This window comes from Choloepus didactylus, chromosome 4 (assembly GCF_015220235.1).
Source record: "Choloepus didactylus isolate mChoDid1 chromosome 4, mChoDid1.pri, whole genome shotgun sequence".
Lineage (NCBI taxonomy): Eukaryota > Metazoa > Chordata > Mammalia > Pilosa > Megalonychidae > Choloepus > Choloepus didactylus.
This window is the reverse complement of record NC_051310.1, coordinates 121,558,982-121,847,339: the sequence shown is the minus strand read 5'-3', so window position 1 is coordinate 121,847,339 and position 288,358 is coordinate 121,558,982. Positions and strand designations below refer to the sequence as shown.

Here is a 288,358-nt window from a genome sequence, read left to right as displayed (position 1 = left end):
AATTAGCCCCCTTTCCAAGTATCAAACCTGTAGAAATTATCAACTATCAAAGTATCATGAAAATGTGTTATAGCACTTGTTTCATTAGGGAGAAGATAGAGATACAGATAAATTTATCAAATCAATAAGGGAAAATAAAAATTAGTATGGCTCTTAAGGAAAATCATTTTAAAATTTTGAATGTATATCTTTTTAACCAGCTAAAGAAAACTTTATTATAACAACAGAAATCAGGAAAGGCTATGAAAGACATTTTTAAAAGACCAGTAAATGTGACATATGAAAAAGGACATCAGAATTAAGTCTTAATACATCAGTAATTATAATAACTATAAGTGGATTAAATTCACCAATTAAAAGGCAGACTCAGATTGAATTCAAAAATCAAGTTTTTACCATAGGCTAATCACGGGATATACAGTTAAAACAAAAAGAAACAGAAAAGTTGAAAATAAAAAGAATTAAAAGGATATACTAGGCTAATATGAATCAAAACAAAAAAAAATTGGGGGTATCCAAACTTAACTCCTGATAGAAGCAACATAATATTGCTGGAAACAAGCAAAAAAAATGTTAAATACTCATGAAAGGAAAAACAGAACAGAAAAAAAAGAGATAAATCCATTGTAACCTCATATGTACTTAAAGGACAGTTTCAAAGTTTATTGAGCAACAATATGACAAAACTGCATAAATCAAGTTATATTTGAAAATTGTACCAAGGTTTCCTCAGAAACTGAGAGATTAAGCAAATGGTAAAAAAAAAATAGCAGATATACTAAAGATATAAGCACTATAATTAATACACTTGAGCTATTTGCTAAGCAGTATATAGAGCTCCACACCTAACAGAGAATATGCTCTTTTAGAGCCTACATGGAACATTCACAAAAATAGATCATGTATTGAGTCACCAATTAAGCCTTAATGAATTCCAAAGGACAATATCATGCAGACTATATTCTCCATTAGAAATGGAATAAAATTTGTAACAAGTAACAAAAGATAGCTAAAAATTCTCATATTTTGGTAATTAGCGTATCATTAAATAATCTTTGAGTTTAAAAGGAAATTTGGAAATTAAGACATATTTAAAACCAAATGAAAATGTAAATATTATATGTCAAAATGTATAAGATTCAGCCAAAGCCATATTTAAAGCAAATCCTATGGCCTTAAATAGATTTACCAAGAAACAAGGAAGTTTAAAACATAAATGAGCTTTCATTCAACTCAAGGAACAAAAGAGTAAATCATAGTAACAACAAAAACAATGGAAAAGATTAATGAGACTAATATTGCTTCTTTAAAAAGTTAAATTACACCTTTATCAACACTGACCAAGGAGAGAGAAACAACACAAATAAATAAAACAAGGAATTTGTGTTTGCAAAAACTAGACATGAAAGTTTTGTGAAAAATTATTTTATTAATATTATGAATAGCTATGTGCTCCTATATTTAGAAACTTAATAAAAGAAAAAATATTCAAGAAAATGTAAAATTTCAGAATCCACACAAAAGAAAAATAGAGAACTTGAATGGACTGTTAAATATTAAAGAGACTAAAATAGGAGTTTAAGATCCCTCTTCTTCCCAAAATTCCAGGTGCAGGGGTTTTATAGGTAAGTTCTGCCAAATTTCCAAGAAACAATAAATTCCAATCTTAAATAAATTACACCAGAAAACAAAAACAAAGAAAAATATGCCCTGCTCATTTTATGAAATTAGTGTCATATTGATTATAAAATCAGATAAGAACAAAACAAGAGAAGGAAATTATAAGCCCATATCATTTATCAACATAGATGTAATATTCCAAACTAAATTTTAGCTTACCAGATCAGAGACCGACTTTTTAAAAATGCGTCTCAATTAAGTAATTTATCCCAAAACTGTCATGATGGTTTAACAGCAGAAATTCAATTGCTATAATTTGCCTCATTGATAGACTAAGAGAAAACACATGATAATCTCAAGCTACTAGAAAAAGTATTTATATATATGTATGATTTTTTTTTAAAAAAACTTTTAAATACTACAGAAGGAGAATTTCCTTAATTTAACTGAAGTTATATAGAAAACCCTGTAGCAAGTATTATCCTTAATGGAGGAACTTTAGATTCATTTCCTAGTGATGGGGAGAGGGGATTTCTCTGAAGTACCCACAAAATTGTCCCATGAGAACTGCTAAGGTTACAACCGTGTCAGTCAAGTAAGAATTTTCACACGACTTTTCCCCACTCACTCCCCATACTCTGATCCTAGAGAGGTCAGAAACCATGATTAACAAGGCTAGCAAGGTGAGGCAAGAGTTCAAGAACTCAAATGGACCACATTGCCCCCTGCAGAAGCCAACCTGCTCCTGGCCCAAGCTGTGAACAAACGTGCAGAAGCCGAACCTGTGGATGAAGTGTGAAGTTTAATATTCTCACTAGACTGAAAATATGAATTACTGAACTGTCTAAATATGTGTGTGTGTGTATTTAACCTGAAAAGTACCACAAGACACATGAGCTTTGTTCTAAATTTGATTCAGGAGCGGAAAAGAATTAGCCCCACAGAATAAATTTAAAGGTATAGCAGAGGCCAAAAATAAAGATGCTTTATGATTACAACCCCACATACAGCAATTGCTGGAGGTAATTGTTGCATTATTATTTGTCACCATAATCCTGGTAGGTAGGTATTGTGAGAATAATATTAATTTCACAGAGGAGGAAACCGTTGCTCACAGAAGTTAAGGGATTTGTGCAAATTCACAGAGCAGACAAGTGGCAGAGCCAGGGATTAAAGGTTGATTTTCTGACTCTCCAGCCTTACTTGTTTTATGAGATTTAAAATTTCAGACTTGAATTAACATCAGATCTCTCCACCTCAAGTTAGGTTCCACTCCACAAAGACCTCTCTGTGCAAAGGACCCCTCTGCTTCCAAGTGATCCACTTGGGCAGAATCCCTTTAAAAATGATCCCAAGCAAAACATCGCCATCTGGGCTTCCACTTCTGCTCCTTTCTGTGCTTTAGACCTGCCATCAGAAGGGAGGGAAGCTTCCTCCCCAAACAGCCTTTTGCAGCCTCAGATACTTTACCTTGGGATCCGTCATACCTGTGCAGACATAATCTAAAAGTGCCCCAAACTCCAAAGGGTACAAAATAAGCTTGCCCAGGACTGCATGGAAGCCCTCTCTCTTTGTGGGATGCAAAGGTGGTAGCACCCTCCCTCCTCTCCTATTCCCATCTCTCTCATTGCCAAGACCTCTCCAAAGAAATCTTCCATATGAATACACGCCCCATCTCTACTCTTCCAACTTGTCTGCATTCTCCTTGTTTTGATCTTGGGTCTGGCAAACTTGCTGAACTTTCTTATTAATGCTAATAGTTTTATTTTCCTATTGCGTATATTGGCGTTTCCAGGTATTTCATAATATCTGCAAATAATGGCAATGTTTTCTTTTACTTCAGTCCTTTTACTTTTTGTTCTTTTCCAATACATAGACCATATCCTCCATTACTATCTGCAGTGATAATGGTTATTCTTGACTTTTTCCCAATCTGAAAGGAACATCCACATAGTACAACCCCAGGGCCAGCTTCCTGCTATGTGACCTGTGTGGTCACACAGGGCCTCACACTTAAAAGGGCCCCACTCTTGGTTTAATGCTCTGCTGTCTCTGTTATGAAATTCTCCATAAATTTTAACAAGGGGCCCGCATTTTCATTTTGCATTGGGCATTGCAAATTATGTAGCCAGACCTGTCTACACTGCAGACATGATGGTTAAGTAACAAAATCTACAAGAGCCAAGAATGAGCAAAGTGGAGTGTAATGGGTGGAATCATGCCCCCGACAAAACATATTCAAGTTCTAACCCCTGGTCCTGTGGATGTGAACCCATTTGTAAATAGGATCTTCGAAGATGTTATTGACGCCAAGCTGAATCCAGGTGCACCTTAATCCAATATGACTGGTCTTATAAGCAGAGGAAATTTAGACAGAGGAGGAGAAGACAGATGGGAGAGAGAGCTGCTGTGTGATCGAGGTGGACGCTGGGTCATGGAGTGCCGGCAAGCCACCACCAGAGCACTACAGCCTTACGAGAAAGCAGGGTTCTGCTGGTACTTTGAGTTTGGACTTTCAGCCATCAGAACTGTGAGGGAATAAATTCTTGTTGTTCAAGCCAATCAGTCTGTGGTATTTGTTATAGCAGGCCTGACAAACTGGGATATGGAGTTTCTACTCAAAAGCCATTCTTCTCTGGCCAGGAGAGTGTCCTTTTATTGGCATACCAGACCTGTGTCTTCATTCTTCTTGCTAGGTGGATCTGCATAAGTAGGTTGTTTTATTTTTTAAAAGAGGGTTTTTTTTTTTTTCCCTAGCATAAACATGCTTTAATTGACTTTGTGGCTGAACTTAAAACAGAGTTAGCCTTGAGAAATAATTTTTTATTACTTCAGAAACAAAGTCATTCCAATTTGGATTATCGGAAGATGACAGCCAAGATGGTAAGCATGGAAGCCATCAGGAGAACACTGTCAGGTTCCCTCTGCAAGCTGAAGACCTTGCTGACACTCACCAAGAAATTAGTTTACCCTTTTTCTGGGAAGCGAATGGGCTTAACCAAATGCGGCTGCTCTCTTAGTCCTCAGGCAGTCCCACTAAGCTCTGTGTGCCCTTTTCCATGCTACGTGCATAATGTTCCTGTGAAGTCACTCCTGATCCAGGAATTATCCTTGCTTGATTCTGTGAGACAGGAGGGCACCGGCCCCTCCATCACCTTCAGTGAGATTAGATGCCACCTGCTACAGGAAGCCCTAAAGGGATCGGGACTCCTGCCCCATTGAATCCGTGTCCAGGGCCTGCCTTGGAGTGTGACTGGGGGTTGTGGGCCCTGTGGGTCCCCAACTTTGTTCAGAGGAGCTGAGACAGCTCAGAGGACCACAACTCCGTAGATGGCCAAAGCCTTCCCACCTTTGCAGAGGACTAGAAGCAGGAGCCCTGTCGCAGAAAAGAAATGAAGGAAAATAAAACCAAAAAAACTCTGACCAGCTGACAAGAATCAATTTTAGGACTCTCCCAGATAGGGGAGTCTTCTCTAAGTCTGGTGGTTACAAAACATTTTTTTCCCATCAAGGGAGATTGAGGATGGGAATACGCTCAACCCAGAAGCAAATACTGAGGGGGGCATGAAGGGACTGTAGAGAGGAGGAGACTATTTGTGTCTGACCTGAAGACGGCAGAGCCAGGGCAAGAGGTCACAATTGCAGGAAGTCAGCTTCAACTTAATACAGGGAGCAATGTGTTAGTCTGGAGCCCGCCTTAACCCAAGCTATTCACATGGTGCAACTGCAGGGGGTTTAGGAAGCCATAAATGTTTTTTATTGAAATAAATGCATAAGTAACAGCTCTTTGGAATTTTGCAAACTCAACATACTTATATAACCGGCATCAAGGTCATTACGGTGCCCAGAAAGCCCCTCCTACTCCCTTCCAGCCAATACTCCATCCCAAGGGTAACCATTATTCCAGCTTCTGACAGCATCCATTAGGTTCACCTGTTTTGCACTTTCATACGTGTATACTTTTTGGTGTGTGGCTTCTTTGGTTCAATGTTGTATTTGTGATTCATCCATGTGGTTGCTGGTGGTTGTAGACAATTCATTCTCATTGTGTGAATACAACATAATTTATTTATCCATTCTACTATGTTTGGGCATTTGGACAGTTTCTGATTTGGGGCTATCACAAGGAACACTGCACAGAATATTTTAGTACATGTCTTTTGGTGAGCATATGCATACTTCTTTCTCTTTGGTATATACCAGGGTGTAGGATTGCTGGGTAATAACATATGTGAATATTCATCTTTAGTAGATATTGCCCATAGTTTTCCAAAGTATTTGTACCAATTCACACTCCCACCAGAAGTACGGAAGTGTTTTGAGGCCTCTGTGTTCCCTGAAATGCCTTCCCCTTTTGCCCCATTAGAAGGAGCTGAAATGTCACCATTAGAGCATAAGTGGGTGCCTCTTTTTGTTAGTCATTGACACCTGAACAGGAGAGAGTCCCTGGGAATTTTTTCCTGAAAGATTCAGACAAGAGTCAAGATCCGAGCAGGAGGACACTGTACCCTAATGGGAGGAAAGAGGACTTGGGGGAGGCAGAAAGGCCAATGGGTCTGCTTCTGCTGCTGCACTTCTGCTGCAGCTGGAGGCTACGCCCCTCTGGCCATCAGGTCTGCACCTGGCTATGGCCTCCGACCTGTGGGAGCCACGGGTTGGCACGTTGTCCCCCACCAAGCAGGGTCCCAGTACCCCACTTTCCCTGGGGAGGAAGAGAGGATAATACTGGTATCTCCATGCCCCCGGGGGAGGAGGGCAGCCCCCCAGTCATGCAGCCTCTGGGGGTTCCCTCTGCTTCACCACCCTGGTCCACAGCCCCATCTCCTGGCCCCCTGGCCTCCTTCTCAGGAATCATTTTGCACATTTTCTTTCCAAGTCTAAAAATAGGAAAGAGAAGGGAACAACTAATCTGGTCCAGCTGCTGGTTTTGCTACTTAACAAAGATGTTTTTTACAATAATTCTCTGGTTTTCCCTCACATCTGCACACCCTCTCCTCAGTAACCCTTCCCCCCGCCTTTGCAAAACCACCCTCTCCAGAATCCAGAGAATTTTTCTTCCTCAGCTGCCCGTAACTGGTATCCACCCAAAAGAAAGGAATACGGCTCAGAAATGCCAATCCTCCATGTTGGGATTTTCACTACTCGCTTTGTACGCATTGCAGTGGAATTAACGGCTGCTTTCTGTGAGTTCCTGCCCATCTCACCCCAGATGATGTCCTGGCCTGCTGGCCTCACTGTCTCACTTTTTGAGAAGTTTGGAGGGTGGCAACAAGGGCCCCCAATATGCAGCTTCAGTGAGCAGGCAAGCTATGAAGTAAATTGCATTGCTTTGTGAATTACCATATTCTAAACTAAACTTGACCCAACCTGCAGCTCACTGTGCTGCTAACCTGTGGCAGGCTTGTTGCTAGGTTCTGGGGAAGATGCAGATATGTACATGCCACATTGCATGCACTGAAGAAGTTCATGCTGGAGGCTGGTAAAAAGAGCACTTTAGGACTTATTGCAAATTCTTACTTGTGGTCAGGTAATAAACTGCCCCAAATTTGGACTCTGCTGACAATGAAAAGTGTCTGTTACATGATTATGCTGGGATGGCAGGCATGGACTGGGACTATCCTGGGAAAATCAGGATAAATTAGTACCCTATGTATGTACAGGCATTTTGCCTATAGCTTGGGGCACTGGCTTTGACAAAAGTAGTTTTGAGCTGAGTTGCAGTGGGAATGGAGGTGCTAACTCCTCCCCAGGATTCCCAGGGTCCCTTTCTCCAGTGAAGTTCCCTACTGGAAGCCAAATTCATAAACAGGAAGGAGTGGATTTCTGGTCCTGACAGGGCCCCTCCCCAACTTCAGCAGACAGCTCAGCCTCAACTCTGCCCCCCTTCTCATGCACCCCTCTCCTCGTGCCACACCCTCCATTGCAGATTGGTAGAAGATGGGGCCATCCTCAGTTTATCGTGTTTTGTGGCATCTTAAGTCAAATATAGAAATTTGGAGAGGGACTTAGATGGAATCCTTGTGTCCCAAATCCTGCATGTGTACAATTTAAAATGTCATATTTTGTATAAGAATCTGGGCTCTTTTTTTAGTGCTCTTTCTGGCATTTCTTATATAGGAGGCAGTTGACTAAGTTGACTCTTAGTCAAGCTTGGCCAAGCAGTCTTGAGAAGGAATCATCATATCCAGATCCAGGTTCATTTCCCTGGAAAGCTTATGGAGAGGGATTTTCTTTGAGAACATAAAGGTGGATTTTTTTTGGCTGAAGAGAATCTAGTGCCAGGATTTTTTACATTCTCAACATAGAGACTCCCTGTGATGCCCTACTGTTTCCCTGGGCTTCTGCTCCAGGCCTGGGAGGAGAAAGGAACTCAGAAAGAAAAGGAATTACATGTGTGGGGAATTACTAAGGCAGCAAGTTCTGGAAGAGGGCAGTATGCCTTATCTGCCTGGATATTTCCAACTATTGCATCAGCATCACTGGCATTCAATAAATGTTTTTGAAATGAATACATGACCAAATAAGTGAATGAATGAATGAAAAGAAATTAGATTATTGTGCTTGGAAATGGAGAAACAAGAAGAAGAGCAAATCCCTAAAAAGGGCCATTTTGGGTAAATGGGGACAGAGTGGGTGCCATGATTCCCTGGGAAGGTCCTTGACCTGGTTGCCTCAATGTGTGTCTACAAACTGGTGAGGCTGAGGACAAGGGTGGACATATGACAGTGCTGAACGTGTGGGTTCTTTGTAGCATCCACAGCTGTTGATTCTGAGAAACTCTTGTAAAGGACAGCTATTATCTTTGACTACTCAGCATTCATTTTTCCTCCTATCACTGAATTCTTTGGCAGATCCACTTCTCATCCACTCTTAGTCCTTGTGGTTCAGTTGGGACTTCCTGCACTCCCCATATCCAGTGACAGCCATGTGACATAGATACGTCCAATTGAAGTCACAATGATAGATTTAGAGTTGAGGCATGACTCATTCTGACTCAGTTAGGGTCAGTACCAGTACTTTGCTGGAACTATTAGGAAAGGGACATGGCTGTCATACTGCTGTGGTTAATAATGTGGTAGAATGTTAGCCAGTCATAACCATCACCAAGTGGGAAGAGCCTGACATAAACCAGTAAGTTCTCTTTCTGATTAAAGTAAGACTAGATTCATTTTCTGTTTCTTGCAGTGGGAAGAGCCATGATTAGGGCATGCTCTCTGTTCTCTAAAGCCCTGAAACTACCCATGGGGTTCTCTGGTCTTGGCCAGGCATTTTGTCAACTTCCTGTTGTCCACGCTGGGTGATGAAATAGGAGGCACTGAGTTGGGGCCATATGGTTTTCATCAAAGCTGTTCCCATGGGTTTGGGCTTCCTGAAAGGTCCTGGCTGATCTTTTCTTGGTGCCCAGCACGCTGTCCTTGTGGACAGTGCATCAGAATTCTGATATGTAGCACACATTTTCTGGTGAGGGCCAAGATTCTAGGTTTGCCTAGCAGCTCCAGGAGTCAGTGGCTGCACTGCATCGTGGGGACCTTGAGGAGGAGCCCTCATGCATGGGCAGCTGACTTAGACAAGTGCTGTTCAACGTGCCCACACACAAATTATTTGTTACTGGTCTGTGACAAGATAAGGAACTTGATATCCAAAACAAATATCATTGTACTATTTACTTCATAAGGAAAGTATTGCTGCAAAAAAAAAAAAAGTCTTGATGACATAATTGATTCACATGATGGTGTAAGCTACTTGAAAGAGTTCACAGACCGCGGTGATGGTCTTCAGATCACACTTTAAGTAACGCTGGCCTGGACCTTCTCCATCTCTCACAGTCATGCAGGGGAGTTAGTCTCAACTGCAGTCAAATTCCTAGGTGTGCGTCGCTTGTGGAGGGGCAGCCTCACCATCTTGTAAGAACGATGGGGCTGTTACAGTGGTTCTCAACCTTCGCTTCACATTGGAATTACCTGAAGCTTTAAAAAAATGGATTCCATCCCACCCTCCCACCCCCTAACATTTTGATTTGGTTGATCTGGGGAATGGCCTGGGCACTGGGAGCTTTAGAAGCTCATCAGGTGACTCTAATGTGATGCTAAGGTTGAGAACCACTTCTCAAGCTCTAGATTAGTGGTTGTTGAATTTTAATGTGTATCAGATACATTTAGGGAGCTTATTTGGAATATATTTCTAAGACCCACCCTGAGAGGCTGATTCAGTGAATTTCTGGTATTTGCATTTTTAAACAATTAACCCAGGGGATTCTAATGTAGGTGATTTAGTAACCACATTATTTTAAAGAACAATGCTTTAGATGGTTGTCTGGGCAGGTTAGAAAAAGTTAGGCCCAAAAAAACAAAGATTTAAAGAGTGTTTTCAGTGCTTGAAATGTTGAAGCTTCAGAAAGATTCCTCTGAATGTGGATTCCTTTCCCTTCTTTTTCTTCCCTTCCCCTTCCCCTTCCCTTCCCTTAGGATATCAGCTATGTTGGTCTGCCATAGTAAGAAATGAGCTGTTAATAGTATGCAGTAAAATCCAGGAATCATTGGGCAGCCTTAAATTTTTGAAGGTTTCCCAATCCAATATCATTAATACTCTGTCCTACTTCACATTGACAGCTTTGTCTCTGAACTCTTAAACCACCTTTCTCTGCATTTACCTGAAAGGAGAGACTATACCAATAGGTCCAAAGCAGCCTAGTCCAGGTTTAGGAGTGGCCAGGTCCAAAGAGTCAATCATAATGACGTTATGTTAAAGTAGGCTTTCCCACAGCAGCCTTTGGACACAGTAACCTTTGAAATTTCCTAGTTGAAGGGCATTGTGAAGACAAGAGGGGGATGCCATCTTTGATCAGGAGGGGTTTGTATAAACCTCCAAAGGCTCACAACATGGTCCAGGTTTTACTAAGTTGGTCCAGAAAAGCACTTCCCTCTTATTGATGAAGGGCACCTATACCCTAGAAGACAATGAGGTCCTGGAAAGCCATTATCCTCAGATTACTATCTATGCTATGGCTGGCTCTGAATTCAGACCCAAAATGAGGATATTATTCTTGTTTGGAGGGACTTGGAGCTGGGGACCAATTCTATGAAGCAGTCCCACCACTGAACTGTGGACTAGTTTGCATATTTGTTCAAGATTCTTGGAGCAGGGAAGAATGATGGATATTAACAAAAGTTCTTTTCAGTGATTTCTGAAATGAATTTTTAATGACCTTGAGGTTCTAACTCAAGTATACATTAGTTTAGTAAAATTACATTCAATATACACTTTCTCTCTATGAAAGCAATTTCAATTCTTTCCTAGAGGAGGCCCTTCCTCCTCCTGAAAGATGGCAAGGTATGATTTGGAAGTTCAAAGTATTCTAATTTCCCATGGATATGTTCTGGTTTTTAAACCCATTTTACATCTCCTGTATAATTATTGAGTGTCCCCTTTCACAAGATTATAAAGTGTCCCCATTTGGATGATAAAGTGTATGGTTATCCCATTCATAGAGTTTTTTTATTAGTAAATCAATGAGAGTAACTTTTATCTTTTGAAAAATAGTTCGTCTTTAATGAAATGAGGAAAACAGGTTAGCAAATAGAAGAAGAGATGTTTGTTTAAAAGTATTGCAACATTCACAAAATTTCTAAGATGAATTCAATTGTTATCCAACAATAATTTTTAAAAACCTCTCAGGCAGTTTTTAGGACTTTTTGATGGAAACAGTGGACTCTTCTCTGCTTCAATGCCCTTTCACTTGAGGAATCCACGCTTGCTAAAGGCCATCAGATAAAATTGTAGCTGGATCTTTTAAGTCAGAATTGTTTTTAAATCTTGCAAGGAGCATTTAATATGCCAGCTAAGACCAAAAAAATGAGAGAATCAAATCCCTTATTCCAGGGAGGATCCTCAGGAAATGAGTTGATATAAACAAAATGTTCTACCACAAAATTATTGTCCCCTAAGCAGCACCTGATCAAAAAAAAAAAAAAAAATGTGTATGTCTCTCACAATCGAGGACCTATGGAGTTGCCAGTCCCTGCTACCCAGCCTCATGTCTCTTTCTGGGTCATCACTTCTGGGCCAAACACTTCCAATGTGGGGAATGGAATGATCAGTGCCTTAGAAGCTTACATGTCAGTTTGATGCCTTCTGTCCTTCTGTGCTCCACTGCTCCTGAGAAGTGTGGAAATGTGGCTGGGTCCATCACATCACCACCATCTTCATCATCAACATAGCTAGTGTATGAATGATCAGCATGTATCACGCATTGTCTCAAAGACTCTCTATGAAGCAATCATTCACTTGTCACAACCTTGTGAGGAGGTACTATTGTTATTCCTATGTTGCAGATGAAGAAACGGAGGTATGGATAGGGTAAATGACTTGTCTGTGATCACACAAATAGCAAGCTGTGGAACCAGGATTCAGAATGAGGCAATCTGACTCCCAGAGCCTAAGTTCTTAACTACATTCTCTTCAGCCACTCTGGGATGAATGACAACCTGAATGGCAAACAGGTATTTTCCTGACATTATTTCCCTCTCCAGCTACCATCCCGTATCTTTCCTTTCCTTTACAGAAAGAGTCTTCAAACAACATGACTATACTTGTTATCTCCAATTTCCCTCCTTCTGTTCTCTTTTGAATCCCTCTCAATCAGGCATTCATCCCAACACACCACTAAAATTGTTCCATCAAAGTAATCAATGGCCTTCATGTTGATAAATCCAGTGAGGAATTTTCAGTTCTTGTCTTCCTTGTTGAGTCAACAACTAACACCTCCCAACTCCTTAAAAATCTCTTCACTGGCTGCCAGGCACCACATTCACTCACTCACCGGCAATTCCTCCTCAGTCTCTAATGGTAGTGCTTCTTGATGTCCCTCAAATCCCGATCTGGGTGTGTCCCTGGGCTGAGTCTTTGGAACTGTTCTTTTCAATATCTACACTTTCTTTTGGGGATTTCATTCTATCTCATAGCTTTCAATATCATTTATATTATGGCAGTTATAACTCCAACCTATATTTCTCCTCTAAACTCCAGATTTTAATATTAACTGGCACCAAACTTCTCCTATTTGAAGCTCAACAAAACCCCAACAAAACTTAATTTTCCTGTAGTCTTCCCCATCCCACTGCTCACCATATCCACTGCTACTCTTTCATCCAAGCCCTCATCCACTCTTGCCTGGGTTATTGTAATAGCCTCCTAAATGGTCTCAATGCTTCTACCCTTGTCCCCTTTTCGTAAATTTTTGACACAGCAGCTGGAATTATCCTATTTAAATGTAAGTCAAATCATATTACTACTCTGCTTCAAACAGTACAATGGTTTCCCATTGCATAGTGTGTGGCAGATTGCGTTTTCCAAAGATAGCTGTGATAGTATGCCCTATTCCACATGCCCTTCTTATAATGTGACATTTGAGGGATGGGGGTCTGTATTCTGTCCTCTTGTGAGAGGCTGCTGACTATGGCAAATGTGATATAAGTAACTTTCTTGATTATAAAAGGCAATCTAGCTTCCACCTGGTTCTCTTGAGACACTTGCCTTTGATGCCCTCAGCCTCTATTCAAGAAAACCAAATACCCTGAGGTTTTCCATGCTGTGAGGAAGCTCAGTCCATGTTCAGAGGCCATGTACACATGCTCTAGCTGAGAGCCACAACTGAGGTCCCAGGCAATAGCGAGAGTCAACTGCATACTTTTGAATGCAGATGGCTCCAAACAATTTCAGTCCCCAGTCATCAGCCTTCAGCCTTCAAGTCTTCCCAGTCGTGGTCCCAAACATTATGGGAACATTGTGGAGCACAGGCAAGCCAACTCCGCTATGTCCCATCTGAATTCCAGACCCACAAAATCCATGAGCATAGTAAAATGATTGTTTTATGACACCAAGTTTTGAGCTTCCTTGTTACACATCAAAGATAACTGGAACACAGGGTAAAAACCAAAGCCCTTACAATAGCTACAAGGTCCTTCATGATCTGGTTCTTACTTACAGCTCTGCCCTCATCTCCTACCATTCTCCCACTTCCACTCCAGGAATCCTGGTCTGCTTACTATTCCTTAAATACACCACACAGGCTATTCTCACTGCTTGGAGATTTCTTCCTCCAGTTATCTTCAAACCCAATCCCTCATCTAGTTTAGGTTTCCCTTTTCAGTCTTCTCTGGTATGGTAGCTGGTCTCCAAGATGGCTCCAATGATTGTTGCCTCCTGGCATTCATGCTATGGCACAGTCCCCTCCCACATAGACTAGCTGGCTTGAGTAATCAATAGGATATGGCAGAAATGACATAATGTGACTTCCAAGATTAGGTCATAAATTCATTGTGGCTTCCTTTCTTGGTCTGCTGGATTACTCACCCTGGGAGAAGTCAGCTGCCATGTTGTGAGGACACTCAAGCAGCTCTGTGGAGATGCCCATTTGGTGAGGAACTGAAGTCTCCTACAACCATCCATGAGAATGAGATATGCTAGAAGTGGATTCTCTAGCCCTAGTCAAGCTGTTTTGGTTTGCTAATGCTGCCTTTTTGCAAAACACCAGAAATGGATAGCTTTTATAAAGGGGTTTTATTTGGTTACAAAGTTACAGTCTTAAGGCCATAAAGTGTCCAAGATAAGACATCAACAATCTGGTACCTTCACTGGAGAGAGGCTATTGGCATCCGGAAAACCTCTGTTGGCTCAGAAGGCATGTTGCTGGCATCTGCTACCTCCCAGGTTGCCTTTAAAAATGGCGTTCTCCAAAATGTCAGTGTCACCTTCCAATGGCCGTCTTCAAAATGTGTCTGTCTCAGCTGCAACTCCTCTTCAAAATTTGACTCTCAGTTGCTTTGAGTTCCCTCTGTTTGCCAGCTTTTTATATGGCTCCAGTGATTTAATTCAGACCACCCTGAAAGGGTGGGGTAACACCTCCATGGAAATTATCCAATCAGAGATCTTTCTCACAGTTGATTGAGTTGCATCTCAATCAAAGAATTACAATCTAATCAACATTAATAAATCTGCCCCCACAAGATTATGTCAAAAAACATGGCATTTTGGGGGACATAATACATCCAAAATGGCACACAAGACTTCAGATAATTGCAGTCTTGGCCAACATCTTGACTGCAAACTCTTGAAAAACTCCAAGTCAGAACAAGCCAGCTAAGGTGCTCCTGAATTCCTGACCTGCAGAAATTGTGAGATAATAAATATTTGTTATTTTAAGCCATTAAGTTCTGGGGTGATTTATAACTCAGCAGTAGATAACTAATACATCTGGGGGAAATATTAAAAGGGCAACCTGTTTCTTCCCAATAATCTAAATCCCCATTTCCTGAGATATTTTCTCCATTGCACTTATCACCATTTAATATATTATATATTTTACTACTTTATCTTGAATATTGACTACTTCACACACACACACACACACACACACACACACACACACACCCATACATGCTGTCATGTAAGCACCATGAGGAGAGAAATTTTGCCTGTCTTGTTCACTGCAAATCCCCAGTACCAGGAATATAGCCAGGACTCAATAAATGTGTGTTAAATGAATAAATCTCACATGCTATTCTGTGATTGATTGGTAATCAGCTATTAATGGCTACCCAAAACACTATGCTAATAACAGGGATTGCTTGGGTTTAGCAGGAAAAGAGGGCTGCATTCTATTAGTGATATGTGTTATGGGTATGGAAGTAGGAGTAGCATCATGCTTGCTACATATTTCTCATCCTGCTCTATCCTTGTACCCTTGCTTCCAGCAGAATTCATACCTAGTGTGCTGGTTTGAATCTATTATGTCCCCCACAAAAGCCATGTTTTAATGCAATCTTGTGGGGGTAGACTGATTAGTGTGTTGATTAGAGTGATACCTTTTTGAATAGGGTGTTTCCATGGAGATGTGTCCCATCCAACTGTAGGTGAGACCTTTTGATTAGATCATTTCCATGGAGGTGTGAGCCTACCCATCCAGTGATTAGTTCACTGGAGTGCTTTAAGAGAGCTCATGGAGAGGAGAAGCCCAGAGAAGCTGAGAGTCACAGTTTGAAGAGAATCTAAGAGCTGACATAGACCCAGATGCTTGGAGATACTGGGAGATGCAGACAGAAGGATGTTTGGAGCTGCTAAGCTAAGACACAAAGCCCAGAATTTGCCCCGGAGAAACTAAGAAAGGACCCCCAGATGTTTAGAAATGCCCCAGGAGAACCAAGCAGAGTTGAGAGAAGTTAAGAGAGATGAAAGTGCAGGGATATTTGGAGAAAGCCATTTTGAAATGCAACCCAAGGGCAAAGGACCAGCAGATGCCAGCCACATGCCTTTCCAGCTGACATAGGTGTTCCAGATGCCATTGGCCTCTCTCCAGTGAAGGCATCCTCTTGTTGATGCCTTAGTTTGGACACTTTTATGGCCTTAGAACTATAAATTTGTAACCTAATAAACCTCCTTTATAAAAGCCAATCCATTTCTGGTATTTTGCATAACAACAGCATTAGCAAACCAGAAACATCTAGTTATGTTTACCAAAGATGACAGAGCCTATCCTTTGTAAAGGGTTCCAAATAAGGCAACTCATTCTACAAATTAACATTCATAAATTAGGAAAACATTTCTCTCTTAACTCTCAAAACAAGTAAAATCTGACAAGATTCAGTTTGTCTGTTGGCTCTTGAGCAACTTCTGAGGAGACAAAAAATAATGTTACCATTTTCCTTGAAATAGTTCTACCTAAAACACAGAAAAATGGCTTTAAGAGATAAAACCCATAAAGTTTATAGTGGTGGAATTTTGATCTTGAAAACCATCCAACAATAGAATTTAGTTTCGTAGGAGTTTGAAAGTAATTTGCAAAGTGGACAAAATATTTATGCAGCTATATTGAGAATATTGCCAGTCCTGCTATGCATCTGCACAGGATGGAATGCAACATTCATGAAAATCAAATCTGCAATGTTGCTCATGAACCTAGTGATCTTCTTTGGAAACATTGCCCTCATTTATTCATTCAGACACTATTTTCTAACCGCCTGCTATGTTTCTGGCATTACTTTAGGTATGAGGAATTCATAGGGGAAGTAAACAGACAGAATCCCTGCTACAAACACCTTACATTCTCTTCCTCAAACAGCATGATTTCTCAGCTGACTCTGCTCATGCCAGTTAGTCAGAATTCAACCGTCTAAGATACTTCTATGTTTAGCATCAATCTTTGTCCTTCATCACATGCTATGCAAGATATTAGAGGAGGAAAACCTGTACAGTTACACTCAACCTGCCAGTTCTTATTTGTTTCTCCTCAAACCAAGAATTTTTTAAAGAAAAGGTTTATTGAGACATAGTTTCACACACCATCAATTCACCCATTTAAAGTGTACAAGCCAATTGTTTTCAGCATATTCACAGATACATGCAACTATCACCACAGTCTATTTTAAAACATTTCCATCACCACAAAGAGAAAACCTGTACCCTTTAGCTGTCACCTCCCATCTCCCCCAGTGCCAAGCAACCACTATAATCTACTTTCTGTCTATTTTGATTTTCATATGGACGTTTCACATAAATGGAATCATACGATATGTGGTCTTTTGTGACTGGTTTCTTTCATTTTGCATAATGTTTTTAAGGTTCAACCATATTGTAGCATGTAACAGTACTTCATTCTTCTTTTTTATAATCAACTTTTTTCTTTTTTTTTTTTTTTAGAGAAGCTGTATGTTTACATGAAAATCCTGAATAAAATACAGAGTTCCCATATACCATCTGTTCCAGTTTGCTAATGCTGCCAGAATGCAAAACACCAGAAATGGACTGGCTTTTATAAAAGGGGGTTTATTTGGTTACAAAGTTACAGTCCTAAGGCCATAAAGTGCCCGTCAATAAAGGGTACCTTCACTGGAGGATGGGAAAATCTCTGTTAGCTGGGAAGGCACATGCTCCAAAGTTCTGGTTTCAAAATGGCTTTCTCCCAGGACATTCCTCTCTAGGCTGCAGTTCCTCAAAAATGTTGCTCTCAGTTGCTCTTGGGATATTTGTCCTCTCTTAGCTTCTCTGGTGCAAGAGTCTGCTTTCAACACCGTCTTCAAAATGTCTCTCATCTGCAGCTCCTCTCTCAGCTTCTGTGCGTTCTTCAAAGTGTCCCTCTTGGCTGTAGCAAGCTTGCTCCTTCTGTCTGAGCTTATATAGTGCTCCAGTGAACTAATCAAGGCCCATGCTGAATGGGCGGGGCCACACATCCGTGAAACTATCCAATCAGAGTCATCACCCACAGTGGGGTGGGGCGCATTTCCATGGAAACAACCTAATCCAAATGTTCTGACTTAATCCCCACTAATATGTCTGCGCCCACAAGATTGCATAAAAGAACATGGCTCATTCTGGGGGACATAATATATACAAACCGGTATACCATCCCATTATTAACACCCTGCATTAGTGTGGTACATTTGCTATAATTCATGAAAGAACACTTTTATAAATGCTATTAACTATAGTCCATCAAACACTGTGTTGTACAGTCCTATTAAAAAAATTTATTCCAGATACATATGTACTACCTAAAATTTCCTCCTTTAAAACACATTCAAATATATAATTAAGAGCTATAAATTGCATTCATAATGTTGTACTACCATCACCAACGTCATTAGCAAAGCTTTTCCATCAACCCATATAGAAACTTGGTGCAATTTAAGCATTATCTCTCCATTCCCCACCCCCACCCCAGCTCCTGGTGACTTATACTCTAATTTCTGATTCTATGAATTTGCTTATTCTAATTATTTCATATCAGTGATATACAATATTTGTTCTTTTGTGTCTGGTATGTTTCACTCCCAAAATGATGTCTTCAAGGTTCATCCATCTTATTCCTTTTCATGGCCAAATAACATAGTCCATTGCATGGTGTGCTGGTTTGAATGTATTATGGCCCCCAAAATGCTGTTATCTTTGATGCAATCTTGTGGAGGCTGACATATTTAGTGTTGATTAGATTGGAATCCTTTGAGTGTTTCCATGGAGATGTGACTCAATCAACTGTGAGTGAAACGCTTGATTGGATAATTCCCATGGAGGTGTAACCCTGCCCAATGAGGGCAGGAGCCATATAAACAAGCTGACAAACAGAAGGAGCTTGGAGAAGCTGTGAGTGACATTTGGGAGAGCAGCTAAGAGTGACAGTTTGAAGAGGAGCTACAGCTAACAGAGGACAAAATGCCCCAAGAGCAACATTTTGGAGAATGCCATTTTGAAATGCAACCTGGGAACAAGCAGATGCCAACCATGTGCCTTCTGAGCTAACAGAGGTTTTCCGTATGCCAATGGCCATCCTTCAGTGAAGGTACTCTATTGATGCATTACCTTGGACATTTTATGGCCTTCAGACTGTAACTGTGTAACCAGATAAACCCCCTTTATAAGTGCCAATCCATTTCCGGTATTTTTCTTAACAGCAGCATTAGCAAACCAGAACAAATGGTTATAATACATTTTGTTTATCCATTCATCTGTTGATGGACATTTGGATTGTTTCCACCTTTTACCTATTGTGGAAAATGCTGCTATGAGCATTTGTGTGCATGTTTTTGTTTGAATACCTGTTTACAATTGAGTATATAACTAGGCTTCCAATTTCTGGGTCTTATGATAATTCCATGTTTAACTTATTGAGAAACTGTCAAACTTTTCCATGGATGCTGTACTACTTTACGTTCCTACCAGCAACATATGAGGTTTCTGATTTGTTAACATCCTTGCCAACACTTGTTATTTTCTTCTTCTTCTTCTTCTTCTTATTGTAGCCATCCTGTAGGATGTGAAGTGGTATCTCATGGTTTTGATTTGCATTTCCCTAATGACTAATGATGTTGAGCATTTTTTTCATGTACTGTTGGTCATTTGGATATCTTCTTTGGAAAAATGTCTATTCAAGTTCCTTGCTCATTTTTTTAAAAAATTAGATTGCTTCTCTTTTTGCTGTGTTTTTAGTATATTCTAGATATTAGACTTTTATTAGATATATGGTCTGCAAATATATTCTCCCATCCTTTTGTCTTTTCACTTTCCTGATTGTGTCCTTTGATGCACAGATGATTTAAATTTTGAAGAAGTTTAGAAGTGTTCTATAGATGTCTGTGGGATCTAATTGGTCTATGGTATTATTTAAGTACTCTCTTTCCTTGTTTATATTCTGTATTGTTGTTCTATCCATTATTGAAAGTGGAATGTTGAAGTCTCAACTATTATTGTTGAATTACCTATTTCTCTCTTCATTCCCATCAGTTTTTTCTTCCTGTCTTTTAGTGGTCTGTTTTTAAGAGCATATATATTTATAATTGTTATATATACTCCAGATGAATTGACTCTTATCATTTAAAAATATCCTTCTTTGTTCTAGTAACATTTTCTTTGGATTTAAAATCTATTTCATCTGATATTAGTGTAGCCACTCCAGGTTCTCTGTGGGTGCTGTTTGCCTGAAAATCTTTTTCCATCCTTTTTAAAAAAATCTATTGGTTCTTTTGAACATCCAGAACTTTTTTCTTTCATGAGACAAGAGGCAGAATTTTACTTTCATCTTTTAATTCCATGTATTGCTTTCATAGGATTCTGGATATTTCTAAGATAATGGTTGTCCAGGTTCCTCCTGTGGAGCTGGAAAAGTATGGTGGGAAGGTCACCCCAAATCACAGGAGGCACCAGGTCTATTCAAGACTCATTGCTCAAACTGAACCCTGGGTGCCTCACAGGGATGAGAGGCAGAATCACAGACAAGGGCACTTATGGGACTAGAAAGTGACACAGAAGCCTTAGGGGGGCTGAGAAATGTGGTTGGTACTCTGGAGATATACAAACAGTGGGTTCCCAAACTTGGTTCAACCGCAGAATCTCCAGGAAGCTTGAAAAAATACATAGTCTTGGACTCTCTCTCCTCCCAAAGACTCTGATCCAACAGCTATAAGGTGGAAATTGTAACAAACAAACAAACAAAAAAACCCTTTATGAGACACAGTGGTGGTTTTAATAACATGACTTAAAATTGTTGATACTCTTTCCATCAAGAATTGGGAGTCTAATTCCTCTCCCCTTGAATATAGGTAGACTTAATTCACTACTAATGAATAGAATGTGGCAGAAATGATGCTGCACGACTTCTGAGGCTAGGATAGAAAAGGCCATGCAACTTCTGCTAGGTCTGCTTGGGACACTCATCTTTAGAAACCTGAGCTACCATCTGAAGAATCTGAGGCTACCACGCTGTGAAGAAGTCCAAGCTAGACCACATGAGAAACTCTGAGACTACATGAAGAAAGAGAGATACCCAGACAGCCCATTCCCTGCTGCTCTAGCTCCACCCTCCACCATCTGATTGTAATAGTGTGAGTCTCGGAGTCCAAGCCAGACAGCTTAACCATTCCTGAATTCTTGATCCACAGAAACTATCAGAGATAACAAATATTTATTGTTGTTTTGAGCCTCTAAGCTTTGGGTTCATTTGTTATGCAGCACTAGATAATTTTGATGATCAGCTACTCCCTTATAAGATAAAGTAAGTTGGGTCAGGTCATATTAGGCCCAGGCCCAGGCCTCGGGGGAGGAGATCTATCAGTCAGGATATGCTACAACATTGCGGGGTGGCTAGGGCTCAATTCTACATCTCCCCACACTGACCCAGAGCATCCACTACTTTGAACATGTGGCAGAGGAAAAGAAAGCTCTGGAGAGTCTCATGCCAACAGTGAAATGATAGCCCCAAAATGAAACAGGACCCTTCTCAAAAATCATTGGCCAGAACTAGTAACATCATAGCCCCACCTGTCTACAAGGGGTCCAGAAAGTGTATACCTAACTGTGCTCGGAAAGCATGGAGGTGGAAACACGTGGAGAGAGGCACTAATGGCCACCACAGGGCCTGTATGGGGAAGGTTCCTGAAGATGAATGGAGGCTATCACTGGGTATTCAAAGAAAAAAAGAGTTGCATTGAGGACATGAGACCACAGCAAAACAAGGCAGGAATTAGGGTGTGCCTACTAGGGATTCCTTACAAGAATTTCTTTATTTTGTTTTCTTTTTTTTCTTTGGATTATGGAAGCAATCATAAGAAATAGCTTAAAAATTTCCCCCACTTATATTGTAATTCCCTTTTTATTACCCCTTAATCCTTTACTAAAGTCTGATGCACCTGTACAGCTTTGTGTGGTGGTGGAATAGAAAACTGAGGAACAGTATAGAAAAGGGAAGTCTCTCCTGTCCCACATTCACTGCTCCACTGATGCCCCTGAAGAGAGACGCGCATCTTGGGAAGGATGGGTCCAGGAGTTCAGAGGATGACTGGCTACTTCTCTGGTGGGAGCAACAGAGAAAAGCAAACAGCTCAGGGAGCAGTGGCTGGGTGGTTGGCTCAGGATGGGTGTGAGGGGATAGGAAAGGGGAAGGGCAGATGCTGAGTCTGGGACCACACTAGCTGAATTATAATGTGATGATACCATTTAGGTAAAAAGAACAGAATAGTATAAGAAACAGAGGAAGAAGGGAATCTGAAAAGACTTGGAGGTGACCTATGAGATCCATGTGTAAGATTTTGGTGTCAGTACATGGATGGATAGAAGAGCACAGAGACCCAACAAGGAAAGCTGCTTACTCGGTAAATATCCAGAGATGATCAAGTGCTGACCTAGGGCTATACAGGACTGGAGAGGTGGGGATGCTTGTGAGAGGTATTTTAGAGAGTAAAGGCAACAGGATTTAGGTTAAGACACCCAGAGAAAAGGAGGAGTCAAAGATTTTCCTGAGTTTTCAAGATTAGGGCACTTGGTGGGTGGTGGTGCCAGAAACCAGAATTGACAACTCAAATAAAGGTTTGGGTGGGCTTGTGGGGTGATGCAATGAGCTCAACTTTCAGATTATTGATCTAAAGATGACTTTGAAAAATCCAAAAATACAGGCCCACTAGACAATGGGAAATAGCCAGTCTATCGGTCATTCAGCTGCCAGTAAATACGTATTGAGTTTATTAGGACAGCTGATGTCTTGCAACTATAGAGCAAGAAACAGAGGGCTGAGGATGGAGTTCTGGGGGCACAACATTTCACATGCATTATCTCATTTCATTCTCATCATAACCTTGGAGGATGACAGAATGGAGATTATTTTTATCTCACTGTATAGACAAAAGATGAGAAGCTCTGAGCGTTTGGGGTTTGCTCAAGGTCTCATAGAGCAAAGTCAAGTATAGGCCACATAGGGTCCCCTTCTGCATTAACATTAGCTTGTGGTATGGTCTTAAGAGAAAAGGTTGCAACACTTGTCTCTCCTTTCTATGCTGCAGATGGAAGGCAGCATAGTTGTCCAGGTAGGTACCTTAGACAACTCCCACGCCAGACTGCAGTTGACTGCCCTCTGCCTCAAACAAATGTTTCTTTTCCTCCACTAAAATCAGCGGAAGAAATGTAGCTGAAACTCTGATAATTTTTGTGTTTTTGTAACACAGTGGTACAGACAAAGCAAAACCAATTCAAGCAATTTTCTTTTACTAAAACAAACTAAAAGTAATTTCTTCTTTGCAAATGCCAAGCTTTACCTTTGTGTGCCTTGATATTCCTTGGCAATGCACTTAATTTGGGAGAATCTGGGTTTATTAGATTAATGCTGGATGGAATTGGACTACTTGTGCTTCCAGCTCAGTGTCTGCATTTTTTTTGCATGAGGTGTAATAACTGTGAAACACTGTGATGGTTTGATTCCCTTTCTTGTCTACCTGAAGTGAGGAGCAGGGGGTTGGCTTGGCTCTGCTTTAGACCAATAACCAGTCCAGGGTCAAGTAGATCCTAAATCACAGTGTTTGTTTAAGAAGAAAAGTATGAGCTTATCCCATCCTTCCTACATCTGTTAACAAAACTCCAAGAACTTCAGTGGAACAAGGTTGGCCTACAACCCTCCTTGGAATGTCCACTTGGGGCTTATTTTTCTTGGCTGGGCGTTAACCAAGGGATTGTGGCCTACAAAGAAGTGTAACTCATGAACAGAGTAAGAAGAAATAATCCCTACCATTTTATTAAATAATTTATCTTGTCACAGTGCTAGGCATGTTATGCACATTATCTCGTTTAATATTTGCAAGCATTCCAACAACAGGTCTCATCTTCTCCATTTTACAAATGAGAAAATGGAAACCGAGAGATATCACATAACTTACTGTGGATCACAAAAGAAGTGTAGCCGTGACTGTCCGACTCAAAGGTCTGAGGTGTTCTTCTCACTGTACGACACATGCTTTCCTAGGTGGGGATTCTGTCACCAGACCTGGAGACTTCCTGAGCTACCCTGGAGGGAGTTCATTTCAAACAAAGCTGGCTGCTCTCTGGGCCGCCCTCCTCTCTGGGAAGGGCTCATGCAACCCCTGATCATGTAGTACGGTGGGGTTGGAGGGCTAACAGATGATGGGAGTAGGGTTGTCAAATTCAGCAAATACAAAACACAGGAGGCCCAATGCAATATTTGGATGCACTTATACTAATAAGTTATGCCTTGTTCACTTGAAATTCAAATTTAACTGGGTGTTCTGTATTTAATCTGGCAATCCTAGATTGAGCTGTGATCTTCTGTAGGGGACCTCCATTCCAGCTCCTGCCAGCCCTGGGCAGGGGCTCTGCTCTCCATCCCAATTGGGCTCTTCAGGCAGCCCTTCTCTTTCCCAAATTTCCAAATCTAGAGACTTGGCCTGCTTTGCTCTCCTTTTGCTGATGCCACTTCCCAAGGCTTCTCTTGGTGAGACTCACCCCCCAAGCCCCATGGAAACATTACCCAGAGTCCCCGTAGCTTCCAGCTTCCTTTTACCTGCCCTCAAAGCAAACATACATGCTTGTTTCATTTTATGGGCTTTGATCTAACCATTACAAGAACATGAATAAGGTGGTAACAGGAGTAATAAGCATGGAGAAATCACAAAGCTTCCAAAAAAATTACAAAGTTCTCTTGGTATTTATTTCCTTCTTTCTCTGTATCCCCTCACCCCACCCCATCTCTTTTTAGCTGTTTCTAGATGTCTCCCCAGGGTGGTGCCAGAAGTCCCTCGGCTCTACAGCCTTCAGGCTATGTCCTTTCACTCCAAGGTGGAGCATTTTCATCAGTCATGTCTGTCCTCCTTCCCTTTCATGGAGAAACAGCCAAATTCTGCCTTTGCCCCATCCCACTGCACTGAATAAAACTATACGGGAGAAGAGGTGCCTCCTTCTGCACTTACCACCTTCAAACCGGAGTACCAGCACACTCAGAAAACAGCGAACTCCCTTCTTTCACCACTGTTTTGAGTCCTCTTTAAATCACAGATCTGGGGCCACTCTAGTACGCTCCTGCCTTGAACCCCGTCGGTGCTCTACCCACCATCACAGGCACACGGCCCGTCACCGTTACTCTGTTCCTGCTGATTTCTACTGGGCTGGCCCCTCAAGTTGCTGGGGACTTGTGATGAGCAGGCATTTCCTGGCAGCCCACTGGGCTGATTCTGGACCACAGATTTTTGGGGGGTGGGTGGAGAGGAATGGGGGGGAGGTGGGTGGGGTGAGATGGGGGGTGGAAAGTGGGTGGGGTGGGATGGGGGTAGGTTGGGATGGGGGATATTGTACTTTGTGTTTTAAAAATTAGCTGACATTAAAATTTTTCCGTGTAATCCATGCTTCTCTTTCAAAATCAGAAGACCTGGCGCCACCAGGCCCACATTCCTGCACGGCAGAGGCTGCCCCTGTGAGATGTGCCTCAGGCCCTGTTCTCCCCCACTTCCCGCCTCCCTTCACCTCCGTAGCCCTTACTTGGAGAATTGCCTGCCCATCTAACACATGCGTGGCAGACTATTAATGAACTTCCAATAAACTTATTATATGCTGGCTGAGAATGGGGCAAAATTATAGTATTTTTTTAAAATGGTTGTTTAAACAGTTCTACAGGAAAACCTTTATTTTCACTTTTGATGAAAAATATTAATTTGAGGATTAACATGCATATGGTTATTTTGATTGCTCTTTATAGATTTAGAATCAGTTTGTTTTAGCAGCATAAAACATATATTCTTATTATAAAATTACATTTCATTACATTTAAAGAAAAAGTTTATTGTAAATAATTGTAAATTTTGTCATTGAGTTTACCCTAAAATATTTTAAATGTTACTAATGAAGCTACAATCTGCTGAACTGTATGGAATCTAGTGTCTCTTCATTTTGCCAATATATGAGTAATGGGCAAAAACATGAGCAAAAGGACAGAATTTGAAAGTTGACTCTCCCTCTGCTAAGACTCAGAAGAAAGGAACATGTTCACTAGCATCTAGATTAAAAGCCAACAGGCAAAGGTGATATTGAATCTCTCAGTGCTCACAGATACAGCAAAACATCTTGTGCTGCCATTAAGAACAGTACTGCTTGTCAGGAGCTATTATCACCAGCTATTGACTGGCTTACCTAAAAAATATCACACTATTGAATAAATTAAGAAACATATTTTCTTTCAAACATTTGACAAACACTTTAGGAAGTAGTGTTTCCCCAGTACATTATACTTACCACATAAATACATGCCAAATATTAACATGTTCATCATGTAATTATTATATTCCTCATTATAAAGTATATCAATACAAAAATTTTTCTTTCTTCTCATTTTTGTCCGAAATATCGGATAATTTCCCCAATTTATCCAAATTTGCCCGTATTATTAGAAGGAATTCACAGACATAGGGAATCACAGATTTTAAAACTTCAAGGTGACTTTGAAATCATTCTGTCCAAATTAGTTGATTTGCAGATGAAGAAGCTGAGTCCAAAGAAGGGAAACAGTCAAGTCAATGCCATCTCATGGGTGGTTGGTAGAAGAATGGACACGAATCCTGGGCCAACATCTCTTTGTTATACTATCCATTCCAGCACATCGCATTGCCTCCTTAGAAGATGTGAAATGACATTGTGAAATCATATAGAAAAGAAATAAGGGGGGCATAAAATATATTTTAGAAGTGATGAAAATGCACAATATCTTTACTTAAAAAAAGAAAAGGAAAGTATTTGTCCATATATATGACTAGAATTAATGGCAGTCAATGCCGACACTAGAATATAAGCTCCACGAGGGCAGGGAATTTTTACTTTTTCGCTCACTGCTGTCTCCCTGGCCCCAACAACAATCTGTGGCTGTAGTAGGCATTAAAAAAAAAAATAGGGTGGCCATAACAGGCCAGTTTGCCTGGTGTGGCTCCACCTGGTGCCTGCGATCCTGGGTCCCCCTCCCTTAGCACCACCTTTCACTCACAAATGTGTCAGTCTCCCTATTATTAAACATTTTTGAAAGAGTAATTTTTGGAGGAAGTAATTTATGGATATGTTTTTGTTTTCTTATTCTGATTTGTTTGCAATTTATGAGTTTTGTACAATAAATGTGTAATTTGGGTAAATTTTTTTTATTTTCAAGATTTTGACACTTGACCAAAGCAGCTTCAATTATTCAGAATATTCAGTTATATGAAATATTTCATTTCCTGATAATGATCTAAACATTGCAATAAACCTCTGAAACACAGAAAAAAAGACCCCATACAGTTTACACATACAATTTTAAAGCACTCTTAAAAACACTAGAGCAAAAATGAAAATTAAAATTTTATAACTTGGGTCACATTTCCAACAGGGGATGGTTATCAAATCATGCCACCATTTTAAACTATTTGTCAATTGGGCCTCTGTGATAGATAAGAGACTCTTCAAATGTGTTATAATTTTTTCAGTTTTAAAAAATTATTTATTTTCTGATCATTCCTCTCTGGAATTTCTTTTCTTTTTTCACGTTAAAAATGCCAACTAGTCTTCATTACCACCAAAGGCAGGTGCTCATACAATTTCAGCAAAGATCTGCCTGTCCATAATCCACGTTAAAATCCGGCCTTTTCTTTTTCTATTCAGCTGAGGAAACAAAGGTATTTTTTAAAACAGTGGGCTTGATATTGCAAAACTAAACTTAACAATGTGTGTGGGGTGGAAGGAGAGAGAATGACTATGACTGCTGAGGAAAATAAAAAAGGAAAAGGGAATGCCTGCCCCCCGCCCCCGCACTTTCCAACCAAGAAACTGAATATTTTGGGAGAGTAATTGCTGCAGAACTTGAGGTAGCAAGAAAGACACCTTGGAGCACAGTTGCCCAGAACACCCCTCCCCTTCCTGACACTCAGCCTCCTGGCTCCCCCTCTATTCTTTCACTGCCCAAATCTTCAGACTTGGTTTCTGTTCCTTCTGCCATCACCGGTGGTGGCTCCGTCCTTAGCATTCTGCAGTCTTTCCCCTCAAAGACTCCTCCTCCGTGAGGTGTCAGCCTCCTGCTGGCGGCTCAGTCTTTGTCAATAAATTTTCATCTCAACTCAGCATTAGCCTGAGAGCACCACATGTTCAGCTGCCTTCAGATGGCTTTCCTTGAGTGCCCTGCCATCGGTGGAGAATAAATGAGTGACTGTGTATTGAGCACCTACTATGTGCAAGTCGCTGCAGGGGATGCATTTTTAATGTTTTTACATCATCTGAGTTAATTGGAGGAAATGCAGAACAATATGGGCTCACAGAGAGGGAGCTGGAAGTGGACCCCACCTGGGCAGAGCACATGTGCCTGGGACCCATTTAGTGCTTTCATCACTTGCCTTCGTGGGACGGAGAAACATCTGGATCCCATTACAATTATGAAAGGTGCAGGCTTCGCGTTTGCTCCAAACCCCAGCTCTGATTTCACAACCAGCCTGGAGAAGCAGGAGGCAAGTATTTCCTGTCCCATTTGTAATCAACTTGCACTTGACATCAATAAACTGAGATAATTGCATTATCATTATCATTACCATTATGATTGTGGGACACAATCGAGGAGACATTAATACAGGTTTCTGCAGAATACTCTTGGGACAGATGGGACTAAAAATAGGGTAGAGGGTAGGAGAGAGGATATCTATTGTCTCTTTCTTTAGCCAAGGAGATGAGAGGACTTTTTAATATGGATCTGGATACGCAACCAATAGAATGGCAATTGATTGCTTCCATTGTTTCTTCCACCCAAAAATGACAAGACCCCGAGGCCTTAAAATTTTTCTGGACCCCTGGAATGATAGAGGGGGTGGGGGCCTCAGAGATGGTCAAGTCCAAGTTTTCGAAGACGCAAGCTATTTCCTCTGCTGATTTGGTGGAAGTTAAGCAGGCTACCTTTACCCTTAAAGGGCAGTTTCCTAAACAGGAATTATACTTTATAATAGTTCAAGGCTCTTCATTTTGGTCCTTAGATCTTCTATATTCCATTATCTATATACATGGAAAACAGCCCCTCATCCTCTCTCTTAAACGCAGAGTTGGGACGAGTGAATTTTATCGGCTGAAGAGTCCTGCTGAAATTTCTCTGGGTAGTGTGGGTTATTGGACACTGGCAAGGACTATAGAGAGATTTTTCCTTTCTGAAACATCCATATGTTGACTCTATAGTCTGTTCTTTTTTGGATGGTTTCCTTTATCAATGAAGCCCAGAGGAATGAAGTGAGGGAGGGTGGAGATTACTTTGTGTTCTCCATAATTTTGCATACTATTACACCCGTGGTCCTGCTATGGTTTTAGACTTGTTGGTTTGAGCAGTGGATAAGTCATTTACTCAATGGCACTTCCTAGTACCCATACTCACAAACGTGTGCACACACACACACCACTCTTCCTTCATCTTCATTACTTTTCACTCACTCGTCAAAAATTTGCAAAGAAACAACACCCAGGATTTTTACACTCATAGCAATCCCTGATGCTTAGAAGCACAGTTGGGAACCAGTGGATGGGATTGTCTCTGAATGTCTCCCAATCCTTTGAGTCTTTGATCAATAATCAAATACTGTTGATTTTTAAATTATTTTAATTGTGATTAGAAAAACAAATATGTTTTATAAATACTTACCCAGAGAAACCTCCTGAGTCACTTCTTTGGTAAGTCTTTAAAAAAAATAATGGGAATTATCTCTTAGCCTCACTGATCACTGCCATGTCAAAGTGACCCATTCCAAAGGCAGCTTTCCTGTCCAGGAAATGGGACAAAAGAGCCAGTCCAGGGTGAATACTCCAAATAGCTGGCTGAGTAAAAGGAGACAGGCTTCCACCTCCAAATTTGGGACTTGGGCTCGTTTCACTCAATTTGCTCAACTTCTTGTATGAACTGACCTTCTGATTTTCCTCACCATCTTGATGATTGATTTAAGGATATTGTAAATAAGGGTTATTTATAAGAAATCCTTCTGCAGGAATAAGCAGGATTATGTAATGGCTTCTCAAGAGGTCAGCTTAGCCTTATAACTCCCCTTCCTCCAATTCAGAGCAGAAACAAGCAAATAAAACCTCATTTCACTGTTTATTCAACCCAAATAAACTTGGCTCCAGGGTCTGCCAAGATTTTACAGTGCCAGAAGCAATGGGGTGAGCAACCAGAAAGGGAAAGGAGGAAAGAGATTTGTAAAATGTGGGCGAGGGGGGGAAGAGAACAGCTCACACCACGGAGCTTCCTGCCTCCTCAGAGCCTGTTTGTGAAATTTGAGCTCCCGCGCCCCCAGCACATGGAGCCAAGATACAAAACGGATGGAAAATAAGAAAACTTCCAGCTATTTCCTGACTTCTAGAATGTGTTCTCACCTTTTACCAGTCTAGATCCCAAACTAGACAGGTGCAAACAACATTTCCTTCACACTGTGCCCCGTTCCCCATTTCTTGTTCCTTGATGTTCTGCCTGCTGGAGGAGACCCCAAAAGATCATCCAGTTGACCCCTCTGCCTTTAGGCAGCACAGTGCCTAGCCATTATAGACCGCATACTTTGTTTTGCAATATTCACAAATCTTACACAACCCCTGTTGGTTACTTGTTTCAAGGTTGAACCATTCCACTTCTAAAATGTTTTCTGCTTAGGAGCAAGAGAGAATGGAGAGCTTTGTAAAAACCAAACAAACCAAAACAACCCTTGGTTCTATTTCTTCTCCATGTTTTCCTCTTTGTTCTCTCATGGATTTTCTCCCAGCTCCATGTAACAGGGCAAGCACCTGAGCTCTATTACACTTAGTTGGGAGATAAAATGTTTGGCCTAAATAATTGAGCCCCGTTGCTTAGATCCTCACAGCCTGTTGATAACTTAGCCCAGGTCCTCATTGTTTTGTTCCATCGACCGACCTCTGGCCAATTCTTAGGAGTGAAGGTGAACCCCAGCTTAGCTGAGAAGAGAGAAGAGCTAAGAAAGAACAGAGCTTCAAGAACAAAACTGCCTTCCCAGGAGCTTCATTCCTGGAGCCATGCACCTCAGGAAAAGAGCAGGAAAATCCATCAGGGAACATTAACGCCAGCTGAAGTGTTGGCTCTGTGAGGCTAAATCTGGAATTGTGGAAAGCGGGGAAAGAGGTGTTTGACAGGTGTGCAGGGAAACATTTCGTAACCAGAGGACTTGCTCCCAGAGTTCAGAGGTCTTGTCTTTGAGTCACTGTTCCAATTTCTAGTTTGTTAAAGCTAAAAAGAACTTCAGTGAGTCAGTCAAAGACAGAGGTTGAGTAGCCATACTGAATCTGTGCTGTGTGGATTTGAAATATGTTTCCTTACTTACTAGCTATTTGGCCTTTGGCATGTCGTTCAACCTCTCTATTCCTTAAAGAAAAATGAGAATACTAATAGGGCCTTCCACATAGGTTTGTTGGGTGAATTAAATTAATATGTGTGAAGCCAGTAGAACAAGGCCTAGTACAAAGTGAACACTATTTCATGGATGATGAAGATGAAGAGCAGGTCTTTTGACCCCTACTATCTTTCTATCTCATCACAGTACTGAAAAGTGAATGCATGGTTAAAATGAAGAAACAGTGAGTAAAGGGAACGAGTTTCAAAATAGTAGCTGTGAAGAGAAATTAATTCCCACAGCAGTTTAAAAGTGTCTGAGGACTATGAGAGACAACTTATTTGGTTAATTTTAAGATGGCAGATACTCAAATTTTTTTATGGATTAAAAGGGTGGAGACAGTGACAAGGGTAAGGTTGAATAAATGGGGAAAAAAGAAAGAAGAAAGAATAATTAATGAAGCAAGATCCTGGAGGAGATCATAACTCAGAACTCTAGTGGAGGAATTAGTGGTGGACATCAGAAGACATTGCCTCCTCTGAGATGGATAGGAAGGAGACGAAGATGGCAGTGGATGCAGAGCAACTTCTAAGTGGAAACTGAAGGAGCCTACCTGATAGCAGGGGTCAAGGTCATCTGCTAAGTGAGAGGGACTGGGGTGGGTAGGGTCTTGAGGAGAACAGTGAGGATTTTTAGTGGCCACTGTGGGAGCTGAAGAGGGTGTTATCTAGGGGATGAAGAGGATGTTTGCTGAGAAGACACTTCCATGCAATGCAGAGGAAGTAAATGAATAGTGGCTTCCAGTCAAGGTAGGAGAATTTTCTCCAGCATCATGCATCAGCTTGGGTTAAAGAATGGGAATCCAGGCCGGTTGGGATAGCACAAAGTTCAGAGTTGACAGGAAGGTGGACAGAAGGAGGACGTACAGAAATTGAAGCTGCTGGCAAGAGAGATCAAGACTGGGTAGAGGGAGAAGTAAAGCCAGGAGGAAGCTGGGAGATGGGGAGAAACAGAAGAATCAAGAAGCAGGGTGTCATGAAAGAAGGCAAAGAATTGGAGGTCTAGAAGCAAGGTTGGACACGGAGACACTGGGGCTTGAGATCCTAGAGGTGGAGAAGCTCTGGAAGATGGCAAGGTCTTGAGTGTGGCCTTGAAAGTTGGTGGTGACTAAAGAAGAGCATAATATGCAACCAAAAAATCCATCCACAGCCTGTTCTTTGGGTAGGACAACTGGGGCCTGTGCCCCAGACTCTACTTGGTGGGTGTGCTATAGAGATCCGACTGCCTACTCTTCTTTTTGACCATAATTCCAATTCCAATTCAAAATTTCTATCATTAATGTTTTACAGAGGGGATTATGAAAGACAGCCAGGGCACCTTCTGCAAATAAGACTTTCTAGAATCAGCCCTGCCCTGTTTGGGTTGACTTAGGTCCTATCCATTCCCTTCTAGAATTGGCCCTGCCATCCAGCCCAGATTTCCATTTCTGACAGCGCCACTGAAGGGTTGTGCAGAATCTTTTTTTTTTTTCACTTTTTTTTTTTTAAATTTTATTTTGAAAGAAATTCAAACTTACAGAAACAGTTGCAAAAACAATATAGACCCCATACATAGAACTCCAGCATACCCCAACTCCCCTCCCCCACTACCCTGATCCACCAACTTTAACATCCTGTCACACCACCATTTCTTTCTTTCCCTCCCTATCTATCATCCATCGTCTATTGCTCTGTCCTCTGAACATATGAGAGCAAGCTGTGCAGAATCTTCTTGATTCCAATCTTCAAAGCTTAGGGGAGTGTATAAAAAAATATAGCATCTTCTAACAATTCCTTAATTATTACCTAAAAATTATTCTACAAATTTTTGAACCTATTTGTGTTTTCAGCATATACCACATCCTGGGGTAACGTGTTACATGCATTTATCATACACTGTATAAAGTAATCATTTCTTTTACTTGCCCTAAATTTGTCTCTTTCAAGCTTCAGAGGATACTCCCCAATTTTAGAATGTTGAATTCACACACTTTATGATTTTAGAGGCTAGTTTCCCCAGACTTCACCTTTGGAAAGTTGAGCTTCAATCTTTTTTGTCTGTCTACACCCAGCCCTGCTCCCTTCTTCATGTGTCCTTCTCCGAGAGGGTTGTTAGTCAGGATGGTGATAACAATAATCACTACTTGATTAGTTGTACAGCTTTCAAGTTTCTTTCTCATAACCACCTCATTCAATCCTTAGAATTAGGAAGAGCATCATTCCTACTGTACAGATCAGAAAGAGGTTAGATGATTTGCCCAAGGACATACTTGACTTACGGCCCCAATTTCTGAGCTTTCCCCCCACTCCCACCCAAGTACTATGTAGCTCTACAGTTAGGAGAACAGCCTTCTAGGTTCTAGGTTCATGTCTCCATCCTGCTACTCTCTATGAATTTGGACAAATTATTTAAAACTTGTCCTCATTAATATTAATAAACTCAGAATAGAAGAACTTATGAAATACTGTTGTGTGGATAAAATGAGATAATATCTATGAGTGCTCAGTGTAACATAGCTATAATTATTCCAAATCCTTTACGTGTTCTTAAGAACAAACTTCCTGGCTCTTTTCCTCAATTATGATAGAGACCTTGGCATTCATCATGTATAAACACAGTTTGGAAAATTTTTCCATTAGTGCGTTATTTAATACTATGCCCAACTTAAGCTCATTTGTACCTTTTTCTGTCTTCTCACATATCATTAAATAGCCCTATGGCTTATTTTCAAGAGCTCCTAGAGTGTGGTTTCTCCTGCTACACTAGAGTTTCTTCCTCTTCTGATCATTCAAAAACTTCTAAGAATGACTGTTTCTAGGAAGAGGGGCTGGGGCAGAACAAATTTTATACTTCCCCATCTAGAAATATGTACCCTTTCTCCTTCTCTTTGCTTTCTATAAACAAACTAGGTTTTTTCCCCCATCCAATTCAAAACTTTCCACAAAGTCCAAGATGTCTCAATTTGTAACAGCATTTGCTGGATGACTATGTCAAGGAATTTTGAAAAGCCTTACAAAAAGTTACATCTGCATGCTTATTTGCTCATTCAGAGAATGAATAGACTGTTTCCTGGGACAGTGGTCACTTGCATTAGCAGGTAAACACTTTGATCCAATTCCACAACATCAACCTTGAATTTCTTCAAAACTGTGGCTTCTTTTTTCTATGACAGGTAGCAGCCTAGACCTCACCCACCTAAACTACCAAATTTATCTGCTCTCTAGTTACCCCAGCTCCTAGCACTCAAGCAGCAAGGTGCAACACTTGGTATAACACTCAACCAACTGTGATAGGGAAGTTGGTAGCTCAGGCAACTCCCTGGAGACATGTATGTCCATGCTTTGTTTTTGGTGCCCTCTACAGCTCTGTGCTTGCAGACAGTATGTTTTCCACAGTTAGTTGATGAATTGGCTTGAATCAATGTCATCATTTGCACTGGCAAAATGAGGCACCAAGCTGACCACAACCAATCAAGCCAGGTAGAGATCCTCTGGTAAGTGGCACAGATGAGCAGGGACAGGGTGAGCTGGAGGGAGACACCAGCTTGCGTGACCAGGACTAAGGAGGTAGTGGTAATAGTAGTAGGTTATCTGATATTATTTTTCCTTATCAACCCCAAGGCATACCATATTAGTATGAGTAACTGAAAGTTGATTATTTTCCTTTTTTAGCAGAAGGTTCTTTCACAAAATATTGTTGGATAAGAAGTAGCACTATCAGTCTGCCTGAATAATTCTGACATCCATTTGGCAATATAGTGAAGAGGGAGAACTGGGCTATGGTTATACATCGCTAATCAGCTGCAAGACCTTGGCAACATAAGTTTACCTCTCTTGGTCTCAGTTGGAGATAATACTACCAACCAATCCCTAAAATATTGTTACAAAAAATTCAGTGAGATAGTATGTAAGAAAAAAAGTCATGTTAAAGAAAAAAAATATTACTCATCTTCAAACTTTTATTAGAAGCAATATAGCCATCATTATACTTACTAATATTAGTATCAGAATGCCAGAATAAGGGTAAGTTCTGGAGAACTAAGACTTCATAGGAACACAGTTGTACTCATGCATGAAATTTTACCCACGGACTTAAAATGAAGAGATTTGGAAATCTTTTCAGTAAGTAGGAGTTCAATTTTGGTGGGTTTCTTTCACCTAGAAATGTCATGACATGGTGAGAAGAATCTCCTTGCCAGCATTGTCACCAGCACACACCTATGTATTGGGCTCCATGGCTTGCCAGATCTTATTGGAGGGGCTGAGATACAAAGATGTGTTGGGACTGGGCCTGTGGCTTCTGAATCAAAAATTGAATTCAGGATCTGATAAGGGATTTAAAAAAAAAAAACTGTTTGAATGTTTATCTACAAGTCCGACTCACATGCATGAAAAGGATTGAACAATATCTGACAGAAATGCCAGGCAGCCAGCAGATCATTCAGAAAATAGGTACTTGAGGAGTTCAGAAGAGAGAATCATTGTTGAGGTAAATATATGAACATGTATGTAATGTCTTAATATTATATGTACCAGGATGAGAAGGAATGGAAGGAAACAGGAATAGGGCATTTCAGGCAGAGGGAACAGGGTGAACAAAGGTGTAAAGAAAGGAAAGCAAATAGACCATCTTTCCCAGGGGGTGTGGTCCCTGCAATAAGTAATAAGAGCACAGGTTGAAGAGAGAGTTTAGGCTTGGATAATGGAGAGCCTGAAAATTGAGCTATGGAGTTTGAACTCTTTCCTATGAGCATTGGGTAAACAGGGCAGGCTGATTGTGGGACGGAATGTGCTCAGCTCAGGAAAGCCTGTATGTATCTTCTCAATGAATGATGAAGGGTGATCTTCTGGGAAAGGGAGGAGCTAGGAGGATGAGGTCGGGGCTTACAGAGCAGAGAATGTTGATCATGGCTGTGGAGGAAAGGGCACTCACTAGGTAGTGCTCAAATTTAATGTGCATATAAATCATCTGGGGCCATTGTTAAAATGCATATTCCAAATCAGAAGGTTTAAGGAAGGAGCTGAGATTCAGCTCCCAGGTGATACTGATGATGCTGGCCCAGGGACCACAATTTGAGTAGCTTTACTGTAAAAGAATCAAGAGATGCATTACTGCAACCCTGACCAGCAGTGTGGGACTCGTGCAATTGTATAGTACAACCATCATTGGCCTGGTAAACTTGATTTTATCACTGTCTGTATCCAAAATATAAACTAAAAACAAAAAGGAGGTATAAAAGCATGTAGGGGTGGTACATAGTAGAATCTCAATAAATGTACATTTTCTTTCTTCCAAGTGGGGGAACAGGCATAAACAAAGGAGAAGATGTCAGCAAGTCCCCAGCTAACTATGTACCAGACAACATAATAAGCTCTTCATAAGTGTTATGCCATCTAATAATTGAATCAAGCTTTTAAAATAGATTCTACTTAGTCATTTGATACCTGTTGAGCACTTAACATGTGCTAGAAACTGTGCTGGGCACAAAGAATACAGCAGTGAATGAAACAGGCATAAATTAAGAAAACAAATGCCAGCAAGATTCAGGCTTTTCTGCTTCTGGTCATGATGGAGAAACAGAAGATGGATTTACTTTCCTGCCTTAAACAACAACAACAAAAAAACCAGACAAAATATACCAAACAACACTTTTTAGACATTGGACAAAAGGCAGCTCAAGCTAGTGGAGCCTGAGAAAAGGAAAACAAGCAGGTAAGCCCTGCAAATGACAGTTTCTTGCCTAGAGAGTTCCCAGGCCACACTGAGGGAGGTAGAACCTAAAGAGAACCAAGTGGTTTCCCTGAGTGAAGTCAGGGTTGAGAATTCAGGAAGGTCAAGACAGTTAGAATTTTCAGGATAAAGTACCTGAGGAGAGCGCACTATATGGAGAGGAGAGAGCTGAACACAAGAAAGTTCTATATCTTCAGCTGAGCACATAGCAAGGCAAACATATGAGGAAAATACCTGAGATTGGGGAATGAACCATAAAAGAACATAAGAAAAATCCTCAGAGTTCAGACAGTGCTGAAATAGTTCATATTCCTAACAGCCTGGGTAGAAATCCCTCATAAAAGGTACAGTACTCAGAAGGGCAGTGCCTCAGTAGTGGGGTAAAATTACCCCTAAAGTTCCACTTAACAATGCTTAAAAGCAAGCCTTGAAAGGATCAGACAACTTCCAAGTAATGTAATTGCATCCCAGAACAAACCTCAAGAATAGTTGAAAAAATATCCGTCATTCAACAATGCAAAATTCATAATATATGGCATCCAATCAAGAATTTACTAGACAAGCAAAGGTGCAAAAAATTACAACCTGTAATAATTAGAAAAATGAATTTATGGAGGAGGAATTGTGGGAAGATGGTGGAGTAGGAAGCTGCAGGAATCAGTCCCTCCACCAGAACAACTATTATATAGGCAGGCACTGTCTGAATCAGCTATTTCTAAACTCCGGAGTCCAGTAGAACACTGTGCAGCACCCAGGGTAGAGCAGGAAAAAGAGACTGGTAAATTATGGCACATACCAGTAAACTGCTCTGTCTGAATGGCAGTTACTGTCACCCATGCCCCATGCTTTCTGATATGAGGGAAGGACATAAAAATTCATTTCTCCAAGGTTTCAGTGGGGGTGGGGGTGGCAAAGTCCAATCGCTGATTACAGCTTCTGATTAGCTTCTTTGGATCGCTGGGGGCTGGCTATGAGGGCAGCCATTGTTCCAACCTGCCCCATTCTGCCTTAAGGCAGAATGCTTCCTCAGAGCTGCAGAGGACAGTCAAAGAGCTGCATTTGCTGGGCAGGTGCTGAGTCAAGAAAGTGCAGCTTTGGGAAGCCCTGGAAGAGGCCCCTGGTGCCCTTCCTGGCCCTGCCCCCATCCCCTCCTCCAGGCAGAATGGAGCCAGCCAGCACTCCCTTTATGGGTCCCTGGCCTTGTTCTGGCTGGGAAATACAGACTTGGGAACTCCTCTCTGGGCACCCCCTCTTGGCAAAAACAGTTTAAGAGAAGGAAAGCAGTGTAAGAAACAATCGAGATGGATGGCCTGGGGCAAAGGCTTGTGTGCATTAAGTCCTATAGTGAAGCACCCAGAAGAGGGAGAAGGTCTGTTACCTGGGAAGGAGAGGGGACATACAAACACCTGTAAACAGGGGAGCTCCTAAGGCCACTCACAAGCACAAGCCCAGGACAAGACACAGGCCCAGAAAAGACAGGGAGGACCCTGCATCCTGCATTTGCCTTGGCCTGACAGTCTTGATAGCAGGGCTGAACTATGATGGAGAGCTCCAGCCAAGGCAAAGCCAATTTGTTAGCTCCTGATGCTCAAGGAAATCTCTGCCATACCACCAGCTGGTTGCAAAATAAGAAACGGATATCTCAGGGAATAAATATATCATAGAGTTAACATCTGAAATATTAAAATGTACAGTGTGCAACAAAAGATTACAAGACAAAGAAATAGTAAATGATGGCCCAATCAAAAGCAGAGGACAAGAATCCAGAAAACATCAACAACAAAGACCAGACTGCGGACATACCAGATGAAGATTTAAAAAAAAATAATGTTCAGTGTGCTCAAGGAGATGAAGGAAAACACATAGAAAGAATTAAAGGGTATCAGGAAAACAATGAATAAATGATATGAAGAGATAGAAATTTTAAAAAGGAACCAACAGAACTGCTAGTGTTGAAGTTCACAATAACTGGAATGAAAAATTCCCAGGAGGGTTTTAACAGCAGGTTGAAGCTGTCAGAAGAAAGAATCACTGAAATCAAAGACAACTCAATTGAAATGAATGCAGCTGAGGAGTAGGAAGAAAAAAGAATTATAAAAGGTGAAAATACACTTGTGAGAAACCATCAAGTATATCAATATGCACCTTATGGGAGTCCCAGAAGTAGAAGAATGAGAGAAAGAGGAAGAAGAACTATTCAAGGAAATAATGACAAAAAACTTCCCAAACTTAGCTAAAGAGATGAATATGCACATCCAAGAAGCCCAGAGAACAATAAACTTGAAGAAAAATATGCTTCATCACATACTAATCAAGCTGTTGAATGCAAAGGACAAGGAGAGAGTTCTGAAAGCTGCAAAGAAAAGCAACGTGTTATATACAAGGAAATTCTAATTAGATCAAGTTCCAATTTCTCATGAGAAATCATGGAGGCAAGAAGGCAGTGGGTTGAATGAAAAAAGTTGTCAACCAAGATGTTTATATCCAGTGGGACTTTCTTTCAAAAATGAGGGAGAGATTAAGGCATTCCTAGATTTAAAACAAAACAAAACAAAAAACTGAGGGAGTTATCACCTCCAGACTTGTCCTATAAGAAATGCTAAAGGGAGCTCTTCAGACTAGAAGGAAAAGGCACTGAACAGGAGTACAAAATAGCATAAAGAAATAAAGAATTTTGGTAAAGATAACCATTTGGGAAACTACAAATGCCAGTAATATTGGATGGTACTTTTTGGTATGTAACTCCAATCTTGACTCCTTACAGCTGCTAAAATGCAAATGCATAAAAGGTAACGATGGATCTATGGTTTTGAGCATACAATGTACAAAGATATAATTGGTAATGAGTAGTACAAAAAAAAACAGGTGCAGAGAGGAAGAGGTATAGGAACACTGTATATGTTTTCTATTGAAGATAAGTTGGTGTGGTGGTCTGAAGCTGTATGTACCCAGAAAAACATATTCTTAAATCTAATCCATTCCTGTGAGTGTAAATAATTGTAAGTAGGATCTTTCGATGAGGCTACTTCAGTTAAGATGTGACCCACTCATTCAAAATGGGACTTAATTCTATTACTGCAGTCCTTTATAAATGGAATGAATATGGAAAGAGTGAGAGAAAGTCAAAGAAGCAGGAAGCTGAAATCAGCAAAACCCAGAAGAGAAGGGAGAGACCAGCAGATGCCGCCTTGTGACTTGCCATGTGGCAGAGGAGCTGAGGATCACTAGCAACTGGTCTCCAGGAAGAAAGCATTACTTTGATAATACCTGAATTTGGATATTTTCATGGCCTCAAAGTGTAAGCAAATAAATTCCCATTGTTTAAGCCAACCCATTTCATGGTGTCTGCTTTAAAACAGTTGGTATCAAATTAAATATGATAGTTATATATTTAGGATGTTAAATTTTAACCCCCTGGTAACCACAAGGGAAATTAGGAAATATCTTGAGGTAAGTGAAAATGAAAATAAAACATACAAAAACTTATGGGATGCAGGAAAGGCAGGGCTGAGAGGGAAATTTATAGCACTAATGCTTTTGTTAAAAAAGAAGTAAGATTTCAAATCAGAAATCTAATCTCAAAACTGGTAGAACTAGAAAAAGAAGAGCAAACTAAAACTGAAGTGAGCAGAAGGAGGGAAATAACAAAGATTGGAACAGATATAAATGAAATAGAGAATAAAAAAAAACAATAGAGGGAATCAGCAAAGTCAAAAGTTGGTTCTTTGATAGAGGATAAAAACTGGGACTGTATAACTTAGCAAAACCTACAGTGGACAATGATGATGACTAATTGTACAAATATAAGAAAGTTTTCACATGAATGAGAACAAACATATGTCACTATTACAAGGTGTTAAAAATGGTATGGCATATGAAAAAAACAATTAATGCAAACTGGGGTCTATAGTTATCAATAATATTGTAGTATTCTTTCATTTATTGTAACAAAGGCAACATACCAAGGCAAAATGTAAAAAAGAGAGGGATATAAGGGAAAGGCATGGGATTTTTTTTTTTCTTTTCTTTTTTCTTTTTGGAAGAAATGGAAATGTTCTCCTATAGATTGTGGTGGTGAATGCATAATATGTGATTATACCAGAAGCCATTGATTGTACACTTAGGATGGATTGTATGGTGTGTGAATAAAACTGTTTAAAAAATAAACAGAAAACTACCAGTGCTGGAGAAGATGTGGAGAAAGAGGTATACCTATTCACTGTTGGTAGGGAAGTAGAATTGTGCAGCCCCTCTGGTGGGTAGTGTGGCAGCTCCACAGGAAGCTAAGTATAGGGCTGCCATATGATCCCACAATCCCATTACTAAATACATACTCAGAAGAACTGAAAGCCAGAACACTAATAGACATTTGCACATCAATGTTTATGGCGGCATTATTCATGATTGCCAATGAGTGGAGGCAACCCAAGGGTACATCAACTGATGAGCAGAAGGGCAAACTGTGGTGTATACATATGATGCAATATTGTGTGGCTGCAGAAAAGAATGAAGTCATAAGGCATGCAATGAGGTGAATGAAACTTGAGGACATTATGCTGAGCAAAATAAGCCAGAAACAAAACGATGAATATTGTATGGTCTCACTAATATGAACTAACTATAATGAGCAAACTCTAAGAATTAAATTCAAGAGCATGGGTTATCAAGAGAGAGAAAGTGGGCAGAGTTGGGCAATCAATGATTAAGAAGTACAGAATTTTCAGTAAGGTTCATTAAAAAGTGTGGAAAAAAATCGCACAATACTGTGTGATGGTAGCAAATACTGTAAATGTAATTAACAAAGCAGAGTGTGAGTAAGGTTGAAAGAGGAAGGCTAGAATCATGTATGTCACCAGAAGGGAAGCTAGAGGATAAAACTAGGTCTGTATAACTTAGTGAAATCCAGAGTGGGCAATGATGGTGGTTAATTGTATAAATATAAGAGAGTTCTTACATGACCTAGAACAAACATACACCATTATTACAATATGTTAATAATAGGGTGTTATAAAGGAAAAAATTCAATTATGTAAACTGAGATCTATAGTTAACAGTAACATTATAATATTCTTTCATTAATTGTAACAAAGGCACTATATCAAAGCTAAATGCCAACAATAGGCATATATGGAGTATGGGATTTTTTCCTTCAGAAGAAATGAGAATTTTCTCATATTTACTGTAGTGATGAATGCATAACTTTATGATTACACCAGAGCCAATGATTGTACACTTAGGATGGACTATATGGTGTACGAATAAAACCGTTTTTTAGAAAGTTGGTTCTTTGAAAAGATCAATATAATTGATAAACCTTTATCTAGACTGACAAAGAAAAAAAGAGAAAGGACACCAATAATCAAAATCAGAAATGAAAAGGAGGACATTACTATTGACCCCACTAAAATAAAAAGGACTATAGGAGGATAGTATGAACAATTGTGCACCAGTAAATTAGACAACCTAGATGAAATAGACAAATTCCTAGAAGTACACACTCCATACATTGACTTAAGAAGAAATAGAAGATCTCAAAAACCAATAACTAGTAAAAAGATTAAATCAGTAATTAAAAACCTCCCAACAAAGAAAAGTCTAGGACCAGATGACTTCTTTACCAAACTTTCCAAGCAGCATTAACACCAAACCTGTTCAAACCCTTCCAAAAAACTGAAGAGGAGGAAACACTCTCTAATTCATCCTATGAAGTAAATATCACTCTCATATCAAAGCCAGATAAAGATATACACAAGAAACCAAAATTACAGACCAATATCTCTGATTAATATAGAGGCAAAACTCCTTAACAAATACTAACAGACTGATTCCAACAACATATTAAGAGAATTATATACCATGACCAAATGGATTTATCCTATATATGCAAGGGTGGTTTAACATAAAAAAAAATCAATTAATGTAATACACAAAATTAACAGAATGAAGGGGAAAAAAAACCACACAATCATCTCAATTAGCACAGAAAAGGCATTTGACAAAATCCAGAACCCTTCTGGATAAAAACCCTTAGAATACTAGAAATAGAAGGAAACTTCCTCAACATGACAAAGGGAATATATGAAAAACATACAGCTGACATCAGACTGAAAGCTTTCCCTTTAGCATCAGCAACAGGGCAAGGATGCCCACTGTCACCCACTGTTTTTCAACATTGTACTGGAAGTTCTAGCAAGAGCATTTAGGAAAAAAAAAGAAATAAAAGTTATCCAAATTGGAAAAGAAGAAGTAAAACTTTCCCTAACTGCAGATTGCATGATCCAATATACAAAATATCCTGAAAAACTCACAACAAACTCCTAGAGTTAATAAATGACTTCTGCAAAATGGTAGGGTGTAAGATTAATGCTCAAAAATCAATAGCATTTTTATATAGCAGTAATGAACAACTGGAAGATAAAATCAATAATAAAATTCCATTTACAATAGCAACTAAAAGAATCAAATATATAGGAATAAATCTAACCAAACATACAAAGGACTTGTACATGTAAAACTACAAAACATTGCTAAAAGAAACCAAAGAAGACATAAATTAATGGGAAGACATTCCATATTCATGGATTGGAAAACTAAATATCATTAAGATGTCAATTCTATCCAAAGACAGTTACAGAATCACTGTAATCCCAATCAGATTCCAACTATCTTCTTTGCAGAAATGGAAAAGCCAATTATCCAATTTATATAGAAAGGCAAGGGGCTCTGAATAGCCAAAACCATCTTGAAAAAAAGAATGAAGCTGGAGGACTCACACTTTCTGATCTTAAAACTTATTACAAAGCCACAGTAATCATAACAGCATGGCGCTGGCACACGGACAGACATACAGATCAATGGAATCAAACTGAGAGTTCAGAAATCAACTCTAACATTTATGGCCAACTGATTTTTGATAAAGTGGCAAATATCACTCAGTTGGCAAAAAATAGTCTCTTCAACAAATGGTGCTGGAAAAACTGGATCTCAATTTGCAAAGATCTCAGTTATGTCACACCATAAAGAAAAATCAACTCAAAGTGGATCAAAGATCTAAATATAAGAGCCAGAACCATAAAACTCTTAGAAGAAAATATAGGGATACATCTTCAGGACGTCATGTTAGACAATGGTTTCTTAGACTTTACACCCAAAGGAAAAGCATCAAAAGAAAAAATAGATAAATCTAACTTCATCAAAATTAAAAACCTTTGTGCATCAAAGGACTTCATCCTGAAAGTACAACAACAATCTACACCACGGGAGAAAATATTTGAAAACCACATATCTGATAAGGGTTTAATATCAAGAATATGTAAAGAAATTTTTCAATTCAACAACCAAAAGACAAAAAACCCAGTTTACAAATGGGCAAAAAGCTTGAATAGACATTTCTCCAAGGAAGATACACAAATGGTCAATAAGTACATGTAAAGATGCTCATCATCATTAGCTATTATGGAAATGCAAATCAAAACCGTGTGAAAAACCATTTCACACTCACTAGAAAGGCTACTATTTAAAAATGGAAAATTAGAAGTGTTGGAGAGGTTGTTGGAGAAACAGGAACACTCATTCATTGCTGGTGGGAATGGAAAATGGTTCAGCTGTTGTATAATACAGTTGGGCAGTTCCTTAGAAAGTTAAATATAGAATTACCATATGAACTGGAAATCCTACTTCTAGGTTTAGACTCAAAAGAATTGGAAGCAAGGATTCAGATATTTCACACTGATGTTTATAATGACATTAACACAATAGCCAAAAGATGGAGGCAACCATCAACCAACAAATGCAGTATGTACACATAATGGAATATTATTCAGCTGTAAAAGGGAATGAAGCATATACAGCATGGATAAACCTTGAAAACATCATATTGAATGAAATAAGCTAGACACAAAAGGACAAATAGCGTATGAACTCACTGATATGAAATAATTAGAATAAGCAAACTCATAGAGTCAGAATCTAGAATATAGGTTACCAGGGGATGGGGTGAGGATAGGGAATAGGGAATTGAGGCTTAAAATGTACAGAATTTTAATTGGGGATGATAGGAAAGTTTAGGTAATGGATGGTGGTGATGCTAGCACATCGTGAATGCTATGAAAAGCACTAAATTATATGTTTGAATGTGGTTAAAAGGAGAAATGTTAGGTTGGTATATAAGTTACTTGAATAAAAATTTAAAGAAAAATTCGTGGAACTGCACAACACAAAGAGTGAACCCTAAATTAAACCATGGACTATAGTAAAAGTACAATTATAAAAATATACTTCCATCAATTGTAAAAAATGTACCACACCAATGCAAGGTGTTAATAATAGGGTGGTATATGGGAACCCTGTATTTTATGCATGATTTTTCTGTAAACCCACAACTTCTCTAATAAAAAGTTAAAAAAAATCAATTTGTGGAAACAAACCCAGAAATGACACACACAATAGAATTAGTAGACAAAAATTAAAACATATATTATAATTATATTCCATATGTTCAAGAAGGTAGAGGAAAACAGGAGCATGATATGGAAAGATACAGAACATATAAAAGACTGATCAAACTTTTAGATATGAATAAAAAGAAATGAAAAAAACACTGGGTGGATGTAACAGCAGATTAGACATGCAAAAGAAAAGATTAATGGACTTGAAGACTTGGCAATATGAATTATACAAAATTGAAATGGAAATGAAAAGACTGAAATGAAATGAACAGAGCATCAGTGAGCTGTGTGACAACATCAAGTGACTTAGTATGTGTGTAATTAGAATCCCTGAAAGAGAGAAGAAAGATGTCAGATAGAAATACATTTGATGAAATAATGTATGAAACCTTCCAAATTTGAACTATAAAAACCCAGATCCAAGAGGCTTAACAAACCCAGGAACCAGAAACATGAAGAAAATGACACCGAAGCATATCACAGCCCAATTGCTTAAAAATAGAGATAAAAAGAAAATCTTAAAAGCAACCAGAGGAAAAAGACATATTACATATAGAGGAAAAAAGATAAGAATGATGGCAGCTTTATCATTTAATAAAACAATGCAAATTAGAAGACAGTGGAGAAACATCTTTAAATTACTGAAAGAAAAAGGTTGTCACCCTAGATTTGTTCATGCAGCAAAACTATCTTTCAAAAATAAAGACAAAGAATTTTTCAGATGTACAAAAGTTGAAAAATATCAGGTTTCACAACAAGAAATTTTAAAGGAAGTTCAGGTCAAAGAAAATGATAATGGAAATATGGATCTACACAAAGGACTGAAGAGCATCAAAAATGATGAAGGTGTGGGCGGATACAAAGGACTTTTTCCTTATGTTTCAGTCGCTTTAAAGGATAACTTACTGTTTAAAGTAAAAAAAAAAAAATGGGGTGTGGGGTTTATAACATATGTAGGAATAAATGTCTGGCAATACTAGCAGAAGGTCCAGGAGAAAGGTAGCATCCTGTTTCAAGGTTCATATACTACATGTTAAATGGTACAATATTACTTGAAGGTAGAGTGTGATAAGTAAAAGGTGTATATTATAAATCTTAAAACCACCCTACATATATATTAAAAGTGTGATTAGACTATTTTGAACAAATTTATACCAATAAATTCTACAGCTTCAAGAAGGTAGGGGAAAACATGAGCATGATATGGAAAGACATAGAAAATATAAAAGACTTTGATCACCCTCCCCCCTACGTGGGATCGGACACCCAGGAGAGTGAATCTCCCTGGCAACGTGGAATATGACTCCAGGGGAGGAATCTAGACCTGGCATTGTGGGATGGAGAACATCTTCTTGACCAAAAAGGGGATGTGAAAGGAAAGGAAATAAGCTTCAGTGGCAGAGAGATTCCAAAAGGAGCCGAGCGGTCACTCTGGTGGGCACTCTTACGCACAATATAGACAACCCTTTTTAGGTTGTTTATATTGACAACCTAAACATTATTGACAATAATGAATTGGGGTAGCTGGTGGTAGATACCTGAAACTATCAAACTACAACCCAGAACCCATGAATCTTGAAGACAATTGTATAAAAATGTAGCTTATGAGGGGAGACAATGGGATTGGGAAAGCCATAAGGACCACACTCCCCTTTGTCTAGTTTATGGATGGATGAGTAGAAAAATACAGGAAGGAAACAAACAAACAGACAAAGGCACCCAGTGTTCTTTTTTACTTTAATTGCTCTTTTTCACTTTAATTATTATTCTTGTTATTTGTGTGTGTGTGGTAATGAAGTTGTCAGGGATTGATTTTGGTGATGAATGTACAACTATGTAATGGTACTGTGAACAATCAAATGTATGATTTGTTTTGTATGACTGTGTGGTATGTGAATATATCTCAGTAAAATGAAGATAAAAAAATAAAAGACTCTGATCAAATTTTTAGAGATGAATAAAAAGAAATGAAAAATACACTGGGTGGAATGTAACAGCAGATTAGTGCAATGAAATGGACAAATTCCTTGAAAAACACAAACTATCACAGCTCACTCAAAAAGAAACAGAGAAACTGAAAATCTGTGTATATATATATATATCTACATATATATGTATATATGAAAATGAGTTTGCAGTTATAAACCTTCCCACCACAAGCAAACATGTCCAGTCCCAGAAAGCTTTACTTCTGAATTCTACTAAACATTTAAGGAAGAAATACCAAAAATTCTATATGATTTTTTCAAGAAAATTGAAAAGGAGCGAACCTTTTACAATTCGTTCTATGAGACTAGCATCATCCTGATATGAAAACTAGAAAAAGACATTACAAAACTACAGGCTAACATTCTCATGATGATAGAAACCACAATTCTTAAAAAATTAACATATCAAATCCAAGGACATATAAATAGGATAATATGTCATGACTAACTGGGATATATCCCAGGAATGCAATGTATGTTGAACATTCGATAATGTAATTAAACATATTAACAGAGAAAAAAAAAGAAAAACCCTATAATTATTTCAACAGATGCAAAAATTTCAACAAAATACAACATACCTTTGTGATAAAAACTCTCAGCAAACCAGAATAATAGAAGATAACTTCCTCCACTTGATAAAGTCTATCTAATGAAAACACAAGAGCTAACATCTTACTTAATGGTGAAATCCTGAGTGCTTTCCCCCTAAGATGGGGAACAAAACATGTATGTCTGCTTTCAACACTCCTATTCCACATTGTGGAGGTTCAACAAGGAATTAAAGAAATAAAAGGCACCCAGATGAGAATCTGTCTTTATTTTCAGATGACATGATCACCTATTTAGAAAATGATAGGGAATTTTTATAAAGCCTTAGAGAACTAGTAAGTGAGTTTATCAAGGTTGCAGGATACAAGGTCAATAAAAACAAAAAAAAATCAATCAGATTTGTATATACTAGCAATGAATAATTGTAAATTGAATTTTTATAAGTACTGTTTAAATAGCATTAAAGTAAGTGAAATACTTAGGTTTAAATCTTACAAAATATGTGTAATGTCTGTACATGCAAACATACAACACATGCAAAAACCACAAAACATGGATTGGAAAACAATATTGTTAAGATGTTAATTTACTCCACAGATAAATTGGTTGAATGCAATTCCAATCCAAATCTATCTAAGCAGAATTTTTCATGGTAATAGACAAGTTCATCCTAAATTTTTATGAAAAGGCAAAGAAACTAGAATAGCCAAAGGAATTTTTAAACAGAAGAACAAAGTTGAACACTCACACTAACTGATTTCAAGACACTCCATAAAGCTAAAGTACTCAAGACAGTATGGTACTGATGGAAGGATAGACATATAAAGCCAAAGGACCAGCATAGATAGACCATAAATATACCCACACGTATATGGTCAATTGTTTTTGACAAAAGTGCAAAGGCAATTTAATGTAAAAATGACAATTTAATGTTTCAACAAATACTGCTGAACCAATAAAATAGTCGTATTGGAAAAAAATTTGCTATAGCCATACCTGGCACAATATATAAAAATTAACTCAAAATTGATAAGTGTGATGCAACCACTCAAACTATAAAACTTTCAGAAGAGTGGGGAGAAAATCTTTGCTAACTTGAATTTCCTAGCATAACACCAAAAGCTTGATCCATATAAGAAACATTGGACTTCATCAAAATTGAGAATTTTGCTCTTTAAAAGACACTGTCAGGAGAATGACAAAACAAGTCACAGATTGGGAGAAAATATTTGCAAATCACATATCTGTTAAAAGAATTGTATCCACAATATGTATAGAACTGCTGAAGTTCAATAATAATAAAAGAAAAAAAAATTTTTTTAAATGGGGAAAGTGTTCACCAACAAAGACATAGAGATGGCAATAAGTATGTGGAAAGATGCTCAAAAGATGCTCCATGTTTGGGAAATGGAAATTAAAACCACCACAAGATACCACTATGCACCTACTAGAGAGGCTAAAAACAAAAACTGACAGAATCAAGTGCAGCCAATTATGTTCAACAAGTGAAATTTTCATACATTCCCCATAGGAACCAAAATGGTAGGACCACTTTGGAAAACAGGTTGGCAATTTTTTATAAAGTTAAACATATACTTACCATGCTACCCAGAAGTCCCACTCCTAGATGTTTACCCAAGTGACATGAAAACTAATGTTTATGCAACCTCTTGTACATGAATGTTTATAGCATGTTCATATATAATTGGAAAAACTATTACCAGAAGTCCTTCAACTGGTGAATGGGCAAACTATGGTATGCCCATACAATTGACTGCTACTCAGCAATAAAAAAGAAATGTTACACATACACACAGCAACATGAGTGAATTGCAAGCGTATGATGTTAAGTAAAATAAGCCAGACTCAACATTCTGAAAAAGGAGAAGCATAGGGATAGGAATAAAAGTGATTGCCAGGGGCTGGGGATGGGAGAGGGTTACAACAGGTCATGAAGGATTTTGGAGGTAGTGATGATGGGACTGTTCTATATCTGATTTGTGGTGGTCTATCTGACTTTACACATTTGCCAAAACTTACAGAACTCTACACTAAAGAGGGCTAATTAACTGTATGTACATAACTCATTAAAGAAAAAAGATTCAGAGATTAAGTTGACCAAGATCCACAATTAGTGAGTAGAAAAATGGGCATTCAAATTCAGTTCTATCTTACTCTAAAGCTTGTATTCTTAACCACCATGGCAAAGACATGCCCAATTCTCAAATCTTTCCTTTGTTATTATTATTCTGCATGTGTTCCAGATGGTCTAGCCACTAAAGAGTAGAGCCTCTGTCAGCCCAGGTCTCTGAAGCAGTGACCCTGCCAACCCATATGGGATATGTAGAATTCATAGAAGGTGCAAAGATTTTTTTCATGCATACCACTGAGATTGTTGAGCTGTTTGTTACTGCAGCATAATGTATCCTGTTCTGACTGATACACGTACTGTGTTGCACTTTCCAGTAGCTTCCTTTGGCAAGACCTGAGGATCTGGTTAAGAGTTTAGGGCATAATTCTGGGACAGCAGAGAGATGAAAATTGTTGAGGGTCTTGAATACCACACTTAGCCTTTGAGACTCCTCTGAGTAGGTGATTAGAATCCCACACAGCTAGACACCCTGGGTTCAGTCTAAACAGCCATGAAAGGACAGTGGCCCCATTGCAAAGCTTGGCTGACTCTGTAACTTGGCCCCCGATGGCTCTGCCCAGGAGCCATTTTCCTTGGTATTGAAAAGCTCAGTTCCTCCCTGGCAGTCTTTCCAAAGGTTGAGCCCTTTAGGCAACAAGAGAATCCAGAGCCTTCCTGTTTGGGATCTGGTACCTGTCTGGCTCCTGCACTTGCAGCCGATGTTTTCCGGTGCAGGTTGCAATGTTCTGTGGAAAATGTGAAGCAGAAATTGTTGGGATAAGCCCGGAGCTGAGGGGCCTCTGGGGAGCAGCCCTGGTGAGCTGGGTCACCTCATTTCATGAGGGCCAGCCCTGGGGGAAGCTTAATTAAAGCCAGCAGGAGACTGTTTGAAGCGAGAGGAGAAAAAGAGTGAGGGCAGCAAAGAGCAGGCTGAGGCAAACCCACCTCCTTCTGCTGGAAACCAACCTGGGGAATCTCACAAGGCTTGATGGCAGTCAAAAACCAATGCACACGGTGAGTGAGGGGCAGGACATGGAGCACAACGCTAAAAGGCCATGAGGTGCCAGGGAGGTAAGAGGGCCCGAGGCAAGAAGCAAGGAGACGGACCCTGGGGGAAATTACCACTCTTAGAAACATTCCCAGGGCAGAGCTGCTGGTGGGTGGGACCCCCAAACAAAAATACTCACCAAAGGAACATGGGAACATTTTAAAGCCAGTCACTGCACCTTACCTCCTTTTTGAAGGTTTGCTCACCTGCCCCAGCTCAGAGAAACCCCTTCCTCCTATGGAGGTCTCCTTTATGGACACACTTCACCGACCCCTCCACTGTTACTTGTGTGGGCAGCATCCCTAAACACAGCTGCTCTTGGCCCCATCTGCAGAGCTGGCAGGCGCTGCCTCTTGCTTCTGGGGCTATGTGGTTATTACTCTACCCCATACCATGCTTTGGGTTGGAAGGAACATACAAAGAAGAAACGTTCTGGTTTTATTTTCCATCTTTTTCCTTCCATAGCCAGGCATTTGACGATTGTTTTTTGTTTTTTTAATTCAACTTTATTGAATATATTCACATACCATACAATCATCTACAGTGTACAATCAATTGTTCACTGTGCATCATATAGTTGTGCATTCATCACCATAATCAATTTTTGAACATTTTCCTTACTCCAAAAAAAAAAAAAAAATAAGAATAGGAATAAAAATAAGAGTAAAAAAGAACACCTAAAGCATTCCCTCTGCCTTCCCATCCTATTTTTCATTTAATTTTTGTCCCCATTTTTCTATTCATTCATCCATACACTGGATAAAGGGAGTGTGAGCCACGAGGTTTTCACAATCACACAGTCACCCCATGTAAGCTACATTGTTAGTTGTCTTCAAGAATCAAGGCTACTGGGTTGCAGTTCAACAGTTTCAGGTATTTCCTTCTAGCTATTCCAATATACTAAAAACTAAAAAGGGATATCTATATAGTGCATAAGAATGCCCTCCAGAGTGACCTCTCAATTCCATTTGAAATCTCTCAGCCACTGAAACTTTGTTTTGTTTCATTCCACTTCTCCCTTTTGGTCAAGAAGATTTTCTCAATCCCATGATGTCGGGTCCAGATTCATCCCCGGGAGTCATGTCCCACGAAGCGGGGAGGGCAGTGAATTTACCTGTTGAGTGGGCTCAGAGAGAGAGAGAGGCTACATCTGAGCAAAAAAGAAGCTCTCTGGGGGGGGTGGTGGTGGTGGTGGTGGTGCTCCTAGGCACAATTATAAGTAGGCTTATTCTCTCCCTTGCAGCAATGAGCCTCACAAGGGAAAGCCCCAACATCGAAGGCTCAGCCTACCAACTTGGTAGTCCCCAGTGCTTAAAAGAATATCAGTAATAACCCAGGAGCAGAAGTCCAACATTTCCACATTTTTCCCCAGTTCCTCAGGGGGGGCCTGCAAATACATTTTTATTCTCTGCCCAGATTACACTGGGATGTATCAGGGTTTCACAGTAACCTATAACCTATACAAGCCTACCAGGTCTCGCTTCCTTTTCAAAGTTCCGTGTAATTATGCTGACGATTGCTTTTGCAACGACTTGGTTTCTAGGCCAGCAATGATGATAAAGGAATTGACAACAGGCCTCAATATGACTTTGTGTGTTTACACAGCACTTTAGAGTTTGCAAAGCCCTTTCACATATCTTGTCTCAACGTCCCCCAATTTACCTGTGAGATCATGAGAGCAGGAATTCTTACTACCGTGTTCCAAATAAGGGAATGAAGACCCAAGAAAAGTTAAAAGTCCTTGCCAAAGTCACAGGACTAGACATGGGATGATCTGTGGATTTTCAAACTGCTTGGAAGTGATTTGGCTGCCATCTCAGGGTTGCAGTTTCACCAAAGGTGGAGCGTCCCCTGAGCCGCCCCCAGAAAAGTGCCATTTTTTTCCTTTGATATATGGGACATTGCTAAAAACAAAAAGCCCACATTACTGAAAATAGCCATGAAAAGTCTGAAGATCAACACTCTGATTTTTCAGTTGAGAAAACAGAACCAAAGAATTGAAATGATTTCCCCAAGTTCACGCTAAATGAGGGGCAAAGGTGAAGCCAGAACCCATTTCTCTGGTTTCCAGGCCAACTCACTTTGTTACCCAAAGTATATTCTGGGCCAGAAATTTGCAGTGTGATTTTACTCTCTCCTAAGTCCAGGGATTGCTGTCTTTTCTTGCCAGGGTCCAGAAAGAACCTCAGAATTCAGGGCAGGAAGGAGCCTTAGTCCCATTTCAACAACGAAAACACCACGGCCAGGGAGAAGAGACTCTTCCACGTCACACAGCAAGTTAGAGGCAGAAACAAGAGGGACCCAGAGCCCTGGGGCTGCGGGCAGCACACCTCGGTTCCACCAGTGGGTCCCCTCCCTGGCCTGACTCCCCACCTGGAGGAATTCCTGACTCTTTCCTCACTGATTCCCAATCACCTCCTCCCTTGGCTGGGTACTGCTCCGCCCCTCAGAGCCAAGTGAGCCCCCTTCCCAACCGACTCAGATCTTCACAGCAGTGATTTCCCTGCTCCATCCCTGCCCTAGCGCCCCGCTGCACGTCAGCATACTTAAAGACTGTTGTATCCAAGAGGAAAAGGGTCACAAGCTATTATAGCGTAGAGGTGGGGGAGGTTATCCCTGAGCAACTCTGTGCAGGTCTCTAACTGTGGAAAACTTTACTTCTCCCTTGAAGGTCTGTAATGCCACCACAGCACTGGCGTTGGCACGGGAACTTAACAGCAACCTCTGTGGTGGAATTCCAGGCTGAAGGTTGAGAGAAACAGCTTCGTGTCCCCGACAGTTATGCACAGCACCAAACAGGACCTTGCAAAGAGCGCTAGATATTTACTTTGCCTTTACATCTCTGTATCCTTGTGCAGGGCCACAAAAGAAGATTCTGAGCATCACATCATGTAACCTTGGTTAGTTAGAAGGATGGAAATGCAATCTCAAATGAATTTTTATAGGGTGCTTTTCTTTTAAGTTTCCGATAACTCTAAAGACTCCTTCGAACTCCCTTCCTCATTGTTTTCAATTTCTTGACCTCCTAGTTTTTAAAGCCCGAAATGTACTAACTTCACCGATGCCCCCGACAAGCTGTAAAATTACTTAATGGTTATCAACAGGAGGCTGTTGCCAAACCAAATAGATGCCTGGGTCTGATGGTCTGGGTTTAGTTGGAAACATCGAATCTGAGTTCTGTAATCATTCTAGATTTGGAAAATGCCCACAAGCGTCCAAGTGTTGGGAGGACAGGTCAGTGAGGGTTTCTGCCTTTTTATGAACCTCAGTTTACTGACCTGCAACATGGCTGAGCAAGGGAACTAGAATAATTGTCCCTCACAACGGGGCTGTGAGAAACAATGTGAGAAACAATTAGAGAAACATTGCAAAGTGTTTGTACGAACCATCTGAATGGGTCTCTGGGGAGCAACAAACAGACTTTTACAAGTTCACAGTTACTTAGTTAAGATCAGGTGATGATATTTTATTTCAGGAAAAAGAAAACACCATGTGCTAGCAGAGTTACTCATGCTCCAGCTGAGTGAGGGCCTTCTGGGGAGGGGGAGGGGGGCTGGCGGCTGCCCCAGCCCTGGGGGAGAAGCTTTAACCCTTTCTGGCCACACGCTGGCAGCACCTTCACCCACCCTGAGTCCTGCCATTTCCCTTCCCAGATGTTTGGCTTCTCTTGACAACCCTTTCCAGGGCACCCTTTCAGCCCTTCTGTCTTCTTCCTGGGTTTTACTTTTCTCCGCTTTCGTCCTCTTTTAGAAAATTATCAGATGAAAATGTCCAACTAACATTCAGTATTTAGCTTTGACGTATGATGGTAGCTGAACAAAAGCATTTATCTTCTTTTCCACTCCCATTTTTCAGACAATTCTTTAGGAATAAGAGGGTCATATGTTTTCTTCGGTTAAAACATTTCTACATTTCTTTTCTTTTTTCTCTCTTTTATCCTCCTTGCCTCCATCTGTCCCTCCTTCCCTTCCTCCTTTCCTTCCTTCCTACCTTCCTTTTTATGATTTTTAGGAGGTCTAGGAAGAATTTCTGGACTCTGAGCTCTGGAGATGAGGGAGCCCAGCAGGTAGCTATAAATATTGCATGGTGTTGCATAAGTCACATTTTCAATCCGCCCAGCTCAGAGGGAAATGTTGATGATTCTTTATTGCAAAGCCATTCAGATTGCCCTGCTCTAGATCTCAGAAGGCATAATTTAGCCCAGCCACAGGGAAAATGAAAGGGCCTTCTGGGCCTCAGTTCCCCCTGGAGGAACTGCAGCTGACAAAGCCAGTCTGGAAGGATGGAGATGAGCAAGTTCACCATCAACCTCACCTGCGCCAAGGCCCGGCTCCTCCAGCTTTGTATCTGTTCAGTCAGAGGAGCGATCCACGGAGGGAGGAGATCCAAGGCTGGACTGGCTTTGCCAGTTGCCACTGTGCCATTTTGGCTCATCACTTGACTTCTCTGGGCCTTAGCTTATTCATTCACATACATAAGAGGCTTAGACTAGGTCAGTGGATTTCAAAATTTTGCTTCTTTTCTTTTTCTTAGCAGTGGAATCCTTTTCTCAAAATCTTGCACAGAATCTCCTTCCATGAAAAGGATAAAAGTGGTGCCACCCTGGTTAAAGGTGGTTTGCAGGGAGGGTTCACTCACGCCTTGTCTGAATCTGCGGCACAGGCTGAGGGCCAGTGGAGGAGATGCCCACTCAGGTTCTTTCCAGTCCTGACGATCTATGGCTCTGGTGCTATAGCCCCTGACTCTGACTGAGGATACGGGAGAGGAGTAAGAAACCATCTCATCACCTTCTCTCCCTGTTGTCCTGGCCTCCTGGCCTCCCTTCTCTAACCTACAGTGACCAGTAGGAAACCCATCCTTTGATTCTGGCATGACATCTGTAAGGAGAGTGGGCCGGCCCACCCTGCCCCATCCCTGCTCTGCTGCGCCCCCCCACCCCTGTTTCTGAGGCCCTGGCAGATGTGCAGGCTGACCTGGATCCGGGAGCAGGCCTGGGGGTGGGCAGTGGGGAGCTGGTGATCTCACAGGGGAGGAGATCAAAGGAGGCTGAGCTCATCTGACCCAGGCAGCGAAGAGTCAGGGCCCAGGGACAGCTGGGAGGACAGTGCGGAGGCTCCACGCAGCGAGGGAGGAGGCCCTGGATCCTTCTCCAAGTTCCAGGTGGTACCTGCTTCCCCTCATGGTCATTTTCATGGTGGGCATCTGGAGAGAGGGGTGCGTGGCAGAATTCCTGGTTTTGTTTCTTTTGACCGATCCCTCCTCTTGTCCTTTCCTCCCACCTCCTCAGACTTTACAGGAATTTTTGGTTATTCAACACACCCTCTTCCTCATCAGACAGTCCTTCACGTCCCGCATTCCACCCCAGGCCCGGGCTAGCAGAGCTCAGCGCCCGCTAACCTGGGGAGATATTAAACTATCTACACCCCTGGGCCTGGTCCTCATCCGGGAGGCGCTGCTTCCCTCCCTGGTGAAACTGAGGTGATAACAGTGCTCACGGCATTTTCAATTAAAAATTCCTGAAATGTTTCCAACATCAGCCAGCCAGAAAGGAGGGTGCTAGAGAACAAATGGTGACAAGGAGAGAAAGAAAGTGGGAGAGAAGGAGCAGGAGGGAGGGGATGGGGCTAGGCGGGGAGAGGGGGTGGCAAGAGCTAGAAGTCCGCAGCCGGATAACTGAGACCTGAAACCAGAAAACCGATTGAACACGAAGAGGGGACGCCAGAAGGATGATGAAGACAGGGCACAGATTAAGCTGCTAAAGTGGAGTGGGGAGGCCCAAGAAAGAAAGCAGAACTGCCTATGGGAAAATTAAAACAGAAAAAAAAATAAGGTGATTTGGTTCTGAGTCAAAAAAGCACAACAAAGGTAGCTGGCATTTATTTGGCATTCATTTATTTTAAGTAATATTCTTAACTATTCTATCTCTATTATTCTTTATCATACTCCTTGTTGTATGAGGGCCCATCCCTCGAAAATGTACCTGCGGCCACTGGGAGGGAGCCACGGAAACCGAAAACCGGAAACCTTTAAAGGAAGGAAGGCTCTTCCATCACAAAGCCCTTTGTGGGCTTTTGAGCAATTAGCAGAACTAAGGCTAGGCCTGACCTCTGAGCCAGGTACTTGGCAAATTCATTCTGTTGAACCAATGTAGTCACCCATCCTGTGGAGGAGGGAGACGCACAGGCAAAGAAAAATATGAGAAAGGGCCGTTCTGTTATGTAACATTCCCAGACACGCCACTTCAGAGAGCGTGTGGAGGAGGAAATGAAAACCAGCCATTTCAAAAGCAAAAAAGCAAACCCAAATCCCAGGGGCACCCACTTCCACCCAAACCGCGGAGGAGGGAAGATGCTGGGATCCACAGTGGCAGCAGCTGCTCCCACAGGGACGTGGCTGCAGGATTCTCCTGAGGAAATAGCCATGGAAATGGTTTCCTCCAAAGGGTGGGGCTCAGGAACTTCCCCCGTCAGTGCTGCCTAGCCCAGGGTGGATGTCAGAAGCGCTGGAGTCATCCACATGGCCTCCACCTCCTCACTCCCCACTGTTACTTGTCGCCAACTGGGAACCACTTCCTCTCTCCCTCTCCTCTGCAACCACCCAGCTCAGGCCACCCTAACCTCTCACCTGGCGTTAGCAGCAGCTTCCCAGTGGCCTTCCTGCTCTGGTTCCCTAAAATGCAAATCCAGTTACGTCATTTCATGATCAGGGCCTTTCTACGCTTCTCATTGCCCTTAGAATCAAGTCTAACCAACTGAGCATGGCCTCCAGCATCCTCCATGGTGGGCCTTGGTGTGTCTCTCTGGCCCCAGCCTGCTCTGTATAAACCACCTGGCCTTCTTTCTACCCTGGGAGCACACACAATTCCTTTCTGCAACATGGCTTTAGCAACTGTCCCCCATACATCAGGGTCACCCCTTTATGTGGCACAAAGGCTCTTCCTTAGAACCTGCTGAGGGAAAGAAAAAATCCAAGGAATGGACCTGCAGTCTCCTGGGTTTCGAGGGTCCTCTGCTGATCCATAATCTTTCTCCCTAGTAATCCAAGGATGAAACACAAGGTGATCCTATCAGGAAAGCAGGGGCCCTTGGAACCCCACCTCCCTTCCAGTAGCAACCATGCCTCCTTACCTCTAGCCTACCATGTCCAGTCCCCACTGACAAACCACATGCTCACTCCAATTTACTTTCAAGCAGTTGTTTCCCTGAAGGCTCAAGGAAACATCCCCAAACTGTACAGAGTGGGGGAACCAGGAGTTCTGACATTATCAGGCTAACCTGCTCCTTGCACTGAAGTGAGGGTTGGGGTGTAAAACCTCACCACTGGGTCTCTGAATGGATGGTACCCCTACTCCTCTCACCCTCACTATCTTCCAAGGACTCTTTGTGCCAACTTAAGCTCCATCTTAGATTTCCCTGCATCCAAAGCCCAGTCCCCATTCCCCAGAACACTCATTCCTCTCAACAGGCAGATGGAGCTGGGGTCCTGTCCACTGCACCCTGGCTCAAATTTTAATGGGATGGTTCTCTGCTCAAGTTTCTCCTGGCTCAGAGGGCCAGCAGGCAGCTCTGCCTTGTGACCAGAGTGACAGCAGTTGCTTCATCTGCAATCCAGTCTTTATCCCCCGAGGGGATACCCATCACTGGTTCCTCCCTGGATTACCTAAGAGCAGTCACACACGCCACTGTGCAAATTAATTCTTTTCTGAGGACACCACTGTCTATGAAGAAAGACTTTTTTTTTCTTTTTACCTGGCTCAGAACTTGTGAAATAAAAACCAACCTTTTTAATGCTACAGGGGTATGTGTCTCCTTTCTGAAATTATATTCATTACAAAGAGCCCCTCTCCCCAACCACCATCCTTCCATTAGCGGAGAGTGCGTCTGTCTGACCTGTTCAGGATGGAGGACATTACGCTCTAACAGTTTGTCTCTGATGCCCTCACTTTCTCCCTGGAAAGTAAGAGAGGGTCTGTTGCAATTCTTCCCGCTGCAGGCAACTTTCCCTTCAGACTAGAATGTTCCTTTCCCTGCTGAATGTGCATCTTGCTGCTTCCTTCTTGTCTGTCATTTCTCAACTCAGACTTCCTCAGGGAATTCTTTTATTCATTCCTTCTTTCTTTCCCTCCTTCCAGGCACTGGGCTAGATGCTGGGGATGTCATGGTGAGCCAAACAAACATATTCCCTGTCCTTATGGGGCTTAGAGTCTCGGGGCAGGGGGGAGCAGACCATCAAATCATCATGTTGTTAAGCATAAAAGTGCAGCTGTGATAAGCTCTAGGAATGCCATGAAGAGCCACACTGGGGGGTGGGGCCTAGTGACGGATGGCAGGGAAAGCTGTTTCCCAACTGGGGAGAGAGATGAGCATTCCAAGCAAAGGAAAACGCTGTGGAAAGACAGTTTGTCAGGAGGGAGCAAACCATGCACAAGGGCCTGAAAGGGGCCTGGTGAGGCTGGAGTGGGAGAGTTGAGGGCTGTGTTTTTCAATATGAGTTTGGAAAGAGGGAAGGACAGAATATTTCCAAGACTTTGGAGTTTGCTTTGATTCCAAGAGCAAAGGGAAGACATTGAGGCTTTAAGTGGGGATAGGGGCAGTGGCATAGATGTGTAGGGGTTGGAGAGTAAGAGGGCAGAAGTGCCACAGTCAGATTTTGCTCTTGAAATATCACTGTGGCTGCATTGTGGAGAATGGATTGGAGAGCACCCAAGATGGGTGGGAGCAGGCCTGTTAGAGGGGTATTGCAGTGGTCAAGAGGTAATGGTAGCCTGGAGTAGGGTGCTGGCAGAGATGGTGGCAGTGAAGATGGAGAGAAGTACACAACACTGGAAGATACTTGGGAGCAAATCCAGGGGATTTGGTAGGGGGTTGGGGTCAGTGACACTGTTCTCTGAAAGGGGGAGGAGTGAAGTAGGGGTTGGACTGGGTGGGGGCCCCTGGCCTAGGCCAGGCCTCCCTATAGCAACCTCCCCTCATCCCAGCAACTCTCCCTCATGGCATTCAGCACCGTCATAATTAATCATTATCTGGGAAGTTATGTGTTTATTGAATGAACTTCCTGGATGGTTATTAGTTTCATGAGGATGGAACATGAATTTGTCTTGTTAGTCAGGAAATTCACAAGGCCTGGCTTGTTGGCATTGAGCAGACATTTGTTGAATAAATTAGTGACCATCTGTCTGCCCATGGGAAATCACCATTTGAAATTTTTGCCATTTCTGTGGCCTTCTTGTATCCCCAACAGAATATGTTACTAACCTTCCATGCTGTAGTGGAAAATCACGGGGCTTGGAGTCAACAGATCTGGGTTGAAGTCCCACTAGTTACGTGACGTACTAGCAAACAGCCTATAGACAAGTGATTCAGAAATACGTTCCCTGTAATGTCGGGCAAACTGGAAGCCAGGCCAGTCAGAACACAAAGACACTAAACTGAGTTGCAGTGATTGTCATTCAGAAGGTGTTATCTTTAGCAAGGAACTTATAGGGTTCATTTTATTTTTTACTTTGATCATCTTTATCATTTTTCCTTAATTTTTTTATTTTGAAATCATTTCAAATGTACAGGATACTTGCAGCAATAGCACAAATCCCATATAGAGAACTCCAATAAACTCTCCCCAAATATCCATATCCACCAATTTTAACATTTTGCCACATTTTCCCTCCCCCCTTTTCCTCTCTCTCTCTCTCTTTCTTCTATCAACTTTCTAAACATTTGAGGGTAGGTTACATATATCGTGCTCCTTCATATCTTTATCATTTTTTAATAGTGGGATCCTAGAGAGTCGTCAGAGCAGATCAGAGGTCTCCAAGAAGGGACTAAGTTTTCCCCTAACAGAGTGACTTCCCAAAAGAGATTTCTCTAGGAGACATTTACCCCTTCACTGTTCCTTTGGGAAGAAGTTGAATTTCAGAGAGGTTAAGGTATAAACCCAGAGTACAGGGTGTGTGGGAGGAGCACTGGCCTAGACTCTGGAGTTCCAGGTCCTAGTTCCAACCTGCTGTGTGACTACGGACAAGCAACAAGCCCAGGCCTGGCCCAGGCCTGAGTGTCTCATGTAGGGGAGGAAGGCCTTGCCATGACTTAACGCTTATTCCCAGAGAGGGACTGTGTGTTATGGGTATTGTCACAGAAGCAGGAGGGGTAGTTGCTTAAAAGGCCAGAGGCAAGGAGGGCCAGAGCTGGTGACACGAGGCTGCTGACCTGTTCAGGGGAGCCTGTGAGGCTCCAGTTCAAATATCCAGCTGCCTGTCGGTTCATCATAAGGCCCTCCCTGAGCTCCAGCCTCAAGTAGGAGTAGGCCTCTCATTATTAACTATCATAGCACCTTATATTTTTTCTGTATAATCCATACAAATTTCATAATTTTAAATTAAATATTGATTTGTGTGATTATGTTTTAGACATGCATCACTCCCACTAGACTGTAAGTTCTGTTAAATTCTGTGTTCCAGGAACAGAATTTAACCCGGTGCCTACCAAGCCCAGAAGAGGAGCTGCTGAATGAATGAATGGGTAGAAGGATAGACGGATGAATGAGTGCATGTGGAAGCAGCAGTCCCCAGGCTTCCAACAGCATTTCCTATTGTGCTGGACATCTGCCTTCTAACTTTTAATGAGTTTGCTCTCTGTCCCCCACCAACCCTACCACCACCTCCTCATGGCAGAGCCCAAATCACTTCCCTTTTTCCCAGGAGAAAGATAGGGCTCTTTTCTACTTGCCAGATGAGCACCGTGACTCTTTTTCCTGATCCCATGGCTACTGTCCTGGAGTCTTTGCTTCCATGATTAGAGGGGGTAGAATTTTCCCCAATCCTGAAGATTAATTACTTCAGGGAGATCCACTGCTTCCAATTTCTGGAGTAAGTTTGCTGAGACCTCCAAGACTACTGTGGTTCTGACAACGATAGCAGCTACATTATTTTGTTCTTATTATTTATCAACATAACAACCCTGCGACTTAGGTGCTATTTTTGTCTTCATCTCACCAATGAGGGCACTGAGCACAGAGGGTAACTTCTCCAAGGTCACACAAGTAGCAATGGGTTAAGCGTGATTTGGATTCAGGCACTCAAGGGTACAGAGACTATGCCCATAACCATTGCAATAGATTTCCTCCTGTCCTAAAATGTGTTCCTTTCAGTTAAGTTAGGCTCCAGCTGTGAGGTTTCTATTCCAGGGTTCATATTGGGTTTCCAAGTAATGCCCAATTGCAAAGCGGGTGGGCGTAAAGAGGGCTGCCGTGTCTGGGGAGAGGAAATATTTTGATTTTCGAGTGTAAATGGTGCATATGAGTTCTGCAGATTGTCCGCAAGGGGCTGCAGGCTGTGCTTGTAGGAAATGCTCTGGTATCTGCTCTGGACGTGCTCTGGACATGCTCAGCCCAGGGGCAGGGGGCAGGGGGCAGGTGCCCAGCTCCACAGCTGCCTGGTTTGGGCAACCAGCCCGGAGCACAGGTCATGCCCACACCTTGTCTTCCCAAACAGAAGGCCTGGCACTGAAGTTCTGAATCGGCAGAGGGAAGCTCGCTCTCACCATCACATTTACTGCCATTTTAAACAATGAGGATAAAAAGTTGAATTTAGGGATTATGTCCAAACATGTGCCAAACAGCAGACCACAGTACAAATAGAAGATTGATGTGTATTTCATAACGCACCATTTTAAAGTAACAGAAACACACCCAAATTAGCATTTTTACCTCCCCCCTCTCCTCCCCTTTTTTTAATTGCTTGGATTAAAATCAACTTTTAAACAAGCCTGGAATCAATAAGCTGTTGTTTCTCCTGTTTGTATCAATCTTACAGCTGTTGCTTTGCTAGGAGTAATTTGTCTCCGAGGGGTTTCAACACTATCCTCCCTGGTGTATTTTCAGAGTCCATAATGTCATATAGTTGGGACCATGTTATTTTTGTCTGAATCTCTGGGAGTGATGTAAGAGGAAAAAGGAAACCAGCTAACTCCCAACCATTTGACCAAAGGTTAAATTACTCTTGGCCTTTCCCCAGCTGGACAGGACTCTGCTCAAACACTTATTCCACCCAGCCAGGCAGAATGGAAATCCTCTTCCTTTCTTCTTGAGTTAATTTCCTCAAGATCTCCTTCCCTGTGCTGCCCCTGGTTAATGTGCCAATCCTTGCCCCTGCCCTCCACCCACCACCATCTCCACATTGTTCATTATGGGTTGCCAGCCTGGGGACAAAAGGGTGGAAAAGTCCTACGAGGTGGCAGCACATCCTGATGTGGAAACTGGAAATGTGTGTTTCCCAAGTTCGTCTTCACGCACTGAGTGGCTGCTGCGAGGACACACTGCTCGGCACCTTGTCTTTGTCACCAGTGCAGGCGCCCAGGATTGCCAGGGTGTCGGGAACACCCTCTGTTGGTTCTGACTGCAGCATCTTCTTGAAACGGTCAAGCTGGTCCTCTTCTAAGATACACAGACATGTGACATTTCACTCTGTCAAACTTATACTTCCCCCACTGACAGGAGGCTCTGTTGGGGCCTGTGAGTGGGCCTTAAAAATTAATGCCTCTTCACTGACACTACCGATTTTGTTTGTTAAGTGACTTCATGGCAAGCGTTGTGGCTATTGAATGATACACCAGGCCTAGTAAAATTTTCATGTTTAATCTTTGTGTCTTACTTCTGATCTGCAAGCAGAAGTTTATCCAGTGGCCTGTAAGGCAAACTACATCCTTCCAAAGAGATGGGTCCTCTCCCAGGAGGGAGGGACACTGTGGTAGAGGAGAATGAGCTGGGGCTTGGGGGCTCGCAGACCCGAACCAGCATCAGCTCTATTTATGGAGAGTGTACCAGGTCTCTGCCAAACGCCTTACGTGCATATTCCCTTTAACCCACACGACGGTCCTGGGAGGCAGGTACTTCTATTGTGCCCATTTTCAGAGGAGGGAATCGAGACTTTTGAGAGTTTGGGTAACTGCCCCAAAGTCACCCAGGTAGTAAGTGGGGAACTAGTCTGGGGTATTGGGGTGAGCTTCATAGCCTGTTTCATATGCTGCCTGAGAGTGGGCTATGAAGCAAGAAAACTTGCCTTTCCTATAGACAAGGGCAGTTATAAGATCAAGTGAGAAAAGGATGTGCAATACTTTGGGAACTGTGAAGCAGTACACAAATATTTTGGTTGTTCTTCTGATTGAGAAACGATGAGCTCCAAGGACCTACTGCTTCACAAGCTTCTGTTTGTGGCCCGAGTTCCTGCAATTTGTGGGTTAGTTACTGGTGATAGGGGACCACCTGGATGGTAGTGGTGATTCTTTAATTCTCAATGGACAAAGTGTTAAAAGAAGTAAGAGTAAGAGTATAGGAAAAGGATCTTAGAAAACAAGGGCAATATAGATGCCAAGGAGAGTGGAGAGATTACAAGGCATTAAAGTATGAACTTCAAGTCAATTATTTTCCCTCCTGGCCTGATACTTGTGCTTATTTTGGTCATCCTCATCCAATCAATTTCTGTTGAGTGTGACCCCAACATAGCTGTCATAGGATGCCAAGGAGAGTGGAGAGATTACAAGGCATTAAAGTATGAACTTCAAGTCAATTATTTTCCCTCCTGGCCTGATACTTGTGCTTATTTTGGTCATCCTCATCCAATCAATTTCTGTTGAGTGTGACCCCAACATAGCTGTCATAGCCGGCTTCTCTCCTTTCCCTCTGTCACTGGCTTGGTTCAGGCCCTCATCACCACTCACCTGGACTTTGTCATAGTCTCGTCCCTGCTCTCATCCCCTTTCAATCTCATCCCCTTCCAGCCCATCCTCCATCCTGCCATCATAAATTTTATCCTTCAAAGGCTCCTACATCTCTTGAAGGATAAAATCTAAATACTGGGCATGAATAACTATCTTCATGACCTGACCCATCCTTAGGACAACCACATCTCACAGTCCTGTGTTCCAGCCACACTGAACCACTGTCCACTGCCCACACATGATACTTCCTCTCTCCTCTCTGTGCTTTTAATTTCGGGGAGGGAGGGAAGATGTACTTCCCTTCCTTACTGAGGGAACTCCTATTCATCCCACAAAGTCCAATGCATGCATCACCCTCCTGTACGTTCTGCACCGTATTTGGATTATCCAATAGTGTTGTAATTACTTATTATCTGCCCTTCTCCCTCAGGGTTTCTTTGCTATGGGACCTGTATGTTAGTCATCATTAAATCCCCAGCCCTGGTGTCTGGTCCATGGAAGGCACATGAAAGGGTTTGGCTGAAAGGATGAATGACCTTCCAAGTTTGGAGTGAGGCTAGGGTACAAGATGGCTCCTTCTCTTTGCTCAGTTCTGCACAAATTTTCATGAGTTTCCCAACATCTGCAGAGACTGTATTCTTTGCCTTGTCACATGGTATGGCTATTTTGGATTCTTCCTGAGTTGGGGAATGGGGCGGTTTGTGAAATATCTTAAAGCAAGCAAACACTTTTTTTTTTTAATTGAAGTTTTTATTCAAGCAAATGCTTTTACTGAACCCTTAAGAACCTTGGAAAAGAATTTGGTTCAGTGCAAGATTTGAACTGTATTCAGCTCAATGCCAGCAAATCAATACAGTGGAATGGACCCCACACCTCCTTTATTCTGTTCTTCTCATTGGCTTAAAGAAAAAGACTGGAATGTTGTTGACGACACTGTATCATCCAAAGGAGCAAGATTCAGAGCTATTTTTTTTCCCTCAGAAAGAAACAATATAAACTTTGCAAGCAGAGGCATGTTTCCATTATTTTTCATGAAAATCTACTCCAGTTCAGTGGGTTAACCACAGCTATTTTGGAGATACACTGTATTAGGTATACAACCCCAAAGCCAAAATGTCATAGACATTTTAATTGTTTCATTTGACTAATATTCGTTGATATAAATATTCTGTGGGAATTAACGTGTGGTTAAAAGCAACAGCAACATCTTCAGCCAAGTTAAAATGAATAACTTCCACAGGAAGCCTCTCTTCAGACATATTTCTTGGGCTTAGCCAGAGTTCTAGATGAAACCAGTTTACTTCCTGGGGAGTTACGATACTGGGAATGGTTTTCTAGTTTAGTGGTTCTGAAACACCAACCCTAGAATCAGTGTAAGGCAGGTGGCGTGTGGACCTCAAAAGGTTTTTGAAAGTGCTACCCCCAGACTCTGGCCCCGGATCCACTGATTTTGTGAGTCTGGTGGGATCCTGGGAATCTGCACTGCTACAAAACTCCAGGTGATTCTGTGCGCAGGTAGGTCTGTCCACTGCCCTTCCACCCCACCCCAGCCCTCAGCAGGTACTGGGGTAACTTGGGGTAGCACTTCTTGGAGCTTTGTCTGGGGACCTAAAATTGTATGGCAATCCCCTGCATGCTGGTGTTTTAGGGTAGAGCCATGGGCTAAATAAAAATGTGTTTGCCACTCAGAGAGCCGGAGTTTGGCATTAGTAAGCAGTCAACAGCTCTTTGTAAGTGACTTGTCACAGATTACTCTGGAGTTGTTCTACTGCGCAAGAGAAGCGGAATGGCCTAAGTAAAACCATTCCTCGGCACACTCTGCTCTCACGAATCCTGAAGTTTTTCTCAGATCAGGGTGGGAAGGCCCGAATCTTCTGAGCTAGAGGGGCCTTTTCATCTGGTACAGATCTGGCCCCATACGCTTCTAAATGGCAGGGCCTTTTCCATGCGGTCAGCAGAAACTAGATACCGCAGACCTGGCTTCTAAGCTGTAGGGCAGAGGCCTGACAGGTCAATAAACTCACAAGGGCGAACTCCGGTGCAATTACCTTAGAAAACCCAGTGATGCTGGACCATGAATCGAGCAAGAATGCATCAAGTTATTGGGAGGTGGTTCACATCCAACACAACATTTTGGACATCAAAATGTTTCCCTTAATATGAGCTGTTGAAGATTTTAGACTTCTTTCTTTGTTATCTGAAAGGTAAAATAGGTCTTAAAGAATATTTTAAAATTTTAAATTATTTCAATCACAAAATTGGAAAAAAAATATTTGAAAAAATCACTTCAACTGCATGCACCACTCCCATCTAGATTAAGAAAGTAATTTAAGCTTGGAAAAAGGGTATAATGCAGTCTTTACCTTCCTCTTTCTCTTAGTTATAAATTGGAATAGATAGGCAAAGATTTGTGTTTTGCTTTTTTTTAGTCCCTTAATTGATGTCTCATTAAACAGTGAATTGCTCCAAAGGGAAAACAGTGAATTATTTAGCAGCAGATAAAATTGCCATTATCATGAGTAGGAATATTAAGTCAAGTACCATGAACCCCAGTGTTGAGATTTGCATTGGTAGTGGAGATCATTTAAAAACCTCAACAAATCTTAAATGTTTCACCCTTAATCCAGATATTTATTATATCTAGTATTCTACAGAAATGAATCCTAGAAACATTGATTCTTCAAGGCTAAAACAAACCTTAGCAAGGCTCTCACCAAATCCTGTGCTTACAGATGAGGCTCCACAGCCCAAAGGGGCGAGAGAGATGTTAGTTAGTGGCCACCGTGGCTCTGAAACCAGGATTGTGATGACACACCCAGGCCACAGCCTTCCCTTTTCCTATTGTGTGTGGTTAACCCTGCCCCGAGAGGTTGAGAACCCAACCAAAAGATGTTTCTTACATGTGTTTCCTTAATCCCGACAATTAACCCTATCACTGAGTATGCCTGTTTTCAGGCTCCCTCTCCAGTTTCTCCCACATCTCAAAAACTGAGCAATTTTTGAAGAAGCCCTTTTCTGTCACCAGGATCAAGGCTAAGGGGCGTACCTGGGTGGGCAGCACACATCTGGCCTTTCTCTTTGGCAGTGGTCAGGGACGGTGTCTATGAGGATTCATTCCCTTTACCTGGTCACTGCCTTGGGCTCAACTTGTCCATCAGGTCAGACCAGTTCCTTCTGCAGCGGAGAACAGCTCAGACCTGGTGCACTCCCAGACAGTGCAGTTGCAACGAAGTATAGGCGGTCAGTTTCTTTCCTTTTCCTTTTCTCCTTAATTCCTTCCGTGCCCCTTCCTCCCTTCCTTTCTCCTTTCTTTTCATCTATCTCCCCTCTCTCTTTCTTTCCTCCCTCCTTCCCTTTCTTTCTTTCTTGTAATTTATTCCCAGTCTCAGGTACATGCAGTCTGAAGTGTGTTGAATGAACACCACAGCCACATGTTAGCAGCTTGGGGCTCCGCTGGCTTCCATTCCATTTCACTTCCTAGGGGATGTATCTGTGGCACAGCCCACCACCAACAGAAGGCCCTGTCATCTGAGTTTCTTTCCTGAGGATGTAGCTTTCACTGCCAACTTGGCAAGCATTCTGCTGAGAGTGCATTTCCTCTTTCCTTAAGGAATTGAGATTCCTTCAATGGCTGCATAAGCATAATTTTTCCTCTAGGCCATTTGTACCATATTATTTCCTTTACTTAGCAATTTATCTGTGATGGCTGAATTATACTCACCTATTGCTACAGAACCTCAGAAAGGAAGATACGCCACTAACACACTTCCAGCTGCATTTAAAATACCATAGGTCTGCAATGCAATAACAACAGTGCTCACATGTTATGAGAATTTGAGTCCCCCAAAGACCTCCAGGGACAGTTGGGAGTCCAAAAGTTAGCTGAGCCGGGGAACCTCATGTTCCATCCATCATCTTCAAAGCAGCCTCCTGAGCTGAGTGCCTCCTGGGTGTTGGTGAATCGCCCGCCACTGGGCAAACAGGCGACCCATTTGCATTTCTTTGTTGCGCTGTTTGCATTTTGCACGTCACCACCTGTTGTACCCAAAGGTAGAAGTTCATTAAAATATTTTCCAGCCATGCACTTCTCCTTCTCAGGAGATGGGGTTTAACTTTCCCACACTTTTTTCCCAACCCCAGGCCTTACTTCAGAGGAAGCTCAAGGCAGAAGTTTTTCTTCAAGACACCACAACTATTCTCTCAGAAGCTTTTCCTTTGTTTTCAGAGCCCTTCCTCTTTGCATTTATATCAAATAATCTATACCTCCTTGGACTTAGTCATTTCACTCTGACTGCTTCCCCTGGGTTTCACCTTGTGGTTTAGTGTGGTTAAACACTAGATTTTATTTACACAAACTTCTGGGTGGACAGTGTGTCTGATCCGAGTGATAAAACCAGCACATCTCTAGACACAAAGCCAGCTTTTGAGTGCTGAGCATTTTTGTTAATAATGGGATCTTTCTAGAAGGGATGAGCAATGACTCCCACGGAGAGAACTGTGTTTCTTTAATATTTTTATGTCAATTCTAGAAACTTCTGGATCTATCTGCAAGTGGGTACTTGTAAAGGAAGGTCTCTCACATAGTTCACAGCATGTTTAGATGAGTTTTTGAAACTTTTCTTAACAGATTACTTGGTTATATCTATCAAGTTTTTATATTTGCCACATGAAACTAGTATAAAAGTATAACAGAAATTATAATCACTATTTCATAATGATACTTGTGGCCTTTAACATGTCTTGAATGATAACACTTTTACATAGAAATAGTAACTATTTTCTGAACTAAACATCATGATGCACACTCTGTCAATAAGGTACAATATTCGAAAATGGTTCTGTCCCAGACTGTTCAAATATATATTCAAATATATGTTCTCATTAAAGATGCTTTGCCCTGTTTCTATTCCAACTTCCCTCCTACAACAAAAACAATATTCCACTTTTAAATGCTTATTTTTTAAATGAATATTGAAGTTACATTTAATTTAGTAGAAAGCTAAATCCTCTCTACAGCTCTTGGGCAAACTACTTAAGCTCTCTGAGACTCAGTTCCCTCCTTTGTAATTTAGGGATAATGATAATACCTCCCTTACCAGGTTGTGGAGATTGAAGGAGCTAATATGTGAGAGTGCTTTGAAATGCAAATGCTGGTTGTTAGTGATGTATTTCCTTGGCACATAATACAGCTATTGTGTGTATTATTCTCCCCGTCAGTTTAACAGAAGCAGCACAGGAGATGCAGAGAATAAGTACCTTGACCCAAGTCACACATAACAGGCAGAGCCAGAATTTGAATGAAGCCTGCTTGTCTGACACAGGACACAGTCTTACCACTCGCGGCTTCTATTACAACAGTCTCATTTGCCAAATGCAGGATTATTTTTTAAACCTCAGGTCATTTTATAGCAGACTATGAATAACAACCCATTAAGTTAACACAGCAAGTTCTCAGCTACTTTCCATTAATGTAAGCTTTGAGACACTTGATATGATGATGAGCAAGGAGACCCAGGAGGTATGCATTGAACCACAAGCTCCTGGAAGGCAGGGGCCAAGTCATATTCACAGTGCTATCCCAGGGTCCACCCTCCTGTTCACAGCACTATCCCAGGGTGCACTGCAGTGCCTGGCACATGGAGGTGCTGGGAATCGATGGGGTGAAAGGTCCTGTCTCTAGCAGGAAGAGCTCTAGCTGAGGAGCATCACCGCCGTGGAAGGACCTGTGCTTTCCACCACTGCATTTCCACCCTGGACTCTGGCCTGGGAGTGGTGTGACTAGATCCTGTAAACCTACCCTACCACTCACTGCTCCTCCTGGATTTCAGCAGAGGCACTTTCTGTCCACTTGCCAGCCTGGTGCATTAATGGAGACTCAACTGAAATACAAGTCTGAAAGTCACCGAGCAAAAGAGAAGTGGAACTCGGTGTTAGCTTTATATTCAAGAGACCCTCTCCAGAACATGTTCTGCCCACCTTCTTGTAAGGTCCCTGTAGACTTTCAAAGGAGAGCAGTACAGTCATCATTTCCATTTGTTGCCATTAAAGATTCTTATCATCTTCCCTTCTCTTCCCTTTCTGAGTCGGTCTTCAAGGCCCTACTTGCACCTCCCTGCTTTTCCTATGCACCTTATGGATCCACCCTTGGTCGATATTTTCCCCTTGAAATTGATTCCACATACTTTTATTTTCCTTTGTTGCTTATCTCTGCTCATTTCCTTTTTTATTTTATTTTATTTTTCTTCTAGAAGCTACAGTCCTAGAGGGGGTCAGCACCAGACGAAGTAGGATTTGGGGCTGTGCACAGGGCCAGATGGCTTCACAGGGCAATTTTACCAAACATTCCAAGAAGAACTGACACCATTCCTGCTCAAACTCTTCCAAAAAAATGAAGAAAAGGGAACACCACCTAACTCATTCTCTGAAGCTACCATCACTCTAATACCAAAACCTTATAAAGGTACTACAAGAAGGGAAAACTACAGACCAATCTCTCTAATGAATATAGATGCAAAAATTATCAACCAAATACTTGCAAATGGAATCCAATGGTACATTAAAAGAATTAGACACCATGACCAAGTGGGGTTTATTCCAGGCATGCAAGGGTGGTTCGACACAATAAAATCAATCAATGTGATACAACACATTAAGAAATTGAAAGGGAAAAAATCATATGATCATCTTGATTGGTACAGGAAAGGCATTCAACAAAATGCAACATCCTTTCTTGATAAAAACATTTCAAAAGGTAGGAATCGAAGGAAACTTCCTCAATATGATAAAGGGCATATAGGAAAAACCACAGCCAGCATAGTACTCCATGGTGAGAGACTGAAAGCCTTCCCCTTAAGACTGGAAAAAAGACAAGGATGTCCACTGTCACCACCGTTATTCAACATTGTACTTGAAGTTCTAGCTAGAGCAATTGAGCAAGACAAAGAAATAAAAAGCATCCAAATTGGAAAAGAAGTTAAACTCGCATTATTTGCAGATGACATGACCCTATATTTGGAAAATCCCAAGAAATCTATGATAAATCTACTTGAACTAAAAAATTCAGGAAAGTGGCGAGATACAAGATTAATGTTCAAAAATCAGTAGTGGTTCTTTGGTTAGTAATGACCTAACTGAAGAGACAATTAAAAAGATTCCATTCACAACAGCAACTAAAAGAATCAAGTATCAGGGAATATTTAACAAAGGATGCAAAGGACATGTAACAGAAAACTACAAAACGTTGCTAAAAGAAATCAAGTAAGACCTAAATAGGTGGAAAGACATTCTGTGCTCATGGATTGGAAGGCTAAATTTCATTAAGATGTCAATTCTACCCAAATTGATCTACAGATTCAATGCAATAGTAATTAAAATTCCAACAACCTACTTTGCAGACTTGGAAAATTTAGTTATCAAATATATTTGGAAGGGAAAGGGGCCTTGAATAATTGAAAACATTCTTAAAAAGAATGAAGTGGGACGACTTACACTTCCTGACTTTAAAGCCACAGTGGTCAAAACAGCCTGATACTGGCACAAAGATAGACATATTGATCAATGGAATCGAATTGAAAGTTCAGAAATAGACCCTCAGATTTATGGTCAATTGATCTTTGACAAGGCCCTCAAATCCACTGAACTGGGACAGAATGCTCTCTTCAATAAATGGGGCTGGGAGAACTGGATATCCATATCCAAAGGAATGAAAGAGGACCCCTATCTCATACCCTATACAAAAATTAACTCAAAGTGGATAAAAGACCTTAATATAAGAGCCAATACCATAAAACTCCTAGAATAAAATACAGGGAAACATCTTCAAGATCTAATGATAGGAGGTAGCTTCTTAGACCTTACACCCAAAGCACAAGCAATGAAAGAAAAAATAGATAAATGAGATCTCTCAAGACTGAACACTACTGTGCTTCAAAGGACTTTGTCAAAAAGGTGAAGAAGGAGCTAACTCAATGCGAGAGAATATTTGGTAACTATATATCTGATAAAGGTTTGATAGCCAGTATATATAAAGAAATCCTACAACTCAAAAATAAAAGGACAAACAACCCAATTATAAAATGGGCGAAAGATATGAATAGACATTTTTTCAAAGAGGAAATAAAAACGTCTAAAAAGCACATGAAAAGATGTTCAGCTTCATTAGCTATTAGGGAAATACAAATCAAAACCACAATGAGTTATCATCTCACACCTATAAGAATGGCCGTTATTAAACAAACAGGAAACTACAAATATTGGAGAGGATGTGAAGAAATAGGGACACTTATTCACTGCTGGTGGGAATGTAAAATGGCATAGCCATGTGGAAGACAGTTTGATGGTTCCTCAGAAAACTAAATAATGAGTTGCGCTATGACCCCAAAATTCCGCTACTCCATATATACTCAGGAAATCTGAAAGCAGGGACACGAACAGACATTTGCACACTGATGTTCATAACGGTATTATTCACAATTGCCAAAAGATGGAAACAATCCAAGCGTCCATTAACAGATGAGTAGGTAAACACGAAGGAATATTACTCAGTGGTTAAGAAGGAATGAAGTCCTGAAGCATGTGACAACATGGATGGACCTTGAGTACATAATGCTAAGTGAAATAAACCAGACACAAAAGGACATTGTATTATTTCATTAATTTCAACTAACTAGAATATGTAAACTCAGAGTCTTAAAATGTAGAATTTAAAATACCCATAGAGAGACAGAAACTAGAGAAGGGGAAACAGTTACCTAGTAAGTACAGAATCGTTAATGAGGTTGAACTTACATGTTTGGGAATGGATAAAGGTGATGGTAGCTTGTTATTGGGATTGTAAGTAATAGTGCTGTATTGTAGGTGGATTTGATTGAAAGGGGTTGTTTAAAGTCATGTATGTCACTGATTAATACTACAAATATAAATAGGTTCTTGTGTGAACTACTACAAATGTATGATACTTGTACAAAGAATAGATAATAGAGTGGTGTATGGGGAAAATTTACCTAGTGCAAGCTACAGACTATATTTAACAGTAATTCCTTAAGATTCTTTCATCAACAATAACAGTTGTACCACACCAATACTAGGGGTCAATAATAGGGAGGATAAGGGATATGGGATGTTTTGGGTTTTCCTTTTTTTTGTGTCCATCTATTATTTTTCTCTTTGGAGCAATGAAAATTGTCTAAAATTGAGTGTGATGATCATTGCACAACTAAGTGATGATACTGTGAGACTTTGTATACTTTGGATCAAATATATGGTATGTGAATAATCTCAATAAAATCTGCAGATTGGAAAAAAGAGAGAGAGAGATTCGGGGCTTTGTATCATCTAGCTGTGTGCCACTGGGCAAGTAAAAAATGCCTGATCAAATATGTAGTAGACTACATAATAAATCATAGTGTTCTATCTGTCTCTCTCAACTCGGCCCTCCATTCGTCTTTCTAAAATTCTTTACGGAAGCGGGGAGATATTTTTAAATCCTCAAATGTTACCTTGCCTATAAAATTTACTCAGAACTGCCTCGGTCCCTGCATCCCTATCAAAAGCCATCGCTGTCTTCCCCTGCCTTTCCGTGGCAGGCTTTCTTCTTCCCAGGACTCACTGACCACACAGAATTACAATGATTTCTCCATTTCTCTGTCTCCCATATTAGACTGTGAGCTTCTGAGGGCAAATGCTTCTCGTTCACCAAGATCTCAGTTGCTGTCAGTAAAATGGGAATCACACCTCTCACTCAGGGAGTGGGGAGATTTAAGGGGAACAACGCAATGTGAAGACACTGCTTGAACGAGAGTGTGGAGGGGGATGCCTGCCCCAAGTGTTTAAGCCACTTATCCAAGGGCGGAAAGTTGGTGCCCAGCTGGGACCGTGCCCGGCTGCCTCCTGTGGGAGCTCCAGAGTGAGGAGTGCTGGATTTTAAGAAGTGCAGAGGAATTTTTCCTAGGCTCGCACACAAAGCCCACACTCATTTCCACCTCCACAGCAAGCCAATTGGATGCTGAGAAACAGGAATCAACCAAGCAACGAAGTAAACTGATCCAAGTGTTGAAAAGATAATTTGTCCAAAAACAGATCCCGGTGAAGCTTCATTGTATTGTTCATTAGCTAAAGGTAAGAGTATGTGGAAAGGAAGGGTGGCTGGGACCATTACTAGAAGATCCTTGAGGCCATGGAGAACGAAGACCCTTTAACTCTAGAATTTCCAGCTCCTTTTCTGGGAAGGTTTTTCAGGTACAAAATCAGTCAGCTTTGGGAAACAACACCTGCATTTAAATTGTTGATGCCACAAAGGACAGAGGGAGGAGGGGAAGAGGCAGAGCACATTGCAGGGCTCTCATCTTCCCAGAGGGGCCTGGTGAGAGGCATTTTTAAACCTTGGTGAGTTTCCTCCTGAGGCAGCACCTGGGATCCCCTGCAGTCATTCACACGGCAATGCTGAAGCAGGCTGAGGGTGCATTACTGCTCTGAGCCTGGGAGAAGCCCTTCCTGGCACGGATCCATTCCAGAGCAGGAATTCAGCTTTTCCCCATTTGGGAGAGCAGAGAGGCTCTGGGGTGCAAAGAGCTGTGGCCCTCCAGTCCCAGAACAGCAACGGCCTTTTGTGAGACGATGATATGGCCAATGTAGGCTGGGCTTCCAGGACATGCCAAGCACAGAGTCAAGAGCCTTGCATAAAGGATCTGCCGTCATTTTCATACTTTCTGTGAGGGAGGTGCTATAAAATTTTCATCTCTCTGAGTCTCAGCTCCCTCATCTGTAAAATAAGGAGACACTAGAGCAGGGTCTCCCAAAATGCTTGTCTTGAGACCAGCTGTATTGCAATCACTTGGGCTATATGTTAAAAACGTAGCTGACATCTTTGGAAGATACCAAGAATTCCATATTGTGTTTACTTCTGGAAAGCGGACTGGTGGACTAGGACAGTGGAAGGAAAGGTATTGGAAGGAAACCATATATTCTTTTCTTAGCTTTTAAATTTTGTATGTAATGCATGCAATTAACTATTCAAAAATAACTAAAATAGTTCACATTTAAAACAAAATGGACAACAAGAAATATGCATTTCTAGACCCTATCCCAAACAAAGAGAATCAGAATATCAGGGTGGGGGCAGCCATTTTAAACAAATTCTCCAAAGTGATTCTGCTGCCAGGTTTAGGAACTACTACTCTCAAGGACTGCTATTCCCTTCCCACTCTGGATCCCTATTTTACAGATGAGAAAACTGAGGTCTGAGAGGAGTGTGACTTGGCCAAGTTACACAGTTGCTTGGATGCAGAGAAGCAAGTAAAATTCCAGGTTTCCAATGCCCAGATCTCCAAACCACAATAACCCTCACCCTCACGCCATTGCAGCTCCCAGCATCTTTCTCTCTCAATTGTACTTCTCTACACAAGAAAGACGTTTCTTGTTCTAAGTCCCTTGCCCTCCAAACCATGCTTTCTTTAAACTAATTTGGTAAAATGAGTGATGATGTGCTTAAGTGGGTACTAGTGAGCTTATGTGCTCTTTTAAAAGACACTGCATAAGCCTTTCTGCAATTAACAATTATGTTTTACGTCTGTAAAGTAATATGGGGAATTCAGTTTCCCCCCAAATTTTTCCCTGGAGGCTGAGAAGGAAAAGCTTTGGACTATGTCACAAGACCTGAGTTTAAAGGTTTACCATGTGAGCTTATTCTCTACATCTTTAAAATGAGGGTACTAGACTGAGTGATTTCAAAGAGTTAACTCTCAACTCTTAAAATAGAAAGTCTTAACTCTTAAAATTCTGTGATGTGATCACTGACTAAATCTGTATTTTAAGTGATTGGCACTGGAAGATATAATTGTCCTTCTGTAAAACAGTTCCTGGTATCCCTGAAATGTTTCCAACTCGGAGCACCAGGAGGATCATTTTAACCACTTCAGGATTAGGTGGTGGCAAAGGGGAACATTCAGTGCAAATCTCATTTTGATCAGAAGAAAGAATAGCTTGGGGTTCACTACAAGAAATTGAAACCAGCCAAAAGTTAAGGAAAATTAAGAAAATAACCTGTTAAAATCAGAGAAGACCCAGCATGGAGAGCTGTATTTTAGCAGATACCCCTGTTCTCTGGTGCTTCCTGCTCCTGCAGAGAGAGGGAAGTGAGATGAATTTCCAAGAGAGGGATGGTCAGGAAGATAATTTCTGTTTCCCATTCTCTTGCAGACTTCCTGTACCAGCTGGGACAAGGAGCTTTGATTTAAGGCTTCTCTTCTGCTAAAATGCAAGTGTTCCTGAGAGAGGTGATACTTTGAGCCTTATCAGCCATATCTTCCACAGCGTATGTGAATTTATCAAATATTTTTATGAGCAGGTTTTGATAGGGATGGGAGAACCATATCTATCAGATTGGGGCATTGAAGGCAAACTTGCCCTTGTCAGGGTTTTTGCATAGCCTTTCCAAGAGCTCTGCCCTCATCTCTTTAGATCTGTTCACACGCTGGGCATCTACCATAGCAGTGACCCCTCCCTAATAGACAGCCCTGGCTGAGCCCCCCGCGGGCTCTCCCTTCCTCCCAGAGAGGACTTGCACTAGCACAGGAGACCCCAGCCCGGTGGCTCCAGGGAACACTTTTTCCCACAAGCACTCTACTACTTTCGTCCCTCCTCCACTGAGGACACGGACGCATGACTCAAACCCATGTAAACAAGCACATCTTCTGAAGTCTTAAATGACCTTCAAAATAGGAAAGAATTTAATTGGGGAGTATGGGAACCTCTCTCCTGGAGTAAGGCTTTAAAGGTTACCAAAACATTTCTGAACAATGTGTTGAATAGACAAGACGAAAACTGTGGTTTAGTTTCCTGAAGAGAATTCCTGACAAGCTTATTTATTACAAAGCCCTTGATATCGCTGAGGGTAAGTGGAAAAAAAATGACAAGTGTTTCCAATATGTATGTGGCTTTGCGCATTAATTTATTTGTTATCTTTGAGAGGGAATGAACAAAAAAAGCCACATCAGCATCCCAGGTCATCATGCCCCAAGCTGAGCCTTCAGGATTGAGTGGGTTTCCAGGGTGGGTTTATTTTTCCTAGGTTTTTTTTTAAGGTTATCAAATCGTCTTGTGGGCAAGCCTTCTAACTAGTTTTCAAGAATAACAGTTTTGTGTGGGAATGAAACAGCACAAACAGGCAACTGAAGAATATGTTCCAGGTTTTTTTGGTTGTTGTTTTGTTTTGTTTTGTTTTCTCAGTTTTGCTATATGCTATCCTTTGGGCTTAGTTGATTTGACTTAGCCTCCTGCTTAGGAAAGAATTTCTGTTTTCAACATCTGGGCAGAGCAGTCCCTGCTCCTTTGAAGGGCCAAGAGCTTTCAGAGTCACACTTTGTCACTATGGGGAGAGGAGATGCCTTTTCAGACTCTTCAGGGGTGTTACCGTCACCTTCCTGAGGATCTCTACTATGGTTCAATTTAAATATTCAAGCCAGACAAATGATTATTTTTTTGTCTATCAAAAAAGCTACCATGTTCCTTGAACCTGGGAACAACGATCACAATAACAAATAATAACATCAACACAGCTAACATTTATTCAGCACATGGTGGCAAAGCCTATTCTAAGCCAGCTTTTGCTTGTCTGGCCAATTTAACCTTCACCCCTTCGTCATCTATTCTTTTAAGTAAATGGGAGCCAGGACAACAACTTCTTTGTTAAGAAAGTCTCTGGACCTCAGTGACTCGGCTGATGGAGCAGAACTGACTAGGTATAGACAAGTGTTTTTAATGGTTATTATCCTCCCAACCTCCCAGGAGTCACCAAAGTTATTGATGGCAAGCCCATCACCTATTGATGGTATGAGCCCATCATTCATACCTTGATGAAGGTATCCTGTCTGGCTTTTTCACAAGAACCCAAAGCCATGGATGTGCCAGTCTAACCCCAGGATAAGGTGAGATTTATCACCTCTCAGGGCCTACAGCACCAGTGGATACTGATTTAGTTATATTAATTGCTACTAGTTTTTGAGTTCTTAAAATATTTTTAAGCTCTGTTAAGTATTTTTATGTGCATTTTCTCACTCAACCCTCAATATAACTGCTTGAAATGGGTAATTTGATTGCTCCATTTTACAGGTGAGGAAATGGAAGGTTTGGATGGTTAACTAATTTTCCAGTGGCTCCCAGCTAAAGTGGTGGAACACTTTAGTATTCTGTTTCTTTGTCCCGTTGGAGAAGCTCTTGATGTTACTGATAGGCTTCCTTTTCTGGAATTAGAGTGTGTCACATCTGAACTTCAAAGTCTAGGCATCAGATGGGTGGACACTCACAGGCACACACCCGTCCCTCAGCCTTTGCCCGAGAAGCCCATCCCCACCTCCCCTTGGCAGGGCAGGCCACAGCGTTTCTTTTAGCACATGTAGTTTGGGGCTGGAGTGGACCTTGCTGCAGGCTCTGGGAGTGTTTGTGGACATCACATCTCCCTCAGGGCCAGCTGGGAGCATGAGCTAATTGTATTAACAAGTGGCATCTGGATTTTATTCAATTTTACATGAATCCTGTGTTGTTTATGAATGAACCTAACTTGGCAAATTTAGACCAGGACCTCAGCTGTTCAGCAAATATATCCTCCCTGTGTTTGCCAACCTCTGGCAAGCTCAGGGCGCGCCATGGGTTCTTGTTATTGCTACTCTGCTACTCCCATGGAAGTCTTGAGAACTGTCACTCTAAATTATCAATGGGGAGGAACTGAGAAAAGGTACTATATTATTTCATAAATTAGATGTATGTGCCTGGAATCAGAAAGCGAGAGATCTCCCCAGGGTCCTAGAATCCCCATATTTGGCTGAAGACAGGTAGGGATTGGAGGGCTCTCCATTCTTTACAACTCAGGAGTGTTTGGGATACTGTACTTTTTATCCTGCCCAGAATATAAAACATGAACCTAGCTGCACATGCCTGAAAATAGACTGAGGAAACCATGTAGTAAAAGAATTAGGGCAACTCAAGACCACTTGATTTAAATAACATCTATTTCATGAGAAGGAAATGGATAGGGACTTGCTCTCTTTTAAGAAACCAAAAAAGCAAGGCCCAAAGACCTTGACACCACTAAGAAGCACTCATGTTTCTGCAGGAGAGAGGCCCAGGCCACTCTGGTTTCAGTTTCCTCCTTGTTACATAGATAAATGGCCAAAGGAAACATTATCCAAGCAGTTTCACATCAAAGACTAAATGGCAAGCTGATCCTCCTTTGACTCTGGCCAATAACCAAGGGAGAGTACATGTTTAGGAAGAGGGCTTCACGCCGTTCCAGGGTGGACTTTCCCATGCTCTCATTCCCAGCCAGTCTCCACTGATTAACAGTTGCTGTTGAAGAAATTCAGGGTGGCACTGACAGCGTGGTCAGAGCCCAAGGATCTAACCATTCTACTGAGTATCTGAACAATGAGTTGAATATACAAAAACAAAACTTGGAGAAAAGACAGCACTGTCCATGTTCTCAAGCAATGTACATGGGAGTGTTAAGTGTTAGAGGAGCATGATATATGCAACCTACTTGCAAATGTTTAGAAAATTATAGATAGATGATGGAGAAACAGATAGAGATATATAGACACAGATAACAGATAAATAGATATAGAATGGTATAACCAATGTGGCAAAATGTGAATAGTTGGTAAACTTGGGTATTTGGGTGGTGGGGGGTATGTTGGAGTTCTATGTATTGTTTCTGTATTAGTTTTGCAAATTTCCTGTAAATTTGAAACAATTTAAGAATAAAATGTTAAAAAGAAAATATCTCTCAAAACATCTCTTAAAAAACTGTAATAAAAAGGAGTTGTAACAACAAAAGATGGCAGGTGAATTAGTCCTATCACATTCAAGGAACAGATTATTCCTATCATATATACATTGTTCAAGAGACTAGAATGGAATTAAAACTTTCCAGACTTGAAAAAAAAAAAAAAATACAGCACTGCATTCATTGCCCCTATCCCTAGCTGGCCTGGGAAACTCAGATGGGGTCCAACTTCCACACAAGGAGGTCCCTTGGATACCCGCAGGAAACCTATATAGATAGTCAGGGTTTATATACGGCTTCAAAGCTGAGTGAGAAATTATGAATTATGATGTCCTACTGACTGATCAGCAAAGTAACAGAAGTCATTAACAATTTTTTTGTAGTTGTTTTAGAGTTGTGTGTGCATGGCATGATGTCTCAGCTGAAGAAATGTATTACCCATAATGTTATTTAATCCTCCAAAACTCTGTGAGCTAGGCTGGGCAGGAATGATCATCTTGATCTTACAAAGGAGGAAACTGAGGTCCATGGAAGTTAAGTGACTTGCCCAAAGACATACCTGTAAATGGTAAATAAGGGACCCAAAGTGAGGATTTCTGATCATTTTTCTGATCCTCTACTGCGATGTACTTTTTTACTCTAAGACATTGCTAGTCGGCTACCCCTGTGGGAATCCTCAGAGTTGTCACTCTGGATTACCAACCAAGAAGCCCTGGGGAAGGGTACTGCCTGTTATCTTTCCATACACTGGATGCATGCCTAGGAGTTACAGTCAGACAGCAAAGAAAGCCACCAAATACTGGATGCAAGTTACCTTAAACTGTGAGCTTCACAAGGGCCGCAGCCATGTCTGGCTTGCTTTGTATCCCTAGCACCTGTGCCGGTGCCTGGCATAATAAACATTGGTGGAAGGAGGGAGAGAAAGAAAGAAGGAAGGAAAGAATAAAGAAAAGGAAGGGAGGGAGGTTAGTTTCTTAAGATCATTGCATATGCAGAAGTGGCTACTCCCCACAGCAGATGACACTGACCCAAAAGAAGGAATGTTTATTTTCTAGCCTCATTCTGCCTTAACATAGTTTCTCAACTTTGTTCTTTTTTCTTTACTCCCACTTTTAATTCATGTGGTTTGTTGTTTCTGTTGTTGCTGTTATAATTTGGGTATCCTTGTGACTGATTTTAAATATGTCTGGGATATTAGTCAACAAAAGACCAAATGACTATATAAATACAGATAACTGGCAATTAGCATTTTTGTTCTGGCTGCACCTGCACCTCAATCCCTGCCAAAGAATGCTGCCAATAGGACATTAAAATTCCACATAGAGATTGTCTTCCCAGCAGTCTTGCTATTCCTCTCTTTACGCCTCTCTAAGTCCTCCTCTCCCTTTGACACCTATTTCAAGGCCACCTTTCTCTTCCCCCTCCTCAGCCAGATAATCCAGGCTCTAATTTCTTCTAACTTAATATGGCACTTCCGAGTTGTGAGCTCATGACTTTTATTTCTATGAGGTTCTGAGATGGGTGAGAGCTAGCACTGGGCAAAACAGAGAAAGTGTGAGAAAAAAAACTGGCTGATTGTCAATGAGTCTACACGAAGTCTCCTGAGGAGGTCTAATGATGATAATGGCTAAGAAGTCACCTGTAAGCATGGTGTAGCCCTGGAAGGACCTCATGGCTAACAGTGTAAAGCTTGGCTGCTGCTTACCAACCCCTTTGGCTAACAGTATAAGTTCAAGTCTCACAATACCACTCTCCACCTCATATATCAACTGATCAATTTGAATCTCATGATGCAAGGGCTGTCAAACCATCTTCATTCTCTCAACCTCTTTGCTGCCTGCCCTCCTTTCATTCGCCTCCTAGGTTTCTCTGATGTTACATCTGACTCACTTTCCCCCATTATTGCTTTGACTATAGCCTCCATTTCTTTTGCTGGGTTCTTTTTCCTGGGCCCTGATTTTGTTTTTATTTTCACTCTCTCTGTACATAAAACTTTCATTTTAATGTTCAGGCCAAGGTGCATTCTCCTGAGTGACTGTTAGAGATTGCTATCTAGATGTTTTATAACCCACAAATTTATACTTCCAAAGCCTGAAGTCAAGATCTTTCCCCCAAATTTTGCTTCTGAGTTTCAACTTCTGCACTAGGGCACTACATTTCCCTTCCCACTGGGGTTTGGAAATGTAGTTATTTTTCCTTTCATTCTTTCATGTTCTTTCAAGTTCTGGTGATTTTTCCATTTATTTATTTCCATTCTCTTCATCCCCATGGCCCAAGCCAGGTTCGTACAAAACTTGCCTCGAGATCAGTCTCTTCCTGCTTCTACCCATGCTCTCTAGATCCGTACCCTCTAAATAATGCTTTCTTCACTCTCTAGCTCAAAACCATTAGTGACTCTATTTTCTATGACATTATGATGGGACCCCCTCTGGCTGACCTCAAGGCCCTCTGCCATCTGATTCTGTAATACCAGTTCATTCCATCACCCCCTATCAACCAGCACACACTACCTGTTCTCGCCAGCCCGTCCCCTCATGATCACATGAGCGTGTCAAGCTCAGTCTCACCTCTCTACCTTCAGAAGTTATTCCTTTCACCAGGAATGTCTTCTTCTTGCTCCTTTGCCTATTGAAATTACATCCTTCCTCAATCCCAGTTCAAAGCCCATCTCTCCCATTAACTGCTCTCTTAGATCTTCCTCTTTTCTTAGGTATATTACTGTTGTACTACAGAGCTCAGCAGATTCATTGTTTCTTTCTGTTCTATAATCCCTACATTATAATAACATTCTTGTCCTTTATTTTCCAAAATGAGTAAGAATGAGATCATCAGGATTTATTCACTGGAGGTGTTTTGGAGGAAAGGTGTTCTGGAAATCTCAGAGTTTAACAGAAAACAGTAACCATAAATGTGCAGTACCAATGGCAAATGACTGATGAGTGTATGTGAGTCGTTAATGACATTTGTAAAGTTGTCTTCCTTTGGTGCTGTCAGGATGGTAAAGGGACAGGGTTTAAGGACCTTTATGTTTTGAAGAACCATCAAATTATGGCTGTCTTATTCCTGATTCTATAATGGACTTCAGAGAGTACTTTTAAATGATTACTCTATGTCCATCTCTTTCTCATTTTTTTCTTGATGGCCCAATGTACTGAACATGAAGTGGATTCAAGGGAGTCCCAAGTCTTACATTGCAGAGTTCACCCCAGTGCCCCAGGGACTGCATTCTCCCATGCTCAATCTATTCCTTTGAAGGACAAGATAACAGACAGTGAAAGGAATCCCAGTCCAGAACAATACATCTTTTCCCCCAAGACTGATTTCCTCTGTGGCTAAATCATCCGTTTTTAGTTTTTGTAGCTCTTGACTGGATCTTGGGTGGAGATTCCAAGGGTTGGAAAGGGGAGAATGTGCAGATCTAAAGGGTGGGAACCATTCCCCCAAAGCTTAACTGCAAGAACACAGGGAGCAAAAACAAGCTCTAGCTGGTAGCCGAGTCACCATTTACGGCTTTCTTTTACAGCTGCAATAATACTGCATCAGGTTGTCAGCCTCTGACTTCATTTCACTTTGATAAATAAAAAGAAAGCTACTGCGAAATGCCATCACCATTGCCGAGTGCACTGTGTAGCCCATGTTTATGAGAACAAGGCCCTAAAAACTCTACATTTTAACCTTCACGGAAGCTATTTTGAATGAAAAAGTCATAGAAACTATTTCACACATGGTTATACCTATTTGCCACACAAAACTATATGCACATATGGGTTTCAAATAGTGTCAGAAAATAAGCATCTTATTTACTTTAATGCATTCTGTAAAAATACCTCCCAGACTTCTCAGTAACCACAGCCAACACCATAGCTGAAAATCCCAGCAGCTGAGGGAAGGACCCAAATGTACTTGATATGACACAAAGACTATAAACAGAGCCAAATAATCCCAAGTAGTACACAATATAAATGCTTTATTGCTAGCACAGAGGTTTCTTTTTAAGCAAATTAAAAGAAATAAATCTTCATTTTCACATTCTATATTGCAATTCAAAGGTAACTAGTTTGTTAATGGGTATGTTCACTTGGACACAGGCTACAGGAGGAGAGCATGACATTCACATTGAAGAACTCAGAAACGCGGCATCTGTCAAGGCATCTGGCTTCTGAATGCACTGTCGTTTGTAAATAATAGCAAACAGAGATTTCTTTAAAACATCATGAATAGACAAGAGTTATAAATAGAAAACCTGTATGGTTAGAAAGGAGAAAACTGTTAAATACAGAAGGCTATATATATGTTGCCCATATTTCACATACTCTAGGTTATGTTTGGTTATTTTAAATAAATGATCTTCCTCTAGGTTAGAGACTGGATTGGCTTCTGCAGCTGGAAAGAGGGAAGAAGGGGAGGAGGCTAACACTGCTCATATCGAACTGGGGGTTCACTGGAAAGCAGAAGGGGAGCGTGTGGTTGAGAGGAGAGGAAGAAGGGCCTGCTTCATCCTCCCCCACTGTAGGCCAACATGTGCTCACTGAGAGGCAATGCCAGGGTAAGAAGGGGGTGTGGACGAGCCAGCTGGGTGTGACACAGCAGCTCTATGGAGCATGGCAATCGTGGCACAACGGAACTCTGCAAACGGAAACAGAAACCCCTAGGCTTGGCCTGAATTTCCAAGGTTACTGCTTATGGTTTTAGGGCACGTTCGACCCACAGTAGGGCCATAGTAACACCTACAGAACTGGGAGCAGCAGGGGTTAATGGAGTGGGGGTGGGGTGCAGAAGAAGCTGAAGATTCCAACTGCGGAGATAATTCACTTAGTAAGAATTGTCTGCCAATATTGGAAACTGATTATCTCTGCAAAGCATCCAGACTCTCCTTTTTCCAAAATCTCAAGCCTGCTCAGATCTTTTTTTTGATTGGTTTTAAAGATAAGCTTTAGAAAAGATTTTATCTGTCTATGAAAAACAACCCTCCCCCCACATTATTCCAGCTTAACTGAGAAAAGAAATCAAACACACACACACACACACACGCATGCACACACACAAATAAAACCAAACCGTGCAACAAACTCAGAAGCTGTGAACTACACATAATGACCTCCGGGTCTCCATCTTCCTGATTTTCTTTCACTCAAGTTATTTATGCGTATAAGAAAAACAGACTGGATCAGGAATATCCCAAGTTCTTACTTCTTAGAACATCTGCCGTGTACCAGCTCCTGGCACTTTCAGTCTGGTCTGGCTCTAACTAAAACCATTTCATGTTTTGCTTTGAAGAAATGGATAACATGAAATGGTAATTTGGCTGCAAAACCTTGGAAAATTGTTCCCGGCCCAAACATCTGCCCTAAATGAGCTCAACTGAGATCTCCTTGGAGGAGTATGAGGGGTGGGTGAGTAGGGAGAGCCTGAAAGGGGAGGATAAAGACAATGGAAAGGCAACCTTCCTCAAGAGGAAAGTTCTCTTTGTGACAAAAGGCATCAAAATCATAAGGCTCCCAGAAAGAGATACTGGATGTATGTGATGGCTGTTCTTCTTACCTTTATCCCACTTCCCTAATATCTGGCATCATTAAGGTGACCCCTGACAAGAGTGCCAAGAAACCATGCCTGGCTGGGTTTCTTTTCTTATGCAGTGACCTGCCTGGCCTACATGTTGTCATTTAAATCTTTAAATAAGGACTGTGTGTCAATTTTGTATTCCTGAGAGCTAGGCCTCACAGAGAAAGCAGAGAGGGAGAGTCGTGCAGGCTGGCCTTCACCTTCCTTCTTGACCTTCTTAGGAGTTCTTCTGAGGGATCTTTACTGTCACAGTCTTAATCTCTGAGTACTCTCGCAAGCCAAATTCTCCCCTGAAAAACAAAAATGGGCTGTATCAGATACCAGAGGCCCAGAAAGCCCAATCTGAAGAATGGTAAAGAGTGCCAGAAGCTAACAGTGGGTCCTGGGTTCTCAGGTAAAAATTCCTAATGGACTGACAGCCCAGCCCTCTCCTGAGGGGCAGAGAAAGCTGTCACCTCAAGAGCAGTCACTGTTTCTTAAAGTTAAAGGATGATTTGTCTTCACAATATTGCACAGAAAGGCAAGGACTCAGAGAAACAGGCCCAGGGTTAGCCTTGGCCAAAGGTTACACAGAAGACTGGGGGCTTGCTCCTGGGCCAAGCACCGGCAGTAACAGCAGAGAGAAAGCACCAGGACCCAGGTCTCTGAAGGCCTTGGTGATGATTCTACCCACAAGGCTCTTCAGGACATGCTGTGCTTTTGTCTTCTAAAAAACGATTCCTGTGACAGGACATCTTCTGGATTGCTGTGCTTTCTTTGCTCTCCTGAAGACCTAGTCTATTTTATCTGAAAGAAAATGATGAGATTGCCAGGTTAGGATCCTCTCTGTTTTGTATTCTAAATCCCTTGCCATTGTTCCTTAGATTTAATAAATGGGAATGAATACCTAAAGACCTACCATGGAAGAGCACACATTATCTGCAATGCCTGAAATACTGTCCATAGCCCCCACACAGTCAGGGGAAATCATTAGGAAATAAAAACAACTGGATAAAAAAGAAGTGTTAGCAACCCCCCTTTCCCTGTGTGCCAAATTCTCTGTTGGCCACTTGCCCTCCTAGCTCACAGAGCCCTCTGGGATCTTGGTCACGGATCAAGGATCATTATTCATTCAGTAAATAAACATTTATTGAGCTATGACAATGGGGCGGCACTGTGCTGGACTTGAGATGCAAAGGAAATAATTGGTCCTTGTGGTGGAAGAGCTTGCAGGGGGGTTGGGTCTGAAAAATAGGTGGTGGAACCTTGGTCACCTGTCTGCATTGCAACAGGAGACTCAGCTCTTCCCAGTCTTTTAGATACTGTCAAAGGCATTTTCCAATCACTGCATTAAAGAGATACTGCCCTGTGGCAAAACCTGGTTGCTACAATGTTCCTTTTCTTCCACCTCTCTTCTCTATTCCCTTCTCATCTTCTCCTCATTTTTATTGCCTTCTTTCTACTTCATTGTAAAATCAAGCATGTTCTCTTTTTTCCTTTAAAATAATTTAACATTTTTCCCTCTTTCTTTTAAATTTTTAAAGTTAATCTACTCCCTCCATGTTCTTTTTTTTTATTTTTATTTTGAGATAAATTCAAAGTTACATGAATAGTTGCAAAAACAATACTAGACCCATACACAGAATTCCATCATACCTTGACCCCCCTCCCCCGATAGCTCAATCCACCAACTTTAACATGCTGTCACATCACTATTTCTTTCCCTCCCTCCCTCCCTATCTATCATCTGTCATCTATTTCTCTGTCTTCTGAACATATGAAAGTTAGCTGCACACCTCCTTGAACATACAATATAATTCACATATGTACTTCCCATGAACAAGAACATTCTTTTATGTAATTCCATTAAGCACAGCTAAGTACAAGAGATTCAACAATGATACAAAGCTTACATTCTATATTTCCTTTTCCTTATGTCTCAACTGTGTCCCTTTGAGCCTCCTGTCCTCCACCCTCCAATCCCATCCAAGTTCATCCTTAGCATTCAATTGTCATCTAGTTAGACTGTCTTTTTTTTTTTTTTTAAATTGTGGAAACATATATACAGCCTAAATCTTCCCATTCCACCCCCACCCTAGCCTTCCATTAGTGGGATTAATCACATTTAGAATGATGTAATGCTCTTTCCCACCATCCATTACTAGAAATTTCCCTTCACCTCAAACAGCAACCCTACACTCCTTTCTTAACTCCCCATTGCCCCTTCCCCCATTTCTCTTAACCCAAACTCTACTTTTCACCTCTATTGTTATATTCTCTGATTATATCTTTGTGTTTACTGTGGGGCTTAAAATTAACCTCTTAAATCCCTATCAATCTTGTTTTTCTTTGATACCACATTCACTTCAATAGGGCACATAAACTATGTTCCTATACTCCTTCATTCCCCCACCTTTGTATAGTTGTCTAAAATCACATATTTTACATTGAGTTCAAAACCACTGATTTGTCCTTAGAGTTTGTGTATTTTTTATCATGTAGGAAGTAAATAGTGGAGTTATAGTTCAAAAATTATTGACTTCTATTTGTATTCCATTGTGTTTGGAGAATGTCCTTTGAGTATATTCAATTTTTTTTTTTTTTTTTTAAATTTCTTGAGGCTTGTTCTATGTCCCAGTTTACGGTCCCCTCCAGAGAAAGATCTGTGATCACTAGAGAAAAATGAGTGTCCTGGTGATTTGGGATGTAAGGTACCACATATGTCTGTTAAAATTCTCTATATCTCTTTCTCCTTTCTTTGTCTCTCTGTTGGCAGGGCTTCCTTTAGAATCTGAAGTAGGACAGGTCTTTTATTGGCAAAGTCTCTCAGCATTTGTTTGTCTGTGAAAAATTTAAGCTCTCCCTCAAATCTGAAGGAGAGTTTTTGCTGGATAAAGTATTCTTGGCTGGAAATTTTTCTCTCTCAGAATTTTAAATACGTCATGCCACTGCTTTCTCGCCTCCATAGTGGCCACTGAGTAGTCACTACTTAGTCTTATGTTGTTTCCTTTGTATGTGGTGAATTGCTTTTCTCTTGCTGCTTTCAGAACTTGCTCCTTCTCGTCAGTATTTGAGAGTCTGATCAGAATATGTCTTGGGGTGGGTTTATTTGGATTTATTCTATTTGGAGTTCGTTGGGCATTTATGCTTTGTGTGTTTATATTGTGTATAAGGTTGGGGAAGTTTTCCCCAATAGTTGCTTTGAATACTCTTTCTAGACCTTTACCCTTCTCTTCCCCTTCTGGGACACCAATGAGTCTTAAGTTTGGACGTTTTATTTTATCTATCGTATCCCTGAGATCCATTGTGATTTTTTCAATTTTTTTCTCCATTCTTTATTTTGTTCTTTCATTTTCTGTTCTGTGGATTTCTAGGACACTGAGATGTTGTTCAGCTTCCTCTAGTCTTGTATTGTGAATATCCAGTCTTTTTAATTTGGCCAACAGTTTCTTTTATTTCCATAAGATCTTCTTTTTTTTTATTTACTCTTGCAATGTCTTCTTTATGCTCTTCTAGGGTCTTCTTTATGGCACTTATATCCTGGGCCATGGTCCTCTTGATGTCCTTTAAATCCTTTGCCATGTTTTCGTTCTTCGATTGTAGTTCTTTAATTAATTTTGCGAGGTATAGAGTTTCTTCAGAAATCTTGATTTGTGTGTTTGGAGCTGGATTCTCCACATCGTCTGGTTTTATCATATGCGTTAAGATTTTCTGTTGTTTTTGGCATTTGTTTTGCTTGATAGGGTACTTTCAAGTTGTATCAAAAAAAAAAAAAAGAGGGGGATATTGATCTAATTTTTCAGATACACAGTTTGGTGATGTACACTTTCTCTTACTAACCAGCAGATGGCATCTGTTGAGTCTTTAATTTGTTAGAATTGCAGCTTGGTGACATACACTTTTCTCTAACTAACCTGCAGATGGCGTCCGTGAGTCACTTATTCCCCTCAAGTCAGTTCTCCCCAACTTTGTGGTATGTGGGGATCTGATTCTTTTGGGGTCCAATTGGTGCACTTAATTTGGGTGTGTTGTCGGTGCTGTCTGCCCCCAATGAGGGGTGTGTGCCTGAGTGGTTAGGGAGGAAGGGCAGGTTTAACAATCAAATCTCCCAGGTGTTCCTGGAGATTTAAGGCTGTTCTCTGCCGCTGACACAAAAGTCCTTGGTATTGGCGTAGGTTCCCTGGGATTTCCGAGCAGATCCCCCCTCCCTGCTGTGCTTTTCCAGGACCTCTGTTGGGGGGGGTGGGCCATGCCACGTCACAAGTGAGTGCCAGCCTCCAGGAAAGCCCTGGGCCGCCGGGCTGTGTAGGGGCGTTCCAGGCCCGCTTCAAAGATGGTTGAATGGGACATGTTAACTTACCCCTTTCTGCACAGCTCTGCTCTCCCAGCTCCGGGACAATCAGCCGTGGGTGTATTCAAGGCCACTGTCCATGGCCAATATTGTGTCGTGTGAGTGATGCTGCGGGAAAGACTCCCTGTCAGGCTGGGTTTCTTGGCTGGGCTCTGTGCTCTGTGTTCAGCCAGGCAGGAGCATCCCTGCCCGCTGGGGCGACAGCTGCGAGGCTGGGTTTCTTGGCTGGGCTCCGCGCTGTGTGCTTGGCCCCAGGAAGGAGCAGCCCCACCTGCTGGGGAGACGGCCGCGAGGCTGGGTTTCTCGGCTGGGCTCTACGCCGTGTGCTCGGACCCAGGCAGGAGCAGCCCCGCCCGCCGGGGAGACGGCTGCAAGGCTGGGTTTCTCGGCTGGGCTCTACGCCGTGTGCTCGGACCCAGGCAGGAGCAGCCCCACCCGCTGGGGAGACCGCTGCAAGCCACGCGTCCCCCCTTTGTTTCCCTGGACCCGAGACAATCAGCAGTGGGTGTGGGAAGGGTTATCCTCCACCCCAGACACCGAGGCGTTAGTCCAGACAACTCCTGTCTTATCTGCAGCTGTTCCTGGGCTTCTTTTATAAGTCCAGCCCACCGTTTCCCCCCAATGCAGCGTGGCCGAGGGATTCAGCCTACTCACTCACTCGTTTCAGAATGCAGACTCCTGGTTTCGCCAAAAGCACGTTCCCTGTGGCTTTAGCTGGTGCTACTTTGGAAGTGGTGTTCTGGGTCCCTTCTGGTTTTTTATCTAGTGTTTTCCATGGAGGTGTTTTTTTCTTTGTCTCACCTAGTCGCCATCTTAGGTTCCTCTGGTTATAATTTTTAAAAGCACTAATTTGTTTACAAAATATACTGAATTATTCTATTAATAAGAACATTTAATAAATCAGAATATTCCAATACCTAGATAATTCAGATGAATGTTGCTGCCTTCAAGAAGTACTATATCTTGCTTTCCTCCCCAAGTTTTTATTGTGCAACGATATATTTTCTTATGGTCTTTAAAGGATCAGCAGATCCACAGAATTCTCGAAATGTCTTCGTAGGGTTATTTTGTTGAATCTCCATTGCTACACAAGGACCAGCATACATTTCTGTCACCATCTCATTATACTCAGACACTACTCCTTTATAAACTTCATAAAACTCTTCAACATTAACCCGATCCATGTTGAACATCTGCATAGCTGATACTTCAAAACCTGCATCTCGGATAGCCATCAGGATTTTTCCTAGCAGCCCTTCACTGACAGCGTGGGGCTTAATAATGCAACAGGTACAATTCGTAAATTTAGCAGTGTTTGCTGGACCACACCCTCCACTCGAAGGAAAGAACAACTCCATTTCAATCAACACATATAAAGGAATGTTATTTAAAGCAATGAGAAGGTGCACCATCCTGTCCCAGGATTAAAACTGATAATGTCTTTGTGACATTATCACTTAGGAAAATCCATGTTCTTTTTAAAGTCTCTCCTCTAGGACTTTAAAATAAATGAACTCTTTTTTCTTATATTCATTTTACAGGCATCTCCTCTGTGAAGCCTTTCATAACTTCTCTTGGGCAGAATGAGCTCCTTCCCCTTCCTCTATGTTTACGCAGAACCTAGTACACACTTCCATCATAGGACTTAACACTCTGGAGAGCAACTCCTGCAGACCTTTGTCTCCCCGACTAAATTATTTCTTACTAACTGTGCTTTTTGCCCACTACCAAACACAGTGTACAGGCTACAGTATCAGCCACAAAGAAAGCACTCAAAGTTTGCTGAATGAATGAATGAATAAAAGGAAGATCTCCCTAATCCCACTTCCCCAGTTCTACCCTACTGTTATACCTTATCCACCAGGAAAAAGAAAAGAAAAGAAAAAAGAACACTTAGAGATATACGTGAAAATGAAAGGAATAAGAAACACTTTTTAAAGTAGTCACTTTCAAAAGGTACTTGGCTTTACAACAGAGACCTGCTCTAAAGAATTCATCCTGGCTCCTTTCAGACATCCCCATGGCCCTACACCAGGCTCCAACTGCTTTGCCAGCAGCTCCACAGAGCATCAAGGGAACCAGAGTTGACAGGGCCTCCCTGGCGCTTCAGAGGGCAGCCAAAGAGAGATTTGGGTGAGCATACTTTTCTCTTCTCTGTATTGGTCACTTTACAAACAAAAAACGAGAAGAATCAACTTGGGATTTTCCTACTCATCATACGGTTCTCTTGTCAGCTCCACCTAGGCTCTGAGTCTCTTTTATTACCAACTCAGCTCTGGCTCTCTCTGGACTTTTTCCTGCCCTTGGGCAATTCTGAATGTGTGTCTTCATCACACACATCATGTGCCTTCTGTTTGAAGGGAGGTTATTGCCCTCTTGTTTCCTTGCTTGAACATGACTTTGGGGCAGACCCTGAACCACACATGCCTCCCACTCAGATTTCTAACTAGGTTGTTAGGAAAAGTAAGGAAGTCTACAGGGTCAGAGGCCTCACGGCATGTTAGTTTCAGAGCAAGCCTGCTGGATCTCTCTGCCTTAGTGTATGAGGTACAATGGGAGACCCTGCTGGATGGGCAGTGCTCCTCTCCATGGTCCCCGGCAGTCATCTACCACCATGGTCTAAACAGTGCCTCCTCCAAGACAGAGGACTGAACCAAAAGATGCAAGAAAAAGAAACACTGCTCATGGGGCCGGGTGTCTCGGGCATAAGTATTACCTGGGAAGCTTGCTTTAATTGTAGAGTCCCCACCCACTTCCCACAAAGGATCTGTTTTTGTAGCTCTGGTGAGGGACTCAGGAGATTGTGATGAGGTAGTCATCTGGACGACACTTTGAGAAATGCTGTTCTAAGGTCCCTGCAAGCCTGGAAGTTCTGATTCATCAGCTAATTCAGCAACTCTTTTCAGGTCATTCTTTCACAAATCTACCCACAGAGTTAAATTCTGTGGCAAATACAGTTCCAAGGAGAATAAGAAAGAACCCCACTGTTGCACAAAAGGCAGACATATTGTTACTGACACACACCCCATCTCTTTGTTTGGTCAAGTTCATAGCTGGGCAATGTCTCAGGGGCACAGGCACATTTATAAGCCTGTATTCCTGCTTCTCAGCCAGAATAGGCTTTATTCCCAAAGAATGAACCCAACTTGGCAGACCTAGGAACAAGATGTTAGATTTTGGTGGCTCTTAGCCAGAAGTTTTAGAAAGTATTTCTGCTTGGGATATACATTTCCCTGCCTTTTCTTCAGCTTACAGCAGCATTTCTCAGAGTAACATCTCCAGACCACCTGTATCAGAATCATTCTAGAAGCTTGTTAAAAATGTAGATCCTGGGTCCTAGCCAGATCTACTAAATCAGAATCTCCGAGAATGGCTCCCCAGACAGGCATGCTTAACAATCCCTTTTCCCCAGAATGCCAGTGACTTTCTGTGCACATGCATGCATATACATACACATACATGTGAATGTAGACACACACAAACACACACACACAGATACACAACCTGAGAACCCCTGATTTAGAGTATCCAAATAATGCTTCTCATTTTCAAAGCATGTCTCCTTCGTTTTTAAAATGCTGAGACTCACAGCTCTCTTTCTATCCCCTCAGTTTGTGACACATATTTTATAGCTCTTGCTCTATCACTGCTTGTCTCAGGGGAAGCTTAAATGAAGAAGTAAGGAAAAGGATGGGAAGAGCGAAACAGATGGAATTAGCTCAGCAGGCAGAACTGGAGAAACTCAGTTCAAGTCTCTGATCCTCAAAATTAGAGTATGACTGATCAGATAACCTGTAGAGGGCAGCCCTCCCCACAGCTCTCTGTGGGAATAACTCATGGGCTCCACCAGCCATCCTTGGCACTTGTATCCCAAGTGCAAACTCCCTTTTTCGTCCCTCTTAGAGGTGGGCAGGGAGGAGTCAGGCCATTAGATAAACAGTTCTGTTCAGATGAAGGGTTAAGTGGAGTTTCCGGGACTGTATCAAATGAGAAGCAAGAGTGGGGGACTGGGACAAAGCAAGCTTTTTTTTATTTGAAGGATTTCCTACTACTCTAGGCCATTAAAGAAAGAGGAAACACGTTTGGGGGGCAAGTAGGGACAAAGAACCATGTATTTAGACAAGATGAAGCAAGTCTCATCAAAGAGCAACCGTTTTCCTAATTATTTAACTGCACTGGGTAGGCCAAATCACCGTGGTGCCTGGGAGACAAGCAGAGAGAGGCTACATTCTTCTGTCTCTCAGGCCACTGGGATGTGTGATTTTGGACACAGCTAGACTGCCTCCTAGACCTTCCCTTTAGACAAGGGGAATGGTTCTGATGGGAACAGCCTGGACCTGGACAATGTTAGAAGCTGAATCCTGGCAAGAGGACTGTCCATGATGAGGGCCCAAGGCTAGCCTGGGATTAGGCTCCATCAACTGACGATTATTTATTACAAGTATATTTTATGCCCATGATTCACCCTGTTAATGATCTGTAACAAAACAGTCAATGCAAGCAGCATTCCCATATCCAGTGACTGCCCAAACATTTCAGAAATCTGGAGAGCACAGACACAAGAGGCAGGAAATGAAATAACAAATTGAACGCATCTTGAAAAGGAGAAGCAGAAAAATCAGGCCAAAACCGAGTCACGAAGAGATATCTGCAGTACATGAAGACTTTACAAAGTTGAAGGAATAGTAGTAACTGAGTAAATAGGATCCAGATTGGTTACAACTTATGGCTGTGATGCAAGTGAGGTATACTGGAGGCAAGAAGAAAGTTTCAAGCAAGAACAATTTCTCCTGGCCTTACCAGAGATAGAACATAAGTCTGTGTCACTAGCTGAAATTCCAGAAAAGCTGGGCCACATTTACACAGAAATAGGTTTAATAGAAAAAGGAAGGATCAACTACACAACTCTCATCGACTTGATGAATATTGATAATAGCAGTTAGCATTTTTTGAGGGCTTGCCAGACACTACTGGATATTTTACATACTTAACCTTAACATTTAATCCTCACAGCAATCCTATGAGGCAGGTACTATAATTATTATCCCCATTATACACATGAGGAAACTAAGACTTTGTGAGATTAAGCAATTTGTCCAAATTGCAGAGTGGTAATAAGTGGGTAGGGCCAGGATTCAAATCCAAGCAGTATGATTTTAGAAACTCTGCTTTAGCCTCAAAGCTACGTCTACTTTATGGTTTAATGGTTAGGGGTTAAAAGTTACCAGCTAAATTATCTAAAGCATGTACATTCTCTGCTCTAGTCTTACGGGTTCACTGCACATTCATTCATAACACCATACTTACTTCTCCCACAATGTCTTTATATTCACTCTCCACTGCCACCTTGCTTTGCCCACCAACCCTGAAAAAACATTCCCCTATCTCCATCTACCAAAATTCTCCTCTTCCTTAAAGGCCAATTCAAATCCCTATGCTAGATCCTACCTAAAGTTTTCCTAAACTTCTCCAGTTTACAATGATCTCCCCTACCCCTAAATTCTTTTTTTTTTTTTTTTTTTTGGCTTTTATAAAAAGGGGGTTCACCTGTCTATACAGTTACAGTCTCAAGGCCACAAAGCGTCCAAGGCAACACACCAGCAATCAGGCACCCCCACCGGAGGACGGCAAACGGCGTCTGGAAAACCTCCGCTAGCTGGGAAGGCACGCGGCCGGCGCCCGCTCCAAAGCTCCGGCCTCAAAATGGCCCCCTCCCAGGACATCCCCCTCCAGCAAGCCCGCTCCCCCACAAAACGCCACCCACAGCCGCACCCCGTTCAGTCTCCCTGAGTCAGCATGTTCTATATGGCTCCACTGATCAAGGCCCACCCCGAATGGGCGGGGCCACACCTCCACAGGAGTACCCCACTGAAGTCACCACCCACAGCTGGGCGGGGCACATTCCAAGCAAATCCAACCAGCACCAAAACGTCTGTCCCACAAGACCACAAAGATAATGGCATTTGGGGGACACAATACATTCAAACCGGCACATTCCACCCCCTGGACCCCAAAAATGACATGATCACTATGTGTGCTGGTTTGAATGCATTATGTCCCCCAGAAAAAGCCATACTCTTTGATGCAATCTTGTGGGGCAGACATAATAACGTTTCGATTAGGTTATCCGCATGGAGATGCGCCCCACCCAACCGTACATGATAACTGATGGGATATCTCCGTGGAGGCATGGCCCCACCCATTCGGGGTGGGCCTCGATCAGCGGAGCCATACAAATGAGCTGGCTCAAGGAGAGGAAACTGAGTGCAGCCGTGAGCGAAGCTCCGAAGAGGAGCAAGCCCGCCAGAGAGGAACGCCCCGGGAGAAAGCCACTCCGAAACCAGAACTTGGAGCAGACGCCAGCCACGCGCCCCCCCCAGCCAACAGAGGCCCTCCAGACACCGTCGGCCATCCCCCGGTGAAGGCACCCGATCACTGATGTGTTACCCTGGACACTCCATGGCCCCAAGACTGTAACTGTGTAACCAAACAAACCCCCTTCATAAAAGCCAATCCATCTCTGGTGTTTTGCATTCCGCAGCATTAGCAAACTAGAACACTATATCTATCTTTATGCCAGTACCATGATGTTTTCACCATTGTAGCTTTGTAACATTCTTTAAAGTCAGGAAGTGGGGGACCTCCATCTTTGTTATTTTCAATAAGTTTTTGGCTATTCAAAGAACCTTTCTGTTCCATATAAATTTGATAATTGGCTTTTCCATTTCTGTAAAGTAGGTTATTGGAATTTTTTTTTTTAATCTTCATTTTATTGAGATATATTCACATACCACGCAGTCATACAAAACAAATCGTACTTTCGATTGTTTACAGTACCATCACATAGTGGTACATTCATCACCCAAATCAATCCCTGACACCTTCCTTAGCACACACACAAAAACAACAAGAATAATAATTAGAGTAAAAAAGAGCAATTGAAGTAAAAAAGAACACTGAGTCCCTTTGTCTGTTTGTTTCCTTCCCCTATTTTTCTACTCATCCATCCATAAACTAGACAAAGTGGAGTGTGGTCCTTATGGCTTTCCCAATCCCATTGTCACCCCTCATAAGCTACATTTTTACACAACTGTCTTCGAGATTCATGGGTTCTGGGTTGTAGTTTGATAGTTTCAGGTATCCACCACCAGCTACCCCAATTCTTTAGAACCTAAAAAGGGTTGTCTAAAGTGTGCATAAGAGTGCCCACCAGAGTGACCTCTCGGCTCCTTTTGGAATCTCTCTGCCACTGAAGCTTATTTCATTTCCTTTCACATCCCCCTTTTGGTCAAGAAGATGTTCTTCGTCCCACGATGCCGGGTCTTCATTCCTCCCCGGGAGTCATATTCCACGTTGCCAGGGAGATTCACTCCCCTGGGTGTCTGATCCCACGTAGGGGGGAGGGCAGTGATTTCACCTTTCAAGTTGGCTTAGCCAGAGAGAGAGGGCCACATCTGAGCAACAAAGAGGCATTTGGGAGGAGGCTCTTAGGCACAACCATAGGGAGGCCTAGCCTCTCCTTTGCAGCAACCGTCTTCCCAAGGGTAAAACCTGTGGTAGAGGGCTCAACCCATCAAACCACCAGTCCCCTATGTCTGTGGTCATGTTAGCAACCATGGAGGTGGGGTAGGCGAATACCCCTGCATTCTCCACAGGCTCCTCAAGGGGGCACTACATCTTTTTTTTTTTTCCTTGTTTTTCTTTTTTTTTTTTTTTTAACTTTCCCTTCTTTTTTAAATCAACTGTATGAAAAAAAAGTTAAAAAGAAAACAAACATACAATAATAGAACATTTCAAAGACACCATAACAAGGGAGTAAGAAAAAGACAACTAACCTAAGATAACTGCTTAACTTCCAACATGTTCCTACTTTACCCCAAGAAAGTTACATAATATAGCAACATTTCTGTGAACTTGTTCCTACTACATCCATCAGAAATAAACAGACGACAGTCACTCCTGGGCATCCCCAGAACGTTAAATAGCTTATCTGTTCTTCCTGGATTATTGTTCCCCCTTCCTTAATTGCTCTCTATTGCTAGTTCCCCTACATTCTACATTATAAACCATTTGTTTTACATTTTTCAAAGTTCACATTAGTGGTAGCATATAATATTTCTCTTTTTGTGCCTGGCTTATTTCGCTCAGCATTATGTCTTCAAGGTTCATCCATGTTGTCATATGTTTCACGAGATCGTTCCTTCTTACTGCCGTGTAGTATTCCATCATGTGTATATACCACATTTTATTTATCCACTCATCTGTTGAAGGACATTTGGGTTGTTTCCATCTCTTGGCAATTGTGAATAATGCTGCTATGAACATTGGCGTGCAGATAACTGTTCGTGTCCCTGCTTTCCGATCTTCCGGGTATATACCGAGAAGTGCAATCGCTGGATCGAATGGTAACTCTATATCTAGTTTTCTAAGGAACTGCCAGACTGACTTCCAGAGTGGCTGAACCATTATACAGTCCCACCAACAATGAATAAGAGTTCCAATTTCTCCACATCCCCTCCAGAATTTGTAGTTTCCTGTTTGTTTAATGGCAGCCATTCTTTTTTTTTTTTTTTTTTTTTTTTTATGTTCATATATATTTTTTTTTATCATCATTTTATTGAGATATATTCACATACCACGCAGTCATACAAAACAAATTGTACTTTCGATTGTTTACAGTACCGTTACATAGTTGTACATTCATCACCTAAATCAATCCCTGACACCTTCATTAGCACACACACAAAAATAACAAGAATAATAATTAGAGTGAAAAAGAGCAATTGAAGTAAAAAAGAACACTAGGTACCTTTGTCTGTTTGTTTGCTTCCCCTACTTTTCTACACATCCATCCATAAACTAGACAAAGTGGAGTTTGGTCCCCATGGCATTCCCAATCCCACTGTCACCCCTCATAAGCTACATTTTTATACAACTGTCTTCGAGATTCATGGGTTCTGGGTTGTAGTTTAATAGTTTCAGGTATCCACCACCAGCTACCCCAATTCTTTAGAACCTAAAAAAGGTTGTCTAAAGTGTGCGTAAGAGTGCCCACCAGAGTGATCTCTCGGCTCGTTTTGGAATCTCTCTGCCACTGAAGCTTATTTCATTTCCTTTCACATCCCCCTTTTGGTCAAGAAGATGTTCTCCATCCCACGATGCCGGGTCTACATTCCTCCCCGGGAGTCATATTCCACGTTGCCAGCGAGATTCACTTCCCTGGGTGTCTGATCCCACGTTGGGGGGAGGGCAGTGATTTCACCTTTCAAGTTGGCTTAGCCAGAGAGAGAGGGCCACATCTGAGCAACAAAGAGGCATTCAGGAGGAGACTCTTAGGCACAAATACAGGGAGGCCTAGCCTCTCCTTTGCAGCAACCGTCTTCCCAAGGGTAAAACTTATGGTAGAGGGCTCAACCCATCAAACCACCAGTCCCCTATGTCTGTGGTCATGTTAGCAACCATGGAGGTGGGGTAGGCGAATACCCCTGCATTCTCCACAGGCTCCTCAAGGGGGCACTACATCTTTTTTTTTTTTCCTTGTTTTTCTTTTTTTTTTTTTTTTAACTTTCCCTTCTTTTTTAAATCAACTGTATGAAAAAAAAGTTAAAAAGAAAACAAACATACAATAATAGAACATTTCAAAGACACCATAACAAGGGAGTAAGAAAAAGACAACTAACCTAAGATAACTGCTTAACTTCCAACATGTTCCTACTTTACCCCAAGAAAGTTACATAATATAGCAACATTTCTGTGAACTTGTTCCTACTACATCCATCAGAAATAAACAGACGACAGTCACTCCTGGGCATCCCCAGAACGTTAAATAGCTTATCTGTTCTTCCTGGATTATTGTTCCCCCTTCCTTAATTGCTCTCTATTGCTAGTTCCCCTACATTCTACATTATAAACCATTTGTTTTACATTTTTCAAAGTTCACATTAGTGGTAGCATATAATATTTCTCTTTTTGTGCCTGGCTTATTTCGCTCAGCATTATGTCTTCAAGGTTCATCCATGTTGTCATATGTTTCACGAGATCGTTCCTTCTTACTGCCGTGTAGTATTCCATCATGTGTATATACCACATTTTATTTATCCACTCATCTGTTGAAGGACATTTGGGTTGTTTCCATCTCTTGGCAATTGTGAATAATGCTGCTATGAACATTGGCGTGCAGATAACTGTTCGTGTCCCTGCTTTCCGATCTTCCGGGTATATACCGAGAAGTGCAATCGCTGGATCGAATGGTAACTCTATATCTAGTTTTCTAAGGAACTGCCAGACTGACTTCCAGAGTGGCTGAACCATTATACAGTCCCACCAACAATGAATAAGAGTTCCAATTTCTCCACATCCCCTCCAGAATTTGTAGTTTCCTGTTTGTTTAATGGCAGCCATTCTAACCGGTGTTAGATGGTATCTCATTGTGGTCTTAATTTGCATCTCTCTAATAGCTAGTGAAGCTGAACATTTTTTCATGTGTTTCTTGGCCATTTGTATTTCCTCTTCAGAGAACTGTCTTTTCATATCTTTTGCCCATTTTATAATTGGGCTGTCTGTACTATTGTCATTGAGTTGTAGGATTTCTTTATATATGCAAGATATCAGTCTTTTGTCAGATACATGGTTTCCAAAAATTTTTTCCCATTGAGTTGGCTGCCTCTTTACCTTTTTGAGAAATTCCTTTGAGGTGCAGAAACTTTTAAGCTTGAGGAGTTCCCATTTATCTATTTTCTCTTTTGTTGCTTGTGCTTTGGGTGTAAAGTCTAGGAAGTGGCCGCCTAATACAAGGTCTTGAAGATGTTTTCCTACATTATCTTCTAGGAGTTTTATGGTACTTTCTTTTATATTGAGATCTTTGGTCCATTTTGAGATAATTTTTGTGTAGGGGGTGAGGTAGGGGTCCTCTTTCATTCTTTTGGATATGGATATCCAACTCTCCCAGCCCCATTTGTTGAAAAGACCATTATGACTCAGTTCAGTGACTTTGGGGGCCTTATCAAAGATCAGTCGGCCATAGATCTGAGGGTCTATCTCTGAATTCTCAATTCGATTCCATTGATCTATATGTCTATCTTTGTGCCAGTACCATGCTGTTTTGGCAACTGTGGCTTTATAATAAGCTTCAAAGTCAGGGAGTGTAAGTCCTCCCACTTCGTTTTTCTTTTTTAGAGTGTCTTTAGCAATTCGAGGCATCTTCCCTTTCCAAATAAATTTGATAACTAGCTTTTCCAAGTCTGCCAAGTAGGTTGTTGGAATTTTGATTGGGATTGCATTGAATCTGTAGATGAGTTTGGGTAGAATTGACATCTTAATGACATTTAGCCTTCCTATCCATGAACATGGAATATTTTTCCATCTTTTAAGGTCCCCTTCTATTTCTTTTAGTAGAGTTATGTAGTTTTCTTTGTATAGGTCTTTTACATCTTTGGTTAAGTTTATTCCTAGGTACTTGATTTTTTTAGTTGCTATTGAAAATGGTATCTTTTTCTTGAGTGTCTCTTCAGTTTGTTCATTTCTAGCATATAGAAACATTACTGACTTATGTGCATTAACCTTGTATCCCGCTACTTTGCTAAATTTGTTTATTAGCTCTAGTAGCTGTATCGTCGATTTCTCAGGGTTTTCTAGATATAAGATCATATCATCTGCAAACAATGACAGTTTTACTTCTTCTTTTCCAATTTGGATGCCTTTTATTTCTTTGTCTTGCCGGATTGCCCTGGCTAGCACTTCCAGCACAATGTTGAATAACAGTGGTGACAGCGGGCTTCCTTGTCTTGTTCCTGATCTTAGAGGGAAGGCTTTCAGTCTCTCACCATTGAGTACTATGCTGGCTGTGGGTTTTTCATATATGCTCTTTATCATGTTGAGGAAGTTTCCTTCAATTCCTACCTTTTGAAGTGTTTTTATCAAAAAGGGATGTTGGATTTTGTCAAATGCTTTTTCAGCATCTATTGAGATGATCAATTGATTTTTCCCTTTTGACTTGTTAATGTGTTGTAATACATTGATTGATTGTCTTATGTTGAACCATCCTTGCATGCCTGGAATAAACCCCACTTGGTCATGGTGTATGATTTTTTTAATGTGTCTTTGGATTCGATTTGCAAGTATTTTGTTGAGGATTTTTGCATCTATATTCATTAGGGAGATTGGCCGGTAGTTTTCCTTTTTTGTAACATCTTTGCCTGGTTTTGGTATTAGATTGATGTTAGCTTCATAAAATGAGTAAGGTAGTGTTCCATTTTCTTCAATGTTTTGAAAGAGTTTGAGTAAGATTGGTGTCAGTTCTTTCTGGAAAGTTTGGTAGAATTCCCCTGTGAAGCCATCTGGCCCTGGGCATTTATTTGTGGGAAGATTTTTGATGACTGATTGGATCTCTTTGCTTGTGATGGGTTGGTTGAGGTCTTCTATTTCTTCTCTGGTCAGTCTAGGTTGTTCATATGTTTCCAGGAAATTGTCCATTTCTTCTGCATTATCCAGTTTGTTGCCATACAGTTGTTCATAGTATCCTCTTATAATTTTTTTAATTTCTTCAGGATCTGCAGTTATGTCACCTTTTTCATTCATTATTTTGTTTATATGGGTCTTCTCTCTTTTTGATTTTGTCAGTCTAGCTAGGGGCTTGTCAATCTTGTTGATCTTCTCAAAGAACCAACTTTTGGTGATATTTATCCTCTCTATTGTTTTTTTGTTCTCTATATCATTTATTTCTGCTTTAATCCTTGTTATTTCTTTTCTTCTACTTGGTTTAGGATTGGTTTGCTGTTCATTTTCTAGCTTCTTCAGTTGATCCATTAGTTCTTTGATTTTGGCTCTTTCTTCCTTTTTAATATATGCGTTTAGTGCTATAAATTTCCCCCTTAGCACTGCTTTTGCTGCATCCCATAGGTTTTTGTATGTTGTGTTCTCATTTTCATTCGTCTCTATATATTTAGCAATTTCTCTTGCTATTTCTTCTTTAACCCACTGATTGTTTAGGAGTGTGTTGTTTAACCTCCAGGTATTTGTGAATTTTCTAAGTCTCTGATGGTTGTTGACTTCTAATTGTATTCCATTGTGGTCAGAGAATGTGCTTTGAATAATTTCAATCTTTTTAAATCTATTGAGGCTTGTTTTATGTCCCAGCATATGATGTATTCTGGAGAAAGTTCCATGACCACTAGAAAAGTATGTGTATCCTGGTGATTTGGGATGTAATGTCCTGTATATGTCTGTTAAATCTAATTCATTTATCAGATTGTTTAGGTTTTCAGTTTCCTTATTGGTCTTCTGTCTGGTTGATCTATCTATAGGAGAGAGTGATGTGTTGAAGTCTCCCACAATTATTGTGGAAACATCAATTGCTTCCTTTAGTTTTGCCAGTGTTTCTCTCATGTATTTTGTGGCACCTTGATTGGGTGCATAGACATTTACGATTGTTATTTCTTCTTGCTGAATTGCCCCTTTTATTAGTATGTAGTGGCCTTCTTTGTCTCTCAAAACATCCCTGCATTTCAAGTCAATTTTATCTGAGATTAATATTGCTACACCTGCTTTCTTTTGGCTGTAGCTTGCATGAAATATTTTTTTCCATCCTTTCACTTTCAGTTTCTTTGTGTCCCTGTGTCTAAGATGAGTCTCTTGTATGCAACATATTGATGGTTCATTTTTTTTGATCCATTCTGCGAATCTATATCTTTTAATTGGGGAGTTTAATCCATTTACATTCAACGTTATAACCGTGAAGGCATTTCTTGAATCAGCCATCTTATCCTTTGGTTTATGTTTGTCATATTTTTCCCCTCTATTAATATCCTTTATTGTACCCATACCGAATCTCTTTAGTACTGAACCTTTCTCCAAGTCTCTCTGTCCTGTCTTTGTTTCTCTGTCTGTAGGGCTCCCTTTAGTATCTCCAGTAGGGCAGGTCTCTTGTTAGCAAATTCTCTCAGCATTTGTTTGTCTGTGAAAAATTTAAGCTCTCCCTCAAATTTGAAGGAGAGCTTTGCTGGATAAAGTATTCTTGGCTGGAAATTTTTCTCACTCAGAATTTTAAATATATCGTGCCACTGCCTTCTTGCCTCCATGGTGGCTGCCGAGTAGTCACTACTTAGTCTTATGCTGTTTCCTTTGTATGTGGTGAATTGCTTTTCTCTTGCTGCTTTCAGAACTTGCTCCTTCTCTTCTGTGTTTGACAGTGTGATCAGTATATGTCTCGGAGTGGGTTTATTTGGATTTATTCTATTTGGGGTTCGCTGAGCATTTATGATTTGTGTATTTGTTTAGAAGATTTGGGAAGTTTTCCCCAACAATTTCTTTGAATACTCTTCCTAGACCTTTACCCTTTTCTTCCCCTTCTGGGACACCAATGAGTCTTTTATTTGGACGTTTCATATTATCTATCATATCCCTGAGGTCCATTTCGATTTTTTCAATTTTTTTTCCCCATTCTTTCTTTTATGCTTTCATTTTCCATTCTGTCATCTTCCAGGTCACTGATTCGTTGTTCAGCTTCCTCTAGTCTTGTACTATGAGTGTCCAGAATCTTTTTAATATGGTCAACAGTTTCTTTAATTTCCATAAGATCATCCATTTTTTTATTTAGTCTTGCAATGTCTTCTTTATGCTCTTCTAGGGTCTTCTTGATTTCCTTTGTCTCCCGTACTATGGTCTCATTGTTCATCTTCAGTTCTTTGAGTAGCTGCTCTTGGTGCTGTGTCTCTTCTGATCTTTTGATTTGGGTGCTTGGGCTTGGGTTATCCATATCGTCTGGTTTTTTCATATGCTTTATAATTTTCTGTTGTTTTTGGCCTCGTGGCATTTGCTGAACTTGATAGGGTTCTTTTAGGATTTGTAGACCAATTGAAGTCCTTATCTCTAATTTATCAGATCTACAGCTTCGTGGAGTACACTTTCTCTAACCAGCAGGTGGCGTCCACGAGCCACCTGTTCTCCACAAGCCAGTTCTCCCCTGCTTAGCCTTTTTGGTGAGTGGGGGCGTGAGTCTTGTGGGGTCCAATTTGTGTACCAAGCTTGCGTGTGTAGTTGGTGTTGCCTGCCCTGTGTATGGGGCGTGTTTCTGGGCAGTTAGGGAGGGGGGGGTGGCTGTAACAATCAAATCTCCCTGGTGATCCTAGTGTTTTAAAGCTGCTGCAATAGTCTAATCCTTCAGTTCAGTCCTGCCACAGTTTGTCTCTGCCACTGACCCACAAGTCCTTGGTATTGGTGTATGGCTCCTGAGACTTGCAAGTGGGTCCCTCTTCCAGGCCGTGCACCCCGGGTCCTCTGTTGAGGGATGACTGTGCTATGTCACAGGTGAGTGCCGTCCCCCCAGGGCAGTTCTGGGCTGCTGGGCTGTGTAGGGAGGCTCCCAGTCTGCTCAAATGATGGCTGAATGGGGCTTTGTTAATTCACACTGCTCCACCTTCCCAGCTCTGGGACAATCAGCTGAGGTTGCAGGGAAGGCTAATGTCCACGCCCAGTTTTGTGGTGTGTGCCTGTTATTTGAAGCACTTCCGTCACACTGGGTTGTCTGGGGCAGCTCTGGGCTATGGGGCTGGCGATGGGCAGGAGTGTTTCCTGTCCACCAGGATGGTGGCTGTGAGCGGACACCCCCCTTTTCTTGGGAAGTTGTGGTGTTTAGTGAATTTTCTCAGCCACTGGATTATTGCCTTTTGTCTCAGAGCTCTCCTAGTTCTGCTCTTGATTTGACCTGCCCAAATTGCAAGTCTTTGAAGCTTTCTGTATTGGGCTTCTTAGAGTAATTGCTTTAGAAAAAGAAAAAAGGATTAAAAAAAAAAATAAAAAAAGGGCCCTCGTCAGAGATCTAATGGGTTATTGAAATGCTAAGAGACAAAGCAACCAGGGCCATTAAGGAAAGATCCACAGGGCAGAGAGATCAGCTTTTCTTTGGGATTTGCATATGCGCCTCAGGGCCTGAGCTCGGGCCTGAGCTTTGCCCTTCCCCCTTCTATGTTCACCAGAACTCCAAAAATCCTCCGCTTTTATTTTGGAGTTTTTCGTGTTGTTTTTTTTCTATGCCTGTCTCCTCTCTGCTGGGCTGGCTGCTCTCAGATTCTCTGGTGTCTGGTCTCCGTCTATCTATGGTTGGAGCTTGGATCAGCAGAATGAGTTTCCGATAAGGGCTGCCACTGCAGTTCTCCCTTCTCTTTCCCGGAGCTGACAGCCCCTCCTCCCAGGGACTGAGCCTGGCAGGGAGGGGCGTGGGTCCCCTGGCCGCAAAAACTTACAGATTTCGCTGATCTCAGCAGTTCCACGTTTTCATGAGTGTTGTATGAAGTATGCCCAAAGTCAGATTGCTCTGTGGTTTCCAGTCCACGCAGTTCCTGGCTTTCTACCTACTTTCCTGGAGGAGTAACTAAAACATACAGCTCACCAGTCTGCCATCTTGCCCCGCCTGACCCCTAAATTCTTCTATTATGATAGTTTTTTTCTAGGAATTCTTCTGATTCTTTCAATATTCCATATTTATCGAATAAAATTTTAAGTTCTTTAACGACTCATATCTTCCTCCACGGACCAAGCACAATGCTTTGCACATAGTCTATGCTCAATACTTGTTAGCAGATTGCTTACGAACTAAACATTTGCCCAAAAAAGGATGCAGTCAGTAATGGTAGAGAGAATGGGCATGGAAGGTGTTCCCTCTTATGAATCATAGGATTCAGAATATAGACTCAGTTCCTTTCAAAATAAAGGGAAGTTTTGTTTGTTTTTTTTTTTTTGTATGTTTGTTTTTGGTTTTTTGGATAGAGGGAGAGTCAGCTCAGGAAGACCCTCACTACCATTCATCCTCTGGCCATTCAAAAAATATCATTTACAAATAAACCCTGCCACTAAAATCCCCTTTGAGTCTAGTTTTCCTTTGCTGCAGTCCCATTTTTCAGGTCCTCTGAGGAGGAACCTGCCAAATCTCATCCTGTCCAGAAGAATCCCTGTGCCTGGCTCTCATGCTTCCTTGGCTGGATATCATGGGGGTTAAGTGCGTGGGATTTGGAGTCACAAAGACCTCAGTTCAAATCTCAGATCTGCCACTTACTGACTGTATGATTTGGGCAAGCTACTTAATCACTCTACCCCTTAGTTCCTCATTTGGGCCAGCTATAATATAAAGATAAGTGTATCTATCCTACAGAATCATTGTGAAAATCAAATGAGATGATGTTAGGGAAGAAGTTAGCATACTATCAGACACTCAGTAGGCATCCAATTAATAATATCTATTACTGTTAATTCAAAATTCTTCTAAGGGGTCTTTGTTCTCCAGTCTCTGCCAAAACATCTTCTACATGCCAGAATTCTTGGCATTAAACACATCATCTCTTATGCTCCCACAGAATACCCTTTAAAGCCTGTGAGTCTTGGTTTAAATCAACCTTTACTTGCATCTTCAACAAGTCCCCTTCATTTACCCTATGTCCTAACCCTGCAGTCTCAAACTCAAAGAACCTATAGGGGCTGAACAGGTGACATAAGCAAATGAATGATGTGGGGAAAAAATGAATGACAATGAACATTCAGTCCTTGGAAGTAATGGGAATGGTAGGGTCTATGGCAAAATATAGAGCTCATAGCTCCAGTGATTTTACTATGTGGGAATGAAAATAAGCAAAAAGTCTAGATTTTATGAAAAGCCTCCTCATTTTTGAGTATCATTTAAAAGATTTTTAAATGTTGTGAAGGAAAACAAAACATTTCTGCAGGCCATATTTAGCCCTTTAGGTTGGTAGCTGGTGACCTTTGTTCTAAGCGTACCATGCTTCATTCTGTAACCTGACTATTCTGTCTGTCATGTCTTCGTGCCTTTTTCCCTGCTATTTCCTTTGCCTGGAACACCCACTCCTAAAAATTGCAATGTTATTTTCTCTGTGAAGTCTTGTCTGACTCCACCAGGCAAAAATGAATTGATCTTTCCTCTGTAATTACAAGACATTTAACACACTTCTATTGTAGTTTACTACAAGGAATTACCAGTACATTAATTTTTCTCCAGTACCTACATAGGGTAAGGGGATTGATTGTGTCTTAGTCATCTTTATAGCATGTAGTATAGTCTTAGCTTATAATAGTATGTGCTTAATAAAATGTTTAATGAATAGATGAGAGTAAGAGTCAAACTATTATGTAAGAACTCTCTGTGCTGATAATCACAATCCCTATGTCTCTATAGCCACTGGCAAGTTGGGACACTTACATTTCTCTCCCATTTCCAGACATCTTGAATCCCCCAAAGGGGCTCTGGGCATTTAAGGCATTGTAACAATTGATCCTGCAAGGAGAAAAGATTGCACTGTGAGTTACTGCAAATTCTGCCTGCATAGAAATAATCCCACTGGCATGGTATTTCTTTTAGAAGTTTTATTTTAATTTCTTTTTTCCAGTTTAAAAATTTATAATTTAAAATTTACTTTGATTTCCTGATCTAGCCAGTAAGGAGTGTATCCCTTCTAAGGGTAAAGTCTTCCAGAGGTTATCTGTTTATTTAACCTAGGCTCCGGAGAATTGTCAGGACCATATATCACCAGTATAATGTGTTACAGCCTGACCAAAAAAACAACAAGACTCTGATCTTACCAAACAGTCCCAGCTTGCATTGCAGATGACACTGTGAGGGCCTTGTTGATGTCATTGGTAAAGACAGCTGCTACAAGTCCAAAGTCTGAGTTATTGGCTCTTTCAATAACTTCATCCATAGTCTTGAACCTCAGAATTTCCTGAACAGGGCCAAAGATCTGCAACAAAATACCCTGACTCAGTGTGACTTCTTTGCCATTCCTTTACTTGCCATGTTTCAAGGCACATTTACTCTGCCTTGATTATTTAAAACTGTAAAATACCCCCAAACTTTTCCAAAATAAGATTATGCAAAAGTTCAATTCTTAGGGTTTAACACCTCCACATCCCCCAACCTCGTTGGCATTGCTTGATTCTACTATATGTATTAGGGCTGAGTTCTTTAAGTACAGAAGAAAAGGGGGCGTTCTCCATGATTCCTCTCCTGCATATATGTGAAGGTGCTTTCTCTTTCCTGGGTAACAGTGCAGTCACCCTGATTTGGAGGAACTGCACAATTCCAGTGTGTTACTGAGACCAGTGATTGGCTACTATGAGGGTTAAGTTGGCTGATAATGATCATCATCATACAGCATGTCACCTGGTCTCCACCTGGCTTGTTTGCCTATTTGTTTACCTTCTTTCTTGAAACTGGAATTTCCATAGCCGTGTATGTTGCTATTGCATATTGCATATAAAATATAAAGAACTAAAACTCTTAACAATGTCTACTAGAAATGCTCTGGAAACTATCCCAAGAGACTTGACTTTTGCAAGAACACCATATTTGATACCTCCTCTTTGGCAATCCGCATGTCATCAGTGACGTTGGAAAACACCGTGGGTTCGATGAAAAAACCCTTTCGGCCTAGCCCTTTGCCTCCACATTCCAGCTTGGCGCCCTCGGCCACACCACTCTGGATAAGTTCCAGGATCTTGTTGTACTGTTTCTTATCAATCTACAGAAGAAATTATCTATTGACTCCAAGAAAATTTTTTTATGAAAATGGAAATAAGCATGTTTTCAAGAATCTCTCATTTATGATTATTTTCAAAGCTTCATCATTTCCAGTTAAATCATAAGAAACTGTTGTTATGTAACCATTCTGACCCATAAAAATGGCAATTTTGTATGGTTCAACCTAAAATATTAAGGATTCCAGGAAATGCACTTCTCTGATGATAATGCCAAATCAGAAGTACCAGTTGAAGATTTAGGCAATGTTTCTAAGTGATGGAAACACTGGCTAATTCACTGTTCATATGGCAGAAAACTGACCTCTATAATCAAATGAATAATTTAGTGAGTTCAACTGATCATTAAAAAGATGAAGACATTGATGAGTTCATGCATAGCCTCTTTAGATGGTATCACAAACTGAATCTTATTGGAGTATATTTTTAAAGAAATTACTATTATACCTTTAGAGGAATGGATTAAGCATAAAGAGTGAGGGCTGGCTCCTAGTCCACCAAATAAGGTCAGTCGTACCATCGCCACCACTACCAAAGTGATAGAGTTATCATTCAATTATTATGAAAAATAATATTAAAACCTTCATTCACCTAAGTTTGAATTGCTCAGCTAGAATATTACTCTTCTCTCACATGTTCCCAAAACTAAGCAGTTGTTCCTTACCAGGAAAATCCATGCTCTAGTGACCCAAATGAGAGCTAGTCTGAATATTCCTTTAAAATTCTTAGACTCTATCTGCAATTTAAAACCAGAATTCCATTTGGAAATATACCTTGATAATTACGGAGAACCTGCAGAGGTGAAGAGTGCAGCGTGGCTACACTCGAGTCCCTCCCCACTCCACTACTGTGCATGAAGCATTCAGGTAAGAGACAGCCATAAGGCAGAGGGGAAACTCCATGAGCCCTTCTTTTCCTACAAGTGGTCTCCCTGGTCTAGATTAGGTTAGCGAAAAGAATCCTGGAAAAGGGATAAATGTTTTCTGAGAAGGAGAGTTACCCACATTCCATGACTGTGACATCTGTAGGTATGTCCTGAAGTTCAGTGGTTAGAAGGACTGGGACTGCGTTCTAGTGTCGTGCTCCATGTTGTCATACTCAGGTCTTTTTTTTTAGAACCAAGGGACTCCACTTTACCCCCAAAGTTCAAAGTATCCTTAAGGCAACCTTAATCTCTTAATTTTTCAAAGATAAAATTTAGAAAGGGAAAGAGAAGCATAAGCAATATGCAATCCCTCACTGGCTACATTTTTAGCCCTCAATATGAAGACAAGATGGAAGAGGAAGGAAGCAGCATGAAAAAGATGTTGCTTTGCTGGGTCCCACAGCAGCATCCAGTTTTTGTGCTATCTAAGGATGAAATGAAGAAAGGGTTTGTTTATGATTTTTCTACCTGGGGTCCCTGCTCAGTGGTGGGATCAAAAGGACTCCCGACTATGCGCCTCTTGGCCCGCTCCACGCTTCTTCTCACAAACTCCTCATAGATGGACTCCTCCACAAAGATGCGAGACCCTGCAGTGCAGCATTGGCCTTGGTTGAAGAACACACCCTGGTGAGCCTGCTCCACGGCATAGTCCACTGCAAGAGGAAGCAGTCACGTTATCAACACTACTTTGCCTGCAGAGCAGCCTGTCTGTGGAGCCACATCCCTCCCTCGCCAAAGACCCAGATAAGCTGGTATGCTCACCCTAGAGCATGAAAAGCACTGGACTGAGAATGCAACTTATTTCTAGCTAGATCCTGACATTACTTGCTATGTGAACTTGAATGACTTCACTTCTTGGAGTCTTTTTGCTCTCCTGTAGAAAGAGGGGATTGGACCAGATCATCTATAATAGGAGTCTTAAACCCCAATGTGCAACAGGCTACACAGATCATGCAAATGTGTGAATCTAACCAGATGGCAAAACAGGTGGAGACTAAGAAGGCAAGCCACTGCTCCAGTTGGCTGATGAACTGCATGAATATAAGCCCATGGTCACCAAATCTTTCCAATATAAGAAAAAACAAACATCAATATTTTAATGTGAAATTTCTGTTTTAAAAAAAACAACAAAAGTGTAGGCCAAATAAGACATGTCTACAGTCTGTATTTGGTCTGTGGACTACCAATTTGCAACCCTTTATCTAAAGAACCTTCTAGTTACATGTTTAGTTAGTATTTTGGTGAATTAAACTGTATAAGCAATGGATCATCTTTGAAGACACTAAATTCCCTCTGTATTGACATGGGATTGTGTAATAGTATATGATAACTCTTTCATTTTCATTTCCTATATCTCATAATTCAAGACAGTATTAACAAATCTGGCATATGCTAGTTCCTAAATGAACAGCTGAATGAATGAATGAATGAATCAGTCAATTTCATGTCCATAGAGTGCCTACTCTTCAAGAGGAATTTAGGTCTAAGAATTCTGATACTTTGGCAGCTAGAATAAAGCTGAAGTTGAACTCTGCAGATTCTAAGCTGGAAATAGGCAATGTCATTTCTGATTCTGTTCTCACCAGTGGTGAAATTAGGAAAGTAGTTCTTTCTGGCAGGATGTAAAGAAGGAAAAGGATGACTGAAGGAGATTTGGAAATTTCATTCCCAGAACAGCTTTTAAAAACAGAAAGCCTACACCTGTGCAGAATGGACTAGGTGGCAACCTGCCTGGAGTCATGGGATTAACTAGCTTACTGCTCTAAGCCTCCATAAAGTCCTTTGGCCAAGGTATCATCACTTCTGATTTAAGTCCATTCGCACAGGACTGACCTGACTATTTTATCATCCTAACTGAAAGTCATGGGAAGCAAGAGAAAGAGGGTGGGATGGCTAAATGGAGAAGGGGTTGTGAGTTTTGAAAAATGCTGGCAGGGCTAGTGAAGTAGACTTTGTCTTTAATGATCTACCAAGCCACCAGGCCTAATTGTGAAATTTCTACCCTATTCTACAACCTCACAGCCAAAACGGCTTATTAATGTCTAGAAAATAAACTCTCTGTGCAGCTGTCAATTGATAATTGTTCTTTCCCCAATATTACATTACTTTTCCCTCAGAAGCAAGGATCCAGATTCTTCTTCTTGAACACTCCTCAGCTTCAAACACCTTTTCTTATAGTCTTATCAAAAGCAGAAATACAAAAGGGCAGTGTTCTGGGACATGCATGAGAACTGTGGTTGACTTACAATCAGCATCTGCAAAAATAATATTGGGACTTTTCCCCCCAAGTTCCAGAGTTACTCTTTTCAAATTACTTCTTCCAGCTGCTTCTTGGATAAGCTTTCCAACCTGAAAAAAAATAAAAGGAAAAGGAGAGAGGTTCCATGCACCTTGCAGTGCAGGCAGGCAGTGACTAGAGCAAGTTCTAGGTAACTATGGATGCAGCAGTTAATGGATCTGCCAAGGCAAAGTAACCCACTGAATAACATAGAGATACCTCATCATGATCAACTTGGGTAGAAAGTATATAAGTCAGCTGGGATGTAGTTTAATGTCCAGGCTTAAGTGACTAGGAAGACTGCTTTATTTTGATTATGGAGGTAACAAGGGAAAGGGGGTTAAATTGGAAATCCTAATCAGTGAAAGATTTTTCTAAGGGCAACTGGTAGAGATTTCCATCACTGCACGTGGCCTTTAGCTTTGGACTCTGGACTCTAGAAAAAGCCAAACTGGTTCTGCATGAAAGGCATGAGTGTTAAACAATTGTTCAAGTATCTCCAAAAATGCCAAGGTGACTTTCACCACATGGTGCAAAGGGACTATCAACATTTTACCTTTTGCTTCTGCCTAGAACTATACTAAAAGGATTCCAGGCAGTTAACAATCTGTCTTTACTGGTGTATTACTCTAAATGCCTATTCTATCTAGAATCCAAGCAAACAACAGGCTGAATTTAGGGAAAGCATTTATCATTGAGAAGACTCATATATCCAATGAAATTGAAACTATCAAGATGGAGACAGGAACGGACCACTAGATCCCCTGTCCAAGAAAGAACTCATTGCCTCAGTGGCTAGGAGTGCTGTCAGAAGCCATCCTCCTGGTGTCAGATCCTTCAGGGTCTGCCTCAGCTGAAGAGAGCTGCCTTGACCGAGGGGATGTCCTGCCCCGAGTGGCCCACATCCAATGACTGCTAGCAACAGGAGTATAAAGGCCTGGCTCTTTCAGCCCACCAAAGGCACAAGTTAGGGAACATTTATGCTCCAGCACGTTCCATGTGGTTAGCTGAAACTCTGTTGGGCCTGCATTGCAGTTTGACTTCCCCTTGTGTCCAACCCTCTTTAGTAGGGATCCTAATAAATATTCTGCATGCCCACCTCCCTCTCAGCGACTGTTTCTGGAGAACCTGACCTGGTCTACTGGACAGCAGAGTGCTGCTCTACTGGACAGCAGAGGTCATTTATGGAAAATGGTAAGTTACCACATAGGCCTATACAGGCATTTTGGTCTTGTTAAGAAAATGCTACCTGTGCCTGGAATTCTATTGAATATTAAATATTTAAGAAGCCTGAAGATAAGAAATGCTAAGTTTACATTTGACTCCTCAGGTCCCTTTGTTAAGTCCTCAAGTAGAACTGATACCTTCTCAGGCAGTATTGAGATGCAGTTAAGAGAAAAAGCTGTGGAGCCAGACAGCCTGGATTTTTTATTATGGTTCTATCACTTACCAACTAGATAATAACCTTGGGCAATTTACTTCTCTGTGCTTCAGTTCCCTCCTTTGTAAAGGGGGATAAAAATAGTATCTACCTTAGAAATGAGTTGTACTGAGGATTAAGTAATACAGTATTTATGGCACTTAGAACTCAGCTTGGCATATAGTATGTGCCTACACATGTAACCATCAGCAGGTGTGGGAAGCAAGGGGCTGCCTCTTCTTTCATGTTCAATGGAGAGAAGTATACATAACTGAAGGAGAGGCATAGATAGACCTTCCAAAGTGGAACTCCTGCTGGAGCTCCAGAACTGTCTATGTATATTAATTGCTTCAGGAAAACACTGGGGAAAATCTCTAACTCCCCCCCCCCAGTCTCCAATACTACTTATTAACTCAATTAAATACTTCAGTGTTTTCATTATTACTCTAACTTATTGCCAAAAAAATTTAGAAAATATACCCAGATTCTGAGGAAAGCTAACCTTGAGGGAAAAAAGTAATGTCTCTGAAAGAGGCAGAATTAGAGTTTCTTGGTTTGCAGAACGTTACTTATCAAGATGTTAGGAAATTCTAACATCTGGCCCTAAGAGATTAATGAGGAGACTTCTGCCTACCAGCCAAATTCCTCCTTCCCTGCCCTTCACAGTATCTCTTCTACTTCAAGGTAAAATCTCTAGGCGGACTGTGGACTCAAGAAAGGTCCCATTCTCTGGAAAACATGCTCTCTCTCCTCCAGGAAGAAAATAAGGGTACACAAAGGAAAGGGGTATCTGGCAAGAGAAAAGCAGTCAGGTGAAAAATATGACTGGAGCCTGGGACCCCCACTAAGAGGGGAAACCTGCACCTAAGGGCAAGTTGGGAAATATCAGCACCTTGACTTCATGCCAACACCAAGGAGGAATCACAGATAACATTATCATCTGTGACTGCCTGCTTTTCTGAGGAATTTTAATATGTTTGGCTTTCTCTGCACTGGGGGAATCCATATTAATAGATGGGAACTCACATTGAAGTCCAAGAAGATAAACAAACAAGTACTTTCTCAAAGAAGTCAATCACTGAAATTCCTGAACATATTAATCATAATAAAAACTAACATTTATTGAGTCAGTTTGTGTCACACATTTACATGCATTAACTCATTTAATCCTCTCAAAAACCCTTCTATGAGGTAGGTACTATCCCATTTTAAAGATGAACTAACTTAAGAATTGGCAGTTAAGAAAGGTTAACCAGGTTACCCAGCTAGTTAATGAAAGAACCTGTTGGATTCCTTGCAGGCTGACTCCAGGACCCAAGGCCCGAATCACTCCCTTCCTTTTCTTGTTTCCTCCCAGCATTCTATCCTATTCTGCCTCCTTTCTACATTTACTGAGCACCTAATGTGTGTCACGGACCACCAAACCTGATCCTTGAACTCCAAACTGATTGTAAAGTAAGTAGGAATATCACCTCTTGTAAGCCCAAATACTTGTCACGAATCGTCAGTTACAAAATTTAAAGTTTGCCTTCAGATTTACATCTAAAAAAAATAAAAAGCAAGGGGAAATCGAGTTTCCTGCATAGCCAGATACTGAAGAAATGTTTGCTGTTGGTAAAGAGAGTGCTGGCATGGCTGGTGTTACATATCTGTTAGCCCTATTCCCTGACATTCATCAGACCACTGCTATGAGTTGATTCTTTTTGCTACTGGGAATGCAGTCCAGTGATTATTTTCATGGCTACAGTAACTACACAAAAGCCTTGCTCAAGTCTGTAGTCATCAGAGAAGAACACCTAAGAATAATTTTTCCTGCATCAATGTTTTGCCAGCCTTTCCTTAGAAACCAAATTTGTGTTAAACGCTGCAGGGCAAATCTCAGATGAATAATGTCTTCCGTCTTCATCTTTGGAAGAAGGTCAAGTTCCAGCCCAGCCTCAAGGGAGAACTGGATATATTAGGCCCTTTGAAGGACCATGACATCTGGAGTGGCCTCAGGACACTCCTGAAAAGCCCATTTTCACCAATCTCCTTTATTCAATACATATTCACAGTTCTACTATGTGCCAGCTGCTGCGTTGGACAGAGTCCCTTCAAGGAGCTCACAGCTAAGAGGACTCCCATGTAAACCTAGGAAGTGCTTAATAAATGTAGTGTACCCACTTAGACAAAAATGTGGGTCTAACTTAATATTAGATCCGAACAGATTAAATTATGGTTCTGCAATACTTTAACCCAGACCACTCTGGTTCTTACCCATAGAATTGGGCTAGGATGGGGCAGTCTTCATTAATTAGAGGATCAGGCATTATGGGTATTTCTAGAATACTCCTGGTTTCCAGGTCAGACTCTCTTTGAAGAATATATTACTACTCATGAATTTTCCTGTGGAGTGGAGCCAGGATAAGTGACCTCAAACTAGAGTTGTTCCTCATTATCATTACCATGAGGGAGGAGGAGGTGCTGGAAAGGAGAACAGATGCAAGAGATCTGCAAATGCAATGGATGTGATTCCAAAGCAGGGGATTCTTAATAGGAAAAAGGTAATAGGTTTAAAAACAAAGCACTCAGGTGAGAACTGGCTCCATCTCTACATACAAAATACAGTAGGTGCTATGCAAACCAAGCTAAAATATTACTTGAACACACTCCAAGATTTCCAAAACCAAAATCCACAGGATAAGAAGTCCTAAGAAAGAATGAATGAGAGACATAAAATAAAGGCCTGCAATTTACTGGTCCTCCTTAGAGAGGTATACAAACTTTGGTGTCTTGGGGGTATGTGCCACACTGGTCATATTTAACTCCTTCATTCAGGATCAGAAGGTAGGAGTGCACAATGGGATAACTGAGACTGCAAGGATACACAGGTATTCTGAGTGGTGAAAAGTCAACTTGACATGGACAGACTTTACAAAACCAAGTTCTACTCTGATAAAATAGGCAATTTATAAGAGAAACCATCTAAACCCACAGCTCAAGAAACTAAATCCTGTGTATAGTGTGAATATAGATTTAATAGGGTAAAGGCACAGAATCTGAATTTTCAGTTCATCACTACCTTTTCTGCAAATCAGAAAAGACACTACAACATATTTTTTATACCTCCTAGACCATTGCTGACAACCTGGTTAATTATAACCATAGTCAGGTTTATGGACTACAGTTTGGCCCATAGGAGTCAGAAGACCTAGGTCCTACAACTCTGACTTGGCTACTAACCAACCTCCAATTTGGGAAAGCTATTTCACCTCCCTTTCTTCATCTGCCCAGTGAAGACACAAGCCAAACAGCAAATCTGTTCCTTGGTACTCCAGTTAATTGAAGGAGTTAGAAAAGACAGATAGGACCCCTGCAGGCTTTGCTTATTCTGAGAATCTGTCCATAATTCTGTGTTTTTCTTGCCATAAGGAACAGAGTTGCTTTTTACAAGAGCATCACAGCTGCACTGAATGGCAGAAAAACCTAATTTTTTTTTAAGTTTCCCCACACAGAGTTCATTATGAAAGAGTAAGTGATGGTGTTCCTATCATGTGGTTTCTTAACTTTTTATTCCCTGCAGTTTCTCAGCTGTATCTGTGTACCCCAAACAGGGAAGGGCAGTGAACTGGGGGCTCCCACACACATAATGGAACTGGGCTGATTCTCAGCAGGAATGTTGGCATGGATCAACTCTGACTCCCATCCTTGTTTTGAATAGGCTTCAAGATTGATATCAGGAGTATCCCTGGAAAAGCCACAATGTATCAGAATCATGTTCATGGGAATGCAGCAGTGCAAGGAAATGCAATTTGGCGTTTTGCAAAGAAAATAATTTGTTATACCGGACAAAAAGAACGTGAAAGGCTTTTCATGTCTTCTTTATTCAGAGCAGTTTTGCTCCCTGACTACAGTTTCTAATGTTGGGTAAAATTTTTTTTTATTAAGTAGTTAATATTCTTATTAGGGTGGGTTCCTTCTTGGAAATATACCACCTTTTTAAATTAGAAAAATAAATCTCCAGTAAAGATCTCAGCGAACTGGTTGAAGACCCCTGCTTTCTACAATATATTTTCATTTTTTAAATCCAAAACAGATTGACTCTATGCTTCTTCCCTCCTTCTCTTCTCTCATAATTTTCAGTGTTGTGCTTCCTGGTTCTGACTGTGATGGAAGTAGAGATGCCAAAAAAATGTGTAATTGGATATTTCTGTCTTTTTGCAATATCCAGAAATAATAGGCCAAATCAGTCTATTCAGAGTCCCACCGGAAAGTAACAAGACATCTAAACAGTACCTTGAATTTAAGCAGTAACTGCAATTTCAAAACTTTGTTTGTGAAGTTCAGATTATGGAAACCACTATGGCTGTAAACTATGTTTCCAGTCTTCTCTCCTACCATTCCCACCACCAAATACCCATCACTCTAGCAACACAAAACCGAGTACTCTTGATGGAACATGCTTCTGTATCTTTGTATAAGCTGTTTCCTCTGCCTGAATTGCCTTTCCTCCCCTTACTTACATGATAAACTCATTTTTACAGACCTAACTCTCTGCCACCTCCTCTGAGAAGCTTTCCTGACCCACCTTTCCCATGGGGTTTGGTGTTCCCTCTTCTGAGGCCCCATAGCACTTTGTACTTAACTCTTGCACTGTACTTGCTCAATAGTTGTCTTCCTCACTAAACTGAATTTGGGAGGGCAGGGAGTCTATTTTATTCAATTCATATATATGCGTATGTACATAGAGAAAATTTTCAGTAACATTTGTTGAGCCAATGAGCCAGAACATAATGCCTGCTTTTGAAGTCTCTGAGAATCAGACACTATCAGGTCTTAAGGAAAAAGACATGAGAAACGGGGACACAGGACGCCTATGCCCAAGGGTTGGCTTTGCTGTAACTAGCAGAATAATCTTAAGCTTTCCTCTTATTTACCTTTGGCTTCAATTTCCTCCTCTCTAATGAAAGGGATGGCTTCAGTGGTTCAATACTACCTGTACCTTAGAAATTCCAGAGCTTTTTAAAGTTTTTTTTTATGTCTAGGTTCCATCTTCAGAGATTCTGATTATCTTAGTGTGGAGAGGGGGCACAAAGCCATGGATATTTTTAAAAAGTTCCCCCAAAAGATTCTAATGTGCTACTAGGGTTAAGAACCATGGGATTACATAATCTTAAAGGGCATTTCTCTCATATTTGTTTCTTTAAACTTTCACCTTTGGTTCTATTGTACAATTGTTTAATGTTGTCATTTATTGCACACCTATTCTGTGCTTCTTTTCTCACAAACAGTATTTTATTTAATCTTTGCAACCATCCTCTGAGGCAAGAATTATTACCCCATTTGATAATTAAAAAAAAAAAAAACAAGCAAATCAAAAACAAGACTCAGAGAGGTCAAGAAATAACTTGCTGTTAAGTCCCCAGAGTGGCAGAGCCAGGACTGCACCAGATGCGACCTCAGGCCTAGAGCTCCTCTTACTCCACCGCAGTTTCTCTCTGTGGTTGATGCTCTTCTCCAGATGTTCTGGGGATTAAGTCCCCTCTGCTGTGAGTAGCATACTATGAGTTCAACATACTATGATTCCATAATACTATGAGTTCACCATACCATGATACTATGAGTTAAACATGCTATCTAGCCATGACTAACAGACATTCTAAAACAACTGCCTGTACACTTAGCCATACTTTTGTTATAAAGACCCTACCTTTCTATTTCAGATCAATACAAAAATCAAGATTTTTATTTCTTGATCTACTTTGACAGGGAGAAGCACAGAGGATTCAAATCAAATGTGCTATCTGTTCCACAAACCAGCTGAGCTGAAAGGATGGACATCTTAGGACCTCTTCATATTCAGATTGAGCTCTGGGGAGAGAAAGCTGCTGCAGAATCTTTGAGCAAATCAAGGAAAATCTCAGCTACCAAGCAGAGATGATAGCACATGTTTCCTATCCTTCAGTTTTGATTTAAGTGTAAAAACAATACAAAAGAGAAAACTAGTAACTTTAAGCCTGTACATCCAAAGATTCTGTCATACTGAACTAGGCATTTTTTATTCAAATGCTGGATGATTCAGTAATGGACTCAAACAACCTCAGTAAAAAGTCAACTAGATATTTTAAAAAATAGCTAAAACTGTAGCAGGCAACTTCACCCACCTACAAAGAGGGACGAGCCTAAACAGAGAAGAGAGCTGACAGGATTCATTACTCAAGCAGCAGACGTGGTGTCTGTATCATGCAACATGACATTCATCTCACTTAGGAAATGAAAGGAGAACCCCGGCTGTGTAAATTAGAATCAGTGATAATACAGCTGTTAGCTACAAACATTTGTTTGGCATGAATCAATCTAGACTCTCCTGTAGTTCGCTTTGATGGTCTCTCTACTATCTTGTTGACTAATGATGAAATCATGGTTTGTTAATCTAACTGAATAAAGAAAACACCATACCAAGCAAAATGCAGACTGTTTTCCTGTACTTCACTGAGATTGTTTATTGACTCTGTGTTTATAAGAGCCGTTTCTTATTCATTTATTAAATATTTACATGCATTGCTTATGTATTTAGCCATATAAGGAGAAATTAATCCCATCTTTAATCTGAGAAACTTCATTTGCTTTTCAGAGGCCTTTTGCTAAATAAAAATGGAAAGCAGCCACCTCAAATAAGCTGCTTGTTGCTGACTGTTCCAGACATTCTGTGGAGTATCAATAGGTCCCATCTCCCTGGAGTAATCAAAATAGGAGCCATGGTCAGATCCGTAATCAAGTGACATGATCACTCAGGAAGAAATCTATACAATTTTCCAAGTAGCCTACAAAGTGGAAAAGGATGGATGGGTAAAGAAGTGAAAAACTAAAAGTTAGAAAGGGGTTTGGGAATACTGTGTTCATCTGATTTGCCTGTGAAAATTCTCCACAACCCCACCATTAATATGGATAATTGTATGCTGGCTTTTATTTTCTAGACAATTGTTTCCCCAGGGGGTCCCCTGTTGTCTGCCAATGATGTCATTGCAGAGAAGAAACCAAGGGATACTCCAGAAGCCATGGGATTGGTTCTCCTCCAAGTGAATGTAAGTCTCTCTAAAGAGAAAGAAATATCAAATATAGACACCATTGGGAAAACTTAGCTGAAAATTTGCTCTAGGCATATTGCAATAAGCTAACTCACTGTTGTGAATATTCCTAACAGTGAGACACCTCAAAGGCCCACCTTCTACTTCTTTTCCAAATTCTTCCTTCTCTCTTTCTCAAATCACCACTATAAAGCTGCATCTTTGAAGATAACATATTCAATTTTTAATATGCTTCCTGTGAAGATAAAGAATTTCCTTTGTTATTATAAAGCTTCAGTAATCAAGATAGTGTGGTATTGGCAAACGGACAGACACATAGCTCAATGGAACAGAAGAGAGTCCATAAACAGACCCACATGAATATGGACAGCTGATGCTTGAGAAAGGAGCAAAGGCAACTCAGTGGTGAAAGGATAGTCCTTTCAGGAAATGGTGCTGGAACTATTTTCATCCATATACAAAAAGAAAAAAGGAACTTTGATCCATATCTCACAATATACGCAAAAATTAACTCAAAATGGATCACAGGTCTAAATGTAAAACACAACTATAAAATTTCTAGGAAAAAAAAACATAAGAGAAAATCTTTGAGACCTTAAGTTAGGCAAAGATTTCTTAGATACACACCAAAAGCATGAACAATAAAAGAAAAAATTGATAAAGTGGATGTCATCAAAATTAAGAACTTCTGCTCTTCAAAAGAGAATGAAGGGAGGCGGGGCAAGATGGCAGACTGGTGAGCTGTATGTTTTAGTTACTCCTCCAGGAAAGTAGGTAGAAAGCCAGGAACTGCGTGGACTGGACACCACAGAGCAATCTGACTTTGGGCATACTTCATACAACACTCATGAAAACGTGGAACTGCTGAGATCAGCGAAATCTGTAAGTTTTTGCGGCCAGAGGACCCGCGCCCCTCCCTGCCAGGCTCAGTCCCGGGGGAGGAGGGGCTGTCAGCTCCGGGAAGGAGAAGGGAGAACTGCAGTGGCTGCTCTTATCGGAAACTCATTCTACTGATACAGACTCCAACCATAGATAGACTGAGACCAGACACCAGAGAATCTGAGAGCAGCCAGCCCAGCAGAGAGGAGACAGGCATAGAAAAAAAACAACACGAAAAACTCCAAAATAAAAGCGGAGGATTTTTGGAGTTCTGGTGAACATAGAAAGGGGAAGGGCCCTGAGGCGCATATGCAAATCCCGAAGAAAAGCTGATCTCTCTGCCCTGTGGACCTTTCCTTAATGGCCCTGGTTGCTTTGTCTCTTAGCATTTCAATAACCCATTAGATCTCCGAGGAGGGCCCGTTTTTTTGTTTTTTTTTTTTAATCCTTTTTTCTTTTTCTAAAACAATTACTCTAAGAAGCCCAATACAGAAAGCTTCAAAGACTTACTATTTGGGCAGGTCAAGTCAAGAGCAGAACTAGGAGAGCTCTGAGACAAAACGCAATAATCCAGTGGCTGAGAAAATTCACTAAACACCACAACTTCCCAAGAAAAGGGGGGTGTCCGCCCACAGCCATCATCCTGGTGGACAGGAAACACTCCTGCCCATTGCCAGCCCCATAGCCCAGAACTGCCCCAGACAACCCAGTGTGACGGAAGTGCTTCAAATAACAGGCACACACCACAAAACTGGGTGTGGACATTAGCCTTCCCTGCAACCTCAGCTGATAGTCCCAGAGTTGGGAAGGTAGAGCAGTGTGAATTAACAAAGCCCCATTCAGCCATCATTTGAGCAGACGGGGAGCCTCCCTACACAGCCCAGCAGCCCAGAACTGCCCTGGGGGGATGGCACTCACCTGTGACATAGCACAGTCATCCCTCAACAGAGGACCCGGGGTGCACGGCCTGGAAGAGAGGCACACTTGCAAGTCTCAGGAGCCATACGCCAATACCAAGGACTTGTGGGTCAGTGGCAGAGACAAACTGTGGCAGGACTGAACTGAAGGATTAGACTATTGCAGCAGCTTTAAAACTCTAGGATCACCAGGGAGATTTGATTGTTAGAGCCACCCCCCCCCCTCCCTGACTGCCCAGAAACACGCCCCATATACAGGGCAGGCAACACCAACTACACACGCAAGCTTGGTACACCAATTGGACCCCACAAGACTCACTCCCCCACTCACCAAAAAGGCTAAGCAGGGGAGAACTGGCTTGTGGAGAACAGGTGGCTCGTGGACGCCACCTGCTGGTTAGTTAGAGAGAGTGTACTCCACGAAGCTGTAGATCTGATAAATTAGAGATAAGGACTTCAATTGGTCTACAAATCCTAAAAGAACCCTATCAAGTTCAGCAAATGCCATGAGGCCAAAAACAACAGAAAATTATAAAGCATATGAAAAAACCAGACGATATGGATAACCCAAGCCCAAGCACCCAAACTAAAAGACCAGAAGAGACACAGCACCTAGAGCTGCTACTCAAAGAACTAAAGATGAACAATGAGACCATAGTACGGGAGATAAAGGAAATCAAGAAGACCCTAGAAGAGCATAATGAAGACACTGCAAGACTAAATAAAAAAATGGATGATCTTATGGAAATTAAAGAAACTGTTGACCAAATTAAAAAGATTCTGGACACTCATAGTACAAGACTAGAGGAAGTTGAACAACGAATCAGTGACCTCGAAGATGACAGAATGGAAAATGAAAACATAAAAGAAAGAATGGGGAAAAAAATTGAAAAAATCGAAATGGACCTCAGAGATATGATAGATAATATGAAACGTCCAAATATAAGACTCATTGGTGTCCCAGAAGGGGAAGAAAAGGGTAAAGGTCTAGGAAGAGTATTCAAAGAAATTGTTGGGGAAAACTTCCCAAATCTTCTAAACAACATAAATACACAAATCATAAATGCTCAGCTAACTCCAAATAGAATAAATCCAAATAAACCCACTCCGAGACATATACTGATCACACTATCAAACACAGAAGAGAAGGAGCAAGTTCTGAAAGCAGCAAGAGAAAAGCAATTCACCACATACAAAGGAAATAGCATAAGACTAAGTAGTGACTACTCAGCAGCCACCATGGAGGCAAGAAGGCAGTGGCACGATATATTTAAAATTCTGAGTGAGAAAAATTTCCAGCCAAGAATACTTTATCCAGCAAAGCTCTCCTTCAAATTTGAGGGAGAGCTTAAATTTTTCACAGACAAACAAATGCTGAGAGAATTTGCTAACAAGAGACCTGCCCTACTGGAGATACTCAAGTGAGCCCTACAGACAGAGAAACAAAGAAAGGACAGAGAGACTTGGAGAAAGGTTCAGTACTAAAGAGATTCGGTATGGGTACAATAAAGGATATTAATAGACAGAGGGGAAAAATTATGACAAACATAAACCAAAGGATAAGATGGCTGATTCAAGAAATGCCTTCACGGTTATAACGTTGAATGTAAATGGATTAAACTCCCCAATTAAAAGATATAGATTCGCAGAATGGATCAAAAAAAATGAACCATCAATATGTTGCATACAAGAGACTCATCTTAGACACAGGGACACAAAGAAACTGAAAGTGAAAGGATGGAAAAAAATATTTCATGCAAGCTACAGCCAAAAGAAAGCAGGTGTAGCAATATTAATCTCAGATAAAATAGACTTCAAATGCAGGGATGTTTTGAGAGACAAAGAAGGCCACTACGTACTAATAAAAGGGGCAATTCAGCAAGAAGAAATAACAATCGTAAATGTCTATGCACCCAATCAAGGTGCCACAAAATACATGAGAGAAACACTGGCAAAACTAAAGGAAGCAATTGATGTTTCCACAATAATTGTGGGAGACTTCAACACATCACTCTCTCCTATAGATAGATCAACCAGACAGAAGACCAATAAGGAAATTGAAAACCTAAACAATCTGATAAATGAATTAGATTTAACAGACATATACAGGACATTACATCCCAAATCACCAGGATACACATACTTTTCTAGTGCTCATGGAACTTTCTCCAGAATACATCATATGCTGGGACATAAAACAAGCCTCAATAAATTTAAAAAGATTGAAATTATTCAAAGCACATTCTCTGACCACAATGGAATACAATTAGAAGTCAACAACCATCAGAGACTTAGAAAATTCACAAATACCTGGAGGTTAAACAACACACTCCTAAACAATCAGTGGGTTAAAGAAGAAATAGCAAGAGAAATTGCTAAATATATAGAGACGAATGAAAATGAGAACACAACATACCAAAACCTATGGGATGCAGCAAAAGCAGTGCTAAGGGGGAAATTTATAGCACTAAACGCATATATTAAAAAGGAAGAAAGAGCCAAAATCAAAGAACTAATGGATCAACTGAAGAAGCTAGAAAATGAACAGCAAACCAATCCTAAACCAAGTAGAAGAAAAGAAATAACAAGGATTAAAGCAGAAATAAATGACATAGAGAACAAAAAAACAATAGAGAGGATAAATATCACCAAAAGTTGGTTCTTTGAGAAGATCAACAAGATTGACAAGCCCCTAGCTAGACTGACAAAATCAAAAAGAGAGAAGACCCATATAAACAAAATAATGAATGAAAAAGGTGACATAACTGCAGATCCTGAAGAAATTAAAACAATTATAAGAGGATACTATGAACAACTGTATGGCAACAAACTGGATAATGTAGAGGAAATGGACAATTTCCTGGAAACATATGAACAACCTAGACTGACCAGAGAAGAAATAGAAGACCTCAACCAACCCATCACAAGCAAAGAGATCCAATCAGTCATCAAAAATCTTCCCACAAATAAATGCCCAGGGCCAGATGGCTTCACAGGGGAATTCTACCAAACTTTCCAGAAAGAACTGACACCAATCTTACTCAAACTCTTTCAAAACATTGAAGAAAATGGAACACTACCTAACTCATTTTATGAAGCTAACATCAATCTAATACCAAAACCAGGCAAAGATGCTACAAAAAAGGAAAACTACCGGCCAATCTCCCTAATGAATATAGATGCAAAAATCCTCAACAAAATACTTCCAAATCGAATCCAAAGACACATTAAAAAAATCATACACCATGACCAAGTGGGGTTCATTCCAGGCATGCAAGGATGGTTCAACATAAGAAAATCAATCAATGTATTACAACACATTAACAAGTCAAAAGGGAAAAATCAATTGATCATCTCAATAGATGCTGAAAAAGCATTTGACAAAATCCAACATCCGTTTTTGATAAAAACACTTCAAAAGGTAGGAATTGAGGGAAACTTCCTAAACATGATAAAGAGCATATATGAAAAACCCACAGCCAGCATAGTACTCAATGGTGAGAGACTGAAAGCCTTCCCTCTAAGATCTGGAACAAGACAAGGATGCCCGCTGTCACCACTGTTATTCAACATTGTGCTGGAAGTGCTAGCCAGGGCAATTCGGCAAGACAAAGAAATGAAAGGCATCCAAATTGGAAAAGAAGAAGTAAAACTGTCATTGTTTGCAGATGATATGATCTTATATCTGGAAAACCCTGAGAAATCAACGATACAGCTACTAGAGCTAATAAACAAATTTAGCAAAGTAGCGGGATACAAGGTTAATGCACACAAGTCCGTAATGTTTCTATATGCTAGAAATGAACAAACTGAAGAGACACTCAGGAAAAAGATACCATTTTCAATAGCAACTAAAAAAATCAAGTACCTAGGAATAAACTTAACCAAAGATGTAAAAGACCTATACAAAGAAAACTACATAACTCTACTAAAAGAAATAGAAGGGGACCTTAAAAGATGGAAAAATATTCCATGTTCATGGATAGGAAGAGTAAATGTCATTAAGATGTCAATTCTACCCAAACTCATCTACAGATTCAATGCAATCCCAATCAAAATTCTAACAACCTACTTTGCAGACTTGGAAAAGCTAGTTATTAAATTTATTTGGAAAGGGAAGATGCCTCGAATTGCTAAAGACACTCTAAAAAAGAAAAACGAAGTGGGAGGACTTACACTCCCTGACTTTGAAGCTTATTATAAATTCACAGTTGCCAAAACAGCATGGTACTGGCACAAAGATAGACATATAGATCAATGGAATCGAATTGAGAATTCGGAGATAGACCCTCAGATCTATGGCCGACTGATCTTTGATAAGGCTCCCAAAGTCACTGAACTGAGTCATAATGGTCTTTTCAACAAATGGGGCTGGGAGAGTTGGATATCCATATCCAAAAGAATGAAAGAGGACCCCTACCTCACCCCCTACACAAAAATTAACTCAAAATGGACCAAAGATCTCAATATAAAAGAAAGTACCATAAAACTCCTAGAAGATAATGTAGGAAAACATCTTCAAGACCTTGTACTAGGCGGCCACTTCCTAGACTTTACACCCAAAGCACAAGCAACAAAAGAGAAAATAGATAAATGGGAACTCCTCAAGCTTAGAAGTTTCTGCACCTCAAAGGAATTTCTCAAAAAGGTAAAGAGGCAGCCAAGTCAATGGGAAAAAATTTTTGGAAACCATGTATCTGACAAAAGACTGATATCTTGCATATATAAAGAAATCCTACAACTCAATGACAATAGTACAGTCGGCCCAATTATAAAATGGGCAAAAGATATGAAAAGACAGTTCTCTGAAGAGGATATACAAATGGCCAAGAAACACATGAAAAAATGTTCAGCTTCACTAGCTATTAGAGAGATGCAAATTAAGACCACAATGAGATACCATCTAACACCGGTTAGAATGGCTGCCATTAAACAAACAGGAAACTACAAATGTTGGAGGGGATGTGGAGAAATTGGGACTGTTATTCACTGTTGGTGGGACTGTATAATGGTTCAGCCACTCTGGAAGTCAGTCTGGCAGTTCCTTAGAAAACTAGATATAGAGTTACCATTCGATCCAGCGATTGCACTTCTCGGTATATACCCGGAAGATCGGAAAGCAGTGACACGAACAGATATCTGCACGCCAATGTTCATAGCAGCATTATTCACAATTGCCAAAAGATGGAAACAACCCAAATGTCCTTCAACAGATGAGTGGATAAATAAAATGTGGTATATACACACGATGGAATACTATGCAGCAGTAAGAAGGAACGATCTCGTGAAACATATGACAACATGGATGAACCTTGAAGACATAATGCTAAGCGAAATAAGCCAGACACAAAAAGAGAAATATTATATGCTACCACTAATGTGAACTTTGAAAAATGTAAAACAAATGGCTTATAGTGTAGAATGTAGGGGAACTAGTAATAGAGAGCAATTAAGGAAGGGGGAACAATAATCCAAGAAGAACAGATAAGCTATTTAACGTTCTGGGGATGCCCAGGAATGACTATGGTCTGTGAATTTCTGATGGATGTAGTAGGAACAAGTTCACAGAAATGTTGCTATATTAGGTAACTTTCTTGGGGTAAAGTAGGAACATGTTGGAAGTTAAACAGTTATCTTAGGTTAGTTGTCTTTTTCTTAGTCCCTTGTTATGGTCTCTTTGAAATGTTCTTTTATTGTATGTTTGTTTTCTTTTTAACTTTTTTTCATACAGTTGATTTAAAAAAGAAGGGAAAGTTAAAAAAAAAAAAAAAAAAAAACAAGGAAGAAAAAAAGATGTAGTGCCCCCTTGAGGAGCCTGTGGAGAATGCAGGGGTATTCGCCTACCCCACCTCCATGGTTGCTAACATGACCACAGACATAGGGGACTGGTGGTTTGATGGGTTCAGCCCACTACCACAGATTTTACCATTGGGAAGACGGCTGCTGCAAAGGAGAGGCTAGGCCTCCCTATGGTTGTGCCTAAGAGCCTCCTCCCGAATGCCTCTTTGTTGCTCAGATGTGGCCCTGTCTCTCTAGCTAAGCCAACTTGAACGGTGAAATCACTGCCCTCCCCCCTACGTGGGATCAGACACCCAGGGGAGTGAATCTCCCTGGCAACGTGGAATATGACTCCCGGGGAGGAATGTAGACCCGGCATCGTGGGACGGAGAACATCTTCTTGACCAAAAGGGGGATGTGAAAGGAAATGAAATAAGCTTCAGTGGCAGAGAGAATCCAAAGGAGCCGAGAGGTCACTCTGGTGGGCACTCTTACGCACACTTTAGACAACCCTTTTTAGGTTCTAAAGTATTGGGGTAGCTGGTGGTGGATACCTGAAACTATCAAACTACAACCCAGAACCCATGAATCTCGAAGACAGTTGTATAAAAATGTAGCTTATGAGGGGTGACAAGGGGATTGGGAAAGCCATAAGGACCACACTCCACTTTGTCTAGTTTATGGATGGATGAGTAGAAAAATAGGGGAAGGAAACAAACAGACAAAGGTACCCAGTGTTCTTTTTCACTTCAATTGCTCTTTTTCACTCTAATTATTATTCTTGTTATTCTTGTGTGTGTGCTAATGAAGGTGTCAGGGATTGATTTGGGTGATGAATGTACAACTATGTAATGGTACTGTGAACAATCGAAAGTACAATTTGTTTTGTATGACTGCGTGGTATATGAATATATCTCAATAAAATGAAGATTTAAAAAAAAAAAAAAAGACATAATGCTGAGCAAAATAAGCCAGGCACAAAAAGAGAGATATTGTATGTTACCACTAATGTGAATTCTGTGAAAAATGTACAATGTTTTATACTGTAGAATGTAGGGGACCTAGAGATACCAATTAGTGGAGGGGGAATGATAATCTAATAAGAACAGATAAACTATGGAGGGTAATCTCAATGTTATGGGAATGCTCAGGAATGATTATGGTTTGTAAACTTTCTTGGATATAGTAAGATCATGTTGGAAACAATAGAGTTATTTTAGGTTTTTTTTTTTCTCTTATTCCTTTGTTTTCTTAGGGGTTGTTAATTTTCTTGGGGTATGGAGGGAACATGTTGGAAGCAATGTAGTTATTTTAGATTATTTGTTTTTCTTACTCCTCTGTTTGGACATGGTTTATTAATTTTCTTGGGGTATGGTAGGAACATATTGGAAGCAAAGTAGTTATTTTAGGTTATTTGTTTTCCTTAATCCATTGCTTTGTTTGAAATGTTGTGGGGTTTTTTTGGTTGTTGTTTGCCTGTTTGTTTTTAATTATTTGATAAACAAAGTTAAAAAATTGAAAAAAAATCACTAGAAAAATGGGAGTAAAAAAAAAAAAAAAAAAAAGAGAATGAAAAGATAAACCACAGACTGGGAGAAAACATTTGTAAAGTATATATCTTACAAAGGGCTTGTATCCAGAATATACCAAGAGCTTTCAAAATTCAACAATAATAAATAAAAGTCACTGCACCAAAGAAGATGTGGCAAATATGCACATGAAAAGATGCTCAACATTAGGGAAATGGAAACTAAAATCATGCTGAGATAACACTGTACACCTATTAGAATGGCTAAAATTTTAAAAGCTGACCATACCAAATGGTTGTGGTGATATGGAGGAGTGGAATGTCTTATAGACTGCTGGTAAGAATGTAAGACGGTGCAATCACTTTAGAAAACATCTTGGCAGTTTCTTAATCTACCATACAATCCAGTCATTCCACTCCAAGGTATTTACCCAAGAGAAATGAAGGCTTATGACCATACAAAGATTTGAACATGAATGTTCATATCAGTTTATATTTGTAATAGCCCCAAACTGGAAACAGATGAACAGATAAACTGCGGTGTAGCCATAAAATGGACTACTACTCCGCAATAAAAATGAATAAACTAATGACATATGCAACACAAATAGATTTCAATATAATTGTGCTGAATGAAAGAAGTGAGACCAAAAAAGAGTACATACTGTATGTTTCCATTTATATAAAATTCAAGAAAATGCAAACAATCTATAATGCCAGAAAGCAGATCAGTGGTTGCCTGGGGAAATGGGGTAGAGGTAGAAGAAGGGATGGGAGGGAGGGATTACTAAGGTGCATTTGGAACTTTTTAGGGTGGTAGATATATTAACTATCTTAGCTATGGTGAAGGTTTCACAGATGGACACAAATGGAAAGATCTAGCAAACTGTAAATTCTAAATATGTAAAATTTATTATATTTTAATTAAACCTTAAGAAAGCTGTTAATAGAGATCACATTAAAAGATAAAAATGTTACTTTATTAGAGCAATTGTACCATACATCTCTTGGTTGCCCTTATGGACTACTGGTGGGGAAATTATACTGAACATTCCTAAATATTTAAATTATGACTTAATAGTTTTAATTAAAGTCAAATTCATTAGGAATAAATTAATCAAATTTAAAAATAATTAAAGCCTGAAAGGGGAAAACAAGCGACAAGGAAAAAAGAGTTGAAAACAAAGAATAGATCAGAGGCCAATAAAAGAAAATATGATGATTGCAACTAAAAGGAGGCAATGTTTGATATTATAAACCTAAATAAGAATAATGCATCATAGTAATTATAGTGTAAGGACTCATCAGCTAGATAAGGGAAAGGAAGTCATTTCAGAAATGCCTATCTTAATCTCTTAGCTGCTAAAACAAATACCACACAATGGGTTGGCTTAACAACAGGGACTTACTGGCTCACGTTTTCAGACTTTAGAAGGTTTGCTTCCTCCCAGGGTCAGTAGCTTCTGGCTGGCCAGCAATGTTTACAGTTCCTTGGCTTTTCGGTCACATGGCAAAGCACATGGCAGCATCTTCTCCTTTCTCTTCTGAGGGCCACTGACTTCCGCTTCTTGCTGCCACTCATGGCTTCTCTCTTCTGTGTCCAATTTCCACTACTTATAAAGACTTCAGGCATATTGGATTAAGGTCCACCTACATTCCGTTTGGACACATCTAAACTAACAACATCCTCAAAGGTCCTATTTATAAATGTGTTCACACCCACAGAACGAGGGGTTGGGACCTGAGCATGCCTTTCATGGGGGACACAATTCAATCCCCAAAGGTCCGCCCTTTGAACCCCTAAAAGACATGTTCCTCCCACATGCAAAAGACATTCATTCCATCACAGCATCCCTAAAGTCTTAACCATTTTGGAACAATGCTATGTCCAAAGTCTCATCCAAGTCAGTTAAGAGCATGGTTCATTCTGGGGCAAAATTCCTCTCCCTCTGTGTACCTGTAAATTCTAGAAAGCAAATTATCTATTTCCAATATATAATGGGGCAGGCATAGGATAAACATTCCCATTCCAGAAGGGAGAAACTGGAAGGAAAACAGGGGTCACAGGTCCCAAACACATCCAAAAGCCAGCAGGGCAAACTCCCTGAGATCTCAGTCTGAGTCATCTGTGGCTTGATTATGTCCTTTGTGCTTGACAGTGCAGCAGCCTCATCCCTTCTAAGCACTTGAGCAATGGCCATGCTATCCCTGAATGCCTGGGCACAAGCCCTACCATCTCCAAGCACTGGGGAGTTGGCACTCTCTCTGAATGATAGGGTGCAAAGCCCACCTCCTCCAAGCACCAGGGCAGATGGCCTCACCCTCCTTCAAGCACAGGGGCGGACCTGCCCTTTCCACACACATGGGTGGGCCCCCTCTCTTGGCCTGAGGCGATATTTCAGTCCAGACATTTGTTTCCATGGTTCTGCCTTTGAAGTCATTCTTCCTTCAATTTGTCCCTTTTCTGTCTCTTTCAGTCCAGGCTGGCAGTGGTTCTGACCATACAAATTTTGCAAAAACCTTGTAGGTGCTGCATGCAGTTCAAGCAAGTCCAAACCATTAGACAACAGAACTTTCCACAGATCCTTACTGGATAACTGTGTTTCCAATCCTGACTTCCTCTGAAACAGCTGACTGAATCCATGTTCAGCCACACCTTCTTTAGCAAAGGATTGTTCAGTTAAACCCTCACATGGAGCTCTGTTCTCCCCAAAGTTCAAGGAGTTCCCTGATTGAGCAGCTTCTAGCCCTAGTCTCAGAGCACCCTATCTAAATAGGCTCAGAATTTTCCAAACCAACAATTTCTGGTTTCATTGTGCTTAAGAGTTCAATACTCAGCTTATTCCTTTCCTCTCACATTTTACTATAAGTTGCAAGAAGAATCCAGGATGGCTCTTTCATACTTAGCTTGGAAATCTCCTTGGCTAAATATCCAAGTTCATCACTTGCAAGTTCCACTTCCAATCCATCAGCACACAATTTTCCCAATTTCTCTGCCACTTTATAACACGGATCACCTTTTCTCCAATTTCCAATAACACATTCATCATTTATTTCTAAGGCTTCATCGGAAGCACCCTTTATGTCCATATTTCTACCAACAGTCTCTCTTCAAAGCAATCTAGGCTTTTTCCATCAAGCACCTCACAATTCTTTCAGCCTCTACCTATTACTCAATTCCAAAGTTGTTTCCACATTTTTAGGAATTTGTCATATAATAGCACCACACTTTCTGGTACCAGAAACTTTTAATTTTCTGGCTGCTAAAACAAACATCATGTTAATGGGTTGGCTTACACAATGGGACGTTATTGGCTGATGGTTTTGAGGACAGAAGTCCAAAACTGAGGCATCAGCAAGGAGATACTTTCTTCTCAAAAACTATGGCATTTAGGGGCTGACTGTTGCAACCCTTGGTCCTTGGCTTTTCGGTCACATGGCAATGAACAAGGCAGTATCTTCTCCTTTCTCTTCGAGGTTCCACTGACTTCCAGCTCCTGGCTACTCCCGTGGCTTCTCTCTTCTGGGTCCAATTTCCATTACTTATAAGGACTTAGATATATTGAATGAAGAATCACCCTCATTCAATTGGAGCACAGTTTAACTAATAACATTTTTCAAAGGTCCTATTTAAAATGGGTACATAACATAGGACCAGGGGTTGGGACTTGAACATGCCTTTTCTGGGGGACATGATTCAATCCCCAACAAATGGCATGTGCAACATCACAGAAATGTGAAATGCCACATCATATTTGGGGATTGCAAGAGTCTGTTAAGGTAAGATTTCAGGGGAAGGTGCAGGAAATGAAGCCTGTGAAGAAAGTGGGTGCAGATCTTGAATCAATTTGTCTGCTACTCTAAGAAGTTTGGATTTTGTTTGGTAGGTGATGGACATCCAGGTAGAAATGTCCACTCTGCAGTTAGAAATAGAAGTCTGGAGTTAAAAAGAGACGTTTACAATTCTAAGTGAGTTATTTCAGGGAAATATCCTAAATAAAATGCTGTATTGAGTCACTCATTTGATTACTTTATATTGGTAATTTAAAAACTAAATGGATCTAAATTGATCAATTAGTTTACTACAGGTGAAAAATCTTTTATACCAATGGGTTTTACGGGGAAGGGAGAGAGTTGGGGTGGGAAATGGTGGTCAATTTCCAAGTTCAGAAATCAGTATTTATGACTTCAATGAACCTTGAAACTTCCCTAAGAAATACTGCTTTTATGTAGATAAGGGTCAAGTTAACAAAAAGAGCTTAAAAAGAAAATCTGATCAGCCAAGCCTGGAGAGTAAAATTTCTTAGGAATTTATCAGCTGATTCTCTAGCTCCTTTGAACACTATATGCAGAATGGAGCATAATGGTGCCATGGCACTGGAGCTGTGCTAAGCCTACAGAATCCTCTAGGGAGTTGGCCTGGACCACAGAGAGAAGGAGGAACAAGTTCATAAGCACCACGGGTCATTTTACCAAGAATCAGCAATATGCTGTTTGCTGGGTAAGCCCCAGCTTCTTCATTTGTTGAGTAAGTGGTGAGTTGAAGGCAGCCTTATACACCAGAATCTGCCACACAGTAAGGAATCAAAATACTTGCTGGATGATGAATCTTACTTCTAAGATTATCCACATTTTCCCTCTTTTGCAGCTAGAAAGCCCATTAGTACCCTGCTGGGCTCAAGGGCAACTCAAATATATGAGGAAGAGGAATGAGGAAAAATGTAATTAATTGCAAACAGACTGAAAAGTGGTATAGGGGTAGCTGTATTACTTGTTCGTGTGTTGCTTATGGAAATAAGTCTACTATTTATAGTTGCATTGTATGAGTTACAGCTTCTTTCTGGTAAAGTACAATTAAAACAGAAGAACTCTTCCCATATTCCAATTATTTCCCATTTTCAGTCAGCAGTTTTACCAGATTGTCAATACTGTATAGTGTTTTGTTGTGTGTGTGAACTTTTAGAAATGTTTGCAAACTTTTAATAAAATACTGGCATTTTTGTTTTTCTTTGTTGAGTAATTCATGGGTATAGAGGATGCTTTGGACCATGTACTTGCTTTGTTAAACTGATATTGAATTCATTTCTTCCTTAAGATGTTTAGGAGACACATTATTGATGGAATGAAACTACAGACATAGCAGACAATGAGAGCACTACCTGTTAGTTTACACAAATCTCTTGTTTTAGCATGGATTAACAAGCTCACAGCTGCGGCTTTTTCCTTAAATGGGCCTGGGAACATGTTCTGGGGTATGACCCAACTAGTAATTCTTGAACATTAATGAATAGGAGAGCTTATTAAAATGAAAATTCCTGGACCCCATTTCCAAAGTTTCTGATTTAAAAGATTGTGGGTGGGGTCCAGGAATGTGCACTTTCATAAGCACCTCTGCCTTCACCACTACCAGTACTGTAGGTGGCTCTGAATCAGATGGTCCTTGAACAACTATTGAAAAACAACTACTCTTTTCTGCAAAGAAATTTCTCCCTAAACCAGAATTCAATTCTGGCAAACAAAGATTGGCAAAGAAGTGGCCCCAGCTTTAGGCCACAGCAAGGAGGTACCACACATCCTCTTTCAGCCCTACTCTCTAAATCTAGTACACCATTCCACCTAAAAAGAAAAAGGATTCAGATTTAGTTTATCCAAGCAAGCACCCAGGCGATCTTCCAAAAAAGTGAAATAGAACAGCAAACACCAAAAAGTAAGCATTTATTAGAAGATAAAAGTATTTGTAAAATATTTATAAAAGTCACAAAACAAACAAAACTACCAGAGGAGAGCAGGAATTAGTTTTTAACAGGCATATTATTTGCAAATGGAAGTTTCAGATTCAACTAATTAATATTCACTGAGTTCTTTCAATATGCCAAGCAATATAACAGGAACTTTCAAATACATTATCTTAATCCACAAATAAACCTGTAAGGAGTTATTCATAACCCCTCTTAGTAAATGAAGAAATTAGAGATCAGAGAGACTAAATAATTTTCCAAAGTTCACACAGCAAGATAGCTGATATCTGACCCAAAGTCCTTTGAATCCAGTGCACCTTCTATTAAACCACACATCCTCAAACATAATTTGTTTCATTTAAAACTAAATTAAAAAAACAGTGACAGCTAACGATTATTGAGACTTTACTAAATACCAGGCTCTTTGTTAAGCACTTTGGATATGCTAGCTTATTTCACCCTCACAATCACTTCATGAAGTTGGTACAATCTCCCCCAATCTACAGATGGGAAATCTGAGGCTTGGAAAGATTAAATAATAACATGTACTGTGAGCAAACCCATACAACCATAACAACCACTTAAATTATGTCTACTTTTCTGATACGGATCTGACATATTTTCTTTAGTCTTGAATGCTTTGGGTAAAATTTAGAGATTTTTGGAAATTCTTACTGAAAAAGTGGTGATTTCCTCTAGCTTATTTTTAGAGAGAGAGGCAAAGTATGGTGATACAGAAGTTTTCAGGCTTTCATTTTAGTGATGAGATAAGGAGTACTTTATTTTCTTGAAGAGACTAAAAAAAGGATAAATTAACTCAAACTGAACCAAATTAAAGCTCCAAGCTTCTTAAATAATGCAAAATTCTACAATCATGTCTTGTTTCCCTAATCAGATTGGTCATTAACCATTCAGCTTAGGAATTCCCTTTGCCTATGATAAGCCACTGGCATAGTTTTGTAGATGGAAATTAACTTGGCCTGAATGTGGTGGGGAGTAATATAAACTGAGAAGTAGAAAGATGACTCATGGGAAACAGCCGCAGAGGAAAACCAGTATTTTACCTAATGTTTGTACACTTTTGTGTCTCTCGTATATTAAATACTTTTCACTAGAACACTGAAATTAGGTGATTAGCAGTCATTGAGCATCTAATGTCCTTCTAGTGTCGGTTTACCCTACCCAAGTGTTCAGTGCACCAGGAAATCAGACACACTAATTCATCAATATGTCCCATCTGTCGGGGTTTAGTTTCTCAGAGCTGTTCTTTCATCTCTATAAGGCTTTTCCCTTCCTATTAAAGAGACTTAAGGATAGACACTGACTTGGTATAAAAGCCATGGCTCTAGAGTTTAAAAGCCTGCTAAAAATAGAGCTGCAGGAAATGACAAAAAACGAAAACTGTATTTGCTATTGAGAGGCAACAGGGTAATCTAAAACCCCATTCTGCAGTCCAGCAAAATACGTACCAAGCTTTTTTAAAAGTGATGGTCTTTAATATCAGGCATGGGAAACGATTTTGAGAATCGAACAATACCAGTATTTGTTGATTATCTGCCAATAACTAGCAATACATCACTCACAAGGGTTCCCACAGCTATCATTCCTTTCCTCTATATTCTTTTTGTACTCTGAATCCCATACCATTACAATTTCATTTTCTCCAAAGAGATATGTGGTAAGAGAAAAGGAAGATAGACCTGAATTTTTTTCCTGATGTGAATTTTAACAACTGTGGATTAAGATACTGATCTTTTTCTTAAAATATTGTCTTATAGTGAAGTCACTTTTTATTCAAATTTAAATATCTCCAATTAATAACATTTCTCCTGGTTGCAAAGATACATTTGTAAGCCATGTCAACCAAGAGAATTTTAGGTTCCAGCCTTCATCTTAAAAAGCAACTTCAAAATCAGGAAATTTTTAAGTAAAACGGTACAGAATTCTTCTTCTCTTCTTCCATGCTCCATACACACCTCACTACATTAATTATTGACAGACTTTTGCCCTGGGGTAAACTGTGAATTTCACAAGATCTCACTTTTGCATCTCTAAGGTCTAACACAATACTTGGCATTTAATAAGTGCTGGATAAATATTTGTGGAAATGACCTGACAGAGTTTGGGTTTAAAACTTTGAGTCCTATATCAGAGCATCAGGTGGAAACCCTACAATGTGCTAAATGAGATTTAAAGTGACAATTTTTAAGTGAATTTCAGAAAAAAAGGAAAAACTTAAGTTAGAACACCATGTCTATTACTTCTCAGAATTAGACATTTTGACCATTCTTTCAATGAAACATGTTCCACTGAGAGATTATCCTTCCTACGTACCCTCTTTGTGATGTTATTCCTAATTTTTAATGGCTCCCTCCTCTTTTGGGATGAATCCACTAGCCAGAGAGGCAATGTAGCACTGTAATTCGGAGTACAGGCGCTGGCTATGATTCTCAACCCTACTACTTAGTAGTGTGTGATAATGGACAGGTTATTCAATCTCTCCCAGCCTCACTTTCATCTTCTGTGTAATTCCTAGGGTTGTTGTGAAGTTGAAATGAGATGATGTAGACAAAGCACCTAGCAGGGGCCTGGCACAGAGAAAATAATCAATCAGTGTTAGCTATTCACAGCCACTATTTAAGGCCTTCTATACATTAAAAAATCATCCATTTTAACAGCTTTATAGAGATATAATTCATATACTATAAAATTCACTCTTTTAATGTGTACAATTCAGTGGTTTTTAGTATATTGACAGAGTTGTACAACTATCACAGTTCTAATTCTAGAATATTTCACCACCTGCAAAAGAAACCCCATATCCATTAACAGTCACTCCCCATTCTCCTTTCCCTCTCTAATTTCTGGCACACAGTAATCTACTTTCTGTTGCTATAGGTTTGCTATGACTGGCTTCTTTCATTTAGCCTGCTTTCTAGGTTCATCCATGCTGTAGCATGCATCTGTACTTCATTACTTTTGATGGATGAATAATACTACATTGTGAGGATAAACCATGGTTTATCTGTTCATCCACTGATGGACATTTGGACTGTTTACACTGTGGGCTATTGTGAATAATGCTGCTATGTACATTTGTGTATAAGTATCTCTGTGGTGTTGAATTTTGTCAAATATTTTTCTGTGTCTAATGAGATTATCATGTGGTTTTTGTCCTTTATTCTATTAATATGGAGTATTAGACTGATTGATTTTTGGATGTTAAACCAACCTGGCATTCCTAAGATCAGTCTCACTTGGTCACAGTGTATTATCTTTTCCATATGTTGCTGGATTCTGTTTGCTAGTATTTTGTTGGGAATTTTTCTATCTACATTCATAAGGCATATTGGTGTATAGTTTTCATATGATTTCTTTGTCTGGAAGGTCTTCTACACCTTGGCTTCAATTTTTTATCCCAGAATTCTTCCCAAAGGCTTGTTTTGCAGACTCTTACTTTTGAGTTCATCTGCCTCCCAACTTTCCTTCCCAATCTCCACTCTACTCCCCCAAGACGTTCTGTATTCTCCTGTCTCTGGTATTGGCTAATACAGCTCCCTCTTCCCAATTCACTCTAAGTATCCATATCCTACAAGATCTATCTCAAATCCTTCTTTCTCTTGAAGCCCTGACAAACCACCCAAACCCATAGATCTCTCCCTTCTTAGGATGCTGAATTTATATTATAAAGTAACATTTGCCTATAGCTTACAAAACTTGTATTGCCTTTAATTCTCAAGACTGAAAAACAGGCACGCTTGCTATTATTAACCCAGTTTTGTACAGAATTAAGTGGCTGGTCCATGATTTTATACCTACAAAATAAAAGATATTGATCCCCAAGACTATTGTGGCATTTAAGCAAAGGAAACTGTTCCACTGATGCACAGCCTTCTAGATCTGAGATTAAGCTTGTATTTAAGATCTGGGTCTTTCCTGCTTCACTCATTTAACAAACATTTGTACAGCATATTTATTATGCATCAGGTATTACCTGAAGTGCTGCAGACAATGCCTAAGGGATACACTCCAAAGAAATTCACCCCTAAAATCTGCATACGTAATCAGAAACTGTCATCTTCTGAAACTACTGCTAATAAAACCAATACAAAACTGATAAGCAAATGAGTTCACCCTAAGAGATTTCAAATGAGTTTACTTATAAGACTAAATTACTAAGGTACTTCTTAAAGATTCGAAAGCAAATAAACCAAGGCTTTTTCTAATTGAAATGTCTGTAGAGGCTGTTTTCTTAAGACTTTAGATTATATCAACGAAAGCAAATAAAGTTGTAACTTCACTGACTATAATATATATCTATTTGAGGCATGATAAACTATGGAAAAAAGGGTGATCTGCATGAAACCTAGGGAAAGAAAGTCAAAGAACAATATCAGAATTAATCAAAAGGTACTACGATGCTGCTTCAGGCCATGATGCAATAACTGGCACCAGACTTGCCGTACTACTGCAAACAACTAGAAAAAGTATACAAAATAGCTTTCTTCAAGCATCAGACATCAGGTAGTATGAGACTGTAATTCTGAAGATTAGGGAAACAAACAAGGGAAGTCCTTTCTACTAAAAGCCACTTTCTGGACTATAGCATGGGATGGAGAGAACAAAGCAGTATATGGTGATCTCACTGAGTTGATGAAACCTATCAGAAGAAGAGAAAAAGGTCCAGAAATTTGCATGGGAGTCCCTTGAGTCTTTGGCTGAATGCTGAGCTGGGAATACATAAGGTGAGACACCATAAAACTGGGCAAAGAATAAGGACTGGGAATGTGTATGCTTAATAATTCCCAGAGTTTGTATGGGGCTAGAAGACATTTGAGTTCTGACCAGCCAGAGTAGAAAGACCTTGTTGAACACTTGAGGACATTCAGTAGAAACACCAGAAGGATTCCAACATTGTAATAGGAAAACTAGTCCTAAAAAAACTTAAAAATAAGCCTCAAAAGGTTCAAACAAGTGAATTAACTATTTAAAAAAAAAAAAAAAAAAGCCCAGCACTTTTTAAAGAAAGTCACGAAATCCAAGTGCTCAACAATGGAATGTTTCACAACGTCCAGCATCCTTTCAAAAATTGACAAGACATAGCAATAAGACAAAAAAAAAAGGCACAAAACCAGGAAAAATTCAGTCAACTAAAACATCCCCAAAATGACAAAAATGTTAAAAATCACAAGACAAGGAACTTAAAATAGGTATTAGAAATACATTCACAAAGTTAAAGGAAAACAGTGATACAATAAAGAAGGAAATATACAATTATACAACATAAAAAAGAACCCACAGAATTTCTACAGCTTAAAAATACAATATCTGAAATGAAAACCACAATGTATAGTAGACTCAATGGCAAATTAAGCACTACAGAAAGTCAGTGAACTTAAAGATAATAACAAAAGCTACCCAAACTGAAGAACAAAGCAAAAGGACTGAAAATAAACGAAAAGTGCCTCAGTGACCTATGGGATATTATCAAATGATCTTACATATATGAAATTGGAGTCTCAGAAGAGGGAAGCAAAAATATAATTGAAGAAATAATGGTCAAAAGTTTTCAAACCTTTATGAAAACTATAAATTCACAGATCCAGGAACTGCAATGAACCCCAAGTAGGACAAAGACAAAGAAAACTACACAAAGCACACCAGAATCAAATTACTAAAAAAAAGTAAAAAAAAAAAAAAAAAAAAAAAAGAGAGAAAAAGATAGATACATGATGTGCAATGGAACAAAGATAAGAATGACTGCTGACTTAACAGAAATAGTGCATGTGGTGGGGGAGGGAGGAGGGAAATAGAATGACATCTTCAAAGTGCTGAAAGTAAAACAAAACAAAAAAACCTGTCAAATTAGAAATCTATTATCAGGGGAAAAAATCATTAAAAAATGAAGACAAAGATATTTTCAGACAATCAGAAGCTGAGAGAATTCATCATTCTCAGATATGCACTATAAAAAATGTTAAAAGACGGTCTTTACACAAAATTCTACCAGAGAAACTTGGACTTACACCAAAGGCGGGCCAGACAATGGCAAGAATGCAGGTAAATGTGAAACAATTTTGCTTTCTCGTTTCAAAAAAATATTTAAAAGGCAACGGAATGTTTAAAACAAAAGTAATAGCAATATATTGTGGAATTTATAACATATACATAAGTAAATTATAGGACAATAGCACCAAGGACAGAGGGAGAATGGACAAATATTGTTGTAAGGTTTTGGCATTATATGCAAAGTAACGTAAGATTCAATGGCAGATGTGATTAGGATGCATATTGTAAATACAAAAAGTGATCACTTAAAAAAGAAGTATAGGTAATAATCCAAAAAAGAGAAAATGGATTCTACAATTATTCAATCCAAAAGAAGGCAGAAAAAGAGGAATACAGAAAACAAATGGGACAGATAGAAAACAAAGATCAAGATGAAATATTTAAACCTGACCATATCAATAATAGCATTAATGTTGAACAAAAAAGGCTAGACACGAGAGTACATACTGTATTATTCCCATTTATATGAAATGCTAGAACAGGCAAAATTAATTAAAAAGATCAGTGGCTGCCTGGGACCAAGGGTGTTGGTGGCAAAGAAGCAATGAGAGAATTTTGGGGTTCTATATTTTAATTAGGGTGGTAATTACATGGGTATAGCCATTTGTCAAGACCCATCAAACTGAACACTCTAAATGGGTATATTTTATTGTATGTAAATTATTCAATAAAGTTTTAAAAAAACCATCTTAAGTGGCAAAACAGAAATGTGAACCCATGCAGCATATCAAGAATACTTATGTTCTTGTTGACTCGTTAGACCACTTCGTGGCTAGCCTGCAAGACTGGGTTCCATCTACTCAAATATAACCTTCCAATAAATTGTACTTGTGACTTTTTAAAAAATGTTTTTTAATCTACAGTTTTTAGACTAAAATGTCCTTGGGAAAAATATTAAATCCCTAGAATAAATTTGAAAAGAAATGCCCAAGACATATATGATGACATAAGTGAAAGCTACATGGCAAATAAATGAAGAGATTTAAGCCATGTTCCTAGATGAGAAGTCAGTAACAACTGCACTTGCTCTCAATTTAATATATGCATGTAATATAATGCCAATCAAAATTCCAATGAAAATTTTTTGGAGGAAAGGAAAAGTACATATCAAATTGATTTGAAATTTTATCTGAAAGGATAAACAGGAAAGAATAGCCAAACAAATTTTGAAAAAGCCAAATAAGAGGGCATTTTACCTACCATATTGCAATACATCTTATAAAAACAAATAATAAAGGAGTCTGGTACTGCTGAAAGAATAGACAAATTACGAGTCCTAATGCAGAAACATATATGTTTGAAATTTATCAAATAATGTCATGCTGTACTCAAATGAGTTGCAAAGGGATAGATTGTTTAATAAATGGTGTTGAAATAACTGAACACTCATTTATAAAAAAGAAAATTTAGGCCTCCCCTTTTATTATACATGAAAATAAAGTCCAGCCAGATTAAAGATTTAAACAAAAACAAAACCACAAAAATTCTGAAAGAAAATGTTAAGGACCATTTGTATATTCTTGAGGTGGTTCCTTTAAAGATGACATAAAACCCAGAAGCCATTAAGAAAAAGGCTGAAAAATATGACTAAATACAAATTTGAAACTTATGAATGGCAAGCAACACAATTTAAAAAATCTAAAAAAGCAAACAACAAACTCATAATAATATTTGCAAATTCTACAACAAAGATTAACATACTTAAACTATAAAGAGATCTTATAAATAAAATCACCACCCTAATGCCTTCTGGTAAACAAGTTAAAAAACAAACATTCTTAAAAGTTTTAATTCTACTCCTACGAACTTTATCAAACAGAACATCTAATATATACCTCCAAGGATTTTTATTTCAGTAGTGTGTGTAATAGGAAAAACTGTAGGAAAAAAAAAACTTGATGTGTCCATTAATGGAAGTTTACTTAAATAAACTGACACATACAACAGTATTCTATACAGCTATTAACATGAATGAAGATTTATAGGTTACTGACATGACAAGGTGTTCATGATATATTTCATGATCTCGTTTTTACTAAAAAAATAATTATACAGTAGAAGCCCCTTAACAGACTCAATCAGGTCCACTGTACAAGGAGGTTAAAGCAGGGACACATACTAATATTTCATTTTAATATTAAATGTAAATATGTACAGTCATTCTCTAATCTTTTGATATAGGGCTAAGAACACTTCTTTTATAATGGGTCCACTACATTGTCATTTTGATTAAACCATACCCATAAAATATTGTATAGGATTTCTATTTCCTGTTTCTTTGAAGAGGAATGAGGAATTAAAAACACTTGCAAAGCAATCCAAATGCACACTCTATCTATGAGGAAATTTCCCTCCAATCTTTTGCAACTCTCTTTGCCAATCCCAATTGATTGAAGTTTTTCCTTGCATCTAGCCTTTGACAAGTCTTTTCAACTTCAATTTAGTTTATAAAGGAACAATTTCCTTTTACCCTTATATTTTAGATTATATATTTCATTACAAAATTCTTCCAACAAGTTCAACCGGAATTCAAAGGTTTGTAAACAAACAAGACAAACTCCTGACAAACAAAACTCATTCTCTAACTGTAAATTAATAAATTAGCACTTAGGTTTATTAATCAATCTCTTACTAAATCTTTACCCTAGTCAGTCTACCCACATACTATTAATATGTATCAGCTGATAAAAACCAGTCTCTATACCTGCTATCCAATATGGTAGCTACTATCTCATGTGACTATAAAGCACTTGAACTGTGGCTAGTCAGAATAGAGATGTGCTATAAATGTAAAATACACACCATATTTCAGTCATCATATGAAAAAGAGAATGAAGAGTATTTCATCAATAATTTATTATACTGATTACCTGTTGAAATGATAATATTTTAGAAATATTGGTTTAAATAAAATATTTCATTAAAATTAATTTTACTTGTTTCTTTACGTTTTTTATTATGGCTGATAGCAAATTTTAAATTACATATGAACATCTCGTATTTCTCTTGGCAATGCTGTTCTAAGCCTGCAAACCTTCTTTGATTAATAGTGATCGTCATCTGTGAGGTTCTAACTAAAGCAATGAACCAGATTTTCAAAAGCACTTTGGAGTAACATTTTATAAAAAAATTCTCAAAGGAGACCTGCGACTCAATTATCAGGGGTTGGCAAACTACAGGCCATGGGCCAAATTTGACCTGACCTCTGTTTTATTATGGCCTACAAGCTAAGAATGCTTTTTCCAGTTTTAAATGGTTGAAAAAAATCAAAAGAAGAATATTTCATGATGTGTAAAAATTAGATGAAATTCAAATGTCAGTGTCCATAAATAAAGTTTTATTGAAACACAATCAAGCTCATTAATTTATGTATTGTCTATGGCTGCTTTCATGCTACAAGGCACAGTGGATTAGCTGTATCAGAGATCATATGGCTCACAAACCCTAAAATATTTACCTGACCCTTTACAGGAAAAGTTTGCTGCTGACCCCTGCTCTATATCATCCCTTGTGGCTCATGGGACATGGGTGCAACTGCCTTGCTAGGGCCTGGTGAAATAATGAAAAGGGAAAGCTGTATCTTCATTCTACTCTTTAACAGGGGGTAATTTAAATTCCCAGCTTCTTAACTTTCTTCTACCATTATGGTTTTTGACTCAAGAAAGTATGTGGAACCCCAGTTTCTGGGACATCCTCTTCTGGGACAGAGTTTATACAAATGGTATCACAAAAATTCTTCGAGATCAGTAGCATCAAATGGTCAATGCACACCTTTGTTTTAACCTTTACAGTATTCAACTAAGGCTGTCCTTTGAGGGTGTGGGCACTCATCATTCTTTCGGTATCCAGCACATGACTACTATTTTCAGTTTTATTTCGATCCCTTTCCTCACTTGCAGGACTGTTTCTCAACCCATAGCTTCTCAGGTACCTACCTCAGTGGAACCTGTGAATGCAATCTTGTCAATGCCAACATGAGAAGCTATTGCTGCCCCGGCCGTTGGTCCATATCCCGGCAAAATATTGATAACTCCTGGTGGAAAGCCAGCCTGGCAAAAAGAATTGGAGGGAACATGTCTTGTGAAAGCTGATGAAGCACGTTCAATGGATATGTTCTATTAGGCCCCAATCATAAGGGGAGTCAGAGCCTGTCCTGAAGTCAGTTTCTTACCTCCTTGATGAGGGCTCCCATGTAGAGTGCACTGAGTGGTGTTTGTTCTGCTGGCTTAATGACTACTGTATTGCCACAACACAGAGCTGGAGCAATTTTCCAGGTAAACATCAGCAGGGGGAAGTTCCACTGAAAGGAAAAACTCAAGGTTGACACATGGAAAAATATTCCTCCACTACTTTGTTTTCAAGCTGTGACTTCTCAGATTTCTCAGACTAGTCCTCAACATAAATCTTGTCTACCGCAAAGTATAGACGCTTAGATTTGTAATTACTCCATTAAGAATGGAATAGCACTGACCTTGGGAATCTTTTTCTCTCTGTTCAGAAAATTACTATATTCCAACTACCTACCGAAAGAAAGAGAGTACAAAGGGAGTTTTGTGTTTTCCTTGTTTTGTTTTAAAAATTGTTATAGCCATATATTTAATTAGGCTTTTGGTTCTAATATCTTCCTGTGCATGAAAACTTTTTTATGAGTTTGGGATTTTATACTGGGATTTTTACACTGGTATAAGAGCTCTTCAACTCTGAAGAACCAGAAGAGAAAATTCTAGTTGTGATATATTTAAGCCAATGTATATTTCAAGGTAGTACCTTTTCTTTACATGTAGATATTGTCAGAAAAACACATATTATACAAAGAAAAAGTACATCTACTGATGAGTAATCAAAAATTTTGGTTTGTCTCCTTTCCACTGCAAAATAAGCTAATGGAGTCTACAAGTAATTATGTGAAGATATAAATTTTGGGCCTAAAATGGCTTAGATTGATTTTAAAAGCCTATTAAACTTACATTGTCATAAGCTCAGGCATGAACCTCAGTACTATCAGGTGTCATTGATAATTTCATTAAGAAAGAACACAGAAATCCTGGTCCCCTGGCCTCAGCCTCTGACCACAATGTGTTTCTGCCTGAAGCATCTCAGCTGCCATCCTTGAGGGCCTCTCACTGGCCCTGGCAAGCTTGCAAAAATATACAACTGTCTTGCCTTCACCAAACACCCAATTTCTTTCCCCCTTAGTTGTTTATAAACTGGAGAGTCCACAGTGATGTTCTAATTCCATCTACAGTATATAAATCTTGGAGTCCAGTAATTGAGCTGGAGCTGGCTGACAAACAGTTCCTGTCCTGTCAGTGAAAGCTGCAGCTCTTAGAGTCTGGGGAAGGGCAGAAAGGGCAGGTTTGCATTCCTACATTTAAGGCGAGACAACCTCACCTCTGCTCTAATCCAAGTAGGACTTCCTGGTGGTTTACGAGCAGAAGAACTTAAATCAAGCCCCTCATTTCCCATTTTCATTCTCTAATAATTTCACAGTAAACTCGGGCTTGTGAATCATTTAAAAAACATTAATCCCTCCCCCAAATCTTTGGCCCCCCAAAGTCAAAAATTATCTTGAATTATTGACCTATATTTTTACAAGAGAAAACTTCTTGCTGTATACTGTAAGAGATTTGTTTGAGTCTCCCCTTGCAATCCCTGCTAGAACTGTTAGCTAGTACTTTTAGCAGATTCAATGTTTTCTATAGGGCCAAGGGTGTGTATTAGAGAGAGAAAAGAAAGGACAATGTTTAATGTTCCAACCCAAACACTAAGCACGACATCTATTTCTCTTTACAAGACACACAACAGCCTGGCATGGTTTCAATTATGACTGTGACGTTAATTGTACTGCTGTGTCTTCTGTAGCATCTTCTATCTAGATTCTTGTGAAAAGAAACAGTGGGAAAGAATGGGATTAAAAGACCATATAAAATAATATGCCTGGAAAGATTGTGAGTGACAGTTCTAAAAAATAAACATGCAAATATTACAGAGCATTAATTTTCCATAAGCAGAATGGACACCCATAAGCAAGCACAGGTTATTAATACACTGTGCTTTGCATTGCCTACTTTAATCATGAGAATTCCACAACTTGAGAACTCAACTCCTGGTAACGGAGCTGAAACTCTATTAACCTGTTCAAATAAGCATTTGCAGGGAGGCTGTTAAAGATATGCCAACAACATGAGCTCATTTTTTTTTCCCCCCCAGTAATGGAAAACACACATCACTGAGGTCCCTGTTTTATGTGTCTTTAATAGAACTGGTTCAAATGAAAATAAATACAAGGCGTGAGGAGATACACTCACCGGGATGATCTGCCCACATACTCCGATGGGTTCATGTCTTGTAAAGGTAAAATAGTCTCCATCTGAAAGAAATGAGCATGGTCATTCTTAGAGGGTCTGGACTAGAAGAAAATATGCAGAATGCAGAGGGGAGCAACAACAAAAAAAAAAGAAGTGGAAAAAATCCCACTTAACTGTGCCTGAAAGCTGGTAAAAGAGCTATTACTTGGCTCGGGTTCTCCAGAATATGACTCCCTGACACCCAAACTGTACCGAGGAGAGGACCACTAAGTCGAAAATGAAGGGCAAATTTAACAACACTAAAAAAAGTTCTCTGGGAGAAGGGGGAGTTGTAATCTGGAAAATATTAAATATTAAATTTTACATTAAATATTAAAATGACACTTGAATGTAGAACAGTTGTTTGATGTAAAAACTGAGGTATTTCAAACTTTTAAATAACATTCCGAAATACTGAAAATAAAAACTAATTAAAATGCTACTGGGCACATTTAGCATACTGCACAGTTGGAAAAGGTGAAGAATAAAAGTAATGTATGTTTTCCAACTCAGTCCAGGTGTTGAAACTCATGTTCTGGGTACTTGTGGAACACAGGCATGTCCAGACCAATATAAAGAATATGAAAGTCCACTTCAAAGTACTCATCCTTATCCCAAAGCCTCCACCCTCACGCTGGTCATGGAAATGAAGGCATCATTGTATGCCTAGGGGCTAAGAGATAAAGAGCTTGAGGGAAATTTAAGAAACCCTTTTGTCTGTTTTCCATTCGTGTGGGTTTTTATAGGTGTTCCTGTAATAACGGAGTGCTAGATGTGACTGCTAAAGGCAGTCAGTTGTGCCGAGTCTTCCTTGTAGGAGCAAGGGGCAATTGAGACAGATTACCCAGGCAGTCCAAAGCAAGTTCTTCTTTTTAGGAAAATGCCATTATTATTTTCCTAATTATTTGAAATGTGAATTGAATTCACCAAAGAATCGTTTGTTTTTACCATACAGCTTTTCATTTCTGGTATTGTGCAGGGTCTTCATTTTCCTTCTATTGCCAACTCTTTGGCCATTTCACTATTTTTCTCTTTCCAAAGCAGTCTCCCCAAGGAAAGTGAAGAGCCTCGGCTTGATGTTCACGAAGAACATTACTACCAGAGCTGAGGATAAAGGTAGGGAGAGGAGGAGTGTGCGGATAGGGGAAGAGGAATGATGTGAATTACTTAAGACTTTTTATCATCAACTCTCAACGCTGGCACTTATCATACAGAACTGTTTTAATTAAATTCAAAATAACGCATTTTTAAACCATTAAACTGGAGGTCTCTCTCTCTCTTTCCCCAATCTCTAATCTCCAGTAACTCTTCACAGAAGTCAGTCATCTGTTGCTGGTGCATCTTTTCACAAAACTTTTATTCACATACAAGTATATGTAGTATCCTTTTGTCCTCTTTTATCACACAAATGGGATCATATTACTCACAGACCTCTCTATTTTGAGGTTTCCCACCACCTTTTTCAAATGAAGAAAGCATATTCTTTTAAACAGCTGCATGCTATTTCATTGGCTCAATAAATTATGGTGCTACTCTAAACTCTCCTGAGAGACAATAGATTGCTTCCAACTTAGGCCACTATAAATAATGCTGTGAAGATTGTCATTTTATATGTCTTTGCATATCTATGAAATTTCTGGGTCAAAGTGCATGTGCATTTCACATTTTGGTAAATACTGCCAAATCACTCTTCAGAAAAGTTGAACAATTATTGCAGCAACAACATGGTATTTCTTCATAATGATCCTAATACTAGGGCTTCTCAAACATTTTAATTTCAGTCCATCTGACAGGCGAAAAATAACAACTCTTTTTGATTTGTGTTTAATGACGTATAAAGGTGAGCATCTTTTCATGTTTGCTGGCAATTTTCAATTTTTTCTTCATGTTTATATCCTCTGCCATTTTTTCTATTGACTTACTCATGGTTTGTTTATTTTTTACTTAGTGACTTGAAGAGTTCTATGTATTAAGGAAATTAGGCCTTTGTCATATGTGTTGCAAAGTTTGCCCCCAATTTTTGTCTCCTGACTCTTTTATGTACATTATTTTAAATAAAAGAAATTAGGAAGAATGTAAGATTCAGCAACTGTAGAAAGGAAATTATTTTAAAATATATCTCCACTACAACAAAAAATAGCCAACATGTAGAAACTGTCCAAAAATGACAAGAAGTCTGAGCAATCCTTTAAAAATCAAATTTCCTTAGGTTTGTACACAAACAACTCAAAAACCTTCTGGATAAATGTCACTATTAATAATAGTGCAAGTTACCACTATTCTTCAATTTATAAATCTCTGGAAAGGTAGAAACATTTTTCATGAAGAGCAACAATACTGATCAATATGGTGGAGAATTTCTTTTGCAAGAAAATCCTCCCCAATTAAATTTAGTAATTTGGCTAAGGTGATGGATTTAGGGGGATAGTGACAGACCAGAGAATCAGAATATAATGTCAAGATGGAGTGCAAATGGACCAAGAAAAAAATAAGGAAGATGAACTGAAAGAGAACACAGGTGTTTAGTTTAGCAGCACACGTTAAAAACTCAAATCGTTCAGAGAAGCTTAACAAGGCACCTACACAAGCTAGTATGGTAATTCATAAAGCATGTTTCTCCTCTATATTCTAAATTCTCAGGAATTTAGTTGTATTACTCACATAATGTTGAAAGTTACTTAAGAAATGAAAGAGAGAAGACAAAAATATAGGCAAAATTCTTAAAAAGCTGACTTCATGAGAAACTGAACTAGACTCTATAATTCTGTCTCAAGAGAAACCCAAGTTACAAGGAGTGAAAACTGTCTTTGAAAAACTTCACAGACTTGCCAAACACTTAACTAAAGGCTGGCAAAAGGGAAGGACTGAATCTTCCAGTCCTTACTAATCCTTTAAGTAGTAAATAAAGAGTATTTTGCTGCTTTACTCCTCCTAGAAGAACAGGGAGTATCAGGAGAAAAACGCAAAGCCCCTAGACATTGTGAGCGCAGTCTATATACCCATCTGGATAGTGAACAATTACTCTGGACCCATATTCTGCCCTGAGATGCCTGGAAAACAGGACAGCAATGGCTTCCATGGGCACCCTCGGTAGTGCCCAGAGCTGAGGTCCTTCACAGCTGTTCCAATTTCCACCAATCTTCTTGACCTGGGTTACTCAAAGTCTAGTCACTCAAGAGTCAACTTCATAATTTTTTTTTGCAATACTCAAGTATCACTTGCTCTATTATTTACTTAATACATTTTGAGGCCAACTTACCTTTTCAAAAATTTAAATACCTACATTTTAGCCTTACCCTAAGGAAAATCTATGAAATAACAGGTTTGGTGGGCTTGTAACATTTTCTTCTATGATTTGTCAAACCTAACAATTAAAACAAAAAATGTTCACTAGTTTACTATATAAAATCATATTGCATGCTACCAATACAACATGGGAAAAACTGTTCTAGAGTGGTACTTCCCAAACTTAAATGTGCACACAAAGCATCAGGAGATCTCATTAAATACAGATTCTGAATCAGTAAATCTGGGTTAAGGCCTGAGATTCTGTACTTTTACAAGCTCCTAGGTGATGACGTTACTTTAAGTACACAGACCTCACTCCATAGAGGGTCCAGAAGAACCAAGAGGGTAAAGGAGAGTCCACTAGCATCATGAGGACTAGAGTTAACTGACTTCATTTTTATTTATTTAGTTTTGCTACTCTGATAACTTTACACATTTGCCTCAAAACAGACTTGTTCATAAAATATGTTTAAAGATCCTTTAGTAAAGAAGGTATTGGATTTAAGTGGATAATTACACACCACAGAATCAAAGTGTGATGTCAAGAAGGTATGCAAATGAGGTAAAAAAAAATGACAGCACTTTTGTGAAGAAGGGTGAAGATGATTTCTTGAGGATTTGGTACATTTACAAAGAATTCGCACAAACTCAGGTATTTTAAGTTATAAAGGGACTAACACAGGGAGCAACATGCTTCCCCTCAGAAAGTGGGGGGACAGAACCAAACTATTCTCTCCCCTTCATCTAGGCAGAGGAGACTCAGAGGGGTGACAGTATTATTTCTCTCCTCTATGCCTAAGATGATACATGATTAGTACTTTTCTCTGCCTAGAAGAAAAATCACAGCTCATCTCTGATGTTAATAATGCTCTCTAAATATGACAGGATTACTTAAGAGCTCATTCTCTTCATTTCTCCAGGTTTGTGTTTGTTAAAAGCTCATCAGTTTGATATAGAAAAAAGTCCCCACCTAGACTCAGAACTGCTGTTTAGGCTTCTTACCAAATATGAAGCATTACAAGAGAAGGTTCAGACCCAGCAAGAAAGGACTGCATTTGATGAGGACACCAGAAAAATATTCCGAATACCACAATCTGAGTCAACAGGATAGAACATGACTATGGCAGAGAAGACTTAAGAGATGAGATACCAAGATAGCAATACTAAACTACACATTAATACTGTGCAAGACTTTTTCTCTCTCAGCCTCTTTTCCCTTTCACACACAAAAAATGTTAAAAATAGAGTAATAAATACTGCTTTTAAAAAGGGTTTAAGACACAGTCAGAGACAACTTTTCTGGTGCATGCATACATGTTTTCAATGAACAAATATTAGTTTACAACTCATCAAGAATATGAAAACTTTAATATCTCATTGTATTATTACTTTTGTTGAACTATGGATCAAATTTTAGTGAATATGCATGTATTGAGCCATCTCTAGAACTGAGTAATAAAATAAACCTCTTCCATATTTCTGAGAAGTTGAGCCACTATTCTATGTTCTTTGTTGGAAATTCATCAAATTAAACTGGAGAGACATTGAGAAATTGAGGAGAAATTTATCAAAGTACAGTTCCCAAGAAATTGCTCCCAATTATAATACAAAGGGCATTTCAAGAACTGTCGCAAATTTTATATAACTATAATAATAAAATGAGTTTATTTGATAGCATAAAATATGTAGCATAATTAAATCTCCAATGTGTGTACAGAATTACCTTTCAAGTTGCTGGCAACCCTTCTGATAAGCCTAGTATTAAAGAGTTAGACCAACTGCACTGAACTATTCCATTATCTCCCCTAGCAGATCTCTATGCATTTTGGCACTGATCATTTTGCAGCTGCTATGATAAACTCTATAGATACCCACACAAACACTGAAATTTTATATTGGTATGAACTGGTACTACCACGGTTCTTCCCAGAAGTCTTCTGGTAGCTTCTAAGAAGTTAGATTACATGTTCCTGAGACTGTCATGAAATTTTCTTAGCTCTACCACTAATTTACTATATGATTTTGAAAAAAAGTCAGTTTACTTTTCTGGACCTCAGTTTCTTTATCTGTAAATAAGGAGATTGGTTTTAAGGGTTCCTAAGGTCCTTTTAAGCCTTACCATTTCAAAGAGATTGCATCTGAAGCAGACTTCACCATCTCTTGTCACCACCAATTCCTTTTCCACTAACTACCAACCCCTTCCTGTTAGGTGGGAGGAGCAGATAGCTCCTAACTCTTATTCTGATGGAGCAAGAATCCACTTTGTCCATTCTCTGTTGAGAACACTAAACTAAATCAAGCTGACAGAAGGCAAAATCAGAAGATCTGGGTCAGTATCTTTGTAAATTTTTAGCCTAGTTTAACAAGTAAAATTGGAATGGAGCAAAACAGATAAATAATTACTTATAGCTTGGGTGGTTTTTAAAGTTTTCTGCATGCTAACATATCCTATGGGCATTTTTATGTCAAAATTCAGCTTAAAGAATGGGCTATATTTTCTCAGCTTATATACCACAAAATCAATAAAATCAATACTTCTTACAGGGAAAAATCAAAGGTAATGCAAATCAATTACTCTCCATTTCTCCTTCTGTGAATTAAAAATAAGCTTTGATTCTTCCTCCATCACAAAGAGGCTGTAGACATGAAAGGAGCAGGTGTATGAACAGGATTTTGATATTGGTTTAAAATCATCAAATGGGCAAAAAAATGCTTCCTCTGCAGGATTGCTATGAGATTAGAGATAAGTGGTCCAAAGAAAGTGACCAATAAATCATAGTAATGATTATTATTTATCATCATAATTAGGAGTTTCCATAGTAGAAGGATCAAAGCATGGAATTTATGGTCAGAGAGAATGGCTTTGAATCCTGGCTCCAGAGGGAAGTAATGGGCAATGTCATAAATGGAACAACATCAAGACCCTTGTGAATCATATTGGGATTGCACAATTCTGCAAAAATATCCTACCTCCTTCTCCAGGAAGCCTTCCTGGAACGCTGTCAGAAAGTCTGACTTCATTTTTTCATTCAAACGAAGTTTAATATGTGTTTGAGGACTAATATGAAGAGTATATGGTATTTATGGAATATTTCTAGTAATAATTTACTTAAAACACCAAGATGAAAATAACCATATAATCTGTTTTTAGAATACGTTATAAAGCAAGAAGACTAATCAATGTGCTTTTCTCATCTCTCAAGTCAGGTTTTAATATAAAATAAAATATAGCTAATATTATAAATTCTTGTGGATAAAGAGTATGACGAGACATAGTATTCCTTTGATAATCTACCCCAACCTTAATACTCAGTGAGATGCCTCTCTTATGAAGTCCCATCGAACTTCACACTTCCCCATCTGAATAAGTCACACTGTATTGCAACTGCTTGTCTACTTTGTTTTCCTTTTTATTCTATGAACATCTTAAGAGCAGGAGACTCTGTCTTGCTCACCTATCCCCTGTGCCTAACATAGTGCCTGAAACATAGCAGGTGCTCAAAAAGAATCTGTTGAGTAAATGAATGTATGAATGAATGAGAGGTTGAAGTTGATATCTAGCAGAGGAGGTAAAGAGCGAGCTCTTCCCATTATATGGTACATAGCTCCAACCTTCCTATCTAAATGTGAAGGACTGAAAGACACGGTAGCAAAATTCTTCCCATTCATTTTGGTTCCTTATCCTCTAGTATCACAGATGCTAAGCTGAATGAACCATGTCATATGATTAATGTAGCAAAGCAAAATATTCTTACAGTTAAAAATCTTTTAAACCTCTCAGGTTTATTTTTTTATGGGGGACCAGACAAACTTGTGCACTTTTCATCGCTGGCCTTCACTATGACAGCCTCCTTCATCCACATGAGCTAGGTAGAGAAATCCATAAACTTAAATGCTCCAGGATACTGGAGATTCATAAACACTATCTTGAAAAGACTGGACCCTAGATACATTAATTTAAAAGATCTTGTTAAAGTCCTCAACAAGGTGACTGGTTTCTTCATCTTCTTTTGCTGCTGAACTGATCTACGTAAGAAGGCAGCTTAGGCAGAGAGACTTAGGTGTGAATCTCAGCCCTGCCACTTACTAGTCATGTGACCTTGCTCAAGTTACTAAACCCTTATTGTTTTATTTTCTCAGCTATAAAATGAGTGCAATACCTCTTCAAATCCAGCCTGCCTCAAAGAAGCATAATGTAGGTCAAATGAGATCCTGTATGGGAAAGAACATTTTGCACTATCGTATGCTTTGCAAATATAAACTACATTATTTCTTTATGTTATAATCCCAAACATAAAATTAAGATGTTTCACTGGAAAATGTATGTAATGCAATAAAGACCTCATGTGTTAAAGGCCTTCTTATATTCCAGATTTCACTGTGGGAAAAGTCAAGTATGCACAGACAAAATCAAGCTGATTTTGTGGAGTTAAAATGACAAACACAGATGGATTAATTGACCGCATAAATTTTAGAATAAATGAATAATTGTAACAACCCTTTCCCTATTCTTCCCCTATAACCCTCCTCTGTAGTCCAGCTAGATTTACTAAGTACTGGATTAGCCAAAGGGGTCGTTGACCTAATTCTCAGCAGCCCACAGGCAAGCCCAAATATTTCTAAAACTGGAACAGAGAAGTAAACTGGCTGCCAAGCACACTTTTGCCTTCTTTATTCATCTGCTTGAGGCACCCCAAATCCCAGCCTCCCGGGAGCTCTGCCTACAGACCCAACCCTATGGAGAGGCCCTTGTCCTGATATCCCTCTAAATTCACTTTAAGAAAAATAAGGAAATAAAATATTAGTCTTTACAAGATTTCCTTTCTTTTTCCTTCACAGGAGTAACATCAGTTTCTGCAGAATGGGGAAGAACTTATTGTGAAAGCATTTTCTAAGCCTTGTATTTCTAACTCCCAGGTAAATATTTCCACAGAGCATCAGATGAAAACAGTGAGTCTTACGGACCAATCACCTCTTTTGCCAGATAAAATTACATTAAAGTTTCAGACGTTTTCAGAGATTCCAATAAATCTTCATTTGATCAGGGTCTTCTGAGGATGTAGAAGAAAACCAAGATGCTGTTAGACCTAATAGAGATTTACATGCACAGCCTTGCATTTCACCTTATTCCTGAGATACCTGTAGATCTTTTGAAAAGAGAATAAAATGTCTGGAACTTATTTTTTGCTCTAATCGTGAAGTGACAGGTGTAGGTGAAAGGTAAAAAAACAAGCAAACAAACAAACAAAAGCTAGGACCTTTGAAATAGGAGAGGCCAACCCAAAAAGTATGACAAATGTTCTGTCTTTAGATAAAGGTTTTAGTTCCTCAGGCCCTCAAAGAGGTATGCTCACACCAAGGCCATCCCCAAATCCAGCAAGTGATGCTGGAGAACAGTGGTTCTGTGATATTCTTTGAGCCAGGACTGAACTAAGATTCTAACATTCCTGAAGAGCAATCATCTCCATCCTTCTGAGGCTGCTGAAAAAGAAAAACCTCTGGGTGGTGAGGAAGAGAGCCTATAGTCTGAAATCCATTTTCTAAAGGCTAATATTCTACATGTCACCACCACTCATGGAGGTAATTTTAAAATAGTCCTTTGGAAATCTCATCTCTGTCCCTCCTCCACTCTCACTCTGACCTGTTGCCTTATTGCTCCATGCCTAGATAAGGTATCATAACAGCCAATTTGCTTGGCCCAGATATCTGTATCCTTGGCTTGCTCTTCAAGTAGAGGACCAGCTGCATGGGCAACACCTGGAAGCTAGTTAAGAATGCAGAATCTCAGGCTCTACCCCAGACCTACAGACTTGAAGAAGAATCTGCACTTTAAGAAGGTCCCAGGTGATTCATATGTACATTAAAGTTTGAGAAGCATTGCTCTAATCCATCTGCACTACTAGCCAAACCATCCCTTTCCTGGTAAATCAATATTCCTTAGCCTGCCTAGGAAGGCCCTAACAGGAGCAAAGTACCCAGCATTACCTTCCAATCTCCTTAGTATATATTCTCCATCAAAAGCAGGCTGTGTTCCAGAGACACCACAGGTGGAACACCTGGCCCAGTACTTAGCTGCATCTAGCATCCACTCAATAAATACATATTCCTCTCCTTATGTCTACTCAGCATCCCTAACATCCTCATGTCTCTTTTAGTTCCACCCTTTCCTGTAATGATATCTCTTCTTCCCAGTATCTAAGATGGATCCTCTGGGGAAGGAATCAAAAGCCTAGTCTCTAACATAAAAACTTTAGCTCTAAACCTTTTTTTCTGTGTGAATTAGGAAAATTAACTTCTCAAGGTCTCAGTTCTCTCCTCTATAAACTGGGGGTGTTAACAGTAAAGTCCTCTTGGGGATGTTGGGAAAGAATCAATAGGTATTAGCTGTTACTAATTAACTGTTACAATTAAAGACTCCCCGTCTGACTACTTTAGTCTTAGACTCTCATTCTTCTTTAAATAACTTAGCACCTAATTATAACCTCATGTAGAGAACTCTAATTGTTTTCATAATTGTTGGTTTTTGTCTTCTGATTTGGATCTTAAAAACAAAAAAAGGTCAGGATTGTTGGTTGTTGATCTTTTTATAGGTTCCAAAAGTGTTTCATTGATATTACAAGAAATAGAGAAAATATTTTAAAAAGAAATGAAAAATCATCCATAATCTTACTAATAAGAGACAACAAACGTTAACATTTTAGAGTATTTTATTCCAAATGAATAGTCTTGTGTTTCATGAAGGCAAGGATCAAGTTTTAATTTTCTTGAGATTTTTCCCAACCTTTTTTCCACCCAATGCCCCTCTATATCCCCAACATCTAATCTAGTACAGAGCTAAACATTTAGCAAGATGACAAATATATACCTGTTCATTAGGTGACTGATGTATTGATTTAAGTGAGTTACCCTTGAACTTACATGCAGAATGTCTACCCATAGAAATAAGGCCATTATCAGAGTTAATGACATAATTTGTTTGCTTTTTTGTTCAGCTCAAGCTACTTTAAGTGTGCACATATTTGAGTTCTGTATTACTGCTGTTTGTGGATGGTAGTCAAAGTGTGTTACTGGTGGAGCTTCACATTTCCATTTTTAACTTACTCAAATTTCACATACCTACAGGAATAGTCATCCCATGAATTTTATCAGCCCAGCCTGCATAATACCGGAGAGTTTTGATGACACCCTGTAAATCCACGTAAAAAGCTTGGAGGAATGGTTTGCCACCATTTAGAGATTCCATGGTCTGTAGGAAAATAAATGGAGAGAAATTAAGCCCAGTGATTTTCTGGTGATACGCTACATAATTTCTAGGGCAGAAGAAAAGAAAGAGAATATAAATGAGCATGAATGGTAATGCATACCCGATTTACTCTGTTTTCCCAAATAAAAAGACTTAGTACAGTCAATTTGGTTCAGTTTTTAGTAAAAGCCACTGTGAGTACATATGTGCATGGTCTTGTGTGTGGGTGTTTCCAGTAACCACTATCCAAATACATAAACACAACATCTCTGTTATATTAATGATCAGAGCTGAATGGGAATGTTTTGGAATCTATGCCAGTAATCTGAATCCATAAAGAGGAATGGGGACACAGGCTCTTTAAACAACCAAGGAGAACATAAAATGTCCTCCACAGCTGCCAAGACCCCTACTGAGAAAAGGAGTATCCACAGCGCACAGCTAGTTTATTTATTACCACCAAATAAACAAGATCTCCTCTTGGGCAGCTCATACTTTAACAACTAAAGAGCTGGGTTTTTTGATAAACATTTATGTTAACAACCATTATCTATTAAGCCTAAAGTGCCTGGTCCATTTAATGAAAATAGTGATATTAAACAGCTTTAGACTATGGATGCTGTTAATTTAATGACATGTTTCTAAATTGGTTAAGTCCGTAACAAACAGAATGACAAATGAACACACTGAAATCAAAAAGAGTGTTTTGACTTGAGAGATATTAAAGGTGACATAAGTCTAACAAATGAAATAAAAAATATGTGATCTCATTCCTTTCTCTATAAGGACATTTTATAAAGTATACTGATGTGAAAGCTATTTGATTGCTAACAAAGTTAAAATTGAAATATTTTCCATTCAAGAAAATACTGTTACTTATAGTGCAATTTATCTACTTATTATGAATATAAGATGAAACTCATTTAAAAATATCCCATTACTTGGCACTGTCTACTGGTTCACCTTAATAAAAGGAACCTATCTAAACAATTTTCCAGTACTTTTTAGAACATTTATATGTTCATGAGCTGGGTATTAACATTTTCCATGAGTTAGCATGCAGCAAGCAAAGAACTGAAGAATACAGAGTACGGAGTAAAGCAGAGAGTCAATATCCAGAATCTGGCACCTAAATGGTCCCTCGTAAATGGTCCTACTAACACTAGCCACATTTACGTGAAAATTGCCAGTCTCATATCTATTTTCAATTGTGTTTAGTTGGATGCAATGTTAACTTCCATTTTCTGGTCAGGAGGTGCTCTGTATTCTCAATAAAACTCACTCCTCTCATGGCTTAGGAGTATTTAAAACTAGGAAACACATTTAGGTATGTTGGAGAAAGGGACTTGATCACAGCGAGACATACGGCAGAAAAAGAATGGCATTTGAATTTTATAATATGAAAATATAACTGCAGAAATGAACTATGTCATTTTCTAGTACTTACTGTTATGCTAATGTGAATGATATTGCATATATTTAATTCAAATAGACCCTTACTGACCATCTATGTGCCCCTGTTGATCATTTATGTGCCAGGAACTATGCTAAGAATATGAAAAATAAAGAAATAAAATACAATTTTCATTCTCAAGGAAATCACAATCGAGCAAGGAGACAAACATATACACTAGCATTCCCCAAGGTATTCCAAAGAACTCAGTTTTGTACGATATTTATAGGGAGTCAAAAAAAAAAATAGTAATGTTCAGGCGCAAATAAATTTGAAACACTGAGTAGAGCTTTTCAGAGCCTCTAATATGTTAAGTGTCTATCAATCTCCAAGAAGGAATTATTTCACTGAACTTTCACAATACACCCAACCATCTCAGGGGAACAGTAATCCTTGGAGTACCAGATTAGAAAATGTTTGTTATACACAAATAAATGTTATGGATAGCTGGAGTTCCAAAACATCTCCAAAAAGGAAACATTTTTGTTTTCATAATATGACAAGATCCCAGAGGGGGGTGGTAGGAGGGAAGGGCCAGGGCTGGAGTGCTAGTGAGGAAGGGGACCAGTGCTTCACTCCCCTGACCCAAGCCTAATGGTGATCTGTGTTCCTAATTAGAGAGCAGGGCAGTGCTCATACATTGAATGCCATGAATGCTGACTAAACAAGGAAGCACTAAATATTAATTGATCAAATGTGGGTCAACCAGGTGGCAATCCCTGGGGTACCTAGAGATCCCTGGAGGTACAGCAGACACATTTCTAAATTAACACTAGGAGAGGGAAACTGCTTGTGTGAGAAAATGATGGTTACAGTGAAAGAAATTTGTTGCCCCCTGCTCTCTTTCTGCTTTCTATTGTTACTAGAAAGCAACAGAAGAATAAATGGAGGAGTGTATGAGAGATCCATATTATGCCCTCCGCTTCTGAAGGATCCTTCTTAGTCAAGAGGAATTGACTCTCAGGAGGTTAAAAACTAGTCCTACTTGATTCTCAAAAGAATCATTTGGCATTGGTTTTCTGCAAGCATGGTGGTGACTCTCCTGTTTTGTTTTTTATTTGTTTTTGTTTTGTTTTGTTTGGCAATGGTGAAGAGTGGGAAGGAAGGTCCTCACTTGTCATGGGAAGCTATGAATCTGTTCTTCAAAATTCAGTGAAAAGAGACTCTCAACTGATCTTCCACTTCTCCAAATGATCCCCAAAATCTTGTTTTTCATAAGTATTATGCATTTTTAGCTTTCTCCCCAGGTCTGCTTCACATGATATTTCCATAAAGACTGAGGAAACTAAATTCCAGTGGAATGGTAAAATTTTGGTAAAGACTTAAAGTTAGGCTACTTACTGCAAGAAATGCTCTGTCTCGTTCCACCAAGTCTGCAAGCTTATCCAACAGATGTCCTCTTTCTGAAGCATCCATCCTTCTCCACACTGAACCAAGAGAGAATGCCAGTCGGGCTGCCTGCACTGCTTTGTCTATATCTGCCTGTTAGAGGGAAAGAGGCACACTGAAGAGAATTAACACTCCAAATGAAGGAAGAACTGTCTACTCTCAGGAGAAAGGTGATAATGAAAGTGGTGTTGTCTAGAGAGCATAAGTTCATTGACTGGCTGTTTGAAGCTAATTATTTTACAAGGAATCTTTTTCCAAAAAAGACATACCTTGTCAGCTTCTTGAACTTCACACACCTGTTCCCCTGTGGCTGGATTATAGACAGGGAATGCTTTCCCACTCTCTGAGTTCTGCCACTCATTGTTAATAAAAATCTAAAGGAAAAAAATAACAAAAGAATCTGTGAAAAAGATGATAAGAACCCAGTCAATGGCCAAGTATTACTGAAGTTCCATGGTAATAATATTTGCTTGCTGGGATATAATAACAGCATAGGATTTGAAGAGTTACAAGAGACCTTAAATAATATCTATCCCAGCCTCACTCTCAATTCAAGAATTTCCTCTATGATATTTTTGGCTCAATGTCATCCAAAGATTAAATATAGTTCTTATGTATATTTAGTGAAAGAGACAAATAAGGATGAAATGACAGCATCTCACATACACAGAAACCACACACTAAGGCTAACAAAACACTTATAGTTCAAGCTCTGGCAAATTTCTGTAAGAATTAAACCATGGATCACACTGATAGTCATCAAACCTTAGACTCTAATTTTTCTGTCAGAAGCATAAATGACTTTGCAGGGGAATTGAATGGTGCTAGAATAAACATTCACCAAATTTATAGCAAAATCCTTAACTGAGCGATTACTATGACCAAACTAATTAGTGAATTAAACAAATTACATGTGTAAATCCAAATTAGATTTCTTTCTTTTTGCTGAGTAGGTTATGTGGCTCAATAAAGGAAAAACGGCTGTAACTTTCAAATCGGTCTCCCTAGGATTTCTTAACAGTGCTGGTTTCCTGATATATGAAATGGAGATTATATTTAAAATGCAGAGACTAATGGTTAAAGAAATTATTCAAGTCAATTTCTCATAAGATTTGTAATAAATGAGTTAAAGGAGAAGGGGAAAAGATAGGCATAAAGATTTTTTTTAAATTTTTATTTAGATTAAGAGAAAAATTCAAAGTATTATTTTTAAACTATGGAAGCTCAAAGCATATACAAAGATATTTTATCTTTAAAATTTATGACACTACAATAAAAATGTCTGAATTTATGAAGCAGTCAACTTAGGAAAAAAGACCATGGCAAATTGATTTATTATTGCCTGCCATCTTAATAATCACAAACAAGACTAAGTAAGTACAGATCTACAATTTTAAATATCAAATTTTAGAAAGTGTTCCAAAGCTTTCCTCTCACACTTTTCCTTGATTTGATAAATAATGGATCTGTGTAAAAGGAGGCATTTATTAAACTAAAGCCTTCTTTCCATGAAGGTTTTTTAAAATAAAGGGAAAGAAAAGACCTTAAATGTGTATGGCATTTAACACAAACGTATTGAGCACAAACTCAATGACCTTGTAATTGTACAGCATGTTATAGTTTATAATACACAGTTTATAAATAAACTTAACATAATGTATTCATTTACTCAATAAATGCTTAGACACTTCTAGACTTACATACTTCTAGACATAGGAAAGGCAAAGATGACTAAGAGTTCCAGCCTTTCAGATCTTACAGTGTCTAGCTGTTCATCAAATACTCATAATAACCCAGTGAGGCAGAATTCTAATTTCTCTATTAAAGATCAAAAAATCGAGAGGCAGGGAAGTTAAGAGTCCAAAGAAGCACGTTCTTGTCATGGCTCTCTTCAAAGTCAGCTGCTCTTTCTGTTACTGTTATCTCCACGATTGCTCAGCCCAAAGAAATACAGCTAATTAATATCAAAGCCTCGCCTAGAGCTATACTTCTCGGACTCTTAGTCTAGTTCTCTGTTCACCCCACTTAACAAATTTTTTAACTCCTCACAGCTCATTATATCTGCATTTTCCTGTGAAACACAATATGATCTCCAAGATAATAAAAGAAAATTAAGAGATTAGTTTCACTATGCATTCAATTCTGGAGTATTATCAGGTTTATGGAAGAAGAGGTCTTACCAATATTCCTTATTATTTTTATTCACTATTTTACTGAATCGAACTTCTTAATCTTTGTAATATCATCAGGGTCCACTGGGTCCAATTTTCATTTTTAGTTTCTTTGTTTAACAGTTCTAACTATTTGTAAAGATTGATAGTCCATGATTTTATTGTTACTTAGAGGCCTTCCAAAGAGCAAAGAGAAAAATTACCTATTTTCTAATAGAATAAAACTCATTCTCTAACCATTATCACTTGGGTCCATTGATCATTTTATAAACCTAAAACTCATTCTCTAACCATTATCACTTGGGTCCATTGATCATTTTATAAACCTAAGATATATTATAGGATCTCAGTGATCTTATTTATCCTATATCTTGAAATACTTTGCTAATTAATCATCACTTATCAATTATTCCCAAGTAAAAAAAAAACTAAAATAATAAGAAAACAAAACAATGATGCAATTGCTGATAAATAAATAAATAATTCACCACTATTACACAATTCTTCAGTTTTCTTATTGTGTTGTCCAAAGTAATGCATCACCTTTCAAGAAGGTATAAAAGAAGTCTGGAAACACCCACTGTGCCACATTCTTTGTAGCATTTGTTGAACGTCAAGAATTCAGAATTTCTCATTTCTGCCCATAATGGGAAAGAGAAGAAAACTGATAGAGGAAAACATTCCACAATTATTAGATGCATCAGAGGACGAAGGCAAAAAGAAAGCAGCACTCTAGACTCTATTGATGGGAGTGAAATTGCCCACATAAGCAAAATCTTGTATTATAAGACTTTAGGATAGATAAATTTTCTCAAACTCAAGAATCAAAGAGTAAAAAAATGTATTTCTAAAAGCAAAAAGGAAATATAATATTTGAATCCAGTTGGTCCTTGAATAGGAAGGACTTTATTATGCAATATTTTGCAACAAGAAACTGGACCATCCTGTTTTGCTGTATTCTTTCATCTCTTATATCTCTGCATCAAAATTTACTTGATATTATTCATAAATGGACAAATGCTGAAGGCAGATGTATATACAAAGGTGAATGGAAGGAGAGGGATTATGTAGAAATAAAAAGAGTTCATTGGATGGATCAAACTAACTGGTGTTTATAAAACTAAAACTGGAAATGTGTTTGTAATTATGGAACAAAAAGATGGTTCATTCTCTTTTCTACTAAATCATGAGCTTCAGTGTTTTCAGAAGTATTGCATCATGACAAAGTTTATGCAAGAAGAACAAGACTAGTGAGCTGAAACTTTCTAGAGATGTGTTTAAAATTATGAATCAATATTTATGAGATGAATAATTCCAGATTCATACATAATGGCTGCTCAGCAGTTAGCTACATTGAAAGGCCATTGCCCATTTCAGGCATGTATACTGACAAAACCAGAAAAATAAGGAATAAGAATTTGGTTTGCTATGTTTAAATTTTTATTTTGTTGTTTTCTCTATATCTTTATTCTTACCCCTTTAAATTATTTATAAAATGACTTAAATATAAAAAATAAAAAGGATCTATTGGACCCAGACAGTAAATATGATAACCTTTTCCTGATATGCTAAAGGTTAAAATATTTGAAATGTTTACTAATTATTTCTGCAGAACCAGACTTACAATACCACATTTTAAAAACTTGCACTGAGAAAAATGTACAATGTTTTATACTGTAGAATGTAGGGGACCTAGAGATACCAATTAGTGGAGGGGGAATGACAGTCTAATAAGAACAGATAAACTATGGAGGGTAATCTCAATGTTATGGGAATGCTCAGGAATGATTATGGTTTGTAAACTTTCTTGGATATAGTAAGATCATGTTGGAAGCAATAGAGTTATTTTAGGTTTTTTTTTTCTCTTATTCCTTTATTTTCTTAGGGGTTGTTAATTTTCTTGGGGTATGGTAGGAACATGTTGGAAGCAATGTAGTTATTTTAGATTATTTGTTTTTCTTACTCCTCTGTTTGGACATGGTTTATTAATTTTCTTGGGGTATGGTAGGAACATATTGGAAGCAAAGTAGTTATTTTAGGTTATTTGTTTTCCTTAATCCATTGCTTTGTTTGAAATGTTGTGGGGTTTTTTTGGTTGTTGTTTGCCTGTTTGTTTTTAATTTTTTGATAAACAAAGTTAAAAAATTGAAAAAAAAATCAGTAGAAAAATGGGAGTAAAAACTAAATGATAAATAGGGTGGGATGGGGGGATGGTTTGGGTATTCTCTTTTCACTTTTATTTTTTATTCTTATTCTTATTCTTTCTGATGTAAGGAAAATGTTCAGAAATAGATTGTGGTGATGGACGCATAACTATATGATCATACTGTGAACAGTTGATTGTATACCATGGATGACTGTATGGTTTGTGAATATATTTCAATAAAACTGAATTAAAAAAAAAAAAAAAACTTGCACTGAACAATTGTAAAGTTGTTCTTTCATGAATTGTAACAAATGTACCACACTAATGCAAGGTGTTAAAAATAGGGTGGTATATGGGAACTCTATTTTATTCATGATTTTTCTGTAAACCTACAACTTCCCTAATCGGAAAAAAAAAAAAAAAAAAAAAAAACTTGACAACTTTGTTGGTAAAAGGGATAGCAAATTCCTACTATAATATGGGGGCAATTTCAAAAGTTTATGCTGTCTAAAGTGGTATTTTCTGACCAGGGCTCCTGGGAAAATGGCTGGTAGTTGGTAGGGAAAGTACAAGATGAGCCTGGAACACTGTTGTGCCAGAAATCAAGTAAATACTTGCCAGTTGATGGGACATATCAAAAAGACTCAGGAGCTAACATGAAGGGGCTCCTAATGAACAATACTTGTATAATTTAAACAACAAAATAAATAATGATAGCAATAGATTATAACCCTTAGAATAAAAAAAGCATCAAAGGAAACAAACAGACAAAGGTACCCAGTGTTCTTTTTACTTCAATTGCTCTTTTTCACTCTAATTATTATTCTTGTTATTTTTGTGTGTGTGCTAATGAAGGTGTCAGGGATTGATTTGGGTGATGAATGTACCACTATGTAATGATACTGTAAACAATCAAAAGTACGATTTGTTTTGTATGACTGTGTGGTATGTGAATATATCTCAATAAAATGAAGATTAAAAAAAAAAATACCATGGCATTAATATGTCATAATGTATTCATCCTCGTGATGCACATTTGGGTTATTTTCAATTTAGCACTACTAGGAATGGTGCTGCAATAAATATTGTTGTGCATGTCTTTTGGTGAGCATATGTATACATTTCCGTTGTGCACATACTTAGGAGTAGGGTAAGTGCATGTTCAGTTTTAGTTCCCATCACTAGACAGGCTTCCAGGGTGGCTGTACCAGTTTACGCTCTCACCAGGAATGTGTGAGTCCCAGTTTCTCCACATCCTTGCTAACACTTTGTATCGTCAGTCTTTTAAATTTTAAGTCATTCTGATGGATATGTAGTGGTGTCTCATTTTGGTCTTAATTTACAATTTCCTTATGACCAGATGAGTATATTTTCATATGTTTAACTAACATTTGGATATTCTATTTAAGTGTTCATTTAAGATTCAAGCTCGAAAGCTCCATGGCCGGGGCAGGCCCCATCTCAGGCTCTGGGGAAGAGACCACGCTAGCCATAGGGGCGTGGGTGACCTGGGCAAGTTGGTGCACAGGACTTGGCAAGGGTTCGGCCCGCACGGCCCCAGCCCGAGGCGTGGAGGGGCTCCAGAGCCGCGGGCAGGGAGGCAAGGTGACTTCTCCCCCTCTGGCTTGAAACAGCTGAAGGAAACAACAGTACAAGATGAGAACAACAAAGGTCTACAAACTCGTCATCCATGAGAAGTGCTTCGGGGCCAGCGATGATGAGTTAGTCCTGAACCCTACAGTGTTTCCTCACATCAAGCCCTGAGATATTGTTGAGATTGCTCATCCCCTGCTTTTGTAGATCAAGTCACTTAAGGAAGATTTACAGAAAGAAACTATCAGGGTGGACACGACTGTGACACAAGTGTTCCGGCTGAGACATTATCAGGCCGTCAATGTGAATACTGTAGACCCCAAGGATGTGACCCTTGACCTAGTGGAATTAACGTTTAAGGATCAGTATATTGACCCTGGAGATATGTGGCCACTAAAGAAAAGTTTGATGAGCACAAATACCTACATCACCCAGAAGGTGGAATTTGCTGGCATCAGCCACACAATATTCCATCATATGTATACACCCGAGTTCGCCCTTCTGCTCTTCAGTCAATGGACCCAAGGGCTGCCTCTATCTGCTGGCAATCATAAATAATGCCACTCTAGACATCAGTGTGCAAATGTCTATTTGTAGTTCTTCTGAGTGTATACCCCGTGGCAGGATTGTGGGATCATGTGGCAACCCTGTACTTAGCTTCCCTTGGAACTGCCATGCTACCCTCCAGAGGGGCTGCACAGTTCTGCTTCCCCACCGACAGTGAATAGGTATACCTCTTTGAAACCCTTTTTTAATTCAAAAGTACCACATTCACATAGTGAAGCATTCAAACAGTACAAGGAAGCACACAATGAAAAATAAATCCTTCTCCCCAGAAGCACCCCGTGTCTTCCCTGTGTACTGTGTACACACAAGCATATTTATGTCTAGTTGACTCACTTTTAGCAATGCTATGGTGATCAGTGGTCTCAGGTGATGCAGACTGATCCCCCATTATAAAGTTCCCCCAAAGACCTTTCACCTAATGGTTTCATTCATTGATGACTGTTGCAAGATAGTGATTTTCTAAGTTAGTCATTCCTTCCATGTTTTTTAGCCAGAATCCTTTTGTATAAAAGAACTTTGCATCATCAACTAGGACTACATGATTATTCTGAGATATTGATCCAAAAAGACAGGATTATGGATTAATTCTTTTCAAAAAGGGACATTTTTTAAAGTTGTTGGGTTTCTAACTTTATTCAGGTGTTTGCCCAAATGTGATTTTCAATAAAAGTATTTTCGGACCACCAAAAAAAAAAAAGTTGTTGGAAGGTCAAAATTCTTTAAAAAATCTAAGCAACTACCAGGTGCAACAGGAAAGAGAATGGGGAGTTGATGTTCATCAGGAAAAGTTTCTATTTGTGGTGATGGAAAAGTTTTGGTTACAGATGACGGCGATGGCAGCACAACATTGTGAATGTAATTAACACCGACGATTGCATTCTTTCTGAAAGTGGTGAAAATGAGAAATTTTATGTTGTATATATGTTAACACAATAAAAAAAATTTTTTAATGAAAAAAAAGCATCAATGAGTTCATAATGATATAAATAATAAAAATAAATATTGATTACATAAATACAATTTTATATAAATAAAAATTCATGACATAAACACATGGGGAATACAGAAATGCTCCTCCTTAGAGTAAAATTCCAACTAACAGATGTGAAGGAATGATGTAATTAGATAATCACCATTTAGCAAACACCACAGTAATAACTGCTTCAGGTAAGAACCATAAATGGATGGTAAAAACAGCAGGCAACTCTCTCTCTAAGCCACCTTGGCAGGTGATCTCATTGCCCTCCCCCTTTAAGTGGGACCTAACTTCCAGGGGTGTAAATCTCCCTGGCAACGCAGGATATGACTCCTGGGGATGAATCTGGACCCGGCATCATGGGATTGAGAACATCTTCTTGACCAAAAGGGGGATGTGAAATGAAATGAAATAAAGTTTCAGTGGCTGAGAGATTTCAAATGGAGTCAAGAGGTCACTCTGGTGGACATTCTTATGCACTATATAGATGACACTTTTTTGGTTTTAATGTATTGGAATAGCTAGAAGTAAACACCTGAAACTACCAAACTCCAACCCAGTAGCCTTGACTCTTGAAGACGATTGTATATCAATGTAGATTACAAGGGGTGACAGTGTGATTGTGAAAACCTTGTGGATCACACTCCCTTTATTCAGTGTGTGGATGGATGAGTAGAAAAATGGGAACAAAAACTAAACGAAAAATAGGGTGGGATGGGGGAGTGATTTGGGTGTTCTTTTCTATTTTTATTTTTTATTCTTATTCTGATTCTAGTATAAGGAAAATGTTCAAAAATAGATTGGGGTGATGAATGCACAACTATATGATGGTACTGTGAACAGTTAATTGTACACCATGGATGACTGTATGGTATGTGAATATAACTCAATAAAACTGAATTTAAAAAAATTAAAAAAAATAGCAGGCAAAAGTACAACGAACACCTGAATTTTTACATAGTCTCAAAGTATCTCCCCTCAAGATAACTACTAATTGCAAAAGGGAAAACTGGCTTTACATGGAGAAACCTGACAGGCACCACCTTTCAAATGATCATAGACACCATCACCAGTAACTGGACAAACTGATATCATGTGCTCCTGATTTGATGCCCTGAGAAGGAAACAGGATAAGTTCTGTAATATTCTTTCCCAAAAGGCAGAACCTAAATTTAATCATGAGGAAACATCAGGCAAACCCAAATTAAGGCACATATTACAAAATAACTAAAGCATACCCAAAAGTGCCAAAGTCATGAAAGACAAGGAAAGATTAAAAAGAAAAAAAAAACTGTTTCAAACTAAAGAACACTAAGGAGACATGAAAATCTGATGCATTATATAATTGTGGATTGGCTCCTGGACCAGAGAAAAAGATATTATAGGGACAATTCATGAAATTTGAATAAGGACTTTAAATTAGATGATAATATTGTGAAATTTGCTAATTTCCTGATTTTGTACTATGGTTACGCAAGATGTAAACATCTGGGGAAGATTAATGAAGGGTGTATGGTAATTCTTTACACTGTTTTTGAAATTTTTTTCTAAGTCTGAAATTATTTCCAAATGAAATGTAAAATAAAAGTTTTAAAAAATTAGTGTTTTCCTTTGGTGACTACCTTTTACACTGTAAACACTCAATAATAATTTGTTAAATGAAAGCATTGGGGGATTCAGCATCTTATTTATAAAAGTTCATCTTTAAATGTGAGTTTGCGGAAAATGAAATAATTTAAACTCTGCTAAAATATACATCCCAATACTGACAGAAAGTATTAATTTTAAAATTTACAAATGGTTTCAACCCAAAGGCTTACAAAAGTCAGAGCAGTCATAAGGGAAAATTTGGACTTCTCTACTCTAGAGCTCTTTGAATGAAGAAAAGTCATTTGACCTGCCTAAGTGAACTGACCATTGCTCAGTTTACTCGTCTGTAAAATAAGGGAGTTGAACTAAATTCCAAGGTCCTCTTGACTTATTGTATAATTCTGTGTTGCTTTAATTGAAGGCAAAAGAAACAGATGACCCAAGAAAGAAGGTCCCTGTCTGCTCTAGGTTTAGCTCATAAAAGCTAACTTTCTTTCTATGGCTGTGAAGAAGTATCCATTGACATTTTATGAGTTTTTGCTGGTATTAAAAGACATAATGGATTTGGTAGGCACTTAATTAATGTTCACTGGAATGGAATGTCTGCTGGGAAAGGACATGAATCACTGTCTAACATCTTTCGTGATAAGATTAGAAATACAATACCATACCTCCCACCCCAAGATAAAATCTGAAACACACTGAAGAATGAAGAGACTAAAGAGTATATTTGGGCTGCAAAATTTCCTTTTATTATTATTTAAAACATACAAAAAGTATATGTAACATATGGAAATTAGTAGGCATTATATTACAATACAACACGAACATACCATTCAAGCATTAGAGCATTACTATCATCACTAAAGTTTCTTGTGTGTTTCTCCTCGGTCCTGTCCTCCTGCTTGACCCACCTTGCCCCCAGAGGCAACCACTCCCCTGAATTTTCAATTTATTTATTCTTAAATATTTTATTTTTTCTTGCCATAATATACTAATTATTGGGTGCAGGTTTCCATATATGTCCATCACATCAATTTTGTGAAATGCATTGTTCACATCTTCTTGATCTTTATTAACATTTTATCTGCTTGCCCTACTGATAATTCAAAAGCTGTGTTGAAACCTCCCATCCTGGTGGTGGATTAGTCTATCATTTTTATCTTTATAAATACTAAGGTTATTTTATTAGTGAATATAACTAATAGATCTCTCTGGTAAAACAGAATTAGTTACCAACAGGAAGTGATCCTCTTTATGACTAATAATGCTCTGCCTCTTAAAATCTATTCTAATATTAGTAGAGCTACCCAAGCTTTTCTTTAGAATTTGCCTGATATATCTTTTTCCATCCTTTCACTCTCAACCACGTCTTTATTATTTTGATGTGTCTCTGAAAGTGATATATGGCTAGATATTATTTTATTCAATATGAAAATCTCTGTCTTTTAACTGGCAAGTTTAATGTGTTTGCATTATTGTGATTAATATTGTATTTGGACCTGACGCTTTCTATTTATCTTGCCTAGTCTTACTTCCAATTTGCTCCTTTCTTGCTTTCAAAAGGAATTGGTTAAGAGCACTACTGTATGTTTTATAATTCAATTTCTCCTTTCTATTGGTTTGGAAGTTGTGCATGATATTTCTATTCTTTTATTGGTTATCCATGATATTTACCAGGCATATTTAACAACTTAAAGTTTAAAGTTAATGTCTTAGCCCTTCTCCCAAACAACACAAGAACCATAGAACATTAAATCTAATCACTCTTCTCCAGGGGTCTACTTGTCATGAAATTATTATTTTATACAGAAAATATTTTCTTATATTTAAGAAGTTATTTTATCAATTTTTATTCTCATTCTTCATTGTTTCATCTCAGACCTCTGAAGTAATTTTCCTTCCTGACATACAATCCTTCGAATTTCACCTAGTAAAGATTTATGGAAGGTAGAGTGTCTCAATTTTTATTTGCCCAAACATGAATTTACTGCATCCTCATTTTCAAAATATACCCCAGAAGAGAGTATAATTCTAGGTTAGCAGTTATTTTCCTTCAGCATTTCAAAGATACCATTTCAACATTTTCTGTCTTGCAATGGTGTTTATAAGAAGTCTGTGGTGTCTACTTAATACTTCTTTGTTGATAATTTGCTTTTCAGATCTTTGTCTTTGATGCTCTTCAGTTTCACCACAGTATGTCTAAGTATCACAGTTTCTTTTTTATTTTTCCTGCTAGTTATATGTTGTGCTTATGGGATATATAAATTTTTGTCATTTATCAGTTCTGGTATATTTGTAATCATTATCATTGTGCTTTGAATATCATTCTCTCTATTCCTTCCTTCTGGAACTCTAACTGTTGCACCTCAGTTTCTTGTTAACCACTCATACTTTCCAACTCTGTCTCTCCGTGCAGCAGTTGAGTATTTTCTTTCAGATCTATCATCCAGTTTACCAATTCTGTTTTTACCTGAATTTAATCCACTACTTTCAATGTTTATATTTTTATTTCTAAAAGTTCCACTTGATTATTTTTCAAATCCACCAAGTCAATATGTTTGTTTGTTTTCTTTTTAAATGCACTTTTATTGAGATATATTCATATACCAGATAATCATCCAAAGTGTTCAATCAATGGTTCATGCTATCATCATATAGTTGTACATTCATCACCAAATGTTTGAACATTTTCATTACTCCAAAAAAATAAAAATAAGAATAAGAATAAGAAAGAAAACCCAAAAAATCCCATACCCCTTATCTGTCTCTATTATTTATTTATTTTTTGTCTTTGTTTTCTTATTCATCTGTCCATACACTGTATAAAGGGAGTGTCAGTCACAAGGTTTTCATAATTACAGTCACACCACAAAAGCTATACAATCATCTTCAAGACTACTGGATTACAGTTCAACAGTTTCAGGTAAATCCTTCTAGCTATTCCAATACAGTAAAACTAACAAAGGATATCTATATAATGCATAAGAATAACCTCCAGAATGACCTCTCAACTCTATTTGAAATCTCTCAGCCACTGAAACTTTATTTTGTTTCATTTCTCTTCCCCTTTTTGGTCCACGAAGGCTTTCTCATTCCCATGATGCCAGGGCCAGGCTCATCCCCAGGAATCATGTCCCATTTGCTAGGAAGATTTATACCCTGGGAGTCATGTCCCACACAGGAGAGAAGGCAATGAATTTACCTGCAGAGTTGGCTTAGAGAGAGGCTATATCTGAGCAACAAAAGAGGTTCTCTGGGGGAGACTCTTAGGCACAATTATAAGTAGGCCTAGCTTCTCCTCTGCAGGAATATGTTTCATAAGGGGAAGCCCCAAGATCGAGGGCTTGGCTATTAAATTGATGGTCTCCAATCCTTGAGAGAATATCAGGAGTTCCCCAGGTGGGGAAGTTTAATATTTCCATATTTTTCCCCAGTCCCTCAAGGGGGCTTTGCAAATACTTTTTTATTATCTGCCCAAATTATTCTGGGATGTATCGGGGCATCACACTAACCTGTACAAATCAACAAGATATCACTCCCTATTCAAGACTCCATGTAATTATGGTGTTTGAATAAACTGACCATACAAGTTAAATTATATAGTGTGCTACAGAAAATAAATACACCAAATAAACATCTCTTCCTTTGGTCTCACACACGAGTTGAAGTTTTAAAACACAGTCAATATCGTCTTTTACCCTTTAGTCTGATTTGCCTTAGCCCTAACTAGATCAGCTTCATTCATATCCCTAATTGAAGTCTGATCTATTTTTCAGCTTTTTTAACAGTTGCTGTATGGGGTAATGCTGACTTTCATAGTTGTCAAACTCTAGCTCTCAGTCTCAGATGTCACACAGATACCCGATGTTCCATGGAACAACCAGGTTATACACAAAGAGCCCAGCATCTTAGAATTTAGAAATAAATATGACAAATTCAGGAATAGATGTGACAGCTATAAGAGCCTACAATCCAGGAACATCTACAATTAGCCTTCCCCTGATAACCTATGATCTCAAATTCTAATCTCAGAGTTGGCACTTTATATTTAGTCCATATTAATGAGATGGTATAACAGTCTTTTTGTTTCTGGCTTATTTCACTCAACATACTGTCGTCAAGGCTCATTCACTAGGGCATGCCTCAAAACTTCATTCCTTCTTGCAGCCACTCAATACTCCACTGTAGGCATATACCACAGTTCACCATTCCATTCATCAGATGATGTACCCTAAGCCACCTTCATCCACTGCTAATCGTTAATAATGCTGCCATAAACATCCGTGTGCAAATGTCCATTCGTGTCCGTATTCAAATGGTTTTTTTTTTCATTGTTCCAAAACATTTTAATTAAAAAAAGGTGAAGAATCTGAAAAAACTGGGGGGAAACCCAGAAGAGCATACTGTGTGAGTCTACTGCCTCAGTCACAAAGAAACATCATCATTAAAAAAGATATTAAGTTTAATACAAATTTTATACAAATTTTGTATAATTTTTAATACAAATTTTATACAAAGAAAATGACTATTCAAATGGTTTTGAATAGATGACAAATCCATTTAAGAGATTAATGGACTAAGAGATGACAAATCCAAATGCTGATAAGGATATGGAGCAACAGGAACTCTGATTTACTGAGCCTGTCCTAGCTTGTCAGTCACTTTTGTCTGCTTGTGCCATGGAGTTTAAAGTAGATTCCTAAATTAGCAGAAGGCATTATTTGGACCAGAATGACTATCACTGGAGCCTTTCCTGTGGCTCAACGAGCCGGTGTGGGAGGGTAGCCCCCGTCCCTCCCCCACCAGGGGTGTGGCCAGGCCCTTCCTGCAGCAGCTGACCTCCACTGGCACCTTCAGCTGTGCGCAGGCCACCAGGTCATTCTTTATATCTCTTGTTCCTTGCTTGTTTTTAGAAGATTTCATCTTTTATTTCTTTTACTATTTTGAGCATAGGGTTTTTTTATATTTTGTTTATGATAATTTCAGTTATTTGAAGAATGTAAGGAATATATAATTTGATGTGCTGACTCTTATTCAGGATGGCCTGTCGCTTGATGATTTTTGTGCATGTGAACTCATGTCTCACTGAAATTAATCTGTGGAAATTGTGAAGTCCTAAACTGGGTTTGCTTTTTTCTTTGAAGGATTTGCATTCATTTCTGCCAGGTTCTAGGGGTACTGCCAATTTGGAACACTTCAGTTCTCTTCAAAGATCAAGCCTAATGTAGAAGTCTCAGGTTCAGCTCTTCTACTTGCAGTAGGTACTGGGGTTACTTTCCTGTTCCTAGAACTGGTATTGGCTTTTGCCACTAGAAACACTCCAGCTTTTGCATTTTCTTTCAGCTGCCTGATCCATTTCAGATCACTGTTCTTTAAATCAATCAGTACATTGAAAATAATGTATGTAAAGATAGCTTGCTCTACTATTTCTATTTAAATAGTGCATGAGTATTTGGTATTACACTTTGTAATGTAATATGTAATAAGGCAAGAAAAAGAAATAAAAGTCAAAAAGGTTGGAAATACAAGAAACAATATTATCTTTATTTTCAGACAATATGATTGTCTGTGTAGAAATTCCTAAGAAATCTACAAAAAAATTACTGTACGTATAAATTTAGCAAAATCCCAGGATACAAGTTCAAAGGTCAATATACAATCAAACTAATACCAAGAGACAAACCGGGAAATAAATAAAAATAAATGTGTATATACACATGCATATATACATATGTATGTGTGTATATATGTATATTGTGTGTGTGTGTATATATATATAAAAATATAAATTCATCCAAGATCTAGCTGTATTGTGGCAGATGCTGTCAAGAATACATAGTTCACTTTATTGCCAAAAGTGGAAATCCTAGGTAGCAATTTTTGGCACCAAATATTAACAATTTTTTAATGCATCATAGTTACATAAAAATAACACAAAATTTCCAATTTCAACCATTTTTATGTGTACAACTCAGTGGTATTAATTAAATTTACAATGTTGTGCTACCTTCACCACCATCCATTACCAAACCTTTTCAAGACCCCAAACAGAAACTCTATATCCATTAAATAATACTTCACAACCCCCTTCCCACCAGTCCCTAGTAACCTCCAATCTACTTTCAGTCTCTATGAATTTGCTTATTCTAGATATTCCACATAAGTGGAATTATACACTATTTACTTTTAGTGTCTGACTTATTTCACACAGCACAAGGTTTACCCATGCAGTAATACTTCGTTCCTTTTTATAGCAGTATAATATTCCCTGTATGTATATACTACATTTTGTTTACCCATTCATCTGTTGATGGATAGTTGGGTTGTATCCACCTTTTGTCTATTGTGAATAGCACCACTATGAACATGAGTGTACAAGTAACTGTTTGAGTCACTGTTTTCAATTCTTTGGGGTACACATCAAGAAGTGGAATTGCCTCGTCATATGATAATTCTGTATTTAACTTCTTGAGGAGCCACCAGACTGTCTTCCATATTAACCTTTTAAAATATATAATTTTTTTAAAAATAGTCTAAAGAAGAGTGTAGAGAGAGCTATTGCTATTAGTTTCAGTGCAACCATGTCATAAGATTGAAGACCTGCAAAACCCTCCCACATGAGAAGACTCTAAACCATATGTTCATGTCATCCCTTATGAAATAGGTTGATAGAACAGTAATAGTGTGAGTTAGAACTAAGAGGGAAAGGAAAAGCTGAACAGAAATTTGATTTTACAGAAAAAATGAAAATATTCACTAAATGTCTATTCTAAACATGTACTGTTTGTAGGTATGACCTGAAAATCCATAGAAAACATGTGTTCTGATATCTTGGAGCTTATAATCATGCTGCAAAGAGAAGAGTACTTTCAGGAAAGTTAAATAATGCAAGATATTCTGTGACTGAGTGCCAAGATGAATGGTAGAGATAAGCATTACAGGAGTTAGGTTCAGAGAAGGGAGCAACTGGTGTGGGCTGACATGTTAGAAGAACACTTCAGGGAAACAACAAATAATGAGGGAGAATGACCTGGGATAAGGGAGGGGGAAGAAAAAGGAAGAATCTTTATCCCCAATAAAATGATTTAGCTGGACTGATCAGGCCCTCTTCCTTGAGTTTACCTACTCTCTGAAGATTATCTGATACCCTGGATTGAGAAGTGTGACAGAGAAGAAAAGCTTCTCTCCTTGCCTTCTAAAAATTCCCTGACTCTACCAAAAGCTCAAATGATTTAGCTGCCCCCTGGATTTTAAACACCAGCCTTTACCGCAGCATTGCCTTAAAATAAAGGGAGTACATTCAGGCAAGCAAGGACCAGAAATCAGGAAAATACATAGGGAATGAGAGTAAGTAAGTCAGGAAACTCATAAAGATAGTCAGAGAGAGGAATAAAAGAAGGAAGAGGAGGGGAAGAGAAAAAAATAATTTTACCAATATGTTATAAATTAATCACAAATTTAGGAAGAACAAAGGATAAAAAGGAGTGAAAAATACTGTGGAGGAAACAAAAAGAGGAGACTTTTAAAAGATAAAATGCAGATTTAAAACTAGTGTTTGAAAACAAATATTTATTTGTTAAATATAGTTCTTTAAAAAAGAAGAGTGACAAAAATAAGTCTTATAGATTTCAAATTGAGAAACAGTGAACTGAGAAGGGAACTGAAGATCAAAGGAGGTGGGGGGGGTCGAGGGAAAAGGAGAGGGTATGGTGGGGAAAATAGAAAGTGGGACTCATCTCCCATGAAAGTTCAAAATTAAGGCTTTCAATATTTTGAACTACTAAATGCTGAATAAAACTACTATTTTCTATTCTTTTTTCACCATGAAAATGCTGTTAGAAAAAGCATGAAAGCAACATCAGCCAGAAAACCTAAAGAGTCTATGGCATGAGAAGAATCTAAGCCATATGCTCACGTCATCAGAATTCAGCTATTTGCCAGCATGTACCACACTCTTGGTTGTCGTAAATTTCTGCATTTGTTAGTATCCCACACAATGGGGAAGGAATTATACTGTAGGAGAAGTGTGGTGTTTCTTGGGTAGTATCCTCCTGATATTTGTAAGTACTTGTACTTGGCCCAAAGGCTCTCAGAAGCCATGCAAAGAAAAGCAAAAATAAAGAAGACAAGGAGTCCCTGGCAATTGAGTCTTTGTTCCACTTAAACAAAAAAATCAAAAGGGCTTTGAGATCAATGGAACTTAAAAAGATATACTTTGTCTTTTTATAATGTTATGTCCTAATCTCAGTATCTCTTGCTATCAATGCCACTCTGCTCATGTTTGATTATGTTTGTTTCCATTTTTTTCCCTATGTGCCTTTCCCCCAACCCCTCCTTTTTTCTATGTCTTTCTGCCTCTTGAAATCTAAAGGAGACTCTTGAGGATATGTCTCCTATGAGGTAAGTTTCTATAGTCTCTTCCTATTAATGCCTTCCTTCTTTCCCTCTCTCCCTTTGACAAGTATTTTTTGAGTGCCTACTCTCTTCCAATCATTGTGTTTGCTAGAGTCCCTTAGATTTCTACACTTCCTTTCTTTGCCACGTGGAGCAATTTATGTGTCTTTCAGCCTAAATATTTCTGCCTATCTCTAGTATGTGTCCCCCAGTACAAAAGAGCTAAAGAGCTTCCCACGTCAGTCCATCCCCACAGACAAAGACCACTGCTTCTATGAACAGTGTTAGAGCACACCCAAATAATTTTTAAGAGAAAATAAATGACTCCTGTAACTGATTCACTATTTGAAAGACAGACGGTTAAAATACATTGAGTAATTATGTGTAATCGGGGTACCCTAAAGCCCACCCCACTATTCTACTGCCCCATGATTCCCATATCTGGGAATGCTGCTGGCATCTGTTTTAGGAAATGGTTAAGAAATGGCCAACTGGTCTGAGCAGTCTTGACAAAGGCACAATGAATTATAGTATTGGTTACTCTGCTGAACCAACATGGAATTAAAGCCAAGCACACACCAATGTCAGTTGTGACATATTCCCAAATTGGAAGAAACTGTGCTTGGCATCGACGTTATGGGAGAAGGCAATGGGAATTGCTACTGGTAATGGTTAATGTTCATTTCTTCCTGTTCCACTTTCTATAAACAAGGTAATGCCTATACAAGCTCATTACTGTAAACTGAGCACATTTAAATTGGCAGTAAAACCAGAGTATTTACTCTAGTGCACATATAAAGTGCCTCATCCAATGTTCTGGAAATGTTTCAAGTTTTGAAACCAAGCAGCTGGCAGCTTTACAAGCCAAACCTCACACTTAAATCACTCACTCTGGAAAGTTTTTTGGTGTCTTGTGTCAGGTAGTACCATTCAGCAGACATTCATCCCCCCACCCCTCGGATTCTTTTGCAATAAATTTGCATTCAAGGGGCTCTTGTAACTCTTCCAGCACCACACACTCCAATGGCTGTTGATTAAATGTATATATCCTGTGCATTTAATCTGACTTTCATAATGGCCACTTCGTAAAACCGCCACAGAATGGACAAGCGATGACACATAGCAAAAACCTGGAATCCCTGCAAAGCCTCAGATTAGGTTTTTTTCCTCCTTCTTTATTAATAGTGACCATTTTGTGGCCTTGCTCTAAATCAGCAAAAGTATTTGACAGCAAGAGTTCCCATCTATGGATTATATATAACCTGTCCTAAACACCAGATGAAAAAGGGATAACCCCAGGAAAGGAAAGGTTTGCTTCCATGTAAATCATCTTACAAATTGAACAACACCCAGAGAGTTCATTGTTCAACCTCAATTGTGAAGGCCATTCCCACTTACTATTCCCCTGGAATCGATGTTAATTAAGGCAGACTGAGACCATAAATCAGCCTGGGGGTTTTACAAGGTAATTCAGCATTAAGCATATATATTTAAATAAAAAGTAACTGATTAACCACTGGAGTTTTTCCAGAAGTTGATGAGACCATTTCTTTATAATGGAGACATGTCACCTTTGATATTTGTGAAGAGAGGAAATGAGAGAAATATTGTCTTCTAAAAAGGTAAGTTAAGGCTAGTAAGTGACTCATAATACTGTTCTTTGGGAGGAAAAGAGGAGCTGAAAGAAGAGAGAGAAAAGAAGAAAATGAGAAGGGAATCATATAAAAGTGGAGACAGTTGTCAACTTTGTTCTGCCTTCCTTGACATTAATTCTTCCTTCATTCACAAAATATTTATTATGCACCTAGTACATGTTAGGGACTGTGCTAGGCACTAGGAGACACAGAAATAAATAAAAATCAGTCCTGCCCTTGTATGGGGGAGACCAGTACAGTAACAGTTCCAATAATATAATGTGATAACAACAATGGAAAGTGTTTCTTGAATACCTAATACAAATAAATTCCAAGGATAATATATTTTATATTCTAATTTTTTAAAACAGCAGATAGGCCATTGTGTGCCTCAGAGAAATCCAACTAAAGCAGCCATACCTGTCTGGCAGAAACCAACAGAACATCCTTCTGAGGAGATGACTCACACTTTATCAAAGAAAGCACAGGCTCCCCAATCCCACAGCTGAAGAGACAGGATTGTTTGATGAGCAAGTCCTTCCTCAAGAGCTGTGCTAATAGGGTACATCTACATAGGCCTAACTACACCATGGATAGTAAAGAGCCTGCACACAGATAATCCAGGAATTTATTTTAACCCTAAGTACATCAATAATGCACATTCAAAAAATAATTCAGATAGAAATAACATTAGATGCCTGCCATGTATTGGGTACTTTCAATATTTCATTTAATCTATATTAAAAGTCTGTGATGTAGGTATTACTTTCCTTTCCAAATGAATAAGCTGAAGTTTATGTTACAATCCAAGTTAATATTGCAAATAATTCACATGGCAAAAACCTGAACCTAGGTCCTCCAATGCTAAGTATAGAGCTCTTTCCATTCCTCGTAACACTATTGGTCTTTCCCCCCTCTTCTCTGCTAAACTATAACCTTAAAGATCTATGTCCTACAGTAATATGCCAAAGGCAGTAGGAAGAATACAATTAAGACATTAATTGTAAAGTCAGAATTGTAAACCAAATCAGAATCATAATAATAAAGTTAACATATGAGTGCTTATTATGCTTCAGGCACTGTTCTAGACATTTCACATGTATTAACTCACTTCTTCCTCAAAGCTATCATAAAAGGTAGTCACTGGGGGGAGGCGGGGCAAGATGGCAGCATAGAGAGGAGTGGAAGCTAAGTAGTCCCCCTGGAACAACTACAAAAAACCAGAAACAACTAGTAAATAATCCAGAATAACTGCGGGGGGACAAACGAGACCATCCACTCATCATACACCAACCTGAATTGGGAGGAATGCCCAAGAACACAGCATAACATCTGTAACTAAAACCTGCGGATCCAAGTCATGAGACCCCCTCCCCCATAGCCCAAGCTGCAAAGCTTCGTGGTGCCAGAGAGAAGCTCTCTCCCAGCAAGCGAATATAGCTCAGCTGAGCTCCAACTGGGGTTTTAAGTAGCGAGTGTGAACTGCTCACTACAGGTACGCATCCCCAAAAAAACAGACAGAGGCTTTGGGTGACAACTGACCTGGGAGAGCCGGAGGGTCGCCTTGGACTGGGTCTGAAGGGGACTATCTGTTTCTTTTTTGGCTCAGTGAAGAAAGCCCCAGTCATTTTCAGTTTCCAGGGCTGTGAAGCGGAGAAGGGTGGAGACAGCACAAGCAGAGAGAGAGACCATTGAAATGCTAATGACCTCCACCTGGGAGCTCTGTCTTCTCTAGGAGGAAAGGGGTGGGGCCCTTTCCATTCAGAACCAGACCCCAGAGCCTGGGGGAACATGGTCATACCTCCTCACACCAGTCAAGAATTATAGGCTAACAGGCATCACCTGCTGGGCAGAAAAGCACAGTGACCTGAGGCATCAAAGGGTGGAGCAATTTTCTAAGACACACCTGCAGGGAAACCAGATACTGAATATTTCTTCCCTCTGGGACCTGAACCTGTTCTGGTCTGGGAAACCTGATTTGGATAACCAAAGAAACCATGCCTAGACAACAGAAAATTACAACCTACACTAAGAAAAACAGAGTTATGGCCCAGTCAAAGGAACAAACGTACACTTCAACTGAGATACAGGAATTTAAACAACTAATGCTAAATCAATTCAAAAAGTTTAGAGAAGATATTGCAAAAGAGATAGAGGCTGTAAAGGAAACACTGGGCATATATACGGCAGAAATCAAAAGTTCAAAAAAACAACTAGTAGAATCTATGGAAATGAAAGGCACAACACAAGAGATGAAAGACACAATGGAAACATACAACAGCAGATCTCAAGAGGCAGAAGAAAACACTCAGGAACTGGAGAACAAAACACCTGAAAGCCTACATGCAAAGGAGCAGATGGAGAAAAGAATGAAAAAATAATGAGCAACGTCTCCAGGAACTCAAGGATGAAACAAAGTACAATAATGTGTGTATCATTGGTGTCCCAGGAGAAGAGAAGAGAAGGGAAAGCGGGCAGAAGCAATAATAGAGGAAATAATTAACGAAAATTTCCCATGTCTTATGAAAGACATAAAATTACAGATCCAAGAAGCACAGCGTACTCCAAACAGAAGAGATATGAATAGGCCTACGCCAAGACACTTAATAATCAGATTATCAAATGTCAAAGACAAAGAGAGAATCCTGAAAGCAGCAAGAGAAAAGCGATCCATTACATACAAAGGAAGCTTCATAAGACTATGTGCGTATCTCTCAGCAGAAACCATGGAGGCAAGAAGGAAGTGGTGTGATATATTTAAGATACTGAAAGAGAAAAACCGCCAACCAAGAATCCTATATCCAGCAAAGCTGTCCTTCAAATATGAGGGAGAGCTCAAAATATTTTCTGACAAACAGACAATGAGAGACTTTGTGAACAAGACACCTGCCCTACGGGAAATACTAAAGGGAGCACTACAGGGTGATAGAAGACAGGAGTGCGTGGTTTGGAACACAATTTTGGGAGATGGTAGCACAACAATGTAAGTACACTGAACAAAGGTAACTATGAATATGGTTGAGAGAAGAAGGTGGGGAGCATGTAAGACACCACAAGAAAGGAGGAAAGATAAAGACTGGGACTGTGTAACTTGGTGAAATCTAGAGTATTCAACAATTGTGATAAAATGTACAAATATGTTCTTTTACGAGGGAGAACAAGCAAATGTCAACCTTGCAAGGTGTTAAAAATGGGGAGGCAGTGGGGGAGGTATGCAATCAACGTAAACTAGAGACTGTAACTAATAGAATCATTGTATTATGCTTCCTTTAATGTAACAAAGGTGATATACCGAGGTAAATGCAGATAAGAGGGGGGGATAGGGGAAGCATGTTAGACACTTGGGGAAAAAAAAAAAAAAAAAAAGGTAGTCACTGTTTTTATTCCAGTTTTAGAAATGAGGCAGTTGAGGCTCAGAGATGTAAAGGATCTTGCCCACAGCTAGGAATGTAGTGGAGCTGGCACTCAAAACCTGGACAATTTGGTACCTCAACCCTTTGGTCCTAAATACTGGTATTTGGAACAGACTAGAGTCCTAGTGCAACTTCCTTCCTGCTGCATAACCTTCAAGTGGTCATTTTTACTGTTTCAAAATAAATTAATTAAACATGTTTCTCCCCAAAGGGTAGTTTCCTTTATAATTTGGTACCAAATACTCTTTATAGTCTCATCTCTGGCCATTCTTCACCCAGTATCCATACCAATAACATCTACAATACCATTTATGTAGCTGAAAAACAAATAGAGACAAAACAACATATTTTCTATCAAGAATATGCACATATCTAAATATAGAGTGAGTGGCTGTGGGAAAAACAAGAGGGGTCCTGCACAGACCAATGTTTGATGATGTGCCATAAACTGAGGAGCATAATTATTTAAAACCCATGGACCTAAGTTCCTCCACACTCTCCCCCAAACCCTGTATTAAAACTACAACAATTTCTAAATATGATATGAACTTTTGTGTGGCAGGATCTTTGAAAACACTGCCATTCCCTCCCTGATTTAACTGACAAAATATTAAAATCTTAGTCATTCTTCAAAAGACAGTTCAAATACAACCTCTTGGTAAAGCCTTCTCAAATCCCTTCAGAAGAGCTGTTTATACTCTCATCTACCTACCTACCATATTGTCTGGTAATTCTTTATCTGTCCCTCACTAGATCATTAGCCCTTTAAGGACAAATACTATGCCATCGTTATCTTTATATCCCTAGTACCACATTGAAAGAGTAGTCACCAAATAAAAGTTTGATATGTATTTTTATGGTACGAGAAGCATGTACCACAACAAAAAAGCACAATGTATTTTTTGAATCTCAAGAGTAAAGGTTGTTGGAATACCTAAACCATTTTCATCTCATATCCCAGAGAGCTGTTCCCTCAATCTTCATACCATATCACTAATATAGTATTACTACACTTGTAATATATGGTATGAGGTATGCCATATGGTCTGTGGTGATAGAAGCTACACAACCTGGAAGGCCAAGCTGAATTGCCATCTCCTCATCTGACCACTAGTGATTATACAGTGTAGTCATTTTATAGCCCATTATTTAAGCTGACTCTACCATATGGGCTAATTTGATACTACTTTAAAAGTCTATTTTTTCTTCTATAGCCCAGGGGGGAAGACAATGGGAAGGGGAAAAGTTGTGTTCTAGTCCTGGTTTCATACTAAATGTTGGACAAGTCACTCAGCTTCCTCAGCCCTCAGTTTGTTCATCTATGAGAGTTCCAGACCTGATACCTGAATGAAGGCTAATCCACGGCATTTGTAATACAAATCTCTTTCCAGCCTCTTGACAGATACTGATAACTGATCACAACACTCTTTCCTGCTGAACTGCTGAATGCTTTTCAACATGGCACTTTAGAAAGTAACTACCAGTTGAATGGAAGATGGCATTCATCGTTAAATCTTTTGCATCTTTAGCGATCGTCTAGTCCCAGTCATCCGTAAATTTGAGGTACAGGGTATAGAACACATGTGGCCACCAGTGGGCGCTCAATAAGAACATTTGTCAGAAGTTCTGTGACACTGTTGGTTTGTCTCGCTCATTCTTCTCTAAGTGCATGTTAATGTTTTATAACTATTTTCATAACAGTATCTCAATGACCTAGCAGAGTCCATCCTCCGAGTTGAAAAGTGACTGCCTTCTTTCCCAAGTATGTCTAATATTTTAACGTGCAATCAAGGTACTTGAAAGATGAAATCCGAAAAAGCAAAATTTAGGTGGAAGAGTCCTACAGCAAATATTTAAAAACCTATGAAGACATCACCAAGAACAGCTGGAAATGTCCCCACAAACCATAACAAGTATGTGATGTGAAACTATGCAATACACCGATATCAGACTTGAGCAACAAAATTCTATTAAAGCACAATTTTAAAACAAACTAATGGATGAATATCTTTTTTTCTTGAATCTAAACATAATAGAGACTGCTTTGGTTAGGAAGAGACAGATTCACAGAGCTGGAAGGAGACTTAGATATAATCTATGAAAATACAAGTTCACACACCCAGTTAGTGGCAGATTAGGACCTGAACCTCCCTATCCTGATTCTCACCCTAGTGCTCTTTCCAAATTAATTTCTGATGATATTTACTTGGAAAGCAAACTTGATGGTTGACCAGGGAATATGAGTAATCCTCACTGTATCTCTTTCACAGTATCTCTTAAAAATTATTCAACGTAAGGAATTTTACTCCATTCTCTTTCCTCTAACACAATCAAAACAGGTGACAGCAAAGTAATTCTTCATTTCCTTTCTTGAAAGCAAAATGTGTTAGGAAAACAGTGGTGATTTACATTCCTAATGTGATACTGCTTAGAGATGAGATTCTGGAATATTTTCTGCAGTCTTCCCAGGTGCAAACATAGGAACTTCTGCCTTAGGACAGACAACAGTCAGATTATTATTATCCTCAGATAGGAAATTATTTTCCTAAGACTTATTAAAGAAGATTTTGGACTCTTACAACTATATTTGAGGGTCCAGAAAGGGACTTCAATACCAATTCCTATCCTAACGACTTCACACAGGAGGGCTGGTTTTGGATGAGCAGAGGAATAAAGGAATGGCCAACCTTGAATGATTTAGAAGCAGGTTACAATTTTATTGCATCAAAGTGATTCCTTTTTTCATGTTCCTTTCTCTTTAGAATCTGGGTATCCAAGACTCAATTCGAGAAGGGCATCAACTGCCCTTCAAAAAATGGTCAGAGCTGTTTGGCTCAGTTTCTTCTCCCAGTTAAGGAAATTTTCTAAAAATCATAATGGTACTTTATTAGGGAAGACTTTACACAAGGATTTGGGGGGAAAAAGTCTATCAGTACAATTTCCTTCCCTAAATATTTCATAGCATCCTAGATTCTGGGCACCTAAGATACAGTTTCCCATATCAGTAATTCTATAACCTGCCCTTTGGAATGTTTTTCAGAACTCTAACAAGGAGAATGCTCCACTGCACGAAGACTTACTGTCAATCAGAAGTGGCCTCCCCAAGCCTGAAGGAAATAGACATCTCATAGTTTCGGCGGGGCGGGTGCTTATATGTGAATGGAGTATGTGGCTGTGTCCCTGGGTTAAAGTAAGTATCGTATAGGTGAGCTTTTCTGAAAGTCAATTAAAGGTGATTTGGCTGATTTATACAATTTCATTTTTCAAGAGACCATCAGGATAACAAGGTAACATGCAAATACTTTCTTCCAAAGACAACGGTAAAGGCAGAAGTTGCTTAATTTATTCAACCTTGGTTAAATGTTATGAGGCTTGTGTCTGTGTGTATAAGGCAAAGTATAGACATAAGAAAATTCAGTGAAGACTGAGGTAATTAACTTCCTACGTGATCCTTCATTTTGCTTACAGGGGAAGTAAGTTTGAAGGTACTCTGGAGTTGAAAGAGTTCTATTCAAATACCTGCTTATCTTTTACTACTTGTGTAACCCTAAACAAATCATTTAAACTCTGAGCTCTGTTCCCTCTTTGTAAAAACAGAAATACAACCTGTCTACTTTATAGGTTTGTGTACAATTAAATGAGATAAAATGTGAATATGCCTAATGCTTAGCTGGCTGAAATGGCATTATCTCCCTTCCCTAAGATCCTTGAAAAGAAGTCTCTTGGCCTTATTTGGTTTCCTCTCACATTCTAGCACAGCACTTGAAATGTGAATATTACTCAAAAAATATAATGTCATGCTACTGGGAAAAGGAATGGGGATAAGATATTCAGATTGGCTATCAACATAGGTCAGATTCAGCTAAAAACTGTTCTAAGTTGTTTTATAAATCTCAGCAGTTACTTGGATGAAGTTTACAAACAGTAGAAACTTAACTACGGAGGGCACACCACTTGGCCACTTCTGCAGCAAGAAGATAATGGTGGACAAACTAAATTTACTGCACTTTTCAGCCCAAAGCAAAGTGGCCATGACTTTATGGAACAGCTGCCATGAATCTTCTAGCTGGGGACTCTAAACCCCTGAGGAATTCTCAAAGCAGCAGTTATTAATAGGAGTTAGGTGTAAACAATTTCCTATCCTCACTGAATCTATGACATAGAGCTGCCATGTTTTATTACAGTAATAAAATGTTTTGTTTTTTAATAGTAAACGCTTCAAATGATTTGCCCTAAACCTTGTGCCTTGGAGAGTTGATTTTACTCAGCTTGCCACTGAATTGTTTAGTACCAGGTAGCAAATCAATAGCCAGATTGATCTATTTATAAGAAAAAGGTCAATTATTTTAAATTAAACAGTACTAAGTAGTCTGAGGACGGGTCATATGTTAGTTATCCCTCTTTTTACATGGTTTCCATTATTCTTGTTGATAGACTTCTTTACAGAGATTTATGGACAAGGAAGAACAGCAGTGCTATCATTTAACTACATAAAATTAAATTTCTATTGTTATAAAAACTCATATTGATGATCACTGGCTCTGCAAAGCTAGTGGTCTCTGAATATTACAATGAAAGGTAATCAAGTTATTTTTAACTATAATGAAACAAAATCCCTATCTTATTTTACTTTTAACTAAAACTCTACCTGTATACAGTAAAATAATTAAGTAAGTGTTCAGATTATTGTGGCGGAGGGGACCCCCTCTTAAAATATCTATTAAGTTAGAGCAAAAGTAGTTCTATTGACTTCAATTCTTCACTTTGCTTCATGCCAAAACATCTGGCTAAAAAGTGAAAAAAAACACCCAAATGGCATTGTATAGGAAAAACACCTAGATGATTGATAGTATTTTTCACTTTAAAGTCAATGTTTTGATATCATAGAGACATGGTCTTTGTTCAAGGTACAATCTTTTACTGGCAGAAAGCATGGTTTTATAAAGCTTGCTTTGACAAGGACTAATTTATCAATTCTAATTTTAAATCAATGAACAGTTCTAAATAATAGACCCAATATTGTATGTCTTGAACCCTACTTATCTTGACTCCTTCCTAGCTTGAAAAGCAGAAAAAGCCCTCACTAGAAAAGACAGCAAACTAGACTTTCAAAGTTTTCACACAGCACAAGGGCAATATTTTGAAATAGCTTTAAAATATTAATCTAAAGTGGTTGTGTAAGAGCAAGGGGCTGAGGTATATTAAAATAAATCTTGCATGCCCAACACATTACACTACAGTGCAATGATTGCATAAATTGTGCTAATGCTGTAAACAGAATTAACCTAAGACATTAGCAATTAGGTAGCAAAAATCCACCCAGTTTCTCACATAGCCATCTAACCCCAAGATATGTTTCTGAAAGTGAAAGGACATTGATGAGCGTACAGGGACAAAAGGTCATTAAACACGAACCCATCCTCTGTTCCCCAGAGGACAGTTCATTTTGGCCCAGTTTAGGAGAGCAAGGCTGGATCAGAACGAACGGTGAGGTGTGAAAGGGGCCTGGCTCCTTTCCCAGAGGGGCTTCTTGAGATATTCAGAGTGATTTTGAAACATTCAGATTAAAGGGCTCTAGGGGAATTCCAGTGACAGAAGATACAGATTTAGGGAAGACGGTGTTCCATTTAATTCAGGCTTCCAAAGGTTATGGCAGATACCCCTACAACAGACCTAAACTGTCCAAATTCCACAGTATCCCTTAGTCATATGACCAGGTTTGACTAGCACCTGTGCTGCGTCTCATGGAGGTCTTTTTGATCTTCTTTAACCACAAAAATGGAAGGTGTCCTAAGACATGATTCTGCCTCCCCATTGCTCTGACACGATTTCTTAATGATTGGATTCCTATCTATCCAAAGATTCCTAAATAGTGTGACTTAGGCATGTCATTTAACTTTTCTGTAGCTCAATTTTCTCATTTGTTAAAATAAGATTAAAAAAAAAAAAAAAAAACCAACTCACTGAATGGTTGTAAGAAATAAATAAGGTATTGAATTACTGAAAAATCTAGAACATGGTGTGTAATTTAACTTTTAATTGATTCTGATTCTGAAGGTAAACAGTCAATTCAAGGCAATTTGTTGGTGCTCTTTAAAAGCTAGTCACTCCTTATCCTGTTTGTTTATGCAATCATTCGTCTCTATATTGCTAGTGACTAAAACATCTTTGCCAAGGGTTTGCAGAAACCACCAGAGACACACAAGGAGAAAGGACTGGAAAAGAAGGTAAACGTGGTGAAGGCCCTCCAACACGTTAACCAGTCTCCCAAAATTTCTGATTGCTATCCCTTCTGACTCTGAAATAGGGACAGACTAATGCAGGTTGGTTCAAGCATACCAGGGCTCCCGGTCCCTGAGTGGGTATAAGCAGTAGTGTGGGAAAAGTGATTAGAGTAGGAAACTCAGGGAGAGGGCTTTGATGCCCTCCTGTCAGTCTTGAGAAAGCGGAATGTAACATGATTTCTTTTTGTCTCCTGTTTGGAAACAAATGTTCCTTTGCCTATCTTCCCTAGGTTTAATTAGTCTTCTGTCTTTCTGAGAGTTCAGCCTGTTCATTTGCAAATGGAAGACATCAGAAAGGCTAGTGGGAGTGGGTGTGGGTGTTGGGGTGAGAGGGGGCGAAGTGTTTATTTTCAAAGCCACAGGGGTCCCCATTTGAAAAGCACCCAGCTTATCTCAATGTTTTTGTTTGTATGATTTTGAATTAGAAGGTAGGAGCAATTCTTTTAGGAGATTATGCGGTCTTTACAATGGGCCTAATTGCCCTATTTATTCACTAGTATTGTTAGGGTTAAACACATACACACACACATACACACAAGTCTTTCTACTACACTCTTCATTATTTGAGTCCATCAATTTTAAAGGATTCCTTTGGTCTTCGATTTTACCGTCAATTATTTCTACATTAAAATGTTTATTTGTTGGTCACAGATAAAAATCACAAACCACTTCTATAAACAAAATCGCAAACCATTCCTGTAACGGTTTAAGGCTGTCAGATTTAACCAATGAAAACTCAGAACACTCAGTTAAATATGAATTTACATAAATAAATGCTTAATATATATATGTCCTAAATCGCTGCAAATCATGGAGCGTATTTATATTAAAAAATCATTTGTTATTTATCTGAAATTCTAATTTAACTATACATCCTATGTTGTACACATTCTAAGAATACCAAGTGAAAATTGGGAGAAATTCAATTTCATTATCTATCATTGTGCATAAACTTGTTCCCTGCAGAGTTAAAGTACTACATCAGTCTGAATAATAATTCCCAGTTTATAAACAGAGAAATAGTTTATAATTTACTGTAAATTAAGTGAATTTTGACTGCAGAAAAAAACTAATTTTAACCATTAAACCCCATTCCATTTATGGACATCTTTCTCATTCCAAAAGAGTGAAACACAAAAGGGACAATTGGTATCTTCCGTTGAATTAGAACATAATGTCTTGAGCTACTACATTTAAACTTCAATCTCATCTTTCATTATGTTGCAAAGCAAACACTGTGCAAGGAGGAGCTGAAACACCCTAATGAGCATTCTAAGGCTGAAGCGACCACTAACTTGGCCTATGAACGGATAAATGTGTGCTTTCTCCACAGATGACTAAACATTTGCTTGTAACAGCAAACAAAATGCAAACTGAACTTTATGTAGCCTGTACTCATGTATCTGTTGATATAAAGAAATGTTTAAAGAGAGGAATTACTGAATTTTTTTCAATCAAAACAAAAATCTTTGCCCTTAACTCAAATCTTAGCAACTACTTTCAAACATAATTATGCCTATTTTGTATTTAAATGACTAATTTCTTCCTCCTTGTCATCAGTCTTTACAAATATGGCTAAAATGTCCATATGATACACCCGTTCCCCACTCCCTACCCCAGGAACTGAACTGCAATATTATTTGTAGTAATCTACTCCTAAAGCCCCCAATTTACTAAAATTTGATAATGAACTAATATTCCTAATTGTACATGGCATGTAGAGTCAATCTCATTATTTTAAAGTCACATCTAATATTTAGGAGGAAATTTTTCTTTGTAAATCTCAAAACATTTTAATTTTTCCTTTTCTCCTTCTTCTTTATAAATAGGCACCTTCCAGAGAAGGAGAAAGAGAGATATCAAATGAAACGCTCAAATTGACCTTCAAATATTTGGTCAAGAAATCCCTATTTGCCGTTAAATAAATATTAGGATAGTCTTGCTAGGACTTGATTTTGAAAGAAACCTCATGTTGGAGGTAAGTCCTGCAAAGAAATGCCACTGAAAGTTCCCACTTGACCCGGAATTCCTCTACAAGAAAAACTAGCCATAACTGCATGAGAGACCTATATGAGAAACTGCCAGAATGTCAACTTCATTTGCAGTGGCCCCATATGGCCTGATCATTCTCCCTGGCATGATAAATCACTGGCAGAATCCTTACCTTCTTACGTTTGATCTCTGCTCAGCAAGATGTGGTTTTGATGTGAAGAACTCCAGATCTCTTAGGTCAGAGACAAATAGCAGTGGCACTGACCTGCAAAGTGCTAAGTCTCTATTAGACTCAAGTGAAAAGCCATAAGCTTCTGACAAGTTCCCTCTCCACAGAGTTTACCCGACCCACCGCGGTTTTCATGAGCTTAGTTTGATAGAAAAGCTGCTAAAATGGTTTGGAGGAAAAGTGCCAACAAATCTTTTCTTTCTACCACTATTACACCAAGTATTAAAATCAATTTTCCCTCAGATGCACCATGTCTTTAGCAAAAGCAAAGCATTTTTATTCCAGTGGATCTTTATGACATTGCTAATCACTCATCTATATAAGGAAATCATTAACAGAGATTTCTGTGAACTACTCTTTGGTGATTACGAGGGAAAAACTTTAAGCAAAATTACTCTGAATGCAGATTTTGAGTTCCAGAAAGACTGTTAACTAGATATGCAAGAAAGTCCAGTATATTCTTGCTGATTCTAATAATCCCAGGTCTTGGGATCAAGAGAGTAAAGAGTTCTGAAGAGTCAGGTTAGGTAAAGAAATTCCAAAACTCTTCTCATCCAATACTTGTCATAAGTAGGTGGGTTACACAGTAAGTATCTCATTCTACAAGTAATAAAACTGCTGCCCAGGGATCTTAAGCAACTCACCCAGCATCACAATGCATCTTCACATCCTCACAACCTAATATAAAGGAGATACTCAATAAAACGTACAAGTGATTTGCTCATTCAATTAATTCAATAAATATTTTTTGTCGGCCTAGTTAGCTGTAGAGTTGGGGTGGGGCCAGAACACGGGTCTTCTAATGCCCAGTCCACTGCCTTGTTAGCTTCTCTACAGTGCATCTTGAGGGGTATCTATTTCAAAGAAAGAGGTAAGTGGGTGGAACTGGAGAACAGTTTTCCATTCTAAGGTCCTTATGTAAAGAACTTTATGTTAAAGGAGGAAAGATAGTTGTTTCCAAATACCTTACCCTGGACTTTACTTTCTAGTCCTGGCATTTTTCTCTATTGATGACTCTGCATATGGAATCATAAAATTTTATTTTCTATTACTCATTCATTTACTCATTAGTTTGAAAACAAAGATGAATGGAACACACTCTGCATCAAGGCAGCCATGATACCGACTCTCATGAAAATTTGAGTCTAGCCAAAAAACTACAAAGTTCTAGGCATTAAATGACATCTGAATCCCCAGGGTGTGACACTCTCAAACAACAAGTTATTATAAAGTAATTAAAGTAAACATCTGAAAAAAATCTTAAAAATCACATTTCAAAAGCTTCTTGAAAGAGATTCAGTATGTTCAGAGGTCATGGGCGTTTGTCACTATAAAAAATGACAGCAGAAAAACTCCAAAAATTTTAAGACAAAAATTAGTGTGAAATTTTTGTTGGCTGGAGTGATAGGCGTTCCAAGAAAGCAAAAGTCTGTTATTATCTTAACAGCTGCAGATTTCAATAGTCCCCTTTATGCCACTAAAAATTAGAGTCACTCATAAAAAAAACCTCATTTCCTCTCATTTTTGTTCATTAAAAGCAAAATGTTTGGTTTCTTTTTCAGCTAAATGTAGTTTATGTACTGATATTTGTATATACATGAATATACTGAATATTGAACAATAATCTCTCTCCTTAATTCAGACCATCAAGAGTTCCAATAATCACTGTTTTGTGTACTTCTTTTCTAAGACTTCTCTTTTTCTCTGCTGGAATTCCTGGTAATGATACTAGAATGTGGGCAAACCTCATTAGTCTCCCTGCTGTTTACAAGACAGGATTTATGCTCAGTGTGCTGAACACAATGACATACATCACTAAATGGCTGGAACTACCACCCAGGCTTTAATCTGAGAAATTTTTCACTTAGCACAAATACCTATCAGCATGGAGAAACATGGAAGAGCAATTACGGCCAACACATGTAGTCTTTTAAGAGTACACCAATAAATACCCATTTGTGAAGGTTAATTTAATGCAACCCAGGCTGTTATCTGGAATAGTATATGTCACCAATTCAATCCATTAAGCAATTACTAAATTCTCAAGAGAGCTCACAGAAGTCAAATGTGGTTATTCCAGGTTCATTGCTTCTGGTCTCCCTAAGGGCCATTTAGGCCAACAGCTGGAAGAGCAGACTACAAAGTTTCCCAGGCATAACAAGCCATTTTATGAAAATAGGTAAAAGAGTCTAACCAAGGAATGAGAGTCTTCAAGGGCTTTAATGAGAGAGACAATTAAGGAAGTAGAAGAGGATCACAAATATGTAAAAATAAAAAAAAAATTAAAAAAAGATGGAAAAAGTGAGAAGAGGGAGTAGGTTTGATCTGGGGGGATAGAGGAAAAAGAGAAACGTGTTCTCTCTAAAAGTGAAGATTAAGAGACCTGGAGACTGTAAGATCTGGCTTAAATGAGACAACTAATAGCAGTTTTTTTTTAAGAAAGGATTTCTGTGTCATTTACAATTTAACATTAATTGTGCACCTCAACCCCCACCAGCCTCTATTATTAAAGGTTGGGTACTGCATGAATTTCTAAGGACCACTCTCTACCTTCCTACTGTGCGCCCCCCTACCCCCCATAAGGCACATGTAGTAGAGGGATCTGATAATTATTAAGCCTCAGTGAGAGATGACGGCTCATAAAAGATATCTGCTCAAGTCTTTCTGGCAAATATCTCTCCCACATAAGTTAATAATAGAGTTACACAGTATCATAGCCTATGGAAGGGAGAGGGAGAGAAAGCACTAGAAAGAGTGAAATGTATTCGCTTTCAATAGCCTCATTCTCACCACCATATAAATCTGAATAACCATAACGAACAAAAGTACTTCGTGAATGAAAACAAACAAATGAGCCAACAGGTGTTATTAAGGGCAGAGTGTGACTAACCAACCAGTGAGAATCCAAGAAAACTCGGTTCTTTGCCATAGCCTAAAGACCCACACCTACTCAGGTGACTCATACGTAAAGTGATGAATTTTATCAGTGCTTTTTATGGGGAGGGAGGTAGGGGATTGAATGTGCACTCCAATCTTTATGTCAGGTATGAATTGTTGTTAATGGAAGCTATAGATAATACCAAGTGGAAATAAATTTGAGCTCTGTAGTCAGATGAACTGGGTTTGGGATAATCTTGTAAAATACTCAGCAGAGCTTTAGGTTAATAATTCACATTTTATTGTCTCTGTTGTGGTGCTTGTGCTTATTCTAGCTGCTAAGAGCAGGAGAGGAAAAGGATTATTAGAGTCTTGGAGTTGCCACTTATTAGCTGTTTAACCTGGAAAATTTATTTAAATTTAATATGTTCATTTTCTCAACTGTAAAATGGAGACATTAATTTAATATTCACATCATAGAGTTGCCATGAAGATTAAACGTATACAGATGTGAAAAGCACTTTGGTCGTTATGGTAATAATAATAAATTAATATTTAATTTAAGTAATAAAAAGCTGTGGCTATTAGCAGCTATTAATAATAATAAAATATAAGAATTATTCATTCAACAAACATTTCCTAAGCATCTACACTGTTAAGACACTGAACTAGGTGCTTCAGAAATACCAAATGAATAAAAGTTTATAATCTACTACAGTTTGGGCATAAGGAGGTATGCAGAAAAATATAATAAAAGGCAAAAATTGGGTAAGTACAATTTAGAAAAGGGGCAAACAAGTAATCTAGGAGCACAAAGAACACAAGTTCATCCTCCAAAAATATGTTTTAAGGCAAACTCTGTTAGCTCCGTTAAGTAATTCAAACAGAAGAGCTAGATTGTTTAAGGTTATGGAATTTCACTCTTCAAATAGCTTCTTAGGAATTAGAGGCACACATGCTGGTGAATCAAATCACTAATGAAATCCAAACTCAAAGTGGACAACACCACCTTTGAGTTTAAAACACAATGAGTTAAAACATTAACAAAATACAAAAGTAAGGCTATTTTCTTTTTAAAATTATATTGTCAGCTCTCCATTCTTCTCCACTCCTATAAACAAAGAGCACACAGTGAAGAATTCATCTTCAAAAATGAGTGGGGAACATGAACATGTGTGTGTGTATGCATGTGTGTAAAAGAGAGAAATGACAACAGCAGCTAACATTTGAGCATTGACTCTATGCTAGGTAATGTAACGAAAGTAGTAAGGAAACAAAGTCTCAAACATGAAAAAGTTATAATAATCATGATATCCCAGAGTTTTGCACAGTGGTTCTTTAAAGGTAGATTTCTGGGATTTTCTACACTTCTTAATTTGGGGAAACAAGTATGTATTAAAATCATTTATCAAAGTAGGGCTAGTTTCTGATTGCAATTCCAGGTGGATCAAAACTCAAATGCAAAAAACCAAAATTTTTTAATAATAAACTTTCAGAAGGCTATATAGGAGAATACCTTGAAAAACTTGGAGTAAGAATGAATTTCTCAAATGAGATACTAAAAATAAAGAAAAAACGTTGAAAAATTCCTCTCCATTTGCATTTAAAACTGTATGACAATTGCACCAATTAATGGAGAGGGAGAAAAAAGGCATAAGGGGGTAGATAATATTTGCATAGTATATAATTGACAAAGAATGATTATCCCTAATATATAAAAATTGCTACAAATCTCTAAGAAAATAAAACATAAACAGAAAAATAAGCAAATGATATGCTACCCAATTCAGAAAAGAGGAAAGCCAAACGGCCAATAAACATATGAAAAGATGCTCAACCTCACAGGAAATCAAGGAAATGCAAATTAAAACAGCAATGAGATACCATTTCACACTCATCACACTGGCAAAATTTAAAATGTATGAGAACATCAAGTAAGTTTGAGAATGTAGAGTAATGGAGACTTTCATATATTGCTGGAGGTGGTGTAAGCTAGTATAACTGTGTTGGACAACAATTTAGAAATCCCTAATTAAGATGAAGATGCATATACCCCATGAACCAGTAATATCACTTCTAAGTGCATATCCTGAAAGTTCTCTTACCCAGGTGTAAAAGGATGTATGTTCAGGAATGTTCATTCCGCACTACTTTAATAGCAAAATACTGGAAGTATCTTAAATGTCATATTACAATTAAATTTAAAATCGTGATTATTCAGAGCATGGGATACTATGCAACAATGACAATGAATGAACTACAGAAACATGCAACAACAATGAATGAACTGCAGAAACATGCAACAACGTGGATGAATCTTGAAAATATAATACTAAGAAATCTAAGCAAATCACAGAAGGCTATATGCAGCATGGTACTATTTAAATAAAAAAATTTAACAAGAAAGTAATACTACATATTGTTTATGGATACATATATATTTATGGATATAATACATATATGGGAAAGATATAAATGCCCCTGGAGAAGGAAGGGGGAGTGAAGGAGAGGAATTGAAAGTGTTCATAGGGACTGGCAATGTACTTTCTTTTTAATCAGAAGCAAATATTGCAAAATGTTAAGAACTAACAAATCTGGGTATAGGTACACGTATACATTTCTTACTTTATTGTCTATGTTTTTTCATATGATCAAAATGTTTCATTTTTTAAATTGCCTATCAAATATGTCTAACAATACCATGTGTTATTGATCCCCTGAATCCTCATGGTATTTGAAATGGATTCATCTAAAGTGTTTAGCACCTGATTTGCACCATAGTTATTTGTGCACATGTCCTCACCCCCACCCTCTTCCCATCCTCAAGTGAAAATCCTCTTCAGGGCTGGGACCATATCTGTGCATCTTTTCATGCCAAACAGTGACTAGCACAATGCTTTGCACACAAGAGGCCTCAATAAATGTTAAAGGAATGAGCAAGTGAATAAATTCAGTGATGCACAAAACTCTGACTCCACAGAAATAAAAAGGATCATTAAAGGATACAATGGACAACTGCATGCCAACAAATTAGACAATCTAGACAAAATGGACAAATTCCTAGAAACTCACTGACTCCAGAAGAAATAGAAACCTCAAGAAATCCATTAGAAGAGACTGAATCAGTCATCAGAAACCTCCCACAAAGAAAAGCCCAGAACCAGATGGCTTCACAGGAGAATTCCACCAATCATTCCAAGAAGAACTGATACCAATCCTGATCAAACTCTTCCAAAAAATTGAAGGCAGGGCGGGGAAAACTACTTAACTCATTCTATGAAGCCAAAACCAGATAAAGATACTACAAGGAAAGAAAGTTGCAGACCAATTTCTCATATGAATATAAACGCAAAAATCCTCAAAAAAATACTTGCAAATTGAATCTAACAGCACATTAAAAGAATTAAACACCATGATCAGGTGGGTTTTACCCCTGGTATGTGAGGGTGGCTCAACCCAAGAAAATTAATGTAATAAACACATTAACAAATCACCTTAACAATCATCTTGATTGGCACAGAAAAGGCATTTGACCAAATCTAGCATCCTTTCCTGATAAATACACTTTGAAAAAGAGGAATAAAAGGAAACTTACTCAACATAATAAAGGGCATATATGAAAAACCCACAGCCAACATCAAACACAATGGTTTAAGACTGATAGCTTTCCCTCTAAAATGGGGAATAAGACAAAGATGCTCACTGTCACTACTGTTATTCAACATTGTGCTAGAAGTGTTAGCTAGGGTAATTAGGAAAGAAAAAGAAATAAAAGGCATCCAAATAAAAGGAGGAAGTAAAACTTACACTATTTGCAGATAACATGATCCTATACAAAGTCCCAAAAATTCTACAACAAAGCTATCAGTGTCTTGTATCAGCAAAGTGGCAGGATACAAGATAAACATGCAAAAATCAGCAGTGTTTCCATAAACTAGTAAGAAACAATCTGAGGAGGAAATCAAGAAAAAATTCCGTTTACAAAAGCAACTAAAAGAATCAAATACATAGGAATACATTTAACCAAGGATGTAAAGGACTTGCACACAGAAAACTACAAAACACTGCTAAAAGACATCAAAGACCACCTAAATAAATGGAAGCACATTCCATGTTCATATATTGGAAAATTAAATACCATTAAGATGCCAATACTACCCAAATTGATTAGTAGATTCAACACAATTCCAATCAAAATTCCAACAGCCTACTTTGCAGAAATGGAAAGGCTACTGTCAAATTTATTCATAAGGAAAAAGGGGCCCTGAATAGCCAAAAACATCTTGAAAAAGAAAACCAAAGTTGGAAGAGTCACACTTCCTGACTTTAAAGCATATTACAAAGCTACAACAGTCAGAACAGCATGGTACTGGCATAAAGACAGATACACTGGCCAATGGAATTGAATTGAGAGTTTGGAAATAGACCCTCACATCTATAGCCAACTGATATTTGACAAGGCCTCCATACCCACACAACTGGGAAAGCATACTCTCTTCAACAAATGGTGCTGGGAGAACTGGATATCCATATGCAAAAGAATGAAAGAGGACCCCTGTCTCACACTACATAAAAAAAATCAATTCAAAATGGATCAGACCTAAATACAAGAGCCAGGACTCAAAAGCTCCTAGAAGAAAATGTAGAGAAGCATCTTCAAGATCTTGTGGTAGGCAACAGTTTCTTAGATTTGAAAGAAAAAAAGAGATAAATGGGAATTCCTCAAAATTAAAAACTTTGTGCTTCAAAGGATTTTGTCAAGAAAGTGAAAAGACAACCTACTCAATGGGAGAAAATATTTGAAAACCACATATTCAAGAAGGGTTTAATATCCAGATATATAAATAAATCTACAACTCAACAATAAAAAGACAAACAACCCAATTAAAAATGTGCAAAAGATATGAATAGACATTTTTCCAAGGAGGAAATACAAATGGTTAAAAAGTACATGAAAAGATGCTCAACATCACTAGCTATCGGGAAAGTGCAAATCAAAACCACACTGAGGTATCATTTCACACCTAACAGAATGGCCACTACTTAAAAAAACAGAAAATACAAGAGTTGGAGAGGATGTGGAGAAATAGGAACACACATTCATTGCTGGTTGGAATGTAAAATGGTGCAGCTGCTGTGGAAGACAGTTTGGTGGTTCCTCAGAAAGCTAAATATAAAGTTGCCATATGATTCAGCAATCCTGCTACTAGGATATATCCAGAAGAGCTGACAGCAGGGACTTGAACAGACATTTGCACAACAGTGTTCATAACGTCACAACTGTCAAAAGATGGAAGCAGCCCAAGTGTTCATAACCAATGAATGGATAAACAAAATGTGGTATATACACATGATGGAATATTACTCAGCTGCAAAAAGGAATGAAATCCTGATGCATGCCACAACATGGCTGAACGCTGAGGACATTATGCTGAGTGAAATAAGCTGGATACAAAAGGACCAATATTTTATGATTTCACTGCTAGGATCTAATTACAATAAGCAAACTCATAGAGTTAGAATTAAGAATATAAGTTATCAGGAGATAGACTGGGGTTAGAACACAGGGAGTTGATGCTTGGCTTGTGCAGAGTTTCTGTTTCGGTTGATGGTAAAGGTCTGCAAATGGATGGTGGTGATGGTAGCACATTATTGTAAGTGTGATCAACAGCACTGAACTACATAGGCGAGGTGGTTAAAAGAGGAAATTTTAGGATATGTATATATTACTAGAATAAAAATTAGAAGATAAAACATAGGACTGTACAGCACAGTGAACCATACAGCACACAGACTATAGCTAGTACAAGTTTAAGAATGCTCTTTCAAGGGTTATAACAAATGTATGATACTAACACAAAGTGGAATAATAGAGTGGCATATGGGGAAAATACACCTAATCAAATGATAGAAAGAACTAATTTAATAATCTTTCCTGAATTGTAACAAACATAAGTACTGTTTAAAAAACATAATACAATTAGAAAAAAAAGTGATATCATCAATAGTAACAAATGTCCAACACCACTGCAAGGTATTGGTGATGGGGCGGTGTACAGGAATCCTGTATTTTATGCATGATTGCTTTGTAAACTCACAACTTCTCTAATAAAATAAATTCTCCCCCCTCCCCACAAAAAAAGAATAACTCTGGTTTCCACTAAAAATAAAAATGACCTTGAGATAATACAACTACATAACTTTCCCTATGAGAATCAAGTTATATCGGTACACTGGATACCCAACACTAAAATATAAATGAGGGAGAATTCAGTGGTTTCATATATTTATCATTGTTTGGTCTAGAAGAGCCTATAAATCTAATCAAATAGTTTCCTACTGATTCCTGATTGATCTCTTCCTCAAAAAAGAATTCAGTGAGGAAGTTCAATTTTCACACCTCGAGAAGTAAGACTTTAAGTCAGTCATTCTCCACAATTTTTTTAAAGCAAGGCCTTCCGATTTCCTCTCTTCCTTCCCACCTTTAACCCTCCCATCATTACACATACACACCTCAGCACCTAGATTGGTGTACACATTGGTGGTGGGAGTGGGGAAGGAAAGAAATGGGTTATTTTTGCCTATTTGTTTAAATGCCCACAATATTTTGCCTGATTCATTTACCTGGAGGTAAAGGTAAAGGTCCTGTGGGAAGGGTCACACAACCTTCACCACTTTCTGATTCTATTTAATCTTTAAGAAATGTCTAGTAATTATGTGAGGTAAAATTCTTAACAGTCAATTGACTTGAAATGAGAAGACTTAGGCTAGATCAATGAAAGTAATGTATGAGGAAATGTATAAAAATATAATGTTTAATTATTTTGAAATTTTTTCCTAACCTTTATAATCAAGATTGGAAAGGCTTTTGGTACCCACTGTATCCCAAAGTCTTCCTAGATAAGAGGCAAAGGTTTCCAATTTCATCTGTTTTATCTTTACAGAGATCTAGAAATAAAGAAAATGCTATTTAGTGCTCTCCAAAGGTCAGCTGGTGATGAGGAAAGAAACAGAGCAGTTCAAACAGAATGAAAGGGCGGCTTCCTTCCATAATAAAAATTAGAATGTTCACTCACAGACATTCTAATTTTCAACCACATTCTACAGAGGTCAATAAACCCCCATGTTAGTCCCAGGGAAGGGCTACTCAGAGCCCAGCAAAAGTCTAGTGGTGAAATTACCCAATCAATATTCCAACTGGAATTTTTTGAAGAATGAAGTGTTTTCAAATTGTGTGACGTAACAGAGACTGGCTGTGAATAAACTCTTAATTTTAGTTAAGATTTTGAAGGGAAGTAATTTAATCATACTTCCATCTTAAAAACAGACCAGAAAAGCAGCAGAGAAATGCCAGAATTAAAGAAAAAAAAAAGAACCTCTCAATGTGAATAATCTTATGTACCTGAAAGGAAAGCGGATAAAGATCAAAGATACATCTGAAAAGGCAATTAAAAATTAGCCAAGGTGACATTATTGCAATCACTTCTGTGTGCATTAGATTTGCTGTTTAAGGGGAATGAATGGCTTTGAGATGGCCTATCACAGTGAACAAAGAGTTCAAACAGAATTTTGTAACAAGTCCTTAGTGTGGAAACCTCCAATGATTTCCACTGGGTGAAAATCCAACCTGAGTGTAAGCAGGTAAGGATTCCATAGCTATTCAGAACATTAAACTCTTATAATGGCCTGTTTATAAAACCTTATGGATCATACAATTCTGATCATCCTTTAAAAATGGGCCACCATTTTGGAGTAATGAAAATGTTCAAAAATTGATTGTGGTGATGAATGCACAACCATATGATGATACTGTGAACAACTGATTATACACTTTGGATAATTGTATGGTATGTGAATATATCTCAATAACATTGCATTAAAAATGGGCCTCCATTAATTTGGAACTACAAATACAATTATAATAATCATCTAAATGTAATCATCACTTTTCAAAGGTAAAATGGAATTAGTATCAGCTGATTGTCTATTATATGCCACTTTCACACACTTTCTTGTTTCATCCTGACAATCTCCCCATAAGGTAGGTACTATTGTCTCCATTTTGATCAATGTAGAAACTGAAACTCAGTGAAGAAATCCCTTGAGGGGAGACACCACACACACCTTGTTCATTATTAAATCCCCAAGAGCTGGTACTGTACCTGACACAGCATGCTGAAAAAATGTTAACCACCCACATAGCTAATAAGTACATGCCTGACCAAGATTTGAACAGTGGCCTATTTTAACTTGGTAGCCTTTCTTTTTCTAAGCTACGAGTTTGTAAACTTTCTTAAAAATATGGCCCATTTGCTCTCTGATGCTACTACTCAACTCTGCCCTTGAAGTAAAAAGCAGCCATAGACAATATATATAAATGAATGGATGTTAGCTGTGTTCCAATAAAACTTTATTTACAAAACCCAGAAGAATATAGTTTGCCAACCCATGTATGTCATTACTAAGATGACCAAAATATAACAAAAATATATACAAGTATTTTTACTTTATTATCCAACTGAGAAAGAGTTGAGAGGGAACTGTGCTCATTGGGACTTGAGATATTTATTGGTTTGGTCATGGTTTGATAATCGCCTTTCACTGATGCAGCAGAAAATTAACTGCCTGCCTGGCTTTTCTTGAGCCTGGATACAAAGAAGTCAGACCTTACAGCACAGGCTCCTCAGATAATCTTCTATCCTAAAACAGAAAAATTATTATTCATTATTTTATAGAAATGAAAGACAGACGTGTCTCAGCAAATGAAGATTCCATATGATAGCATAAGCACAGATAGTAAAAAACATCAGGACAGGACCCAGTAGAATGATCTAAGTCAAGTACTGTGATGAAGTTGTTTAGCTTCCTTGGATTAAATGAAGATGATACAAACACCAAACAGCCCACAAACAACTGCTGAGTGATAAAAAAGTATTTTTTAAAACCTTGAGGTCCTCTATAAACGTGCAGCTTGATTGCCAATTTGTGATCAAACCAGACAATCTTGAGTAGAGTCTGGGAAGTAACTAGGCCCACACCTATCTTTTAAGAAATGATTCCTGGAACAGGCAAGATTCTAGCTCCAGACCAAAGAAAAACTTCTAGAAACATCAAATATAGTAATTTAAAGTCAGGGAATCAAAACCACAAATGGCAGTACCTCCGCTTTAAGAGTGGCGGCCTATTTATAAACTCCATATTTACAAAACAAACAAACAAAAAAGGTTTAAACTCTGGGGAAAAAAAGAAAACAAAAGTATTAGTGATAGACTCTTAGGAAAAGCAAAACATAATGTTAAAGAAACTCTATCAATTTTTTAAAGCCAAGGCCAAGGTCTTCCTTAACAATTATTCCTATTTCTTCCTATTCTCTTGTTTGTAAAGATCAAATAAGATATATGTGGAAGTGCTAGGTAAACTATTAGGCACCATAAAAAATGTACATGGGGTTATAAGTATTAACATTATTGGTATTATGACATGGATCAATTGAACTACCAATTTTTGGTACTCAATCTTTCTAATAATAAGACCCTAAGCTCCTAGAAGGCAACTGCTTTCACAGCCCAAAGAGCATACTGTAAAGCACCACGGTTAGGAACATGGCCACTCCAATATCCTTTGAAGAGAATTGAAAATGATCCCAGAAAAACAATAGGTGTTCAATAAAAATTTGTTAAATAAAAAAATAAATGGTAGGCATTCAATGCACATTAATTCTGATTTTTCAGGTTTCTCTTAGTCAGTACTCAATAAATGTCCCATTTTTCTCCTCTGTTCGAGCTCCCCACAGTATTGGATGTTGGAAGAATACATAGCCCTTTGCATAACTCTTAGCAATAGACATAAACACCCACTGAAAAAGTGATCAGTAGAGAGACAGCACAATGTTTATGTGGGGGCGGGGAGGGGTTGTGGGATTAGTAGAGCCAGTAGGGGTCACAGCAATGGAGAAGATAGAGTTGGGATAAAGATAACAAGTTTCCAAAGACCTTCTGGGAATCTGGAAGTGATTCTGCCATCAGAAGAGTCACTGAAGTGCTGAGCCTTGATTTTACAATATTTGTTCCTGAATTACATATTCAGCTATGCAAAATTCTAAAAACCAGATTGATAAAACAGAAACAACTCAGAAAAACTTTCATTATAATGCATAGCTAAAAACAATCAGAATTCTATGCAAGGAGTACACAGGACTCTCACAAGTCATGAGAGGGCCACTGACTTCATGTTGGAATTATTCTTGTTTGACTAACACAGTCTTTTTACCTATTCCTTGATAAAGAATTATTTTTAAAACTTTGAAGTCTTGCTTGCTGTATAATTGGGTTATGAAATAAAATACATGAATTTTATATATTTTATATGAGTAAAATACAGACAAATGAAATAAAAACAGACATATATCAAAGATGGCATTGTCACTGATCATTAGTCTAAAAGAGGTACTGGAAGTTCAGAGAGACAAACTTACTTTAAAAATTGAGTGCAATCGCCCTCAAATCAATACAAAACCATGAATTTAGCCCTTTTAGCAACCTTGGAGATTGAATTTTAATGCGGAGCATTTTCACCAGAACTTTGGCAGGTGAAGGCAGTAATAACTTTCACTTCTGATGATCTATCCATTCCCCATTTATATGTGAAACTCTTCTAGAAGAGGAAGGAGAATGATGAAAACACAAAACAAGTGCAAAGTATTCTAAGTGCATGCTACTTGAAATTCCCAATTCTTCTAGTCTGATCATCTGTTTGTAAGAAGTGACTATATGTTGGTCCCAAAACGACAGAAAAATCAGACTGTGGTATCTATCAGTAAAGATGTAGTTGCTTAACAAGACAAAAAATGATTCATTAAAGTTTCATTTCTGTTTGTTTTATAGTACATTTTCTGATACAAATGTTGCATTCATTTCATATATATTATTCAGCAGGCCCTAAAAGAGCAATAATTTTTTAGCCATTACCCTTTTTAAAATTCCTAATGAATGTGGTATCATTATTCTAAAGGACCAGCTGCCCATTTTATTTTGTTCATCCTTCTGTTTGAAATTGCTAAATATAATTTCCCTCATTTCTGATCATGAATGAATTTTTTAAAACTCTCCATTAATCTTATTTTCCTTTTAAGTAAAAAATCATCTGTTACCATCAGCTATGAAAAGAGCAGCTTCTGTTCTGCCTGTTAAAAAAACTGCTTGTCCAAGATGCTTGTCTCTGAAAATTTAAGTCTCACTAAAGAGCTGAGGAGGAAATCTGTTAGGAACGTTCAGAGATACCTGATTTTTTAAGGTTTTTTTTGTGGTAAGAGCTAGCCTTTAGATTAGTGTTACTCATTGTTTATGAGGGTTGTTTGTCAAGCCAAAAATAAGGTGCCTCCTCTCTATAAATTAAAGAATCAAGTTACAATCCATTATTTCATTTCTGATTGTTTTTCTTTGTAATAGGAGGAAAGTGGATACTGGATAAAAGTCTCTCCCGAGGACTACATTAAAGGCTCCAATTAGCTATAAATCAGTTGCCTTTCCTACTGGGGGAGAACAAGAGAGAAAAGAGAGAGCGGGTAGTCAGGAAAGAAGAGAACTGGTGGAACTTCCAAATTAACTTCCAAGAAAAATACTTACTGTATACCTAAAACTTGTTTGGGGACTGTTAGGAAAATCCCATCAAAAGTAAGTCTAAAATCAAGCACCGTATTTGAGGGTCAGGTCCTCTCTCACTTGTAGATATTGCATCTTAAGATGTTTAAAGAGAGCCTGAAGAGGTTAGGCACCTTCATAAAACAAAACTTTTATGCTGCATGCTTTCCTGGCTTGTTCCTAAACCCAGAGATTTGTGACACATTGGCACTATTGTTATACAAACAGTGCCTTAATGGCTGTAACCATTAACGGCCTCTCATTAAAATGGCTTTCAGAAATTTGTCACACCATGTAAAAAAGCTAACAGGTACATCAAATCCATCAAAATACGAATTACCCTGATTTGTGTTCTAAAACCCAATGCAAGTGAAATTTCAATAGTCTGATGTTATTTCTTGTATATCTCTTTCAACCATTAAGCTAGAACCAAAAATTTACTTCGTCTACAAAATTTAGTTTATCTTGTATCAAACATGCCGGAAAACAACTTTACCACATAGTGTGCGCGGGTATGTGTTTAAGTTGATCGGGAGAAGTTTGAGGCTGAAGTCTATTGGAAGGAGCAGAAAATCAAACAAGAAAACTGTAAAATAAACTCGAAGAAAAGTGGCTTTAAATCCCCTCTATTCCCCTCTCTAAAATGCTATGACGTTACCCCCCACCCCACCCCAACTGTGTAACAAAATTTTTCTATGTTCAATACGTGGAAAGAAAGATAATTCAATTTACATTAGGTAGCGAACGCATATTCTTTTTAATGTTTTACAACAAAAATTTCTGCTTGACAAACACAAGATATCAGAGTTCGTTATAAAAAATTTTTTTCAACCCAAAGCGAACCCTTTAATTTGCACAAGTGTAAAGACTTCTCGAGTTTTTCAGAGAAATCGCCACTTGCCTACAAAATTCGCAGGTAAGGCTGACACAGGATCTACTGTAATTATTAGCCAGGTTTCCACGAAATTTGTGAACAGCCAGAGCGCTGCGTGTCTTGACAATTTCCTAAGGGAAACTCCTCGGCACCGTCCGGGCCCTCCGCGGACCTCATCGGGACCAGCAGCCGAGCGGCCGCCTGAAGGGGAGAACCGAAAAAGAGACGCCCGAGGCTGCGAGGAAACTAGGCGGAGGGGACCCCTTCTCCATTTGAGGAGTCGAAGCAGCTCCGACGCCTTCCCCGCTGCGGGGAGAACCCGGAGAAACGGACCAGAAACTAGCAGCAGAGACGGTCTCGGAAAGGAGCCGTTGACCGCAACCTCTCAGAGCTGCGCTTCGGGTTTGGTCGAGTCCCCGAGGCTTCCCGGGACGCCAGAGGACTGCAAAAGCCCCAATCCCGAAGGCAGGGCATCCCTCTACTGCGCGGGGAGGACAAACTGGACCCGGAGACCGCGTTGCGCCTCCCTCGCCCCCTTAAAAAAAAAAAAAAGGGCATGGAGAGCAAAGAAGGTTCTAGAAAGTCTCCGTGGACGGCGGGCGTTCGCCGGCAGCTTACCTTGGTGTACTTAATTTCGAGGTTGGGCGTGGGCGACGGCAAGAGGTGCAGGGACGCCATGAGGGCTGCGGGGTCGGCCTTCACTTCGCCGGGCATCTCTATTTTACTGGAAGTCATGGTAGCGGGCTGAGGTCTCGCTCGCCCGCGGCGTGGGGGCTCTGCGGTCTGTGCGCGCGGTCCGCGGGCCGGGGGCGCGCTCGCCTGTATATAGGCAGGTGTCAAGCTGGGGCTCTTCTTATTGGACGTGAGGGCCGAGGCGCGGGGGGCTGGTCCATCCTGTCTGGGACGCCCGGGCGCAGCCCCGATTTACATAAAGTCTGCCGTCCGCGTCGCGTGCCCTGGACGCTGCGCGCCCATATGGTCAAGTCCGCCGGGCGCCCCGGGTCGACGGGGACCGGCCCACGCCCACGCCCCTGCTCTCCGACGGTGGCGCAGGAACCTGTGCCGCGGTCGCGGAAGACTCGGTCCCCGTTGTCGCCTCAGGCCCGTTAGCGCCCGCGGGGAGGTGCACTTTGGCCGAAATCGGGCGGGGATAGTGGGCCCCGGCAGAGAAGCCGGCGGGGACTTGCGAGGGGCCCCAGTGGCCGGCGCTGACTCGCGGAGACTCCCTTCCCGCCCCGCGGGCGGGGTCTGCGCGCGGAGAGCGGGGTGCGCAGTGGCCGTGGGATAAGCCCGGGCGCCTAGACGGCCCAGACAAGGATGGGGCTAGGGACGCTGCAGCAGGACGCGGAGATCCCCTCCCACCGGCTAAACCTCCGGCTCCCTTTCTCTCTTGGGTACCCATGAGACACCCTCCCTCTTTTCTCTAGGCGGGCTCTCTCAGAGATAACCTGCGGGGCCCCAACCACAACCCACTCCCCGCAACGAGGCCAGAGACGCTCGCAGCCGGGGAGTCGGAGGAGGGTAGTGGTGGGTGCGAGTCTTTAGCCCCATACTCACAATGAGAATTCCCGCGAGCCGGTCGGGGCCGCGAGGCCCTCCCCCAGCTGCTTCTGCCTAACTGCTGCCCTCTGCCGGCCGGGACAGCCGCGGGCAGCCTAAGCTGCGGCCGGTGAATGCGGGGTCTTGGTCCCCATCTTCCTGCTCCTCAGAATCTGATGTTTCATTGACCCCTTTCATTTTCTCGGATCCCTTCTTCCAGCCCTCTTCCTAACTCTTCCAAAAGAGAAACACACACACACACACACTTGTTTTGCTTTTCTGTTACTCCCGCCAACATCTGTCTTCCCTGCAGACCTCCGGTGCTTCTTGGGAGTTGAGCTTCCAACTCGTGGCCCTCTAATTTAAGTGCTTCCGGAACTCCAACAGGCCTTAGTCCTAGTCTTTGAGTCCCTGCAGGTCAGTATATGGGTGGCAGGTCAAGAACCAATGAGTCAGTGAGGTGATCAGAGCAGGGACTGTGACTTCTATTTCTCTAGTGTCTTCTTCAGTTCCTAAAGCAGCATGAAGCACATAGTAACTAATATTTATTGGTTGATTTGAGCCAAAGAGTCAACATGTCCCCTGTGACACTGTTGACTACTTTCTTAAGTGAAAGGAACTTTCTTAACCTCTCTGGTTAAGGAACATTTTCTCTTCCTGATCTTAGGTTTTGTTTGCTTTTCCTCATCTTTGACGGAAAGCTTTTCTGTTTGTAGATTCTAAGACAACATTTTTTCTTCATGTCACCATCCCCTGGGGGAAAAAATATTACCATCTTCAGCTCACAAGTGCAGCCATCTTTTGCCCAAAAATTCAATGTGGAGCCAACACTTAGCAGAAAAGGAGAGTGGCTCATAACTATTTATCAGTGCATGTCTTCTTGATTTCTGCTTGTAGGACTTAATCAACTCTTACTTTTATATACTGTCACACTGTCTTCCTCCATTCTTACTCTTTTCTTCTCTTTTATAATCTTGTTTAATTTTTTCTTATTTCCTCCATAGTTTTCACAATGGTTAAGATAGCAGTTTTTGACAAAAAACTACCTTCAGATTTCTAACATTTTGAATTTCAGTCTTTTCCACTGGCCTGGTTAAGAAATGTTTTTTCACACCCTTGTAATGCTTTCTTCTCCCATCTTCCCCCATCTGTAATTATTTATTGTTTAGGATACGTTGTTTAAAATCCCCTGTACAAGGGAACGTAAGCTACAGCACGCTCTATTTATTTCCTTGTGAAAATAGTTTATTAGGCCCGGTGGAGCCAATATCCTGCAGTTGCAGAGGAGAAAAATAAATTCTTGCCTCATATTTCCTCAGCTAAATAATAGAACACAAAGTTTTAATGTGAAGGCATCAGCTTTATATGAACTTGAACCTTAAGGTATGAAACCATAAAAATTTAGGTTTCTTTTTAGTTTTCAATTAAGGGGGGTTAGGATTTGTTAAATTGAAAATCATTGAGGGAAACTGAATGGAGCACAAAGATTCCACTTTCAACAAAGGTATTCTTTTCGTTTTGACAGTAACTGAACATCCAGCTTGAACTTCAAGCTCTGATGTTTGGGGACTATTTCAGCCTCAGGTGTCCATGCTTAAGTGCCTTCCTGTCCCCATTATAACTGTAATGACAGCCCACCTTTTCTACCAGACACACTTGCATTTTAATTTATCTGCAAAAATAAATCACACATTATAGCATTTTCCTCTTCTGGGTTAATTGAATTAGTTCCTCAAATGTCTCTAAGTCTAATGATTTGAAAGAGGCACATTGTTTGAAATATTTAAAAAATTAGGGCCCTTAGGTTGTGTGCAAAATGATCTCAGTGCTTATTTCAGATATAAGTATTTCCTAATGATCTCATTCATCTCAAACGGTATATGCTCAGCTGCTTTATTTGAAATGTTTCCTGAAAACTCTAACAGGAAAGCTTAATGTAAGGTATATTTATAGAGAAATGGTTTTTAATTTATTAACAGAAGCATATAAAGATCTTTACATATTTTTAGCCAGAAACATTAAGTATTTTGAACCCATTATGAAAACCTCTATAAAATAAATTCACTTATATTTTTAATTTAATGTAAATATTGACTTTTTATTTGAAATATAAATGCTCATTTAATTATCCTTTTCCTTCCAACATTCAGAGGCAAGAAGCTGAGATTGTGGCATTTATTAACAACAAGAATTCTCTACATATTCCTTGTCCCCTGATGTGGCCTTTCATTAGTATATCCTATGGCAAGGAATATTTGTGGTTGCAAAGAGTAGAGTCCTAATTGGCTATGACTCCAAAAATCATGTTTTTATACAAAACACAATTCTTCCCTTTTAAAATATATTCTCCACTTTTTTTTTGAGACCCCAGGAAACTATTTGAAAGGTGGGAACTAGATATGTCTTTGTTGAAAAGCCCACTTCCACCTCATATGTATTTTAGAGGCTTCAAACTGGGTGCAGGGATGAGCTCAGTACTTTATCAGTAATCACACTTGAACAGACGTAAGGAGAAATTAAAATTCCAGCTACTCAATGTTTCTGAACAGCCAGAGGGAAAAGGCATTAGCTCCCTCTGCAGTTGATGATGTGTATGTGCAGGTGAATACTGTCATTTAAAAGTTAATAGCTGGGATTAAATATGTATTATCTGATACTGGTGAGAACTCCTTGCGGGACATGTTACAGTTATAATTTAAATTTGGAAGGAAAAATCTCAGAGATGCAGACAAATTTTAGACTGCAGTTAGTTTAGTAGAAGGATTTTCATTTAAAAAACTTTCTGACTTTTAGGTAAAGAACAATAGTGTTCGTTAGCCAAATTTACCACAGAAAGTCCAGTACTCCTAACTCTGCAGTCTTGTACAGACAGTGTTCAGTGTTCAAAGCACGCAGTGTCATGCAGCAGGTCACATGGGCATGTTTCAGAATGAAAGCAGCCTTTTTTTGTCATCTTGGGTGAGGAAGAGTTAACTAATATGCAGACGCCAGAATTTATTTCTGTTTTATTGTCCAGATAGGTTGGCATGTTATGTTATGTCTCCTTTTTTTCTCCTTCCATGTTCTTTATTATTATTATTATTTTTTTTTTACTTTTAAAATTCCTCAGTTCTATATAACTCAGCTCAGCTATTGTTCACTTTAGGACTGTCCCATTCCTAAACATAAGCTTCCTCTCCGAATCCTCCTTTCAACCACAGGACCTTTGGGCATAGTAATTCTCACATGAATTTTGGTGATATTTGAAACAGGAATCCATATTCATATTCACTAGAAAGTGAAGCTAAAGGAATAGTCACTGTTTCCCTCTTTTACATGCTAGAATGGGCTGCTTAAAAGACTTAGTATGTCTGGACAACAGAGAGGGGATGCTAGTCTCCTTAATTGCAGTTCACCTTGTGAATGGCACATCGCAGAAACAGAAAATACTCAGGGCCAGTATACAGACTTCCAGTTTGGATGCACCAAACCACAGAGGAGGGTCCTTGCTTCAAGATTGAATATTCCAAACCGGTTCAGAGTATCTGCTGCTTCTTGACTGCTATTGCCAAACCTGAATATTTTTTTCTCTAGCAATAAAATGAATTCAGTTCAACAAATATTCACTGATCACACATTATGTGCCAAGCATTGATGTAGAACCTATGAAAAACACAAAAGAACTGTGGCATTTCTTACCCTCAAATTCTCAGTGAGGTTGGAATGACGGCAGTTGCCCATGTGAAGCTATTCAAGGACCATGTGAGAATATCCAGTGCAGACTCAGTGTGAGAGGACCCCAGAAAGAGACAACTCATTCACAGATATTTTTGGTGGAGGCCTTTCATGGGCCTAATGCTATACTAGTTGCTATGAGGGACACAAGACACAAGAGGTAAAGATGACATGTTCCAAAACATGACCCAACAAAGGACTCCATTGACATTTTTTAGTATAAAGGTAACTGGCATTACCCAGAGAGTTCACTATTTGTAAAATTGGAATTTCCTAAAGCAAATGCTTGAAGCTGAGATTTATTCCCCACTTCCCATATCCAAGTCTTAAGTGTAAGACCCTTTGGTACAGAACTGTCCAGAAGAAAAAAAATGGAGTAGGGACAGAGGACAGCTTATGTGCTCTCCTAGGAAGAAAAGAAACCCTTAAATATGACACTGTTGTGTTTCTAATGTTTACATACCTTTTATAGACAGATGTTGCTGCTTTATTCCTGCTTAGTCTGTAAGAGGAGTGGTGGTGATGGGTCAGGCATTCATAGATTAGTCCAATGGTTTTCAATCCTGGCTCCAATTATAATCATTTAGGGAGCTTTTATGAATACCTCCAGATATGGCAATTAGTCTGAGAGGTTCAGGGCATTGAAATTGACACTGTTAACAAAGCTTCCTGGTGTCTTAAGGAAGCCCAGTTTGAGAACCACTAGTTACTCACAGAAAGTTAACTCTGTGGGGTTACTCAAGTCCACTCTCCAACCTCTGGATTGGAAAAGTGAATTCCAGGCCTTCTCACTTTGTAGTACTCTTTGATTTGCTATTTTTAATTTACTATTTGAAAAACACATCAAGCCTCAAATGGATTGACCTTTCTGCTAATGTATTTCACCTAAATTAACAGAAGCAATTAACTAATTCATACTGGAATTGTGCACTTTCCAGTTCACATTTATCAACACTTAAATGCTTGATCTGGTGTTGCAGTTTAAATTTTTTATTACTACCCTTTAAATCTGAAGAAATGTCTTCCATCTAATTAGGCAAACTTACATATTCAATTAACAGATTCATTATGGGTTAATGAATATGAAGACAGCACTTGGGCAACATCTGCTTGCCAGTTGAAAGGACTCAAACTTTTCTGCTATGAAAAAGGAAAAGAGTCTGTTGTATAAATGGAACAGCTTGAACTTTAAATTTTAACATTTCTGTGTACTGTAATGCTTGTAGGGAGTTTTATGGGCCTGCTAATACAGGGAAGACAATTTGTTGGCCAGAGACAGCTGTCCTTCCAGAGAACTATGGAAGTCAGAATTGCAAAAGAAATACACCTCCAAAGACATTTTTCCATATAAAAATGTACGGGTCTACATTGTCTTTTCAAATGATTTGAGATTTTCTAACCCAAGTTTTTCCTAATAATGCTTAAGAAAATAAATGCAATGAGAAAGTTAATACCACAAATTAAATTAAATCTTTAACTTACTACAATATACTTTAAGATCATTCCAAATTCATGTGATTTTATATATTTAAAGACATGTCCAGACATTATTTTTGGAATTGTATCTTCAAGTAAAGTCAGTTATATTTGAAATTTAAATAGTTAAGAGATCTAAAATGAATTCCACAATATTTTCTAGTTATTAAAATTCTGCCTTATTTCTCTACTTTGAAAAAATGGTCATTGTTAATAATTATGTAAAAGCTACCAATTTCAGGATAGGTATGTGAGTACCAGAGTTCACTTGAAAACTATTTCTATAGGGTGGCAAGGCTGTAAGGGAATGGCCAGAAATCATTTCCAAAGCATGTGATATTTTCCACATCAAAGCATGAGATGAACAGGTAACTTTGGGCCGATATCTGCAGTGTGACAGTAATAGTATTTTAGGACATGTGCCAAGAATAGCCGGTGCACTAAAAGCATTTTTTCCCTCCCATTTTATATCCCTTACATTCAAGTTGACACTTGGATTATTAAAAGAGCACATTTCTTACCCTGAATTATTTGGGTGCAAACTTTCTGTATCCTTGCTAGAGTGTCAAGTGAGCATTTATCAAATATCCTAAAAATGTACTACTGCAAGCGTTCATATGTTTAATATGATGACTTATGTGCCTAGCACAGGGCTAGCCTCTTTCGGGAATAGTATGCACTATTAAGCGATTTATACTACTCTTAAATTTATATATATGTAGGCCTAGACATAACGTATTAAGTGTGATACTGATTCTTTACATTGGCAGCTAGATGGACATTAAACTCTAGAATTGCTAATAGTTATATTTGTATAAAAATATTTTATAAGATGTAATATTTTTAAAAGTTGAAAAACAGCTTATTTAAGTAATTTTATTTAGACATTTGATACTCAATTTTTATTTCTATTTTCCATCTTAATTTTAAACTTTTGTAAATATCTATGAGAAATAACTGATGGTTTCTGTTTCTAATTTCTAATTTACATCTTGAACAGAAATATATTCCAATTTTTACACTTCGAATGTAATTCCTTTTTTAAAGAACCTTAAGATCATTTCCATCAATGTCACCAAATTATGTGAAATCTTAGTTATAACAACATAATTAGAAATATTGATGAAATAAAGGCAAAAACTACATTTTATGACATAAATGCATGCTATGAATCATGTGTGTTTTTGTTTTATCACTCACACAAACATTGCTGGCATATTAACTGAACACTAAGACATGCACAATGATCATTAAATTCAGTAGTCTTGATATTTTGTCTGATGTTTAGTAGTCAAAATAGAAAGTGTAGCTTTACATTTTTTAAAATTGTCAACAATAAAGTCTATCTGTCAAAGTAGGAGAACAGAACATTATAACAATTTATGTGTTTAATTTAAAACTGTAAAATGTTTAGATGTACAGTGTTTGGGTCTCCATTTGTGCTGCTTTCCTGGGCCCCACAAATGTTAAGGGTGGGTTCAGATATAGGAGTTTCTTTTCTCTATAGGCTCAAATGATTTGATGTTTCTCTGTGTCCTGATTCCATGTGATTTCTCAGAGACACTCAGTTTGCACTGCTGCCCTTTGTTCACTGTCCTATAATAATCTTCCTGTATATATTGTTTTTTTGTTTTGTTTTCTTAATGCAATTTTATTGAGATATATTCACATACCAGATAATCATTCAGATAACCTGTGTTCTCACCTTGAACTCTCAAAGTTCACTCATTAATGTTAGTTCATATTAGTGAGACCATACAATATTTGTCTTTTGTTTCTGGCTAATTTCACTCAACATGATACCCTCAGGATTCATCCACATTGTTGTATGCTTCATGACTTTATTCTGTCTTACAGCTGTGTAATATTCCATCGTGTGTATATATCACAGTTTGTTTATCCACTCGTCAATTGTTGGACACTTGGGCTGTTTCCTTCTCTTGGCAATCGTGAATAATGCCACTGTCAACATCGATGTGCAAATGTCCTTTCATATCCATGCCTTCAGTTCCTCCAAATATATACCAGTAATGGAAATGCTGAATCATATGGCAATTCTATACTTAGCTTTCTAAGGAACCACCACACTGCCTTCCAGAGTGCTTGCACCGTTCTACATTCCCGCCAACAGTGATTAAGTGTACCTCTTTCTCCACATCCTCTCCAGAACTTGTAGTTTTCTGTTTTTTTGATAATGGCCATTCTAGTAGGTGTGAGATGGTATCTCATTGTGGTTTTGATTTGCATTTCCATAATAGCCAGTGAAGTTGAGCATCTTTTCATGTTTCTGAGTCATTTGAATTTCCTCTTCAGAAAAGTGTCTGTTCATGTCTTTTGCCCATTTTTTAATTGGCTTGTTTGTCTTTTTGTTGTTGAGTTGTAGGATCCTGTTATATATTCTGGATATTAAACCCTTTTTGGATATGTAGTTTCCAAATATTGTCTCCCATTGCATAGGCTGCCTTTTTACTTTCCTGACCAAGTCCTTTGATGCACAGTAGAGGTGTCTACTTCTCCCCTTAATGTTGTCAGTGTGTGCTTCATGTGTTTTGGGGCACTCTGGCTCAATGCATAAATATTTATGATTGTTATGTCTTCTTGATGAATTGTCCCTTTTATTAAAACATAGTCTCTCTCTTTGTCCCTTTTAATTGTTTTACACTTGAGTCAAATTTGTCTGATATTAGTGTAGCTACCCCTGCTTTTTTTCTGGTTGTTGTTTCACTTTCAACTTATTTTTACTTTGGGGTCTAAAGTGTGTCTTGTGTAGACAGCATACAGATGAGTCCTCTTTTTAAATCCATTCTGCTAGTCTGTGTCTTTTGATTGGGGAGCTTAATCCATTAACATTTAATGTTACTACTGTAAAGGCAATACTTTTGTCTACTATTTTGTCTTTTGGATTTTATATGTCATACCTTAGTTTCGCTCTCTCTCTTTTTACCCTTACTGATATTCTTTATTTCTACACTATTGTCCAAACCTCTCTCTCCTGTCTTTCCCTATCTGCCTGTAGTTCTCCCTTTAGTACTTCTTGTAGAACAGGTTTCTTGTTCACAAACTCTCTCAGTGTCTGTTTGTCTGAAAATATTTTATATTCTCCCTCATTTTTGAAGGACAGTTTACCAGATATAGAATTCTTGGTTGGCAGTTTTTCTCTTTCAGTATCTTAAATATATCATACCACTGCCTTCTTGCTTCCATGGTTTCTGCTGAGAAATCCATATATAGTCTTATTGAGCTTCCCTTGTATGTGATGATTGCTTTTCTCTTGCTGCTTTCAAAATTCTCTCTTTGTCTTTGACATTTGACAATCTGATTAGCAAGTGTCTTGGATTAAGTTTATTCAGAATCTATTCTGTTTTGGGTATGCTGCACTTCTTGGATCTGTAATTTTATGTCTTTCATAAGAAATGTGAAATGTTCAGTGATTATTTCCTCCATTTTTCTTTCTGCCACTTTTCCTTTCTCTTCTCTTTCTGAGACACCCATGACACATATATTCTTGTGCTTCATGTTGTTATTCAGTTCCCTGAGAACCTGCTCATATTTTTCCATTCTTTTCCCTATCTGTTCTTTTGGGTGTAGGATTTCAGATGTCTTGTCCTCTAGTTCACTAATCCTTTCTTCTGCCTCTTCAAATCTGCTATTGTGAATCTCCATTGTGTTTTTCATCTCTTCCATTGTGCCTTTAATTCCCATAAATTCTGCCATTTGTTTTTTCAAGCTTCTGAGTTCTTCCTTATGTTCACCCAGTGTCTCCTTTATGTCCTTCAGCTCTTTTGCAAAATCTCCCCTCAACATGTTGATTTGATTTTTTGAATTGATTTATCATGTTTATTTGAACATCTTTAATTAGTTGATTCAACTCCTGTATCTCATTTGAAGTGTAAGTTTGTTCCTTTGACGGGGGCATATCTTCGTTTTTCCTATTGTGACTCAGAATTTTTTTGTTGGTGTCTAGGCATCTGTTTTCCTTGATTAGTTTATTCTAGAGGTCATTTTCACTCTTCCACCTAGGGTTTTCTTGTTGGTTGGCTTTGTTCTCTATCTGTTCTTTGGTTTTCAGTTCAACTTATTCTAGACATCTAGCATAGATTCTGTTTAACTTATCAGAATTTTTCAGCTCTTGTTATTCTGATTCTTGCCCTGCCTGTATGGAACCATTTTTTTTCTTCTTTTGAGGAAGGCCTACCCAGATATGATCGACCCCAGTCAGATTTTCCCAGACCAGACAGGCCCAGATCCCAGGAGGAGGGTGTAATCAGTGTCATGTTTCCTTGAGAATGAGATCCAGCAGGTTGTCAGGCTTTCCTGTGAGGCCTCTAGACTCTGTGCTTTTCCTATTCTGCCCAGCAAGTGGCACTTTTCAGCAAACAGCTCCCCACTGGCATTAAGAGGTTTGGTGTCTTTAATTTGCAGCAGACCCTATCTCTGCCAGGAATGTGGTTTTGACAGAGGCTGGAGGTAGAAGGTAAGCTTAAGCTGTTTCTGTTTATTTATTTTTTCAACCCCTAGGGTCTGAATTCTCTGAAGGAGGATTACCACTTGAGCTGGGCCCTGCCCCCCCTTATTTGGGGGCCAGATACACCCTGTAGGGAATTATATCCTTCGCTTGACTCCTTACTTTGTCTCACAGACCTATCTTAACTCCACCCTTGCTTATGTTAGTGCTGCCAATTGCAAACACCTGAGGTTTTCTCTAATAAACTACTTAGAATTTTTATTTTAAAAAAAGAAAAAAATATCCCCTTTTCAGAGCCAGGCCCCAGCCCCCAAGTTTTGCCAGTCAAGAGCCAGAGTTGGTACCTAGCGCTGTGTGCACCTTTTCTTGGGGCACAGCCCTTTTCCAGTATTCTGAGCTTGGCCTACTCCAAAAGTCTCTGATTAATTAATTAATTAATTTATTTATTTTTCCATCAGTTCTGCCTCCTCTTTTCTGGGAGAGACCTCAGGATTCCTTTCCTGCTTGCTCCAGGTTTATCTGTGTTCATAGCTTGTATTCAATAGTCCAAATTTGTTAATTAAAACTGCAGTTAGAGCTTGGTTGAGCTACCCGTCCTTGCTCTTAGCAGAGATTGCTTCTTTTTCCCACAGGGATGTGTTCCAACTCAGCCAGCTGTACCTTTTGGGGGAAGGACTCCCACCTCCACAGTTTCACAGTTTGGGGGCTTTTTACTTACAGTTCTATGTTGTGATTTCAGCCCTTCCACCCATTTTGGAGTGGTATACAATGTGTGTCCAGTCACAGATGTCACCCAAACAGTTGTTCCAGACAGTTCCTAGCTATTTACTAGCTGCTCTCAATCTTCCTGTATAGTTCTAAAGTTTTCTCTGAAAAGGCACACCAAGTAGTTCCTGAAACATTTCTTTTGAATTTGAACTCAATATGTTAATTGGATCTTTGTTTTCATCTATTTTCATGTAATATTAATAGGTCTAGTCAGCATTGTTGGCTCTATCTCTTTAATAACTGTTTTTTGTTCACTTTATTTTGATAATGGAAAGAACACTAGATTAGAACTCAGGAAACCCAAATTGTATTCCTGACTATTGTCTTACTCACTGTGTTGAGCCACCTGAAAATGTCCCCTACTACCTGCAATAGAAAATGTTGATGTATTGTGAGTATATCCCCATGAGAAGATGACAAAACTTATATTAAGATATCTGCATTATTTTTTTAACTACAAAAGGAAAATTCCAAATCTACCTATGTTGCAAAGCTATTTTAAAAGGCTGTGGAGAGGCGGGGCAAGATGGCAGACTGGTGAGCTGTAAGTTTTAGTTACTCCTCCAGGAAAGTAGGTAAAAAGCCAGGAACTGCGTGGACTGGACACCACAGAGCAATCTGTCTTTGGGCATACTTCATACAACACTCATGAAAACGTGGAACTGCTGAGATCAGCGAAATCTGTAAGTTTTTGCGGCCAGGGGACCCGCGCCCCTCCCTGCCAGGCTCAGTCCCGGGGGAGGAGGGGCTGTCAGCTCCGGGAAGGAGAAGGGAGAACTGCAGTGGCTGCTCTTATCGGAAACTCATTCTACTGATTCAAACTCCAACCATAGATAGACTGAGACCAGACACCAGAGACTCTGAGAGCAGCCAGCCCAGCAGAGAGGAGACAGGCATAGAAAAAAAACAACACGAAAAACTCCAAAATAAAAGCAGAGGATTTTTGGAGTTCTGGTGAACACAGAAAGGGGAAGGGCGGAGCTCAGGCCTTGAGGCGCATATGCAAATCCCGAAGCAAAGCTGATCTCTCTGCCCTGTGGACCTTTCCTTAATGGCCCTGGTTGCTTTGTCTATTAGCATTTCAATAACCCATTAGATCTCTGAGGAGGGCCGTTTTTTTTTTTTTTTTTTTTTAAATCCTTTTTTCTTTTTCTAAAACAATTACTCTAAGAAGCCCAATACAGAAAGCTTCAAAGACTTGCAATTTGGGCACGTCAAGTCAAGAGCAGAACTAAGAGAGCTCTGAGACAAAAGGCAATAATCCAGTGGCTGAGAAAATTCACTAAACAACACAACTTCCCAAGAAAAGGGGGGTGTCCGCTCACAGCCACCATCCTGGTGGACAGGAAACACTCCTGCCCATCGCCAGCCCCATAGCCCAGAGCTGCCCCAGACAACCCAGTGTGACGGAAGTGCTTCAAATAACAGGCACACACCACAAAACTGGGCGTGGACATTAGCCTTCCCTGCAACCTCAGCTGAATGTCCCAGAGCTGGGAAGGTGGAGCAGTGTGAATTAACAAAGCCCCATTCAGCCATCATTTGAGCAGACTGGGAGCCTCCCTACACAGCCCAGCAGCCCAGAACTGCCCTGGGGGGACGGCACTCACCTGTGACATAGCACAGTCATCCCTCAACAGAGGACCCGGGGTGCACAGCCTGGAAGAGGGGCCCACTTGCAAGTCTCAGGAGCCATACGCCAATACCAAAGACTTGTGGGTCAGTGGCAGAGACAAACTGTGGCAGGACTGAACTGAAGGATTAGACTATTGCAGCAGCTTTAAAACTCTAGGATCATCAGGGAGATTTGATTGTTAGGGCCACCCCCCCCTCCCCGACTGCCCACAAACACGCCCCACATACAGGGCAGGCAACACCAACTACACACGCAAGCTTGGTACACCAATTGGGCCCCACAAGACTCACTCCCCCACTCACCAAAAAGGCTAAGCAGGGGAGAACTGGCTTGTGGAGAACAGGTGGCTCGTGGACGCCACCTGCTGGTTAGTTAGAGAAAGTGTACTCCACGAAGCTGTAGATCTGATAAATTAGAGATAAGGACTTCAATAGGTCTACAAACCCTAAAAGAACCCTATCAAGTTCAGCAAATGCCACGAGGCCAAAAACAACAGAAAATTATAAAGCATATGAAAAAACCAGACGATATGGATAACCCAAGCCCAAGCACCCAAATCAAAAGACCAGAAGAGACACAGCACCTAGAGCAGCTACTCAAAGAACTAAAGATGAACAATGAGACCATAGTACGGGATATGAAGGAAATCAAGAAGACCCTAGAAGAGCATAAAGAAGACATTGCAAGACTAAATAAAAAAATGGATGATCTTATGGAAATTAAAGAAACTGTTGACCAAATTAAAAAGATTCTGGACACTCATAGTACAAGACTAGAGGAAGTTGAACAACGAATCAGTGACCTGGAAGATGACAGAATGGAAAATGAAAGCATAAAAGAAAGAATGGGGAAAAAAATTGAAAAAATCGAAATGGACCTCAGGGATATGATAGATAATATGAAACGTCCGAATATAAGACTCATTGGTGTCCCAGAAGGGGAAGAAATGGGTAAAGGTCTAGGAAGAGTATTCAAAGAAATTGTTGGGGAAAACTTCCCAAATCTTCTAAACAACATAAATACACAAATCATAAATGCTCAGCGAACTCCAAATAGAATAAATCCAAAAAAACCCACTCCGAGACATATACTGATCACACTATCAAACACAGAAGAGAAGGAGCAAGTTCTGAAAGCAGCAAGAGAAAAGCAATTCACCACATACAAAGGAAACAGCATAAGACTAAGTAGTGACTACTCAGCAGCCACCATGGAGGCAAGAAGGCAGTGGCACGATATATTTAAAATTCTGAGTGAGAGGAATTTCCAGCCAAGAATACTTTATCCAGCAAAGCTCTCCTTCAAATTTGAGGGAGAGCTTAAATTTTTCACAGACAAAGAAATGCTGAGAGAATTTGCTAACAAGAGACCTGCCCTACTGGAGATACTAAAGGGAGCCCTACAGACAGAGAAACAAAGACAGGACAGAGAGACTTGGAGAAAGGTTCAGTACTAAAGAGATTCGGTATGGGTACAATAAAGGATATTAATAGAGAGAGGGAAAAATATGGCAAACATAAACCAAAGGATAAGATGGTCGATTCAAGAAATGCCTTCACGGTTTTAACGTTGAATGTAAATGGATTAAACTCCCCAATTAAAAGATATAGATTCGCAGAATGGATCAAAAAAAATGAACCATCAATATGTTGCATACAAGAGACTCATCTTAGACACAGGGACACAAAGAAACTGAAAGTGAAAGGATGGAAAAAAATATTTCATGCAAGCTACAGCCAAAAGAAAGCAGGTGTAGCAATATTAATCTCAGATAAAATAGACTTCAAATGCAGGGATGTTTTGAGAGACAAAGAAGGCCACTACATACTAATAAAAGGGGCAATTCAGCAAGAAGAAATAACAATCGTAAATGTCTATGCACCCAATCAAGGTGCCACAAAATACATGAGAGAAACACTGGCAAAACTAAAGGAAGCAATTGATGTTTCCACAATAATTGTGGGAGACTTCAACACATCACTCTCTCCTATAGATAGATCAACCAGACAGAAGACCAATAAGGAAATTGAAAACCTAAACAATCTGATAAATGAATTAGATTTAACAGACATATACAGGACATTACATCCCAAATCACCAGGATACACATACTTTTCTAGTGCTCACGGAACTTTCTCCAGAATAGATCATATGCTGGGACATAAAACAAGCCTCAATAAATTTAAAAAGATTGAAATTATTCAAAGCACATTCTCTGACCACAATGGAATACAATTAGAAGTCAATAACCATCAGAGACTTAGAAAATTCACAAATACCTGGAGGTTAAACAACACACTCCTAAACAATCAGTGGGTTTAAAGAAGAAATAGCAAGAGAAATTGCTAAATATATAGAGACGAATGAAAATGAGAACACAACATACCAAAACCTATGGGATGCAGCAAAAGCAGTGCTAAGGGGGAAATTTATAGCACTAAACGCATATATTAAAAAGGAAGAAAGAGCCAAAATCAAAGAACTAATGGATCAACTGAAGAAGCTAGAAAATGAACAGCAAACCAATCCTAAACCAAGTAGAAGAAAAGAAATAACAAGGATTAAAGCAGAAATAAATGACATAGAGAACAAAAAAACAATAGAGAGGATAAATATCACCAAAAGTTGGTTCTTTGAGAAGATCAACAAGATTGACAAGCCCCTAGCTAGACTGACAAAATCAAAAAGAGAGAAGACCCATATAAACAAAATAATGAATGAAAAAGGTGACATAACTGCAGATCCTGAAGAAATTAAAAAAATTATAAGAGGATATTATGAACAACTGTATGGCAACAAACTGGATAATGTAGAAGAAATGGACAATTTCCTGGAAACATATGAACAACCTAGACTGACCAGAGAAGAAATAGAAGACCTCAACCAACCCATCACAAGCAAAGAGATCCAATCAGTCATCAAAAATCTTCCCACAAATAAATGCCCAGGGCCAGATGGCTTCACAGGGGAATTCTACCAAACTTTCCAGAAAGAACTGACACCAATCTTACTCAAACTCTTTCAAAACATTGAAAAAAATGGAACACTACCTAACTCATTTTATGAAGCTAACATCAATCTAATACCAAAACCAGGCAAAGATGCTAGAAAAAAGGAAAACTACCGGCCAATCTCCCTAATGAATATAGATGCAAAAATCCTCAACAAAATACTTGCAAATCGAATCCAAAGACACATTAAAAAAATCATACACCATGACCAAGTGGGATTCATTCCAGGCATGCAAGGATGGTTCAACATAAGAAAAACAATCAATGTATTACAACACATTAACAAGTCAAAAGGGAAAAATCAATTGATCATCTCAATAGATGCTGAAAAAGCATTTGACAAAATCCAACATCCCTTTTTGATAAAAACACTTCAAAAGGTAGGAATTGAAGGAAACTTCCTCAACATGATAAAGAGCATATATGAAAAACCCACAGCCAGCATAGTACTCAATGGTGAGAGACTGAAAGCCTTCCCTCTAAGATCAGGAACAAGACAAGGAAGCCCGCTGTCACCACTGTTATTCAACATTGTGCTGGAAGTGCTAGCCAGGGCAATCCGGCAAGACAAAGAAATAAAAGGCATCCAAATTGGAAAAGAAGAAGTAAAACTGTCATTGTTTGCAGATGATATGATCTTATATCTAGAAAACCCTGAGAAATCAACGATACACCTACTAGAGCTAATAAACAAATTTAGCAAAGTAGCGGGATACAAGATTAATGCACATAAGTCAGTAATGTTTCTATATGCTCGAAATGAACAAACTGAAGAGACACTCAAGAAAAAGATACCATTTTCAATAGCAACTAAAAAAATCAAGTACCTAGGAATAAACTTAACCAAAGATGTAAAAGACCTATACAAAGAAAACTACATAACTCTACTAAAAGAAATAGAAGGGGACCTTAAAAGATGGAAAAATATTCCATGTTCATGGATAGGAAGGCTAAATGTCATTAAGATGTCAATTCTACCCAAACTCATCTACAGATTCAATGCAATCCCAATCAAAATTCCAACAACCTACTTTGCAGACTTGGAAAAGCTAGTTATCAAATTTATTTGGAAAGGGAAGATGCCTCGAATTGCTAAAGACACTCTAAAAAAGAAAAACGAAGTGGGAGGACTTACACTCCCTGACTTTGAAGCTTATTATAAAGCCACAGTTGCCAAAACTGCATGGTACTGGCACAAAGATAGACATATAGATCAATGGAATCGAACTGAGAATTCAGAGATAGACCCTCAGATCTATGGCCGACTGATCTTTGATAAGGCCCCCAAAGTCACCGAACTGAGCCATAATGGTCTTTTCAACAAATGGGGCTGGGAGAGTTGGATATCCATATCCAAAAGAATGAAAGAGGACCCCTGCCTCACCCCCTACACAAAAATTAACTCAAAATGGACCAAAGATCTCAATCTAAAAGAAAGTACCATAAAACTCCTAGAAGATAATGTAGGAAAACATCTTCAAGACCTTGTATTAGGAGGCCACTTCCTAGACTTTACACCCAAAGCACAAGCAACAAAAGAGAAAATAGATAAATGGGAACTCCTCAAGCTTAGAAGTTTCTGCACCTCAAAGGAATTTCTCAAAAAGGTAAAGAGGCAGCCAACTCAATGGGAAAAAATTTTTGGAAACCAGGTATCTGACAAAAGACTGATATCTTGCATATACAAAAGAAATCCTACAACTCAATGACAATAGTACAGACAGCCCAATTATAAAATGGGCAAAAGATATGAAAAGACAGTTCTCTGAAGAGGAAATACAAATGGCCAAGAAACACATGAAAAAATGTTCAGCTTCACTAGCTATTAGAGGGATGCAAATTAAGACCACAATGAGATACCATCTAACACCGGTTAGAATGGCTGCCATTAAACAAACAGGAAACTACAAATGCTGGAGGGGATGTGGAGAAATTGGAACTCTTATTCATTGTTAGTGGGACTGTATAATGGTTCAGCCACTCTGGAAGTCAGTCTGGCGGTTCCTTAGAAAACTAGATATAGAGCTACCATTCGATCCAGCGATTGCACTTCTCGGTATATACCCGGAAGATCGGAAAGCAGTGACACGAACAGATATCTGCACGCCAATGTTCATAGCAGCATTATTCACAATTGCCAAGAGATGGAAACAACCCAAATGTCCTTCAACAGATGAGTGGATAAATAAAATGTGGTATATACACACGATGGAATACTACGTGGCAGTAAGAAGGAACGATCTGGTGAAACATATGACAACATGGATGAACCTTGAAGACATAATGCTGAGCGAAATAAGCCAGGCACAAAAAGAGAAATATTATATGCTACCACTAATGTGAACTTTGAAAAATGTAAAACAAATGGTTTATAATGTAGAATGTAGGGGAACTAGCAGTAGAGAGCAATTAAGGAAGGGGGAACAATAATCCAAGAAGAACAGATAAGCTATTTAACGTTCTGGGGATGCCCAGAAATGACTATGGTCTGTTAATTTCTGATGGATGTAGTAGGAACAAGTTCACTGAAATGTTGCTATATTATGTAACTTTCTTGGGGTAAAGTAGGAACATGTTGGAAGTTAAGCAGTTATCTTAGGTTAGTTGTCTTTTTCTTACTCCCTTGTTATGGTCTCTTTGAAATGTTCTTTTATTGTATGTTTGTTTTCTTTTTAACTTTTTTTTTTCATACAGTTGATTTAAAAAAGAAGGGAAAGTTAAAAAAAAAAAAAAAAAGAAAAAAGACAAACAAGGAAAAAAAAAAAAAAAGATGTAGTGCCCCCTTGAGGAGCCTGTGGAGAATGCAGGGGTATTCGCCTACCCCACCTCCATGGTTGCTAACATGACCACAGACATAGGGGACTGGTGGTTTGATGGGTTGAGCCCTCTACCATAAGTTTTACCCTTGGGAAGACGGTTGCTGCAAAGGAGAGGCTAGGCCTCCCTGTATTTGTGCCTAAGAGTCTCCTCCTGAATGCCTCTTTGTTGCTCAGATGTGGCCCTCTCTCTCTGGCTAAGCCAACTTGAAAGGTGAAATCACTGCCCTCCCCCCTACGTGGGATCAGACACCCAGGGAAGTGAATCTCCCTGGCAACGTGAAATATGACTCCCAGGGAGGAATGTAGACCTGGCATCGTGGGACGGAGAACATCTTCTTGACCAAAAGGGGGATGTGAAAAGAAATGAAATAAGCTTCAGTGGCAGAGAGATTCCAAAAGGAGCCAAGAGGTCACTCTGGTGGGCACTCTTACGCACACTTTAGACAACCTTTTTTAGGTTCTAAAGAATTGGGGTAGCTGGTGGTGGATACCTGAAACTATTAAACTACAACCCAGAACCCATGAATCTCGAAGACAGTTGTATAAAAATGTAGCTTATGAGGGGTGACAATGGGATTGGGAATGCCATAAGGACCAAACTCCACTTTGTCTAGTTTATGGATGGATGTGTAGAAAAGTAGGGGAAGGAAACAAACAGACAAAGGTACCCAGTGTTCTTTTTTACTTCAATTGCTCTTTTTCACTCTAATTATTATTCTTGTTATTTTTGTGTGTGTGGTAATGAAGGTGTCAGGGATTGATTTAGGTGATGAATGTACAACTATGTAATGGTACTGTAAACAATCGAAAGTACAATTTGTTTTGTATGACTGCGTGGTATGTGAATATATCTCAATAAAATGATGATTAAAAAAAAAAGGCTGTGGAATCAAGAATTAGGGTACAGTTGAGCTAAACAAGTTATGGTATAAGTGAGATATAATCATTCCATTAAAAATTCTTCAAAATCTGACAAAAGCAGCCACAGCAATGTTAGAAACTGGGGGATATAAAGATTTGTAAATCATAGACTCTCATCAAGGAGCTCTGTGTTCATGCCAGCAGGAATCATAGCTATGGCATCATGCCCTAACAGAGATGTGCAGTGCAATCTAGAACCAGAAGAAAGTGGTCATGTCCACATGGGGATCAGAAGAAGGACAGCATTTGAATTGGATTTTAGAGAAGAGGGCAGGCAGATGTAGCATGGTAGCAGGAAACCTTGAACGAATTTTGGAAAAGAAAAGTTTGGTGACAGTGTTAACATGTCTGGGGAGGAATGCCTGTATGTAAGCCTGGAAAGGGAGGACCATGTATGACAAGCTAAGAAACCGATGTAGCAGAATAAAGAGTAGAATGAGTTCTTTCTCTCTTATTTTTTTTTCTCTCTCTTTTTTAACATTGGAGAATTACATGGGTTAGATGATAGCAAGTACTAGAGAAGTATGATATGTAAGTCATTTCCACTCAACCTTGTAGATAGCCAGGCAAAATCAGAAAAAACGTTCCAAAAGGTTTATGCCTGGACTTAAAGGATCTCCAGGCATGGAAGCAATTCCTAGGGTCATGGGAGGAAGAAACAGGGTGATGAAAAGTAAAAGGTTGTGAGATGCCTGTAGGTGCTGCTGCAAAAGAGCTAGGAATACACTCACTCTGTTGGCTAACACCTTGCAGGATACAGAAGTGATCTCTGGGCTAACCCCTTCCTTACCAGGTTCTGTACCTTCAATCTCACTATCAGTTCCCTTGTCCATCCCCTTCTCTCTACCTCTAACGCTACTGCTCTGGTCCTGGTCCTTTCCATCTCTTGGAAGAAGAGGATGTCTGGACTATTGTAATAAGATTGTCCTTACTGCTTCTGGCCTTGTACCATTCCAGTTTCCCCTCTACACTGCTGATAGAGTGCTTTTTGACACCTAAAATAAGATCCCGCTACTCCTCTCCTTTATGGCTTCCCATTCTAAACTCCTTAACATAGCAAAGTCTGGTCAGAGCTACAATTAGGGAGGGTTAATTTTACAATCAGGTGTGGAGACTTAGAAGTCAGCTACTCCAGGGCTTGCTAAACTTACCTCATCACATAAATAAAATAGATCCTTAGATTCCTTGTAGCTCTACTGGATTGAATCCCAAGGAAGGGCCCCGGATTCTGTATTTTTAAACCTAAGCTCCCCAAGGGGATTCTTTTGCTGAAGCAGTTTTGGGAAAGACTTATACAGCCCAATGCTTTTTACAACAAATGAGGAAACTCAGGTCCAGAGAATCACACTAGTTGGAGAAGTCCAGAAAATCAGGGCCAGGACCAGAATGGAAGTACTGGAAAGGAAGATAGCTGTGAATGAGATTGCAGATCTTGTAATCATTTTACCAGAGTGTCTTTGCCAGAGCCCAGTCTGAGGTCCAACGTGGGGCTCCTAGGAGTGTGTCTTCTTGGTAGTGGAGGCTCTCGGTGTAGCCGCAACATAGACTGGAGAAGGTAGTGGGAAGGAAAAAGAGAGGAAGAAAATCCTGGGCTTTGTTCCCAAAGAGGAACTAGGATCTGCCAGAGTATGGAGTACTTTGCCCCCAGCTTCTATTTGTCTAGAGGTCACTGAAGATGAACAAGATCCACCTGAGGGCAAAATTGCCGTGCAGCAGAATTTGCCTCTGATATTTACAGCCTTCCTTTTCTACTTTCTTTCCCCCCTCATTAGTGCCCTCACCCCTTCATTCTCCCAGTGTGCCCTTGCTCTCAACTCTTTCTTCCCTACCTGCATAAAACCAATTCTGTTGTCATCATCCACACTTTGACTGAAATTAGTGCTATGCCTTAGCCAGGCATTTGAGCTATTCAGCTTTTTCCCTCCTCCTCTCTCTCTCTTTTTTTAAAATTTTATTTTGAAATAAATTCAAACTTACAGGAACAGTTGCAAAAACAATGCAAAACCCATACACAGAACTCCAGAGTACCACAAACCCCCTCCCCCGATACCCCGATCCACCAACTTTAACGTCCTGTCACACCACCATTCTTTCTTTCCCTCCCTCCCTATCTATCATCCATCATCTATTGCTCTGTCTTCTGAACATATGAGAGCAAGCTGCACAAATATGTATTGAACAAACAATATAATTCACATATGCATTTCCCATGAACAAGAACATTCTTTTATGCAGTCTTATTAAGCACAGCTAAGAAGTTCAAGAAATTCAACATTGATACAAAGCTTACATTCTGTATTTCCTTTTTTTTCCCTTATGTCCCAACTGTGTCCCTTTGAGTCCCCTCTCCTCCATCCTCAGATCCCATGCAGGATCATCCTTGGCATTTAATTGTCATTGCCTATTTAGAATGTCTTTTTCCTTTTTTTTTTTTTTTCAATTGTGGAAACATATGCAGCCTAAATCTTCTCATTCCAACCTCTCTCTAGCATTCCATTAGTGGGATTAATCACATTTAGAATGTTGTAATGCTATCACTTCCCACCATCCATTACTAGAAATTTCCCTTCACCCCAAACAGCAACCCTACACTCATTTCTTAACTCCGCGTTGCCCCTTCTCCCACTTCTCATAACCCATACTCTATTTTTCATCTCTATGGTCATATTCTCTGATAATTTCTTTGTGTTTACTGTGGGGCTTAAATTTACCCTCTTAAATCTATAACAAACTTGCTTTTCTTTGATACCAACTTAACTTCAATAGGACACGTAAACTATATTCCTATACTCCTCCATTCCCCCACCTTTATGTAGTTCTTGCAAAAAATTACATATTTTACATTGAGTCCAAAACCACTGATTTGTCATTAGAGTTTATGTGTTTTATATCCTGTAGGAAGTAAATACTGGAGTTATACATCAAATATTATTGACTTCATTTGTATTCCATTGTGGTCAGAGAATATGCTTTGAATATATTTAATTGTTTTTTTTGTTTTTTGTTTTTTTAAATTATTGAGGCTTGTTTTATGTTCCAGCATATGGTCTATTCTGGAGAAAGATCCGTGATCACTAGAGGAGAATGTGTGTCCCAGTGACCTGGGATGTAATGTTCTATATATGTCTGTTAAATTTTTCTATATCTCTCTCTCCTTTGTTTCTCTGTTGGTAGGGCTCCCTTTAGTATCTGAAGTAGGGCAGGTCTTTTATTAGCAAAATCTCTCAGCATTTGTTTGTCTGTGAAAAATTTAAGCTCTCCCTCAAATTTGAAGGAGAGTTTTGCTGGATAAAGTATTCTTGGTTGGAAATTTTTCTCTCTCAGAATTTGAAATATGTCATGCCATTGCCTTCTTACCTCCATGGTGGCTGCTGAGTAGTCACTACTTAGTCTATGTTGTTTCCTTTGTATGTGGTGAATTTCTTTTCTCTTGCTGCTTTCAGAACTTGCTCCTTCTCTTCAGTATTTGACAGTCTGATCAGAATATGTCTCAGAGTGTGTTTATTTGGATTTGTTCTATTTGGAGTTCTCTGGGCGTTTCTGCTTTGTGTATTTATATTGTGTAGAAGGTTTGGGAAGTTTTCCCCAACAATTTCTTTGAATATTCTTTCTAGACCTTTACCCTTCTCTTCCCCTTCTGGGACACCAATGAGTCTTAAGTTTGGACATTTTATTTTATCTATCGTATCCCTGAGATCCATTTAAATTTTTTAAATTTTTTCAATTTTTTCCCCATTCTTTCTTTTGTTCTTTCATTTTCCATTCCGTGGTTGTCGAGGACACTGAGTCGTTTTTCAACTTCCTCTAATCTTGTATTATGAGTATCCAGAGTCTTTTTAATTTGGCCAACAGTTTCTTTTATTTCCATAAGATCATCTATTTTTTATTTACTCTTGCAATTTCTTCTTTATGCTCTTCTAGGGTCTTCTTCATGTCCTTTATATCCTGGTCCATGCTCTTCTTCATGTCCTTTATGTCCTGTGCCATGCTCTTGTTGTTTGATTTTAGGTCTTTGATTAATTGTGCAAATCACCGTGTCTCTTCTGATCTTTTGATTTGGGTGTTTGGGTTTGGGCTCTCCATATCGTCTGGTTTTATCATATGCTTTAAGATTTTCTGTTGTTTTTGGCCTCTTGGCATTTGCTTTACTTGATAGGGTTCTTTCTGGATATAAAAAGTACTGATCTCTAATTTGTCAGATCTTTAGCTTGGTGGCATACACTTTCTCTAACTAGCCAGCAGATGGCGTCCGTGAGTCACCTATTCCCCTCAAGTCAGTTCTCCCCAACTTTGTATTTGTGGTGTGTGGGGATCTGATTCTTGTGGGGTTCAATTGGTGCACTAAGTTTGGGTGTGTTGTTCATGCTGTCTGCCCTGAATGTGGGGCATGTGTCTGGGTGGTTAGGGAGGAGGGGCAGCTTTAATAATCAAACCTCCCAGGTGTTCCCAGAGATTTAAGGCTGTTGCAGGAGTCTAAGCTTTCATTTCAGTCTTGCCACAGATTGTCTCTGCCACTGACCCACAAGTCCTTGGTATTGGCATAGGATCCCTGGGATTTCTGAGAGGGCCCCCCTTCCCAGACATGCTCTTCCAGGACCTCTGCTGAGGGAAGGCTGTGCCATGTCACAAGTGCGCGCCAGCCCTCCAGGGAAGCCCTGGGCCGCAGGACCATGCAGGGGCGTTCCCAGCCTGCTTTAAAGATGGCTGAATGGGACGTGTTAATTTCCCCCTTTTCACACAGCTCCACCTTTCCAGCTCCAGGACAATTAGCTGTGGGTGCACTAAAGGCCACTGTCCACTGCCAATATTGTGGTGTGTGTACAATGCTGTAGGAAACACTAGGCATGGCTCTGGGCTATGGCTCCGTCCCCAAGCAGGAGTGTCTCCAGCCCACCAGGGAGATGGCTGCAAGGGGCATGGTTTCTTTCTCCTTTTGGCTCCCCTCTGTCCCCCTGGCCCTGAGACAATCAGCAGCAGGTGTGGGGAGGGCTATCCAAGGTGTTGGCTACAGCCTGCTCCTGCTGTGCTTCACCATGTGTTCTCACTGCTGTATCTGCAGCCACTCCCGGGCTTTTCGTTTGTTTGTTTGTTTTAAAAGAACTAGTCCATCTCCAAACACCAACCCGTGGTTTCCCCATACTGCAGTGCAGCCACCAGATTTTCAGCTGGCTTACTCACTTGTTTCAGAATGCAGACTCCCGGTTTCACCAAATGCACGGTCCCTGTGGATTTAGCAGACCTTGTCTGGCTGGTGCATCCCTGGAACTGGTGTTCTGAGTCACTTTCTGGTTTTTATCTAGTATTTTTCACGAAGGTGTTTTTTTGCCCTGTCTCACCTAGCTGCCATCTTAGGTTCTCTCTCTTTCTTTCTCTTAAGTGTAAATGTAAGACTTTAAATAGTAAAATATTTCAGGCAATAGTAGAGGCAGAAAAAATATTTGCAATAGGAGGTTAAGGAAGTTGCCCACCCTTGAAATGATAATTTTCCAAAGATTGCCTTAAAACTTTGTTAAGCCCTTCAACACACATTTAATGAATGAATCCCTTGTGTCAAGCACTGGATTAGATATTTGGCATTCAGGAGAGAATAAGGGTGACGCAAAAAATATGACTAAGGTCCTTCCCTTTGAGTTGCTCACAGTCTTGTAAAAAAAAAATTCAAGTAGCTAATACTGTAAAATGGAGATATTTATAACATATATAAGAGCCCACAGAAGGTAATAGTAAACCTTCTTTGGGTTAGGACAAGAAGGCTTTACAGAGATGCTACAATTGAATTTGAACATGAAGTATGAGAAATAACTTTGTTAGGCTATTAATGGGGGAAGGGCATTCTAAGCCTAAGGAGAAGCATGTTTAAGGGTATAGAGACATGGAAAAGTTTGTCATGTTCCAAGGAGAAAAATCAGACAATCAGTATGCATGAGTGTAGAATGAATGAGTGGCAGGGAGTAGAAAGAAAGTATGCTAAAAAGGTGGTTTGGAGGTAAAGGGTCAGGTAAGTAGCATGGCAGATGGTATTTTCCAAAGATGCTGTCCCATAGGTACCCCACCCCACATGATCTTCTTATATTCCTCCATCTAGAGGTCAGGGCTCTGTTACCTCCCTCTCCTTGAATCTGGGTTGCTTCTGTAATTTCCATGACCAGTAGGATGTGGCAGAAGTGATGCTGATAGACTTTCAAGCAAGGTCATAAAAGACAATGTTCTGTCCAGCTTACTCTGTCCCCCTCTTTCTGGAACCCTGCCTTTGAAATGAGCCACACCATGTTATAAGGAACGCCAGGCCAAATGGAGAGGATGTGTGGGTATGTTCTGGCCCCCAGCCTCAGCTGGGCCTCCAGCCGACAGCCAGCATCCACCATCAGCCAGGGATTGAACAAGCCTTCAGCTGATTTCAGTCCCTAGCCTACAAGTCTCCTTGCTGGGCTCCAGAAAGAGGAACTCAGTTTTGGGGAGGTAGTTGCTGTCTTTTTAACATAGATGAATGTACTAATGATAATCATGGCACTGACATGGTATATTCTATTGCCTATCATTTTTTTTATCTTCATTTTATTGAGATATATTCACATACCACGCAGTCATACAAAACAAATCATACATTCGATTGTTCACAGTACCATTACATAGTTGCACATTCATCACCTAAATCAATCCCTGACACCTTCATTAGCACACACACAAAAATAACAAGAATAATAATTAAAGTGAAAAAGAGCAATTAAAGTAAAAAAAGAACACTGGGTGCCTTTGTTCGTTTGTTTGTTTCCTTCCCCTATTTTTCTGCTCATCCATCCATAAACTAGACAAAGGGGAGTGTGGTCCTTATGGCTTTCCCAATCCCATTGTCACCCCTCATAAGCTACATTTTTATACAATTGTCTTCGAGATTCATGGGTTCTGGGTTGTAGTTTGATAGTTTCAGGTATCCACCACCAGCTACCCCAATTCTTTGGAACCTAAAAAGGGTTGTCTAAAGTGTGCGTAAGGGTGCCCACCAGAGTGACCTCTTGGCTCCTTTTGGAATCTCTCTGCCACTGAAGCTTATTTCATTTCCTTTCACATCCCCCTTTTGGTATTGCCTATCATTTTGACATGAATGATGACTGTAAATATTGAAGGAGTAACAATGTGTCTATTCATATAAATGATTTGACTGTGTAAAGTGTGAATTGCATAATAGTATGCACCACTTAAAGCAAGACTTTAATAGTTGCTACTTGTCTAGAATATGTGGTAGAATGCAAAAGTTTAAGGGATATTTAGGAAAGCAATGAAAAATTACATTTTTTCCTCCACTTCATTCATGCTTCATTCTTTCTGTCAGAACTTAGCGGGAAATTTATCTAAGAATTTTTGGCAATAAGGTCTAACAATACACTGTCATGCATTCTTTTTTTTTTTTATTAAATTCAGTTTTATTGAAATACATTCGCACACCATACAATCATCCGTGGTATACAATCCACTGTCCACAGTATGATAACATAGTTATGCGTTCATCACCACAATCTATCTCTGAACATTTTCCTTACATCAGAAAGAACCAGAACAAGAATAAAATATAAAAGTGAAAAAAGAACACCCAAATCAACCCCCATCCCACCCCATTTGTCCTTTAGCTTTTATCCCCATTTTTCTACTCATCCATACACTAGATAAAGGGGGTGTGATCCACAAGGTCTTCACAATCACACTGTCACCCCTTGTAATCTACATTATTATATAATTGTCTTCAGGAGTCCAGACTGCTGGGTTGGAGTTTGGTAGTTTCAGGTATTTACTTCTAGCTATTCCAATACATTAAAACCTAAGAGGTGTTATCTATATAGTGCATAAGAATGTCCACCAGAGTGACCTCTCGACTCCATTTGTAATCTCTCAGCCACTGAAACTATTTCATCTCATTTTGCGTCCCCTTTTTGGTCAAGAAGATACTCTCAGTCCCACGATGCCGGGTCCACATTCATCCCCGGGAGTCATATTCTGCATCGCCAGGGAGATTTACAACCCTGGGAGTCGGGTTCCATGTAGGGGGGAGGGCAGCGAGTTCACCTGTCGAGATGGCTCAGTTAGAGAGAGAGAGGGCCACATCTGAGCAACAAAGAGGTACTTAGGGGGAGACTCTTAGGCACAACTACATGCAAGTTTAGCCTCTCCTTTGCAGTAACGAGCTTCATAAGGGCAAGTCCCATGATCGAGGGCTCAGCACATCAAGCCGCCAGTCCCAATGTTTGTGACAACATCAACACCAGTCCAGGTGAGGATGTCCAACACATCCACACCTTCCCCCAGATCCTCGGGGCTGGGGAGAGGGAGGCTGTAAATATATTTTTTATTATCTGCCTAAATTACTCTGGGATGTGTCACTATTTCACTCCAGCCTATACTAACCTACCGTATCTCACTTCCTATTCAAAGTTCCATGCAATTGTGGTGTTTGAACAAATCGACTGTAGAGTTGTACTGTTTAGAAAATTTAGATCCTGTACCAAATAGATATCTCTTCCCTTGGTCTCATATGGAAGTTGAAGTTTTAAAACACAACAGTTTCAACCTTTACCCTTTGGCCTGGCTTGCCCTGGTCTTAACCAGACCTTGTCCTGCATTCTTATTCATCTTAGTAAGATTTTTGATTCAACTTTTTTAGAATTCATTTATAAAGCTATTTCTTTCTGCCAGGATCTTTCATATTCATTATCTTACTCAATCCTCACATCAGATACATAAAGTAAGAATTTTTATTTTCACTTTATAGTTAAGAAAAACTTTCTGAATCTGAGAGACATACTCAAGGTTTGGTGACTTCTCCTGATAGAATAGGGCCTTCAGCCTAGGTGTTTTGACTTTCAAAATCATCATTCTGTTCATACTCTTCAGAGAGTGTGGTAGATTTTGGTCATATCCCTACAAAAGCAGAAATTGTAAGCAAACGGCATTTGTCAGTTGTAATAATTTGTTTTTTGTTTTTTTTTTTTAGTGGTTTAAAACAAGGTCCATTTTTATTGATTGTGATTTTATGAGTCAGGAATTAAGGTGTGGCTCAGTGGGGAAGGCTGGGGAAGGCTTATCTCTGCTCACATGGTGTTGGGTAGGTCATTCACGCAGCTGCACTGGACTAAAAGGTGCAAAATGGCTCCACTCACAGGCCTGGGGTTATGGTACTGGCTATTGTCTGGGTTCCCCAGTTCTCTTCCCTGTGGCCTCTCTGTCCACATCATCTCTCATTCACCAGGTCAACTATCCCTAGTGGGGTATCCTACACTTCTTCCAATGACAGCTCACAGTTGAAAGAGGGTGAGAATTTAAGTTGGGAGGCTCAGAACCAGCACAGTGTCTCTCCCACCACATTCTGTTGGTCAAACAAGTCACAGGGCCAGACCAGATTCGAGGAGGAAGGAGACATAGAGTCCACCTCCTGATGGGAGAAATTGTTGGTGGCCATCTTTTCAGATGGTTAACCTACACACTTGCCTTCTCCAAATCTTACCCAGTTAACGCCCTTCAAATATGAATTGTTTTGGGAGGTCTGGTGACTAGACAAAGACTTTTCTTTGATTTATATCATCTAATCCAGGAAGAGTGTCAGAACTCCCCCAGGGAAATAAGGATATTTAAATGGTTATCTGAAGAACGTAGCTCATGGAGTAATAATTTGTTTTTATCCACACAATAACAAACTCATAAATCATACTCAAATAGTTGGGTGGATGTTCAGATCTTAGCTACTAAGCCTGTTAACACATGGAAGCTTTCACCAGCCCTACTTGAGGGTCTGCCCCAGCATCTAAAACATCCTCTAGTAGATTGTGAGAACTTGGCAGGCAGGTGTATTGGTTAACAACCTGGATTCTTGAGCCAGACTATCTCTGGGCTCAGATCCTAACTCTGATGCTTAGTTCTGTGATGTTGTATAAAAAAAGTATAATTATTTTGGGCCTTCATGATTTCTTAAATATCCCTTACACTTTTGCAAATCCTTACCCTCTTTATGCCTTAGTTCCTTCATTTAAATTTGGAAAATATAGTGCCTCGCGTGTGGGAGTCTTGTTAGGATTAAATGAGTTAATATAGCTAACGCACTCAGAACAGTGCCTAGAACATAAGCATTAGGTGTATTATTATTACCACAATTTCAGGAACCTAGATGCAGACAAGAAAAATTGTGGAATCAGTCAAGCAAGCTAATAGCACACATCTATGTATGTATGTATGTGTGGATATGAATGTAACTGTTTCTTTTTCAAAGCCTAATTTTCCAACCAATGTTCAAGGGTTCCCATTGTCTGCTACTTGAAAAATCCCCTTTTCTCTTCAATCATCATGGTAACTAGGCAAAATAATTGATGGCTATTTAGATTATTTTTTGTTGACATGTTGAGTGGGTAGGAGCTGTGATCCCTCACTAGGGTTATATAAATCCCCACAATCACCCAAGGATATAGTACCAAGCAGCGGGAGACATGCACAGAAATTTGCCTGAAATATGGTGGCTTGCACAATTGTCTTGAGCTTTCAGATGGATTGCTGGGTTCTAGGGGGAGGTATGTGAGAAGTGAAGCCAGCCCTGAGGGCCATCTGTGCAATCTGTTGTTGACCTTCCAGGTGCTACTCTGCATACATGAAAACACAGAACCAGGTCGCACCAAGCAGTATGCCTGCTAGAAAATGTCAAGTTGGTCAGAATGTTTTCTGTTGTACTTCAAAGAGTTCTAATCATTTAACGTGAAAATAGTGGCAACTTGGCTTTTTCAAGATAGTCACCAGAAGACTTGAACAGAAAGAAAGCAGAGAGTCTGGGAGGTTGCAGATAAGAATGTGATGGCAGAGCAAGAAAGGACAAGATTCACATCCTGTGTATTAGTCAGCTCTGGAATGTACCAGAAAGCTTATGGGTATGTACAAGCTGATGCAATGGGATTAATAAATTAGCTCTAATAATCCTATTGTTTGGTCTTCTGCCTGTTCTGACACCTTTAGGGAGGTTGATGCTCCTGGTAGCAGCAAGCAGCAGGGTGAGCAGTTAGGGCTGCTGGCTATCTCTGGTTATTGCAATTATTAATAACCTAAGATAACAGAAAGGAAGTTAATATCACATGCTACTAACCTAAGTTATTCTCTTCCTTTTAAGGGAACTGGACCAGGAGAAAGAGCTGCCATGCTGGAATTTCTTCCCAAGCAGCAGTGGCCTAGTTTCAGCCAACGGGAAAAGGTGGATTTACAAGCTGTTAGGTTTTTCAACTGGGATCAAAACTTAAACAAAACTTGATCAAAGGAGCTTTCTTGTGTGTCCATGCACAGGCGGGCTGAAGCCTAAGATGGCGATAGCCCCAAGTGAGGGGAGCAGTAGGGCTTATATAGGATGGTTGGCAGGAAGTTCTTTGTCCAAGGAAGGGGAGCTGGCAGGTTTAGATTGGCAGTTTCTCAGTGGCTACTTTGGAGGAGGTAGCTGGCAGAGTTCCATTGGCTGGCTTGAGAGTGGGGACGTGGGAGCAGGGAAGTTTAAATTTTAAACATTATAGCAAACTTGCAGAATTCCTAAGGGCAGGGGGGGTGGTGGCTAATCACAGACTTGCAGAATTTCTAAGGGTGGTGTGTGGGGTACTGCCCAACACAGACATTTCATTATTTCCACTGATGTGATCACATACTAGAAGATCTAACAGATATGCAGAACCTAAGTCGTTCTCAGATTTTCTTGCACAGTAGAATTAATTTTACTTACAAACCAAGACCACCCTTTTGTGGTCATCATCCTTTTTCCACTGCATAAATCTTCTTAAAACACCTCCAAGTTGGAGATTGCTAAATAATATGGTGCTTGGTCCCTAATAATGTTTTACTTATTTGCAAATGGCCTTTTTCACTAAAATATGGTTAGCATAAAGTGAGGGCCCTGTAACCAGGGCAATGGAGAGCAGAGTCTGTGTGGTTCAGAATCGTTAGAAATCACTCCGCAGTCTTCAAAATTATCTGATTTCTTCCATGTTGCTCCAGAATTCACTGATTGCATATTCTCTTCTGTTATTTAACTTAAATAATTTTGTTCTTCTAAAGTAGATTTCCCTTTTGATCAATACTACTCAATACTTCCTCACCTTTTATTTCTTTCCATGATTTTATCCCCTTTATAGAAAGAAGTACACAGCTGCATTTTCTCATATCTTTCTTTTGTGATCTGTCTTGTAACTAAGAAGTTAGGATTTAAGGACTGATGATGATTACTGAATCATTATATAGATATTCCTTTTTACTTTATGATATATTAGAGTAGACAGAGGGAAATATCTGAAACCTGAACTATAATCAGCTGCCTTGATCTCTGATAATGATTATATAGCCTTTATCTTATGCCCTTGTGTTTATAAAAACCTTGTGACTAACCTTCACTTGGACCCATTTATCCAGTTTTTCTACTTTTCTGATGATCACTAAAGACAGCCATTAATTTTTATTAATGAAGGGTCTTGGGTCAGCCCAGAATTAACCCACCCCAAGTCCAAAATTATCTTGATAACCGAAGATGGATCTAACCAAAATGGGCCTGCCTAAGATGCACAGTAGCTTAGACTTTAACCTACAATTCACCTATACTTCATTATAATACTAAAAATCACACCCATCATCATATTAAGGCTGCCATTTTCTTACATACATTCTGTGACTAAGCATGTAATCAATCTGTGTATGCTCAACAATTAGATCACTTTTAATTACATCATCTGGGGCCATTGTACTCACTATCCTAAAACCTACCCATCTTTTAATGTTATAAAACTATCAGAATTTCTGCTGTTTATGGGGACAGATTTTGGACTGATAGGCCATCTGTTCTCCTGCTTCGTGCCTAGCAATAAAACTCTTTCTCTCTTTGAAACCATGGTGCCTCAGGACTTGGTCATTTGAGTACATTGGGCAAAAGAATTCACCGCCTTGGTCTGGTAACAGCCTCCCCATCATAACTTAATGTAATTATCCATTTAATTCATCTTGCTAAAATTATCTTTAAATTATTTTAGGATCAGGAAAGAGCTGTGATGTAGCTGTGAAAGAATTTAGGATTTAGAGTCATAGTACCTAGAGTTACATTCTAAGGCCATTGTTTATCAACTCTGTGAGCCTGAATAAATTCCTTAATGTCTCTGAGCCTCTCTTTCCTCATATATAAAATGGGGAGAGGACTACCTACCTCACAGGATTATACTGAATTCATATAACTACCTCACTCACAGGACCTTACCCATAGTGCATAGCTGACATGTTTTGTTTAAATCCAGATCTGTTGTACTTGTAATTTTTTTAAAATTTAATTTTATTGAGATTGTTCACATATCATACAATTATCCAAAGATCCAAAGTGCACAATCAGTTGCCCATGGTACCATCATTCAGCTGTGCATCCATCACCACAATTATTTTTTTTTCAATTTTTAGAACATTTTCATTACTCCAGAAAAGAAATAAAGACAAAAAAAAAGAAAACACAAATCCTCCCATACCCCTAACCACCCCTCCCTCCATTATTGACTCATAGTATTGGTATAGAACATTTGTTACTATTGATGAAAGAATGTTAAAATACTACTAACTGTAGTACATAGTTTGCAGTAGGTATATTGTTTCCCTATATATCCCTCTATTATTAATTTCTAGTTGTAGTGTCATACATTTGTTCTAGTTCATGAAAGATTTCTAATATTTATACAGTTAATCACAGAGATTGTCCACCACAAGATTCACTGTTTTATACATTCCCATCTTTTAACCTCCAACTTTCCTTCTGGTGACATACATGACTCTGAGCTTCCCCTTTCCACCACATTCACATACCATTCAGCATTGTTAGTTATTCTCACAATAACATGCTACCATCACCTTTGTCCATTTCCAAACACTTAAGTTCAACCTAGTTGAACATTCTGCTCATAATAAGCAACTGCTCCCCATTTTTTAACCTTGTTCTATATCCTGGTAACTTATATTTCATGTCTATGAGTTTACATATTATAATTAGTTCATATCAGTGATACCATGCAATATTTATCCTTATGTGTCTGACTTATTTCACTCATTGTATTGCCCTCAAGATTTCTTCATCAATCCATTTTTTAAAGATTTTTTTTCACCCACCATGCTTTCCATCCTAAGTAAACAATTGATGATTCCCTATATAGTTATATATTTATGTATTCACCACCACCACCACTATCTATATAAGGACATCTCCATTTCTTCCACAAAGAAGGAGGAAGAGTCAAAAAAGGTAGAGAGACTAAAGAAAAAGAAAGAGAGAAAAAAAAAACATGACAGCTAAAAAGAAACAAAAGGAAAGATAGAGTTAACCTAAAGTAGAATAAGGAGGAATACACTTTTATGCCAAGAGTCTCATACCCCTTCCTTATGTCCCCCTCTTAAAAGCATTTAGCTTCAGTATATTGCCTTTGTTAAATTAAAGGAAGCATAGTACAATGTTTCTGTTAACTATAGTCTTTAATTTGAATTGATGATTTCTTTCCCCAATACCACCCTATTTTTAACACCTTGCAAGGTTGACATTCATTTGTTCTTCCTCATGTAAAAAACACATTTGTACATTTTATCACAATTGTTGAGCACTCTAGGTTTCACTGCATAATACAGTCCCCATCTTTACCTTTCCTCTTTCCTTCTGGTGTCCCACATGCTCCTAACCTTCCTCTTTCAACCATACTCACAGTCATCTTTGTTCAGTGTACTTGCATTGCTGTGCTATCATCACCCAAAACCTCTCACTCCTGTCTTTTCCTATCTGTCTGTAGTGCTACCTTTAGTATTTCCTGTAGAGCAGATATCTTGTTCACAAATTCTCTCATTGTCTGTTTGTCAGAGAATATTTTAAACTCTCCCTCATATTTGAAGGACAGTTTTGCTAGATACAGAATTCTTGGTTGGCAGTTTTTCTCTTTCAGTATCTTAGATATATCACCCCACTTCCTTCTTGCCTCCATGGTTTCTATTGAGAAATCCATACCTTCGTGTATGATGGATCACTTTTCTCTTGCTGATTTCAGGATTCTCTCTTTATCTTTGATGCTTGATAATCTTATTATTAAGTGTCTTGGCATAGGTCTATTCAGATCTATTCTGTTTAGGGTATGCTGTGCTTCTTGGATCTTTAATTGTATGTCTTTCACAAGAGATGGGAAATTTTTATTGTTTATTTCCTCTATTATTGCTTCTGCCCCTTGTCCCTTCTCTTCTCCTTCTGGGACACCCATGACACGTACAGTCATGCACTTCATTTTGTCATTCATTTCCCTGAGATGTTGCTCATATTTTTCCATTCTTTTCCCTATCTGTTCTTTTGTGTGTAGGGTTTCAGGTGTCTTTTTCTCCAGTTCCTGAGTGTTTTCTTCTGCCCCTTGAGAGCTGCTATTGTATGTCTCCATTGTGTTTTTCATCTGTTGTGTTATGCCTTTCATTTTCCATAGATTCTGCCAGTTGTTTTTCAGACTTCCAATTTCTACCTTATATTCACCCAGTGTTTTCTTTGTAGCCTTCATCTCTTTTGTTTTATCTTCCCTGAACTCATTGATTTGGTTTTTTATTTGATTTAGCATATTTCTTGGAAAATCTTTAATAGATTGTTTATTAAAGTGAAACAATATCTCAACTGTGTCTAGACTGATTTGTAAATTTGAACCTTTGACTGGGCCATATCTTCATTTTTCCTAGTATAGATTGTAGTTTTCTGTTTTCTAGGCATCTGGTTTCCTTGGTTACACCAGTTAGATTTTCCCAGACCAGAACAGGTTCATGTCTTAGAATGTATCTTAGAAGAATGACAGACTTTCCTGTGAGGTCTCCAGTCACTGTGATTTTCCTAACCTGCCCAGCAGTTGGCACCTGTCAGCCTGTTGCTTCCGACTGGTGTAAGGAGATGTGGCCTCCTTAGTTTCTGTTTTGGCTGTTTTCCCCCAGGCTCTGGGGTCTGGTTCTGAAGGGAAAGCTGGGCCCCACCTCCTTACTCTTAGGGAAGATACACCCCCTAGGGAGTTATCAACTGCATTTGAATTGTCTCTCTGACTCTGTTATCTCTACTCCTGTCTGGGTCAGAGTGCTGTGAATTGAAAATGGCTGTGGCTCTCTCCTCTGAGCCCCTTTTGGGTTGAGAGAGAGAAAAAGGGACAGAAAGCCCCCTTTAGAGCCAGTGCACCCCCCACCCATTTCATTCATCGGCCAGAGGTAACACCTGGTCTTCTGGGCTTCCCCTCCTGGGACAGATGAGTCTTCTGGTTCTTTAAGGTCAGTCATCACCAAAAGCCTCTGTCTGCTTGTTGGGGGTTTGTAGCCTGTATTCAGCAGTCCACCTTTGTTAATTAAAACCCCAGTTGGAGTTCAGTTGAGCTATATTCGCTTGCTGGGAGAGTGCTGCTCTCTACCACAGCGAGGTTTTGCAGCTAAGCCTGCCATGGGGGGAGGGGAATCCCGGCACAGTTCTGCAGTTTTAACTTACAGATTTTATGCTGTAATCTCAGGCATTCCTCCCAATCCAGGTTGGTGTACGATGTGTGGACAGTCATGATTGTACCCCAGCAGTTACTCCAAATTATTTACTAGTTGTTCCTGGTTGTTCATTACTTATTCCAGGGGACTAACTAAATTCCACTCCTCTCTATGCCACTATCTTGCCCCTCCTCCTGGAGTAGTAATATTTTATTTTAAAAAAGTACACCATTTTATTATGGAAATTTTCAAAAGTAAGAAAAGGAAAATGAGAATTATAATGAATCTTAATGGACCATCACCAAACTTCAACCCTTATCAGAAGTTTGCCAAGCTCATTTTACCTATCTCTCCCCAATTTTTTTTTCTGGATTGTATTGTAAAACAAATCCTAGACATCATGTTATGTCACACATAAATACTTCAGTATGCATCTCTAACTTACCACCACAACATTATATCTAAGAGAATTAAGAGTGAGTCCTTAATATCGTCTATAACCCAGTCCATATATAAACGTTCTTGATTGTCTTAAAGGTGTCTGTTTAGAGTCAGTATTGGAATAAGGATTGCATTTAATGTTATGTCCCCTAAGTTTCCTCTTATTTAAAAATAGCCCCCAATCTCTTGTATTTTTTTCTTTCATGCCATTGATTTGTTTTAGAAAAACAAAACATGTTATTTGTGTTATAGAAGAATCTACATTTTGGATTCAGCTGATTACTTAGTCATGCTGTTGTTTAACTTGTTCCCCTATCTCTTGCATTTCCTGTAAACTGGCAGTTGGCTCTAGAGGCTTGATTCTGTTCACATTCAAATTTTGTAGGCAAGGATACTTCATAAATGGTGCCAGAATTAGCAGTATTTTGAAGATGAATAATATTGCACTTTTAACAATTTAAAAATCAGTCTTATAAATTGTTCTCTGCCCCAAACCCAAGTATATCATGATCTCAGTGGTAATTTGGTTCAATCAACTACAGAACTCCTTTAGCTTATATTGCCCATCATATGTAGCTGCAGTGGTTTGATGTTGTTATTTGTTTGCTTTTATAAAAGGCTATAATCTAGTACTGGTTTGGAAATTATGATGCCCTTAAAGCTAGTGGATCAACTGTTTTGGGGTCATCATTTGTTTCATATACATAGTTATGACTTAGTGTTGAGTCACAGTAAATTTAAAACAATGAGTCATTATCCAAATGGAGTACAATAGGAATTATTTAGAAACACAGTAATCATCATCTCTGTGATCATAAGCCAAATTAAAGATAACTAAAGTTTCAGATTCTGGAAAACTAAGAATCCCGAAATAGCCTTTCTGCAATTATCTAGCTGGTCTTGTGAAATATTGAGTCAATTTACTTTACATGATGACCTCTGGCAATTCAACAAATAAATATTTATTGAACCACCACTTTGAATAGGTCACTTTGCGAGGTGCTGCAGGCATACAAAGGTAAGTCTCAGCCCCCGCCTTCAAGGAGTAACAGTTTGGTAGGGAAGATGGTGAACACCTAAACTGAACACCCAATTCATGGCATTTGATGTGAACCTTGAAGATTTAGTAGGATATTTTCATACTTTAAAGATGAGGAAGGTGGCTTTGTCAGGAAAGGTTAAAAGAAAAAGCATCTAAAATTCCAGAGGCTTGAAATCATTAGATAAGGTTTGCCTCAAGGTAAGGGGATGTGTACAGAGATGGCAGATAGAGACAGAAAGGTGCATCCAAATCATGGAGATTACTGAATATCAGTAATCTTCCCTCCTTCCCTCCTTCTCTCCTTCCTGGTGTGATGACATCAAGTCTGGTCAAAGCAAAAAAGAAGGAAGGGTTTTGAGATGAAGTGAAGCAGCGTTATTCACAATAGCCAAAAAGTGGGAAAAAACAAACATCCATGAATTGATACAATAGAATATGATTTGGCCATAAAAAGGAATGAAGTACTGATATATGTTACAGCGTGGATGAATCTTGAAAACATTACACTATGTGAAAGAATAGGATCACATATTGTATGATTCCATTTATAATAAATGTCCAGAATAGGCAAATCTATAGAGACTGGAAATAGATTAGTGGGTGCCTGGGGCAGAGGGAGAGGGGATTTGGGGGTGCGAGGAATTGGGTGATGGCTAAGGGTAAGTAACTAAAATGTTCTAAAGTTGATTGTGGTGATAAATGCACAACTCTGTGAATATACTAAAAGCCATTTAATTGTACACTTTACATGTATAAATTGTATGGTATGTGGATTATAGCTCAATAAAGCTGCTAAGAAAAATGAAGGGAGTGTTCCATAGTAACAGTTGTTGCAGGAAGGTCAAGGAGGATGAGTACAAAGAAAGGGTTCACTGGTAACCTTTGAAAGGGATTTTCTTCTCTGAAATGGTAGGAGCAGAACTGAGTGGGTGAGGAGGAAGTAGGGATAGAGTTATTGTTCAGTAATTTTGCCCATGAAGGGTGAGGCCAAAGTGCATAAGATTCCCCAACTTCCCCTACTCAGCCTCAACATTTCTTTTTTTATCTCCTCATTAATAGCTCTTATTTCTGTGGAAAACCATTCTTTTCTGCTACGTTTGGCCTCTCTACTTGAGTTTTTGAACTTACTTGCCATCCTCAGCCAGAATCTTGCTTCATTTATTATGTTCTCTCTGCTGGCTCCTTTTTTTGTGCCTATAAACCAGTTCAAGTCTCTTCTTTCTAATAAAAGCATTAATCCTATTGTCACTTTGAGCTACTGCCCCATTGCTTAACTAGGTTTATATTAAATATACTTAATAAAGGCAACACAAAACTGGTTGCAAATCATGGAAGTCACATCCTTTAAAAATTGGCCAAAAGTCCTAAAATAAGTACATTTTTTAAATCCAGAAATTTGTTATTTATGAGGATTACATCTAAATTACACCTAAATTACAACAGAAAGATTGAAAGCAAAACAAATGTGAGAAAAGGTAAGTTCTTACTGTATTTCTTTCCTTCTTTATTTGGGTTTATTTTGTGGATGGGAAGTGTCATACATTTCTGGTGGGAGTATAAATTAGTACAACACTTTGAAGAATAGTTCAGTATAATTTTTTAGAGTTACAGAAATGCAAACCCTAAAGCCCAACATTTCCACTCTTAGGTTTACGCACAAGAGAAAAGCATGCATGTATGCACCAAAAGACATACAAGAAATGTGATTAATTAAATATAGCCGCAAATTCTTTGTCATGCTTCTTGTTGATAGGTAGAGTTTATCTCCCTCCTTGTGAATCTTGCCTGGCTTTGTGATTGCATGTTAAATAAAGTTCAGTAGAAGTAGTGGTGTGCTAGTTCTGGGACTAAGCTTAAAAAGGCCTGGAAGCTTCTGCTTTTGCAACTCTGCTGAGACCCCATGTAAGAAGTCCAGCTCTCCTACATGGACACATGTGGGTAGACCACAGGGAGAGGCCACAAAGCAAGGGAGAGGCCCTGAGACGGTATGGAGAGCAAATTTCTCAAGACATTTTAAAAATAGCCACAAAATAAATCCAAATAAAGAAGGAAAGACATAAACAATAAGTGCAGAAATTGATGAAATAGAAAATAAACATACAATGCAGAGTCAGCAAAGACAAAAGTTGATTCTTTGACAAACCCTGTTGAGATTAATCAAGAAAAAGAAAAAGAGAGAATATACAAATGACCAATACCAGAAATAAAAAAAAGTTACATCACTCTGGTTGCTGCAGATTTTAAATAGAGTAAGAAGATGTTGTGAATGACTTTATGTCGATATATTTGAATATTTAGATAAAATAGGCAACTTTCTAGAAAAGTGTAACTTATCAAAACTGACTCAAGACAAAATGGAAATTTGAAGGTTACTATACCATTAAAGAAATCAAATTATATTTTAAAAAATTTATCTCAAAGAAAACTTCAGACCCAGGTGACTTCAGTGGCTAGTTCTACAAAACATTCAAGGACAAGAGTCTTCAAGAAAATACACAAAGAGGGAACTTCCAACTCATTTTCTGAACCTCTCAATCTAATCTTTATATTAAACCCCAAAACCACATTACAGAAGAGGAAAATTACAGGCTAACCTTACTGATGAGCATAGTTGCAAAAATCCTAAACAAAATATTAGCTTACCAAATCTAGCAATATATGTAAAGGATCAAGGCCAAGTTGAACTTTTCTGGGGGTGCAAGGTTGATTTAAAATCAGAAAATTGTATAATTGTATAATGATATTTACCACATTACCAGATTAAAGAAAAAAATCATGTGACCATGATGGTGTTTGACAAATTTCAACATCCATTCATGATTAAAATAAAATTAGCAAATGATGATAGAAGGGAACTTCCTTAATCTTAAAAAGGGTATCTTTTCTTAAAAAGTACTGAAATTTCTCCAAAGAAGATACTCAAATGGCCAATAAGTGTATGAAAAGATGTAACATCATTAGCCATTAAAGAAATTAAAACTACAATGAGATAACCACTTCACACTCACTAGGATGGCTATTACTTTAAAAACTGAAAATGACAAGTGTTGAGAATGAGGAGAAACAGGAACCCTTGTACATTGTTGGTAGGAGTGTAAAATGGAAAAACAGTTTGGTGGTTTCTCAGAAAGTTAAACATAGAATTACCATATGACTTGGCAATTCAGTGGAATTGAAAGCAAGGACTCAGATAGATGTTGTACACCAATGTTCCCAGCAGCATTATTCACAAGAGACAAAAGGTCGAAACAACTCAAATGTCCATCAGCAGATGAACAGATAGACAAAATGTGAAAAATTACTCAGCTGTAAAAAGGAATAAAGTTCTGATATATGCTACCAAATGGATGAACTCTGAAGACATCATTTTGAGTGAAATAAGTCAGACACAGAAGGACAAATACTGTATAATTTCTCTTATATGAAATACTTACAATAGGCAAATTCTTACAACAGAAGGCAGAATAGGGATTACCAGGGGTGGAGAGAAGTGGGAAGGGGGGTTATTACTGAGTATGAGTTTGGGTTTGGGATGATGAAAATAGCCTGGAAATAGAGAATGGTGATAGTAGTGAAAGTTACACAGTATTGTCAATGTACTTAATGTCAAAGAATGGTTCAAATGATTTTTGGGTTGTGTATACTTTAACACAATTAAAAAGAAATGAAATTTTTTTTAGAAAGAACTGAGTGCAAATATTAGACTTGATAATGAAATATTTAAGATCATGAACAAGAAAACAATGACTGCTGTCACCACTGCTATTTAACTTATATTTATGGTCCTAACATGTGCACCAGGAAAGAAAAAGAAATAAAAGGTATTAGGGTTTGAAAGTTATTATTCATAGATGATATGTTTCAGCACATAAAATCCTAAAGAATCTATGATTAAAATATAAGAATCTAAAAGGTTGCTAGATACAAAATTGATACAACAAAATCAATTGTATTTCAATAGATGGATAGATGGGCAACAAAAAGAAAATGAAAAAAATGTTTAAGATGCTACCATTCATAAGTCTAAAAATATCAAAATAACCAGGAGTAAACTGAATAAAAGATGTGCAGGACCTCTTCAGGGAAATTTATGAGACTTTATTGAAAGGCATTGAACAAGACATACAAATTGAGAAAAATATCATGTTGATTGTTTGAAAGACTTAATATTGTAAAGATGTCAATTCATCCTACACTGATTAACATATTTATTGCAATTCCAATAAAAAAAATCCCAGTAGATACTTTTGTGGAACCTAACAGGCTGATTCTAAAATGTATGTGGAAATGCAAAGAGCCAAGGAGAAGAAAGGCACTCTTGAAGTTGAACAAGATGGGAGGACTTGCTATACCACATATCAAGATTTATTATAAAACTATAGTAATTGATTTAGTGTGGTATTTGTTCAGGGATAAAGAAATAGACTACTGGGGTGAATACAGAGCCCAGAACAGACCTACGTGATGACTGACAGAGGTGCACTGCAGAACAGCGGGGACAAGAACAGATTTTTTAAACAGATGGCACTGGAATAATTGCCTATCCAAATGGAGAAAAATGAAATTGGATTCCTACTGTATACATATACCATACCTAAAAATCAGTACTAGATAATTAAACATCGAATGTGAAAAGAAAAATTAGAGATCCTTAAGAAATCTTCATGGTCTCTGGGGGGTTAGGAAGGATTTCTTAGACAAGATATAAAAACAAACCATTAAGGAAAAGATTGATAAATTTGACCCCATTAAAGTTAAGAACTTTGGTTCATTGATTTTGTATTTATAATTTTGTATTCTTCTTAAAGAAAGCACCCAGATTGCCTACTTTCAGACCACACAAAGCCTGGATCCCTTCAAACAATTTCTTCTGGATCCCCTTGATTCCTAGAGACAGTATTCTACATAGGTCTTTTCTCTTTCCTTTCTTAGCCTTTAGGTTTGTAATAATTTCATTGAGATGTTTCTCTTCCTTGACTCAAGGATGCCATGATCTCTTTATAATAAGGGCTTTTATTCCTTTTGGTGTGTTCATGAATGAAATCTTCCATTATTTTGTGGAAGAAGCTAGATTCTAGTACTCAGATCTCAAACCATTGTCAGAACTGTTGGAACCAATGAAAATCTGGACACTTTGAGCCTGTGAGCAAAAACAATGTGATTCCAAGGGTTTAGCCCATTCACCACTACCTCTCTGAGCCCTAGCAACAGATCAAGCACAAAGAAGCCTGTCTAGCTCTTCTTAACTAGAACTGGCAAGAAACTCACACACTAGTGCTCTGTAGCACCAGTGGCACTGACTTTGCAGTTTAAAGTCATGGCTGCTAACCTCACCAATAAACCAAGTAAAAGCAGCAAACATTGTATCTTGAAGCTCTGCCTATTTCAAGGTGAAATTTCCCAGGGGCTGTAAAACACATTTCCCAATAATCTAATCCCTGCTTCAGCCATGCTGAAGATAAACTGAATCTATTTGGCTAAAATTGTGCCTATATAGTTGTGTCAAGGTCCTCCATAAAGGACTATATAATACGTATACTTGTTAAAGCCAGTCTGGCCCTCTCTGGTAAAAAAAAAAAACAAAAAACACCAACACCTGATTTCTCTCAAACTGTCAAGGATAAAAGCTGTGGCTTTATAAATGGAAACACTCAAGCCCTCAAGTGAGGATCCTCCCAGGGCTGTCCCAGACACTTCCACCTCTCCCAATATTCTACACTCCATTGTGTCAGTCACTATTTAAACAAACAATGTCTATTTATTTAAGAGTTCCAGACAATCTGTAAACCTTGGATTTGGGGGACCAAATTCAGAACCAATTGAGAAATGAGACATAGGAGTTTCATAGACAGAGATTTTTTAAATGTAGCTTTTTGATGAACCAGGGAATGTGGTTTGAATAGGCAGCAAAACATTTCCCTCTGAATTGAATGCTCCAAAACTGTAGAGTCCACTCCCTTGGCTCACCACATAAAAGCAGACCAAAGGGTCCCCACTCTGTATGCAGTCCCATCTGAAAGAGAGTCTAGAAGGGGATTAGCCAGATAGGCCCAGTTCCTACTCCCAGACTCATCAGTCAGATGTCCCTTCTCCTTCAGGGGAGAGTGAGTGAGGAGATGAGGAGGTGCCAGGAAATGGACCTCCAGCAAACTCTCCTTCCTGAAAACATGAGAGGTGGGACGTGAAGGGTTCCCCCTGATAGCTGGAGAGTTAGGGAAAAATAATCAATATAATCCTTTAGTCTTCAATGGCTAGAAAAATGTTTATTAGGATCACTTCACTCAAGCAGCCTTGAGTTATTTCAAGCCTAGAAGCCCTTGCTGGCATAGTTTGCTGTGACTTAATCTCAAAAGTTACTCTTTGTTCCTTTTCTGTTACATTAATGAAATCCTCCCCAGCTCTGCTTGCAGGGATGAAATACCATATGAGCTAATATCAGCACCTTTTTCCCTTTGATGGACAAGATCAAAAACCTGAATGGCCAACAAAGAAAGAAGGGTCTACAAGATAACAGAATATGCTGACCAAGCAAAATGAACCTGGCGACCGTTACTCAATTTTAATGAATCCCGTGTCTTCTGCTTAGTTTTTTTTTTTTTCTTTTTTCTTTTTTTCCTGCTTTCTTGTGGACCCTGGTCATTCCTTTGTCTATTTGGACTATAAAAGCTCAAATCACATTTACTTTGAACTGGTCTTAGGAAATATCTCCTCTAGTTCCTTACATGTGCATGTATAATAAAACTCACCTTCTCACCAAAACAGAGACTTCTTCTCTGTTTGATGCGGGATCCGGCCACCCTAACTATTGAAGATCGTATTTTCTGATAGTAACACCCCCACCCAACACCTGGTTAGGTATATACTTCTTCAAACAGAACCATCTTTTCTCCTCAAAAAATATACACATTACTCTATACATTTGTGTTTAGGATTGCAGGGGACAAGTCTGAATCCAACTTGAATTTTGTTTCTTTATGAGTAATCTGTTTTGGCTAGTTTATTTATTTTTTTAAATTCAGTATTATTGAGATATATTCACATACCCTACAATTATCCATGGTGTATGATCGACTGTTCACAGTACCATCATATAGTTGTGTATTCATCACCCCAATCTATTTTTAAACATTTTCCTTATACCAGAAAAAGTGAAAATAAGAATAAAAGATAAAAGTAAAAAAGAACACCCAAATCATCTCCCCCATCCCATCCTATTTTTCATTTAGTTTTTGTCCCCATTTTTCTACTCATCCATCCATTCACTGGATAAAAGGAGTGCGATCCACATGGTTTTCACAGTCACACTGTCACCCCTTGTAATCTACATTGTTACACAATTGTCTTCAAGAGTCAAGGTGTTCTAGTTTGCTAATGCTGCTGGAATGCAAAACACCAGAAATGGATCGGCTTTTATACAGGGGGTTTATTTGGTTACAAAGTTACGGTCTTAAGGCCATAAAGTGTTCAAGGTAAGTCATCAACAATTGGGTACCTTCACTGGAGGATGGCCAATGGTGTCCGGAAAACCTCTGTTAGCTTGGACAGCAAATGGCTGGCGTCTGCTCCAAAGTTCTGGTTTCAAAATGGCTTTCTCCCAGGACATTCCTCTCTAGGCTGCAGTTCCTCAGAAATGTCACTCTTAGTTGCTCTTGGGGTGTTTGTCCTCTCTTAGCTTCTCCGGAGTAAGAGTCTACTTTCAACAGCCATCTTCAAACTGTCTCTCATCTGAAGCTACTCTCTCAGCTTCTGCACATTCTTCAAAGTGTCCCTCTTGGCTGTAGCAAAGCTCGCTCCTTCTGTCTGAGCTTATATAGTGCTCCAGTAAACTAATCAAAGCCCATGCTGAATGGGCGGGGCCACATCTCCATGGAAATTATCCAGTGAAAGATCTAGCCCACAGTTCAGTGATCACATCTCCACAGAAACATCCAACCAAAAATCTGCAACCCAACCAACACCATTACTTTTCCTGCCCACACAAGACTGCATCAAAGATAATGTCATTTGGGGGGACATAATACATTCAAACCAGCACACAAGGCTGGAGTTTGGCAGTTTCAGGTATTTACTTCTAGCTATTCTGATGCATTAAAATCTAAGAAGTGTTATCTATATAGTACGTAAGAATGTCCACCAGAGTGACCTCTTGACTCCATTTGAAATCTCTCAGCCACTGAAGCTTTATTTCATTTCATTTTGCATCCCCCTTCTGGTCAAGAAGATGTTCCAATCCCATGATGCTGGGTCCAGATTCATCCCCGGGGGTCATGTCCTGCATTGCCAGGGAGATTCACACCCCTGGGAGTCAGGTCCCATGTAGGGGGGAGGGCAGTGAGTTCACCTACTGAGTTGGCTTAGCTAGAGAGAGAGAGCCACATCTGAGCAATAAAGAAGCACTGAGGGGGAGACTCTTAGGCACAATTATAAGTGGGTTTTGCCTCTCCTTTGCAGTAACAAGCTTCATAGGGGCAAGCCCCAAGACAGAGGGCTCAGCATATCAAGCCATCAGTCCCCAATGTTTGTGAAAACATCAGCAACAATCTAGGTGAGAAAGTCCAACACCTCCACATCCTCCCCCAGCTCCTCAGAGGCACCCCTAATATACGTTTTCATTCTCTACCCAAATTACTTTGGGATGTGTTGCTATTTCACTCTAACCATACAGACCTACCATATCTCACTTCCTATTCAAAGTTCCATGAAACTGTGCTGTTTGAACAAACTGATTGTAGAAGTTACATTGTTTAGAAAATATAGATCCTACACCAAATAAACATTTCTTCCCTTGGTCTCACATGGAAGTTGAAGTTTTAACACACAGTCAGTTTCAGCCTTTACCCTTTGACCTGATTTGCCCTAGTTTTAACCAGATCTGCTTCATTCATATCTCTAATTGAATTCTGGGCTCTTTTACAGCTTTTTTTTTTTTAACAGTTGCTGTATGTGTTAATACTGACATTCATATCTGCTGAGCTCTAGCTGTGAGTTTCAGGTGTCACATAGATACCCAATGTTCCAGAGACCAATCAGGTTATACACAAAGGGATCTCAGAGTTTGAAGATAGCCATTACAATTCAGGAATAGCTGTGACTGCTGTAAGAGCTTACAATCTAGGGACCATTACAATAATCATTTCCCTCTTAGAGGGAAATGATATGTAGTTAGTCTGTATCGGTGAGGCATTATAGTGTTTGCCTTTGTTTCTGTTGTACTTCACTCAACATGCTGTCTACAGTATTCATTCACCTCCTTGTGTGTCTCACTTCGCTCCTTCTTGTAGTTGCTCAATATTCCATTGCATGCATACACCACAGTTCAGTCAGGGTACCCTTAGGCCACCTCCACCCATTGCAAATCATGAATACTGCCTCCATAAACACTAATGTGCAAATGTCCATTCATGTCTCTGCTCTCAGATCTTCCAAGTACATACCCCGTAATGAGGTTGCAGGACCTTATGGCCCCCACATACTTGGCTTCTTTTGGAACAATCACAGTGACCTCCAGAAAGGCTACACCATTCTGCCTCCTCATCAACAGTAAATAGGTACATCCCTCTCTCCATGTTTTCTCCAGCACTTTTACCCCTACTTATACTTTTTCCTACAATTTTATAGAGATATATTCACATAACATAAAATTATCCATAGTGCACAATCATTTGTTCACAATATCATCATATAGTTGTACATTTATCACCACAGTCAGCACTTGAACATATTGATTACTAAGAAAAAGTGTTTATTTTTTGGTGAATAATAAAAAAAAATAATAAAAAGAAAAATAAAGTGTCATACAATACAATATATTAGTAAGGACAGAAAACAACACCACTACCAAGAATCCCATATCTCTCCTTTATATCCCTCTCTCATACACATTTAACTTTGGTATATTGCCTTTGTTACATTTAATGGAAGCATATTACAATGTTACTGTTGACCATAGACTCCAGTTTGCTTTGATTATATTTTTTTTCCCAAATACCATCCCTTTTTCAATACTTTGCGTGGTTGACATTCATTTGTTCTCCCACATTGTGAGAATATTTTCATATTTGTATATTTAGTAACAGTCATTGGCCACTCCAGTTTTTGCCAAGTTATACAGTCCCAGTCTTCATCATCTATCTTTACCTCTGGTGTCATACATTCCCCTATCCCATCTCTTTCAGCTTTACTCACAGACATCTTTGTTCAGTGTACTTACAATATTGTGCTATCACACAGAATTATGCTATCTATTTCTGGATTTTTACAATGAATCCTGCTGAGCATTCTATAGTTCTTCAGCATCAAATGCCTGATCTCTACCCTCTTTCCATCTCCTGGCAGCCTGTGTTATCAGCTTTTAACTCTCAAAGTTTGCTCATTAATGTTAATTCATATTAGTGAGACCATACAGTATTTGTCCTTTTGTTTCTGGCTAACTTCACTCAACATAACGTCCTCAGGGTTCATCCATGTTATTATATGTTCCATGTTTTTGTTCTGTCTTACAGCTGCATAATATTCCATCATGTGTATATACCAGTTTGTTTATCTTCTCGTCCATTGCTGGACATTTGGGCTGCTTTCATCTCTTGGCAATTGTGAATAATGCCACAATAAACATTGGTTTACAAATGTCCATTTGTGTTTAACTTTCAGTTCCTTTGAGTATATACCTAGCAATGGAATAGCTGGGTCATATGACAGATCTATCCTTAGCTTCCTGAGGAACCTCCACACTGTCTTCCAGAGTGGTTGCACCATTCTACATTCCCACCAGCAATGAATAAGTGTGCCTCTTTCTCCACATCCTCTCCAGCACTTGTCATTTTCTGTTTTTTGGATAATGGCCATTCTGGTAGGTGTGAGATGACATCTCATTGTGGTTTTGATTTGCATTTCCCTAATAGGCAGTGAAATTGAGCATTTTTTCATAGGTTTTTGAGCCATTTGTATTTCCTCTTCAGAAAAGTATCTGTCCATGTCTTTTGCCCGTTTTTTAATTGGGTTGTTTGTCTTTCTGTTGTTGAGTTGTAGGATCACTTTATATATTCGGTATATTAAACCCTTATCTGATATGCGGTTTCCAAATATTGTCTCCCATTGTGTAGGCTGCCTTTTTACTTTTCTAACAAAGTCCTTTGATGTACAAAAGTGTTTGATTTTGAGGAGATCCCATTGTCTATTTGTTCTTCAGTTGCTCACCCTTTGGGTGTAAGGTCTAGGAAACCACCTCTTATCACAAGATCTTTAAGAAATTGCCCTAAGTTTTCTTCTAAGAGTCTTATGGTCTTAGCGCTTATGTTTAGGTCTTTGATCCAGTTAGAGTTAATTTTTGTATAGGGTGTGAGGCAGGAGTCCTCTTTCATTCTTTTGGAAATGGATATCCAGTTCTCCAAACACCATTTATTGAAGAGGCTGCTCTGTCCCAGTTGCTTTGGCTTGACTGCCTTATCAGAGATCAGTTATTCATAGATGCAAGAGTGTATTTCTGAACACTCAATTTGATTCCATTGGTCGGTATCTCTGTCCTTATGCCGGTACCATGTTGCTTTGAGCACTGTAGCTTTGTAATATGCTTCAAAGTCAGGTAGTATGAGACCTCCCACTTCGTTCCTCTTTTTCAAGATATTTTTGGCTATTCAGGGTACCTTGCCCTTCCAAATAAGTTTGGTTATTGGTTTTTCTATTGGCTAGTTTATTTTTTTGTTTTGATGTTTGGGGGGTGTTTAAATCCCTGACTTGAAAAAAATTCATCAGATTTTGGAAATATTTTTGTTAATTTTTCTGATACTTGATAAGCACTATGGATCTATACCTCACCCATTATTCTATCTTCCCTTTAGTTCCAGGAACACACAGAGTTCTTTCATGCCCCAGGGCCTTCATACATGCTGTTCCCTCTTTCTGAAACACTCTTCCTCATCCTAATTTCTTCTCATTTTTCAGTTCTCCATTCAAATGTCATCTTAGAGATGCCTTCCTTGAGAGCTCTGTCTAAGCAGATTATCCCCCCAACCTCTCCCCTATTAATCTGTATCACATTATGCACTTATAAAGTTTTATTCCTTTCTTTCATGTAGTCACAGTGTTTAAATATATGTGTATTATCTTTAATGTTATAAGCATAAAATTAAAGATTAATTATATACTTATAATTATATAATCATAAATATATCTATATATTTTTACATGTAAAATTTACAGATATATTTTACTTATATAAATGTGTATAAATTAATAATGCCTATAATTTATACTTAAGACAATGTTAACATTCATTTATATAAATTGTCTAATCATATTTTTTTATGTGTAGTGTTGATATTCCCCAGGTCTCAGGTATAGATCCCCTTCTCTACATACTCTCATTTGGTATGGTTTCAAATGCCATTATAGGCAGGACTCACAAATCTTTATCTTCAACCTTGCTCTCTTCTTGGAGCTCCAGACTCTATACCCAATTGCCTTCTTGCTATTTCCATACAGAGTATAATAGATTAACATGGCTAAATCAGAACTCTTAACCACTCTCCACTTCCCACACCATACACTCTACATTTCTCAAAATGCTCTCCATCACCGCCCAATCTCTGCCATCTTATTAAATACATGATGCCACTCTACACACAGTTTCTCTAACTCCAAATCTAGAAGATTCCTTTAATTCTCTCTTTCCTCATTCCCTACATTCGGTTCATCAGAAGTCCTGTCACCTATTTTCCAGAACATATTCTGGATTCATCCACTCCTCCTTATTTCCGTGCTACAATCCTAGTTTAAGCTACCTTTATTTCTCACCTGGACTACTGCAACAACTTCTATTTTTTCCTTCTAATTGTTTGGTAACTGGAAATATTCTCTCCTAAGCAATATCATAAACTCCTCAAGGGCAGAGAACATGTCTTCAATTTCCTTTTTAGGTTTAAGTACCCACAGCTTCTACTACAGTGCTAAGCCTCAAGAGTCTTACTTTGTGTTGTTTTTAGCTTTGAAATAATTTTCAACTTATAGAAAAGTACAGTGTAAGGAAATGTTTTTCCTGAATCATTTGCGAGTAAGTTGCAGACATGACGCCTATCCCCACAAAATACTGTAGTGTGTTTTTCCCTAAAACATGAATATAAAGCTACATTACAGCTCTCCAAATCAGGAAGTTAATATTTAATCCTTAGACCACATTCATATTTTGCCAGTTGCCCCAATAACATCCTTAATAGGAAAAGAACTCACTTTTGAAACATATATTGCATTTAATTTTTGTGTCTTTTAGTCCTTCAATCTGGAACAGTTGCTCAGACTTTATGTGCCATTCATGATATTTTTGAAGATTACAGGGCAATAATTTTGTAAAATGTCCTTCAATTTAGTGATGCTGTGTTCTTCTCATGTCATCAGATGGCGCACTATTTCAATTTGTCCCATTAGTGGTGATGTTCATTTTGATCAGTTGATTAAGGTATTATCTGCCAGGTTTCTCCACTGTTAAGTTTACTCTTTTCCCCTTCATGATTGGTAAGTTATTCTGCTGGAAGTTTCTTTGAGACATGCAAGTAAATTTTTCTCATCAAACTTTCAACTTATATCAATGAGGAATCATACCTTTCTATTTTATCAATGTGTTATAGTCCATTACTATTATTATTTTATTTCAATGCTCATATTATCCCAGATTTGGCCAATAGAAACCCTGTCAAGCTGGCTTCTGTGTCTCCAACATTTCTTGGGCTCTTCCATACTTCCTGGCACAAGAAGATATTCCAGGCTTATCTTGTAATTTTCCTGTCCAAGCCCTGGAATTGATCGTTTCCTCCAAGGAACCCTTATTCCTTTTAGTAGGTAATGGTATTTAGAAACCAAGATCTGAGTTCTAAGAGTGCTCATTGGTGCCGGGATATTACTGTTCCAAGGCCCTCTCAGTGGACTGAGCTAGGGAAAACTCGAATACACACATATATACACAAACACATGTGCATGCACACACACACAAACACACACATTTAAATCTCTCTGTGTGTGTGTGTATATATATACATATATGTGTGTGTGTGTGTGTATATAGAATACCATGAATTTAATACTTTCAATTTCAATTCAATACCACAGAATTCATTTTAGTCTTCCCTCTTTCCATATTTGTCACTCCCTTCTGACAGTGAAAAAAACCTATCTCTTACTATCCTTACTATATTTACTTATGTCGTCAATCCCCCTGTATGTAAACAACTTCCCATTACCAACCTCATCATGATCCCCATCCACTCTTCATGCCTCCTCACCTTTCCAGGCTCCAACATTTGTTCTAGATATCCCCCTACATGGATGCCCTCCTCAGCCTTGTTGGACCCCAAAACCCTTCTCTTGGCCATGTGGCAACTCTTGCTAGCATTGAAGCCTATCTTGCTTGACCCCATCTAGTGGCTTTCAGACTGACTTTTTTTTCAAGAAGGGAAGGGGGGATACAGGAAAGGGAAGGAAAGGGAAGAGGAGGAGGAACATCTTCTATAACTTTTTAACTTTTCTCCCTCCTTCTATTCTTGCCTCCTAACAATCCATTCTCCACTCAGAAGCCAACGTGATCATTTAATAACATAAATCAGACAATGACATTCTACTGCTTAAAACCATTCATTGGGCTTTCAATGACCTCAAAATAAGCATCAAACTCTTTACCTTGGCCTGCTGAACCCTACCTATCTCCTGGACCCTATTTCTTCCTTAGCAACCACACTTCAGCACACTAACAGTCTCTGAGAATATTCCAAGTACATTCCTGCCTGTGGATTTGCATTATCTGTCTCCTTTACCTGGATTACCCCTTCTCCTGATTTCCATGGAGTTGGATCCTTCTTGTCATTCAGCTCACATTTTAAATATCCCCTTCTCAAAGAGACTATCCCTGACACCCCAACTAAAGTAGGCTCTTAGTCATGCTCTATCATATTGACCTGTCTTAAATCTGCGTTACTTTCATCTTTACCTGATACTTTTCTTGTGTGCTCTTTTGTTGTCTATAGCATACAAGCTCCTTCAGAGCAGAAAACTTTTCTATTATGGTCATTACTTTGTCATGATGTCTAATGCTTGGCACATAGTAAATGCTCACTAAATATTTGTTGAGTGAAAGAATGAATGATGTTATTGAACAATGACTGAAATAACAGGGTTAGAGGCACGATTAAATTTACTGGTTCTTTCTACTTGGAGTTTGAAGGTAGATTGACTCTTTTTTTGATTAAGTGAGTCCTGGAGGTTTAAGAGCATATTAGGAGGCACAAAGGAGGCCTTACGTATAAGATAATTGATTGATTGATAATAGGAACAATGGGAACTTGATTTATTAATTGCAAAATAACTTTAAGTGAATACATTTTGATTTATTAATTCACCCTCTGAGTGAACTATGAAACAGAAGATAAAATTTGGTTTTAAGTTACAGTTATTTGACAATTTTTGTTTGCTGCTAATTGAGTGCTTTGTATTTCTTTCCTTAAACAACTGATTTTATTTGCTTTTTATTTGCTGTTAATATATCAGTAGGTTTCCATACAAAAATCTTCTCTACCTTTAAAATAAGGCTTTAGATTAAACATAGCAAAGGAAACAATAGAAACACAACAAATTCAAATCTAAGTTAAATAGGAAATTTAGGAATTTGGAAAGCTTCCCTAGGCAATCTAAAATCTTCTCTAAGTGCCAGGCAAAATGGATCAAAGCCTAAGCAAATCATGCCAGTAATCACTATCCAAAGTAGCATTACCAGAAATACAAGGTTTGAAATTAACAGAAGGGCAAAAAGTTTATGAATTTAGCTGTTTATGAATATTTTTCCATGGAAGAACAGCTAATGGAACCAAAAGTAATACCCTGTTGCTATTAAAAGTCACTGACTAGGGACTCAGGCAAGATGGCGGCATAGAGAGGAGTGGAAGCTAAGTAGTCCCCCTGGAACAACTACAAAAAACCAGAAACAACTAGTAAATAATCCAGAATAACTGTGGGGGGACAAACAAGACCATCCATTCATCATACACCAACCTGAATTGGGAGGAATGCCTGAGAACACAGCATAAAATCTGTAAGTAAAACCTGCAAAACCAGATCAGGAGACCCCCTCCCCCATAGCCCGAGCTGCAGAGCCTCGTGGTGCCAGAGAGAAGCTCTCTCCCAGCAAAGGAATACAGCTCAGCTGAGCTCCAACTGGGGTTTTAAGTAGTGAGTGTGAACTGCTCACTACAGGTACGCAGCCCCAAAAAACAGACAGAGGCTTTGGGTGACGACTGATCTGGGAGAGCCGGAGGGTTGCCTTGGACTGGGTCTGAAGGGGACTATCTGTTTCTTTTTCACCTCAGTGGAGAAAGCCCCAGTCATTTTCAGTTTCCAGGGCTGTGACTCTGGGAAGGGTGGAGACACCACAAGCAGAGAGCAAGACCATTGAAATGCTAATGACCTCCACCTGGGGGGTCTGTCTTCTCTAGGAGGAAAGGGGTGGGGCCCTTTCCATTCAGAACCAGACCCCAGAGCCTGGGGGAACATGGCCATACCTCCTCACACCAGTCAAGAATTATAGGCTAATAGGCGTCACCTGCTGGGCAGAAAAGCATAGTGACCCGAGGCATCAAAGGGTGGAGCAATTTTCTAAGACACACCCGCAGGGAAACCAGATACTGAATATTTCTTCCCTCTGGGACCTGAGCCTGTTCTGGTCTGGGAAAACCTGATTTGGATAACCAAGGAAACCATGCCTAGACAACAGAAAATTACAACCTACACTAAGAAAAACAAAGTTATGGCCCAGTCAAAGGAACAAAAGTACACTTCAACTGAGATACAGGAATTTAAACAACTTATGCTAAATCAATTCAACAAGTTTAGGGAAGATATGGAAAAAGAGATGAAGTGTAAAATGAAAACACTGGGCATACATAAGGTAGAAATCGAAAGTTCGAAAAACCAACTGGCAGAATCTATGGAAATGAAAGGCACAACACAAGAGATGAAAGACACAATGGAAACATACAACAGCAGATCTCAAGAGGCAGAAGAAAACACTCAGGAACTGGAGAACAAAACACCTGAAAGCCTACACGCAAAGGAGCAGATGGAGAAAAGAATGAAAAAATATGAGCAACGTCTCCGGGAACTCAAGGATGAAACAAAGTACAATAATGTACATATCATTGGTGTCCCAGAAGGAGAAGAGAAGGGAAAGGGGGCAGAAGCAGTAATAGAGGAAATAATCAATGAAAATTTCCCATCTCTTATGAAAGACATAAAATTACAGATCCAAGAAGTACAGCGTACTCTAAACAGAAGAGATATGAATAGGCCTATGCCAAGACACTTAATAATCAGATTATCAAGTGTCAAAGACAAAGAGAGAATCCTGAAAGCAGCAAGAGAAAAGCGATCCATTACATACACAGGAAGCTTCATAAGACTATGTGCGGATCTCTCAGCAGAAACCATGGAGGCAAGAAGGAAGTGGTGTGATATATTTAAGATACTGAAAGAGAAAAACCGCCAACCAAGAATCCTATATCCAGCAAAGCTGTCCTTCAAATATGAGGGAGAGCTCAAAATATTTTCTGACAAACAGACAATGAGAGACTTTGTGAACAAGACACCTGCCCTACAGGAAATACTAAAGGGAGCACTACAGGGTGATAGAAGACAGGAGTGTGTGGTTTGGAACACAATTTTGGGAGATGGTAGCACAACAATGTAAGTACACTGAACAAAGGTAACTATGAATACGGTTGAGAGAGGAAGATGGGGAGCATGTGAGACACCACAAGAAAGGAGGAAAGATAACGACTGGGACTGTGTAACTTGGTGAAATCTAGAGTATTCAACAATTGTGATAAAATGTACAAATATGTTCTTTTACGAGGGAGAACAAGCAAATGTCAACCTTGCAAGGTGTTAAAAATGGGGAGGCATTGGGGGAGGGATGCAATCAGCATAAACTAGAGACTGTAACTAAAAAAAAAAAAAAAAGTCATTGACTAGTGGCTGAGAGATTCCAAATGGAGTCAAGAGGTCACTCTGGTGGACATTCTTATGCACTATATAGATAACACCTCCCAGGCTTTAATGTATTGGAATAGCTAGAAGTAAATACCTGAAACTACCAAACTCCGACACAGCAGTCTGGACTCCTGAAGACAATTATATAATAATGTAGATTACAAGGGGTGACAGTGTGATTGTGAAGACCTTGTGGATCACACCCCCTTTGTCTAGTGTACAGATGAGTGGAGGAATGGGGATAAAAACTAAAGGACAAATGGGGTGGGATGGGGGGATGATTTGGGTGTTCTTTTTTCACTTTTATTTTTTATTCTTGTTCTGGTTCTTTCTGATGTAAGGAAAATGTTCAGAGATAGATTTTGATGATGAACGCATAACTATGTTATCATACTGTGGACAGTGGATTGTATATCATGGATGATTGTATGGTGTGTGAATGTATTTCAATAAAACTGAATTTAATAAGAAAAAAAAGTCACTGACTAATATAAAAGTGTGGCACTTAAAGAATTTTTTAGTTAGATGGCTTGAAAGGCTTTATGTGTCCCTAACTCAACAGTAACCATCATCATATGACTAAAAGAAAATTGTATCTTTGAATCTTGGCAAATAACAGTAATTATTAAATACTTTAAAATGTTAAAAGCTTAGTCCTTGGCTAACTGGACTCATTTAACAGCAATTATCTAAGAGCTTAGTTAATAAGAATTGACTAGTTGATGACATTAAATAATTATTTAGCACCTCCTATGTGCCAGACATTATTCTAAGCACTTTACGTATATAATCATCACAACATCCCTGTGAAGTAGATATTATCATCTCCACTTTATAGACAATAAAACCAAAGTAGAGAAATATAAGTTACTTGCCCAAAGTCACAAAATTACTAAATGATGGAGCTAGGATTCAAACCCACAAAGTCAGTCTCTAGAATCTGATCTCTTAACCATTTCATTTATAATTTGCTACCTAGGAAGTATGACCCTAATACAAAAACAACCATCACTACCATCATCATCACAACAGCATCTCAGCATAGTGAGATAGGTTTTACAATCAGATGGCCCTGAATTCAAGCCACTTAACTAGCTCAGTGTCTTTAGGCAAGTTACACAAAATTGATAAACCTTGGATCTTATGAGGATTCAATGAGAACATATACAAAGCACTTAACATGTGATAAGCAATCAACGAATGCTTGCTATTAGATGTGTTAGCTATCAGAGTAACAGAGCTGGAAGAGTCTCAAGTTTTTGGTCTAAGCACTTAATTTACAAATGTTGTAACTGAGGTCAGAAAACTGGTATTCTCGTGACCCCATGGTTTGTTAGGCTACTCATTTGTTCACTCTTAATGGGCACTCACATTCACTCATTGAATGAACAAGTTACACCTTTATTTTTTCACCTTTTTTTTCTTTTTTTTTTTTTTGTAAAATAAAACACAAGTACAGGAAACTGCACAAGGAAAGTGGAGGAAAACTTTTTAACCATTACTAAGATTAAGAAATAGAATCTTGCTAACCACTCCAGAAGCCCCTCCAGTGCTCCGTCCCAATCATAGCCCTCCTGTCTATCATGTCTTTTATAAGTAATCACTTCCTTGCATTTGCTTTTTTTTTTTAATTTAATAGATTTTATTTTGAAATAAATTCAATCTTACAGGAAAAGTTACAAAAACAGTACAAACCCCATTCATAGAACTCCATCATACCCTGACCCCCCTCCCCCGATACCCCGATCCACCACCTTTAACATCCTGTCATACCACCGTTTCTTTCTTTCCCTCCCTTTCTCCCTCCCTCCCTCCCTATCTCCCTATCTATCATCCATCATCTATTACTCTGTCCTCTGAACATATGTGAGCAAACTGCACATATCTTTGAAAAAACAATATAATTCACATATACCTTTCCCATGGACAGCAACATTCTTTTATGCAATCTCATTAAGCACAGCTAAGAAGTTCAAGAAATTCAACATTGATACAAAGCTTACATTCTTTATTTCCTTTTTTTGTATGTATGTGTGCCCCATCTGTGTCCCTTTGAGCCTCCTCTCCTCCATCTTCAGATCCCATCCAGGATCATCCTTGGCATTTAATTGTCATCTATTTAGACTCTTTTTTTTTAATTGTGGAAACATATATATAGCCTAAATCTTTCCTTTCCACCCCCTCCCTAGCATTCCATTAGTGGGATTAATCACATTTAGAGTGTTGCAATGCTATCACCTTCCCACCATCCATTTCTAGAAGTTTCCCTTCACCCCAAACAGAAACCCTACTCTCATTTCTTAACTCCCCATTGCCCCTTCCCCCACTTCTCAGAACCCCTACTCTACTTTTCATCTCTATGGTCATATTCTCTGATACTTTCTTTGTGTTTACCATGGGGCTTAAATTTAACATCTTAAATCTATAATAATCTTGTTTTTCTTTGATACCAACTTAGCTTCAATATGACACATAAACTATGTTCCTATCTCCATTATTCCCCCATCTTTATGTAGTGCTTGTAAAAAATTACGTATTTTACATTGAGTCCAAAACCACTGATTTATCATTACAGTTTATGTATTTTAGATCCTATAGGAAGTAAATAGTGGAGTTATAAATAAAAAATGCAGTAGTATTGGTATTTGTATTTACCATGTGATCTTTACTGGAAATCTTTATTTCTTCATGTACTTTCAGTCAATTGTTTAGCATCCGTTCCTTTCAGCCTGCTCAACTCCCTTTAGCATTTCTTATAGGACCGATTACTGGTGATGAAGTCCCTCAGCTTTTGATTATCTGTGAATGTTTTTATCTCCCACTCATTTTTATCCTCCAGGTGTTTGTGAATTCTCCAAGTCTCTGATAGTTATTGACTTCTATTTGTATTCCATTGTGGTCAGAGAATGTGCTTTGAACAAATTCTTTTTTTTTTTTTTTTAATTTATTGAGGCTTGTTTTTATGCCCCAGCATACGGTCCATTCTGGAGAAAGATCCATGATCACTAGAGAAGAATGTGTGTCCCGGTGACCTGGGATGTAATATTCTATGTATGTCTGTTAAAATTTTCTATATCTCTCTCTCCTTTCTTTGTTTCTCTGTTGGTAGGGCTCCCTTTAGTATCTGAAGTAAGGCAGGTCTTTTATTAGCAAAATCTCTCAGCATTTGTTTGTCTGTGAAAAATTTAAGTTCTCCCTCAAATTTGAAGGAGAGTTTTGCTGGATAAAATATTCTTGGTTGGAAATTTTTCTCTCTCAGAATTTTAAATGTCATGCCACTGCCTTCTTGCTTCCATGGTGGCTGCCGAGTAGTCACTACTTAGTCTTATGTTGTTTCCTTTGTATGTGGTGAATTGCTTTTCTCCTGCTGCTTTCACAACTTGCTCCTTCTCTTCAGTATTTGACAGTCTGATCAGAATATGTCTTGGAATGGGTTTATTTGGATTTATTCTATTTGGAGTTTGCTGGACATTTATGCTTTGTGTATTTATATTGTGTAGAAGGTTTGGGAGGTTTTCCCCAAAAATTACCTTGAATACTCTTTCTAGACCTTTACCCTTCTCTTCCCCTTCTGGGACACCAATGAGTCTTAAATTTGGACATTTTATTTTATCTATTGTATCCCTGAGATCCATTTCAATTTTTTAAATTTTTTTCCCCATTCTTTCTTTTGTTCTTTCATTTTCTGTTCTGTGGTCCTCAAGGAGGCTGAGTTGTTGTTCAACTTCCTCTAATCTTGTATTATGAGTATCCAGAGTCTTTTTGATTTGGCCTACAGTTTCTTTAATTTCCATAAGATCTTCTATTTTTTTAATTTACTCTTGCAATTTCTTCTTTATGCTCTTCTAGGGTCTTCTTTATGTCTTTTATATCCTGTGCCATGCTCTTCTTCATGTCCTTTATATCCTGAGTCATGCTCTTATTGCCTGTCTGTAATTCTTTGATTAATTGTGCCAAGTATTTTGTGTCTTCTGATCTTTTGATTTGGGTGTTTTGGTTTGGGTTTTCCATATCATCTAGTTTTATCATATGCTTTAAGATTTTCTGTTGTTTTTGGCCTCTTGGCATTTGCTTTACTTGATCCCTAATTTGACAGAACTGCAGCTTGGTGGCATACACTTTCTCTAACCAACCAGCAGATGGTGTCTGTGAGTCACCTATTCCCCTCAAGTCAGTTCTCCCCCACTTTGTTTTTGTGGTGCGTGGGGGTCTGATTCTTGCGGGGTCCAGTTGGTGTACCAAGTTTGGGTGTGTTGCTGGTGCTGTCTGCCCTGAATGTGGGGTGTGTGTCTGGGTCATTAGGCAGGCAGGGCAGCTTTAATTATCAAACCTCCCAGGTTTTCCTGGAGATTTAAAGCTGTTCTCTGCCACTGACCCACAAGTCCTTGGTATTGGCATAGGTTCCCTGGGATTTCTGAGTGGTTCCCCCTTCCCAGTTGTGTTCTTCCAGGACCTCTGCTGAGGGAGGGCTGTGCCACATCATCAGTGTGCGCTGGCCCACCAGGGAAGCCCTGGGTTGCTGGGCCATGCAAGGGTGCTCCCAGCCTGCTTCAAAGATGGTTGAACGGGAAGCATTAACTTCCGCCTTTTCTCCCAGCTCCGCCCTCCCAGCTCCGGGACAATCAGCCATGGGTGTATTAAAGGCCACTGTTCATGGCCGATATTGTGGCTTGTGTGTAGTGCTGCAGGAAAGATTCCTCCTCACACTGGGTTTCTTGGCGTGGCTGTGGGCTGTGGGTCTGGCCTCGGGCAGGAGCATCCCCCGGCCACTGGGGAGACGGCTGCAAGGAATGCAGGTCTTTTTTCCACCTTTTGCCTCCCCTCTGCTCCTCTGGTCTCAAGACAATCAGCAGCAGGTGTGGGAAGGGGTATCCTGCACGCCAGACTCTGAGGCATTAGCCCAGCCCACTCCCACCATACTTCATGGCTCTCCCTGTTGTATCTGCAGCTGCTCCTGGGCTTTTTTTTTGAAGAACTAGTCCATCTCCAAATGTCAACCCACCGTTTCCCCACACCACAGTGGCCGCAGGACTTTTAGCCGACTCACTCACTCATTTCAGAATGCAGGCTCCTGGTTTCACCAAATTCACATTCCCTATGGATTTAGCAGACCTTGTCTGGCTGGTGCATCGCTGGCAGTGGTGTTCCGGGTCACTTTCTGGTTTTTATCTATTATTTTTCACAGAGGTGTTTTTTTGCCCTGTCTTACCTAGCCGCCATCTTAGGTTCTCCCCCCTGCATTTGCTTTTGATTTTATCACCACAGTGTGCATTCCTAGACTTTTCAGTTTAATCTTGTTAATTGTTTTTAAATTGATGTGTCTTTTAGGTCTCTTTTAACCATCATGTTCCTACTTAATTCCTTTTCCTTATAATGTATCTGTTGAAGAACCTGAGTCATTTGACCTGTACAGATTCCCATGGTCTGGATTTTGCTGATCACATCCTCACAGTGCAATTTAGCATGTTTCTCTATCTTCTGTATTTTCTGCAAATTGACAGCTGTATCTAGACTGGATCAGACTCAGGTTCAATCTCTTTCACAAAACTGTGATGTTTTCTTTTATGAGGAGGCGTTGTTGTTGTTGTTGTTAGCATCTACTGTTGCTCAGTACATAAATCCATCAATTTATTGGGGGTTGCAAAATGCTGATATTTTAATTCTTTCATTTTGTTTCATTTATTAGCTAGAGTAGGTTTATAGGGAATCACTTCCCCTCCCCTATTACCCAGAGGTACAGTGCCAGGATAAATGCTTTTTTCCCTTTATTTACTCAGATTTCAAGACAATGAATCAGTTCCTTGTCATCCTCAGAAGATAATGGGTTAGTTTTTTCTTTAAAGATTATTTTGAAATTGTAGATTTGATGAGTTTCAAACTATTGTAATTCTTATCTCTTCTGAGGCTCAAATTTTCCAATCTTTGCCAGTAGGAGGCTCTTCAAGTTGACTCTTAAGTCCTTTTGAAAGATCCTGGTAGTCTTTCCTAGCTTCCTTTTCAAGACATTCTATGCTTCTCTTGTTCATTTCCTTCTCAAATATGGAATCAGTCAGTTCTCCAAGAAGCCCTGATTCTTTTAATGGAAAATGATATTTCAAAACCTCATTGTTACTAAGTTGGTCACTGCTTCTAGGGCTTTTCAGTGAACACATGCCCTCCCACACACATACAAACAGTACACTGATGTTTCCAATTCACATTCAGGGCTACAAAAATTCATTTAACTTTTTAATATGCATCTGTATCTTCTTTGTCTGGCCTGAGAAACTTGGTTTTCCAAGATATAGGCAATGATAGAATTAGAGTATCCTATAATTACCCATTTGATTTATCCTGATTTACAGTACTATGGTCTAATACAATCACTACCCATTACGACTATTGAAAATAGAGAAAAAAACTGGAGGACATATGTTATACTCATTCTCTCCCCATTTTAAAAATTAAATTTAATTCCTGAAATTTACAGATAACTCTGTACTCACCAAGCAACAAAATCTTCCTCTTTTTCCCCCATCCTCTGGTAATTTCTAATCTACTTTCTGTCTCTATAAATTTGCTATTTCTAGATACCTCATTTAAGCGGAACCATACTATGTCTTCGTGTGCCTTGCTTGTTTCACACAGCATGATGTTTTCAAGGTTCATCCATGTTGTAGCATGTATGAGTACTTCATTCCTTTTCACAGCTGAACAATATTCTATGGTGTGTATGTACCGCATTTTGTTTGTCCATTCATCTGTTGAAGAACACTTGATTTGTTTCCACCTTTTTGCTATTGTCAATAATGTTGCTATGAACACTGGTGTACAAGTAACTGTTTGCAATGTTGGTGGTATAAAATGGTGCAGGCACTGTGGAAAACAGTAGGCATTTCCTCAAAAAAGTTATATATAAAATTACCACATGACCTGAAAATTCCACTATTAAATATATACCCAAAGAAAATGAAAACAGAGGGTAAAACAGATACTTGTCTCCCCATTTTTTGAAGACTGTGCTGTATCTACATTGTCATAGTATATGTCCATTACTTGCTATAATCTCTCTCTTTGGTTCTGCAATAACTATATATTTGATGTTTATGTCTCCATAATTACTTTGGTTGTCTGAAGCTTGTTGTTGAATACATTCTTTAGGAAGGACTTATTGGAGTACTTTTTCATATTTTAAGTTTGTCTTGAAGGTCAATTTTACCTTAGTTCACATTTACTTTCCTTCAGTATTTTCAATGTTACTACATTTTTTCCTGACATTACACATTGCTGTTGAGAAATCTGATGATAATTGTATTTTATTTCCCTTATAAATAACATAATCTTTTAAAAAAAAAACCTTTTATTTTGAGACAATTTTAGGCTTATGGAAAATTGCAACAATACTACAGAGTTTCCCTCCACTTTTAATTCAACTTCTCCTGAATTTAACACCTATGACAATAATATAGTTATAGAAATCAGGAAATTAACATCACTACACTGCTAGTAACTAATCTACAGATCTTAACTCAAATTTTGCTGGCTTTTCCTCCAATGCCCCTTTTCTAGTCCAAGATCCAGTTCAGGCTCCCATATTGCATTTAGTTGTTTTATTTCCTTTGTCTCCTCCAAACTGTAGCAGTTCTCCCATCTTTCTTTTTCTTTCATGACCTTGACACTTTTGAAGGGAACTGATCAGCTATTTTTCACAGAGTCTCTCAATTTGGGTTTGCCAGATATTTTCTCATGCTTAAATTGAGATTATGCATTTTTGGTAAATGTGGTAGATTGAATTACGTACCCCACCAAACCCATATTCTTAATCATAATCTGTGTTTCTGTGGGTGTAAGCCGTCATAAATATGATATCTTGAAGATGTATTTTAGTTGAGGTGTGGCCCAACTGAATGAGGGTGGGCCTTAATCCAAGTTGCTGGAGTCCTTTATAAGCAGAAGAAATTCAGACACAAAAAGAGAAAGCCACAGGAAGGAGCCAGGATCAAGAAGTCAGCAGGAACCCAGAAGAGAAAGGAGAGGACATCTCCATATGATGGGGAAGCCAAGGAACCCAAGGAATTCTGGCCAGCCAGAACACTACTGACCTTCGAAGGAAGCAAGCCTTGTAGCCTCTGAAATCGTGAGCCAATAAATTCCTGTTCTTAAGCCAACCTGTGGTGTGGTATTTGTCTTAGCAGCCTGGAAAACTGCTAAGAATACCATAGTAAGAATACCAGGGAAGTGACATTGTACCCTTCTCAGTGCTTTGTATCAAGGGATACATGATGTTGATAGATCTTTTTGCTGATGATATTAACCTTGATCACTTGGTAAAAGTGGTGTCTCCATTGTAAAGTTACTATCTTCTCCTTTGCAGTGAATAGGTATCCCTTTTTCTTAATGTAACCTTGTATGGGATTTGACCTGGATACTTCTTGGTTTCTAATTCTCATGTGAATTTAATTTCCCTATTTAGGGTTCCTGAACTTTAGAAGGTGTTTGGGTTCACTTGTTGCCATAGCTTGTGCAACTTTGCAGAGCTCTTTCTTCTGTTGTTTGTGGGTACTGTTAAAACTATGGTGACTTGTCATCTAAGATGTTTTGCTACCAGATCACTATTTCTTCCACCCTCACTCCACCAAGCTCCAAATTCTTTAGCTACACTCTCCTCCACCTTTCTTATTTCAGTCATCCCATGCTTACATCTTCACTGAATGTCACCAAAGCAATTCAAACACTCCATGGTCAAGCCTGAGTTCATCCTCTCTCCTCTAAAACCTTTCCTTCCTCCTGTATTCTCATCTCCATTAATAACATCACAATCCCCTCAGTCACTCCATCCAGAAACATCCTAAACTATTCTCTTTCCTTCAAACACTATCTGTAATCAATCACCATATTTTCTCACTTCTGCCTCCTTCATTCTTCTGGAGTTTGTTCTCTTCTATCCAGCCATAGATTTAATCCAGGCCCTCATATTATATTGCCTGAATTACTACAATTGTTTTCTAAGTTATCTGGCTTTCCCTCTAGTCTTGTTCTGCTCTAGCCCATTCTGCAAAATGCTGCAACAGTGAATCTCAAGATGCAGACTGGATAAATAAGTCCCCAGTTGTCATCTCCCCTTCAGGTTAAATCAGTAACCCAGGCAAGAAAATATGAGGGCCTGGGTGTAAGAAATAGTGATCTGATAGTAACAGTGAGGACTGAAGAGGGCTGGTCTGTTTCCCTAGGCCCAAAGATGCAGGTAAGAAAGGAGATGGAGAATGAGCCATTGGAAATAAAGTCACAAAAGAAACTGGATTTTCAGAGGAAAGGCATTTTGCAGCTAAGGCAAAGAGGATAAGCAAATGGAGAAGGTGAAGATGGAAGGAAGTTTGTATACCCTGATATAAGGTCCCTGGAGGGCACAATGAAAAGGCTGTGACAAGGGCAGTGGCAGAAGAATGGGACAGAGAGGAGATGAGCAGAGTATGTGAGACTTTGAAAAAGGATAGGTGGCTAAAGAGCTTGAATTTGAACAATGGCCTGGGGTTGTAGAAGTGTAAGGCATGGATGAAATTATTGAGCCTCATGGTTCCAGATGAAACTTGAAGCCTAATGGTATTTGCAGCCCTGTTAACCATCGGGGCATTTGTTCAGGGTTCTAATGGGAATCTTATGAGAAGTTGTCCAGGCACTTAGTCAAGCCTGTCCTCAATTGACATGAAGAGGAAAAGATAGACTCAATGTCGTTTCCAACTTACTATATCATAAACAACACTTTCCAGTTGTACTATAAGTAAAACAAACCCCCTCTTTAAAAATTTCTAAATCTTGCCTTTTCTCAGTCCCTTATAGGGGAAAAATACCTGCAGAATATCTCTTGAGGTTAAGATATCACTCAAGGGTTGAAATAAAGATAATATTTTTAGTTGAATGCTTTCTAAAATTCTTGTCCATGAAGGTTTTTTTCTTTGTGTAAGTTGTACAATGGACCATACTGCAGAACAGGCATTGCTGGACAGCAGAGAGAGGACCAGAATGGAGGACAATGTATTGATGGGGTATAGAGCTGTTGTTCTGGGGTGAGATGGGAGAGATAAGAAGAACTATCCATTCATGAGCACCTCCAGGTATACTGAAAAATATAAAAGAAGCTTTTGTTCTCAGAATATTTACTCAGCCTTTGTTAGAGGGTGATTCAAAACAATACATGGTTACAGTAGACCTCAAATAGGAAAACTTTATGGATGATATATAATTTGGAGGAAGCAATCTTTAATAAAATGGAGGAAATTACACTGGTGGAGAAGAGGGAGTCTGGAGGACATTCTTGGCAGGAGAACAGGGTGAACAAGGAGTGGAATTGGGTACAATAATGCTTTATTGGGGAAATAACACAATAATAAATAAATGCTGGGGATGACATTGGAGAGATAAGTTAGGACCTGTTGGCTCATAGTCTTGAGTGCTGGGCACAGAGTGGATTTCATGTGATAGGTAGGAGGAAATCATTGTAAACATACATAGGAGAATGGTAAGATGAGAGTGCCAACTGAGAAATAATTATCTGGGTGTAAAGAAGCCAATTAAGACAGTGGTTCTTAACATATTTGGGGTCTTAGATCCCCCTTGAGAAACTGATGAAAACTTATTTTACTCAGAAAAATAAACATAAGTACACATGTACACACATACGTACACATGTACACACATAAACATCTTTAAAAATGACTTCAGGGGTTTCACAGACCTGCCAAGGCTCATCCATGGACCTTCCAGGGGATACAAGGACCCTAGAGTAAATATCCTGGAGCTAAAAGTTATTTTAATTATGCAAATATGCAATGAAAGGGTCTATAGCTGTGTCAGTGAAAAGATGATATAAATGTACAGGATATTATGGTAGAAAATTAAATGTGCAATATAAAGGACTGGGATGCATTAAAGGTGATTCCAAGATTTCCATCTTGGGAGTTCAAGAGAATGGGGAAACATTAGCAAGAAACAGAGTGGATGGGAAAACAAGAAACTTTGCAGGGAAAAGATATGGAGGGGTAGGTAGTACCCATGATACAAAGTTTGCAATGTGGGGCCAGAATCAATGTTCCCAGTTCATCTCAGGACTTAGGCTCTCCAAGAAGAACACTTGTGTGTGTGGAAAACCCAGAGGCAAAAGTCCATGTTCAAAAAAAAACAGGAGAGAGTGAGCAGGGGAGAGGCCAAGAACAGAGACTTGGAACATTTCCAGAGCAAGGAATTGAGTGGAGTCGGAGAAGGGGCAGGAAGCTGATCAATATGGAAGCCACCAAGGAGGGCGTGAAGTATTGTCCTAGACTTGTAGCCACCAATTCCCCTAACCAATATGATGGTTCATTTCCCACTGAAGTTCAACCTAGGGCAGTTCTATCCCAAAGAGGGGGAATTTTAGGAACTCTAGATCAAGAATTCATTAATGGAGTCCCCTACAGCAACTAGCAAATAGCCAGGAACAACTAGAAAATAATCTAGAACAGCTGTTTGGGGGACTTCTGTGACTAGACACACATTGTACACCAGTCTGGAATGGGTGGAATGGCTGAGACCACAGCATATAACTTTAAGTAAAGCTCCCTAAACTGTGGAGCTGGTGCCTCTCCCCCACTGGCATGGTAGGCTGAGTTGGTACACTTCCCTGTGGGAATAAGAAGCAGTCTATTAGGAGCAAGGGAAGGTAGCTCAACCAAGCTCCAATTGCAGTTCTAATTAACAAATTTGGACTACAGTATAGGCTACCGGTACAGATAAACCCAGAGCAAGTTGGAAAGGAAACCTGAGGTCTCTCCCGGCAGAGAAGAGGCAGGGCTGATGGAAAAAAAAATATGTAAATAAATAAAAATAGATGGTTTTGGAGTTGGCCAAGCTCAGAATAATGGAAAATAGCAGTGTTCCAAGAAAAGGGGCATATGGAACTGGGTACAAACTCTGGTTTCTGACTGGTGAATTGGGGGGCTGGAGACTGGTTCTGAAAAGGAGATTTCTTTTTTTTCCCTTTTTTTCTCTCATTCTAAGTAGCTCATTAGAGAAAGCCTGAGGCATTTTCAGTTGTCAGTGCTGACCCAGACAAGGGTGGAGTTAAGATAGAGACAAAGGAAGAAGTCAAGCACAGGAGATGATTCCCTAAAGGGTGTATCAGCCCTAAGAAAAGAGGAGGGGGCCCAGCTCAAGTGTCTGCCTTCCCTAAGAGAACTCAGACCCTAGGGCCTGGGGAAAAAAAGTCAGAAACACCTTAAGCTTGACTTCTGACACCCTCAGCCCCTGGCAGGGACAAAGTGAGAATTAAAGACATCATATCTCTTTATGCCAGTGGGGAGCTGTGGGCTGACAAGTACCACCTGCTGGACAGGATAGGAAAAGCACAGCATCTAGAGGCCTCACAGGAAAGTCTGACAATCTGCTTGGTCTCACCCTAAGGGAAACCTGATACTGATTACACCCTCTTCCTGATACCTTCTACTCTGGGAAAATCTGGTGTAATTAAGAAAACCAGATGCCTAGATAACAAAAAATTATGAAACACACAAGGAAAAATGAAGATATGGCCCAGTAAGAGGAGCAAACTTACACTTCAAATGAGATATAGGAGTTGAAACAACTAATTAAAGATGTTCAAACAAACATGCTAAATCAATTCAAAAAATCAGTGAGTTGAGGGAAGATATGGCAAAAGAGATGAAGGATATAAAGAAGACATTGAGCAAACATAGGGAAGAATTTGAAAGTTTGAAAAAATTGTCAGAATTTATGGGAATGAAGGGCACAAAGGAAGAGATGAAAAACACAATGGAGACATACAACAGCATATTTGAAGAGGTAGAAAAAAGAATTCATGAACTAGAGGAAAGAACATCTGAAATCCTACACCAAAAAGAACAGATAGGGAAAGAATGGAAAAATATGAGCAGGGTCTCAGGGAATTGAATGACAACATGAAGCATATAAATATACATGAATATACAAATATATGTGTCATGGGTGTCCTAGAAGGAGAAGAGAAAGGAAAAGGTCAGAAAGAAAAATCGAGGAAATAATTACTGAACATTTCCCATCTTTTATGACATAAAATTACAGATCCAAGAAGCACAGTGTACCCCAAACAGAATAGATCTGAGTAGGATTACTTCAAGACACTTAATAATCAGTTTATCAAGTGTCAAAGACAAAGGGAGAATTCTGAAAACAGAAAGAGAAAAGCAATTCAGTACACACAAGGGAAGCTCAATAAGATTATGTGTGGATTTCTCAGTAGAAACCATGGAGGTGAGAAGGTGGTGGTATGATATATTTAAGATACTGAAAGGGAAAAACTCCAACCAAGAATTCTATATCCTGAAAAACTGTCCTTCAAAAATGAGGGAGAATTTAAAATATTTTCAGACAGACAGACACTGAGAGAGTTTGTAAACAAGATACCTGCTCTACAAGAAATACCAAAGGGAGCACTACAGGCAGGTAGGAAAAACAGAAGAGGAGTTTGTGGAAGAGTGTAGAAATGAAGACTATCAGCAAGAGTAAAAAGAGAGAGAAAGAGAAAACATTTTAAAAAGTAAGATATGACATAAAATCCGAAAGACAAAATGGTAGACAGTAGACATTACATTGAGTGAAATTAGCCAGAAACAAAAGGACAGATCCTGTATGTACTCACTAATATGGACTAACATAGATGAGTGAAATTTGAGAGTTAAAGTTGAGAACACAGGATATCAAGAGATAGAAAGAGGGTAGAAATCAGGTATTTGATACCAAAGGAGTACAGAATGTTCAACAGGATTGATTCCATAGATCCAGAGATGGATAGCATGATACTGTGTGATGGTAGCACAATACTGTAAGTACTCTGAACAAAGATGAATGTGAGTATGGTTGAAAGAGGAAGGCTAGGGGCATGTATGACACCAGAAGGAAAGACAGAAGATAAAGACTGGGATTGCATAATTTAGTGAAACCTAGATGGTCAATGATGGTAATTAAATGTACAAATATAAGAATGTTTTTAAATGAGGGAGAACAAATGGATATCAACATTGCAGGGTGTTGACAATTGGATGGTATAGGGGAAAAATAAAATCAATGCAAACTAGAGTCTATAGTTTATGTAACATTGTAAGATGCTTCCATTAATTGTAACGAAGGCAATATACCAAAGCTAAATGTCTATAAGAGGGGGATATAAGGGAATGATATGGGATTCTTGGTGGTGGTGTTGTCTGATCTTTTCATTGTATTTTATTTTATTTTAATTTTTCTTCTATCTTTTATATTTTCATTCTTCATTATTTTCCTCCTCTTCCTCTTTGAGGAAGAAATGGAAATGTCCTCATATAGAATGTGATGGTGAATGCATAATTATATGATTATACTGAGAATCATTGATTGCTGACTTAGGATGGATTGTATGGTGTGTGCAGAGGGATACAAATGCTGGAGAAAATGTGGAGAGAGGGATGTACCTATTAACTGTTAGTAGGAAAGTATAATGGTGCAGCCCATCCGGAGGGCAATGTGGTGGTTCCACAGGAAGCTACCTGTGGGGTTGCCATATGGTCCTGCAACCCCATTATTGGGTATATACTTGGAAAAACTGAGAGCAGGGACATGAATGGACATCACACACTGGTGTTTACGGCAGCCATATTCACGATTTACAATGGATGGAGGTGACCTAAGGATACATCAACTGATAAACAGAATGGTGAACTGTAGTGTATACATACAATGGAATACTGAGTAGTGGCAAGAAGAAATGAAATTGTGAGGTATGCAACTAGGTGAATGGACCTTGAGGATAGTATGTTTGGGTGTTGTGAAACCCCAATACAACCCAGAGTAATTTGGGCAGAGAATAAAAAGTATTTGCAAAGCTCTCTTGAAGGACTGGGTAAGTGTGGAAATATTAAGCTTCCCCACCTGGGGAATTCCTGATAGTTTCGCAAGCATTGAGGACTACCAGTTTAGTAGCCTAAGCCCTCAATCTTATGAAACTTGTTACTGCAAAGGAGAGGCTAAGCTTACTTATAATTGTGTCTAAGTGTCACCCTCAGAGAACCTCTTTCGTTGCTTAGATGTGGCCTCTCTAAGCCAACACTACAGTTAAACTCACTGCCTTTCCCCCTACATGGGACATGACTCCCATGGGTATAAATCTCCCTAGCAATGTGGGACATGATTTCCAGGGATGAGCCTGGACAGGACATCATGGGATTAAGAAAGCCTCCTGGACAAAAAGGGGAAAGAGATATGAAACAAAATAAAGTTTTGGTGCCTGAGAGATCTCAAATGGAGTTGAGAAGTCATTCTGGACGCTATTCTTATGCATTGTCTAGATATCCCATTTCAGTTTTTGGTGTGTTAGAATAGCTAGAAGGAAGCACCTGAAACTACTGAACTGCAATCCAGTATTCTTGATTATTGAAGACAATCATATAGCTATATAGCTTATACTGTGTGACTGTGTGATTGTGAAAACCTTGTGGCTCACACTCCCTTTATCCAGTGTATGGACAGATGAGTAGAAAAAAGGGGAACAAAAAGTAAATGAACAATAGGGTGGAAAAGGAGTATGAGATGTTTGGGTGTTCTTTTTAACTTTTATTTTTATTTTTATTTTTTGTAGTAATGAAAATGTTCAAAAAATTGATTATGGTGAATGCACAACTATATGATGATGCTGTGAACAACTGATTGTACACTTTGGATGACTGTATGGTATGTGAATATATATCAATAAAATTGCATTTAAAAAACACAATAAACCAATCATAAAAAATTAAACCAACCATCCTAGAAGACTGAATTATCTTTTTCTTCTCTCCATAGCAAATGGTATTGCTATAAGCAGGTGATCAAAGAGTACACAGCAAAAATTGTAGAGAAAAAAGTATTCTAGAGGTGTTTCAGTCAGATAGTAAATTAATAAAAATACTAGACTATTTTTGTGATGTTATGTTTGTGATATTTGTGTTATTTGTCAGCTTTTAAAAATTCTGTAGTTTGCTGTGATTTTTTCTCATTTCAAGTAAATATTTTTGTTCATGCATAAAAAAGAATTTATTAATTAAATTAATTTATTAAAAGATTAATAAGCCAGTGAGTCTTCAGCCAGAATTATGTCCAAACAGAAAAGTCCAATTAATTGACTCTTGTTAGGAATGAGGAATCCTGAATTAGGGTCAAGACAAAAACAACAACAAAAATAAAAGCAAAAGAAAGAAACAAAACACAGTGCCAGAAGGTATAACCTGGGCTGCCCCAGGATATACTGGACACCTCACCTGAATTGATTATGGAACATGAGGTTGATGACATTATTTTAGAAGTCTATAATAAATAAATCTATTCTGTAAGCAGTCTATTAGCACTATAGTAAATCCTACAATATGTGGACAAGTTAAGGAAACAATCAATCTGAATTTTATGAGGGAGAGTAGAGCATTCCAGAGAAAAACATGGGCTCTGGAACCAGGAAGACCTTTGTTTGAATCAGGACTCCTCTTGATTTGCTGCCCATCCCAGGCAAATGTCCTAATGCCAGGAAGTGCCAGTTTCTTTATCTTCAGAACTGTAATCACAATACTTCCCTTTATCAGAGATGCTGTCAGTATTACATGTGGTAATATTAATAAAGCAATTCACACCTACAAGTGCCCAATAAGTGGTGGCTTTTGTCACTGTGATTAGGCAGCTGTTAAGTAACACACCCTGGAGATGGAATGCAAATATAAATGTGCTCCTCACACAATCACATGGTATCCAATCTAATCTAATCCTACATCAAAGCAAAAGGATGTAACTCTGAAACTATAGCCTACTCAATTGTATTGTGAAACGTCTGAGGTCATCATGCTGTCATAAAGGAAAGGGTCTGCTTGGAATCTAGAAAGAGTATAAAGAACAATTGTAAGTATTGTGTGCTTTCTATGTGCCATACGAATTTTGCTATATGAAATAATTCAATGACCCTATGAGGATAAACTACTATAATACCCTTCCTAAAAATGGGGAAACTGAGGTGCAAAGCAGTTCATTAACTTGCCCAAGGTCCCAGAGCTAGTAAGTGGTGGAGCATATATAGAAACCCAAGATCTCTAACTCCAGGCCCTGTAAGCCCAATCCTACACTCTACTGTCTCTCAAAAGTAAAGTATGGTCCCCAACTCTGCTCTGGTCAATGGAGTCATGACTAATGAACACAAATGTTCTGGTTCCTTCTATGAATAGATCCCCAGAGTAGGAATAGGTGCATCAATCAGGTTATTATTTGAATCCCTTCCAGGATCAAGCAACAGGGACAGGGACATGAACTGCCTAGGCTGTCGGTTGGAGGACTCTGGTTGCTGGGGCTAGATGTGGGAATGAGCCAGGATAGTGCGAAGAGTATCTGAAGGACAGCAGCTGGGGGTGGGAGGTGGGGTGGGGTAGGTAAATCCCAGTTGAGAACCAGGGATAATCTAAAGAAACTAATCCAAAAGCAGATGACCTGAAAGGCAAAACCTTTGGGGAAAAGAGATTCTAACCTGGAGCTAACAAGATGGGATAATCAGATTCAAGAGGGTCTAGAGCCTGGAGAGAGTCCCTGAGTGTGGAATGTGGAGCAAATTCTTTCTCCAAGGGAGATAGCCTATGGGTAGAAGTTGCAGTTTGGTCATAACTTAATAACAAGTTGTGAAATCAGCCAGTGTCCTCTGTTCTAATCCATGTTTTCCAATCACCTTTCATCACCTTTCATCCAACTCAATAAAATAAAGTTTCCAGACCTGCAAAGCTGAAGACAACAACCTGGGTTTGAGTTGATTCATTCAAAGAACAATCTTTTATAAGAGAGTTAGTCAGCCTGTTTAGCTGCAAGAAGTTCCAGGAATTTCATGTAGTAAGAGTTTACTCAGTTCAGTCACATGCCAATTAAATGCCAATATTAGATTTCATAAACACTGGTAACATCAACAGGTGGCTTCTGGGACTTAAGGAGTCTCCTAATCTCTATTACCCACACCCAAGTTTCCTCAAATTAAATTATAATGAGCCTATTTTTATGTGTCTAACTTATATTTTCCAAAACTTATATAAAGTATCTCTACAAAACAGCTTCTTCTATTGACCTGTATCAGACACAGAACCACAACTCAGGATAAGCCCTCCCTTCTCCCTTCCAACTACTATTGACCGTAAGGTCCCCCAAATAGTGATTCTGGGGCTATTAGTGTTTATGAGTGAAGTCAGTGGCAGAATAAGGAAAGACAGCACTATATGGTGGCAAGAAGCCAGGGCAAGGAATTAGGATCCTTAACTCTAGTGTTCCAATTCTGGCCCCATCACTAGCTTATTCCAGGAAAGTTATTGAACCTCTCATACCTTATTTATGACAGCTGGGTTGGGTTTTGTGTTTGCCAAAGCCTTTTCCAGTTCTAAATTTCTATGATTGCATGAATTTCACCACAAGAAAGTAGATAACATTATATTTATTTCTTTGAAAATAGACTTGCCAAAGAGTTAAGCCAGATAATCCTCATTTCTGCTCCATTTTCAATTTACCTGATTGATGGAGGCTTCATATATTTACCACATTTATCAATGATCTAAGTGGTCTCTTAATTGGATTGAGATCATCTTGAGGGTAGAAGCTGCTTTTCATTGATCCTAATGTGCTCAGTGCCAAGTATTCACATTCTCAAAAAAATGTTAGTTGAACGGCACTGAATCAATGTGGATAAGAACAATATGTCATACTATAGACAATATGCCCTCACTGTTTTACGATGGTGGTTTGAACCACTTTTAAGATATCATTTCACCTCTCTCAATGTTACAAATATAGTAAATATTTTTAAGTTATAGAGAAAATGTTTATTTGAAAACTGTATTTACTGCTATATTATATTGTTTCAAATCAATTAGGTTTTCTTTCATGTCCTTTAGTAACATACTAAATTTCAACAGTCAAAACCCTTTGATATCATGGAAGAAAAAAAACAAAAGTGACCTTGCTTTGTTTAGTCAAAAAACATTCCCTTAAACAAATTGTCTCTGAACAAATGTTTGGGTAAACAGAAGGTCCTCATCTTTGTACCCAGAAGATCAATGAACTCAGATCATAGAGAACATGAAAGTTATAGAGTCAAGAATTCCCTCAGTGAGCACACATTTGCCATGGCTCCATATTCAATTCAGATGAGTCCATCAAAGTGGAGTTGACTACATTTTTTTCTCCACTGCATATGTGATTATTAATTTATTGATTATTTTATCAATTCAACTGTTAAAGCACTTCAGCTATGTGGGCATTTGATCAATTATTCAGAGACTAATCTGCAAAAGATTTATCTGGGTAGACACTGTCATAGTCTCCAAGCTCTTTGAATTCAAACCAGACGATATGTAGAGGTGTTTCTGAGAGCTTACTTCCATTGAGAAATATGGCATTTAAAAACACACCTCTAACTCACCACCAAAGACAAAGATTTTGCTGCCAGTAGCACATTCTACAATAAGTTCCTACATAATGGTCTATTTGAAGCTATAAGCTTTTGTTTTTATATTTCTGGAGATCACTTTAATATACCAGGTAGTAAGTTAAAGATTTTTAAAACTTGTGATAATATAACTCAGGGTGGTTTCAGGGTACAGGAGAAACTTACCTTACTCATGGGTCTCAGTGTCTCATGGGAGTCTCCTGGCAGTGTGGAATGCTTCAGGATGTTACTTTGGGGAAGGATGTCATGTCTGATAAGAGGAACAGTGGCCATTGCTGTTTCTTCCCATCATGTTATAACAAATAAGAAGTTAGAAGAGAGTTACCTGGGGCAAAGAGCTCTAAAAACAGATTTTTGTGCCCTCTATGCTTAATGGAGCCCTTAGAATTGTCATTTGTGGAGTAGCGTCTGGAAGGAAAGCCTTCTGATCTAGCACTTTTACAGACATAACTGACAATATAACCAATTGAATCATTCAGTAGATTAAGAAGAAAATTCCCAGTTTCTCAAGACTCGGTGGAGAACACATGGGCTCATATACAGCAACCAGTACGCATTTGGGGATCTACACTGTCAAAGACTGAGAGTTAAATAATGAACTCCCATACCAATTGTTGAGAGATTTGGGGGTTTTCAATGCCTTTCTCAGGATATTGTGACCAGCATCCTCGCTAGTTGGGGATGCATGGACTTCCAGGGGAATGGATGCCCTAGGTTATTTGGTCTACTATTAATGTATGGGACATGTGACTCCTCACTCTGACCCCCAACCTGATGAATAAATTAGGCTCCTAAAATACTAAAGTTGAAGGTATAAAACCAACTGACCTTTACTCAGTTATTGTTGCTAATACATAATCAGCAGGTCATATGCTTTTGTTTATGCAGTTCTGGAGATGGGTTCACATTTAGATCACCTCCTGTTTGTGTGATCAGCTGTATGTGATTGGGAGACACATCTGACTGGGGCTGTGGAATCCATTCAGGCTGAGTGGCACATGCAGGGCTGTCTTAGTTCTGCTGAGCTGCTATGAAAAATATCACACAATGGGTTGGCTTAAACAACAGTAATGTACTGGCTTAGGGTTTTGAGGCTAGAAGTCCAAAATAAAGACGTTTTCAAGGCAATGCTTTCTCCCCAGGGTCTGTGACATTCTGGAGCTGGTTGCCAGTGATCCTTGGGATTCCTTGGCTTGTATTCTTGCCTTGCATCACATGCAGCATCCTCTACTTTCTCTTCTGGGTTCTCTTGACTTATAGGTTCTGTTAACTTCCAGTTTCTGACTCCTCCCTGTGGCTTTCCCTACTCTGTGTCTGAATTTCTTCTGCTTATAAAGGGCTCCAGTAATATGGATCAAGACCCAACCTCATCCAGTTGGGCCACACCTAAACTAAGAGTAACATCTTCAAGTCATCCTATTTACAATGGGCTCAGACCCACAGGAATGTGGATTATGATTAAGAACATGTCTAAATTGGGGCACATAATTCAGTCTACCACAAGGACCAAGCTCTTGACCTCAACCTCACTTGTGCAGGAAAGCTACAATTCTACCAAAGGAACATTTTCCAAATTATAGTGTATTCATTCTATGAAATACCATAAGCATAAAGCAATTAGAAAGGATTGAAAAAATATCTATTGGTAAGCCAAAATTTCCTTTCAGTTTGTGGCAAAATGGGGGTTTCTCCATTGTGGTAGAAGGTGCACTAGATCAGACACCCGAAGTTTGTTTGATCCTCACTCCTCCACTGTGTGTGTGATTTGGGCTGGTCTTTCTTGAGCTTCAGTCTCCTTGTCTGCGAAGTGAAGATTCACTTCCCTTACTAACTCAATATGTATTTATTGAAAAGCTACGTGCCATGTACCCACTAGGTCTGGGGTATCTTACAGTCAGCATACTTTCTAACCCTCTAGTAAAGGAGAGAGGCAAGTAACAAGAAATTGAAGTTATGTCTGCCCATTTATTCTACAGACTTGCTTTGAGATACAAATGAAAAATGGATATAAATGCTCGATAAATTATAAAGTCAACTTCTGCGCAGACTAGGTTCTCAATAAATAGTTGTTAAGTTGTACTTGTATGCTAATTATTTTAAGATGTTTTGTGCATTTGGTAAAGGCAAATTTAAAGGTTTTCTTACTTCATGAAAATGGAATACCTTAAAATGAGCTGATATTTCTGAAGCAGAATATTTGACATGGTCATTTTGATGTGGCTCTGTGCTTTATCTCATCTTTTCTGAATGTCTTATCCATCCATCATCAACCTCTAATACATGCCACCCCTTACCCCAGAATCTCCCTAATCCTGTCCTGAAGGGTAGCAGATGGGGTGAGACTCAGGAGGCCAGTGGGGTTGGGGGTAGCATGGAGTGTCTGTCATCACTTTACTTGGTAAATTGTGTTTAAGCTGAATTTTTAATAATTTGTTTCTTTAGTCATGTAAAAATGCCCCTATATTACAATGCCTGGGTAAAAATGACTACGTCAAAATATCATGTGACTACAGAGATTTCTGAAGAGGAAGGACCATTAGGAAATTTGAGTGTCACAACATGTATTACTCCAATATATTAACATTGTAATTCATTTTGAAAATTTTCTGAGTTTGATTTTAGTTTAGGAGTTTTCAAAGCATTCCATGCCATGAAAAAATTATGAGAAAGCTTATTTATTCATGTGACAAATATTTGTTGAGATAAGCCCTTTAGGTGAGGCCAAGAAGTATAAAGCATAGTTCTTGTTTTTGAAGAGTTTATAATCTAGTTGAGGAGACAAAGCACATGCGTGCATGCACACACACACACACACACACACACACACACACACGAGACAGAACAAGAGATAAGAGAGAGATTAAGGGCTAAATATTTCAGACAATCAATGGTATACGCATTTGATTGTGGGAGATTTTGCTCTTCAATGGAATTGTGAGGGAAAAATTCATAAATGAATTAGAATGTGGGCTTGGTCTTAAAAGATACAGTAAATGGGGTTTAGATGGAAAGAGGTAGAAGAAAGGCATTCTAGATAAGAGGATATAATACAAGTAGGGCAAATAGAAGTGTGCGAGACCTATTGTGGTCCGATGTGGGCCCTTCTGAATGGAATGGAATGTTTCATATTGGTGAATATTGGGATACATATTTGGGCAAGAATGAAGAAGTCAGATTTGTGGAAGCTCTTGAATATCAGTTTCAAGAGTTTGAGCTTTACCCTTTAGATGATGGAGATTCGCTGATGCGCTTTAGGAAATAGAATACTGTGATTAAATAGCATTGTAAAAATATTTATCTCTCAAGGACATATAGTGTGAATTGGTGAGCATAGGGAGGTAGGGAGTTCATTATCCTGATTTACTTATGTTGTTGTGTATAACTGTAATTCATTCTTTTTTCTGCTTTGTGGTATTCCATAAAAATTGGCTGAATTTTTTTATCCATTCTATTGATGAGCATCTGGGTTGCCTCTAGTTATTTTGATAGTAGAAATAGTGCTGCTATGACATATTTTGTATATTTCTCCGGGCACATTTATGCAATAATTTTTCCAGTGTATATTCCTAAGTGTGGAATTGCTGGGTTGTTAATTATACATCCCCTCAACTTTACTAGATAATGCCAAAATGTTTTCTAAAGGGATTATGCCAGTTTATACTGCTACCAGCTATGCATTGGTTTTCTAGTGGTTCTACATCTTTGCCAAACCTCAATACTGAAATATTTTTGATTTTGCCAATCTGGTTGGTATGAA

At 39.2% G+C, this 288,358-nt stretch overlaps 1 protein-coding gene across 1 annotated transcript; it reads right to left on the bottom strand.

Annotated features, from left to right (window-relative positions):
* Positions 1-86,315: 86,315 nt before the first annotated feature.
* ALDH1A2 (aldehyde dehydrogenase 1 family member A2) lies at positions 86,316-209,554 on the bottom strand. Its single transcript, XM_037835397.1, has 13 exons — positions 209,414-209,554; positions 162,683-162,787; positions 162,366-162,506; positions 159,445-159,574; positions 149,002-149,063; positions 146,865-146,993; positions 146,629-146,742; positions 113,266-113,368; positions 111,488-111,672; positions 109,914-110,078; positions 109,141-109,298; positions 108,761-108,835; positions 86,316-86,518 (listed from the first exon to the last, which is right to left on the bottom strand). Exons 1-13 carry the CDS (start codon positions 209,528-209,530, stop codon positions 86,446-86,448), a joined length of 1,557 nt encoding a protein of 518 aa, XP_037691325.1. The 5' UTR covers positions 209,531-209,554; the 3' UTR covers positions 86,316-86,445.
* Between the last annotated feature and the right edge of the window lie 78,804 nt (positions 209,555-288,358).

Bases quoted from the DNA above. Each gene is read 5' to 3' on its own strand.
- ALDH1A2 (XM_037835397.1), bottom strand. From the start codon at position 209,530: ATGACTTCCAGTAAAATAGAGATGCCCGGCGAAGTGAAGGCCGACCCC. The intron at 149,064-159,444 runs GTATGTGAAATT...CATTTCTTTCAG, and splicing joins TGGGATGACTATTCCTGTAG to ATGGAGACTATTTTACCTTT. The intron at 146,743-146,864 runs GTAAGAAACTGA...TCTTTTTGCCAG, and splicing joins TGGGAGCCCTCATCAAGGAG to GCTGGCTTTCCACCAGGAGT.